We start from the raw sequence: 228,109 nt of genomic DNA on the forward strand, positions 1-228,109 counted from the left end.
ACATCTGAACCAGTGAATTGCTTGTTATTCAAATCAAACTGGCTCTGTGTAATCCATCTCACTTAGGATGGATGTCACAATGCATCCAACTGCATGCCGCAGGCACTTAGTTTAAAGCATCCAGGGGTTATGTACTCCAGCAGTTGTTTATAAGTTTTCCAGTCCTGACACCTGTCTTTTTTAATGCATCTCTGGTGTACGGAAACGATCCTCGAGAAACTTTTTGTTTACTGTTTAAACGTTACACGTTTCTTCTCGGTGAATTTCAGTCTCAGCTCTATCTGTCTTGAACAAAGAGCTGCGTCTTAAAAAGCTTTGTGCTTTGTATGTATCTTACATACACATCATACTTCAGTGTGTCTGTTCCAGAGTTATGAAAAGCTCTTCATCTCAATTAGTTTTGAGAATTTATTGCATGAGCTTGCCTCTGGCTTTTACTCATTAATAGTGCATCTAAAAATTAGAAATAGTTCTTTTTTAAAAGAATTTTGTCAAAAAGGCACATTTCCTTTTTTAACCCTTAAGGACCCACAGTGACACTGGTGTCACTGCCTCTTTACACTTAGAGACTTGGTTATATATGATTCATTTGATATAAGACCCCCGTAATTTTCATGAAAGTAGAAATAGGTCTGGGCTCTTAAGGGTTAATTATTACTCATAAGGGCAAGTCTTTTGTCATTTTAATTTTGATAATTATGTCTTACACATCATGAAAATCAGAAATCCAGTATCTCAAATTATTAGATCAGTCAAAAATCATTTGCACTACAAAACTGTCCAACCTCACTTATATAGTCAATACCAAGATGAATGCAATCAAATTGTTGTATTGCTGAGGTGCTATTGTAACCCAAGGTTGCTTTAATAGCTCCTCTTCTGGACAGTAGTTTAATCAGGACAGGTCACCAGTCTGTCATAGGGCTAACACGTGGAGACAGAACACCACTATCCAATTTACTCACATTAATACCTATGTCTGATTTAGAATTTGCAATTAATCAACATCGATGCATTTGCTTGAACTGTAGGAAACTGATAACTGGAGTGCCCGGAGAGAACACCCAAATGCATGGGGAGAACATGCAAACTCCACACAGGAAGATCCTATCAGCCTGCGCAATCAAACCCAGAAGAGCACTAACCACTGCACCACCATGCAGATAGTCAATCAAACACAATAATAAGGTGGTCAGCTGGCATGTTCAGGAAGTAGTTTTAGCACTTTTTTAGCACAGGTGTTAAGTCCTGCTGTAAAAGAAAAGTGGTATCCATAAAGCTTGCCAGTAGATTGAAACATGAAGTCCTCTGAAGTCTCCTGGTGGACAGCCGTGATGTCTTTGGACTTTGTAAAACACAGTAGATCAACTACCTCTAACACCAGCAGATGACACAGCACCCAAACCATCACAGACTGTTGAAACTTCACACTATTCTTAAAACACCTCAGATTCTGTGGCTATCCCACCAGACTCTAGGACCTTGATTTCCAAATGAAATCCAAATTTTATTTTCATCTGAAAGAACAACTTTGGACCACTGTGCAACAGTCCATTTATTTTCCTCCCTGCCCCAGGTAAGCCACTTTTCATGTCATCTCTGGTTCTGGAGTAGTTTGATCTTAGAAATGTAACAGTTGTAGACCCTATCCTGAAGACATCTGTGCATGACGACTCTTGATCCACAGACACCAGCCACATTCCACTCTTTGTGAAGCTCTTGCTCTTAAGAATTTTCTCAAGGCACTAATTATTCCTTTTGCTTGAGTGTACCATGCTTTTAATTCCAGTCATCTTTCCATTAATTCAGTTCCATACACTCTGTGAACAGCTAGCCTTTTCAACAATGACTGTGGCTTGCCTTTTTTTTGTGGAGCTTTTTGATGATTATCATATGGAGAACTTTCAAGTCAGCAATCTTTAACAGGAATATGTTTGTATGTACTGGACAAGACCAAGAGATACAGTCTACATATAGCATTTAAATTACAATTTACTTAAACTTGATATGATAAATTCAAATAACCTGAGATATTTTCATGCAATTTTACATTTCATGTAATATTTATATGTAATAAATATAGAATATACAAAGTTTACCTTTTTGTTGAGATAAACTCCTCATTTCTTGAATACAGGTTATGTGGAGAGTATAGGGCTGTCACTCTTAGGTGAGATCAATGAAATCCTAATCATCACAGTAGCCAATGGGTATTTCTTAACTGCAGCCACTGGAAACACAGCAGCCATCTTGCCTAAGGGTTTTTGAATACACCTGCCTGGGAAATAGAAGTTCAAAGGCAGGAAGCAAAGGGAGAGGTCTCTCCTCTGGAACTATAGCACAACATTTTCACTCTTTACTGGCCCTCGCTTCCTCTGAGATGCTTGAGTAAAACACTCCTTGCTTTAATTAACTGACAAAAATGGGCAGAAAAGAGACTGAAATTCTTCAAATAGCTGTGCTCTTGCCTAATCAATATCCTCTTAATTTGAAGGTTTGGTGTTCAGATCTTGCTCTTGTGTTGTTCACAAACTGCTGTTTATTCCACCTCCTCCCACTCCATGTTTTCTTCCTATTTGTCAGTTTTGGCAATGCAAATTCAGGGAGGGGAACAAGAGAGAAAGCGGCATTAACAAGTGAAATTAAAAACCCATTCACTCTCCTCAGTCATCCATTTGGAGCCCAGCCAAAGGAGAAGCAGCTGTTGGGCTGGCAGTAGAGGGGAGAAAGACACAGAGATACAGAAGAGAAAGACAAAAATACACAGCGAGTGAGAAAAGGTGGATTGGAAATTGTTAATTCAAAGAATATATATATATATATATATATATATATATATATATATATATATATATATATATAACGTTTTTTAACTATAACATCAAGAAGGTGTGCGCTTTGGGAGCTGCAACCTTTTTCCTTCACCCTTTCCGATCCCTGAGACTTTGACCCTGTACCCAAATTCTCTCCCCTGCTTTCAGTGTTTCATTGGGAAATCTGGAAAGACACAGACTCAACACTCAATGTGAGGTTATCAAAATGCTGTTTATTTCTATATAAAAGATCAACAATTACATCACATAAACAATATTGCTCGTTAACAGAGAATAAGTGCATGACAAAGCAAAAGGAAAGCTTGTCATTTACTGTGTTCTTGAATCAGATCTTACACTTAGCCATGTAGTTCATCGTGAATCATCACATCGCTGCTGTTTTAAAGTCCCCCAGTGGCAGATCCCCGTGATGGTTTAGTGTCTTTTTCACTAGTGTTCACCAAACTTCACCTCCAGACAGCCGCTTGCATATACATAACATGTATGACAAAGTGAGTGAATTGAAAGAGATGGTCAGGTTTGCAAAAGAACATCTGGTCGGACTCAGCAATCTTAACAATCATTTCAATCTCGATTTCCACGATTCTGAACCCAATTTGAAAAGCTGGCTTGGGTTAGGAACCTGTTCCTTGTAAATAAACAAAGGAAATCGGTCTAAATTAAGATTGCACTTGATGAAAAATCACTGACAAACATTTGTGGGATGCTTAGAGTGGAACTTGGAAATAATACATGGAATGCACTTTTGCCTATTGGATCTACTTAAGTGTCTGTTATTTCTTTTCCATTTACCTCATGTCCCCTATGTTTTCCCCCCTTATTTAATTGCTGTTCTTCAATTGTTTTTCCCTCTTTTGTGATTGTCTGCTCCATTAGTCATTAGTGTTTCCCATGCAGTTTGTTCTCATCTATTTACAGTCCTCCCTTTTCCTTCTTGTTTGTCTTCTGTCCTGGCTTGTTCATCCACCAGTTTTCCTTACGCTTCTTATATTGTCTTTCTTTCTTGGACTTCTGTTGTATTTGAACCAGCCTTATGAGACTTGTGTTTTCTGGGTCTTATGTAAGTTTAATGAGCTTTGCACGAAAGCTCGCATTTTGTTTAGGATTCCCGTCTTGTGTGTCTGCAATTGGGTCCTCTTTTGAACACACACATAACAGTTAAGTGACCTTCTCAGCTTTGGCTCCCTTTAAAACCAAACAGAGAAACAGGCTGCATGTGGAGAACAGCCTGCTAACAGCTGTTATCCCACTGTTTAAAGCTTCTGGAAGATAAACAAGCCCATTAAAGCTCAGGTGAATTATGAAAAAGAGCAGAAATTACTACTGGATGAGTTTGAATACAATTTTTTCACAATAGGTGTAAATTGCTTTGCATTAAAGTCATTCAGATTGTGTTGGGCTGAAAGTTGAATAGAACACAATGTTACCATTAACTATTGCCAATTATAAACACCCACTGGAAGCCACTGCCTTACGATGCTGGAGTGTTGATGCTAAACTTTATCCACCTGACCTGATAGGGACAGCAGAGGAGTATTTTAATTTTGGTGAAGAGGTGCTGATATTTCAGTACTGAATTTTTATGCAAGAGGAGCATATAGTAGTAGTAAAACTATCAGAAGAAAAACAGGATCCTACTGTCATGAATCTTCCTACTTCTGTAGGAAGACTTATGAATCCTGGCTCATAACTGTCATTGTGATTATGAGATCACTCCATCCACCTGTTGTCACCCCTGAGTCAATATAATAATCTCTTTGGCCAGTGGTTTGTCTGATAAGCACTCTGGAGGCACAGAGACACACCCAGAAAAGATGCACTTCACCCCCAGCAGTGAAAGCCCCATCTGGAATCGTCCATTGATTTTTAGTCCAAATTATTTTTTATGACCATGAAAACAACCCCAGTGTGCCACCTCTTTTGGAAGAGGGGATCAAATTCCCTAATCTTTGTCCAAATCAAAGGCTCCATGCTTCAAAGTGGCTGGATCAGCACAGATACCCACAGAGCGCCAACGCCAGAGCAGAAGGGAGAGAAAAAAAATGCTTTGCTCTCGCTTTGCACTCCAAACTCATTTTAACTCCTGTCTTTCTTCTCGCTGCTCATCTTTTCAGTGAGTTTGTAGTGGCATTGTGCTTTAGTTTGAGTGGGTGTGTTTGTGTGTTTGATGGACAGTTGTAGAAGAGAAAACTTAAAGGGCCAAGAGGGTGGATGGCGTATAGAGGCAGGTTGGTGACGGTGGGGGCTGGAGGCTGGGTGTGGTGCACTTATCTCCTCTCTGCAGATGAGAACACTTCATTGCCTGCGGGATGCTGCTCTTTCTCAGGCCAAGTGTGGTTAAAGGGATTATGGGGGACACTGTTTTCAGGGGATGTTGGGATCTGAACTTGTTTATTGACCATTTTCAGGTATGTAATTAGCACACTTAATTGGCCCGTTTAGAGTCAACAAAGTATGTTCTAATTTCATAAGCAACCTCTTTTACACTCAGATGATAAATCAATAAGACTGCTGAGATTTAGCCAAGAAAAGTATCTCAGTGCCCTGAGACAGAATAATAACTCTTTTTTTTTTCTCTTCACAACATTTTAAGATTATTGATTTCTCTATTCTGTTCCCATTTTCTCCCCCTGAGACACAATTTGTTAGAATATTTTCAGGCTCTTGCTTCAACAGGAACTATCTTTTGTTAAAGCTAAAACCACAAAATAAAGCACAGTGAAATAGCAGTGACAGGATCACTTCAGAAGATGCCCACTCCTCCACCTGCCTGATGACGAGTCCTTACTGTAAACAACAAAAGGTGCTATTATCACCCCCAACCAGGGACAGGATTAGACGCGTACTCATTTGCATGGATTTCAACCCCCAAATAATAATAAGGCATAAATAAGGGGAAAATAGAGACAAAAGGTGAAGTTAATTTATGGAAAGCCATGGCTGCATCACTGCTTACCACTTTGATGCTTAATCCGTTATTAACCTCCACAGTATTACACATACACGCATGCACATGTATGTGTGGAGATACTCACTCATGCATGCACACCTTGAGCAGCTGAGTCAGGGCAACTGAGTACTGAGAGCAATATTACCCCTCAGGGAAATAAAGATAGGCTGTGGGTGCAAAAGGAGGGAGATGAGGCTACTCGGAGGACACGCTGCAGAATATCAGGCCAATCCTGCTTGTGCTTGCTCTTGCTGGTTTCCAGGGTAATGGCAGAAGGCTCTGCCTTCCTGTTGAGGCAAACGCACTTAGAGGAGAGATTTTTGGCCTTGAGAACATGTTGAGAGGGAAAATGTTCCATTACTGGGAACCTTTTGTCTTTGTGCAGCTGATTTCCCAGCGTGGAGCTGTATAAATGTGTTTGTGCGCTTGAGAAAGTGTGTAGTGTGTGCTTTAATGTTTGCTGCAAACAAGAAAACCAAGAAGAAATTTCACATTACAAGAAATGGTAAGCCTAAAGGATTTCCATTATGCTAATTTCAAACTAAATATTTGTGTTCTTCTTCTCTGCTACTAGAGCAACTTGTGCCTGAGATAACCATATTATGGTGCCATACTCTCATTGGCATCATATGGAAGCAGTGTGCAGCAAAAGAGTAGCTGAAATGGAGAGTTCAAAGCAGTCTGAAGCCCTTTACTTCTGGAAACTTTGGCAATGTTGGAAAAGCATAACAAATCTTCCATTTGTCCTTCTTCTTCTTTTTCTTCTTATTGCTAACAATGGGTGGGTTTTGTCTGCATCAGTTACAGCTGAGAATTGTGGAAACATATTTAATGACTAACAAGTTAAAAACATTAGAAATGCAATAAGAATTTATAACTTAGAAGAAAAGACATAATGGCAACAGCCCCAGTGTAAGGCTCATGTTACAGTCAGCTGTCTATACTGATTGTTATATAGTATACATATATGTGTATACACATACTTTTGTGTTTATCATGGTTGTTTGGATGTAGAATGGAAATATCCAGAAACATTCCCCTCAGCCATTTTTGTTGCTGATCTTTTACTCTCAGTTAATGGTGTTGAATGATAAAGGCATAGCAGATAGGAAATAAAATCTTGCCCGTTCTTAAAACTGAAACCCTGTGTTAAAATGTTTAATGATCACTCAGTTTCTTTGTACAAATACACAAAAAAGCACCAATACTTTTATTTGAAGTCATTTTTATCAATCAATCGACCAATCAATCACCACACAGATGCCATAGATGTTACAAATCTTGTAGTTTCATTGAGATTGAAGCAGTTTGATTATTATCATCATTATTATTATGTCTGGTCTTAGCTATCACAATAAAATTTCTACAGCTTGTTCTGATGGGTATATTTCTATTCCTGCTTAAAAATGAACTGAAAGTTAAATAACTCTGCCTTTCTGTGGAAAACTGTGCACGTATGTGTGCATCCCGTGTGTGTGTGTGTGTGTGTGTGTGTGTGTGTGTGTGTGTGTGTGTGTGTGTGTTTTCACCCAGTGGTTTGCTGCTGAGTGATTTTCTCCGTGAAGCACTCAGGATATGCAGAGATGAGCTCCATTGTTGGTATAAATTGCTTGGCCCATGCATGCTGCCTCTCCACCGGGCATCTCCCTCCTCGTACTGATCAATCTAATCCTTAGCTATAATGAGTTTTTCTGTCTGACTGTGAGGAGTGGGCCGGGCCATGAAGTGGATAGGAGAATGAGCAAGAGAAGAAATGTGGGATACTGGCAATGTTGGTGAAGACAGCTGTAGGCACAGAAAGTGTTTATAGAGGTAAGAAGTGAAGATCTGGCAGAAGATATTATTTCATGAGGGGAACTGTTTTTGCATTGCTTAATAAAACAGCTTGCCTTAGTATGTGAAACGTGAGACATAGATCAGTTTCTCACAATAATTTTTCACAACAGATTCACTCTCCTAGTACTTTTTAAATCACTGAACAGATCATTAAATATATATTAATTCAGAAGTGGCGAATATAATTACCCAAAGGCTGAAATGGTTGTCATAAATAGTATAAGCTTAGCAGGCAACTGAGTCATTTGTGTTTAATAATACAAATATCAAACTAATCGATCATTTTTTTAATATTATTAAACAGGAAATTATTATTTTCTTTAATATGCAGATTTCATTAAGTTAACCCTCCTCCACTAATGTTACCACATGTTACTCTTCACGAAAGTCTACCTGACTGTAGAAGTTGTTTATTTTGGTAATGAAATAACAGATCAGTTACTCTTTCTAGAATTTCTCTCAAGCTTTTTAGTGACTTTCAGTTTGTTGATTCTTAACGTCACTCTTATTCTCGCTTTTATCCCTGCTGCAGGCAGCAGTTTTCAGGGACATAGCTCTGGAAACTCACTGTACACTACGCTACGACAAGTAAAGCAATTAATCAATTTAAAAACACTGACAGAAGCTGCACGTTTCCGAAGCTCAAAAGATGGATCAGAATGATTTGGACTAAACTTGTATATACAGTGGTTGGTGCTTACAAAAACTGGTCTGAAATTCATTACCAGGACACACAATGAATTGCAGTGGAGCTGCAGACTAATCATGGAGTACCCATGGTCATGCCTATCCAAAAGCACTTAAAATGTGTGTGTGAGCATCAGACTTGGATCCAGAAGTGATGATGGTGATGTCTAATAGATCACACCGGGTATATGTGCATGTGGTTTACTTGGAGAAGAGATAATGTGTACTCCTTTTCATTGCAATCGTATGCCTAGATGGCAGAGGTTATCTGTTATTGTGCTTGAGCTTTAGTGAAAGAGAGGAAGCTTCACAATATTTCTTTTCAAGTTGGTGCTAATAGTATGTAAATATATTGTAACAGGGGAATCTGTCAAAAAGTAATAAAGTTTTATGTTTTTTGGGACTCTAAATTGTGGTTTCTTATTAAGTGTTCTCTATTTTCTTTATAATCCCCATTTTTTGAAATCTTTGGTTTATAGACTTCAGGGTTTTCTTAACTTTTATAATTATAATATGCCTCTGTGTTTAGTCTTAGCATTTATTTAGCGTAATCCATTTCTGGTTTTTTGTGATCAGTATAACCTATGGGTCTAGCCTCCCCGGTGTCTCCTTGTATCTTCATCTTTGTGTTAGGGCTATCCCTGTTATTTTAATTCCTGTTTTATTTTGACACACTGTTCCCTGATCCCTCTTTTGTGACTGTCTACCTATGCGCCACTGGTTAATGTATATCATGTATTCTTTTTGTTCCCTTTTGGATTTTATGTTTCAGGCTGTTACAGCTGTTGCAGTTGTAACAAGGTTATCCTTCCTGCAGAGCTTAACAGTTCTGTTAAGCTATGCAAAACCATGCAACAATCCCAATGCAAAATAACAAATTTTTTTCAATGTTCATTTAGCAAAAGATGATAAAACACGGCAGAAAACAAAGTGCATAACATCCTTACCAAAGAAGGAGGAATTTGTAGAAGGTTGACTGCATAAAACACAGAAAACAACCTCAAAAGCATTGCACATTCCCAGCTGCATCCAGCTACAGCGAGTGAGGTGAACAATGAAAAGCAATGTTGCTTCTGTCTTGCAGAGACTAGAAGCACAGAAAAGATGAACCACAAAACGGAGAGAAGCTGAGACAGAACAGAGCGGACTGCCTGTAGTTCACAGACTGACTGTCCATCATCTCCCACAGCCTCACCACTCTGCACATCAAGGTAGAAGACTTGAGGATTTCTCACTATATAAAAATACTTTAGAGGAGCAATAAGTCAGACAGCTCCAACATGTCTGTGAATATGTATCAATCCTCTCTGAAACTTCATGCACAGATTCGAGTGGGACCCAATGCCTGGCCTTATTCTTCTCATCCTCTCTCTTCAGTGAATTTAGAAGAGGAACTTTCTCTTTTTTTTAGTATTTTTCTTGTCTGAGCTTTCTTCTGAGAGTTATTTTAAGTATTTATGGTGTAAATTAATCTCTCAGAAATTAATATAAATTGCTTTCATGTAAGAAAATACAATTTGTCATGGCAATTCTTCAGAAAAGTATTTTACATCTTCAAAAATTTAGCTCGATTTCAGCATTCTAAAAGCAAAATATGTACAATTCACAGCTGCTTTTAATGAAGGAAAGTAGCAAAATCCTACCTTTAAATCCTGAAACAAACACATTTTTAGCATTTTTAAGTTAACGAGTTGTCAGATTGTTGACTTTTCTTTTTGTCTTTAGAGGAATAGGGTAAAACAGTGTCTCTCTATCTTTCCATGGCCACGCATCTCAGGTGCAAGTACTTAATCTGATCACCTTGTGCCTTGAAGGCACTGGCCTGGTGTGACCGAGGCGTCCGTGTGAAAGGCCTCTTTGTTGAGCCATGTCATCATTTGTATTCAGCAGGATCAAAGTGTCCTCGGCTTCTTTAAAATTTATCCTGTGGCTTGTGTTGCTGGAGCAGTGAATGACAATGTCAAGGGATGCAGAAGAGCTGGGAAATTTACATAGAAATGGCCCTCAATATGAATGTGTAAGGAATCAATTCAGAGTCTGCAATTTGGGATTGTGTGGGCATGTATCTGTGTATGCCTTATGCTGGCTTGGGTATTGAGTGTGTGTTTGTGCCATACACATGTAAGAGACTTAGAGGGGATTGCTGAACCAGTCTTAAAGCTACTTTTCTCACTACATCACTTTTTTAAGTCTTAAATGTTGTTTTTTTCCTTTCTCCATTATTTCCAGCCCCATGATGCTCAGTTTTAACAAGATAATAGGATCATGCCTCTTCCATCTACTACCAGGGGGTGAGAGGACAACCTGAGGAAGTGGCCTCAGGCAGCAGTAAAAAAGCAAGTTAAGTTAAATGTGTTAGCTATGTGACGCAGTGATGTGGGACTGAGTTGAGTTGACTCTGGCTTTGTGTCTTCTTTAAGATAGAAACCCACCTCCTACCTCCTTTAATAAACCTTACTCAACTTTATTACTCTGAAAGCACTGACAAGCCTTACAGCTTCTCAGACTGTGCATCACTTTACTGTGGGTAGAATCGATAGTGTAGCTATATGCTGTCCCATATCTGTGGCTGCTCAGACAAGTGAAATAAAGAGTAGGGGTATATTCTTGCAAGAAGTCCTAGGTCTAAATCCCGGAGCAGCCTCCATTTTTACCGCAACCTTTTGGTATTTTGGTATGAGGAAGTTTGTGCATGCAAAACAAAAAGAGAAAACAATTCTGTTATATACACAGGGTGATAAGGTTCTGGTAAGGTTTCTTTGTAGTTTCATAAGCTTAGCCTGCTCAGATGTGCTGCATACTTAACTCACAGCCAACAAGTAAAGCAAAGCCCTGAAGGAGAAGTTGCAAAAGGTCAACCCTGTGGCCCACACACCTATCAGTTTCCAGATAACCTTTTATCTGAACTTAAAGTAGTAATTACTAGGTGTGCAGTTAGAGATGATTGCAAACATTTCAAAAAGTGTTTTGCTTTTGCCCTGAAGCATATTGGTTTGCTTCTTCCTCTACGGCGAGGTAGGTTACAGCTCCCCTTGGACCTTAGGTTGGATGACCAGTCAAGAGTTCAGCAAGGCTATTATGCCTCACCAAAACCAAACTAAAAACTGAAAGTAGCAGTGGGTATTATTAATTCAGAAAATCTTTTAGTTTTTTTGCCTTAGCCTGGTCAGATTTTATTCTGAACAAATGTACATGTTGCTTTTTCTGTATTCTGACTAAAAACTAAAATTAGCATGTAAAATAATACTCTAAATTTAAACTAAAAATGAAAAAAAAGCAATCCTATGAAGGAAACTGAAAAAAAAAAAAGGAAAATACAAAACTGCATTAGTGATACATAAGAACACAAATCCTGTGACATTGATTAATCGGTGTCAATAACTCATTTGTTATAAAAAGTGAAAATAAGGCAAACTCTTGATATAAGATGATTGTTTAAACATTTAATATGTTTACAAATACGGTCTTTAGCCTTTAATACTGTTATATACAGACACACTTTAAAGACCGATGACATCTTGAATTGAATTTCCCCATTCCCCGGCACCTTTGTGTCACACCTCGGCCTTTCTCGTTTTCATCAGCCAGAGAAAGGCTGTCAGAACATACACAGATTACACTGTGGCTGTTCTGACATCTGCTGCCTTCATTATTATGGGAGACGTGCACCATAAAATCAATAGGGTCGTTGTAGACTTAATAAAGGTAATTTCTCTACAGTCCTCCCTCATGCTGCACCAAAGTGCTCGGCTTATTTCTCAACTTATTTGATCCCTCTGCGCTGTTCAGAGCAGGAGAGATTGATTCATGAGCTATTAAAACTTTCAAAAGCAGACTGTGTAAGAGAAAGGTGAAGGTTTTGGTTTGGGTTTTGAATGAAGCAGACATTTTCAATTGAATAGCTTGTTTAGCTTGTGTGGATAGGGCATTTTTATGAAGAAAATGTTAGAATAAAAGGGTGAATATGAATCAAACTACAGCCTTTCAGCCTTCTTCACAGTACCACATCAACATAAAAAATTCACTGTCTCTGTAAGGTATCTGCCCCACAGAAAGATCACAGAACAAAAGCATTAAACCAGGTTCACATTTCCATGCTCTGAAGTATTATCTGTATCTGGACCATATATTTCACATTACATTGGTATAATAGAAGACTTGATGTTAAATATGTTTCTGCTTTTTTCCCCCTTCATACTTAATTACAGCACACTCAGAGCACTGAGTACCATATTTTATGTTAATCTGTCTTCTCCATCTAGATTTTTTTTATAAAATGAACAGCCTGCTTTGCTGATGTGCAAATGGTGATGTTATCTAAAGCTTCACTTTGAATAAATGTGATAAGACACAAAGGTCATTCATATGCACAGATGTTTTCTATAGCATAAAGTCTCTGTTGCCAGATTGTTATTATCATGAAAAATACTTTCAAATGAGTCGCTTTAATTCTCTTATTATGCCTTTTGTTTTAGTGCTTTTTATGTGTCAGAGATTCTGCTTTACTATCAATCATTTTGCTTTTGTCTGCTGAACAAATATATTGATGAGGAAGATCCATATATCCAGTGACATATAGCAGCTATATTCATATATTCCAGGCAAATGCAAGGTTCTGTCAGCAGCAAATATTGAAGAAGTATTATTTCTTATACCATCTAGTTTTTACTTTCATTTTTGTGAAGACCTTTTCTATTGATTGGAATACCATACACAATATAAATGTACCAGCAAACAAAGATATTTTAAGCAACATATTTGGTGCACAAAATAGGAGGACAGTATAAATTATGATCAGTATTGTACATATATACACTCTGTGGCCACTTCAACTGGTTCAGCTGGTTCAAGGAACAAGTTTGACATAATTTGACAAACAATGGATGGGTGCACTGAGATCACGAAGGAATTGCAATAATATTCAGGTAGTTAGGCTGTGGCATTTTAACAATGCTCAATTAGTACTAAGTGACTAAAAATGTGCTATGGAAATATCACCCACCACATTACACCACCACCAGCCTAAAGCATCCAAATGGTTTGAGCCAAGGTTATAATAGTTAACTTAAACTAAAAAGTAGGGGAAACAAACATTTTAGTCAACTAAATAAAAATAAAAACGAATTAGAAAACACAAATCTATAATCACTGTGGTTTGGGCTGGGTCGAATGTCACAGCAGAAACAGACTCATCGAAACAGATCGATCCTTTTAGTTTTGGTGAGCCTGTGGAAATTGTAGCTTCAGTTTCCTCTTTTTAGCTAACCACAGTTCGAGTTGGTGTTAAACTTCCAGATGCCTCAAAAACATTTGTTCTTGATTTCATACGCAAGCACTTTCAGGGTTACTCTGGCACTGATTTATGTAATGTTTGGTACTGGAGGATGGTAATAGAGCTATGTGTGTGCCAACATCTTTTCTGATGGGACTTTGTCAGTGAGCCATGAGAGTGATCATACTCTCATACTTTTGTGACTATCTTGAGTCCAGCCACAATCTTTATTCGCTGTTCAGTGAATGCATCTGTTATTACAGGTGGTTTAATACCATGCAGTTCATTAACACTGCGCTCCTCTACTAGGGTCAGCTCATTGTAAGTACTGCAATGAGTCACTGCATCTTAATTTCTAACTCTGACTCAGCCATAGTTTCAACAAACACTACTGAATTTAATTTCTGTCACTGAGCACGAGCATGGTCTCATAGTACTATTTCATTTCAATGTTCCTCATATCTGAATTTGTGGTATGGCTTTAGAGAGCTACCAGAAGATCTACAAGCAAATTGATACGATTCCAAGGACTTCAGCTACAGCCAAACACCTCCAGAGTTTAGATGCTGTAAAGAAGCCAGCTCGGTGGCTGGAATAACACCCATGGATTCAAGCTGTATGCCTCACCACCCATCAGATAACCACATGGAACAAGAGGATGGCTACAGGAGATGATGCTGAGACATAAAAACTCCTCAGAGTGCATGGAAGGTCGCACCTAATACATTTTCCTCCTTAGCCTTAGTTGAACTTATGTAAGAAATTGGCTCATCTTTCACCACTTGCATGCAACTTTTCCATACAAATTTTGAAGTGCTATAAAGTTATATATGTGTGTTACCATTTCTATGCCCTTCTGCTCCAGTAGAACTATTTTTATTTCAAGCTCCTGCTCCATCCATTTATTTGTCTAGCAGACTAAAGCTTTATATTCTGCATATAAACAGTGTCTGTCCCTGCCCTTGGAAATGAAGGTAATATTGCCCCAAAAGAAAAATTTTCAGTGGCGGGATGAAATGTCTCTGAGAGGTGTAACGAGAAGGCGCTTAAATGACTGTTACAGGGTGGACAAGAGGCTGGATAAGAAGCTGTTTAAAAAAGGATTGTCTAAGTTGGTGTGTAGCCTTTGGGAAGAGATTATATTATAAATAGGAAACTGTGGTGGAGCTTGCCTTGCAGCCATGCATCAGATCAAGGACATTTTCAGCTTGTACACTATTAAGATACTTTTTAGGATTAAAATTCTTTTAAAGTCGGATTTTGGTGTGCTTAAAGTTTCTTCTCCGCTCCACTTGGACAATCAGGCTAATCTGCTGCAGCTAGAGCACAGTAGCCATCAGAAAACCACTCTCAACCCTTTCAAGGGAGGATAAAGCTGGACCAGAAGAGTTGTATAAAGCTACTGAACCATCCGAACCAAGATTAGTATTGTCAGTGTCCTCTTGAATTACTGCAAAAGCTTTAATGCTGTGAGATCTAATGTTCAATTCCAGATACTCTTTGCAAGGTAGTTCAGCTATTCTGTGTGGACATAAATGCCAGCGGCAAGCACGGGCGAATTCACTGAAAAGGCAACGGCCTTGCTTTGGCCCGAGGGTTGTTGTCTATGCAAGTCGACCTTAGGCTTACACGTTTATCATCTCCTCTCTTCTCTCTGCTCTAACATGACTTCACGTTTTAAGCACCACATCATAATGAATATTAATGTACACTCCTGAACTTGATTGTCTGGCAGAGCTGAAAATCTTACATGATAACAACACTGACATTCATTCCCAGCATGCACATCGTGTCCCAACAAAACTAAGCATATGTTTGCAGTCGACACAAAAAAGTGAGGAGGAAAATAGAAATTATATATGTTGGGAGTTTGCTGGCTACACAGAATAAACAGTAAATATGTTTAAATAATGTTTATGTTGGTTTTAGAGCAGTTTTGGCATTTGTTTCTCATTTATAAAAAAAAAAGAAATTTAGTTTAAAGGATTTCCAGTAAAAACCCAGAGATGTTCCAAAGAAAAGTTGTATTTTCATTGTTTTCTTGCACTGTTACAGTAATTATGAGACAAACCTGTTCTGTAAAATTGAAATTATGGTTACATTGTACAATTCTGATTAGAATTTATACCATTATCCTTTATTTTGCGTACCTATTATTTCACTTAAAATATTTCTGCTTGTCTACTTTTGTACTGTGTTTAATTTTGACAGTTTTGCCAGATCTACAACAATAAAACAGTTATATTTTATTGTACGCAATAATTCAAATATGAACTAGATAGACCTCAAATTTGCACAGACCAATTCTTTGTCAAGCTCATCCTGAAATGCTGATTATTTTAAGATAGTCACTGATTTTAATGACTGGTCTCCAGCTATGAACCAAAGACAGTCTGCAGCTTTTTTTTTTCTTTTCTTTTTTTGATCAGCTTAAAGTCTCCAAACTGCTTCGGGTCAGGAGAGCATCAGAAAGACCATGCCTGTTGCCTCTGATATTTACTAGATGGTTCACAGTGGTTCAATACTGAGGCAAGAAACACTCTGCCCAACTCCCACAAGTGTTTTTGCCACACCAACGCAATCATCGCTCACCACCTGCCCTGTTTGCCTTGTTAGCTCTGTTCCTGAAAATAAAATTCAGGTTGAGAGGTCACTGACAGAGTATACTGACACAGCAAAAGAAAAAAAAATCTTTTTGTTGTGATGGCCCTCTGCTTTGGCCAGGGCCTGTTGTGTTTTCCCCTGTTTGTCCATCTGTGTAGTCTTGCAGGTCCCTGGTTAACCAGTGCAGCTGGGAGTGCCTGACCAGTCTCCCTGGAGCATTAAAGAGCTGGCTGTCGCAGTTCCTGTCCCTTCTCTCCTATTTGTGTGGTTGGCTTTGGTTAGTCACCCATCCTACTGCTGACACACTGAACACACTGATTAGCACACCTCATGGAGTACAACGCGTTTCTGCTTTAGTTGGTAAATAAATTGGTGAATTATGGTTTCCCATTATTTATCATGGCCTTTGTGCGAGAATATGACAAATTTCGTTGCTCTCCTTCCTGAAACACTTTTTGGGATTTGATTTAATTTTCAGCACAACACTGCATACAACATGCACTCATTTTCAGCACTGATTGTACTGACTCACACATCATGGTTAGTTTAAGTTCTTTTCTCATTTCTTTTAATGACATTAACATATTTTTACATGTATCGTATATTCTTAATCTGGGTCTACAGTGTTCCAAGGATGGACTACAAGATGATGATCTACTAGAATAACATTTTAGATACTTGGATTGTTTGGTTTGTCAAATGTTGTTGCTAATTGCAGGAGGGGATTGCCTACTTTCTTTTCTTTAAAGCTTTGCAACATGTCCTTTAAAGAATCTGACCACCTGCCCCTGGGATACAACAGGGTTTTGCATCAACACCTGACACCATCACATATTCTAACATGCATGGTGTTTTTATTCATACCTTCGACCCTATTTCCATTCACCCCTTATTCACCTACATTCTCTTAGCTTGAATTTACTCTCTCTCACACAGACACAGACACACACACACACAGACAGACAAGCAATATGCATTTAATACGGTGCCTGTCATGCCAGAGAGATCAGCAGTCGATGCAAATCTCTCTACTTTGTTTCATGAAGAAGCAACACTGAGGCTGGGTAGTCCAACCCAGCACCTCGCTGCCTCCTGACTGCTGCCTTTTTCACTTTAAAGGCTATGCTCGCACACCTCCTGTGACTGTTTGTATGCAAAGTTTAGATTAACAACTACACAGCAGAATACAAGCACTAAATACAGAGAGCAGTCACACTGTTTTGCATGGCGTTCCACAGATTATCTTTGCATCATCGCAATCGTCAATGTTTTCATCTACACATCTCATTTGTCTCCACGTTTGTGTAGGTGTGCAAGATATGAACATGACTACATGTTTTTTGTTGTTGTTTTTTTGTCTGAAAGCATGCAGTCTTGTTTATGTGCTGTATCGCTGCGTGGCTGAGTGCTTTATGAAGGATTCTCTCGACAGGCCGGGGTATAATGAGATCCCTGGGGCTGAACGCAGGCAGCCTGTAAAACAACAGATGCGACTGGACTCGCTCAGTCTCCACATTCTCCCCAATAGCTGACAGAGCTGTCACTCATCAGGAAGGAGGATGTCTACCAGGGGAGGAGGGCTCTGGTGTAGGCCAGAAGATGGGTGAACTCTGTGAAGGAAGGGGAGGCAGTCACCTGGGCTGACACCTGATTCCACAGCATGTCGCTCTCCAAACAAAGCAGGCTGACAGCTGAAACATCGCAAATGTCAACAGTTCTATCACACCAGAGATGTGATGATGATGATGATGATGATGAGACCTTATACTTCCACTACTGATGCTGCAGTTCAAAAGCAAGTGGAATAATCTGACATTTAAAAGACATTTTGAGACTCAGATAAGGTTCCATCTATAATCACATCGGGAATGATGGGTCATTAATCTGTCTTAAACGCAGAAAGCTTGAAAGCGGTGCAATTGGATGAATAAAAAAAAATGTGTTTTTAATGAAAAGTTATGCTTTCAATAAATCTATACATTTTATTTGGCATTTTGCCCTTTCCAGAATACCACTCCGATTCACACATTTCATATGAAAACTAATTCAGGATGCAATCTTTCACCTGTCTTTCTTCTTGAAGTTTTAAGAGAGAGCCAGGCAGGGGAACTGGCAAACACCCCCAGTCAAATGTTACTGCAGCATGCCAGAGACATCACAATAGAGCCTCTGTGCAAGGAAAAGACCAAATGGGTGCACACACACACACAAAAACATCCCTCTGCTCCTGGGCAGACAGCCACTGACCCAGTGCAGCCCCTCTGTCAATAGATGTTTATTGTGCTTCCTTTAGCAGGAATCTGCAGCAGGAACCTGTTACTGTGCTGTATGCAGGCTAGCACAGAATTGAAAAAAAGGTAAGCTCATCTGTAGTGTGTTTGTACTTTTATTCTTGTTTTACAGATCATCCAAACTACATAAACCAAAAAAAAAACCCCACATTGTGTGACAACAGTTTATGTTTTCTCATAGAGTTTTTCCAAAGACAAGAAGCTTTGGGGATTTTAAAAGTGATAATTCATTGTGTTTAAATTCAGATATGGCTGTTGGTGTTTTCCTTGCAGTACTATAAAACACATACTCTGTTTTTCATGCATTTACTTTGACAGATTAGTGTTGTCTCAAAATACATGGAAAGTTTCTTACCAGAAAGACAAATGAGTGGTGAAAGAGGCCATAGCAGTATCATTTGGAGCTTGTCAGACCTCTGACCACACATGGCAACACGTTTGCATAAAATAATGAATGATACCACAATGCATTAATGCTTTAGAAACTCACTCAAACTCTTACTTCTAGCTAGTCAGGGTGGTTTCTCCCTATCCGCTATGTAGCCAAAATGGAGACCACTGAAAGTGAAGGGGTTCAGTAAGGATGGGCATGACTTTGAACTATTTGATTAGTCAATATATTATAAAAAATAAAACTTCAAATAATTTGCACAACTTTTTTAGTCTAAAATACATATTCATACATACATATTGAGTTCTTCCACACCAAACCCACCAAACACATCCATGTCTTTATATACCTTGTTTGTGCACTTGTCATGTTGGAACAAAAACAGGCCATCCCCAAACTGTTCCCATAAAGTTGTCCAAAATGTCTTGGTTTGCTGAAGCATTAAGAGTTCCTTTCACTGGAACCCCACTCCATAATCCCCCTCCAACAAACGACACACTTGGCACAGTGCAGTCAGACAACAACCGTTCCTCTGGCAACCAACAAACCCAAACTCGTCTATTGGATTGCCAGACGAAGAAGTGTGTTTTGGCACTCCAGAGAACATGTCTCCCGTGATCTACAGTCCAGTGGCAACATGCGTTACACGACTGCATCTGACAAGTAAGGCTTTATGTAGCTGCTTGGCCATGGAAACCAATTCCATAAAGCTCGCTACGTACTGTTCTTGAGCTAATCTGAAAGCCACATGAAATTTGGTGGTATGTAGCAACTGAATCAGCAGAAAGTTGGTGACCTTTGCACACTATCTGCCTCAACATCCTCTGATCCCACTCTGTGATTTTACATGGCCTACCACTTCATCGCTGAGTTGTTGCTGTTTCAGTCACTTTCACTTTGTTAGAATGCACCAGTGACCCGTGATTATTTCACAACCTGACTTTTACACAGGTAGCATCCTATCACGGTACCATGCTTAATTCACTGAAACTCAAAACAGTTATCTCTCACTTTCTTGTATGACAGATCAAATTTGCATTTTGGTGCATAGTTGTGGACTATTTTTTTTTTTTTTTACCAATTTTCAGCAGAAACTTTCTATTGGATTGGGGCTGTTTGTTGATCATGTCCTTTAGCTGATATTCCTTCCCTGAAGAAAAGTTTGAATACTCTTAACTCTGGAGCAAGGCACATTATCATTCTGAAAAATGGCATCATCATCATCAATCTTACTTTCTATCAATGGAATCAGAAAAGTGTCCGAAATTTGAGTGTAATCCTGTGCTTTTACCGTTGAAGTAATGATTTCCATTTCCTCTGGGCTTTTACCTGGCATCCAACACCATGTCACATAAGTGGTGAAATCTGGTTGCTTCGTCAGGGAGTTGTCTTTATGTGTTTCACAGGAAACAACTTTCATCCAGTCCACTTTTTATTTTACTTGCTCAGAATTTCTTGGCACATCCTACAAGTTCAGCCATCATTTTTTGCTGTTGGATTTCATTCTCAAAGTTGTCATATAGTTCTCTTCATTGTTTCCTTCCTTTTAATCTGCCAGGTGCAACAGCTCATTAAATTCTGCAAGCTCTCTCTTTTAACTGCAAATTATTTTGCATATTTTGCTCTGTGCAAGAATTTGTTTCAGGAATGGAGATTACAATGTAATTCCAAAATGTTTTCCTCAGCATTTGATATTTTTCCTCTACGTGATGAGGAGAGAAAAAGTAATACTACGACTACTTCCACCAGGGGTTAAAGTACACTGGCATGATCTGTAACTGATAATCAGCAAGGGGTTGATCAGACTATAAAAAGTACCCCCTCAATGGCTAACAGCTTATTTCGTTTAAAGCATCCTTTCTGACACCTTTCTGAATCATCATTTTTGCAAAATGGAATTAATATTTTATTAAATTTGACCCAAAACAAGTGACAGAGCCCATAACCTCATCAGACATTGTATACATGCAGATCAGACATTTTGCCATAGACTTCTATAGGTCTGGAAGTATTTTGATATCACCTTCTTGGTGCCATTAAAATGACTGAACATTTAAGTTGATTCTAAGTTGGTTTCACTTTCCAGGCCCAGCATTTGCCTCCAAGTACCACTAAATGAAGAGCTTCACTGACCTACTCACTTTTCAAGTCTTTGACAACAGAAAAGACAAATGGATTTATTGGATTGGATGACTAGTGCATGGATAGATAGCACTCAAAAGAAAATAAACGTACTCTAGCAAAAACAGCCTTGATCCTGCCTTTTGTTCCCTTATCATGTTGTCACATCAGTTCTCTACCAGCAGTAAAACAATGACGATCCAAGCTGAAATATGTTTGTACACTAGAATGCAGTGTTCTTCACTAGTTAATGCCTGTGCTGTAGTTCCTTGGTTTCATTATGAGACATGTCATTAGCTAGATAATCAAGCTTGTTCCCATTATCGCTACTCATTTTAATGAGGTGTGTACAACCACAGCACGGTCTCCAGAGATGAGCCATCATACAACACGGCCCAATTCTCTTCTGCATTTTCTAATGCTCTGCTAATGGGCCTAAATAAAACAACATTTCTTTTAGTTAGTTCACAGTCTTCGGGGCTAGACATTTACTCAGGCGATGTGCATAGACCTTTGTTTGTTTAAATGAATAGTAATGCTGGACCTGCATAGCAACTTCATTTCTGCTCCACTGCAATTCGATCAGCACACACTGGTTGGATATTTTCCAGAAGAAATATGTAGTGTCTCCACCATCAGAGAAGGCTATGATGCATGACCCGGTTGACTCGGCTAATAAATGATTTATCAAAAGCACACATAACCAGTCTAGGTCAGGTTTGTGGACACAGCCACATGCAAAGAGAGGCAGGAATACGAGAAAGCAGTGAACGTGAGAGCAGAATGTCGAGGCTCCAGATGGCGTCGCTGACAGGTGTGATCATCATTGGGAATTACACTACACTTGTGATACTCTGACTGTAGACCTCACAATGTGTGATATCGCATCTCTAATTTCAGCCACACATCACACCACAATCAAATGTCTTGAACGTGGGTGACTGTTGAAATCAACAACAGCAACATTTGTATATAGGTAGGTAGGTAGCCTAGAAATAACATTATTTATTTAAAAAAAAAAAACAGCTTTCTAATCATAAAATCAGATCAGTAAAATGAAAATTAAAGGGAAATTGGGAAACTTTCAACAAATCAATTTCTTATTTAAATTAGGCAGTCGTTTTATCCCATATTGCTACAAACTCAAGCTTAAAAGAAAATCAATAGTAAATCAACTTCTGCTATACTGATGTGATACATGTGGTCAGACAGAAACCAGATCAGTTTGTCAGCTGGAAGTTATTTCTCAGCTGTTTTTCTAACTGAGATAGCTGCCTTTGACAAATCTCATTATTAAGGCCTGAGAGAATCATTTCAATAAGAAAATCACCATAAAAAGACAATTTTACATTTGCTTTATCACAGAACTCATCAGAAATTGGTTACATTAAAATGTAGAAATCTAGTTAAGTCCCATTTTGTTTTACCATTTAGCTTTTCAGCTCAGTGACTGTTGATTAGACATGCAGCTAATTTGACACTAATTTGAAACTAATTTAAAACTGTACATTAAATTGGTGGAAACTGTCTAGATTAATGTTTTAAATACATCTTTTTTAATTGAAAAACTGGCAAAAATCATTGAGACTAAAAATGAGGATAAAAGGTTCACTGCCCTTGTATTTTACTTTGCTTTGCTCACACTGTTTTTGGTTTTGGTTTTTGGATGTTCTCATGATTGTTGCGCTTTAAGTTTCTAATTTTCGTGATTATTCAAAGGCTAAAGTTTGGACTCCTGTTTAGATTTCATTATTATCCTACATCATGGTGATTACTCTGTGTTTTGTTGTCACTTCTAGACAAAGTTTAGTATTTATTAAATTTTGAGCTCTACTTAAAGTTACCTTTTTTTCCTCATGATATCTATATATAATTTGAATCTTTGATTTCTCTCTTCATGGTCTCCTACTCCTCTTGTGCTGACTCACCCTTTCCATCTGCTTCTCCCTTTTGTTACTCTCTCACTCGTTCTCTCTCTCTCCATCTGTGTGAGTGTGTTTGTGTGTGATCAAGGTAACCCCACTTTTGGCTTTAAGGGGCGGGACCTTGACCTAGGTAACGAGCTCACCTGTTCCCAATCATCTCATCACCCTTACTGCAATTTAAGGTTGAGGAAGACGTTCAGTTGATCCCTGCTTGTTAAACTAACACTGTTGGTGAAGCTGGCTTGTTTGTATGTTTTACTGTGAGTTTTGCTCACCTTTTTTTTTTTTTTCTGTGCTTTGGCCTTTATGTGAATCTGAGAGCGAGAATATTGTGATCTTGAATTTCACTAACTCTAAACCTTTTTGCCTCTAGCTCTGTGACTAACTGTGTGTGTAATTAAACCTGTGAACTTTTCTTCAGAGTCCTGCGTATTAACTTCAATCATTCCATTGGACTGGACAGTGATTTTGCTAGTCAGATGTTCTGCTTTGTTATCCTGTGTTTTTGTTCATGACGTCATTGTTGTCTAGTCTTACTAGATTGTTGAAATTCTGATGTCTGTCTGTCAATTCTTGGTGTTCATTTAGCTTTAGTTTCTATTTTGATTTTGTTTCTCATGTAAGGGTGAACATTATAGGGAAAAATCATAAATATCACAATGCACAGTGAAATAAATTAAAGCACTACATCTGTCAAGCTTAAAAGTTCCCTTTTACTCTTAAGTGAAGATATACATTGGTTTAAATATTTTCTGTACATATGGTTTAAAAACAGTGTTCCCATCTTTGTTATGCGCTCTGTCCCAGCAAAAAGGCATAAAAAGAGAAGTGAGAAATGAGGCTCATGTAGGGATCAGATGTGCAACTTGACCAATTCTCGCCACACTCCTGTATAGCTGGGAAAGTGCCGTCTTGTTTAATGCTTGCGGCGAGGGAAACTGGTAACGAGGGTCAGCTGCTTTACCAGCTGACATTTTTTACCGTGCTTACTTGCATCATAACTTTGCTATAACGTAGGCTGCTGCATTTGTGATTTCACTGTGTCTCTTCATTTTCATCATAAGGCATTATAGAGGAGAGCAGAGTATAAAATCTTACATTGTCCATACATTGCATTTTACAGGTAAGCTTTCAACTGTGCATTGTGCAATGATTGCACTGCTTCAAATGGCAAAAATGTTTCGTGGTGTTACTTGTCTTTGTGGAAACATACTTTTGACACAGTTTGCAGTGTATGCTACTCTGCTTCTTTGTCAGAGTTTAAATAGCCAAATATTTCCACGCTGCAGAATCCCACATAAACCCTTCTTTCAGCAGTGTCCTTGTCTTTTGAGCCTTGGGCTGTGGCCGTTGGGGTGTCGTGTTCAGAACTGCTGTTTTTCAAGTTTTTGTTCACAGTTTCCACTGACATTTTGTCTTTTATCTCACTTACACTCTTAACCTCCTGCTGCTGGTATGTACGGCTGCTACTCTACTCTCTGTGGAGGAGGAGCAGCCATGTCAAGCTGGCTCTGTTCCGACCACTTGATTGGTTCGGTGCAGCACTACTCTCATTGCCATTGGTCTTTTATGTTGTTAAACATGGATCTGTTGACTTTATATTTATCTTGTCTCATATTTCTATCAAGGAAAAGTTCATTCTCAATATTTATCTTTGTCATTTTAGCTCCCAGCTCTAGTGCTAAGTTTCCACAGCGTTCCCTTTGCATTAGTTTACATCTAATGCAAGTTTACATACACCTTTCACTATCTGCTTTTTCTCATTTAAGGTCAAAAGTAATTTCCTGTTTTGTTCTAATAGCCAGTTTTATTTCGTGCTTATGTCTTGATTTATATTTTACTTCCTGTCTCTTGATTGTCCTGAATATCTGCACTTGTGCTTCATTCCCCCAGCTGTGCCTTTTCCATGATTAATAGTGTATTATTAGTTCAGTCTTCACTATGCCTTGTGTCAAGACATCTGTAATACTCCACAGTTGTTTTCCTTGTTTGTTGTTGTGTTTGTTGGATTTTCTTTGCTGGATATCATATTACATTTGCAAAAAAACACCAAGAAAAATGTGTCCGCTCTTCTTTCACGGCTAAAAAGACTTTGGCTGATGGATAATAACGTGCAGAGGGAAGGAGTGTTGGCACCGAGACATTCTGTGCTACAAACAAAATTTCTTACAGGAGCCTTGATTCAAACATCCCGTGTGTCCCAAATGATTTGGGACAATTACACGTATCATTACATCTCTAACTGAAGAACAAGACGGGACATGTTTGTTTTATTGACATTTAACCACATTTGAGTGTGTGTGTGTCATAACCAACTGAAAATACCACACAAAAAGTACATAGTTTTTTATTGTTACATATTAAACACAAATGGACTATGAAATTAAACTAAGTTCATTTTAAGGTCCCTCATATAATGCTTTCAATTAAGCAGTTCCAATGCTTTGTTTGGACTTTCACATTTCCTTGTTTCCATAATTTTGTTGCTCTTTATTACACCAGTGAACAAAATACATTTACCAGCAAAGACATAAATGCTGCAAAGTGTGGGGACATTTATATTGTCTCTGCTCAACGCTGTCGGACAGAAAAGCTGAGTTCTGCCAGTAAAAAATGTAATTTGACCTAATGGTAACTTATGTTACGGCGCTTTGTGTGAATGTGAGAGAAAGAGAGTCTATATTTATGTCTTCAAGCACTCACTGTAGGCTGTTTTCAAAAAACCGTCACAAAATAACTGTTTAGATTACCTTGTCTTGGTTGCAGTTGAGCAGCTACAGCTGTGTGGATTGGAGTGTACTCTTCTCAAGCGGAGTGCTTTATCACTATTAACTTCCCTCCCAAGTGCTATCATTTTCTCTCTGTTTTTCTCCCCTCCTCTCATTTCCAGACATAACAACATTTTGTCTCATGGTCCTTCTCTCACTCTCACTGCTTACTGTTAACAACAACAACAAAAAAACCCATGCATGATGTATATAACATGTCTGTTACCATGCTCTTCATTTTTGCAGGCTGTCTTTCAACGTCTTTTTTTTAACACCACTTCACAGAAAGGAGATGGTGCAGTGAGAGAAAAAGAAGTGGGAATAAAACGCGGCAAGTGTTGTCTGAATACAAATTGCAGCTGTCAAAGGCTGTGATATTAACATTTGGCTCAGACAAATATGCTCCTTTGGCATAAAATATAGTTGCTGTTATTACTGCATCTTCATTTCAAACACTCATTATAATTGGCATTAATTCAGTGTTAGAAAGCTGTGAAAATGTAATTTCCAGTTCAAGAGCTCCAGCCGGAGCTTAGCAGGAGTGAAGAGCATTACACTGTCTGTTGAATTGGTTTTGCCCAGCTGAGATTGCCACGACTCCTCTGCTGAGAGGGACGGGTTAATAGAGCGATGTCTGAGGAGGCAGAGAGAGTGGTACAGACGGATAAAGAAGAGCAGGAGTGTGCTTATTTAGATGTAAGGGGAGGAGTGAGGGATGCGGAGGTGTGAAGGGGGATAGAGTGATGGGCTTGATTTCACCTGTGTGTTTGTCATTAATGGAGAGCTCGTCTGGCTCCATCAGCTGGCCTGGAGCTCCGATGCAGCTCATAACGCCACTCCTACCTACATCACATGGCTATTTGCAGGAAGCCGCTGTAGTTTGATGGTCAGACATATTGGTCATCACTGACTCTTTGCAGGAAATGAACAAACTGAAGGGGAAGGCAATTTCTTATTTGGCTTCCCTTTCATTTCTCTCCTATAAGCACAGTGAACAGACTTGCTGTATCGTGTTTATTCATGCTGAAAATCTTTTATTATCAGCCTCTGCTTTGTACACAACAGTTACCATTTTTTTCTTTCTGTGCTTTTGTTTCTTTCTTTTTTTTCTGATAAATGTTGAAAGCGTGTTTGTGTATGTGTGTGTGTCTGTGTGTGCGCGCTTCTTGTCTGTCAGCTGCTTTTGTGCTGCTCTGTTTTAAAGTTCTGTAGGATTTGTTCTGCTTATTGGCTGTCTTGTTCCTCCCTGAACTGTTTGGCTCCAAAACAGGTCTGTGTGATAGTTGGATTTCTCTCAGGACTCCTTGCAGCTAGCTGGGCAACGCTGGCAAGTCTTCGTGTTTATGAGACAGCGGGCATGTGTTTGGTCCCACCTGGCAGGGGGAGATGGACGGGGAGGGGGCTTGAAGTAGCGTGAATGAGAGGCCTGTTGTGTCCCTGTGGGGAGCGGGTGGGCATATTGGAGAGCAGCAGGTGCTCAGCCAATGTGGGAGGTGGCCTAAGCCCCCAGAATGGTCACCTCGAAGAAGGGAGATCCTCTGATTGGCTGAGGATCAATACTGACAGGGCCAGCGATCATGCTGGTTTGCCAAGTACCCAGTCAGAGTGCACCTGGCCTGGAGTCACATGACCGGAGATGTCTCAGACAGACCCTGTGTGTGGTGTTTGTCCCTGGCTCCTTTGAAGTCCTTGATTCTGGCTTATTTGTGCTGTGACCACATGGGGAGAGGAGGCCCTTCTCTTCCTCTCAGGAGAGCCACTGGGAGTGGTTTTGTCAGTCTGCCAGTCACCATGGATGTAGCTGCTTTTCAGCGGATGCCTTTTTGTTTTTGAACTAATTTGATTTTTTTTTTCCCCCTCAATCTCTCCAGGGGTGGCCAGTCAGTGTTCTGCCTCTTTGCTATCAGAATACCAATAACACACCCACCAGTGCCAACTTAACAGTCACCCAACCAGGAGTCCAGAGGGTCTGCTTTCTGTTCTTGGGTCTTTCGAGTGTGTAGATGCAGGCCAACAGAGCTGCCTGGACAGAGTATGAGTGTTGCTGTCACCCATATATTTCGCTCCAGCCTTTGAAGCATTGTTAGACGTAAATCAAGCGTTATGAGATCACTGCAAAGCTAGCGGTTGGTCTCATTTATCAAGAAAATGAGAAAATGAGCGTAGTGATGTGCAGCAAAAGTGCCAAAGGACAGTTGTGTAACTCAAGAGGTCTTAGAAAGCACTTTATAGCACACAACTCCAGCAACTCCAGACTCGGTGGGTCTTTCAAGAGGAGCCATGTGCACATGCTTGAAGTCCCTGCGATTTATCTTTTGATAACAAATATATAAATACAATTTATAGGCCTATAATATTTCACATCTGAACTTTAACCATAAAGATGTGATCAACAGGGCAGAATAATTTACTGTGTCCTTTGCCCTCCACAGTTCACCGCTCTAGCACCTTTCTCCTTGACCGTGAATGACCCTGAATCTGGGTGGCCAGAAACCAGAAAGATGAGGTTACCAAGGGGAAATAACAATCTCCCATCTCTGACTGTGGGCGATCCTCATCTGCTGCTTGCAACTAAAACCTACAGCTATTATGTCATTATTTCCAGCCTCTGCAATAAAAGGCTGAAAAGGAAAATGAAGAGAGATAAGAGCAGGGGAGGGAACAGAAAACTGAATAGTGCAGTCTATTGTTGTAAAATTGTTCATTTTTCTGTGTCAGGACAAAAGGGAAATCAATAGGAGATATTGATGTTGAGCTCCAGGCTCACTTGTATCATTCCTGCTTTGTCATTTTTCTAACTGTCTCTAAATTGTGATTGTAAAGGTGTGTGGTGTTTGAAGTTGTGTGTTTTTGGTTGTGTGTGTGTGTGTGTGTTGTTGATCCCAAGAGCAGATGGCAGAAAGACACCCCTGTGTTAGGGAAACAGAATTTCAGCACCATGCCTGCCACTTATCCCTGTAAATAACTAGTGTAGATTCTATGAATGGCACATAGGATTTGCGAGCATGTGTGTTTTTTTTTTCTCTGTGTGAAACGTGTGAAATTTAAATACATAAATATAAATAAATATATCCTGACTTTATATTTCAAAACAAATATCATAACCCCGTGGGCTGGTGGGTGTGATGGAAGGGTGTGATCCTAAATCCTGTGATTGCAGAGATCATGAGCTTGTTTACGGCTTCAACTGCAGGATTTATTTTGCTTCCTAAGAGCATTTGTACGCCTATAGTTTGTTTGGTATGAATCAGCTGATGAGTTTGTAAAATTGTAGCTTCTCCACATGGTTTGGTTTGCTTTCACACAGAGAAAAACCCAAGTGATGAACTCCAAGCAAACCAAAATGTGTTACTACAAACCACGTGAGAATGTTCAGTCTGCTCATTGGCCAGATGTGTCTGTGGGAGCAACAAAAGTAAATACAGGAACAGTGTTGGTCAAGTTACTTGAAAAAAGTAATCAGTAACTAATTACTGATTACTTGCCCCAAAAAGCAATTTCGTTACTTTACTGATTACTTATTTTCAAAAGTAATTAATTACTTAGTTACTTAGTTACTTTTGAAAAACACAATTTACAACCTGAATAGGTGATAAAGCGATAGATCTTTCAGCCCAATTCTACTTTTTCTGCATAATCCATCATACAAAATGTAATCAAATGGAAAAGTCTCATTGTAAAACTTGTTTTATTAGTTTTAATCTTTTAACTTTATGCATCAAGCAAAAATGTAATTATATGCAACATTCTCTGAATGGAAGAAATTTGTTTAACATTTAAACCTATTTTCTGCACATTCCAGCACATAAAATTAAATATTTTGTGGTGTTTACACTCAGTCTTTCAACTAAATGCAAGTGAAACACAGCAGAAAATAAATAAAATCAAAGACTCCTGTTGCTCTATTTTCACCTGTATAGCAGGTGGAAGTTTGCCATGGTGCAGGTGTGCCGCAGCGGTCAGTGGAAGAATCCGCGAGTTTGTCTGTGAATTTCCCATTCCGTGGTAGCGTACTTGGTGCTTGCTCGGAAGTTAAGGGGGTTTTTTTGCTGTAAAAATAAGTTTTCTTCCCAAGCAGTGAACAGCGGACGCTAATGTCTTTGTCACTTTTTACAGAATCAAACTCAAAGTAAGGTCAGTACTTCCAAGCTTTAAACGCTGCACGCTCATACTGTCTCCCGCACTCGATATATTATCCATTGTTGATCTGCACACAGCTGTTGCCACGAACGTTGCACTCGCTTGTCATGAGACACTCTCGCAAAACGCAACGTGCTTACGGGAAAGTAACAGTAATCTAATTACCTTTTTTGCAATAGTAATCCCTTACTTTACTCGTTACTTGAAAAAAGTAATCGGATTACAGCGTTACTGCCCATCTCTGTACAGGAAAAAGGTGCTGTGTAAAGAAAAAAAAAAGAAAAAAAAAAGAAAAGAATTTATGTTTATTTCAAGCCTAGTTGCTAGCCCATACAGACCTTTGCACATCTATAAAGCCTTCCCACATTGAGAATACAAAGCACACGTTGCTACGAGATGTTTTTCAACTCAAACTTGTAACACGCACCTGGTAGCTGGTTCGGATCGGGGTCTGCTCCGCAGTTTGTTTGCACCGTACTGAAACTACCTCCTCCAAAGGGTCTTGGTGCAGTTTTCTTGGCTTGCACCCAAGTGCTATGTCTGTGTTTACACCTGTACAAACAAACTGCACAGGTGCAAAACAAACCCAAGGTTGATTTAAATGAACTAAAAAACAGCCTTAAACAAGGAAACACAAACTCATAAATGAATTCCCATGAATACCTGCCACGGTCCCAAAACTTTTGGTTTTAGGTTTTGGGAATGTTTGGAGGGGGTGGGGGTTGTTTTTATTATCTTTGTATTATAGTTCTATATTCTGTATGATTGACATTCTGGCTTTTTGTTATGGTTATGTTCCAGTTATATGTGTATTAAGTTAACAGGAAGTTGTTTATCCCTATTCTGTTTATTCAGTCTTGTCTCCATGTTTTCTTATCTTCTGTCTTTGTGTCGAGGTTGTGTAATGTCTTAGTCCAGGTCTCAGTGTAAATCACTTCATTGTTTTACTTTGATAGTCTCTCATCCCTTGTGCACTATTCTGTTTTGCCATTAGTTCATTAGTTCCTTATTTCTGCGCCATCAGGATTATTTTGTATTTTTTGCTTTCTTTCATTTAGCAATAAATCTGTTTTGAGTTTTACTTTGTACTTTGGTGTCCTGGTTTGGAACCTAACCTGCCTGCTACATGGCCATCGTGATATAACTAACAACCTTTTGTAAAGTATGATGTCACAGATGTTGATACATTGTCAGGAATTGCACGAATAACCTAGCAAGTTACATGGCAACTGGAACGAAACAAAGTAAATCATATGTCCATGACCGTTTTTCTTCTTCAGTGGTACTTGAATTGCACAATATATACTAATATATAACGCATAGCAAGTCGGTAGTAAATTCATTTAATTACATTAAATTACATTAATTACTGCATTTGCATCACCTCTTATTTCAATAACACAACACATATGTCAATAAGCCCAATTAGCTTACTGTCACAAAGACCATTTGTGCTTCATCAACTTGGATATTTTACTTTAAGCTCACTTTAACCGCTAGTGATAAGCAGTGTTGGGACTAACGCGTTATTAAGTAACGCGTTACAGTAACTACGTTATTATTGTGGTAACGAGCACGGTAACTAGTTATTATGCCAAAATCAGGAACGCGTTAGTCGTTACTGGGATTTAGATAGGCTCGTTACTCGTTACTTCGTGTGGTGGCTATCGCGGAGCTTCCACAGATTCTGTAACATTAGCAAGTGGTGGAAGCCAGCAGGTGGAGGAGGGAAAGGGGACGAAGGAAAAGAGACCGGAGGCGGCCGCCGGTCCAAGTGTGAACTGAACTTCAGGTAAGAAGTTATGACCTGTAGTCTATCTGGGTCAGATATAAACCAAGTTTAGGTGGAGTTTATTTTCGTTATTCTGACTTTTTCCGTACTGCGTACTAGCTAGCATGACGGAGTTTCTATACAGCTGGGTGGGTGCTATGAAGTTAATGATGTTGAACTTTATTTTGTTCATAAGTTATTAGAGTTGCCAACCGTCCCGTCTGGTATTCAGAGAAAATATTACGCGTTTCTTATTGAGGTGAAAAGGAACAGTTTGTCCCGTAATTCAGCTACAATGAAAAAGGCACAAAGCTGGAGTTATTCTGTGTCTTTGCTACACAGCTGCCTCTTCTTCTTTCATTCTCCCCCCTCCCTCTCCCGTTTCTACTTCAATCATGAAAACTGATCAATGATCAGCTGATCGGCTCTCTTGTTTGTTTATCGCCCACTTTGCGCCAGAAAGAGGAAACCAGCCGATGTCGCGTTAAACAACAGCAGCACTTTTAAGCTTGATCAGCTGTTGTTAGAATTTATTTAATATTAATTTCTACTATCAGCTGATGTTTGCTGGAGCCACAGCTGCAAAAAAGCTGCTGGTCATGATATCGGTTTGGTTATCTGGTGAGAGGGAAACATGAAGATGAAACCAGGAGATGTCCTTACTGAATCATCAGAGCTGAACAGGTGATGGAGAAACAGGTTTACCTTTTAGGTGACATAGATGAGTTGAAGGGAAGTTATGAACTGTTTCTGAGAGACAGATAATCCCAGGATCCTTTTTTAGGTAGCTGACAGCTGGTAACTGTGCAGGTGCGGATCTAGCAAAGTTTTGCCAGGGGGGCCAGGTAGGGCATTAACAAGAAGAGGGGGGCACAAAGAAATACTTTTCTTTCTTATTCTCATTTAAAATGTCTAGCTTTTAAAAAATAATTATCTAAATCTTACAACAAAGGATTGATAGATTGATGCATATATACCATCAAAACAGTGTACATCACTGTCACAACAGTGTTTGTTTTCATTCAAAGGCTTTATGATTTTTCCTATAATGGTGGGCCAGTCTCTAGTCAAAATGCCCGGGCTGATTTTTTGTCCCAGTCCAGCCCTGTATGCAGCTCATCTGCAGTCTGGTGTTGCCTACATCTTCCTATTCAGAAGGCAGAATTTCTGAGTTCTGAGTACAATCAAAGCACCACGACTGCAGTTTTTGTGTTGGATGTAAAGGCGCACATGATGCTGTGACGTAGGCTAGAATCATGGCAGCAGTCAATGACGGTCCAGGCGTGGGATTTCTCTCGTGGAAATATGCACATTATCTTTTCCTTTCTATTGGTAGGTGGCACAGTGCACTTGTGGCAAGTAAGCAAGCTTGAAGACTGGCAAAGTTGTGGAAGCAACACATTAACAAGAGAATTCTGAGTAAAACCAAAGTTACTTTCCCTAGTAACTAGTTACTAGTTACCCAACACTGGTGATAAGTCTGTTAGCATGACCCAATCATGACCTTGCACTTAATACTAGCAGTTACAATCTCATAACATTTTATTTTATATTTAAACTTAAGTTTAACTGCTTCACAACAGTCTTATAATTTCTAATATTTTACGTAACCTATTAACAGAAAGAGGCACATTTCATGACCTTGGATTTTACTGATTTCGTTAGCGCTTGCCTCAATAAAGGTTTGCGTTCCTCCTGAGCGCTATGCGCCACCTAGTGGCATCTTAAAGTAATGCCCTACAATATTACACATACTACATATTACACAGTGACACAACCATTGAATCAGTAATTAAAGGCATAATAAAATCAAACAAAAATGTATATCTTAACTTTTTAACTCCTATTTTAATCCATATTTATGTCCTAAATGCAAATTTTCAGTCTAAAAAGTAAATATAGGTAAATATATTGGACAATTGCAGAACATGATTTACTTTGAGTGCCTTGTTCAGTGAGAATACCAGAGAATACAAATGTCAGTACTCTGACATTTGTGCAGGATATTGGAATATGCATCACGTCTCAGACCTGTAATTAACACTTGGCTTTTTATTAACCTCAGCCACTATCTGCTCTTAACCAAGTGTTTCAGTCATCTTACCCTCACTGTACCTGATGAACATTTTATATGACATAGCTATTATTTCTAATCCTCTCTCAATGAATTTGCAGGCACTCGGATACAGAACAAAACAACCACATCAAGGCCCTTTGGAAGAGGTAGCCTATGGTTTCCAACAAACTCTTGAGCAATTCAGTTAGTTTGTTTAGTAAGAATGTGATCTTGATCTGACCCCACCTATTAGGTTTATGCTGCTAAACACCTAGTTAAGTCTGAGCTCAACACTTTCCCATAGCCAGGCATGCTTTGCATTCTGGTATACAGTAGAGTACAAGATAAATGCAGATTACATAAACTATAAATATGAATGTTATGAGTAAATTCTCCATGTTATCTGCTTGTGCCAAACACAGCACCTTCTTCTTGTACTTAATTTTTTTGCTCCCGCCCCAGACACATGTGGTTTGTAGTGATGCATTTTGGCTCGCTTGTTTTGTTGAGTTCATTTGGAGTTTTGTCTGTGTGAAAAGAAAACAAACCACGAGAAAAAGCTGCAAGTTTACCAAGTCATTAACTGTTTCAGACCACAGGAAATAACCTACAGGTGTAATAACACCATTAAACAACTGTGCAGTAAGAATACTGAATAGTTCAACGTTGGCAAAAACAGGATTTTAAAGGTGTATTAAGTGATTCATTATACATACAGTTGTTTTCATATACAGCCATTGTCAAAGGGTAAATTTAAAACATGACTTCAAGGTTGTCTCCTTGCCCTCTATTTCCCAACTCTCCTACCCTGGAAGCCCAACTCTGACCACTCGCTGGTGCACATTTGCAATTTCACCTTGGAATGTAAGTTGTGTAGGGAGCACATATGAACGTGTTGAACAGAACCCAACGTTCATGTCGATGATAGTAGGTGGTGGAGAGATTTGGCCTCCAGCTACGACTCAGAAAGAAAGGAGGTGTAAAATCCAGAGTAAGGGAGAGCATTCGACACAATGCCTCACCCTAACAAGCTTTCCCCATCTGCCCTACTCACCAGAAGCCCACCCGCATCTTTTTTTAGTTTCCAAAAGTTGTGAGTTCATTATTTTGACATAACAGATGGGGTTTAATTCAGTTTTTTTTTTATTGCACCACTTCACAACAACAGACACCACACAATTCTTCATATTGCAAGGTAAATGTACTACAACAATACAAAGTGAAGCCAAAAGCACTTGGTATTGGTGGGAAGAAAGAACTCCCTTTTAACTGGAAATAACTTCTGGCAGGACCAGACTTAGGGAGGGGCAGCTATCTGTCGGCACTGGCTGGGGATGATGGGGGGAAGACAGGGTAAAAGAATCACTGTGAATGAGAGCCAGAGATGAAAAATAACGATTAAAAATCTAATGTAATTACTCTTCTTGATGTGGCGTTGTGGCTCAAGTCAAGACTTTTTAGAACGCTTTTAGAGTAGCCTCGTAATAACGAATTACAATAGTACAGCCTAGAACTATAAACTAGTTTTTCACACAGCCACATTACCCACAAAGTGGATAAGATTTTTTATGTGTCTGGGCTGACGTATGCAACTTCATCCATTGTGAAATGTAACATTCCCATCTGGTGACATGGGTTAAGTCAAAGCAGTGACACACGAGAGATGACCAAACAACTATTTACTTATTTATTATAAATTTATCTCAAGGGTTCTACAATGAATATGTCCATTCCTGCAATGAGTCTCATTCTCCCAATTTGATTGCCAGGCTGGGCTTTCTTTATTCCACTTCTACCCAGCTTTAGAAAATACATAGTTCTGCAAATAACAGACATTTATTTTTGAATCACAAAAGCCCTCGTTGCTCGTTTCTAGGAGACAGACCTGAGTCAAGCTATCATTACTAGTCCCATCATTACTGGTGCCCACATATGTGCTACTTTATAGTCAAACGACTTAATTTTCTTTTCCCACACAAACGATTTGTGCACATGTGCTGGAGAACACATCACGGCACTTCTAAACATTTACACCCTGCAAGACATCACGACACAAACACTTACACAAGTAATTAGGTCTGAAAATCTGAAATTAAATCACAAACAGGCTAATTTCCTGGGAATGGCATGGGGAAAACATCTCTCCTCATAACTGGCAATTGAGAATGGGCCTATGTCGTTGTCTTAGCAAAAAAGTAATTAGCGTTAGCGAGATAGAGACTGAATTATAGCCGAATAGGTGACAGGAAAAAAGAGAGGTTGAGAGGATGGGAGTTTGACAGAGAAAAATAGAGAGAACCTTTGTGAAGGCAAGTGCTGGATGTATACATCTATAAGCTGCTTAATTTTACATGCTGTTTAAACAGGCAATCCATTTTTAAATACTTCCATTTTCCTTGGCAAGCACTTTCTGTTCTGAGGTAAGGGAGCTCTTTTTTTACTGCCATTTGCTGTCTGGCGTACATACTGTGACACTAAGGAGCGCTACAAGCACAATAGCCAATGTAGTGCAATTTTAATCACAGCCACAACTGTACTTGGAAACAGTACCCTGAAAAGTGTCTGAAAGACTAGCTGTTTTTTGTTATTCTGCTTGTTTAACCACATTCACGATCATTACCTGTCTAAAATTAATCTTCCCCATACCCTGCCAGACTACAGGTCTTAGCATATGCTGTGAGTCAGAAAGCGAAAGATAAGCACCATTTATCAACATGAAGTGTATTAATTAAGATGCATTTTCTTGTTGTTCTTTTCAGCCTGGTGGCAAATATTGGATTTCTAAAACATTATGTTACAGGTGCTCGTTAAAATCAAAAATGTACATATCAATTTCATCCCTAGTGGGTAGAAATCTTAATAATAATTAAGATGCCTGCAGTACATTTTTGTGGATTTAAGTGGTATTTAAATGAAAGTAGCAGTCTGTACAAGAAAGCCATGCACGATTAAATGTCTCCATGTGGAAAATGGGAAATGGCAGTGCAGCCAGGGAAATAAAAGACAAACTTGGGAGGGGCGGGGGGATCATAAGTATTTCTTTCAGGCAAGCAGCTGAAAACAGCACCTCTGACGAAATCACACATCGTCATAGTCAAGTCAACAAACCTAATACTTGTGCACTTGTTTTTGCCGGGGGAAATTTCCCCAGTGTGAGGTGCATTTACGCTTGCATGGCTACAGTGGCCAGCTCTGGGCATTCAATGTGCTCTTCTGACTCTGTTGAGATAACTTTCCACCAGTGTGCCAGAGTCTGACCCTGGCTCCAGGCCTGCCTGAGGGGCGTGCGACTCATTTCTAAGCCAGAATGACTTTCTGGTCCTGGATGCTTCCTCATAACTGTCTTGGCTGGTTTCTGACTGGTCTGAAATTTTTATTGGACAAGCCACACGCAGCAGCTTGTGTCTTATAGGAATGTGAATGGACAAAGATCCTACCGCTTTGATTTTTTTCTCCTCTGTCCTTGTCAGAGGTTTTTTCGGATGAAATATGAGCTAAGAACAGAAATACATCTCTGTATATAAATATATATATTTTAAAGGGAAGTAAAGAGGACGGTGGTTTTCTTCTAAGTTTTTCTTATTGAAAAACAACACTATATATAGATTTTGTGAATATTCGGGGGGGGTAGCAAAGTGTCTAATAGTTCGGGTGAAGAAATACTTTGTTGAGTATTTCTTTACTGTGGCCAGAGTTGTTTTTGGTGATGGGTTTGTGTGGTGTAAAGTCAGTCAGCAGGGGAGACAATGATTTATGTGTCGTGCAGGAGGGAGGCTACACATCTTGCTGACACAATCCAGCCATCCAAAGGAGTTATGTCCACCCAAGTACACAAAGCAAACTGAAGGTGGACCAAAACAGGACATAAAATAAACTTTAGTTATTACCTCACACTTTCTCACTCTCACACACACACACACTAACAGAAATATGCACACACAGGCGTACAAAGCCTCCAGGCCAACCCTCCTTCATTGGCTGTTTGCTCATCTGCTCCTCTTTGCCCAGCAAGAAATGTATGCATTGACACGAAGCATAAATAAACATGGATCAACACATGCACACAGGCATAGATGCACACATGCGATGCAAAGCAAAGAGACCAAATCACACAGTAAATAAGCATGTTTAAACACATTCACACATGCAAACAGAAATACCCTCCCAGTTTATGAAAATCAGCTGCAAACTTATGGGCATTCAGATGGACGGGAAACATGCTAATTAGAATTGGTTTATTAGTAGATTGTTTCTCAGCAGTATCTTTTTTTTTTTTAATTAACAAGGTCTATAGTCATTATCTTATCAGAAGGACACAGGCTGATGGATGCATTTGTTGTCCGTGACAATATGGAGCAGAACTCACAGAATATACTATTGTTCTCTTTATGCATGTAAGTGCATGATAACACACATAAATAACATGCATAGATTTGTGGTCATGGTCTTGAGGTGGCAGCCTCTTCTTCGCTTCACTCTTCTGAATTACCAATTGCAAGTCAGAGCCAGATAGCTTTTATACAGCTGCCATTTAGTAACTGCAGAGGCAACATACAACAAGCTCTGCAGAAGCGCTTCACATAACAAAGTTGCCAGTCTGTTACTCAGTCTGGCCTCCGAGTCTGACAGCAATTGCTGCCAAATTGGTCATATGCCATCCAAAACTGGCCACAACTGCTCATCTGGGTCTGGACTGCAGCCAGCAGCCCCCCACCCACAACCTTCGTATGAACTACACGTGCTCGCTGAATAATAGACAGCTGTGTTTGTGAAGCCAGTGCAAATTTACAGCCCCTTTACCCCAAAAAAGCTGGGGCTTTGTGTTAATTATTTAAAAATCATTTTAAATTAATATTTGTAATAGACAGTGTTACAAAACAAAATCATATGTTGATTTTTTTTTTATAACGTTTCAGAAGCTCAACAGCTGAATGCCTGCTTTGTTTTTTTTTGGCCTGCATTTATATAGTGCTTTACTCAGTCCCTAAGGACCCCAAACACACTACATTCAGTCATTCACCCATTCACACACACATTCACACACTGGTGACGGCAAGCTACATTGCAGCCACAGCTGCCCTGGGGCGCACTGACAGAGGTGAGGCTGCCGGACACTGGTGCCACCGGGCCCTCTGACCACCACCAGTAGGCAAACACGGGGTTAGTATCTTGCCCAAGGATATTTGGCATGCAGCCAGGAGGCAGCCTGGGATCGAACCATAGATGCCACCAGGCTGACCTGCTCTGCCACCTGAGCTACAGCCACCCCATTATGGTTATACCTTAAAATGTTTAGCTCACAGACTCTTTTATTACAGAGCAATGCTGGAAGAACACGCGTAGAAAATGGTTTGGCATTGTCTTTTCCCTGAAATGGATGGATGGATGGATAGATGGATGGATCGATGGATCGATGGATCGATGGACGGACGGACGGATGGATGACCATGCATATACACTAATTTGACCAATTTTTCAGGTTCACCCATTCAACTGCTCATTAACACAAATATCTAATCAGCCAATTACATGGCAGCAACCCAAAGCTTTTAGGCATGTAGACATAGTCCAGATGGCCTGATGAAGTTCAAACTAAACATGGGAGAAAATTGTGATTTAACAAACTTTAAACATGGCATGGTTGACGTAATTTTCACACACAACCATCTCTAGGTTTTACAGAGAATGAATTCATGCCATTATCCTAATCTTTGTAGGAAACTTGTGTTCTAACCCTAACTCGGGATAAAAAACAAAGACATATAGAGGGATCTCGGAGTACAGCCACTACTCCTGCATATCAGAAGGACCAGTGGAGGTGGTATCTGGTTAGGAGAAAGGTGTTTCAAGGTACTCCCCACTGGGAAGAGATGATAGGGTAGAACAAGAACCTGGTCAAGAAATTTTATATCTTGTCCAGCCTTGGAATTCCTCCAGGATGAACTGGAAGGTATGGCTAGGGAAGAAAGACATCTGGAATACCCTGCTTAACCTGCTGCCATGATGACCCAACTACGGATAAGCAGTAGGGAATGAATTAATGGATAATGGATCTAGTGAGCGACAGTTCTTTGGACAAAAATGAGTTATTGACTTCAGAGCTTAGATCAGAATGGCCCGACAGCTTCAAGCCAAAGAGTAACTCAGATATCAAAGTGTCCAGTGAGTGTTAAGCCCAAGCATTGTACTCATGCCACATGCATTAATGATTACACTTTCCCTCTGCCCTTCAGCTGGATGATACTATATTTATGTTTTTTCAAAAGGAATTTCAAATTTTGATTACCCAGAGGACAGTGTTCTGCTGTGCCTCCATGAGTACGGCGACATTTATGTATTCTGCTTATGTTTTTTTTTTCTTTTGGAGTGCTGAGTTTTAAATTGGATTTGTGATTGCGGCAACAAACTGTTGTCACTGACACTGGTTTTCACAAGTGTTCTGAAGCCCATTCAGTGATTTCCACTACAGTGCCATCCCCAGTTCAATACAATATTGGTGTTAAAGCCTTGTCCTTTACATAGAATAAAGATTTCTCTGGGTTCTTTTACTGATATTATGTAACATAGATGATGAAACCCCTACATTCTGCAGTTTGACAATGAAAAGGACATTCTTTAACAATTTCCCAATGCGGTTTCTTACAGAATGTTGAACCATTCCTTATCTTTAATTCTGAAAAATTAAGCCTCTCTCATGGTTATTGACCTGTTATCAATAAACTTTAATAGCTGTAGGGATTTTTTTTCTAGCTTTATAGAAATTCTTTCTGCCTTTTGTTCTCTTGTCTTAACTCTCCTGAAACATATTGCTGTCACCACAGATGAGCTTATTTTGAAAAAGTAATAATTTTACAGTTTCAAATTTTCAATATGTAATATTTTGTCAAATGAAGAATACGGCTTAAATGATTTGAAACTGTGACATTTTAGATTTCATAACATTTTACAGTCCCTCTTCTTCTTCTGTTTCCTCTCAACAAGTTGAGTCTTCGGTGGAAATTGAGTTGTAGACATGTTCTACATAAGCATGTTTGTGTTTACTGCATACAGATCTATAGAGAGAAAGACACACACACACGTATAAATCCACAAATACACCGAGAACACCAAATTACCAAAACTTATCTGAGAAAACTCATCTAAGACTGATGCATCACAGCTTAAAGTAAGGGTGTTTTCTAAGCGTGAGGAGTTTTGGTCCTGAAAATTATGGCAAAAAATGTCCTGAGTAGTGGGCCAGGCAGAAGTGACCTTTTATAATGCAGAGGCAGACAAAGCAGGATGAAGAGAGAGGAGGTGGGCAGCCGTCTAAACACACTCCAGCCTTTGCGTCATATTGGAGTGTGTGCTTAGGGCTACATAGGTCTGATTAGGAATGGATCGGTGACTTTTTCCGTACCAATAAACCAAGCATGTCCACGTTTTCTCTCTCGCTCACTTCTTTTTTTCCCCCTTCCTCTTCTTCTTCTGTTTCCTCTCAACAAGCTGCACTTTTTGTTTGTGCTCTGAGTGACTCACCTCTGCCAGGTAACTGACAACATATATTGGACACCAGTGAGCCCATTAGCATTCTGAAGCATCACCACCGGAACAGTTACATGACGTCAGCGTCTCTGTGGAAACTCATTCAGGGATCAGGGTCAGATTCACATTGTGCCGCAACCATATTAAAATTCCTTCTGTCAGGTTGTCAGAGAACACACTTTGAATAATCGTTGTGTGTCTCTCAATCTGTTTGCTGTTCCCATAATAGCTATCATTTACAATCAACATTGTTGTTCTGTGCTGCGGCCGCTGATAAATAGTCTGAAACACCTGCAGGGCACATGTATAGGAAGAGAAATCCAACCATGGTGAGAGGTGACAAAACACCTCACTGACTCGCTAATGTGTGTTTAATTGTCCAAACCAGCCTGAAAGCCTGCAAGCTCATATGAGCAGGAGGACGGATTTCGGCCTGAGATTAGTTCTGTTCTGTGATACATGAGTGGACAATCACCCCTACTGAGTGATTGAGACACTTTTTTCTAGAGACAATAAATAATCACAGCCTTGTTTTCCTAGTGCTGGGATAGCTTATTTTCATATGCAGAGACATCGAAGCGTGAAGCCCTATGGACACAAAACTCAACTTTATTTCTTATAGATGAATTCATTATCTCTATGGACTAATGTATTTTTCTTTTGCTTTCTGTTTGTCTATATTAGCATCTGGACAGATGGCATCAACTGGGATGTTCGTGAGGCATTATAATCCATCCAGTATCCATGGCCAAGAGAGTGGACATTAGCAAAGGTGGGCTAGTGCAGACTGGCCAGTCTTGCTGCTAAGTTGGCTAACAATGCTAACAAAGGAGTTAGCCCCAGTGACAGACTCTACAGTTACACTCAGGACCAAACAGGATGGAAGGCCTCACACCAACCAGGCCAAGGATATTGCATTTCCATTGAAGTAAGTTCCCTCCTCTTCTTCCTGTGAGATACACAGCATGGTGGGGCAGATAAGGGCGCCTCTATTTGAACTTCACGGATGCTCAGCAACCAATGAGTGGCAGCATTCGTACCAATCCAGGCCTGCAAGGATTGGATTTGTTGATTCAGGGTTGATGTGTGAGGTCTGCATGAGTGTGTGTATGGGGCCCACAAAGGTATAGTATTGATTTTTAAAAAAGAATAACTTCAGAAGTGTTTAAATCCAAATTTTGCAAGTGACTGTTTTTTTTCTGTTCTTCAGTAAAAAAATCCCCTCAAACATCATCAGTATTTTTTTTAATGCTGTGTGTTATGTTTTCTCCATTGTTAAATTGCAGAAATGTGCTCTGAATGGTTACATCTGCTATGTGTGGCTCACGTTTCTATTACATATCAATGTTGGTGGAATAACAGCAATAATAATTGTGTGTTCAAATCACAAGATATGCGGTTAAATCGGTTTTAAATCACATCATCCGCACTTTTGTTAACGTCAGCATAATTTCACCACACACATCTTCCACAACAAAAGCCACAACCACTTCATCCCTAGTTTAAACATTACATCATTGAAGATTATATTTGATTGGTTGACAACACTTGTATTTAGCTATGTGACTATGTGCTGCGGGGTTCAGCAGCTGCCTTATCTATTTTAATTATATCTGTTTCTCTCTGGGGCGGTGGGGGTCTCTTTTTTGTGGCTGTATATGAAAGACTATTTTAACCTTGAAGATAATAAAATTTAAATTTAAACTTAGACAATATCATCATAAGACTGCTGAATGCAATGCCATTTTTCTTGCATATTAAATATCAAAATTAATTAGCACTTACTACTGAAGAGGGCAACAACAAGGACAAAAGTTTTCCAACTTTCTGTTATGCCTTAATATTACTGTTCTTTTTCCAACATAATTTATTGACAAGCTTCATGGCAGAAATATAGTGAGCTGATAACACTATTGATCAGACATTTTCATTTTATCCCACTCATCTACCTGCTCAGTGGAAGTGGAAAAAGTAGCCCTACCAGTGTCTATAAACTACTAAGCAGCTTTGTAGTGCATTAGATTGAAGGCTAATAACACTAAAAGTGGATTATGTAAAACTGTTTGTTAAGCAACAGCTTAAAGTTTAACAGTTTAAAACATTTGAGAAAATAATGACTGGTATTTTATTTCAATCTGGTTTCATTGTTTTCTGGCTATATTGCTTCACTGTGTGTGGATAACAAGTTGAGAGGAAACTGGAGCAAGAGTGTTCTTGTTGACAAGTCAAAGTATTTGTGTTTAGTATTTGTATTTTCTTCACATATGGGCTCAATTAAATCTGGACTTCACTGTCGCTTGATTTTTTTCACATTTTGTCCCAATTTCTTTTAGCACTGATTGTTGTTTACACAGCTGTTGTTTACTTGGATTTTTAAATATATTTGTTGATGATGATAATGCACTAGCATATGCTCGTATCTAATTCAGTCATCATACACTTACATTTAAAAAAAATTTGTGCTGAAGAATACCTCAAACAGTTACAGGCACCACTGGCGAGCAGGAGTAAAAGTAGACCCAGCCAATTAGATCTTATGCTCTTATGCTGCTTTTTACATCGCTTACAATGGACCCTGAGGCTGAAATCCTGTAACTCCTACAACAGAAAATCATGCAGGTTGGTTGTTGGATAATTTCTATGCTGCTGCACAACATCTGAAGAAGGAAGACATCACCATGTCCATGTGCCGCAGAAATTAAAGAAAAACAAGAAACCCCACCCATTTTTTTTTCTTTTTACATCTGGAACCTTTAACAATTTCCCCTTTCATAACTACTAGACATAAAAATGCTGCAAACTTTAAAATCCACTTATAAGTAAATTCCATTCATTGTGCGACTCGCATGTGGGACATAGTCCACTTACTATAGTAAACATTCTGCGCACCCTTGTGCAGTATGTGAGTCAGATGGTGTGACAGCTTAAGGCCCTAAAGAAAAACATGTGCAAGCTTTTGTAATGTGTTTTCTTGTTATGTATTCTCTGCTTTTGCTCACCATAAGCATCTCTGCTGATGCTCACTATAGATTTTAATCACCCCCAAAATTACTTTTATGCTCTGATTATATTTTCTACATGATCTGGCTGACTAAACTATGAAAATAAAGCAATTATAAGACGATATTGATCTTTGTCAGGTGAAACTGAAGCAGTGTAGCAGTGATCGGTGAATGATCTTACTCCATTTGACAGAATTAAATAGATATTGCTCTCCCCATCCTTAGAGATTGACAGTGACATGGCCTTTATTAATGCACTAAACCCCTAGCTGCTCCACTCAAGCTGCTCGGTGGCCAAACAGTGAACAGCTTAAAGGGCATCTCCCTAATGTGTCACTATGTAAATGGGAAACACCCTGCAGCAAATATGACAATTCCAACCTGGAGTGGCTGGTGGGGGGTGGGGTGGGGGCGGGGGTTGTGTTGGGATTTATTGACCCACTCAAACTGACACAAACAGATGAGAGACTATTTAAATAAACTGTTCACCTGCATTGTTGCACTACACGCAGGCATAAACTGATAGACTGCAGTAGTATCTGTGCTAGCCAGCTGTCTGTCATCCTGAGTAACATTTACATCCTGAGTCTGGAACATTAGGAGGTGTGTGTGCTCAAAGACTAATTAGTGCTTGCCAGCATATCGTGTGATGAAGGTAATGGAGAGACTAGTCTTGGCCCACCTAGATGTTTTTATGTTTTGTCTTGGCCTCTCTGCAGTTTCCATATAGACCAAATCTGAGAGTCGATGCTCCAGAGAGCTCAGTCACATTTCGATAGTTACAGCGGGAGAAGTGAGGTGATCACCTTCTTTGAGTTCCCAAGTGCATTTATCATGATTCACCTGCTGCTACTGAGAGAGAAACTACAGGAAATGTCAGTAAAAACATCCAACATCATGCACTACTGACTACCTGACAGACAGGCCACAGTATGTGAGATGGGCCAGTGCTCTGTCTGATTTGGAGATGTGCAGTACAGGAGCTCCACAAGGGACTCTGCTGTCTCCATTCATGTTCACCTTGTACATCTCAGGACTCTCAGGCACCTACTCTGATTATTCTGCAATGGTTGGATAGATGAGGAGTACAGAGAACGAGGGGATGATATTATGGAGTAGCCTTGGAGGATTCATCTGCTTCTGAAAATAAAACCAGAGAGATAATGATTGAAATGGACACCAGCACGACCTGTGTTTTTACTGGGAGGGGATGCTGACATAGTGAAGCAAGTAAGCATAACTGCATGCCAACTGCATACCAACATCAACCACAGGTTGAACAGGAAGACTAATATAAAATGAGCAGGTGCATGAGGTTATGTGTTTGGCAACGTGTGTGGTGAAAAATGATGGAGATCAGTCAGTTGTGGCGAGTGCAGTGATCTGTTGAGGGAGCACCATAAGAGATTTGAAAGGCTGGCTCTGTGACTGGCTGCAGATTGGTCATGTTTGAAGCTGGTGGTTACTAAACAAACTGTTATTCATTGCGGCTGATCCTGACCACCTTCTCTAACAATTACTGGACAGCAAAGTGGAAAAGGTTCTCTGACAGACTAATTCATCACAGCTGCCATGAGAGATATAGCCTATAGTATTTCTCATTTTCATTCATTCATTTTCATATTTTTTTTTTACTATACTAACCATGTTGATATGGCAGCTTTGGCTAATGAGAAGAGGTTAGATCTCAGTCCATTCTTTACTATATAGAGCAATTTTTTTTATTTGTGCAACCAGTTCTGAGCCTGGTTTTCTGTCTTAAACTCTTGGTTAGTATTTATAAGTTTGATACCCCACCCTCCACCCTGTGAGCCTGGGTTGGATAAGCAGAAAAGAATGGATGCTTTCTAATGTGAGTTATCTTTGTATTATTTCCTGTTTTACTTTAATAGTTGTTCCTTGTCCATTGCTTTTAGTTGTATTTTCCTCCTGGTCTCATTGTATAGATTGAATTTAGCTGTGTCTCGATACCCTTCTGTTTCCAGCCTCCCTTTGTGTATCAATAGCCCAGCCTTCTATTTAATATTTGTCACTCAGCTGTTGTACTTTCCAGTGTGTTTACCTTGTGTACTCCTGTGATTGCTTTGGATTTCACTTGGCTTGTTTTTGGACTTACAAATAAAGTTGTTTTGTAAACTGCTGCTGGAGCTCTGACCCCGTCAGACTTTATGCTCTTTACTCTGAATTTGTGCCAGAAACCTCTAGTCTGTTTCTGCGGCCTTTGCCAATTAAAAATTTAAAAAAAATTTTAAAAAAAGAGTAAAGCTAATGCTGATGGTACTAGCTTTACAGTTCAAAAAAGAAATGAACTGAATGGTGTATCAAAGGTCTACAATTTTCTCTAAGGGGCACTAATTAATTTTTTTTTTTAATATTTCACCTATAACACAAAAGTCACCCTTAAGGTGTTGCAAAATGAAAAATCAAAAGATTACTGAAGACATTTGGATGCAGTTGGAGTAACACTAAGTAGCTGTTGGGTTATTTCACAGGATAATCAAAAGTTTCGACCTCCTGGTACTCCTCTTCTAGGATTCTGTTGAGACTTTCATGGCAATTTATCAAATAGTTACAGAGATATATGTCTAACTTTTAGTCCACCTATTGAGAAGAACACAGCCCACATCAGCTGGCCATGAATTTCTTGATAAACTCTCCAAATTTGTTTTTCATAGTCATGGATAAAAGCTGGTTTATTCTTCATTGATGCCCTCCTTGATGTCTCTCAGTCTGTGGACTCCAATTTAAAAACTCAAGCAGTGGATACTGAATATCATTGCCAAACCTTCCCATCTTTTTCATCTTATCAGACCTCCTCTTGCACAGCTCAGTCACACAAACAACACACACACAATCTCTAATCCCTCTGGGAAATTTGTGCTCACCCACCTGAGAACCGGTGATGGAAAAACATTACCCACAAAATATCAATAACTCCTATCAGGCAATCTGTCCCTGTTTTACTTTTGATGTTAAAAGGCATTACATTTTTTTCTCTGTAATATCAGTCTGGTCCCAGATGTAAATTCAGACAAATACAGATAAAGACATATACACACACACAAACACGCAGGCAAACTATTCGAAAGCGCACACTCACACATTTTAATTAGCAGCACTTTAGTGCAGAAAGCACTAAACCGTAGGCTAATTAATCTCCACAGTCTGTGTTTTCGCTGCGAAACCACCTCAGGGAGGGGTCCAGGTTTGCCTCTACGTTAAGGAGTTTATCTGCTGGGAAACAGGAAACAATAAAGCTGAAAATATTATAAGGCAACAAGGGAAAGGCCATCAGATTAATATGCTGTTAAAAGTATTTGCTTATGCAGTACACTGATGGTCAAGTCCCGTGCCATGAATGTGGAATGTCAACTTTCTCTGCTGGCTTTCTGTGTGTGTCTGTTTTGTGTGAATATGTGTATGAGCGTGTGTGTGTGTGCAGGTTATGTGTGAGTTCAGCTTGGTCACATACTGCTTCTCATTACAAATCCTCTCATGACTGTATGCGATTTGTGCCTCTGCTCTGTAGCCTTTTATCAGCAGGCAGGCCAAGTACCATCTCTCTCTGTCTCCTTTGGTCTCCATCATCCCTCCTCAGTGCATATTTGTCAATCACTCTGTTTCTTTCTCTCTCGCTCGCTCCCTCTCTTTCTCACACTGACATTTCTGTGGACCTAAAGTGCAAATTGTAATAATTAGCCGAGAACATCTACAATTGTGCGTTTCCTGGGCGAATGACGTCAGTTCTGGCCATTCGAGGATAAGATGACTGGATTCTCTGTGCTCGTCGGAGCTGCTTGGAATATCGGAAAAAGAGAAGAGAAACTCAAGAATGCAAAATCAGAGCATGAACCCACAAAGGTACTTCTAATCCTCCTGGCGTCTCAGCGGTAAAGGGCAAATGGCTGATCAGATTGCTGAAATTGAGGCTAGACATCCTGCAGTAATAAACCTGAGTGTGAGTGGGAGTAGATTGTCAAGATAAACTGCAATGGCAGTCTAATTTCACAAACAAAGCAGCAGTTGATTTGCCTTCATCCAGATGACATGTACGGGTCTGTATTAATGTATGGATGGCTGCCTTTTTTTTTTTGATGGATATGCAGGTTGATGGGGAAATGTGGGCCAGTGCAACTGAGATGATTCTGCCCAGTGCCTCCACCATACCCACAACCCCTCCCCCATTAAACACACACACAGATAGACACACATCGGCACCATAATACTAATCCTCTTAAGTGTCAGTCTGAACTGTAGGGGCACAACAGGTCTTGTGCCCCCACTGTGTGTGCTGGCCTTATTTCCATTGCTCATTTCCTGCCCTGGGCAACACCTTTCTGCAGCTATTCTGTGACTCTTGTGTCCATCCAACAATGCCCCACTTCTATTTTTTCTGCTCTATTTTTCTAATATTTAAGAATGAAATATTTACTCCCTTGGGCGCTTGAAATGTGGGCGATTCTAAGCGAGCACCTTTGTGGGGCATCAAAGTGTCTTTACTAAAATCTTCACCTTAAACACAAATTTGCCTCAGCAGAGATACTAATAACTCAAAAGTATACAAAATAGCAGTAATTCATTAAGGACCACTTTAGTCAAAAGAAGAGTGTCATTTTAATCTACAGGTATTGGTAGTATTTGGTAGTATTGCTGTTTTCTGGGACCCCCACACAGAGTTGAGCAGACATCAACAACAACAGACATGCCATATCAGACACAGCACAGATATTGGGTTAAGATGGGTTGAAAAGTGTTTTGCAGATGGAGCAGCAGCTCTGGGTCATCTAAAGCAACTAACAGTGATGAGATCTGCCAATAGGATCTGTAGAGAGGTATGAATTTAGCCAGCAGCAAAGTCTGGGGCAGAGCCCAGCTGTCACTGACTGACGTACGGGAATTACAGAATTTGGTGCGTCTAAACTACGGTAATGGTACATTCAATGTTACTGTTTTTGAAAAAAATCATGATCTGAGGGCAATTTAACCAAAGAGGAATGTTTCACTTCAAAATAGGTATTGTGTGTGTAGCTGAAATGTATTTTTTTAATAGCCTGCCCCCTGGCAAGTCATTACCACTTGGTTAGCCCTGATCTTACTAACCATATGTATTGAAGCTGCTGGAGTAGCACACAAGCAACTCAAAATATTTTTATGGAAATTCTTTAAATAGGCTCCATTTTGAATACTCAAAATATTTTTGCGACCCAATCCTTTAGCACTTCCCACACACAATACACTTTTTTTGTTTTTACATCTTGGCTTGTTTCTTTTATTATCTAATCCAGCTTCTCTGACATTCACTCCATCTGTGGAGCTCATCTTGTCTATTGTTTAATGTCTAACAGGGAAACAGCAGCTGTTATAAAGGCAAAGCTTTTACTTGCTGCTTGAATGATGTGACTTACAGCCTTATCGACTCTCACCTCCACCTAAGAATTGTTATAATACAATGGCTTCTCAAGACTGCAGGTCTTGCTGCCAGAAATCAACTGACCAGCTGACTTTTATAGGGACAAACTATATATATATAAAAAATACAACTTTAAAGTATCTGGAGTCCCTGCATCAGCTGGATGCTCTCTGTTGATTGAAGAACTCACGCATCATCTCACCTAAAGCTTCTGAAACAGTATTGAGTCAGTCATTTAAACAACAGCACATCAGTGCTCTGGTGCTGCTGCAGTGCAGTTCAATTTTATTTGTGCCAGCTGAGAGGTCTTCATAGTGTGAACAACACCTGGAAGGACTGACTCACTCCCCTGGCTGCAATGTTGTTTATCTTGCAGGGCAACATGAGAGCACAGAGACGCCATTAACACAAGAAATGGGCAGTTAGCTTACAAATGTCATTTCTGAAGGCTGGAAGAGGAAAGCACGTGGAAGTGTTTAACTACGCAAAAAATTCAGCACTCTGAATGATTTATTTGTTCCATTGTGATGAGCATACAGTCTAAGATTTGCGATGGCATTTAAATAACAAAGATCAGGAAAGAAACTTCAGCCAAAAATGATATTTTCCCCAATACAGGCAGGCTCTTGCTTTATTTTAGAGTTTAGTCAAAGTACAACAAAATAGCCCTAACATTTTACCACTTATCTTCCACAAAGAAACATATTTAAAGTAGCAACAATAGCACTCATTACAGTGAATCCAATTGGCATGAATGTAGCTGACGAGGAAAGTACTGTTAAATGAGCAAAATAAAATCAGATACTTTGCTTCTAAAATGCACTTGTGGTAGTTATGCTCACACACACCTTCATGGTTCTTCACTCAGTCTTAAAATAATCTAATTTTAAGCTCTTAATTTGCCATCATTCACTAGAATTCCTTTTCAGCATTACCGTACATACAGGTTTTTCTCATCCATGGCAACAGGAAGCAGTGTCAGGCAGAAAAGTTAAACAACGACTCCGCATGTCTGCTGGACAACACTGCCTTTGTTTCATCTCCAGACATTCTGCTTCAACATGGTTCCGCGCACTCGCGCACTCTCCGTCAATACGCCGCCGTGCCATCCTGTTATTAGAGCCGTTTCAGGAAATTAATTCCACTTTAATTCCAGGGACTAGACAGCACTTCCACTATCACAGCTTCCTCATGTCCAGAGGCTTAGTCCAATTTGCCAGCATTTCAAAACAACACAAATATGTAAACAGCTTATAAAGTATGCACACACGCAACAAAAAGGAAAGAAATCCAAAGCATTTGTTTCCACAGTGCAGTGTTTCTTTTTTTCTCACTCCTCTGCAGTGCAAAAAAGGAAAATACGAGAAAAAAAAGCATCAAATAATAAATAGACTTTCTCTTTCATATATATATTTCTGTGTTTATACATATATATATATATATTTGTGATGATAGGTCTCTACATGAGCACACAGCTCTTGGCCCGGTCCTTCCTCATGGCCGGGGCCTGGTCTATTTGCTCAGTCCGACCTGGCAGAGGTGGAAGGGGCAGTTGCGAGACTCGTTTCAGGCCTCTGCGGGAACTGCTGCGTTTTAGCTGCGGCTTGTGCGGCCGTCGCACTGACGCCAAGGTGGTGATGTGGAACACATCCCGAACACTGTTTTCAGAAACCTTGGAGGTGCACTCCACATACGCCACCGCTCCCATCTGACGAGCTATCGTGCTTCCCTGGAACATGGAGACAGGCAAAGAAGAAATGAAAAAGGAAGCAAAGCTAAATGTGAAAGTACAAGAAGAAGAAGACAGGGAAAACACGCATCATTTTAACAATCAGAAATCATGTGGTGTGAATCCTCTTAACATTCGTTGTCCTCTCTTCAGTGATTTTGAGTACTTGTGCATTCTTCTTTTTTTTGTATGTGAAATCCTGAACATCTCTCAACAGTGGCTTTTCATTAGTTTCCTCAGGCTTTAAGAGGTCGTGTAAGACATAAGTTTCCTTCATGTCATTTTTCAGTGTTTCAAAAAGAAAATTAAATATCCCCATATGCACTCATCCTTCATTGTGTCTTGGCATATGCAGACACTATAGCTCAACAGCAGAAAACTAAATGTCCCCCAAAAAAGAGGCAGCAATTCTGAGATATAGATGTTGATCTAAACTGATGACTGAAAGCCAGCGATCTGAACATGTCTGCAGATAAATGAATTTCCTCCAACCGAAGCATGAATAATGTAGATGCTGACTCCTCAGTCTGCAGTAAAACAAAAGGATGGAAATCCGCTGGGCCAGTTTTGATATGGTCTATGAGGCTATTTACAGGGAAGACATTCACACTAGGTACCAGAGCTTACCCCTGAGTAAAGTTACACTAACTGAGTTATTTGAAATTGTAAATTGTTTGCTCATGATCAAATCAGACACAAATTTAATTTGAAAACCCCTGAGCCCCCGCCTTCACTACAGTACTACATATCCTCATCTGTTGTTTAATGATCAGAGTTTAAAGCTGTTAAAGCACATGCCGAGGATCTAACAGATGAGACAGAACTGCATTTCCCATGACCCCTACAACTGCATGTTCTCCAGCACAGAGAAAGCTTTTCATCTCAAGTGGAAGTAGTTTGATTTTCATCGCAGCTGCACTGAGGCGTGTATAAGAAGCGATGAAGGCCTCATTAGGTGAAACAGCAGATTTAGATTCCAGGGTGGCGGTGGGAGGGGAAAGAGGTAGATTGTAGTGACAAGTGGAAATGCTCGATCGAATCTCGGACAGATTAGTGTGGAAATGTCTGGAGTTCACCCAGTGGTCATTCGCAAGGCGACTTCTCAGCTCTGCTGGAATTCAATTTAAAGATCAGCAACAGGATAGCAACACAGGCTATTAGATTAGAGCACCGAAATGTTTATTGTGCACAGCTTTGGCATCTGCCATGTGACACACATTTTCTGGGCATATAAGAGAGGCAAACAGTAGGTGTCTCAAACCAAAAGAGAGACTGAGAAGGACCATGACAAACATTTTCTATGGTCCTAGCCAGTAAATGGTCCCAGCTATTTTACATTACCTCCGTGGTTTGTCACTCTTCTTTTGTTTACGTGTCTTATTTATATGACCTGTCTGTTTTTTTTTCAGTTGCTGAGTTTTTTTAGAAACAGCATGCTTTTAGCCTCCAGTAAGCTCTTAGACAGTAGCGGGAAAAAGGCTCCTTTGTTTTGAGGGCTTTTGTATGGTGGTGAAAAAAGCCCCTCCACTTTTTGTATGTCTAACACAGGAGAGCACACAAATTGAACACACTGAAAGCTGATTAAAATTCACAGATTTACAGAGCAGTTTATCATCCCCTCCCCCTTCTCCCCCATCCCCTTGGCTTAGAGGTCACGGCAGCATGTGATAAAACGACTCACTCATTTATCAATGTCCATTTTCTATTCATCCTGCATTTTGAAAATCTGTAAATCTGCATGAATATTTCATTTCAGGGGGGAAAAAAAATGTTTCCCTAGACATAAACTAGACTAACCACTTGTGCTTCTTCCGCAGCCCTTGCCATAAGCAACATTACATTCCCTGTCAGCAAATTTTGGCCAAAACGCCAACCCCAGCAACATGTCCCCGAGGGGTTTAACGCTGTTCTAATAGCAGTCATGTGGTATTTTATTGTGTTGCATGAGCCTTTTCTCACACTCCTTTCCTGTGGGACCGTAAAAGAGAGGTAATGCCACTGCTGATACAACACAGAAAAATCTCATTTTATCGCTTTATTGCTTTCTAATTTCTTTTCCACATCTGTTTCCAAATCTGTCTGTCTTCCCAGGGCACCTTGCAAGTCTCAATCGTATTATTTATCTCACTCCATTCTCCTCTGATATCCATCATCTGCTAGCTCTCACCTGCTCGTGGGTGACAGGGATGAGGCGCTGTTTGGAGAGTTCCCTCAGGGTATTGACGTCTGTCCTCATGTCCAGCTTACAGCCCACCAGCACCACCTTGGCATTTGGACAAAACTCTTGCGTCTCTCCTTGCCACTGCAGGAACGTGAGCCGACAAAGAAAAACCGAAAGACACTCTTGATTATGTCAAACATGAGCACTGAGCGCTGAGCTGCCTTTGCTGAAGTACAGTGATGACCTTTTGGCTACTCAGACACTGGATACCTGAGTTTGAGGGAGATTAATGCTCTCTTTCTAAAAGACATTTGTTCAGCTTAGCAAACACAGCAAAAACAAATGCATAACTTTGGTGTGTGTTTTTGTGGGAATTTAAGTCCAGCCTTCAAAAGGTTGGGGATTTTGGTTTCCATTGACTTTTCTTATGTCATTTTGTTCTCAGCAAATTACTCAATGTAATTCAGTAAAGACTTTTTAACTTGACCAATCCATTCATCCATTGATGTCTGTTCTCTTTATTTTTTGTCAACAAAGCCATTCATCAGTCAGCAAAACTAAATATTTTGTTCCAGTCATTTGTCAACTGTATGATGAATATGATTTTTTCTTTTACTTTTGTTTGAGATAAACAAAATTTTACAGAGGGATAAACCACCCCTCTGTAATTGTACCAGGTGGAATGAAAAAGTTCAACTATTCTGCCAGTAAACATCAAGCATCCTGCTTTCTTTGAATTTGTCGTCACCACTTCCAGCATGGGTGCTATTTTCAGATATTGCTCCTTTTAAGTCCCTTTTTGTGCGCTGAATCCCCTCACTGTGTCAAAATGTCAACTCTTCAGCTTTCATTTCTTTTTGCAGTAGAGGACAAAGTTGCGGGAAGCCAAATCTGGCAAGCAGTGTGGATGAGCGATTATTGTGTTGGTGTGGCCAAAAAACTTGTCACTGTTCTGTGTGCTGGTGCACAATGACACAGTGACGAACCCCACAGTTCATATGCTCTTCTTATTACACCTGAGAACATTGATAGTCTGACCCAGGGAAATTAATTTACAGCGCACAATTCTGAAAATCTCAACATTAAAAAAGGAAAAATAAAACAATGCACATTCTTTTAGTTTGTACATCTGGCCTTTATGAACTGCCTTTTGGCTTGGACACTGCAGATATGCAGATTTCATCAACAGGGGATATCCTCCACATGAAAGTCAGTGGAGTTTGATGTTTTATCTCCTCTCAAGTTTGGGCTCCATGGTAAAATCTCATATGCATAAAAGGGCAAAACAGCAGCAGTGCTGGAAGTGTTTCAGAGGTCTACAAACAGAAGACCTTAACGGTGCAATGTGCCAAATTTAAATTGGGTATTTTGGGGGTTTTTGCATTTTTTTGTTTTATTTTTTAAATGGGCAGATTTGTGAAATTTTACAAAAGCAGCTCATTATTGGCATTTTCAGCACAAAACAGACAACTAATTAATCTTAAGTGTGATGGAAAGGGGTGATAACTGTAGAGATTTATTTAAAGTTACATTCATTGTGGGTACATTTTACATTTTCAATTGTTTAATTAATGAATTGTCAGACTGTTAAAAAAATCAAAACAAAACAAAAAGGACAGGAATGGAAAAATCTTGGCATAAAACCTGTAAATTATCATGAGTAAGAAGCTAAAACTAGAAATATTTGGCAGTTTTGCTTGAGAAATGGCTCAAAGATGAAGTGATCAGCAAAAAAGCCACAGATTAACTGGTGCTGTCAAGCATCCAGGATTAATCAGGTAATTATTTTACCTCTAATCAGATTAAAGAGACTTCCTGTTTTTTTATGATACAAGGCAATGTTCACTATTTTACTGCAACAACTATAGGGCCACGTACTGTGACTTTTTCACTCGTGCCGGCTTAGTTTGGACGTCTGTGTGGTGTGTTATACTTTCCTTACTCAGTCTCCATCAACAAAATCTATTTCAGGTTCTGTTCCGAAAAGGTTGAGCAGTCTTCCTTCTAAAATCACCCTGAGATTAAATGTCACTACTGAACCAACACAGTGTCTCCTCCTGGCAACACAAATACATGACAGCCCTGAAATATTCCGCATGCCATGTGCAGAATGTCAGGGTGTCCATTCATCCCTTGTACTGAAAACAACCTCTGACCTTTCAGGCACATCCCCATTCTGTAAGTGACATCCAATCAAAACCTTTGATTGTTTAACCCTCTCTCCTCCACCAGCTGTCGTCTAGAAACATTGGTGACCCCCCCTAGCTCCTGGAGGTCAAGAGTCTAATTTAGGATGGTGATTGTGCCACAGGTTTTCCATGTGCGCCTGAGTTTCAGGGATTATTGGGATGACAACTAGGGGGCAGGGGTCATGGCAACCCCCTGCCAAGTGATGCATGGGAAAAGCTAAAGCTGAGGAGCAGTGCTGCTTCCCCTGTTGACAGATTCCACGGAGGCTGAAGAGATATTGGTGGGTTAAAGAAATGGTGTCCTGGGTTAGATCTACAAAAGTCTGCAGGGGCATTTTAGCAGCTCCCTTCAGACCACTAAACACGTCAACAGACCAGCCATGGGAACTGTCTTCAGCCCACAAGGGGTGCAGTTCAAAGGCAAACTCACACACACATGGCTTCAAGATGAAACACCACTAAAAGGCACAGGTCTGCTTTTCATGATACACATGCATGCAAACAGACCCATTAAGTTGGGTATAATTACACCATGGGTGTTTCACTATACTATGTGGGCACACAATCTGCCACTGGCTGTAAAAACACGTCCAAAACCACATTTGATGACGCCACCCGGCTATTACACCCATCCCAACTGCACTGTTCCCAGCCATTAGCCACCTTGCAAATGTTAACAGACACCAACAAGTGAAGTATTCAGCATAAAACTCAGATTTTATATTTTAAATGTTCACAGAAAGTCAGTTTCTAACACTCCTCAACATTCTCTGAAATGTCTTCTCTGATATGTCTGGTGTGTCTAATATGCGTATCTGATATTCCTCTTGAACCCAGCCGGCTGCAAGCCCTCTTATTTCATTCTTCGCATTGACCTTCTATTGCTTTCAGGGACACGGGTCAAGTATCCATGGACGTTTTGATGAGATAAAGGAAAGCGAGGCTTTAACCTCAGTGCTGATTTGCTCCATTGTTAAGCCGTGAAAAGCTGCTGGCACAGAAATCTAAGTCGATACAAGATGCTGATCAGGAAAAAGTGAATTGGATTGGTTTTTCGTTGGTTCTCCGCTTTCACTGCGATATTAAATGCTGATCCAAAGTATTGAGAGGGGGAGTAAAAAATACTGACCTTCTTTATGACACTGTCCAAAGTCTCTGGACGGCTGATGTCGAAACAGATAAGCACTGCATCTGAATCAGGATACGCCAACGGCCTCACATTATCGTAATAAGAAGAACCTGTGAACACACAATAACATATGGTGTAAGGTCATGGTGTCTTTGGGGAAATTCCTAACTGTTTTTAACCTGATTTAACCCTGCAAGACTCTGCATCCCAACCATATGGCCTACTCTGTCAATTAGAAACATACTGCACACCCCCGGAAAGTGATCCAAAGGTCATTAATACATGAATAGCCCATTAAAGCAGGCAGTGTGGCACACACATCGACATGCTGCAGCTCGAACACACTCTCCAGATGTAAATGAACCTTGATCTTAGCAGTTATGTGCACATATTCGTGCATCTTTTTCTCTTGGGCTTCCACACAGCTGTGCCTCTTCTGTCACAGTACTTCAGGAGGAATGTTGAGGAGTTAGTCATAGCAGCACACACACACATACACACGCATATACACAAAGGTGAATTATAGTGGCTTGAGAATTGGAGGACTGGTACATACGATCCATAATCATCTTGAAACGACAGCGAATGCCAGCACAAAGGCCAAACTAAAGGTTGAACCCCTTAATTCTCTCATCTCATCCCTCTTTCTGTCTCACTTGCAAATAGTCCTTGATTTAAAATCTTCCATTTTCTTTTAGACTTTATGAGATTCACATGCGCTCACACGCTTCTCACCACTCTTGCTTTTCAATTTTGTACCTTGATCAAATTTGAGGGCAGAGTGGCGCCTCTGTACTTCCACAAGTTGCTCACTTCCACAGTTCCTGCTCTCTTGCAGCTCTCATTAGGAGGCTTGTAAAAATATCTGGGCTCTCGTGGATGTGCGGCTGCGGCCACGGGCACCCTCCCTCCTACCGTCAGAAGCTGCTGTAGACCTTATGTTCTGCATAAATTTCAAGCCTCCATAACTCAAAGGTTTGTCACATTGTGCATCAAATCTACCAAAATTAGCAAACCACATTACACCGTAAATAAATATTAAACGCTTTGGAAGATTAAACAGATTTAGGTTCATACAAGCTGATGATTTTTAATCTTTATACAAAACCAAAGTTTATGTTTGTTTGGTGTGTCTGTGCTTCATACCAAACCTGACCTGCCACACAATAAACAGACTGTTAGAGCTGCATGCTTTAGTCTGGTGTTCTGCACAAAAGCACTACACCCCGCATCACTATGTTCTCTTTGTTAATAATGGAATGAGTATGTGACAATAGCTGCACGCGGCCCGCAACCCCATCATTCAGCTTGCTGTCCTGTAGTGACCTGCTCATTGCTCTTTGAGAACAATGCAACAGGCTGCCTGTCACATCCTCACAAGCTGGAATGGTTTTGTTTACATTTGTTTGTCACTAAAAATCCATATTAACATCAAACGCTTAAAAAAATTACCTGAAATATCAATTAAATCAGAGAAAAAACGAGTATGCTTTGTTTACAGTGGCTTCAAATTTCTCTCGGTTTAACACTACTGACTTTGATATCATTGTTTATACAAATTACTACCCCCTGCAGCTGGCAATAATACATATTACCACATCCTCACAGTGTGGTGACTAGATAGTGCGTTTCAAATTAGCATTCAATTAATTTTTATAAAATCTTGCTCACCACATGCACACAACCATTTATCTGCTGGCTGACTCTTTAACACACTGACTCTTTTGCTTTTTGCGCTTATGAAGCGCCTTGAGGCGACATTTGTTGTGATTTGGCGCTATATAAATAAAATTGAATTGAATTGAATTGAATTGAATTGAATTGAATTGTCAAAAGAAGATTATTGTTTCCACTTACAGTAATTTGTAGTTCTTATATGGTCCCGTTTAGGACCTCCCTGCCCTTCTGAATAGTTGGAGGTGGGAGGAGGAACAGTAGGAACCCAGCACAGACAAATAGAGGTGGGTTGCAAGTGAGCTTTCAAGTGGATTGTAACCACAAGTAGACTACAGCAGCTTAAAAAACCAGTAATACATGTGTTTTGTTTTGTTTTTTAAATTTGATGCATAGAAACCAAGTTTAGCTGCAGCAGTGCACTTCTGAGCTAATGGCATGTTTGATCAGCTTTGCACATCCTCATGCACCTGGACATAGAACAGAAGACACAAATAATACATTAAATCTAAATTAGAAATGCTCTCAAGCAGCAACACCAGAACAATTGAACTCTGCAAAATCCTGAAGGATGCTGGGCAAAATACATTTAACAACATTCCTTTGCTTACTTTAAAATATTTATGTTGTAATTTCAGTGCAATACACAGGAAAGAAAAAGTAATTTTAGCCTACACCTTGCGGGGCATTATCAGGAATTCATAGTCTCCTCTTCATCTTATTAACACAATATTGCTACAGTTCTGTATTGCTGAGAGAGCAGGACTAACACAAGCACACACAACCACATCCCCAGAAAAGGATGCCAAGTCCGACACTCAGCAAAGCTCACTTTGTAAGACAGCAAGCTGTGATGGGTAGCGGTCACACATGAGGTGCTGTAGCTGCTGAAGTCGGTCTTTAGTATGTATCGCAGTGCAGCAGACCTGTACTAAGGTTAGAGATGAAGAAGAAATGAGACACCCCTGTGGGGGTGGAGTAGGGACAAAAAAGATTTAATGAGTTTGATGCCGGAGCTAGGGCGTGTAGCAGCAACAGAGAGAGAGAGAGTAGCAACCAGGGGATTAAAGCAAAATCAAGATGAAGAGAAAAAGACGTCAGATGAAGCAAAGTTGAGACAACAGTACTAGCTTGACTCAACATGTAATTAGAAACTGAAATGTGGCCATTGGGATCAATTTGTCAGTCCCAAAGATCAAAATGATTGACAGGTCATGGTCACGGCAGGGCTTGTCACAGCACAGCAATTCAGAGCTCCTCTGCCCTGAACGACAGGAAAGCTACCTCAGCACTTTTGCAAAGTCGGGGAAAAAAGTCCTCTGAGGGAGCGGAGAAAAGTGCTGTGTTTAAAAGAAGCCGAGCAGGCACAAATAAAAACCAATCAACATAACAATCAAGAGCACGAGGGAAAAAAAGGGGAGAAAGCATTTTCTCCTGCCATTTCTCCAGCAAAAACACATGACCAGAGATAAAAGAGGATGTCACTGAGGGTAGGGTTGGAGTGGGTGTTTGGGTAGGTAATGAAAGCACTGGACTCGGCAGGACAGATCAAATAAAGAGGTATGAGAGCTCTGGCTGGGTTGGCTATTGGTGAAGTTGGCCTGTGCCCATTCACTGTGAGGTGGAACAAAAGGTCAATTGAATTTCAGACATAGGCAGCATGAGATGGATGGGCCAGAAGAGTGTGGGAGGGGAGCGTAGCCTGGCAGGAACCACTAAAAATCATCACGCCTGGCAAGGAGCGGGGCCCTGCCACGCCGTGCCAAGGACAGGCATAAAACACCCCTCACAAAACCTCCTTAAACATTAGCATTAGCCTAGCATTAGCCTAATTTAGTACAGGAGATCTCTCACAGTGGAAAGTGGATTTCTGCATTTATTATCCACAGGACTAATTAGTGCAAAGCCACACTGCAGAACCACACAAGAGGTTGCACCTAAACATAATGACAGAGTTAGGAGGAAAGCAGTCCTTGTCTGCCGTCACTTGAGCTTCATCAAAGGCCAGAAACGTCCCAGAGGATGCTGAGGCGGACAGGAACTTAGTGGAGCGCTAATGTACAGTAATAAGACTTGAGGGTTTGCGGTATGACTTCATTTATGCCTCCTGTCCCTTGACACATCGACTCTCCTGTAGGGAGAATCTATCTGAGACATGACAGCTCTCTATCTGCTCATTCAAAAGCTCTTCTGTGAAAAACTCATTTTCTGATAGAGCTGAGAAGAAAAAAAAAATCACAATAACACACAAACAGAACATGTAACAGGGCAGATTCTTTGGGAATCCAACACTTCAAAAAACCTTATATTTATCAATACATTAGTCTGTAATATCACAGCAGGAATGATCTCCTTCTTTCTGTTCTTGTTGCATGCTTATTTTAGGCGCAGCTAAAATGCCAACCATTATGAGTGTGTGAGTGTGTGTGTGGGGGGGGGGGGGGGGGGGTAGTCTTTGCCTCTAAGCTCTCTGATGTGTTCATGCACATATGGCAGGGAGTCAACAGCAACTAATAGCCTCATTAGGCCATATAGAAATCCTGAAAAACACCCATGCAGACAAAGGCAGGGTAACGAACACCCTTCCAAATGTCACCAAATCACCAAATTAGCGAAAACGGGATCTTTTTTCTTCTCCTTCAGCTGTTTTCCTCTTGAAATCCACCTTCAGTGTGAAGGGAAAACATTTTAAGCCGTGGTGGCAGAGTATCTTAGCAACCTGGGGGATGCAAATGGCTTCATTGCGAGGCCTTAGAAAGGAAAAAAGAAAGAAGAGAGCAGGAGACTGAAAGCACTTCAGTGCATCGCTGATTAGAGGTGACTAAAAGGAGAGTTGGTGCTCCAACCTTTAGGAGGTTGAGAAGACTTTCAAACACTGAAGCTCCGAGCTGTGTTGTGACTTCTTCTCAATTAAGGCTCAGCTCAAACAGAAATAAACAGACTGCTGCCAAGACACCCTTTGAGAGGAAGTAGTTACTCTGACCTAATGTAGCCTACAAGACAGTGTATGTTTTATGTGAATGTAAGCCTGCGTTCTTTTTGAAGTCCACATCTTGAAGCCATACAGGTGCACATCGAACCACTGACCTTACCTAAACTGTCATGCAAAAAAATCTAACCAGTAGATAAAAGTACGACATATATTGCAAATTCGAGATTTTTTTTTCACTTTTAATATCATCTGGTTTTTCATAAATACATATTCAGAAGTACTGTCCAGCAAGTTTGGATAATTTATGTTACATTTTTGATAGAGCCCGACCAGTATAGGATTTTTAGACAGATATCAATGCCGATATTTGGTGATACAAAAATCCAATATTCTGATATATCAGCCAGTATTTTTATTCCCTATTATTCAGATACGCAAAGCAAACTAGTTCCTGAACAATTTTTATGTGTATTTATTTAGTCTTTTTTTTCCCAAGTGGATATTGTGTTTGTAGCATTCCAAACACATCCCCAAAGAGGGAAGCTGCAGAGTGCCCTCTTGTGAATAAACTATGCAATGTCAACACTCCTAACACGATTGGCTGTTTCTCTGGTCTTTAATTTTCTGCAATCATCAGCAATTATAAAGGATACTACTAATTTATCAGTAAATAACTGATACTGGCCAATAATATCGACCTGCCAATAAATACTTCTAATTTTTACTCCTACGTGATATGTTTCCCATGTCATACTGGGGAAAGCTAACATGTCCCTGCTTCAGCTATTTAATTCATCACTGACAAGGTTACGCTGATTTGTGCAGTGCTAAATTGTCATTTTATAATAATGCTGTTTAAAGAGAAAGCTAACATTTTGGGGGGGAAAAGTAAAGAGATTATATTTGCAATCTTAACCGTCCATCAAAGAGGCATCAGATTATTACCAATCTAAATCTGCAACAACACACAGCACATAACAGCCAAAGCAATCAAGACCCATCTTTGAGTGATAAGAACAGAAACTGCTGCAACAAGAGTGCTGCAGCTGTAACAGGCAGAATTTGCTAAGGAAACATGTGATCGCACCAATTATCGGCTTGATTTTGCATTTATCTGTTTACTTTCTTAGTTTTAATTACAAGTTTAACACACATTTATAACATTATTTTTAAAAACTTCACATCTCACTGTTCTTGCTTAAAAATCTTTGTAATTTTAGTTTGATGAATCCATGCAAAAATGTGTAAAAATATCACATTGTGATTTAACACAGTGTTACTGTGCCAGCCTCTTTCTTCACCGGATGAAATAACTTTTACTTCTGTGCCTCCAATTTCAAAAACAGACTACCACGTGTGAAACTAATTAATTAATTAATTAATCTGCATGTTCAGAGTTTCATGCCATGATTTCATACTCATTCATACATGAAAAATCATTCATTTCTAATCACCTGCAACTAATTCATAAGTACCTATATGTAATTCATTAATAGTCAAAGAGAAATTAGCTATGTTTAATTTTAGCTTTTAAAAAAAGTTATATATTGTAGAGACTTGACCTTGTGCATATCCCATCAAAATGTTGAAAGTGTCTAAAAAATATTGGACCTGAAAGCTAATACTGCAATTGCAACATTCGTATTACACCACGACATGAAATCTTTGCCAGATCTTGTGCAATATCTTAATTCGACTATTTACAGCTCAGACATACTTGACATACACTTTATATGAGAAGCTTGAGGCAATGAATTCCTAAATGAAAACGAAATGTAACGAAGTGAAAAAGATGGAACACATGTAAGCCAATGAACTGGAGCTATTCTTACATAAATTTTAACACTTTTCTGGTCTTACTGACCACTCTCCACCACATTCACGTTTTTTCATTCGTTGCATACACCTCTTTCTTATCACACACGCACACACATCCTAGGGAGTTTTGGCATTCAGTATATTGACAGTTTGTCGTGCAAGCCGGAAAAGCTAAGGATCGAATCACTGACCTCCTGCTTGGCTGATGACCTGCTCCATCTTTGGAGCCGCCACCAAAAACCAGAAAAATAATAATCCTGTAATTACCAAACCCCAGCTAGCCTGAACTCTGATCTATGCTTACATCTTTTGCTGCTCTTTCAGGTTGACATATATTACACACACACACACTTCTCACACACAGGTAAAGCTACCGATTTGTAATAGAGATGGCTGTGTCAAGTTTTCAAAAGCATTAGTGCACAGCCAGGACAGTGGAGGTGACACTGGGTTAAATGGCCATTAACCTTGCGTGTCTGCAGCCTATACGCAGAAGATATTGATCAAAGCCCCCACACTTTCCCTGTGGAGGAAGTGCAGCCTTTGAAGAGCATAAAGCACCTTCCACAGATCTGCTCTGAGCTCTGCTGCCAAGGAGTTAATACCTGTGTCTGTCATCCAATCGAAGGTTAAAAAGAAGGGCCAGCCAAAGTACTGACAGCGCAGGCTGGAGACAGAGCAGCATTACTGTCTGTCTCCTGGTTGCCCCAGGGGTATAGAGATGGAATACTGTGTCCCCTTTCAGCTTCTCCTCACCCCTACTCCTTGCTTCACACACAGACGCACTTTCATTCCATCACAGTAACAGCTATGCATTTCATCTCCTGTGTCTGTGGTTCAACTTGTGTTTTTCTTTTAAAGATCACTTTGCTTCTTTGTCTCTCACTTCATCTTTTGATATATTCCCTGTCTAGCTTTAAAAAAAAAAACAACAACACACCAGATGTGTCAGTACTTTGGTTTTCCCCTGCAAACTGTTTGAGAAATAGGTGACTGGTGTGGGAGTCTACATTGGGCTACTCTTAAACATTTGGGGATCTTTGTGTGTTTAGATGTTATAATATAAAAACTCAAAGGCGTTTGTTTGTGTGAGGAACTCAAGTAGTTGTGAATGACTTCTGGTTGTGTACAGGAGGCATGCACACACCCAGCTTTCATCTTTTTTATAGTCTCCAGGCTTACCCCAATCATCATCTGCTTCAATAGAAGCTTTTTTTTTTCATGCACAGTCATTTTGCAGCTCAAACAAAAAGCTGGTTTTAATATCTCCAACATAGATCCATCTTTTTGTTTTGCTTTTGTAGGCTCAACTTCAGATAGAGAAGAATTTTAGAGGAGGAGTAATTTTTCACAAGGATCATTAGCTTGTAGGATTGCAATTTTAAACCCTGATTTTTAAAAACGGACTTAAAAATGAGATAAAAGAAAATAAAACATTAGTTATAAAAGTAAATCAGTGATTTTCTGACCAAAATATAGAAAAATATTTGAGAAGAAGAAAAAAAATCGATGTAATGTTACCATACTGTGGACATTTTAACTACATGGTTAAAAATCTTCTGCAAATTTGGGAATTTAAAAGATAATTTCACAGTCGCTCAGCACGATACTGTTTTTTTGGGGGGTTTTTTGCATGTCCCATTTGGTTCTTTAGCCGTCAGAATTGTTGTCTGAAGGCCAACAAAGATACCCAATGGATTTACTTTATCAAGTGGATCATCACGACCTTGCCATATTGGTTCATTTGATCGACCTTTGTTATTATTATTTATTTTATTTTATTTTCAGTTGTTACAGATGGGACAGACATGACTAGGGATAGGAGAAAGAAAGATGAAGGAAAAGAAAAAGAGAGGGAAAGAGGGACAGTGAGAAAGGGCACTTAAAAAGAGAAAGAGAAAAAAAAAACTCCTGGATCACCTGTTGAGAGAAAAAGAAGAGAAAACAAGCAAAAAAAGAGAGCAACATAATAAACACAACACCATCGCATTAATCTAGCTAAGTGTAAACAGCAGTAAATACTAAATATTGAATGTTGTGGAGCAGCACGCAGGACAGACAGCGCACAATGTGCTTTGAGGTAGCAGCCAAGAAAGGTGTAGTTTATGTCTATGGACAGTGAACACCCGTGTGCACACCTGTGTGGATCAGCGCACTTGTATTCAAAAGGTTTCACCATGTAACTGTCTTCTAGAGGGTGTAGGGAGCCATAGCCCCGTCCAACCAGGGCATGAAGCAGGCATGGAGGAGATCCAGGCCCCAGAGTGCGAGAGCCCAAGCACTCTGGGGCTCAGCACGATACTTAATAGATAACCTGCTTATTTAATCAAGTTTGTCAACACACACAGCTCGACCACAAATCCACCCATTCATCCAGGAAATGAAACTCAACACCAAGACCTATGCTGCACATAAATAAAAGAGGCATTTATCCTTGCAGATTATACACACTAGTTTAAACTTAGTGGCAAACACCAGGGCTGATCTACCCAGCAGGTGGATTCTGACATGGGCTATTGGGGCAGCAGCTGTCTACCAGGCTTCACCTCTCCTTAATTCCAGTCACAGAACTCAACCCGCCTACTGGGACTGTGGTGTTAAAGCCTTTTGGAGCATATTTAATGCATTTTTTATGGCTTGCTGTGTGGAGGATTGTGTTCCCAGTACAGTTGTAGTGAGTGATTGTAAATTACTGAGCACAAGTCTACCCTATCATTCACACACGTTCACTTCTGACCATGCAAACATGATGGTGCCAAAATGCTAATGCTGACGCTTCTAAAACCAGTGTGTGACATTATGGTGGGTATGTCCATCTTTGTTTTTTTACACAGTCATCACTTGACTCAAGGATAAAAATGGTTTGAAAAAGGTTGGCTTAAACCCCAGTGGCTGCAGTTTTCCGAGTCTGTACCACCTTAACACCACCTCCATCTGCTTTGTTTTGTTTTAAAGCGCCAATTCTGACAGTCTGTGAAAACTCTCCAAGTCGTTTCAAGTTATCTGCCAACGCTGCCAGCATCACCCACTGACACCCAATTCTTTGAGCACTGGGGACTGCCATGCCACAATGAAATCTGCTTTGAAAAGCTCTCAGCCCTGCTCAAATATCACCTCTCTCTCTCTGACACGCACACACATACACAGTATTCAAATTCATGTCTTTATATTCCTTTTCACCTGTAAAAAAGGAGTGATCACATCCTTTATTCCCACTCCCCTACACCTTTGAGTTTCATACTCTCCTTTCGGAATTTGTACCCAGTCTGGAAGCTTTTCATTAAAACTTGTAATAACACTGACTGCGGCTTCTCTGTCCACAGCTGTCAGTCTGATAAGAAAGCAGAGGTGAGAATATTCAGTCAGCAGCTACAACCACATATATATGAAAGGAAAATGTGAGTGAAAAAGGGGGATCCTCTGCTCCACTTCCTCTGCTGCACAGCCATGCAAGCGCATCTCTATCATTCAGCTATCTATGCACCCCCGCCACCCCAGCTCCCCGCTCTGCAACCCCCACGGGACGCCAACAGATAGACAAGACGCTACTTCAAGTGCAATTTCACATCCACAAAAGTTGCGGCAGCGAGAAAAAGAGCGAGCTGGATCTTGTTTATAAATAAAGTCATTCATAAATGATGGCATCTGTCGAGTGTGCATGAGTGAGGTGCAGGTGGGAGGTGAAGGATGGAGGTGAAATATGGCCTCTCTGTGTGTATCCCCTTACACTCGGATGGGTTCCAGACGGATGCTGAGAGGGTTTTGCTCCTCTGGAGGTGGAGGGCCATCGGGACTGAGAGTTAGCTTTAGGAGAAGCAGAACGAGTCAGTGTGGCTGTTTGAAGTGAATTGATCAAAGCTGGGGCGGAATCGGGTACAGTTGCAGTCAGCAGAGGGGAGTGGACTGGGTGAAAACACACAGAGCCATGGTTCTCTGGGTGGATTTCCCATCTGACTGAATGACAGAGGCATTCACTGCTGCTCCTGCCGCTGCTGCAGCTTGAATAGGAGCAAGCGTCTGGTTCAGTGTCAGGGTGGATTAGTTTGTGTCCCACATGAACAGTGCTGGAGGGGTATTAGATATTACTGTAATGCTATTACTTCTCCAGGTTACACAGTGATTTTTTTTTTTTTAGTCATTACATTTTTTAAATAAAACATGCACTCCTACTTTGTTTTATATTACATTCTTGTGAGACATTTAATTAAAACCTGCATAAATATGTATTAAGCATAATTAATTTTTACTGTTACCGGGTAAGATTAAACAAGCAAAATTAGCAGCCCAAAAAAGTTTTAATGGAATTATCATCTGTTGTGTATTTGTTAAATTAATGACTAAGAAGAACATAATTTCCTCTATGAGAATATATAATGGGCAAAATGATGCTTTTAACCAAGCTTAATGGCCAAAGCATATTTGGGCATCAATAATAATGTAGCTACAATATATAAGCTTTCATTTTAAACTAAGAAAGCTGCAGCTCACCTGGTCATCTTAATATGCCCTTCAAGTAACTTATACTATGATCAATAATTTCTTGGTGCGTCACTGGATTCTTTTGTGTGGGCAGACACTTAGAACGAGTGATGGAGGACATTAAAAAGACATTTTTACTTCCTTTTTTGTAGTCACTCACCATCTCTTTAAGGATAATGCCGACACAGCCAATCACCCTCTGGAAAAGACTGAGGTGCACAGACTGAGGGGGTGCAGCGAAGTATAAGACAAGACATCAATGTGTATGTGCTGCTGATGAGGGGAGTAGGTAGAGTGCATTATGATGACATAAAGGTGTTTTATGATTGTATAAATATTTAAGCACCAACCTCTAGTACTGAATCTACTTTACTAAGTGGATTGGGTGATATTATTGGGTAATACTAGTAATATTTGTATTATTGGTGCTGTTTTTTACGCTGACTGGCCACTTATACATGACTTATAACACAGCATTGGATCCTCTTTAGGGCATAAATTCAGCAAGCTGTCAGAAACATTCCTCAGAGAATTTGGTCCATGTTGACCTGATCGTCTTAGTTAAAGCAAATTCATCATCCTTGACGTAACTCTCCCATTCCACCACATCCAATAGCTACTCTATCGAAGTGAGATCTGGTGACTGTGGAAGCTGTTTAGTACAGTTAGTTCGCTGTCATGTATAAGAAACCAGTTTGAGATCATTTGTGACATGGCATGTTATCCTGCTGGAAGCATACATGAGAACATGGGTACACTGTGTCATAAAAGGTAGAGATGGTCAGCAATAACAAAGACAATGTTTTTCCAGTCTTCTCTTGTCCAATTTTGCTGACCCTGTGTAACTCGTACCTTCAGTTTCCTGTTCTTAGGTCACAGAAATGACATCAAGTGTCATCTTCTGCTGTTGTAGCCCATCTGGTTCAAGGTTTGATGTGTTGTGTGTTCAAAGATCCTCTTTTGCATACTTTGGTTATAATGAGTGTTTATTTGAGTTATTGTTGATTTCCTGTTATCTGGAAGTATTCTGGCCATTCTCCTCTGACCTCTGGCATAAACAGGGCATTCTCACTCAGAACACTCACCGGACATTTTCTCTTTTTCAAACAGTTCTCTGTAAATCCACAAGACTGTGTGAGAAAGATAGTAGATTTCAGAAATCCTTAGACCAGCCTGTCAGCCATGCCGCAATCAAAGTCACTTAAACCACCTTTCTTCCTCATTCTGATGTTCAGTTTGAACTTCAACAGGTCATTGTGAAATTGTCTACATACCCAGAACCATTGGTTGTTGGGGTGTGATTGGCTGATTAGATATTTGTGTTAAAAAGCAGTTAAACAGGTACACCTAATAATGTGAGTGTAATTTTACCTTGTTTAAGTAATACAATAAAGCCTTTATAGGCATCATTATGAAAGTGTGTTTGGAGAGTTGATTTTTAGAGATACAATTGTTGGAATGGGGTTAAAGGAAGAGGTACAGTATATCTGTATCATTTACATCCTTTTAATTCAGGTCAGTGAAGGTTACAGAATTGAGAGAATTGCAGAGTTAACAGAATCAACTGATACAAGCACTGCAATAAATTCATAATGACTCTTTCATATTGTCATATGTATGTATAGACAACTGTTTGGAGAGGTTACAGCAGTTTGAAAATAGGTGGCTTTTGTGTGTCAAGGACCAAGGAATGGGACAGATCCCCAAAGACAAGCCTTAAAACACAAAGCTCTGGTGACTGGCTTGACGGTTGAATGTGGGAAAAGCACAGATGTATACCTCTGCTTTTTTTGCTCCTTCTGTTTCCTTTCTCTAAATGTCAATCTAGTGAACACTTCCTGCTCTCACAACCTGCTCTCATGGTAAACACACCCACTATTCTTTCTAGTCTCTTCAAGCCCTCATTCCCCCACCCTCTTTGACTACTGATTGAGGCAGCAGATGCACTTTTCAGCCTCATTGTGCCCCAGCTGCTGCCTGTGCGTCCTTCGACAGCACCCATTATGTCTCTGGTCAGCTGAGAAACATTAAGATTAAAGTGTCAACGCTGTGGCTATTCCCATCGTCACTCGATCACACGATATCCATGACTCGTTTCTTTTTTTTCTATGTATTGTGTGCTTTCTTTTTAAAAACACAAATATCAGGAAGAGTATCAGAAAACTAATCTTAATTTAGTTAAATCTGCTATTGCTGCAATCAAATTACAGTATAAAAATAATGGAACAATATGATAGGCACCACACACAGCAATGAACTTTATGAGAGTTTCAGTCTGTCTGCAAAGCTCCAGACACAGTCACATAACAGACATTTCCCTTAGAAGCTGGTACAGATCAAAAATAGAGACAGAAACAGTGCGCCTTAAAGCAGATAACTCATAAATTGCAAGGGAAATGGCATCTCACTAATTAAGAAAATTTTCATTTAGCCTGGAAAAAGAATTTGTTGCTCTATATAAAAAAAGCTTTCCATAAAGCTAGGACATCTTACTATTCATCACTGATTGAAAACAACAACAACCCTAGGTTTCTTTAAGCACTGTAGCCAGGCTGACAAAAAGTCTGAGTTCAGTTTAGCCAAGCATTCCTTTAACCTTAACTAGTAATGACTTAAGGAATTTCTTCACAGATAAAACTTTAACCATTAGAGAAAGAATGCTCATAACTATCCCAGACATATCATTATGTACAGGTATTTTCAATACAACTGATATATTTTTAGATTCTCTCTCCAATTCATTTTTTTTGAGTTAAGGTTGGCAATTACTTCCTCCAAACCATCAACATATCAATCAGATTCCATTCCTGCAAGACGGCTCAAAGAAGTCCTACCATTAATTAATGCTTCAATCTTAAATATGATCAATCTATCTCTATAACTGGGCTATGTACCACAGGCCTTTAAGGTGGCAGTGATTAAACCATTACTTAAAGAGCCATCACTTGACCCAGCTGTCTCAGATAATTATAGGTCAATCTCCAACCTTCCTTCCAATCTCACAAATTCTTGAAAGAGTAGTTATAAAACAGTCAACTGATCGTTTGCAAAGGAATGGCATATTTGAAGAGTTTCCATCAGATTTCAGAGCTCATCACAGTACAGAAACAGCTTTAGTGACAGTTGACTCATCTCTGTGCAGGATTCAGTGCCATTCACCATAATATTTTTACAGAGTTTCGAGCATGCAATGTTAAGTACTGTCATGGTCCCTGTGCCCCGCTGGTCAACCCTCTATTAGGTAATATGTTTGTGGTTTGTCTGCTCTCTCTCTCTCGCTCTCTCTCTCTCTCGCCGCGGCGACACTCATTGCGGGCTCCCGCTGCTGGCCCACACACCTGCTCTCATCACCGCACCGGCCGCTGATCCCAGCTGATTACTACACTACTTAAGATGGCGAGTCTGCACTAGTCTTCGCTGGATCGTTGAGCTATCAGCGTCAGTCAAACTTGTGTATCTGCCAACATGTATCTTGAAATGCCCTTTGTTATTATCCCGCTAACCCGACCTTTTGTGTTTAGATCGTTTTTGGAACCGGATTCTGAGAGGAGTGACTGAGGAGGAGCTTTTGTACAGAAAGTGTGGAGCACCTTTTCCCCTAACCCTGTTTCCCACGGACCCTGGCGACCCGGACCCGTTTCCCCTGCACGTTGTATATAGCCACTTGGTGATTGTGTTCACTGTGAATAAACGCACTGTTCTTCGCTTAAAGGAATACCCTGGCCTGTGCCTGAGTCTCTTTCGGAAACCATATCAAGTAGTGTTTAAGTTACTTCGCTGCAGTGGTTTCTATCATATCTATTTTAGAGACTCCAGTTCGTTCTTGTAAGTGGAGAGGCAATAGTCTCACACACTAAGGTTAACTGTGGATTTCCATGGTTCTGTGCTAAGACCAATTCTGTTTACATTATACATGTTTCCCCTAGGCAGTATCATTATAAGGCATAGCCTTTTCATTGCTATGCAGATGATACCCAGCTTTATCTATCCATGAAGCCAGAAGTTAACACACCAATTAGTTAAACTGCAGAAATGTCTTAAAGGCATAAAGTCCTGGATGGCCTCTAATTTCCTAAATTCAGATAAAACAGAGGTTACTGTATCTTTTTACTGTGTTTAACCAGATGCTTACTTCTGCAAGGCATTACCTTGGCCTCCAGTAACACTGTGAGGAATCTTGGAGTCATTTCTAACCAGGATATTTCCTCCAGTGTGTATATTAAACAATTATGTGGGACTGTTTTCTCTGCACACTGCAGCAAGAGTATTGACAGGGAGTAGAAAGAGAGAGTATATTTCTCCTATATTGGTTTTTCTTAATTGGCTCTCTGTTAACCCCAGAATTGAATTTAAAATCCTTCTCCTAACACACAAAGCCTTGAATAATCAGGCCCCATCGTATCTTAAAGACTTCATATTACCATATCTTCCCATTAAAAGACTTTGCTCTCAGACTGCAGGCCTATAATATTTAAAAGTAGAATGGAAAGAAGAGCATACCTCTCTTTTTGAATGAGTTTACCGTTAAGGCTGGGCCAGGTGACCCTGAAACCTCCCACACTATATTACAACAGGCTTGGGGCTAGGCAGGGGGCTTCACATAATGGACCATGTTTCACCTCTTTTCACTCACCGTGTGTTTATACAGCACTCTGCATTTAATTATGAGTTATTATTAATCTCTGACTCTCTTCCTCAGTCTGTGTTTTGTCCTGTCTTCCACCCCTCATCCCCAACCAGGCATGGTCTCTCCCTCAGCCTGGTTCTCCCAGAGGTTTCTTCCTGTTAAAAGGGAGTTTTTCCTTCCCACTGTTGCCAAGTGCTTCCTCATACGGGGTCGTCTGATTGATGTGGATTTCCCTTTATCTTTGCTCGGTCTTTACCACTGAATTGTATTTTATTGAGAGCTAATGGATAACTCTGAACAAAGACTACTGCTGTTGCAGTTTGCAATCATGATGCATTAGGCGGCCCGATTTGTTTGTGCTGCCCAAGTGTGGTTCAGTTAATCGGATATTGAGGTTTCAAGTTAAATAAAGTCACAGGATGCACATCTAGGCTGACCTGGGAAACAAAATTAAATTGTTTCTTACAAAAACATTTCATTTGCCGCATCTAACAAAGGTGTCAAATGCATTTTCTTTTCAAATAAAATAGCTGTACCTGCTCATTGTCTTCTTTACTGCCCTCACTGCCTTCGACTTTCAATCGACAGAATAGCAATAACCGGTAATAGGAAATGTGTTTTGCCTGTGTCCTCTTATGCATACACAAGTAATAGGAAAGAAGGACAACTAACACATTTAAGCATTTCTTCATGTTATCAATCACCTGTTTGTATATTACCTTTTATCCACGTTATTACAGTTTAAAGTGCTTCACAGAAGACTGATAAGACAATAATTAGACATAAGAAATAAAACATCTTACCACTATTTGTGAAAAACTACAAAGAACAGGCCTATTTATAAGTCGTGTTTATGTGGACTACCTGTACATATACATTTTAAATAACCACCTGTAATATTAATTTTACCTGTAATATTAGTTATATGCCGTGTCATATGGTTTAGGCAATATTGTTTACTATGAATATGCTATGCGATATTTTTTGTACTCGATATAATCTTTTTTTAAAAATGCTTATTTATAGGTCTTATCACTTATAAGTATTGTCTACCATTACCAGTTCTATCAACCACTGAAAATAATATGCATCAACACTATTAATATTAATATATTCTCGTGTTGCACTCCTCGTCCCTTTGATTCTGTGTCATTTTCAGTAAAAACAGCTGCAATCAAAATTTGATTACTTTTTGTGCATCTGTCATTATAATAGCTTAAGCCTTTTCTGTCAGTAGCACAGCGTGGCAAGACTTAAGAATCCGTATGAACTCATCAAAAGCTTTAAGACTCTGAAAGACTTCTTTTAATTCTATCCAGTGAATGTTCAGTGCCTAATAACTTATCACTGTACTTAGTTAATATGTCATTGTAAAAATGTGCTAAGTAAAAGCCATATGCAGCCTATCAGCAGTGTGCAGTACTGTTCAGCAGTGGACATTCTATTTAAGCAGATTATACACTTTTGCCTGGTGCTTCACATTAAGCTGACAGTTCACGGAGGCTGAGATGCGGTGAAGGAACGTGTGCTGATGAGTCTTAGCTTATAGCTGTGTCTATGGGCACATTTACATGTTCCTCTCACTGAAGAAGGTCATAAGGACTGGGATGCTACATCCTCTGGGACCTGCCAGAAGTGCTGGGCAGATGGGCATTTGGACAACTCGAGGTGTTTTTGTATGCATGTAAAAATGGGTAGGAATATGTAAGCACATGTAGTACAGAACATCAGCCTGCACTCTGTGTGTGTGTGTGTGTGTGTTTGTGTATCAAAGTTTCACTGAGAGAGCAGACATTTTGTGTGGTAATTACATCCTGTTTGTTCCATCAGTGTGCCTGGCTGCCTTCATGCAGCATTTCTGCACACCTCTTGCTTAACACATTCCTAACTGCTAGTGACCCCAACGCAGTGATGTCTTGACTAATGGGCAATCAGAGATGGAGAACATCAACAGCTGAACAGAAAGAGGGGGGATAAACAGATAGCACACAGATAAAGATTCATGAATTCAACTCTTCACTTGTTCTGTTTTAGCTTCCTTAATCTTCTCCCACACCTCCTTTAATGTAAAGAGAGCCATTGATTATTGATTCCTTGATACAATCTAACTATAATTCACAAAGTACTGCTTGCCTGCTCCAGAATAAAGGCATCCAGCCCAAAAGCCAGGAGTGCCAGCTGTCTTGAAGCGATTGTTTACAAACCCACTCACAAAGTCATGGTGCAATGGAGTGAAGCGCTATGCGCAAGGCCATCATTTTTCAAAAAGTTAAGGGGCAGAGTTTGTTCTAAAAGACGAAGAAGAAAAAGGAAGCAAAGATTAGTCTAAATTTCTCTAAGTTATTTACAACATGAGGTAGACCTACCTCTCTATCTCTAAGATATAGTATTATAATTGACAGGGGTTTTTTGTTTGTTTTGCAGGTTTATCTGCTAACTTTATTACCAAAAAGACTGCAGGCTCATCCCCAAATTAAAATCATGTGGTTGACATAAAGGGGCCAGAAGATACATTCTGTTATCAAGCTCAGGAAGCCCTAAAGGACTGAGTGATAGACCCTCCTCCAAAAATACCCTCACAGGCATTTCAGTATCTGTGTATGGAGACTGTCAAGGGGCTTTACCTTACACCAGAAAGTGTCTTGAGGCAGTTGTTGTTGTGAAATGGCATTCTATAAATAAAACTCAATTAAATAGAATTGACTTGGAGGTACAAAGACCAAAATCTATTTACAAGCGTTGCAAAATTCCAACAGTCACAAATCTAGTATTTTTCCCCAAACCGTGCCAATCGTGCTTCCATGAAAATAAAAATAGCCAGTAAACTTGAAATGTGGATTCTTTTCTACAAACAAAATATCCAGAGTTACACCTTTATCTAGAGTCTGCAGCCAACATCATCATCCTGAAAAAACAGAAACATAGACAGATGTTGACATTGTTTATAGACCATTTTAACATACATAAATAATTATAAATAAACCGAAATTTTAAGCCATTTACATTTATGTACATCTGAGTTCTGTCTCATCTGTTACACGGTCAGACTGTTACAACTATTGCCTCTCTGTCCCTGATGTCAGTATGATAAACCCATTGATGCCAGTGCTTCAGTGCGTTCAAGGACTACCTCGAACCGTCATTGAGGTAAGGTGCACAACATCAGTTAAACTTTAATTTTGGAACATTTTAAACATAGAAAATGACAAAAAAAAAACAAAAAAACACATCAGCAGATGGTTGTTCAGAGTTTAAATGTTTGCCGGATAGCTCTTTGATGTCATACTTAGGCACTGAGGTGCTCTGCTAAACACTATAGTGCTTACAAAGTCAAAATGAATGTCTTTGTAGTAAGCTTAAACACTGTCTATCTAGATCATCCTGCTAACTGAGACAAAAAAGTATAAGTCTTAAACTAATCTCTCTAACTAAGGGCATGAGTTTGAGATATTAAACTAAGTCCTTTCATCTGATCCCTCATTTCCCAAGTGTTTAACACAGCACGTGGAGCTAATGCAGGACTCAAATTGGATGCCGGATTTGTGCCTCCTCCTTGCACCAAAGTGGGGATCTGTTGCATGCAAGTTGATTGTGTTAACCACTACACCCTGCAACCATCAGTTTGAGATATGAAACTGAAAGTCATGTTAACTTCATTCAGTGTAAATCAGGGGATCATCAGTGGATCCTAGAGATTCATCCACCAGGGATGGTGCGTGCCTTTGTTGAAGTAATCCAAAATTAGTCACCTGGATAAAAGTAGAATACTTACCAAAATGCCAGCTGATGACTTATCACTCCCTAAAAAGTAACAATTTGTTACTTTTCTTGTCTCACATGATAGTAAATTGAATATCTGAGAAAAAGCAAATAGTCTTTTCCGCTAGCCAAGTGGCCAGTGGACCAGCAACAGCTATTTCTTGGGCTCTTCCGGTGTAGCCAGTGAACATCCAGGTTACAGCTTTTTTTTAAATCAGTTTTTCACAAATGCAAATAAATTTAAAACAACTAACAAAACAGTGAATGGTAGTTTTAAAGCTTGATGGGTCACCAGAACATGGAATAAAGACAGGCTATTAATCGGGGAAAAAAACAAAAATCAGATCTTTTACTCTAGATTCTACAATATTAAGGAAATATCTGATCATAGGAATTAACTATTTTGTAACCATTTCTATAACTTCTTTAAAATTGAAATAATATAAAAGATAATTGTCGCATTGTATGCTGTTTGTGAGCAAAAACTTGTGTGTGAAACCAGACTTTTTCTGGTTTTTTAAACTTCTTCAACAATTGTTTGTTTAATTAGAGACACAAACGGTTATTTCAGGTTACAGTATTTCACCAGACTTGCACTTCTTCTGTTTACTCATTACCTGAAACTGTCAAGCTGGAACAGGTTCCCAGTGCAGGTGAGTGCCTTCCAGCTTTCTGTGCATCATCAAAACCTGTTTTCGTTTAGGCAGCTATTGCCCTGGGCTGGTTCAGCAAAGAGTATGAACAACTTGTGAACAGCGTTTGAAATGATGTCGTCATCCTCCCGTCAGGGTGTTGACAAAAATAAACAAAAGGTGCATTTACAGTCTGCAGCTACTTTCCAACAAGTCCAATAACCTACAGAGCAACTAAAATTGGAAATTGTTCAGAGGAAAGTGAAGAAATCTAAGAATTTATGTAGTTAAATATTTAATGTTGAGTCCTGCAGTGGTAATTCAGAGAGGGCGAGCAGAAAGACTATACAAGCCAAGAGCAGACAAAGTTATCTCTAGTGATCAGCATAGTCCCTACTCAGATAATATCAGGTCTGATAGAACATTCTGAGCATCCTCCACCTCCAGTGAGCCGTAGGTTTGGGTGCAGAGGAGACTCCGTTGATTTTATATCTGCTCTGCATTGTGATTGTAGTTCATTCATTGTCCATTAAATATTAATCAAGCGGAAAGTGTTGAGGAATGCAAAACCCACTGAACTCTGAATGTTTTCACAGGCCACTGGATGTCCTACCAGTCCACTGCACTAAGTATGTGGAGTTTAAAGAGCATTAAGACACCAGGAATGTTGGAAAGTTGGTATGAAAGGAGAGAGACAGCCAGACTGTGACTAAGGTAGCGCTGGCACTGGGAGTGGTGTTACACACTTGTTAGTGTCTCTCAAGTCAAAAACAATCACACCTCTGACTGTGAAAACACACGGAAGCTTTTTAATGAGAACGCGCACAACTTCAACTGTGGAATACCCATTAGAGGTTTAATTTAATTTAAGAGTCTGTTATCAGGGTGTAGATTAACAATCTGTGACATTTTCATACAGATAAGTTCCTGCTTCCTGTCTTCTATGCAGAGCACTGCTTCAAACTGAAACAAGTTCAACAAAGCTTTTATATATTTTGTTGTGAACAGCCAGAGTCAGGCAGGTCTGTTGCAGGGAAAAACATCCTCCACAGCACAGCAAGTGATGTGCTTCAGTGTTCCCAGCAGCAACAGAACTTTGTTGGAAATAAACAGAGAAAGAACATTCTGCTTGGAATCGGAAACTATAGACAACATTGCTGATCCGACACAGAAAAATCAACAGAAGCTCAGAAATTTCTTTTACTGAACTCCTCAGGTTAAAAGTGATGAAGATAGGATCTGAATGACAAGTGAGCTCGAGGAAGTAAGTTGCAAAATAACACCACAGCATGAGCGATTAGTACTAAAGATGTCAGCAAAAGAAGAAAGGAAAACAAGATGCCTGTGGACTGCCACTTAAAAGTGTTGGGCTTCACGTGAGAATCAGGTCAGTACATAATTATAATAAAGGTCAATCAAATGGACCAATATAGCAAGGCCATGATGATCCACTTGGTAAAGTAAATCCACTTGGCATCTTTCTTGTCCTTCAGACAACAAATCTGATGGTTAAAGATCCAAACGGGACAGGCAGAAAAAAAAAAGAATCAGGTCAGGCATTAGAGAGACAGCTGTGAAGAGAAACACAAATAGACGTGAAGGTACTGCTGTGGGAACTTTGGGAAAACCCGACTTGTCATGAATTGGACTTTTAAGAAACAGCATGCACACCTCTCACTGAAGTATTACTCTCAGGCCAAAGCTACAAGAAATCTTTCTCAGGCACCTTTACCATAATGGGAAGAGAGGATGAGTGCCTCATTGCCTCGGGCTCAGTAAAAGCTCCTGACTCGCTGACTACCAAAGAGGCCCACGAGCATCAACAGTTATCTCTAATGATCTCTGATAGGTTATCACCGACCCACGCTGACATTTTGACCACTTGACAGCTTATGTTGCTTTTAAAGTAAATTAAAAAACAGATACATGCACTGCTGAAACCGACTACACCATCTATCACCATGTCATGTAACATGGACACACATTTATCCAAATATAGTGTGTTTATTTTCTCTTTTAATTTTCTCTTTTGAATTCCATTCAATCACCGTCTAATTGGTTTAATTCTCCAGATGGTCTAGAGTCGAATGCAGGGAAGAATACAAAGTACAGCTGAAGGTTGCCCTCTGATTCCCATAAGCTGTCTGACCTCCCTGTTTCTGCTTAATACGTCTTAAAATACCCATATGTTTAGGGAGTTCTATAAAAAATTGCACATGAACAAACGTACAGATTTACAGGGAGTGACGACCTCAATTAGATAAACAGCTTACCTTTGTTCTCACCCATCCTGCAAAGATGAGACCTAGTAGAAGAACTGAAATTATGGTGACCAAGTGAATCAGTGGTTGACTTCCATGCAAGAGTGAACGCTGGGAGCATTTCTAAATGGTTATATCCATTTAACCTTACTGGAGAAATGTGAAACAGGCGAGAAGCAAGTTGTTTAAATAGCCTCGCCTCAAACGGCAATCAATAATGTTTTGTGAACTGCGCCCGGCCACAGCGGGCAGACTACAGCAACAATTAAAAGGGAGACAAAAGTTTATGAGAAGAGGCTGAAGGTGAGACAATAATGCAATAATAATTTACTTAAATTAACTGATAAAGTCTAATATCCTTGATCAATGATAAATGATAAATGACTGTGTGACCCAATAGAGTCCCAAGAGTCCCTGCACTGAACTGCTGGCGACGGTGCTTATGGTACATGAAAGAAAATCAAAGCAGAGCATGAGAATGGGAGCCGTAGGCGGAGAGAGGGTGAAGCAATAAAATACTCAGACTCAAATAAAGGAACGATGGGAGACATGCTATTCTTTTCAGATGAAAGCCTTTTCCATTTAAGTGTGAGCCAATTATTTTTCTTGTTGAGAGAAAATATGAACATCTGTGTTTGCCGTGAATCAGTGAATAATGGCAGACCACACAAGGACCTCTGAATGTGCACACACACAGAAGCACATAGGCAAACAACCACACATGCACACACACATTTGCCCTGTGGGCTGGGTGACGTCATGTTTGTTGTAGGGTGGGCGGCTCCTGATTGAAGATTAACGTCTAAAACTGCCAAAGGTGCTTTAGGCTTTTAAAGATGGACAGAAGCACAACATTAGATCCACATTAGACTCTTACAGCTGAGAGATAAGGAACTCTTCTAAGTTGTAGCCCTGGGCCTGAGAGGGCCTGGAACCCCTGACTGACAGGCTCAAGCAGATTTACTCTCTGGGGCTGACATGAGGTTCAAGAAAAAACAACATTCTTTGGCTGACTGGTCTTGTAAGATAAAAATGCTCTCATAGTCTCTCCCAAGACAGTTTTAGGTTTGGGAATGTTTATGGTAACATAAAAGAATTCCCTCTGGAAGGATCCCATACAGACTGCTATAACTACTGAGCCATGTCACCGGTCAGATAACTGGCAGGAGCCTCTGGCATGAGAAGACTGTGACATCCAGCATCTCAAATGCACATAGCTGTAAATCTAATCACACTGACAAGACAGGGATAGATCCTGGCTTCCTATGCAGGAGTCCTACAGCCTGGTCATACACCACTAAAATAAAGATGATTTGTTTTCAGAGAAAGTTCCATTATGATTCAACAACACTCCCGACATGTGGATTCCTTTCTATGGAACAATAACACTTATACACTGATATCACTGATGCTGTTATTCAGAACATATCAGCATGTTCAAATTAGACATTTTTAATGACTGCAAAATTAAAGTTAGAAATAGAGCAGGGTGATATGACCAAAAATATTCATCACGATATACATTTGAAAATTTGCGATAACGATATAACTGACAATATAATTGACACTAGACAAAATACTTTACAACTCCACAACTTTATTAATGCAAAAAAAAAAAAACATCAATGTATTTTCACTTAAACAAGAAGCTGTTTTTTGCATTAAAGTTATATAAAAATTTAACAGTGCAAATTCCTTGCTGACAGTTTAACCAAAAGGCATTTCCAGTGGAAATTGGCCGACATATCCTCAGCATAACCATGTATAATATCCAGAAAACTTAAAAAGAGGTTATACACACACAATACGGTAATATTACGTTGAAGCACAGTACGTATCAATCCGCGAGGCTCCTGCCTACTATAGTCGTAATGCTCCGACAATCCATCAAGCAGTGTGGCTTCGTAGCTTAGCAAAGTCATGCTAAAACATTTGACAGATTTTCGAGCGTCGCGTACCACATAAAATCATTTCGAGGTGAGTAAACACAACCAGAATTCATACATAAGGCACACGGGATTATAAGGGGCACTGTCGATTTTCAGAAAAATCAAAGGATTGATTTTAAGTGTGCCGTATTTTCCAAACAACACAGTAATAACGACGGCCCGCTAGCATGCGCTACCAAAAATAGTGCTTTGTTGTGTATCTGACGGACAAAAGCTAAACCAGTTCCACACCACTGAAGTTGCAGCATTTTTACAAACCAATTCTGGTTCATCCGTTTCATTCAATGATCCGCTTTCGCCCTTCTCATTCTCTGTCGCCGCCATGCTTTTTCCGCCATGTGCATATGAAAACAAAGGCACTGCGCATGCGTGTTTTACCCATATTCTATTGCAATATTTCATTTTCTTATCATTGCCCAACATTAAACCGATATTACCGTGAACGGTATAATATGGCCCAGCCCTAGTTAGAAAGCCCCTGAAAGTAATGAATGTGTATGGAGTTGAAAATAAACGCAATTAATTAATTTTGCACAGGGTTGAGGAATGAAGTCCATTCATGAATGATTTGTCAGCAAATTACTTAATAAAATATCCAAAGGAAACAAAACTTTATATAAATCTTGATCGGATGTCGGAAAATGTGTAAAATGGGGAAACTTAATCAAACGAGCAGACAAAGATTAGCCCAGTACTAGCCAGTATCCATCTAAATCTGAGGAAAGCTCTTAAATGGTTATAGCAGTTACTGGTCCCTTCAGGCCCATCCTGTCTGAATTATCCACGCCATAACCCCTTTCTCCTCCCCACAGTTGCCTGACCCTGAGCCAGATCATGAGAAGAGGCAGCCACACACAGTGGACAACTCATGAAAGAATGCACACACAAGACACAGAGAGACATGGCTGGCACCAAAGTTTCCAGCACTAGCAGATGTCCTGAGTTAAAAAGCAAACAAACAAACAAAAAACGACTAAAAACAAAAGACATCTCGAGCTGGCTAGGTCAAAGCAATTTGTCAAAGAGATGACTGCTGAAAAAGTTGGAGAGGGAGTTGGAGGCAGTGCCACCCTGTCACACCCAGGGACAGACACCACGGCAGGGCTGGGAGACGATTGATTTGATGTCAGCCTCTAAGACACAGCACAGGCAGAGACGTGAAATAGTCTTACCTGACGTGTCCCACATATTCAGTTCAATCCGGTGCTTCTCTATTTCAAAACTGGCTGTGTAGTTTTCAAACACTGTGGGCACATAGTTCTGAAAATAAAAGATTTATTTTAGTTAGCCGATGAAAAGGGGCATAATAAGCCTCTGTTTATAGTGACTGTGATTAGACTGCTGAGAGTATGACATTTGAAACGATGCAGCTGACAAATACAATAAAGGCAGACACATTTCACAGCTGGGCTGCCACAAATGCTTTTGGGGATATTATGTTTAGAAACACAGCAAAGACAAAGCCTTAAAGTTTTGTAGTCTGTATCGGAGACACTACAGTTCATTTAGTCATTTTACAGTCCTTTATTTTATGTCTGCTCTAAGGTTCTTTCTCCTTCTCTTCTTTGGGCATTAGTGTGTTTAGACAGGTGGATGTAACCTGCCGGATTAGTGCTGAAACTGAGCTGCCGAGTAGAGCGTTACATTTAAATGACGGTGCTGTAGTTATTCATAAACTCCGCGGTTCCCTCCTCTACAGAAAGACCGAAGTTTAGACTTTTTTTTTAATAGCTGGACCTACCTCTGGGTAGCAGTCCTTGGCAAAAACGTGCAGGAGCGCAGTTTTCCCACATTGCGTATCCCCGACCACCACAATCTTGCAACGGCTCCCTAGACTGTCCATGGTTTGTCCGTCAGACGTGTATTCTTGACACGGAAAGGTGTTGCATCCAGCATCCGATACGAGGCGCAGCGGAATTCAACACTTTGAAGAAAAATTAGCAAATACATGCGCAGAGCCGGTGCGCTTTATCCAGCTTCTGCTGTCCGACGCGCAGTGCCCCGGTCCCACTGACACACTCCGTCTGACTCGTCCGCTCCCGTAACTGCGAGCAGGACGCACAAAGCCCACCCTGGAAACTCCGCTACTTTGGTTACTGACCACGCCTTCCTCATTTTCACATCTGAGCCACATCGTTCACATGTTGTATGCTGCTCTTATTATTATTAGAAATTAAGGTCCAACTGTACAAATGGTTCACAGGGTTTGTTTTTCTCTTGTATGATTTCACTGAAAAAGCGACCCAGTGTTCATGGAAACCAATCAGTGCTATTTTATCCCTGCAGCGATTGTATTCTGTTGCATCAGAAACCTAATTAAGTCCACAAGAATGATATCACCAGGGTTAAGACTAACACTACTAGACTACAGCTAATTATCTCAAAGTTAATAAGGACTCAGTATCATGTCTTTATTAACTTAACTGTGTGATAGTTCATGATGAAACGCGTTTAACATAAAATTGGAACATCTGCTTAAATCTGCCTTTTCCCTTTAAAAAAAAAGGGCCTATTTAATATAAAATGAATAAATACGTAATAAGAAAAATTCAAAGCCTGCTCAGTAACGTTTTGTGATGGGTTTTGATTTACTTACTGACCAGCTACAGGGGAGGAATTATACTTTTTGCTAATGAATTACTGTAAATAGGCTTAAACTACTGTAAATAGGCTTTACCCCTTTAACTTAAGTTAAAGGGGTAAATTCCAATTTCCCATTAAGATTTACATGGTCTTATTAGCCCTAATGTGTCTTTGAGAATATACATTATTTAATGTTTGTTATGTAATATTTTTTTTAGGTATTTTTAGGAGGGATGGCTGTTTGTCTTATGATAATTACCAAATGTAAAACTTTATTTCACTGTTGGCAAAGCTGCATAAATGCTCAGGACATTGTGCCCCTCGATTTAATGCCAACATGACCTTTTAATGGTGATGCAATAAATGCAGCATACCATGATAAAATAGTCCATCAAATTAAGTAGTTAGAGGTGAATGGGCTGTTTTATGGCTCTTGCAGCCCTTCAATTAGTTGATATTCCTTAGAAGTGCGTGCCCCGCAGAGGAGTTAATGTTTTTGTGAATGAGATAATGAAATGACGCGGTACCACGTGCCAAGACACAGCGCTTGACTCAGCTCTGGTTGTTTGAAGACCGACACCGCCTCCTTGTGGACGAAAAAATAGAGAAGAAGATTATATGAAAATAAAAACAATATAAAAGGAACTTGGGATGTGTTAAATAACTTAATTAAACAAGGATCTTCTGGAACATCATATCCTGAATGTTTCATTGATGCAAATGGTGAAAATCTCAACATGAGTAACATTGTAGATGGGTTTAATAAATTTTTTATAAATATTGGCCCTGAACTAGCAGCGGACATCCCGTGTCAAAAAAATGAAAACATCAGTAATATAAAATCAAATCCCTCTTCACTGTTCCTCTCAGCTACAAATGAGCAAGAAGTAATAAATATCACACTAAAATGTAAAAGTAAGTCTTCAATGGATTATCATGACATAAATATGTCTGTAGTTAAACAGGTTATTCTGAATATTGCTAGTCCCTTAACATATGTCTGTAATTTATCATTTCAGTCCGGTTGTTTTCCAAAAAAAATGAAAATTGCAAAAGTAATACCACTATACAAAAGTAATGACAAACACAGTTTTACCAATTATAGGCCTATTTCTCTACTGCCTCAATTCTCAAAAATTTTAGAAAAACTTTTTAATTCAAGATTAGAAAAATTCCTTGAAAAACATCAAATAATAAATGTTGGTCAGTATGGTTTCAGAACGCAAAGAACCACTTCAATGGCGATAATTGAGGCAGTAGAAGAAATTACTAATGCACTGGATAAAAATAAATATGCAGTTGGTATTTTTGTTGATCTCAAAAAGGCCTTCGACACAATCAATCACTCAATTTTATTGGATAAATTGGAAAGATATGGTATTCGAGGGAAAGCTGGTAACTGGTTAAAAAGTTACCTAACGGGTCGGGAACAATATGTTAGCATAGGGCATTACCATTCAGAGAAACTTGGTATTACATGTGGTGTTCCCCAAGGGTCAGTGTTGGGACCAAAACTTTTCAATGTATACATAAATGATATTTTTGATGTTTCTCAAGTACTTAAGCTCATACTGTTCGCAGATGACACCAACATATTTTTCAGTAGCGATGATTATACTGACCTTGTAATGACCGTAAACAGGGAGCTAAAATTAATAAAAAAATGGATGGATATAAATAAATTATCATTAAATATAAATAAAACTAAAGCAATGTTTTTCGGTAATTTAAAATATAATATAGAATTACCGATTATCATTGAAGGTGTACCAATTGATAATGTGAGTGAAAACAAATTTTTGGGAGTCGTAATTGATAACAAAATTTCATGGAAACCCCACGTCAGACACATAAAAACCAAAATTTCCAGAAGCCTCGCAGTTTTGAACAAAGTGAAACCATACCTTGATAAAGATGCACTTCGTACTCTGTACTGTACCCTGGTTCTTCCATATTTTACATATTGTGTGGAAGTGTGGGGAAACACATATAAAAATACAACTAATCCATTAGTCACAGTACAGAAACGAGCACTGCGTATTATTCACAAGGCCGGTTATCTAGATCATACTCACAAACTCTTTCTTCAGGCAAAGTTACTTAAATTCCAGGATCTGGTTAATTACAATACATCCATAATCTTATACAAAGCCTTTAATAAACTTCTACCTGCAAATTTACAAATTATATTTGAAATTCGAGAAAGGGTTTATAATGTGAGAGGCTTCGGAGAATTCAAATTACCCAGAACTCGAACAACCCGTAAAGGTTTTTGTGTGTCTGTACGTGGTGTGAAAATCTGGAACAGTCTGAGTTTACAACTGAAACAATGCAAAAATATTCATAGATTTAAATTCCTCTACAAACAGTTTGTTTGGTCACAGTATACTCAATGATGGTTATAGTGTGCTCTGTAATGTTTGTTCTCTTACCATTGCTGGTATGGATTCAAAAAAAAAAAAAAAGTGTGTGCATATGTATGTACATGTGTGTGTAGATATATATGTATGTATGTATATGTATGTGTGTTTGTCACTATGTAATTATTATTGCCTGTTACCTGTGGTAACGCAATTTATAATTAATATATATTCTGTATTCTGTTATGAAGGTCCTATTTGTTGTTGCGAGCTGCCATTGAGATGCTTGCATGTGCCCGGGGCTGTTGATGGTTTGTTTGGTTGCAACGATGGGCGTAGCTGTGGGAAGCTTATTGTTTTTTGTTGATGAGTGAGTATAGGGGTGGGATTTAATAAGTTTTCTTCGTCCCACTCCTTTTCAGGTAAATTTTTTGTTTTTTGTTTTTGTGCACTTTATATTTAATATATGTATTTTTGTTGTGCCTGAAATGAACAAATAAATGAATGAAATGAAATGAAAAAAAAAAGTGTCAGCTCATATAAATGTGGGCTATACAACAGCAGTGACCCCAAGTCATAAGCGTATAAGCCAATACAAGTTACCTTTATTTGTTTAGCATTAATGCTTTAATGCAGGTTAATGCAGTTCAAAATGCTTCACAGATTAAGGACAAGCCATAAGAGATTAGACATATCAAGAATTAAGAAAACAAAAATATGCAGCAATAAGCGACTTTAAACTACTCAAAACGTTTGTTTGTATTGATGAGAGAAATAAATCAGAATAGGACTATGAGCAGACTGATGCCTCTGTTCAGTAAATTGTTCTAATCCTGGATGTAGATTAAAAAAAAGTTCATTGAAGCACTTTAGAATATCACATTTTTCACCTAAATTACCTGAATCTTTAAGAGCTGACATCTCGTCTGTGGTTACATTGCTGTACAAAGTTTTATTATTTTCCAAAATCAGTTGGGATCGTTACGGTGTTCAGTGGTTTTTGAGGTAGAATTCTGATTAGGCCTTTTTTAATTAAAGAGGTTTAACTGTCTAAAAATCAGCCAGTGTGCCTCAGATTTAGCTTTTCTGGCCCAGGCGGCATCTCTCTCTGTGAGGAGATGGAACAGAAAAAAAATAAGGATTGTCTCAGCTTTTTTCTCTAAATTTGTGAGAGGGCACATGTTTATCTATAATTTTGATAAAAGCATCATAAAAGTATTTTTACAGGGTCTACATCAGTAAACCTAGTGTGGTAGCTAGGTAGATTCTATTCTAGTCACAACCTGTAAAACGTGGGAGAAAAAAATCAAGGAAATGCTTACAATCGTGTTTAAAATATTAACTATTTAACTATTTGTGGTCTTGATTATGAGGGCTTTGACTGTCTGACTGCAGCTACCATTCAGTGTTCAACGATATCATTTTCAAAAATACCAATACAGGACAAATTGATGAGTGATGACTTTTCTGGGCATTGAAGAATTGCGTGAGTTCTGAGACAGAGAACATCAGTACCAATTACTCAATCAAATCTTATTTTCTATAGCACATTTGATGAATCTTAGTGCAGTTCAGTGCTTCACAGATGACTAATAGGCCAATAATTAAAACTGCATAAAAAAATTAATAAAATTACAATGATTTGCAGTAATAAGCAATTATTTAAATTAATTAAAGAGCTTAAAAATCAGACATAAGTCTTAATAATAAATACATCTGGGGAAGATTAGAATATAGAATACGGTAATATAGAGATAATACTGATATATTATAAAGGTGGAAGTAAGTGCTGAAAAAACAAGGCCCTAAAACATATGAAAGCTCAAAAAATGTAATCTGGGTAAATTCAGAGTATCTTTGCTTTTGTCAGATGATCTGTTTGGTTACCTTGTCTCCATCTTTTGTTGATATTGCTTTTTGTGCAATATTTTCATTTCCTGTCTTGCTTTACCATCGTTTTTGTTCATTTTGCCTTCCTCTGCATTCTACATTGGATAACTCGCTTATGCACACCTGAGCTAAATATTAACATTTGTGTTACCATGTTTCATTACTATGTATCATACCACAACAATATGTTGAAAGTATTTTGCCAGGGTTTATATGTTATTTTGGTTACAGGCCTTCTGTAACTGTTTGCTCTAACTTTACCAGTCTAACATTTCAAGAGCTTAAATTTACATGAACAGAATTCTATTCACATTCATTGTAATAGTAAAGCGATAAAGAATATTAATGCTCACAAAGATGTTACAATGGGCCACCTCTTATTTCTTTACATTTTGCTACAGCCAGACATTCGTGTCAATTTTTAAAAGTGTTCCTGAGCAATAGATCTCCAGGTTTTGTCAAATTATTCTTTGGATATTGGCTGCTTTTTCACTCATTTTTAGTGTAGTCTTTATACTTGACCAGTTTAATAGGAATGTTTGTGTGTGTGTGTGTGTGTGTGTGTGTGTGTGTGTGTTTGTTTTTTTTGTTTTTTTGCAAAATTACGATGCAAAATTTTTAGTTGAATCTATAAAAAATGAGAAAGATAATACAATTTGACAGTTTTGCACCACCAAGGCAATTCCCCAAGAGCTATTAGCTGGAAATTTAGAACATCTCTGCATAGTGTGCAAATCGTCCTTAAGAAACTGAGGAAACTGGACAAATAAGGAATAAAAGAAGTGGCAGGCCTAAAAAACTATCTACAGCATTTCAAAAGTATCTAAATCTCATGTCCTAAAGAAACAGGAAAGAATTCAGCAAAGAACAAACACAAGACCTGAGAGATGCATGTGGCTCCTCAGTTTTCAGAAGCCTCATTAGAAATGGTGTCAATAGACGAGTGGCTGTCAAGAAGCCATTCCTAAGGAAGAGAAACAGGAAGAAAGGTTGAAATATGCCAACATACACAGGAACTGGATTGAAAATCAGGCCTTACGGTCTTATCAATCCATATTTGAACATTTTCATTCAAATTATCATCAATATGTATGAAAGAAGTCAGGAGAGAGGTAAAACAGTGATTGTCTACGATTATCTGTAAAACATGGTCTTCTTTCATGGTTTGGAGCTATAATTTAGCAGTGCTGTTAAAAGCATATCTCAACAGAAAACAAACAATGGTTTGGCTTTCCGAGAGCTTGAGAGAGAACAGAGCAAAAGACATCCAACATCCAAAGAACAGCCTTGAATGTCCTTCAAGAGGCCTGGAGAACTACTCCTGAAAAAAGAAATGATGAGAAAGAGAGTTCAGGCTGTGTTGAAGAATAAAGATGCTCATACCAAATATTGACTTTCATACTTGTTAGAATTGTACAATTTGTTTTTGCCTTGTGTGCTATGTATATTTATTTCAATTAATTTGAGTGAAACTAATCTTTAAAAAAGTAAATGCTTCATGTTGGAGTCATTAGAGCAGCAGGTGGCAGTATTCATTCATTATTAAAGCAGGCTTTTGTTTTGTTTTACTCGGGGACCAAAGACCTGTAGCATGCAGAAATTTAGGATGTTTTCAAGATCATTATCAGTTTAAGAAAACTCGTGTACATTTTAATAACTATATCTAAAGCCTTCATGGAGTTTAATTTTACTTAAACAGCATACCTCTGTTAAGGGACCTGAAGACCTGGTTTGTTAAAATAGCTGAACACGAGGGAAACAATACCTCACACATTACCCACATTGCATTTATTTGCCTAAATGCATCAGTGTTTGTAGTAAAAAGTGGGAGATTTGCATTCACCGTAATGTTGACGGTTCAGTCTGCTTTACCTGCCATTGGCAGTTTATCATTATGACTGTGCTGAATACTGCTAAATGCTAAAAGATGCTTGACAGCCTACTCAGCCAGCAAATTCATTACACCCATGGATTAATAGTGCAGATATGGCAGTGGATCATTCGACACCAAACTATAACCAATTTATAAATGCCCAGTGGGTGATCATCTTATTTCCAAGCTTTCAGTTTCTGTAAACGTGCCAAGTACAACTGATTGAGGCTGAAGGCTTTACAGTGAAATTATTACAGTCTGCATTTTATTTCAAACCCAACATAAAAACTGAACCGTATTGCCTTTTCGCTTTGAAATACTCGCATTTCGAACCTCCCTCCAGGTCAGCCTTTGTGGCAGTTGTACCTGTAATGCTAAGATCAAAAAGTGTTGGGTGGATCTAATGGTTTAAGGCATACACATACACTTTTTAGCACAATCAGCTTCTTGACCTCCTCCCGTCACAGAAATTGCACAGATCATAGGTCTCTCATGGAGATTCTGATTCTTGGGGTTTGAACTGGTCAAGATAAAATCTTAAATAGTGAAAACAATTTTACTCTTCAAGTCCCTGAAGAGATTTGATATGATACGGCCAGAGTAGGATAAATTCAAAGTAATGGTTTAACTTTTCACAATCTACAGTCAAAAATAGTTGCTTATGAACCTTATCTTAATGATAGAGTTCATAAGCAAAGAGGGCTGAAACCACAGATTAAGCAAGAAGCCAGCTCTGAAAATGATTTGTATTCCTCCTCAAGGATAATGTCACCAAACCATACAGGAAAAAAACTACTTCTGTGTATTAACAAGGTAAAACATTTATGCACCTTTATGTTTTCATCAATAAGCTGATAAGTCACCATAGCCACACAACTGTATTCATTTCATACATTTGCAGTAATAATTCACGCTGACAGCCACGTGGAGGGTTTAAGTGAGCTCTCATTGATTTTTTTTTTCTCATAGATTTGTTGTTAGTCCCACAATTTGCCCAGTTTTAATGGAAATGAAAATATGTGTGTGTTTGTAGTTCACACACACACATCCTCAGAGACTAGCCAGACTCCCTGCAGACTCGGTCTATTATTTTCCTGGCAGTGTGGTGACACAGTACTTTACTTTTTACAGTTCATTCAGTAACCTACTTAGACAATAGAGAAAGTCTCCACACTACACCAGGTGTCCAATACATCTTTGGTCCTACTTTCCTTTAATTGCAAGCCTATTCTGTGATGGACATGTTTTCGAAGCCCCTTTATTGCTGGTACATGAAGCCATTTTCCTGACTTGTCATAGTTAAAGTGAAGGAAGGCCTCTCAGATGTGAGAAACCTGAACATAGCGATGTACAGAGTGGCTCGGTGCTGTTGGGAAACAATAGACATCTGCCTTATAATATTGTGTCAAAGTGACAGATCAATAATGCCTGCATCCTACATCATTACACTGCTGTGGGATATTGATTTCTGAGTTTGTGCTGAGTGGCACTTTACAGCCACAAGGTGTCTCACCACTCCTCTTGTGGTCACAGCTCTCTGAACACTGGGCTAGGCCCTCAACTCTAGGCATTGAGCTGATGAGTGGGAATGTCCTCTTGTTTCTGTTTGGGACAAAATATAAGCAGCTACGTGTGCCACTTGCTGTATGTTTTTGTTCGCAACAAGCTTCTACAAAATTCTAAAATTATACAGCGAATAATATTCACAGTAAAGCTGGGAATGTTATGAGTGCCAGTGTCCCACTTTTGGAAAAGTCATTCTGCCCCGTGGCCAGTGTTGGGAAGGTTACTTTTAAAATGTATTCCATTACAGAATACAGAATACATGCCCCGAAAGGTATTCTGTAACGTATTCCGTTATGTTACTCAATGAGAGTAACGTATTCTGAATACTTTGGATTACTTAATATATTATCATGCTGTTTACAACTATGTGAATGTACTATTGCTGTGATTTATTACTGTTACTGAAGGTCCGCGGCTCCGAACCGTAGTAAAGGGACCTCTGACTAATACGGTGGGTTATGTGTCGGGCTCCTAGCGAAAACTAGCTTTACTTTGTTGTCTGGGTCAACTTTGCTAGCGAGAGACAGAGAGAGGCGTTGAAAGGCTGCTCCAACGGAACTTATTGTTTTTGGAGGAAAACACCAACACGGTGTACAGTCGAGTCTTAATAGCTTACTTACAACTGGGCTCGTCAGGCACTCTTCTTGGCTGCAGTGGTTATTATTATATTTACATGCTTCCAGCTCCCGTTTTTACTGGATGACAGCTCGTACTTTTCCTTTTTCTCCCTCCCTCGCTCACAGACACATAACGGGTATGGCAGTCCATTCTCCCTGCAGCACGGACTACACTGCCCATGAGGCTACATAGCTATACCTGTAGCATTCTGCCTATTAGCTTAGCACAACAACAACAAAAAGGCCTCTCTCACCCAGGAAACACGCAGAGAGAGAGAGAGCGTCACCCTGTAACCATGGCAACCGTAACGCTGCCGCCTGGAACAACAGAACGTAGCTGTCAAACAAAACCCAAACAGGCCTGACCCGCCACAATATGAAACAGGGAAGTACCACCGTGTAATCCATTTATATCAACAAAGTAACTGTATTCTAAATACCACCTTTTTAAACGGTAACTGTAACGGAATACAGTTACTCATATTTTGTATTTTAAATACGTAATGGCGGTACATGTATTCCGTTACTCCCCAACACTGCCCGTGGCTCTGGATCCTCCTTGCTGTGGAAGGATAATACAAAGCAGGTTATATCGTTTCATCAAACACTAGCTTGACCTCAACACAAGCTCATATTTTTTTCTGAGCTGTCTGTGCAGGGAAGTTACAACAATGAGCAGTAAGCAGGTCCAAAGTTCCTGCAAATCCTACTGCAGAATAGGCAGCATAAACAGACGTTTCCTGTCGCTCCTGGTGTTCCACAAACCTCTCTGTTAAACAGGCTGCAGTAAACAGCCAACACATTCCTGCTAGAAGAAATATTAAATAAACATGTTTATATAATTCAGTGCCTAAAATGAAAAGCCTACTGAGTCTATGATGGCATTTTTGTGTCACACGGTGTAGTTAATCTTGTATTAATCTTTAACTGCAGCTTTCTTTGAAGTGCTTTTTTATTCTTAAAGCTACTTTTTCCTTTAACCACAGCACCTTAATATTCTTAAGAGGATTTGCAGGAATAGCAGGCTTGGACGTTTTTCCAAGGATTGCTTTACTTGCCTTTCAGTCTTAATTGACATTTTTTGTAAATTATCCCTCTGCTTAACGCAATATAGGCTCTTTCTATAGTCTAAGACAGACAGCCAAATCCACCCAGTCATACAAGCCAATCCCCAAGCTTCATCAGCACTCCGTGTTTTCCAGACTGCCTATGTCTCGTCCCACTCACACTCTCTGTCAGAGCGCGGCGTTGACAACCACTGGCCACTGATCAGCCCACTTTGCACGGGTCGCGTCTCCATGCTAGACTGCTGAAAAAGGAGCTCTGTCCCTCACATTTTCTTTTACTTGCAAGTCAAGCATCTGACTGAAAGCAGCAAGCCCGTCCACGGCAACAAAAGCACAAGAAGTAAAAAAAAAAAAACCCTCCAAGTGATTTTCTAGGCTCATCACTGTCTGCACAATGTCTGGAGAAGACGCACCTGCTCAGCAGCAAAACGCCGTGGACCAAAAGCAGGAAACCAAACCTACCGAGGAGCCCAAAACCGAGCCACCCAAGACGGAGTCCCCACCCGCCGCCGCCGCAGAGGCAGCGGCCACCCCGGCGGCGACCACCGAGAAGGTCCCTGAAGAGGAGACCTTCACCTACCGCGCTCTGGTGCTCACCGGCTACGGGGGGTATGATAAAGTCAAGCTGCAGGTGAAGAAAGGCAAGCCGACACTCAAGGCTGGTGAGGTCCTGGTTCGGGTCAAGGCATGCGGACTGAACTTCGCCGACTTGATGGCCAGACAGGGGCTGTACGACCGGCTGCCGTCCCCGCCGGTTACCCCGGGAATGGAGTGCTCCGGGGTGGTGGAGGCTGTAGGGGAGGAAGTAACTGACAGAAAAGTAAGCACAAACTAGCTGTTGCCTTTTCTTTCTTTTACTGTGTCATATAAAAATGTTTTGGTGATATGTATTTCATTCAGTTTGGGGCTGAACTGTTACATCTGGGCATGGGCGTGTCAGGCTTTTCTCGCTTCGCTGGAAAAAAGTAGCGGTCGGGTTTCAATTTCCACTATTAAATTAATTTAACGTCATCAATCGATTGCAGGGCAATTCATACAAAATAAACTATATAATAATAATATAAATCGACTTTTTGGTTTAATATTGAGCTAATGTGGTTTCACATCCATTCATTCACTTCTGCGTAGAAAGCAGATGGCACTTGTTGTCTTATCGCGAAATGCAATAAAGCATGTCAGTGTGCTCATGTTGATTTTTCATCTCTGTTGAAGAAGCCAAAAGTGTGTTAATGAGGCAAGTTGTGCACAATGCGGCCAACAGAGGCGTCGCCCCTCTTGTCTCCCCGGTTTTCGAATTGCGCTACCAGTGCGCACTTAGATTGAGCAACTTCAAGTACAAACTAGTTGCTGAGATTGAGAAGGATTCTCTGTTCACACCAAACATTCATGTTGAAAGTCTAAATCTATATAAACACATGTAATCTGTGGGATGCCTTCCATCCTTGCTGCACCTACGCTATGCTGCGCTTTGATGTGCGCCATGGTGCGCCGTGTTGCGTCAAGTTAGCTGGAGACACCATGGACAAGACCGGAAATAAGTGTGTTCTGCCTTCAGAATTAAAGCTACTAACGCGTTCATGTGTTTATTAGCCTATCATATTTTGTTAAGAAAAAGAATGAAGCAATTAGGTGTGAGAAAACGAGCACTTTTGATGGAAAATAATTGAAAAGAGTGGCTAATGGGTATACAAAGTGGCTCTACTTGCAAAATGTTAGGCTAATTAATAGGCATTTTATTTTGGAGAATATGGAACGCTGTCACAGTAAATATTATGACTTGACACCGGTGGCGGAGACCTAAGTCACCGACGCCTTTTGTTACCGGGAGCGACGATGGCGCACACACGAATGGAAAGGGCGAGGCGCGACGCAACAGACAGCATGGTGTGAGAAACTGAATCAGTCGCACTATGTTCCAACAGATATCGAATCATATGTCCCGTGCTCAGAGATCTCTTTAACCCAGTGTTTCAACATCAAAAGTTCAAACCAGTGCGCTCTCAGACAATTAAGTAAATTAAACAGAATATTGAAGCCCCTTCCACCTTGATTGTCATCCACAAAGAACGATGCGTTGTGATGGCAGCAGGATTATTGGTGTCTGTCTTAAATTGCACGATGAGCCATATGAATCTATGTCTTGTCTCCTAGCAGCATGGCATCACCACGGTAACGCCTTTTAAAGGTTGTTAAACAAAAAAAAAAAAGAAAGAACCCAAACGTTACAAAGCAGCCAATGATGACTCACGCTGCTTGTTGTACTAGTACCAGATTTTGTCACATCGTCCAGTTAATATCTGTGGACAACACCATGTGATGCAAGTGCAGAATCAGTCCATCTGACAGGGAGTGGCACATATGTCTGTAAGGTGTGGATCCCTAGATGGATGGCTAATCTATTGCAGGATAACAGTAATAGGGTTAATTAAATGATTGGTGATGGGTGAACTTACAGCAGCCAGACATCATAGAAAGCGAAGACCCCTGTGTTTCGAGAATACTTCATTGCTCCTTTCCACATTGTCAGGGATGTTGATTTGATTTAAAGGTCACAAAGCACACATAGAAACACACAGCCTATCGATATGCTCCTACATCTCCTTGCGGCCTTTAGCTTATAGAATTAGGAGACAATCTTCCTAATGGATAGAGATCACTGCAATCTTTTGGCAGCTGACTCACATGGAATGTGCTGACCCCTGATGGCACAGAATTTTTGGGTGGCTCATCACCCACTGCTGCATTATTTGTCTGCCCTGTATCTCTCCCAGATAGACATATGCACACAAAGACATTCAACAGTGGGAGTGTCTGAGTGTTTTTCTTCCCATATGTAATACATAAAGGCAATAATATATTGCTTCTTAATTAAATAAAGTAAGATAAACAGTGGTTAAGTAGAGTGTAATCCGTTTTATTTCATATTTCCAAAACATTGATATAGCATATGCAATGCTTTAGGTTAATTTCTGAAATGCATGAGAACTGCTTTAAAATACAAAAAACTGTGTACAGTAGTGTTTTTGAGTCTTTTTAATGCTTCTACACTTTCTCCCCCCTTTGGCGAGTACAAAGACTCGTGGGATTCTAAATTTCTCACTTCAAAGCATGACTTTAAAAGTGTTGTAGTGTTTAAACAGGTGGTTTTGTATTTGGACTCTGTTGCGGGTGTGTGAATGGGTTTTTTGGTGTTTCTCTGGCCAAGGAGAGAGTTAAGGTTTATCTAGCTATGGGCCACCCTGACTAAGACACCCATAGCAATTAATGACATCTGGTCAGGATTCATCTTCAGGAAGTTTGTTAAAATGCTGAATAGGACAGTATTCACATACACATGTGGTGCAAGAAGTAGGGGAATTGCAAGAACACTGATGTCCTGTTATAAGAAACTTAAGTAAGGATATGCAGCAAGGACATGTAATTATTCATTAAAGTAATAAACTGTAAAGTTATAGTTTAGAGCTCTCAGCTCTTTATTGTAGTTTACTAAAATTCCTGAAGTATAGATAAAGGCTATTAAACATTTTTAGATTATGTTCAAAGATTAAACAACATTTGTTTTGAAACTCAAATCAGTACATGGATCAAACAGTACCGTACGCTGGCTTTTCCTCTATCTTGACCTCCTTTTATTGATTTTCTTTCTCCTCCATTGTCTATCAGTAACTTTCCTTTCAAAGAACTATAAGTTGACTGAAGTATTACAGGAGTTGAGTCACCTGAAATAACCCTAGCAGGCCAATGTGGGGAAAAGTAAAACACTGAGTCAGATCAGAAAAATCATGAATCACCTCGAAGCTCCCGTGACACTAAACATCAGCAGGTTTTTTTTAATGTTTTGTTTTTTGTTTTTTTGTTTTTTACATCAGACCAGCTTTAAAAATGTTCTCCCTCGGTGAGGATCTCGCCCATATGTTCTCAATTACCTCCCTGGCCCACATTGTCAGTCTGGTATTTCCTCCATCAATCCTCCCCTGCCTTTATCTATAGCTTTTTTTTTCCTTTCATATAATCTCTTAATTCTGTCTTTGACCGCTGGGCTATCGGCGACTTGCTCTGTCGTGCTGCCTTCACTTATCCTGGCCTTGTAACAGTTGCTGGCTTTCTAAAGAACAGCTTTCTCTATTTTCTTCTTGAGCTTGTAACCCGTGCTTTCCTTTCTCTTCTGGAAATTTCTAAAGGTGAACAGCTAGACTTCATTAATTCATCTGAGGGAAAAAAAGATGATAGATAAAATATAGAGATGCAGCAAGTGAGTGCGAAAAGCAAAAAACAGCTTGCAGACCATCACGTAGTTTGCTGGATGGGAGCTGGGTGTGGCCTTAACACCATACAAACTCCATGTTAAACCTAACGCCTACTGATGCAGCAGAAATATGTATGCTTTAATTTTATTCACAGGAGTCACAAGAGCTGTGTGGGTGTTATGTTTGGCCTTTATCTTTCGCCTGAACCTGACTTTGTTCAACCTTTCTTTTTTTTTTTTTTAAACTTGATAATTTTTTTGCCTACATCATCAAAGCTCCAAGCCACAAAGCAGCTGACTTGGAGGCTTGCATACCCCAAAATTGAATCACCATCTGATTAAGTCCATTCATATACAATGTCTTTGTTCAGGGTGCCTGCACTCTTCACCCTAACTACATCTGATGCAGCATGAAGGCAGAGAAAGGAAGTGCAAGAAGAGGCTATGCGTTTGTCACACTGTGAAGATGTTGTAACAGAAGTGTCACAAGGCTGGTTTATTTGGCCTTGAATGTTCCTACGCAGCTTCTGTGTGACTGACAGTAACTCACATGCTTTACATGGGCATGGAAGAATGGCTGCAAATGCATTTGTGAGTCATGTTTGTTTCCTGTAAACGCCTGAACTCCCCCGCGTATCGATTTGTACCACACTGCACCCCCAATTAAATCACAGAGGTTGATGAATTTGAAGATCCCAGCGGTAAGAAAAGACAAGGAGATGGAAATGTGAGAGAGCTGTCAGCAAGCCAAGGGAAGTAGCCCGTGGTAAAAAAGTGATAGTATACTCTGAAATATACCAAATGACTCAGCCTTTAGACAGAAAGATGAGGGTATGAAAAGAGAGAGAGAGAGAGAGGGAGATCTCTCTAATTGGAATGGATAGACAGCGAGGCGCATGGCTCCCTCCAGACCATTAGAGAAGCCCGGGTGGAGAGGGTTTGTTCCCAGGAGGCGAGAGCTTGTCTTATGCTCAGCCATGGGGAAGAATCTGGCAGGGAATGTGATGGGTGGAGAGAAGCCAGGGGAGAAGATGGGCCCCATTGTCCTGTCTCACTGATGAGGAAGAGGTGATACGGGACACTCCTCACAAGGGAAAGAAGAAAAAGGATGGTTAAGACAGAAAGCGACAACAGAGGATGAAGAATTGGTGATGAAAGAGGGGATGTCAAAGAAGTCACAGACAGGATGAGACGCGGGACTGGAGAAGGGGAAGGAAGACATGCTATAGTTATAAGAGGAAAAGGAGTCAGGAAGTGAAAGAGAAAGAAGGGAAGAGAAAAAGTGGGGAGAGTGGAAACGAGGTGGGAGGGTGAGCTATGTCAGGAGCTGTGGATAGGGGGGAGGAAGAAAACAGGAAAAGATTTATAATGCTACAGTTGTTGCTGTTTCTTGTGTCCCTCGACTGAGTTCTCCTGATTGGTTAGTTAGCCCGCTGGGGGAGGGGGGTAATATCATGGCTAATTCTTGTGGAAAGAGACTTTTGCGAATTGGAGGATCCTGCTTTGATAAGGATAGTCTGAGAGCAGTAAAAGGACAAGATGGTGATTGGGATATGAAACACACATTGCACCTGGGACCAAAGTTGTTCTAAACCAGTACACTGGCAAAATTATTAAATGCTTCTCACATGTTTTCTCATATTAAGAGCCAAGAGGGCACTTATGATGTAGTGATTGTTTGGTTTTTTCCCCTTCTTGAGTGTTATTTCCTGATCGCATGTAATACTTTTTCTTTCTCATGTTTTAATACGATGCATGTTGGTTTTTAAAGCGAACAAAATCTTCGTGCAAGCAGTTAACCACTTCAAATCTTTTCTTCTTTTTCTGTAACTGCATCACTGTTTTTCTTCCTTTATAAACTTGCCGCAGCTCTGGTTACTATTCTTACTCTGCTCTAGTTTATCGCTTTCCTTCTTTGCATCCACACTTTAAAAGCGAAGTGTTTGAGTTTGGTGACCGAGGTGGCCGCATGTTTGTGCGTGTTGCTATAAAATAAAAATAAACCTAAGTCTAACTATTTCTGTTCCGTGGATTGCATCATTCACACTGCACTAAGGACTATGAGATAAAGATAGCAGGAGATAAACAGACCAGCGCCTCCAGCAGTGAAACGGGTTCATCTCAAGAACTCAGTCGGTTAAAGTATTGCAGAATTTAGACCTTATTTAAGAAAATTGCTTAAAAATCTGTTATACATTCATTACTGTAATGTGTCATTCTGCAGTTGATACAATATTGACCCAGAGACGGAAAGGAGAGGTTTTTCCCTGGCTTACATCATTGTAAGGTGGTCCACGGGATTCTGATATGTTTTAGTGGGAAACAGATATCTTACTGATTTTCCAGTGCTTTAGGACTTTGGTGTCAATCTTTTTTGTCAGGTGGGATGAACTCAAAAATCCCCTCATCGACACCACTCATCAATAATGCAAATGTGTTCAATTAAATGAATTTTAAATGGGATCTTATTTTAATTCTGCATGTTCCAGTCATTTGTAGAGCTGTATGTTGCACTGGAAAACTTGTAACCATTTCAGTGATTTATCCATTCATTTTAGCCTACATTCCATTCATCTGTACCTTTAGTTTGCTGTTTAAAGTATTGTCCATGATGCTAATTCACTCACTTGTTTTCTCTGCATCCATAATCCCTAATTATTTTTAATGCAGAATCGTTAAGAAAATAAATTGTTCACGTGTTAACTTAATATGTGCATGTAATGTAATCAGACCATCTATAATCACTATTCATTTACCCCCTAACAAGCTCTGGCCCCCAGGTTACAAGAACTGAATTTACAATTTCTTTCCACCCATGTCTTGCTGTGCTCTTTGTTTCAGGTTGGTGATAAGGTTATGGTGCTGAACCGCTTTGGGCTGTGGCAGGAGGTAGCAGTGGCGCCAGCAAACCACACCTTCCTAATCCCAGAGGGGATGAGTTTTGAGGAGGCAGCAGCCCTGCCTGTCAACTACATCACCGCCTACATGATGCTGTTTGACTTTGGCAACCTGCGACCCAACCAGAGCGTGCTCGTCCATGCGGCTGCAGGTAAAAACTAAGCAGAAACCAGTTTTCAAAAATATAGAGACATTTTTATGCGCATGTGGAACACACAGACTCCTTGTTTTCTGCCAGGCATAGGATGAAGATACATTAATAAAAGGGATTGTTACTTCAACCACTGTGCTTGCAGCGTTGAATAATTGCCTGCATTCCAAAAAGGTCATATGTAAATAAATGTAATCCTACAGCTATTTGTCAGTTTCATCTTAGTTTGCACCATCTCTGTGATTGTGTACTGAACTGTGTTTATATCAACCTCTTTAATAGAGTTAAAGAGACCATTTTACAGTTCATCAGAAGAGCACAAATCAAAGATACAAAGCTGGTATTACAGACTAAAGAAAACACCCTTTGGCATTTTCACTTCTTGACTTTCTCCTTCTCTGCGTACCCTGTTTATGCATTTTTCTTTATGAATTATAGCCAATGGAAAAGGTCCCAGACTTCATCTGTATGAGATATGGCTCAGTGTTTTACTCTCTCTAGGACTCCACTAATGCAAGAGCACCTGCCACCTGGAGTGTAAACGGTCAACGTTCAGAGCGAGTGTGTGGGAGGGAGAGAGATGGGGACTGAGGGAGTAAAAGCACCTGTTTCGGGGTGTGATCCACAAAGCTTGAGAGCATTTAATTCTGCTCTGTTTACACAATCAGGCCAGCTGGAGAGAACTGAAGAACACTAGCCAAAATAAGACGCTCTCTCATTCTCCCTTCCCTTTTTCTGCTGTCTACCACTGCACATTTCTCCCTTTTTGTCTTATTCCCACTTTAATTGTGTAGAGGGAGCAAGAAAGGGATCCCTCAGCTTTGGGAGCAGTTTGTGGGTGAGGGTTGCTAAGAAACCTGACTGCCAGGTGAATGCATCCCTTGACATTAACACTGAAAAAAGAATGAATTTGTAAGCTAAGCTGCGATATGCCCCGAGCTGAATGACAGCTAACATGCTCATAGTTGTGGAACTGGTGGTCTACAGAGGAATCCCAAATGTTTGCATTAATCATATCATCTAGTTGATGGAATTCATCCCTGTGAATACAAAAACTGTATAGCCCAAGGGTTCCTGTGCAGAGTGTGTTGTCGATGAGAGGAATGCTGTGTGGTGTGGTGTAAGACACATTTCCCTGCTGGTTTGGTTGATACGGCATCTCTGGTTTCTCAGGGCAGGCTGCCAATCTTGGCTCGCCAGCTGTCCGGACATCAGGATTGTAAAAGCACATTGCTGAGGCTATGACAAAAACATTTGCTGAACAGTCTTGCCAGCGCTCTGTCATTCCTTGCATGTGTAAATAATCATTGCAAATAGTGTACGTCCTGCTGCACCGCTCTAAAAGCTAGCAGTGTGTATATTAGTAGTGCCTTTTCTGAATAAGGTGTTAGAGCGTGAGAGCTGCGTGCATCCTTCTCTTAACATCATCATCGGCTGCGTGGCTCAAAGTGTGTGTGTGTGTGTGGGTCCCACCCTGAGTCTGTCAAAATTGTTCCTGATGTTCTCTGATTAGTGTGATCAAAGGTGTCTGCTGTGACAGGGTCAAAGAGAGATGGGGGTGGGGTAAGACTGTGAGTGTCTACAGACTTATCTGCGCTGTTCTTTCAAGTCTGTTTTCCAATAACATGAAGGAGATTGAAGCCAGGGGTGCTTATGTTCCTTACAAAATGTATTCCACCATTCCAGTGCAACTGGTTATTTCAAATTAAGACCTAACAGGCTTGTCTTTCAACCGTCAATGGAAACCGGAGTAACCAAGAGAACTTTCGCAGACACAGGGAGAACACACAAACACCATAAGCCAGCAGGCTTATGGATTCAAACACAGGACCTTCTTGCTGTGAGGTAACCGTGCAAACCACTGCACCACTGTGCTCTTCCACTCAGACAGTAATGAAACTGAACAATTTGCTGTATGTAAGTGTGCGGAAGCTGAAATTTCTGCTTTATGCTTTAAGCTTTATGAATATGCACTATTTTTATAAATATATAAAAAATAAAAAGTGGTATGAAAAGTAAAATTTTAAAAAATGAAACCAACCAAAAAATACTTCATAAACCAGTGCCAGTCCATATTAGTCTAAAGCCTTTTACTAAATGAAAGTTTAACTTGCACATAAAGACTTGTTGCTTTTATGTCATTCGTGTTATTGTAAATGAAATTTCTATAATTTCTGACAGAAAAAGAAAGTGATTTGATGATCATGGGAAACTTTCAGTACTTTCTGACATGTTTATAGACAAAACAATTACCACTTAAGTTGTTTATTATCTAAAAATAAACTGCTAACACAGGCATTGCTTCTAGCTTTATAGTAAAGTGATCTAAGGCGATGGTTCCCCTTTTTGGCTAACACTGAAGCAATGTTTACCTGTGACCCCTTTTTGCAGTCCATGATTAAGCACATCACATGATTGAGTTCTGAGCACATCACAACTCAAATATCCCTGGTTTCATTTTGACATGGAGGGGGCAGGGGTTATGACTCTTAGTTGGACTTTCCATATTGTTCATACTCAGCAAGGCACTCTTATTATTTGTAGTAACTTTGAGAAGATTTCTCTTTTTTAACATCATTTGTTAGTGCTGGTGTTTGTTATCATTTGTTTCCACAGGTAAAATTAATCGATATGCAATTCCAAGTTACATGCATCTTTTATCCTATGAAGTTATGACACAATAGTGAGTTACAGCTAAACCTTTCTCACAGCTCCACCCATTTGACTAGCATAAATAGGCAAAGGGATTTACATTAGACTCATTAGACTGTCTCAAAATTTTGCAATTGCTGGGCGCATGTGGAAGTGCACCCAAACAAACAACAGAGATCTTGTGTGTAAGACATGTCTGCATAACACCACGTTCTTGCAACATTTGTTTATGTTGAGCAAAGATAATATAGTGAGCTTTAAGATGAGATTAACTGGGCCACATAACCCAGGAGTAGCACAGGCAGTGATTGGTTTTTCAACCTCAGTGACAAAGTGCAGTTGTAACTACGATATAAACTGGTTATTTTTTCTTTTTATTGAAGGCCAAGATCGACAGCTTTTTACCACATAGACTCTCTGTTTGAGTATTTTTCTTCATTCCTGACCTTCATGTCTTTCTAGTAAATCCTTGAGGGTTCATCCTCTGACTGACTGTTTTTCTTTTTTTTTCTTATAAGAATCTAATCCGCTAATTAATCGCTTTGGAAAATGATTAATTAAATTATATTTAAAGCGTCTCTGAAGGTCCTACAACTTTTAGTTTAACAATAATTCCTAATAATGAACATTTAATCATATAATTTTTGACAGATTTGGGAGTTTTTCTTATATAAAGGTTACTAACATTGATGTATATCCATCCATCCATCCATTCGCTTCCGCTTATCCTTTTCAGGGTCGCGGGGGGCGCTGGAGCCTATCCCAGCTGTCATAGGGCGAGAGGCGGGGTACACCCTGGACAGGTCGCCAGTCTGTCGCAGGGCTAACACACAGGGACAGACAACCATTTGCACTCACATTCATTCGCACATTCACACCTAGTGGCAATTTGGATTATCCAATTAACCTATCCCCACAAGCTGCATGTCTTTGGACAGTGGGAGGAAGCCGGAGTACCCGCAGGGAACCCACGCAAACACGGGGAGAACATGCAAACTCCACACAGAAAGACCCCGGCCTGATGTTGGAATTGAACTCAGGACCTTCTTGCTGTGCGGCAACAGTGCTAACCACCGTGCCACCGTGCTGCCGTTTGATGTATATCATAGTTTGGATAAGAAGAATAAAATGCAAAAAAAAAAAAAAAAAAAATCTTTAAGTCAGGGGACAAGTAGCAGAATCCTGGAAGACCAACAGAAGAGGGATTCCCTCTTCTAGAATGGATTTACAATATAGAGAAAATTATGTCATTTAAAAAAAGTATTGGTCCCTTTCAAGAAATAATCTGGCTTTTAAATGGTTAACTTGTAATTGTTGCACTTTATTTTAAGACCTGATGAATGAGCTGAAGAAATACTGGTAGGTAACTTTGTATACTTTTGGATGGAGGAATTTTTTATGCTATTCTAACTCACTATATGTTTATTATAATGACATGAGGGTCATTCTAATTGTTAAACTGTGCATGTGAAATTTCACAGAATTCATCCATTCTCAGCTTCTTATCCTTTTCGGGGTGGCGGGGGGGCTGGAGCCTATCCCAGCTATCTTGGACGAGAGGCAGGGCACACCCTGGACAGGTCGCTAGTCTGTCGCAGGGCTAACACACAGATTAGAGTTTCCAATTAACTTATCCCCACTAATTGCATGTCTTTGGACTGTGGGAGAAAGCCGGAGTAACCAGAGAGAGCCCACGTAAACATGGGGAGAACATGCAAACTCCACACAGAAAGACCCCGGCCTGATGGTGGAGCTGAACTCAGGACCTTCTTGCTGTGAGGCAACAGTGCTAACCACCGTGCCACCATGCTGCCAAATTTCAAGATTTAAAGATCGTATGAAACTGAAGTAAAGGTTAATGTCAGAAATAAAAACATAACCCTTCGCAGCTGGTTGCTTTCAGTGGCTTCTAAAAAAATTTTGCCAGGTCTCACTTCAAAAGCTGGAAGAAAGTTCATACAAAACATGCCAAAATTTTTTATCATTCTGTAGAAATAAAAAAGGATTCAACAAGTATTTCAGTGTAATGAAGGCCAGCACTTATTTCTTTATATTTTGGCCTCTATTTTCCCTATAAAAATAATTTATTCACTAGTTTTACTCCAAATTTCTCCCAGGTCATTTTCAACCTCATTTTGTGAAAAGTTGCATTAATGGTGGTGATAAATTTTAATGCTCTTGCTGATGGAAAGCAGTGACAGATGTTCATGGGAATAACCTGCTGAACTCTGTTGTGAGCGTCATCAGGGATGGATGCTTTTGTGTCTCCATGTTTTCTGGTAATGTCACATCAGCATGAAGAGCAACATTTCCTCAAATGTATGGTGACCTTAACCCATCAGGATCAGGTGACCAGATAGGAATGCCTGCCTGGTGTTTAGACTCTGTCTGTCAGTCAGGCCTTTATGTGCATGTAAGTAAACTCTGGTGAATAGTCCTCAGCTGCTTCTCTCGTGGGTCCGCTCCTGTCCTTTCTCTCCAAACAATGGCTTTTTGTATTTCCTCCCATCGTGCCTCTCTACTCCACTGCGTTTCACATCTGCATCCTCCGTTGTCCTCCTCCCCCTCCGGCACTCCGTAACCTCTGCTCCCTCTGCTTGACCTCTCCATATCCGTGCTCTAGTCCTCGTCATCGGGGAACGTACGCACGTTTCCCCGTTTGTTTTCCCCAGAGGGCTTGGGTGGGGACGAAGTTTAGCGGCCTTAGGATGCATCTCGTGGGTTTTTCACTGTACCCAGCCAACTGCCTTTCCTCTGACCTCTCCCTGAACTGGCCCTAATGTTTATGAACCCTGGCCAGTCGTCGCCCCCCACCACACCCACACTACACATTCCTGCATACATATGGGGCTCCACTGCTTCCAAACATGACGTCTACCTCTGTTTTATTTATGACTGACTGCGGTCCAGCATTAGGTGTGACGCATTGTGTTGGAGATGTAGAATGCATAATAAGAATTAGGTGGTGCTGTAGGGGAGGATTTTGCTTCTGTGCTTCAGCCATGTCCCCCATGAATGCCTGGATTTCCAGCTCAATCTTTCACTGCTTAAAAAAAAAAATACTCTGCACACTAATAGCACTGTAAGGTGCTTTGGTCTCCATCATATGTTATCAATTATCTCGGTTCATAAAGTTTGAGGTTCGTGTGTTGGATTTTATTTTTCTCAGCGACCAATTATGGTGGCTGCTGCAGCTGCATCTTCCTGGAGTGTATAGGATAGCCTTACGCCAGGGTTACACTGAGGATTAGCTGGCAAGAGTTGAAGTGAGATGCTTCCAGCTGCTGTGTGTTGGTGAAATACAGTCTTGACTGTGATGGGAGACAGCAATCACAGCTGAGGAGTTAAATCCTTGTTAATGGTAATCTGTAGAGCTGATGGTCCTGGAAGTAATTTCTACTCATGTAAATTTCAGCTTGAAAGCATTCTTTTAATCTCCATTGCTCCGTGTGAATTGTGAAAGCAATAATGAAACAACTGAAAGTTTCTTAGACCATTTTTTTTTAACCTTTGAATCCCTCATGCCTCTGCAAACAACTAATGTGAAGGTATGTTATTTTTAATTGCTTTCATACTTGTCCTGCTTTAGAAGCAGCTGTCGGACAGTTCTCTACATAGCACATTGAAAGGACTTGGGGAACTTGGGTATCTGAAATAATTACAACTTTTCCTTTTTTGTCGGGGGGTGGGGTTCTATATGCACCTCAGTATTGCAAGTGTACTGCCACTGATCTCTGAATGCTTAGTGAGTGAAACAGGTGGCTGGATCTCTCAGGTTTGGTAAATGAGAACCATATCCTGGTATAGATCTTCATGACTGCTGTCAAACCTTCAGGCAATGCCTAAGGCATATGTGTAAGCCACCAGTGCGCAGTTGACTGCAGATGGGACTGGCAAAATGTGTGTTGTTGTTTTTTTGTTGTTTTGGGGTTTTTTGGGGGGGGGGATGTTGTATGATTCCAAGAAAGATTCTTATTTCAGTGTAATTTTTTTCCTCCCAGGACTCCCTCACAGATTACTGTTCTCATTAATTATTTACCAGCTAACAAAGTCCCTTGCTGTTTAAGCATTAGCTCATGCGTACTTACATCTCTGGCTCTCACAGATTTGTTGCTCCTTGGAGTGATTACAAAAGTCTGTGTCTTTATAAACAATTTCCCTTCCTCTTCTTTCCAGTCTGTGTGCGCAGGAGGTCGTACCCTAGTTTAGCAAATGCTAATTCACTCTGACCACTAAGCGGGAATCTGGGCTGCGTGGTTGAACCGTCTCTGCGTTCCCTGGGCCTGGCGTTGCCGGCAGGCAGATCAGCTGCACAGATAGGAAAGAGAAACCAGGGCAACCTCCAACCTAACCCACCAATCACGTTGCTTGTTCGCGCTCTCATTGCTGTAGCCGTTGACAAATGACCCCATCTACCCTCATCCCAACCACCACATACAGTCACAGGTGTATGTGAAACCTTTTTCAGGACACCTGCTTGTGTGATCGTATCTGTATCTGTGTGGCAAAACAGAATAAGTGCACGCCAGCTTGTGTTTCCATTTGCGACAAGAAAAGAAGGTTATGTCTATACCTTTACATGCATATTATTATTTGGTCTGTGCTGTGACTGTTTTTATGTTAGTGCTATGTGAGAATCATTACTCAGGAAATTACAGGGGCCACCATCACATATGTGCAAGGGATGTTTTTTCTTTTTTTAAAAATTCCCTCACAGTAACTAAAAGTGGATTTCCTGTATGAAACACAGAATTTCAACATTAGAGAGAGCACATTAAACTGCTCTTCAAGCCCACAGTGCATGTACACGCACTAGAACAGTCATTCCAGAAAACACAGAGTTTGCATAATGTAGTATAATACCTCAAAAGTACACATTAACAACAGCCAGCCACAGCTCCTTTTGTCATTACAGGAGTTGTATCTGAATTCAATTATAGAGCTGAAAAGAACAGCAAGAATCTCAACAAGTTTATTTGGTTCAACTTGTTGAGATTGTAACCCTGCCATGGTGAGTCTGGGTAACAAGAGATGCCTGTATTTCATTCTTTGTTAGCCACTAATGATAGGTTAAGGAGGACATGAGTCCTTCTGTGAAGAAATCCCAGAAAAAGAAACAAGGATAAGGGACTAGTCATCTTCTGGTGTTGACAGTAACCGTACGGCCTCCATCCGTCCCCATACCAACACCTGAAATCACAGACTGACCCATACAATTGAGTAACACCGTGACGTGTAAGACGATCTTCATTTGGGCAAGTAACGCAAAACGCTGACAAGGATATGGCTTTAAAGTTGATTGACGCTCGACGAGGATATTTTATTTATTTTTATGAATCTGAAAAATATTTCTCATGTCCCCACCCTCCCCTGCTGGTGAACTCTGGGTGTGGAGCAATAATAGTGGCCTCAGTGTCAGTTTGGATTCCACTGTGTTTTGGGGAAAATTCCTCTTCACTCCTAACTGATATTGTGGAAGCCAAGTGCAATTTGTGCCAGAATGTTAGAATGTACGGATTCAGGGAAAGACAAAAACCCCACTGTTTATCCAGCTTCTCCGGAGAGGGAGAGAGGGAAGAACACAACAGATAGGTGGATGCTTTTTGACATTTCCTAATCGCCGAGTGTAAACAATTCAATTGAATCTTCAGGAGAAGAAATGTAATTAGCAACAAAAATGTACTTAAGCTGCTTTTTGCTTCCCTGAGCAAATGGATAAGTGTTTGTGGCTGGTTCGAAATTAACATGAATTCACACTCTGCTCCTGCCGAGAAACATTATTTTAGTTAAAAGAAATAGATATAAAGGGAAGACTTATAATTCAGGAACACAAGCAAAAGCACTAGGTTAATAAGAGGTTAATATTTTAATCTTGGCATATTTGTGAAGATTAGCAGATACCAGCAGCCATTAAGAGCTGTTCAAAGCTATGGCCCCGCTCCTCTCTCCTTTGTGATCTGTGCATGTATCAATGTGTGTGTCCGTGTGTGTCTGTGTGTGTTTGCGAATTGAGATGGGGTGCAGTAAGGGGTTCTGGCACAGCTCAGGAGTCTTGTGATGGAGGATCAGGAGTTTGTTCTCATGGGATTCAGAAACAGGTACCTCTCCTCATTGGCCACAATGTTTCTTTAACTGGAAACATTTGTAACCAGCCAGTATGAACTAATTTTGTCTTCTCTCATTATCAAAATATGGGTGTACAATATCATTAAAACAGACGCTTATTGCTATTTTTTCCCCTCACTATGTATTACTGCAACAGAAGGGGAAATTACTATGTTTACTACAGTAGCATTGGTTAAACATTAATGTGAGTGCATGGCTGCAAGTATGCAGGGAAAATGGATGCATCATCATGTTGGACACTTTTTAACACCTGTGGGTTGCAACTATGTGACAAAGCCATTGACTAAAAACGGCTCTTAAACCTCCCACATGACAGCCAATGCATATTCAACAATTTCTCACTTTGTCTGCCTTCCCCTCTACCTCACACAAATGGTCGCGTGTGCACTAGTGCAAAAACTCAAGTCAAGCAGGCATGTTTGCGCTGTGTTCGAATGTGCGAAAACACGCATGCAGCTTTGTGATGAACTGTTTGTTATCACGTATTAATTATAATCCGGTATGAACTAATGACAAACTTGCCCAAAGCAAGAGCAGTTATTGAAACAAAATGGCTCCCTCTGCTCAGTCATTGTCGGCAATTTGGCCGAGGTTTCCTTGGCAACGCAAACTTGGTTTCTCACTGAGGACAAGGAGAGACGGTGCTGTTATAACGCAGCCGTGACGGCGCTCACATCCAACAGCAACAGCCTCGATTTTGTTTTCTCATCAGTTGTACCCTCGGTGTCAGCAGGCGTGATTATAGTAACGAAGAGCGGCTGATTCATCTCTCCTGGACTCAGGCTCTTACATCAACAAAACAACACAGAATACATTTCTTTCTTTACACTGAAATGAAGGTTTGTGAAGGAAGCAAATGAAAATGATTTGGATTTGTCTTTACAAGTTTTTTGACCCTTTTTGAACCCTGTGAAAGATTCAAGTCTAACAGAAAAATGAGATCAGAATCATTGCTGTGAACCATGCAGTGTTTGTTTTAAGTCTTTTGAACTGACTAAAGGAATTATTGTGAATTTAAATATGCCGTTCGCTGTAACTACCTTTTTTTCTTCTTCTTTAAAAGACGCTCCTTGAATGATTTTGATGACTGTGTATCAAAAAAACAGTTTATTGTTCACTTTCATTGTTGTTTCATGTCCAGCAGCAAGAGCTTTGATTCTCTTACCCTTCAATAAAGTTGGTGTCAGTAGGCTTGATAACAGCAATGCAGAGTGATTGATTCACCTCAAATTACAATCACAAAATAAAAAGAATTTCTTGTCGTCACATTGAAAATAAGGCTTTTGAAGCAGTTGAATTTTTAAAAATTCGGCTTTTATTTCCTGATTCTTTCTCCTCTATAACACATTTTAGTTACAAAACTTTCATTTATTTTTAACACGGGAGTAAAAGCAAACCATTTTATTTTTCATGCTGGTAAGAGAATGGGGCCTAATCCTATCGTTAGATCTTGGTTCAGTTTATTTATTTTTTGCTGTTTTTATGCAATAGTGCATCCGCAGAGAGGAACTGCTGAGACGTTGCTCTGAAAAGACTGGTTCACTGGCTCAGAATAATCTTTACGTTTATATGAAGGGACCAGAGGTGCATCGGTGTCATCTGATGCACAACATTCGCTCTGTGCATCACAGAAGAAACGAAAATTCCAACGTTATCGAAAGCACTGAAAACAACACATCCCACGGCATGTTCAAAACACTTTGCTACTGTGTGCATTTTATCACTGTATGTAAAGATAACTTATTGACAACAATCAATTCCACAAGTCTAATCTTTTGCACAAGGCCAATCAAATGTGTGCTTCTCATGCATGTCTCTGTCTTCCTGTCTTTAAGATGATCTTGCTCTTGATCTTGCATAGTCTACTAAATATTTAAGCGTAGATGTCTATGTAAGCATGCAAATTATTCATCTACTCCAAACCTTTCTAGCAGACAGGCAACCCAACTATGCAATTAAAAGTTTGTTATTTAAATACATGTTTTGCTTTACTCTCTGATTCAGATAAGATGCACTCTTTACTTGGTCAGGCATGAATGACCTTTATGGATGCCTTTCAGTTCAAGTCCTCAAGTCAGGCCCTATTTCAAACAAGCCACTGCTTATCAGTAACCTATTACTTCTTGCGCTGGTTGCCTTTGCAAACACTGGCAGAGGCTTTTGCCACAACTATGTACACACTTTGGAATACAGCAGACAAAAAACACAGATATCCAAAACATCCAATCTGTCTTTAAAGTCTTGGACAGTGGAGCCCTTTTTGTTTTCATCTGACATGATCATAAGGGACTATGTCATTTGTAATCCAACTGTCATTTTCCAAATGGTGGGGGAAAAAAACTTGAGCTACTTTTTTTTTTTGACTTTGGCATTTTTGACAGGTTGTTTCAAATAAGAGAACCAGAAATTAGATGTCATTTGAGCTACAATGGCTACTTTCTCCAGACGTGGGTGTCTATTCACCCCAGGCCAGCTGGGTTAATGTGATTGTGTTTAATGCGCTCCTTACATACCCCTGAGCAAAACACATTCACACTGATATTGACTCGCTTGTTTGGGAGAATTAATAATTAAAATCACATAAACCTGCCATAAGTATGTGCAGAATGGAAATTCCTAGATGCTTGTGTTGAGGTATGTTTTGTTCAGGGTGTCGCCTTGTAAGATTAAGTTGGTTATAAATCCATGCCAAATAGAGTTTGCACTAGAATTCATTACAAATCGTGTTTTTCGCAGTGCATGATTTCACATATCAAATTAACTCTTGTCTTCCTTCAGGTGGTGTGGGGATTGCAGCTACTCAGCTGTGCAAGACAGTGAAGGATGTGACTGTGTTTGGCACTGCTTCAGCCAGTAAACATGAGACCATCACCCAGGGTGGAGTTACGCATGCCATTGACTATCGCACCAAGGACTATGTGGAGGAAGTCCGCAAGATCAGTCCAAAAGGTAAGAAAATTAGCCATCTGCACTGTTAAAGTTGCCTAAATTCATATTGAGACTGTTTCATATTTCAAATAGTTCAGATTAATATTTTTCCCTGCCAAGAACCAGAACTGTGTGACTGCAAACACTGAGATGATACATTTTCAACCACATTGTCTTTCTCGACAGAGCTGGCTGCAATGTGCACTAGACGGATAGCATGTAGGGAGTCATTTTCCCTACCCAGCAAACTCATTTCACTAAACAGTGACTGTTTGGATTCTCACTGCCACCAACAATGTATCCACACAGTTTTATGTAGATGGACTCGCCAAGATGAGCACAAAAGAATTCAGCTTTTCAGTAAAATGAAACAATGTTCAGTTCCTGTTTCTCCTTCCAACTACTGCTGTGATCCTAGCAGGATGGAGACTGTTATTATGCTGGTGGCTCATTTCATAGTCCCCTCTTCAGGCCGTCTCTGTTCTTTGTAACATAGAGTTAGACAGACAGGCATTACAGAGACAGATAGCGAGAACTGACACTTTGGACACAATGTATCTAATTAGAAGCCTGGATCAATGTGCAGTCCTGCTCTCTACCTTTCCCTCTGTGTCTTTGGCTGTCTGTCAATTTATGTGTGCTGTGGTCAAGGCGGAGTCCTGCTGTGAGCCTCCCACAATCAATAAAAGCAGGGTTTAATAGAGCAAGGAGGGGTAGCCCAATTTGAGGAGTCCCCTCTGGCGGAAAGGAGCATCATTAGGCCTGAGCTTATATAGTTCACCATTAATAAGCCACAAAGAAACCTTCATAGTTAGATTGCCATCCTTTACCATCTGTTCAGAGGGTAGGTTATTATTCTATCCTCCAAGGAATGGACAGCAACAGAAAGTCATTTTATCCTTCTGGTCTGATCAGTGACAAGAATGAAAGAACATCAAACAAGCAGGCCCTTACTCGACTCTTCTTCTTACGTCTCTTGGAGTATATGGGCTCGTCTCTGTGTAAACACGGTGCAACTTGGCCACACTTGCTACTCCCAGTGAACTCTGCCATGCAGAGGTGGCTGCTGAGGAGACTTGGCAGGCTGTTCTCTCTGAATTCACACCAGTGATGACTGTCCCTTTCTTCTCTATTCTCCTCCAGGCATGGACATAATACTGGACCCTCTTGGAGGATCAGATACCCATAAGGCCTACAACCTGCTGAAGCCTATGGGCAAACTTATTACCTATGGTAAGTAGAAAAACAAGGCCAATGCTTGAGAGTCAGTTGGTAATTTTCACGAGACAGCTATCCACAACATTGCTTTGGAAGAACAGGCCAATAATTTGGCCTGTAATTCTTTAACTATAATATTTAGTGGCCATCTTTTTTTTTTTTTTTTTAAACTTAAGGTCTAAACCAAAATGTTGGCCATTATAATTGTTGGTGACCCTATTATAGCGTCATGTAACATTAGTAGGAATGCTAAGGCTTCAATTTACTACTTCATTTTTTTTAACTGCAACTCTACAGCTTGAAATAAAGCACATCAACAAAAGACAATATACCCAATATAACACTGATGATGTCAAACCTTTAATTTGTAGCAGACTAGTAGAGTGGTGGGCAGAATAGAGGCCCATGTCATCGGCATGCTGCGTGTCATTCGTGGGAAGCCCTTTACACTAGCTGTGTTGAGATGCCAAACTCGAACCAGTATACATGCAGTGGGTGGGGTCGGCATCCACGGAGAACAGGGTGCTCCCTTTGCATGTTGCTCAGAAACCTACTACCCAGCATGGTGCCCTCCACCCTCGCCCATTCATCCATGTCACCCCCACAAAACCCTCCAGCTCCACCCCACCATCCTCTCCCTCAGCTTCTTTTCCAGCTTATCAGAAGTATGCATAGCCGAACAATGGGTTTTTTATGCGCAAGAAACCTGGAATGTGTCTGAATGTAGCAGACTGGGTCCCTCTTTCTGTCAGAGCATGCTTTGTGTCCCCTGTTTCCCTTGAGAAAAGCTCACACAGTGTGAGGCCATAGGCTACATGAACGCAGGATGAGGGGGAATAGGGATGTGTTGACAGTGACAGCTGAAGTGCTAAAGAGGGTTTTTTTTAGGGTGGAAGGTGTAGGTGAGAGTTTGAGGACTGAGGGGGAGACAGAAGGGAAACAACAAACTCGATATAACAAGGTGCAGCACTTGACGCTTGACAGAGATATTCAATTTACAGTGACGTAAAACAGCCAAAACGGCAAATCTCCACACTAAAAGACCAGTTAAAAAAAAACATTTGTGATCTTTTTGTGTAAATTACTTGACAAAAAATTATCTGTCGTACAATTTTCTGCTCATTAATAGAGTGGGTCGTTCACCACTAAGATGTAAATAGGTTATCAGGTGGGTAAAGCTGTTGCAAATGAAAAAAACTGAGAAAGTTGGTGGGGGACTGGGAAATTTCATAATTGAATCTCATGGCAAAATTTTGTCCTGGAGAAAATACTGTATTATTACTACCACAAAGAAGATTTAGACTATTTTGGCAGGCGTGCATGCATGCATGTTTCTGTCTGTGGAAAAATAAATATTAGGATGAAGATGAGAAGTTGAGATCAAAACTGAGGTGTCGTTTGAAAATGGGTGTGGTCTAACAAAAGAGTGCAGAATAAAGGGTTCCAGTTCCTTCCCCATCTATTTACAACTCCCCATATTATATATCTTAATATCTATAGACATATAAATTTGCCAGCCTCAATAACAGTTCAATGGTAGGAGCCAACACAAAGAGTTTTGAGTAGTCTGTGTTTCATGAATTTAAGGTAGTGACAAAACCTTTGACTGCAGGTGTGTAGCTGGCCCGCTCTAAGTTCGTTTCTAGTTGAAAGTCTTTCTTAAGCTTTTTATTCCAGTGATAAGCGATTTAAGCTCTTACTTTTTCTGCCAGGAGCGGCTAACATGCTGGCAGGGCAAAAGAAGAACCTGCTTGCTGTGGCAAAGAACTGGTACCACCAGTTCTCCATCCACACACTCAGCTTGATTCAGGGAAACAAGTCGGTGTGTGGCTTCCACCTTGGCTACCTAGATGGGGAGACAGAGCTCATCACCGAGGCAATGAATACCATTCTGGATTTCTACAAGGACGGCAAAATCAAACCCCGCATTGACTCTACTTGGCATCTTGAGCAGGTTTGTGTCTCTGTGTTTGCCCATTTATGCCAGTAATTACTATTAGTCTCATGTGGATTATGTCTTGGTGGATTACGTTCTTTATTCTCACATAAAATAAATTTATAAGTAGAGGCTATGATCGGTTAAATACTATGAGATTACATCATTGTTATTTTTTTTGTTTTTTGAAATTTTGCTTAAAGTGGTCAGTGTAGTTGAGTAGATTAGGTCATTGCAGGGACTATTACATTGTAGCCTTAGAATTTTTGACATTACATTGATTTAGTATAAATGTAATGGCTTGTATTTATTTAGTTCATTTGTTAATCTAAATTATATTTTAGATGAATTTCTGCTAATCTTTACAATTTAGCAGAAATTCATCAATTTTTTTTCAAAATTTACATTAATAATAGAAAATCTTCTGTATTTTACAAGACATGTGCAGTGGTTTTCCTTTTTTGCCAAATTTGCCACTAAACCGTTTCCATTTCATGTCCTTTATATCTTTTTTTTCTTTTTTTGTAAGACCAGATGATTTATCACAACACGTGTGCATTTACACCTCTAATATATATGCTTATTGACTCACATTTACAACCCCCCCCTTCTTAAAATGGATGTGAATGCCAGGTGGGCCTGTGTCTGTTTATGCATTTGGTGGTAGGATCTGCAGAAGCTGGGTGTGGCCGTGATTCAATAAGCCTCCCATTCAACAGCCAAAGTTTGTGCAGAAGAAGCGCTCTGTCTCAGTCAGACAGACAGACTCAGATTGTTGCTGACAAAATTAACGCTGCTAACAGATATGAATAGAGATGGTGTGAAAAACACAGATAGACGGAGAGAGAGAGTCGGAGGCTGACATCTTCTGTTGTCAAAGTCAGAGCTGGTCAGTATTTTGGCTGTGTGACTGGGACCGGAGAGAAACACCCGCTGCCTTTCTCCGCCATCTGACGCTCTTTCTCTGCCTCTCCATCTGTCTGCTCTTTCTATCAGATTCTTTTTCTCTGTCTTTAGGTTATTGACTCCCTCTCTGTCTCTCTCTGTCTCGCTGTATTCTCTCCTTCTCCCTCCTCACAGTGTATCTTTTTTGCTCTTTCTCTCTTGTTGCTATGGTGACATCCTTTAGTCAGCGTGTGCCTCTGTCTTAGGGAGGGGCCCTGATGTATGAGAAAGAGACATGGAAGGAGAGTGGAAATACACAGAAGAGAAGGTATAATCTCTGTCTGGCTTGGAGCAAGTTTTTGGACTAAGTCTGCAAACATGGGTTAGATTTACATGAAGCCTAATGATTCTGAAAGGTTTAAAAGCTCCACACAAAGAAATATGAAACGGCTGAAACTGACTGAAATTTAAAATGGTTGCATAGGGTGGGACCTTTTCATAAACTGATCAGAATTTAAAAAAAATTATACCACATAAACGATTCCTTTTTTTTTTCTAAACAAAGGTGGTAAACACTTTTTACAATTTTGTAAAAATGGTGGTTTGAGCTGAAATGTTCCTACGTGGAGTTTGATTTTAAAGAAGATAATAATGGAAACTGCTTCAGATCAGAGAGCTGCTCCAACACCCATCAAAGGGATAAGAACTTTCACAAGAACTTAATGCTAGGAGAAACCAGTTGGATCATTACTCGTTCTTGGCATGAAGCAGGTTATGGTGTGCTTTGGATGCCTTCTCGCTCATTTGCTGTACATTCACTCTACTTTTGGCTATCTTACAATGGCACAGTGGAGTATCACGGGACCAGGGAGCTGGCAGGTCAAATGCCGATTAATGTCCAATCCAACTGTCCAATGTTCTTTCCTGGGTAATGCCTGTAAAAATTCAGGGCTGCAGTTTGAGTGAAAATGACTCTGTTTATTACTCTTATGCATGTTACACTGTCCCAGTTTAGTGTATGTGCATCCATGCATGTAAAACTCAGACCATATTAAATCACATTCCATGTAAACAGCTGACCTGAAATCTTCAGTCAGAAGATGTAAACGTAGCCAGTCACCCTTCTGCTAGTAGAAGTAAAAGCTGTGGGTTAATACGGTTATGTTTTAGTGTACTTTTCAAACCAAGCCACCAAGGCAGAAGATGCATTGCAGAGTATATAATTAAGTTAATTAATTTACAGATGGAGGGAGAAGACCATTAAAGTTAAGGTTTGGGGCAAAGAAATCGATACAGCTTAGTATCCTGATATTTTATGTGGCAATTATGTGGAAATACAGGGAGTCCATTTATTTTATTAGATAAATAAAAATACTCTGGGAAAACGATGAACAAGAGGGCTCACCTCATGCGCCACCATCCCGTGATCATGTAACTCGAGCAAATTTACATTCAATCAGCTCAGCAAACTAATGGCTCAGTCATGCAAGTTAAAATTGTCCAGAGCTTGGAGGTGTTACGCCAGTGATCGTGATTACATAGGTCACTTGATAGGAGGCAACCTTTCTGCAAACAGTTGCTGTCAGACTTGGACTGACTGCAATGGTAAATGGTAAATGGTAAATGGCCAGTATTTGTATAGCGCTTTTACTAGTCCCGCCTAGGGACCCCAAAGCGCTTTTACACGTCCAGTCATCCACCCATTCACTCTCACATTCACACACTGGTGGAGGCAAGCTACAGTTGTAGCCACAGCTGCCCTGGGGCAGACTGACAGAAGTGAGGCTGCCATATCGCGCCATCGGCCCTTCTGGCCAACACCAGTAGGCGGTAGGTGAAGTGTCTTGCCCAAGGACACAACGACCGAGACTGTCCGAGCCGGGGCTCGAACCGGCAACCTTCCGATTACAAGGCGAACTCCCAACTCTTGAGCCACGATCGCAAATATATGAAACCTTTGACAATCACTCTGTGATTGTCAAAGGTTTCATATATTTGCTTAAATAATTTATAAATGCAAACCGATGACTCTTTGTCACTGAGCACAACTTGAGGGAACTCGACTCAAATGGCTGCCAGGTTGTAACCAGGATAAACTCATATAGAACAGGTTGCTGAGTTCAAATGTCAATTTATTTCTGGAGAAGAAAAATTAGGGGATTTTTATAATAATTTATCACTGTTAATTAAAAACATGACCGCATGGCAACATTTATGACAGGTTTTAGTGACACTGTTGGTTTGCTTCAGTCTCATTTTGCAGCAAAAAATAAATAACAGAACTGAGAAAACTTTTATCTTATTGGATAAAAATTTCCGAACAGGAGGAGGAAAAAAAGGGGAGTCGCCGACAGAAATGGGGAGGGAAAAGTCACAAATTCTAAGTAAAACAGGTCTAAAAGTACATAAAGTAGAGCAGGATGGCAATCAACAGGCGAGGGGAAAAAGGCAAATCACACCATAAAAATATTGGAAAAAATAATAAAGGCACAAAATAAAATGGACACATACACAACAGAAACTTACAAATAAGAGGAGTTAACTGAAAAAAAAGAGACATGGAAAAACGAATGACACAGCAGACCATGACAGATAGTTGATCGATTTTTATGACCTCGGTTGAAATGCCACATCTTGACCCCATTCATCACATCCCATCCCCCCACTGTCACTCTTTGTTTTTCCTCCAGTAATCAATGAACATGCTAGGACCATGTTTTTTGTAAATTAGACTGTTCCTTCCTTTCCTGTAGTTCCTCAGGATTCATTATCTACATCTGCACCGATTTCCAAGAAGATAATGGTCATGTAAGTAGCCACAAATAGCACACCCTTATCAAGATGCCTGTGAGTGGGAGAGGTTGGCAGATCTTAGAGAGTGAAGCCTAGAAGTCGGTGGAGTCGTTAAAAGGAGGCAGTCTGTGACTTTCATTCACATCGAAGATGATTCTTATAATTCCTGGACTCACCCCTCCCTTTCTTTCATTGCCTCTTCTTCATTTGTGGGATACCAGTTGCTCCCTCCGCCTCCTCCTCTCCCTTTCCCATGTGTCTAAGTCGTCAGGGCCACGTTTCAGCCAGGCTTTACGTTGCTAGGAGATGGCCCTGTTGCCGTGGCATTGGTCGTTAGGTGGTCTGCCTGCCTCGCGCAAATAGCGAGATTGGAGGAAGGAGGGAGGGAGATGTGATGGAGACGGGAACAGACAGTGGACAGAGGCCAGTGGTCAAGAGGAGGGTGGGGCCAGTCTGGCTGGGATTCTCCACTCATCATTATGATGAAGGAGCAGTAAGACCAACATCGCCCATCCATCAATATGAGGAGGGGAGCCTGGGGGTTGTAATCTCGTCTGTCCCCAACGTGAAATATTTAGTTTTTGGAAAGAAAATCTCATAAATATCAGATTTGCCACTTCATACTTCTTCTTTTTTCTAATCATTTTAACCCAATAAGCACCTCAATAGGACGGTGTAACATTTTTCCAGGCCAACCTTTCAATAAGAATGACATGCCAAATTCTACAGTACCACATTTTTTGGTCACTATAATCCTGTTCATTCTAGCCAGCAAAGAAATCTCTTCTTAAAAGCAATTTTACTTGAAGTGATGGAGCATAAAATCCTCAATCCTTGGTCTTAGGAAAGAAAATCAGTTCTTAAGTTTAGGCTTAACGCTTCAGCAATCTGAATTACACAATACTTTGAAAGTTTTACTGCAAAATGTATTTTTAGTGGAAAGTTTCCTTGCACAATATTTCCAAGCTGAGCTGTAGTAGAGCCATCAGCTATTATGAAGCTAATGAATGTTATAAATGTAGATTAAATTTTAAAAAGCAATACCTAAGTTGTCATCAGTTGAAAGCCAGTGGCTTCAAGTTTGCATTTTAGCAAAGTATTCCCTCTTTTGCTTTAAACACAGACTACTTACTTCCATGCAATCAAAGCCTACTCAAAAGGTCCATATTGCCTCAACTTCAGATAAAAAATGGAAACCAGAATGGCTCAAGTTACCCATGCATACAGGATATCCACAGGACTATAACACAGTGGATGAATTTTGAAGTACATCTTAATAACTGTGACAAATTACCTGTGAATCTTTTAATCTCAAACTGTTAAAGCATCGCAAAGACCATAGATTTACCTTGATTTTGTATCATATAATTAAAGTGGTCGGTTACTGGTACATCAAGTGGAAAATGCACAACAACCAAAAGCTGACATAGCTCACATTGCGTATGTGATAAGATTCCTCGCTGTCTGTTGATTTACTGACTCATTAATTCATTATGGGCACTGTCTCGAAAGGTAAATGCAATATAAACTCAAGAAAACAAATTTGTTTTGCAGAAGTTACATTTTTAAACTTACAAAACTGAACACAGGTTCGAAAACCAGCATTACCCTCCGTCTTCTTGAGGAAATCTGTTACTTCCTTCCTAATGCGTAGTGATTAGAACATCTTAATATTGTGGGGGGGTGAATTTGATGAAATGAAGCAAAAAGTGATTTTGATTTTAGTTGGCCTATCATTAAAACATTCACTATTTTTATACTTAAGACACTGATATTAAATAATGCATGTTTGAAGTGTTCATTATTCCCTCCATTTGCTCCGTTATCCTGTTACCACTTCTTATTTGCTGTGCACTGCTACAACAATCTCATTTCCCCTCAAAGATTATTAAAGTCTCATCTAAACAAATATAATTTCTCATATACTGCATATTAAAGTCATATTTGAAGAGCAAGCTTGCAATATTTGTTTCCAGGCTGTGGTGTCAAGAAGGGAAATTGGAGGCAGATAATGTAAAGAAACACATATTGCTGTGGGAATGTTTTCGGAGGGATGATACTAGCTTCTTCTGTCTCAAAGAGAACTGTTTAAAAGCTTCCCTTTGATCCTTTTCGCTATTTGCTCTTTCATCTCGCCTTAAATAATCAGCTTCTCCCTCTCTCCTCCAGGTGGGTGATGCCATGAGAAAGATGCAGGAAAGGAACAACATCGGCAAAGTGATCCTCACTACAGAGCCGATGCCCGAGGAAGAGAAGAAGGAGGAGACCAAGAAGGAGGATAAGAAAGAGGATAAGAAGAAAGAGGATAAGAAGAAGGACGACAAGAAGAAGGACGATGCCAAGAAGGAGGAGAAGAAGGATGACAAGAAGGATGACAAGAAGAAGGAGGAGCCCAAGAAGGAGGAGAAGAAGGAAGAGGAGAAGAAGGAAGAACCCAAGAAGGAGGAGAAGTGAGAGGGTTGAATGGATGGATAGTCAAGCAGACCAGCAGGGAGTTTGTGTCTTGGGATCTCGGGTGTGGTGTGGGATTGTGGGGATGGATTTGGCAATTTAGATGGATGGGGTGGGGTTGGGGGGGAAGTAAGAATGGGAATGGGTTAGAAGGATGGATTAGAAAATGATCACAGCATTGTCAGTCTTTCACATCCCCTCTCCATCACCTTTTGGGTCCACAATGACAGCGATTACTCAGACCTGGCTCCACCCACCTCCCCCTCCCTTCCTTTTCTTGCATTTATGTCTTAAAGATTCTGATCACATCGAAGCTCCGAACCGATCTTCCTCTCTGACATTGAGCGGAAACGGCCAAAAAAAACAAAAAAAAACAAAAACATAACGATAATGGCAGAGACAGAAGGACCATGGAGGATTGTGGGTACGGTCCAGGCCTGGGGCAAATTACTGTTTCCCTGACAACAATAATCCCCGCTCTCACGCCGGCCCCACCCTCGACCCCGTGCCCCTCTGCACCTCAGCTCCCACTGTGCTAAATTGTTCTGCTCTGACTTCCACCTGCCACCTCTGCTTCCCCATCCCCTCACTGTGCTGAGTCCCCACCCTGCCCCCACCCCACACACACACCTCCCACACCACCGCCCCTGCCCACCCACCCTCAGGCCGGACCCACAGACAGGCACAAAGACGGGCAGTAAAATGAGAGAACCACACCCACCCACACGTTGCTCTCAGTGTCCAACGCTTAGTTATGTCACCAAGGATGAGTCAGAGATGCCTGTGATTGGCTGGTGCACCTCCTCTGGAGATATTTGCATCATGGCTTTTATCATGATGTTTTATGGCTCAGACAATAGTGTTAATACTGCAAGACCTAACCCTGGTTGTCATTTATGTGGACTTAGCTCGAAGCTTGTATCGGTGTTCATATAAAGCAAGGCGAAAACCTCTCAACAATGCATTCGTTCCCACCAAATTAAGTGAAGATAATATAGAGTCTGCGGTTTTGCACTAGCCTGAATATGAATTTGCCTCATAATGAGCCTTTCAGTCCAACGTTGAATAGAGAGGCAGAAATCATTGCTCAGCTTCCTTCTCCTTAGTTACAGATTTTTCTAGCTGACCAACTGTTGGCAAGAAGTGCACAGTGCCAATTAAGGGAGAATTTGTTTCTGTTTAAACAAGTACACACACAAACATACACTCTCGGAGTGTGATGAATGAAGCACTGTCATGTTGAGATAGCGAATCGTCTGAAATGAGCAAGTTAAGAAGGTGAATACCAGTTTAGTTTTTAGTTCACTCTGGATAAGGCTTTCTTCCTCCTCACTCCTCCTTGAGGAATTCCATGGCTCCTTTCACAGCGACCACTCGCCTGTCGATCATCCTGACCTGAGAGAGGAGAATTCACTTCAAGCTGGCGTCCATACTTTGCCTTCCCTCCCCTCTCTCTCTCCTCTCTCTCCCTCTCTCTCTCCTCTCTCTTGCTCTCTCTCTCTCACTTGCACTACTCCACTCTCTCCCTCCTCTTTCCACTTCCCTCTCTATGGTCGGCATAGCAACAGGCGTCAGGCTCGTCAGAGATGGCACTGTGGTTTGTTTCTCCCCCTCTCCCAGAGTCTCTTCTTTCTGCTTTCTTAGTCTACATTTGCCAACAGTTGGTGCTGTCGACACGTACTTCAACAGGTGTAAAATGTATTGAGAATGAGGAGCTGAAGCATAGAGTCTTAAAGGCTTAGGCCTTTAAGACTCTATATAGAGATAGAGCGATGTCTGCCTCCTCTTGAATATGATGAAATTGGACAGCACTTGCTTTAAGGTGGTCAAACTATTTTCCTCAAACTACACATGACTCTGTGCAAAAGGAAGAGTGAATCTGCCCATGACAAGAAGCTCATGCTCACAACCAAGTGGTTAGATTAATAGCTTCCTACTTTGCACAGCCAGCTGCACTCTTCTTTTAGTCTGCTGTTCTCAAGTTTTGTGGATTTGTTTGCATAACTGGGCCATGATTCCTGGAAAAAGATACTGCTGCTGAGCTGTTCAGATGCATTTCATTTGAGCACCTGAGGCAAGTGCCATATAGTTTCACTGTGTTCAAGAGAAGTTAGACACCTTTACAGCCAGTCTCTTGAAAACTGGGCACTGAGACCATCTAAATTTGTTTCTTTTCTTTTTCTTGGAGAGTGAATTATCCCTTCAAGGCCAGTCCTTCATATTTCATCGCGCCAAATCCTTCACGTCTGAGTCAATCAACTTTAAACCTTGACTATTTATCCACCTGCCCGCCTCACTGCCTGTCTGTGAGTCTGGCCTCTGTGTCGAGACTCAGATGGTGACTAGTGACTTTGTAAAAAAAAACAAAAACAAAAACAAAAAAATGTTTCCAAAAAAACGGAGAAAAAAAAAGTTGTTGTGTTAGCATGAGTGGCCTCCCTCATGTGCTGTGTGTGGTGTGCCATTATGTGTGAAGATGTGCGTGTGTCCTCAGGTCATTTGTCAGGTTTTAAAAGCACCCCCCCCCCCCCCCCCCCCCAAACTCCTACCAGACGTTCCCTCCTTACACTACTCTGCTACAGTACGATGTAGCTCTGAAACCAACCAACACATCTTACTCTATCTCTCCCTCCTTCTGATAAGAGGCCTGTATTATGAGGACAGTTGGTATTAGTATTTTGCACTCTGCTCGCTGATCTTAATGCACTTGCAAGCATGGCGGTCTCACTCCAGTCCAGCACAGCCTTTGATTTTGCTCCAGGTTTGCAGCCCATTTCCCATCATGCGCTCCCACTGTATCTGCTAAAGCTCACTGAAAGCACAGGTGGCACACACACACACAGAAACACACAAACTCATGTAAAAGTCCCCTCATTTTCAGCTTGCCAACTTCTCCTGGGTGGCAGCTAAAATCAAAGCATTCATCCATCCTTGACTGTGGGAAGTAAAACGCGGAGCAGGTCCGAGCGACGTGGGCTGGAGTGCGACCGGCACGCTGGTGTGGGGAGTGATTGTGTCCTGTCAGCCTCTGGTTAGTGTTCTGTTCTAATCTGCTGGGCTCCCTTTGTGAACCTGTGGACGGTGCTTCTGTTCCGAGTGCCATGTGAGAAACAAACGCTTCAGTTTTGAAATGAGAAAAAAGAAAAAAAAGATGTTTTACTTACTATGTTATTTTTGATTTACCTTTATATTTTTGTTCGTTTGTTTGTTTTTTGTTATCCAAGGGTTTAAAGTTCAAAGCTCATACTCTTATGTGGGGACTTGCCAACCTGCACTCCTCTTTAAATGTGATAAAGTCTTTCTGTTGGTTTAAACCATGTGTGCCAAATTGTATGTATATTCCTCTGTCCATGCTTTGAATATTAACAGTGCATAAAAAAATATGAAGAAAATTCTGTTGTTGGATGCATTTCCGTCAACCTTGAAGAAAAGAGAGAAAAAAAGAAAAATTCACACAAGTTGTCACATTGTGTCAGATTTATATCCCAAAATGCTCACAGGTGCTGACAGAATTTTGCTGCAGTTTATAAAAGGTTTAACACAATCTGTATTTGGTGATTGGTTGTAGTCTTGCTGAAGCATCGGCCTGTATTGTGCCTCTCCTTACCTCAATCTGAGATGTATTTAGTAAATGCTTTTCGCTGTGTTTTACCAGGTCTCACATCATATCAGCCCCAATAGGATGATTCCCTCTGTTGGTTTACAGCTATAACATCAGTATACAGTGAAGAGGAACAAAACATGGTGGATTTAAGACTCAAAACTCCACCACACCAAAAGACGGTCGTAAATCTGCAAATTTCCCCCAGCTCCAACGCTCTGTGCTATTCCTCTCTATGGATTTATTTTCTTTCAGTTTGTTTCCAAAATGGTTTGTATAACAAGTGAGGGACCAGATGTTTTTTACACAGCTGTGCAGGGAAGCCAGTACTGTAACACAGCTGAGCACAGCCTCTGCTTATTGGCTAATCATAGCTCAGTTCTGGCCTGCCCCAGACACAACATTTCCGCTTTGCAGTTGATCTCAGTTCACTCAAGGATTATTAAGAGTCCTTCCTCTTTTCCTGTGCTGCATCTGCAAAACCTCTTGGCCGGTGCAACAGTTGCAGTCCAGCAGCCAGCCAAAAACTCCTCTCCATATCAGCCTCTTCCTTCTGCATACACATTCAAAGAAAATAGAGCGTTACTTTGACATCTGGAATTTGAAATTGCATGCATTCATCTGCATGTGGAAAACAGATTAAAATCCCTTTTCTTTTTTTTTTTCTTTCAACATTTTCCCCGGGGGAATTTTGAACTGAGATGCCTTTGACATGAACTCAGTCAATCAGCGGGGTGGGTGTTTCGCGTCTTGAATTCGGGTTCAAGTGGATCCGTCGGTTAAAGTAAAACCCACCCCTTCCTACTGTGGCCTGCAGCCTGAGAGCTTTTCCACCGTGGTGAAGCTGAATTGTAATCTCATCTTGAAATGGTTTCCCAGTCATTCCAGACACTTATGCAAGAGTACTTAACAACTCAGAGATGCAAGGGAGGGACAAAAAAAAAGTATTTCAAAGTTTTCCAAAAAAATTAAAGTGTTTTGTTTTTTTTGAACATTTTAAATTTGATTATACTGTCACTCATAGTTTTAGATCTAAAGAAAGTGAGTACAGTGAGTGTTGTATTTCCAGCAGCTACTTTTCTATCCGTCTTGGGTTGAAGCTGTAGTCCCTCACAGCCACCCGCCGTTCAGCTTTGTGGTGATTTATTTCTTCTATATGGTTTCTCAGGTCATTCCGAACAGCAGTTTTCCCTATGTAGGAACCCACTTAAATCTGAATTTACTAACACACACATCATTGTTTCACTGAGTTAACTGCACAAACTGTCACACCGATTTTCCTTCACAGTACTCACATTTTATGTAAGCTTTAGTGTTCTCAGTCAAAAAAGGGAGGATGAAAGTGGCTTAGTTCCACAGTCAGAGCCACTGTGTTCGCTACACTACGAACTCAAACGACCACATCTGCCTGCAGCTATTATCCTTAGCAGTCGTTTTTGAGATATTGCAATGCAGCTGCATTGCAGAGATGCTAAGGAAGTACAACCTGGCTGGGCGTGTCATGTACAGTACTAGAATGGATGTTTAGTCAACAACAACAACAACAAAATAAAGCATGTGTGTATGTACCGTTCTGTGTCTTTCACATTAGTTTAGTAGTCATGTAGTAGTGTGGTGTGTGTGAGAGAGGAGAATGCCAGCCTGCTGCCCCCCTGCGTCACCTGAGACCCTTCAGCATGGGAACCTCCATGGCAAGCTGGTACATTTACAAGACATCTTAACCTATCTCTGGGAATGCTTCAGAAACCCACTTCACATCCATCCTACTCCACACCTGTCAGTGACCGCTGGTAACTTTCTACAAGGCATACCCAACAGGTTGATTTCTACATTTCCTATACTCTGTCCTTTCTTGTCTTGTTTTGGACAAGAAAGGACAGAGACTCTTTCTTTTCTTTTTTTTTTCTCCTTCTTTGTTTTTAAATGGTTGCAAACACACTTTCTCGTCTCAACTTTGTTTTTTAAACCCTTTGAATTGATGCTGCTTCTGTGCTTGACTCTGGGTTTACTGCGTGGTGCCATGTTCTCCACATGGCCTTTAGAGCTTGTAACGCTTCAGTGTGTAATGTTACCATATGCCTTACATGTTTTCCAGGACTAATAAAAAAAAGCATAATAAAAAAAAAAGACAGGAAATGTGCTTTTTTATTTCTGTGCCCAGAAGCAAAGACAGATTTTTGACAATTAATTTATTAAATTCAGAATATTTTACAAATTACTGTCTGTTGTTCCTAAACTAAATGATGACTACAATCACACAGTGCGGTGCAAATTTTTTGGTCTATACAGTACTGTGCATTTTGAAGACTTTAATATTCATTTGTTCTGCAAAATAACCTGAAATGGTATTTTTTTTTTTTTTTTTAAATGTCATGTGAAATACTATAGGCCCTTCACTCTTGAACAACTTGTTAAAAGAAAATTGGTAAAGGACGTTACAAAATTAAAATTCAGTCTTCAATGACTCCATTATTTAAAAGAGACTACAATTAAAGGATGATCAGATATTAACATCTCACTATAACAAAGCAGTGTGATTGTCAACTAATCAAAACCGCAAAACAGTGCTGTAAACACAAAGATCGCCAATATACTGCTATTTTTATATATAAAACAAGGAAAAAATACATTTTTTACATGTTTTAATCATGGGCCTTTTCTGTTGATTCCTCAATTCCAAGGGAGGTCAAGACCTCAGACAAGCGCGTCAAGTAAGTGGAATCTGGGTACCCATTCCTGAGAGAGACAAAGAGAACATTGTTCAGGTCAGGTCCATGGACTGACTATGACCTTTAATTCTGCAGCTCTCTCAGACATCCTCGCTGGCTTCACTCACCCTGATTTGCCTCCCTGTAAGCTGGTCTTGTGTGGGATGCCGTCCCAGGTCACCCTCGCATCTGTCCCTTTGCCTGTCACTGTGAAGGTGAGTCCCTGCCTGAAGGCTTTCTCCAGCCTGGGCAGCAGCTTCTTTGTCGGCTGACAGTCTGGGAAGTAGGCTTCAAATAGCCCTCCCTTAAATGGTTTTCCAGGGGATGGATGCCCATCCTGATAAAACGCAAGACAAAGAGCGCAGTCATGGTCTCGGTATTGCAGTGTATAAGCTGAAAGGCAGCCTATAGCTGCATGCTATTTTGCAGGAGAAGGTCAGAATTGTAACTGCAGCCTATTTTATTTTAACAACAAAATAATGAATACTGGCTGATATCTGCAGATCTCAGCCGATCAGGAAACACACATATATGGACTCATAGCAACAATGTGAATCAGAATATGCCTCTGAAGTTTAGCTAATTCTTTCTTGACACCCTGTAGGAGTCAACTAAAACACAGGTAAACAACAAACTAATACTTAAAATTAGAGAAATCATAACGCTTTAATATGAATTTAACTATTTAAACTAAAGGATTAAACTAAAGGATTAAAGGATGATCAGATATTAACATCTCACTATAACAAAGCAGTGTGATTGTCAACTAATCAAAACCGCAAAACAGTGCTGTAAACACAAAGATCGCCAATATACTGCTATTTTTATATATAAAACAAGGAAAAAATACATTTTTTACATGTTTTAATCATGGGCCTTTTCTGTTGATTCCTCAATTCCAAGGGAGGTCAAGACCTCAGACAAGCGCGTCAAGTAAGTTTTCTTAAACTGATTTAAGAAAAGGTCCTAACTGAGCAGCCTTTCTTATTCTGTCTCATTTGTAGTCTCTGAAATGAAAGCTTAGAAGGTGCGCCAATGTAATTTCTCATTCAGATAAAGCACAACGAAATATCAGCGAGAAATGTTTTTAAGCCACTCACCGCTTGGATACCATCGGGAATGCTGTAAGTAATCTTGATAGTACAGAACTTGTTGTAACTTGGCAAAGTGATGTTTAGTTTAGATTTTACAATTTTGCCCAGGATGCCCCGAGGTTTCTGCTCCGTCTCGTGACAAACTCTGCAGCGGACATGTACCGTGTCCAAGCACTTTGAGCAAAGAGTGGCTCCACATTTTGTTCTCTGCACAGATATCCCAGTTTCTCCACAAACACAGATGTTCCCCAGCCTCTCCTGGCCTGGTTTGGCTTCCCCTGGGGTGTTCTGGATCTCTGCTTCTTCTTGACCTACACTGCCTATCTGCGTAGCAGGTAAGGTGGTCCCTTTCTCAGTGCGGGTTAATGATGATCCGACACCATTCAGACCCCTCACGCTATCATTTCTTGGTGTAGACTGACTGACAAATGACTTAGCCTTCTGTCCATCCATCTCCATTGGATCTATAGGCTTGACTTTCTCCTTAATGACATGATCTTGCCTTGCCAGACCAATAGATCCACTCACAATCTCCCTCCCACCAAAGTCACTTCTGTAGGTTGTCCTCCATTCCCGACTCCTACTTGTACCATCAGCGTTGCCTGGTTGGCTCTCTCTAATCACCTGAGAGTTACTGTTAAAGTGCAAGCTAGTGCTTTTATCTTCATTCATTTGAAAAGAAGTTGGGGAATATTGGTATTTGTCAGGTATTTGAGCCGAGTCTCCAGAAAATACTTCCCGCAGGGTAGCACCTACCTGGGAACACAACTGCCCTGGACCAAGAAGATATAAGCTCTTGGCTAATATCTGGATAGTAACCTTCTTAAAACGGCTCCGCACTTCAGAACAACAAGCTTGTAAGGTTTCATCTGCTTTGTCAGTGATACCCAGTTCAGACAAGGACAACTCCTGCACAGAGAAGTCTGAACTAACTGAGTCAACCAGCTTCTGCAAACCTAGATGACATGAAGTCACTTTGGATGAGTTTGCTCCTCTTATGGTTACAGTCAGCTCATGACTACCTAAGCTGCTGTCTTTTAACTGGACATCAGAAGCTAGGTCTTCCACTCGGTAGCTGTATGCTTCTTTTATATGTTTCCACATTATCCTGGATACTGTAAGATCGGCAGTATAGACTTCCTGCTTGTCCCTTCCTGTTTGGGTACTGAAGCTAGAAGACCTGCCCCTGGCTCTGACTGTGGACTTGCTGCTATCTTCTTGACTCTTCGGACTCATAACTTGAGCCTTCTGCTGAGGCGTTCCTGAGAAACTACTGGCACGCTTCAAGGTGGATCCGGATCCAGCAGACTGAGGTGCAGGACTTCCTGACAAACTGAACTGTGTACCACTAAAAGGGGATGATGAATTCTTAGGTCGAGCATCTATTAAATCTGGATTCAAAGAGGTTCTATTTTGAAGCGAGGAAGATGCCAAACTAGATCCAGTCTTGAACAATATGTCTCCTCCTGTGTTTTGGGGTACTGCTCTGGAAACTGCCTCACCAGAAGTCCCTGCTGTTTCTGAGAGTACATCATACCCTAACATTGGCCCTTGGCGTGTTTGCCTGCTGGGAGATGAGTTTGTTCGTAAAGTGAAGTCAGCTGGTCGACTGCTTAATGCAGCTAGCCCAGAATCCTTAAACCGAGCAGCTAGTTTATACCTTCTGGCTCCTTCAGCTCTTCGTTCATCTTCCTCTGACTTCAGCATTTCATCTAGCTTATCATCCACCGATGCTACAGTGGAGGGTGTGGGGAGAGTGAATCTCTCCTCATCAGTCTGAGGGTATAAACTTGAACCATATGAGGGAAATCTCAGGAGACTAGCCACATCTTCCTTTTTATCTCGCTGGTTAACATTGTCCAGGAGAAGAAACTGCTTGGCCTCTGACACATCACTACTGCTTCCAATAATATAAATGTTTTTTTCATCTTCATTCAGAATAAGTTTGGGAAGTCTGACACTTAAGTTCTCAATTGCCCTTTGCAGGCCTCCACTGGGGTGCAGGATAGCTTTGGGCAGCTGGGATCGACGGATTTTGGCCTCAATGTCCTCATGAAGCTGACTTATAGCCTTTCTGGCTATCTTCAAGCGCTCCTCCTCTAGACCATCCTCCCCAACTGCTGCTGTAACATGCAGAAACAGAGTGGTCAAACCCTGACTTGTTACATCCACCACTTCAACCCCATACTGCTTCAGGATATGCTGGTATTCCTTCCGGCAGTGTTTCTGCAGGTACTGAAACATGTCTCCATCCATAATTAGTGAGAAATCATCCGCCGAGGTTGTAGAAGGCTGCAAAGCAGCTCCATCTGCCTGACCAGTGTCCTCCCAGGTGTAACCACCAGGTGTCAGGTCTCTTTCTAAACTTAAACTGTAGTTGTCAGTTGGCCTGTCAATGTGATTTTTTTCTTTGTTGTCTCTTTGCTTGTTGGCTTTTCTGCTCTGATCTTCTGACTCCTGTGTATAATGCTTCTGTGCTTTTTGAACAGACCGGAAACCACTGGAAGTAGGCTGACTCAAGTCTTTTGAGTTTTCTGCTGACTTTGAGCCTCCAGGATGGCCCAGTAGTTGTGCCAAAGCTGCCTGCACTGTGGAGTAAGAGCCAAATATTGTAGAGCATTTCTCAGTAGCAGTATAGTTGATCTGGACATCGTGGTGGCTCTGAAGAAGGCTTGTCAATGCCATGATTCCCCCTGGAAGCTTGCTGTAGTCAATTGTTGCTGATAAGCTTAAGACGACCTATGATGATGAGAAAAAGAAAAGAGAAAAACAAATGAATTACTAATAATTTTACACTGTATCTGTTGAAATTGTGCAGAGCAGCAGCTAAATCTACCTGATCTGGGTCGAAATCTTCACAATGCTCAGTTACCGTGAGCTTATACTTCTTCCCATCCACATCCAGAACGTGTAGCCTGTGGTGAATAACTCTCTGTGCCACTGTGCGAGAGGGGTCATCAGAGAGAAATCAATCACAGTCTGTGAAGCATCCTGACTAAGTGTTTCTACAACTGGCCACTCCATTGACTTCAATGCCAACATTCCAGTTTAGTGTAAATCACTGGTGGCAGCAAACAGTGTAGTACCTTTCTATTACTTTGTAAATGAATGCCATCTTTGGTTGGTTTACAGTTGTTTAGTGTTAATACAGTCAGTATAATATGTAACTAATGAACAGTATTTTTGCTGACACAGAACATTTAGTTATTCAGACAGTAATCCTTCTGATCTACACAGCAGATGAGGAGACGTACTGACCTCCGCTGTCCTCGAAGGTGATGAGAGCAGCCAGAGGCGTTGCCTTGAGGAAGTTGACAGAGTCTACTTCCCCTCCTCCATTTCTTTTTCTAAGGAAGTAAATCAGTAGCTTGTCTTTCAGTGTGTTATCCTCGATGTTTGTGGGCAGTCCACACACCTTCACAGTCCTGCCTGGTTCTGCCATCTGCTGGAAGAAACACAATCACTGTTTCTGTGAGAAGGAAAACTCTTGAAGCTGAATGCAAGGCTAAACAGTAAAATGTTTTCATTTTGCATTAATGGTGAACATGAAAATCAAAATGATGATGGCAAAAATTTAGAACATGACATCTCTCAGTGAAAGACGCCACAACTGTGAATAGGAATCGAAACATATTTGATAGTCCAACTCCCTCTGTTGGGGGTTACCAGGAAAGTACATCAACACAGAAAACTATCCCCAGTTTCCATCACCAGACAATATTTTTCATTAAATTGTAGGAAAAAAATGTCTAGACACTTTGCAGCTGGTTATTTGAAGCAACAGCAGGCTAACACCAAAAAATATATCATTGTAATATCAAAACTACTGAGCTATCCAGACTGCTATGTGGAAACGAAAGACTAGAAAACGCATCGACTTCGTGTATTGCGTACATGTTTGTCCAATATCAACAGGAGTGTAAATTTCGTGTGTAAAATTGTACCAGTGAGGTTAACGCCCCTTACTCCCCTTCTTCCTGCTTCCCACGACTAGTCTGTAACTAACTGACAAATAATAAGCTGCTCTAAAATGCCTTTTTAAACCAGATGTTGCTTTTAATACACGGCAGATGTTACTGGATGCAAAGATGCCAACATCTGTGCTAATTTTAAAATAAATCTGATCAAATTAATAAAAAAATAAATTCAGCTAACTTGCAAAAAAGAAGCGCTTTTGCGTGCTCGTGTCTACACGATGTGAAAACACATCTGCGAGCGTTAAGAAAAGCCACACTGCAGCCAGACGACAGTCAAGGAAGTAGAGAAAATCAAAAACATCTCGACTGCCAATCTTCTTAGCGCATATCGACAGATCTTCTATTTGCGCCCGCGGCAGTTACGGTGTGTCGCATTCTTTGGATATCTTTCAGATTTGCAATCATCACTGACCTTAAAACGCTTTCACGACCGTTTCTTGCTTTCTTTCAAAGATCGTCACTCTTTACGAGCAATGGAAGAAAAGTGAAACTACCGGTTGTGCGTTTTTTCTTCCCCGCGCTAGGGGGCGACAAAGTCTCATGTGAGTCGGTGCGTGCAGATGTTTGCCAGTGCCCGACTGGTCTATAATCTGTATCATACAAATTCCCAAACCGTTCCTTTATACGTGGTTATTATTATGATTATTATTAGTAGTAGTAGTAGTATTTGTTTGTTTATTTGTTTCTTCTTTCATCTGCCTTTTTTAGGGGTGGCTACGGTGGTTCATCTGCCATCTCAATCCATCTCAACCTGTGCCTTGCATCATCATTTGTCACACCAGCCCTCCGCACGTCCTCCTTTACACCCAGTAATCTTCTCTGTGTTCTTTTTCTCTGATCCTTTATCCAGTATATCCACTATCCTTCCCCTCCAAACAACTGAACCATCTCAGTCTGACCTGTGCACTGTCCACTTTGGATAGTTGATGTCACACCAGATGTTTAAACTCATCTATCTTCCCCTCCTCTACTCCTTGCAACTTCACTGTGTCACCTATCTAAAACTTATGCACACATGTATATTCTGTCTTGCTTCTATTGACTTTCACTCCTCTTCTCTTTAGAGCAGGGATGTCAAACTCAATTTTCAATTTTTGAACAATGGATAGTGAGAGCAGCTGAGAAGATCATTGGAGCCTCTCGTCCCTCCATCACCAGTGTTGGGGAGTAACGGAATACATGTACCGCCGTTACGTATTTAAAATACAAAATATGAGTAACTGTATTCCGTTACAGTTACCGTTTAAAAAGGTGGTATTTAGAATACAGTTACTTTGTTGAAATAAATGGATTACACTGCGGTACTTTCCTGTTTCATATTGTGGTGGGTCAGGACTGTTTGGGTTTTGTTTGACAGCTACGTTCTGTTGGTCCAGGCGGCAGCGTTACGGTTGCCATGGTTATAGGGCGACGCTCTCTCTCTCTCTCTCTCTCTCTCTCTCTCTCTCTCTCCTGTTTCCTGGGTAAGAGAGCCCTTTTTGTTGTTGTTGTTGTGCTAAGCTAACAGGTAGAATGCTACAAGCATAGCTTGTATATAACCACTGCAGCCAAGAAGAGTGCCTGACGAGCCCAGTTGTAAGTAAGCTATTAAGACTCGACTGTACGCTGTGTTCGTGTTTTCCTCCGAAAACAATAAGTTCCGTTGGAGCAGCCTTTCAACGCCTCTCTCTGTCTCTCGCAAGAAAACTTGACCCAGACAACAAAGTAAAGCTATTTTTCGGCTATGAGCCCACACGGACCCCGCCGTATTAGTCAGAGGTCCCTTTACTACAGTTCGGAGCCGCGGACCTTCAGTAATAGTAATAAATCACACAGCAATAGTACATTCACGTAGTTGTAAAAAGCATGATAATATATTAAGTAATCCCAAGTATTCAGAATACGTTACTGTCATTGAGTAACGTAACGGAATACATTACAGAATACATTTTGGGGCATGTATTCTGTATTCTGTAATGGAATACATTTTAAAAGTAACCTTCCCAACACTGTCCATCACGGACACTTTTAGAACCCACTCCATCTGCAAAGCCACCAGAATTGTAGAGGACCCCACATACCCCTCACACACACTCTTCACCCTGCCGCCTTCTGGAAAGAGGTACCGGAGAATCCGGGCCCTCACTGCCAGACTGCGGAACAGTTTCTTCCCCCAAGCCGTCAGTCTTCTGAACACTCAGTGACTGGAACAACACACACACGCACACCTTCATACACGTCACTCCCAAGCACTTATCTGCAGTATCTCACACACACACACACACACTCTCTCTCACTCACACACACACACACACACTTTCAGACACCAATTTACTTTTTGCACAATTTTCAGTATTTGCATATTTCCATTGCACTGTCTTGTGTCTGTATCACTCTTTTCTGTCTATTGTTGCACTGTCGTGTCTTGTTTTGGGTTGGGGTTTTTTTTTGCAGTTTTTGCAATTTTTGCAGATTGCACTTTACGTAGTCCTGTGTTTGTTCCTATATTGTACTTAATAAAGGAAATCTGTCAGCACAACCTTTTTGGGCTTAATTTGTGAAAATAAATTAATTAATTAATGTATAAAAATACTGGAAAGGTTCTGGTAGCCCACTGTCCAGATTTTCAAGTAATTATAAAACTGAAAGTTCTTGTTAATTCATAGAAAAAGTCGTTTTTTAATTTATTTTGCTGTTGACTCATTGTAAAAAACTGAAACAAGAACTGTCATTTCTTTGCAAATTAATGTAGTATGAAAATTACATGGTCTTTATCAGTAGAAAAAACTGTAAGATTTGTGAAAATGAGGGTAAAAGTCCAAAATTTATGTCCTCCTTCAAGTTTGCCAAATCAGTCCAGGGGGGCGGATTGGAGCATACCTCTTACCTCTCTTTTCCAGTTACACCCTACTCTTATACTAGTATTCCTACTACTACTACTACTACTACTACTACTACTACTACTAATAATAATAATAGTCTGACCTCCCTGACATCCTCTAGTTACAACAAGAGCCAAAACATTATTGTCTAAGCAATGTAAAATACAGTCTTGAGTCTGAGTCTTCGTAACCAGTATACTAATGATATGTAGCAATATGTGTTCTGTTTTCTACATTTTAATCAGTATAAGCCAAAAGCGGATGATAATAATGTTTTAATTATATTTAGGCGAGCCGCAGTCAGTAGGTGGCAGTAATTAGTTTGATAACTGACTAAGTCATAGAGGAAGAAGACTGTTTTGTTACGTCCAATCAGATGCTTTGTTGGTTCATCCGGTGCGCAGGCGCTGTGTAGCAGATATTTCATGTGCTGTACGTCGTGTCCGGTGGAGGTCACAGACATCCGAGCAAAGTGAGGTAAGTTATGACATACGTTATGTGTGTGACAGTAAAATTACTTAACTGTTTATCGAAATGTCATTGTATTAGCCATTGGAAGTGAAACGGAGAGACGTTTTATGTGCTATTTATAAGCCACGTAGTGTTACAAGATTAAATGAACACGAGCGACCACTTTGCATCAGCGTGGGATAACATGCGTGCATTCACCCGGCGTGCAACTTGGACTTACCTGTCGCACGCTTTTTAATCGTTTTACGTATCTTATTGTCTTATCTGTAGTATTGCATCGGCCTTAAATCTAAGATGCGGTGCTCTGTTTAGTTATATGTGCTTGCAAGATGTCTCAGCTCAGTTAGTAGATAAGCTAATGCTAGTTAGCCAAATTAGCTAACAGCCACAGCCTTGGTGTCAGTCCAGCTCAAGGCCAAAGCCAACTGTTATTGGAAAGAGGGGATTTAGCCTGGATGACCAAGGTCCGTCACAGGATTATGGTGCATTGCGTAGGTGTAAAGGTGGAGATGCGTAGAAAGACATTCAAAGTGTTTTCATTGTCACCAGGTTGCTGTCATGGCCAAGTTATTTGAGTCCATTGGGAAGTTGGGGCTTGCCCTCGCCATCGGTGGAGGTGTAGTGAACTCAGCCCTTTTCAACGGTGAGTCCTAGAAAGATCCATGGTCTAATGGAATTTTCCATGTATAGGAAAACATCCTCAGTCATCAAGCATAAAAATTATTAATTTGGTAAAAATATATTTTGTATAAACCACATTTCCGAAAGAATTCAAGAGGTTTTGGAAGGCAGCAAAAGCTAATGAATAGCTATCTGTTAGTGTTGCATGCAGATGAGAAAACCAGTTGTTTTAGTTTTACGAACATGTGTTATTCTAGCACCTGTATTAGTTGCCTTTGTTTGGTTAAGCTGATGAATTAATTAGCATTCCAGATCATAAACAAGGAAAACGGTGACCTTGAATTTATTCCTATTTATTCTATTTATCTCTTTTGTATACTCTTTATTTATATGTCTCTGTATTTATATATGTGTATATATGGTATTCTGCTCACGTTCTGTAACTTCTGTTGGTGCTGTGCTATTTTGAAACCGAATTTCACAGAGGAATCCACCCGAGGGATTAATAAAGTTCTAGCTTATCTCTTAATAAAAATACAATTAAAAAATAAATTTTTCCTGTTAAACTAATTTTTCTATATGTGATTCTCTGTCCTCCTTGTTGCAGTTGATGCAGGTCACCGGGCTGTGATCTTTGACAGGTTTCGAGGTGTTCAAGATGATGTTGTTGGTGAGGGAACCCACTTCCTCATCCCCTGGGTTCAGAAACCTGTCATCTTTGATTGCCGCTCCCGTCCACGCAATGTGCCTGTCATCACAGGCAGCAAAGGTATGCAAGCACTCTAAGGAACTTTAGTTTCTGAAAATTCAGTGTCTGTCAAACTAAGAAGGCTTAGCTTTGTGGTGTGGTGAAGACTCTTAAATGTTTAGTTTTTCTAACATTAAAACCCATGTAGAGGGTATGTCAGATGTTTTTGAACACTTAAATTTTCCAGTTGTTACTGAAATTTATATAACTCAGTGTGTGCAGAAATAAAGTATACAACAGTAACAAAAACATTTAGAATTAAATAATAATAATAAATTAAAAAATCATGGAGTGCCATATTCTAAATTTGAGACACTCTTCAGATGAATCTTACCATTCCTTCTACAGTGGCAGTGTAGCCAAATTTTTCCCTAGAACTGCATGCTTTGCTCTTACAAGTTGTTTTGCTTTCCACCCAGAATGCTATGAAGTGGAATTAATGGGTTAGCAAGTTCTGTCTGATGGCTCAATTTTTAACTGGCTAGAATGCCATGGCAACTCTGCACTGAGATCTAAAATGTTCTAAAAGACATTATCATCAGTTTGTTCTAGCTCAAGTTATATTTTGTAAGAGCAATAAAGAGTCTTAACTGAGCAAATATGTTCATACACAAACCTCTTGAGCTGTGTCTTAGTAATGTGAACAAAGAAACCCCATTGTTAGAGTTGTGTGTGTTGTTTTGCATTCTAATGTAAATGCAGTAAAAAAGAAAAAAGAAAGAAAGAAGAAGAACCAACAGAAAGAAAGAAAAAAATATTCATATGGTAAAATAAGAATGGCCGTGGGGGCTTTCCATTAAGAATTCAAAAGTCTCTAAAGGGCATTACAAAGTGATGAATACTTTGACCACCTGTCAGTATTGTTTGCATTCTCACAAACCATGGTTATTTAAGTTTTCAGATCATGATGGTTTTGACATCTATTATTCGACGTCACACTTGGGGTTGACCTACTTTTTAAATCTAGCATCAGTTGTTTGTTGCACACTTGTTTGGTTAAGTTGGTGACTGTGTTTTCACAAGGTATGTGGTTATAGGGCTTTATAAATGTTTTTTTATACTTTGTCCTGATTTACGGCAAAGTCTCTTTCATTTGATTTGGTCAAGAACTGAAATGTTTTCTACTTGGCCATGATTTGCTTAAATGGCCGAAATGGACTTTCTGAATGTACGGAATTAAACGGCAATGTTAAGTTTATTTATTTGGTGAATTCATGACTACAATCATTCTAGTTCTTAGCTTTAGCATTAAAAAAGCATTTATAGCTTAATGTCACATACGCCTCTTGACCACTATTCCCTCTAAGCTGAGCGCGTGAGCAATCGTGCACTGCTGACACAGTCTCTGCGCACAGAAAATCAGTGAAATAAAATAAATAGATGTATTTACTTTCATTCCAATTCAGGCTGGATTTTTTTTTTTTTTGTACGCAGCGCAGATTTTCTGTGTGGGGAGACCCTTTGAGCAGTGCACGATTGCTCTCGTGCTCAGCTTAGAGGGAACCTTGCTCTTGACTAAACTAGGTACATTTCGTACAGAATAAAAATGAAATGATGCACTCCCCACTTCTAGTGTTGCGCACACACACAGCCTGATGAAGAAAGTCCGCCATGATAAAAGTTCACAGCCGCTGCATTATTGGTTTTTCCTGGAATTGTAGGTTTTGTTGAACTAGCTAATACAAAGAAAACATTCAACTGTGTTGAATGTCCTTTGTAGTTTTGGCCTCAGTGCATCCCAAAACAGCTGAGGGAATTTAAATCTGGAGACTAAGCTTCCTGCCATGTTCTACTTTTTATTTATTTGAATCAGTTGCCCCCCCCCAACTATTCTGATAGCTATATTATTGCCCTTATAATGTGTCAGAGGTTACTGTAACATGGTTCATTGCAATGCTGCTTTTGTGTTATTTAAACTGTCACGGGTTTGATTTAAAAATGTGGAAAAATAGGAATGTTTGAACCCACAACTCTCATTTGATTTGACAACTGTGTAAACATTCCCAAAGGAGGAACTTGTTTGTATTTTACACAGAAAACTTTAGTCCATGAACACAAACACTTGTTTTAACGTGTAGGCCAGTGTATACAGTGTGATTAAGGTCTGAACCATTCACCCTACAGATCTGCAGAACGTTAACATCACGTTGCGTATCCTCTTCCGGCCGGTGACAAACCAGCTGCCACGCATCTTCACCAGTATTGGTGAGGATTATGATGAGAGGGTGCTGCCATCTATCACCACAGAGGTCTTAAAGGCTGTAGTGGTGAGTAACAGTCCATTAAAGGTCAAACAAATTGGCTGAATGTATAATGAACAGAGTCAAAAAGCACTTAATGTTTCTCTCTGCCTCTCTCTCTCAGGCTAGGTTTGATGCTAGTGAGCTCATCACTCAGAGAGAGCTTGTGTCCAGGCAGGTCAGTGAGGACCTCACAGAAAGAGCCTCCACCTTCGGCCTAATCTTGGATGATGTTTCACTGGTATGAAGTCGATGGAAAATTATGCAGCATTGTTCTATACTATCCTTGGGTTGTGTGTTTAACTGCAGTAACCTGCTGTATTGTGTTCTTTCAGACACACTTGACCTTTGGCAAGGAATTCACAGAGGCTGTTGAGATGAAACAGGTGGCCCAGCAAGAGGCAGAGAGAGCCCGTTTCGTTGTAGAAAAGGTACTTCTAACATTGCATGTAATCCCTGTACTATGAGCGCATTCTAAAACTGTGCATACAGCTTTATCGTTTTCATTTTATCATTTTAGGCAGAGCAACAGAAGCAGGCAGCCATCATTTCAGCCGAGGGAGATTCTCAGGCTGCTTTACTCATTGCCAACTCTCTGATGGAGGCTGGTGATGGTCTCGTAGAGCTCCGTAAGCTGGAAGCCGCTGAAGACATCGCCTTCCAGTTGTCACGCTCTCGCAATGTCACTTACCTGCCCTCCGGACAGGGCACATTGCTTCAGTTGCCCCAGTGATAGTGTCACGCCCCATGTCTACCACCTCCCCTCACTGTCTCCAGCCATTACATAGGCCATGGACGTAGTGGTTGGAGGATTCAATAAAGGATTCTCCCAACATCACACACATTCCTCCCACTATTTCTCTAACCAAATCAGGACTGGGCTCTACTGATAGCAGTATGGTGGGAGACAAAGTGAGAGATCTGTGATGGTTAAATTTATGAAGTCCTTTTATGTAAGGAAGTGAAGGGGTTTATTGCTCGATGATAACCTAAAATATATATAGTATTGTTTTGAGAATTGTCAGTGCAGTAAATTCTGTCAAGATTCAAGTTATGTCAAAGTGAAAGCACTTAATGAGTGGAAAGCAACAGTCACTTGTACATGAAAGAAAACGTGTGTGATTTCTTTAAACAATAAATGTGAATGGTAAATGCCATTCTTCTATTGTGCTTGGAAATTTCATCAAATTGTGTATCTGTTTTGAAATCTAAATGAATTGTCAATCTTTCTGATGACTGCAAGGTATGTGTCTTGACATTGTTTATTCATTTGGCTTCAGTCATTCAGGCTTACTAGAGAATTTTATTTTATTTTATTTTTTTTAATGTCTGCCGCCTTCTTTCAGATACCTTTGTCACACTAATGTTACTCCGAATCAATTGGAATATGCTTAGCAAGTGGTACAGGATGGTACTTGATTCTTTTCTTTGCTATCTTCAGTTTGTATGGAAAAGAATCTAGGCCCTGTGTTGCAGAAAATAATGATTTATTAAATCGCCTTTCTGCCTCTCAGTTGTCAGTCTTTTTGGCCAAGGCACAGAGATGTTTTACACAGGCATAACTGTCACTGTGGTGGGGGGCGGCATTTATTTTGTCTTGCTTTAAGAAAATAAAAGGTACACAATTTTTAAAAAAAACTATATACTAAAAAAGTGTTTCAAACTGGAAGGAATAGTAGTTTTTTAATTAAAGGGAAGATTTATTTTGTATCGACAATAAAAGTAAACTATGACGATAATTTGATTCTTTAGAATGAGACAGTTTCGACACTTTTTTTCTCCTGTGTTCTTTATATACATCCATGCATTTTTTTAAATGTTTTAATATCGCAGAAATATCGCAGTTTGGTCATTTTCCCGAGAGTCTTCATGGAAATAAACTGGAGGGCTTGAGTCAGTTAAAACGGCTGTTACCAAAACAAACCCCAAATTAAAATAGAAACGATATTAAAGTTTAAGAGTCTGTGATAAAAACTGATTGCATTTATTGTAGTTTTAGAATTTTTCCTCTGGGAGGATTAAACGGCCCTCGGGGTCTTCTCATTATGATTTCATCAATCAAGGATTTAAGCTCAGCACGTGCGCGCGCGCCGTGCCCTGTCTGCTTTGGAGGGGAGACGAAAAGAATCCAGACCAGACAAGCTGCCGCGCGCCCATCCAGACAGCGGCCTGGATGCCTGGGATGAGCGCGGGACGACGGTAGTACACGCGAGAGCTTGGCCGGGCCACGTAGCGGGGTTGAGGACGCCGGTGCGTAGATATCTCCGCAGTCTATAGCGGACATAAACAAATAAGCGCCCACATTTTGCACACAAAGACCAGTGGCAGTGGCCCGTCTAAATGCATATCCGTGAATGAAAAGAGAGCGAGAGAGAGGGAGGGAGAAATGCGTGTGCAACCCTGAATCTGTGCAACTCTGATTGCACGAACGCAAGAAGAAGGTCGCCCTGACGGAGGTAAGCCAGCAAACCGACAACAAAATATCGCTGTTTTAGTTGATTTTAAGCACTTACATGTGTGACACGCATGACAGCTGTCGGAAACAGCAGCCGTGGTTCGCCGGTAGTGCGGGGCCGAAGCTACGGTGAGAGCAGTCTGCGAGCCCGGCTAGCGCTGACTTTATGACAGTGTCGAGTTGAGTGGGTTTACCAGTAGAGCAGTCTGGGTTTTGTTGAGAAAGCGGCATTTTTCATACTGCACCACAGCAAGAGAGAAACACTGATGATAAAGCATGACATCAGCTTTTCGTTTAGCTTCACGAGGGTCCGAAAACTGTCAGACTTTCCCTTCGGAGTGCAGCATCGAAATTAAATGTAACGTTAATGCTAAATATTGACGTTAACGCTAGCTTTGAGCTAACTAGCACCAACCTGGGCGGTTTATGATTTTTTTTTTTTAAAAAGTGAAACTACTCTTTTGTTGGAAGCCACTGCCTGTCTGCAAACACCAGCCTTTAGATTGTAGTGCTTGTGTATTAGTATGACTGTTCTCCAAATGAAGTGACCTTAACTGCACTAAAACATCTAATGGCTGCACCTTGAGCTAATGTAGCCAAGTTAGCTTGTCATGTGTGTGCAGGTTAGTACCTATGGACTACTGCTAGCTAGCTAAGTAGCCTAAGTTGGCCTGGCCTGCACAACGTTACTGTTGTTCGTTGTACAATGTTGCCTTTTTGTTTTAACCCTTTCTTTGCTTCAAACACACTGCAGCGTTAACTGCAAGTCTTGTAGCTGAATACGCTGCATCCAACCCGACGAAAACAAATTCATATGCGCATGTGATTTACTTCGTTTTGATGCATATGAAACCCTTTTTTATTATAGTCACGTTTCGGTGTGTTTTCACAGTCCAAATCAGAGTGTCAAAGTGCTAAAGGATACCATGTTTTCTTTCCTTATCCATAATAGAGATATCCCAGAAGTAAACAGCTCAGCAGTGTCTCCTAAAAAGCTGGTGTGGAAGAGATGGGAGCTGACATATTCCTTGACCACCTCGTGTAGTGCCTCAAATGATATGTGCTATATCAAAAACCCTAGGTACTGCTCTATGACCTCGATTATGGGTTTGAGGGCCAAATACCTACCGAGGCATGGAGCACCCCTGCAGTGCACCACACAGTGAGCTGGTTAAGGTCTTATGAGTTTGGACAGAGTCAGGAATGTGAACCTTCACAAGGTCCTCCACAAGCTGCAAAAGGGAAAGCTCATTAAAGTCTAGACTCAAGCGGGTGCATGGATTTGAGTAGCACTGCTGCATAGTACGAAGCAAGCGTGACACATTTTGACTTCAAAGGTCTCCTCTGCTTAACTGTCAAAGTTTAGCCAAGTACTTGTCAGCATGTGTACTATTTAATGCTGATGGGTTTTAAGTGTTGTATGCTGCCGTTGCAGTTACACTCCCATCCTGTGTCATACAAATATCTTAAGCCACAGTAGCATCTATCCGGTATATGACTGGCTTTGTGGCTTACATATGAAATGAGTTCTGGCTTCTCTGAAACGTGATTGAGGACAGCTATGAATTGGCCATTGCTGAAAAAACTTTGATTTCTCTGCAACTTTTGCTGAGCATTAGTAAGTCTCTGGCTGACAGGTCATTTCAGTAATCCAGACATTCATTGATGCTCTTTTTCTTTTTTTGCATCAGGGTACAAAGTTCATCTTTGAAAGCTGTTAAAACTTCAATAGGCAGTCGCAAAACGATCTACATTTCTAAAAGTTTGACCTCCCTATCCTACAAGGTGAATGTGTAAACTAATTACTCGTGATATTGAGAAGTCTGCGCTCTGCTTGATTCCCACATCAAAGGACTGCATTATTTCACAGAGAGTGAAACCCCAAAATGACTCATCGTTGATAATGATAAGCAGTAGAACGGTTATACTCAACAAGGTTGTATAACCACACTGTTTATGTGCTTTTTTTTCATTTTTATTTTAAAAACGATCAGCAATAATGTCTTTTTGATCAGTTTTATATTGGTATAGTAATAAATTGGCTGTGTTGTTGCCTTTTTTTCAAACGAGAATGTAAACCAGCATAATTGCATGTTTAGGTGTGGGGGTTCTCTTGCAGTTTATATTGCTCTGTCATCTAGACACAGGATAATCTATTAGGCTTTGTGTCTAGGACTACCATGTGAGTTAAGTTGCTCTGTCAGTGCCGAGCTTGCCCTCCCCTTGTGGTCTTAATGCTCTCAGAGCTCCTGTCCAATTCTCAGAAAGGATCAGAGTCAGCCTACACAGGAAGGCAGGTGTGCCTTATATGTGCATACCCAAAGTCTACATAAATGGCTTACTTTTTTGCATGCAAAATGAGGTAGAACCAACTGATTAATCTCTGGCTTAAAAAATTGCTTTAGTTCAGCTTATCTCTGCCTTCACTGCAACATGCTTATCTACAGAGGATCAAATTCACCAGATATACGCACCTCAAGTCTTGAGGTGAAAAGACAATCTTTGGGAAACGACCAGTGAATTAGAAAGAAAATCTTAAATAAGATGGCTTTAGCTCACATTAAGTTTGGATCACCGAAGTTTCATAGCCTATTTTTAATTAATCTGGTTTTATTCAAGATTATTTTCAGCAGGTGCAGCTTCTGTTGCCAGGTAGGATTAAATCAGTGGTAGTAAATGTAAGACACCACAAATTACACCAACAGTTTAACTGACAAATAATGATCTGGTTAAGCCTCAGAGAACTCGTTATGATTAATATTTGATCACAGTAAAATAATTAGGCTTATGCCTTAATTACAAAGTGTGACCCATCGTCTCAGCTGCATTTCCCATTATTTGCACAGTAATGCTCCTTTTTCTGGCATTTACAGAAACTCTTTTCTAATGGTGACTTAAACATCAGAACAAAGTAGAGTTCATGGGTGGAGTGGGGGTGTGTGTGAATGTGAAAGTACCTGTTAGCCTGTTTGTGATTTCTTTGTAGACAGTGGTGTGTCAGTTCTTGAAATTTAAGCATAAGATGTTTGTGAAGATTCTGAGGAGAGGATGTTTGCTGTCTCCTGGAAAGGAAATGTAATTTTTGTTTATTGCATGGGGGGAGGTTTTCTAGCGAGCAAACCGCCCTGGTGCACACTCAAAAGGGTTTGTAGGGTGTAGGGTTGTTCAAGGTCAGCAACCTGTCATTCAGGGTCAGTTCCAGGATTACATGTACACCAAAGCCAACATCATACATAAGTAATACATTACTCTTTGATTCAATGTTTTTTGAGCTGTTACTTGCATGAGCACAGTGATAATACTGTTGGTTACAAGATGTGCACTACTTCGGCTTCACTGAAAGGTTGACATACAGTTTCCTGTGGTTGTATTTGCAATACAAGCTCCTAAGCTGTGGTTACACTATACTCTCCAACAGTCAATGGGAGGTTTGTGCATGTGTGATGTTGAAGAAGATCTGGTGTTGTTTAATCAGTGTGCTTTAGGACTTGAATCTGGCTTTTGCTTTCTGAGAAGTATATCTGTAAATGGTCTCTAATCACCACGGGAACACAGTTAGGACTGAGTGAGTACCAATTTATTTAGTTTCAGATTGTAGGTAGTTTACAGTGATTGCATCGGTGTTTGTGCATAGACAACCGATGGTGTTTAACAAACAGGCTGTTTTCTGCTCTAGCATTGGCATCGATCAGATCGTCTTTAAGAAGATATGTTACATATTTTCAGTACTGAGAAGAAGTTGTAACTTGTTGCACTTTAGTTGATCTAAATATGTCCTTATTGCAAGCATGAATGTTGATGTGTCACTCTATAAAGCAAACTGTCTCTGCTTTATAATGAGGTGTTTCAGTTGTGGTTTAGAAATATTTAGACTGCTCATTTGTTGAAATTGAATTCACTCGCATTCATGTGTGAAAGCTGTGGTTTCCACTCCTACACACAACACTGAAACATTTGTGGCCAAGTGTGGCACTCACTGTTCAGAACTTGACAATATGGCTGTAGTTTCAGGTCACACGGAACACTCTCATCTATATTCTTCTGTTTCTTTGTCTTATCTCATAGGTAATGCACAACAAATGGCTGTTCAAGCAAGACGCAGAGGTCCTTACAGCATTTCCGTTTTTGGTATTCAGCTCATCTTTACCTGCTCTGCTGTTTGAAGACTGGCGCTCTGCAGGGCAGCAGCCTGCAGCTCAACAACTGGAGGGGATCATTTTAAATGTTGAGAATCAACGTTAAGACTTTGGTTTTGCTTTCTGATTCTTAAGCACATGATACAAAAGTTGGAACTGATTGTATGTCTATACAGCTGCAGTTCTTTGCTTGGACGGCATGGATGCTCTCTTTGAATCCGGTTGACTGTCTCTCACCTCATCCCCTCCTTCCTGTCTTTTCAGTAGAAGGAGGGTGGGGGATTAGTGTGGTGTCCCCTGCCTCTCCTTGTAGGGTAGGCTAGTCTACCTAGTTACCACCGCTGTTACTCTTTTCCCTTGCCCTGTGCTCCTACTAACTGTACCCCTCCATACCTTCTCCCTCTTCATGAAATCCTGTCAAAGCCTCAAGGAAGAGGTTTCCATCCCTAGTCTTGGCGGGATGTCACAGGAGGAAGGACGCAGGGCACCGGTGTCCCAGTCCTACTTTCACTCTCCTAACCCAGACCTGGACTTGACGGGAAAGATTTATAAGAGGGAGGTTGGTGGCAAGCCTTATTCTGTGTTAGTGGACAATAAAATGGCAGCCAAGACATCCATGGGAGATCAGAACATTGGTCAACACCAACATCAGCAGTATTTCAGAGAGGGGGGTGCTGGGCAGGAGGTGGGGACACAGGGGTCCCAGGCAGGCAATGATGGATCCTCTGATGATACTGAAGATGATGATGAAGATGAGGAGGAAGAAGAGGGTGAGGATGGTGAGGAGAGTTTCAAGCGTGAGCAAATCATTGTGGAGGTCAACCTGAACAACCAGACACTTCATGTATCCAAAGGGGACAATAAAACTGGAACCACAGCAGATGACTCTGAAAGAGCTGGAAGTGATGATGACGACGAGGAAGAGGAGGAAGAGGAGGAGGAGGAAGATGAGAGCCCTGAGGAGGATGAGGAGGAAGATGAGGAGGAAGATGAAGTTGAAAGTCAAAGAACGCGGTCAAAGAGAACCCGTCGAGGGTCTAGTAGTGCAGCAGCTTCCAGCCAGCCACGGAGGAAAAGTCTGCGAACAGCTCTGGGTGCTTCCCCTGCTGGAATGACCACCAGAGGGCGACGGAAACGCACAGAGCCTCCAAAGAGCAAAGGCAGGTCAGCTAGGTCAGCTCCCTCCTCTTCTCCTACTGTACCATCAGGAGGGAAAGCAGAGGTGGAGGAGAAGGAGATGCTGGCATGTGAAAAATGCCCTCGAGTATTCAACACACGCTGGTACCTGGAGAAGCACATGAATGTTACACACAGACGAATGCAGATCTGTGACAAGTGCGGCAAGAAGTTTGTCTTGGAGAGTGAGCTAGCCTTGCACCAGCAGACTGATTGTGAGAAGAACATTCAGGTAATCCAAACCTTTATCTGATATTTGTGTAGTTACTCTTGTAAATGGCTTTTTAACTAAGGTGGCCAACAGTCATTTCACGGGGATGCAGCTTTCAAGGTGCTTCATGCTAGTGATTTTATGGAGCCATTATACAACATTCATCACTCACTAATTAAAACAGATATCAGTTATGAAATATGCAGAAAGGTCAGTAAAAAGCACATATAGCAAGAAATTTAATTTAGCTGAATTAGATATTCCTAAATTCCAGAAGTGTTCAACTTGTCACATTAGCCATGATATTAGCCTTAAAATTCTGCAGTATTTCTGTAGCTTTCTTTCCTCTTCTGATATTCATTAAGTTTTGAAAAACGTCTAAAGTTATCGTGGACTGCTTTATAAAAATTCTTCCTAGACAATGGTAATTAGAAGTTATTACCATGAAAGTAAAAGCACACAAAAAAAATGCCATAACATTTTATCTCCTGAAACATAACTTAACCTGCAGTGTGCTTTGAAGAAATGACGGGAAATCTGAGCTCGGTCTATGCATTTCCTGTGTAATTTATGTTTAGATTGTGTGCTAGCTCCATGTTTTGAGGGCCATATTGTTTTCAGCCACCACAACAATACAGCTGTAGGAGTTTGTGTTGAATTTACTTCATAAGCTATTGATAACAACATTGTCATGGTTTGGGGTAAAGCAGCACAGAAATTTTCTGTCAAATATGCAACCTAAAAATACTAATTGTATTTTGTTTGAAAAGTCATGTGTGCATTACTGGTAATGCTTAAGCAAAATTTTAGATACAGGACATCTGAAACTGACGTTATTTAAATCTGCCATCTATTATCAAAAATATTTCAGTGAAAGAAGGTGCATTGTGATTTAACTTCTCTAAAATTGAAAAAGGCGACTCAGCATCTGAATCCCCAAGGGTTATACAGCTGTTTTTAGCAGCTTTATTTAGCCCTTGGTTTGTTCTGCTTGATTTGCATATGCAGTTTAAAGAAAATGTTATTTGAGCAGCTTCCTCTGAGCCACCCAAAACCGTTTGAAACAATTACAGGGTATAAAGAAACCTGTTCTCACGTCATGGAGATATAATATGTGTAATTGTGCAACTGTTTCTTTTTTTCGTTTTCTTTTTTGTTTGTTTTTCCCCCTTATTTTTTGTCCTTGAAGCAACTCTCAAAATAAGTAATTTCTGTGCATGTGTACTAACAATCTAATTTAAAAGGCTCTGAATTATGAAGTTCAATTTTTCCACTTTCATGTTTTCTGTCAGCTTTTCTGATAACCAAAGAGAACATGATGCAAGAGTATGATCACACAACTGGTTCCACAGTGTTTCATTTTATTAATTGATTGATTTTGTTAACATAGAAAAAAGGAACACGTTGTTGGAAAATATTCACATGATATTTTGGCAATCACATGCTAAAAGTCAGCTGGAAGAAACTTTTTTTTTTTTTTTTTTTTTGGCCACTTTGGTTTTACGTTTTGCAGTTTGTGTGGATACTTTTTCACAGTTCATCTGGTTGTTATCTTGTCACACTGCAAGATATTTTATTTTAGGGAGACAACAGCCTAACCATAAAACTCATGCTAGACAGAAATGACTGCAACGCCCAGTTTGATGTTTGGTCATGGCCAAACATCAATGTATAGTACTTGGACATGTCTGCAACTGTCCAAGTACGACTGATTTATACTTTGAAATTAAAATGGTCTTTTGATCGGGTTGCATTATGTTCGATATGATTTAAGAAGGAAGTATTACTATTAAAGTTTTTTTGTTGTTGTTGTTTTTTTTTTTTAAATCAAGAGTAATGATTTAGTTATGATGATTTGGCCTCTTCCGTTTTTACTTTGATGGTAGGATTTAGAGGGATTTCAGCAAGATAAACCCTTGCTGACTTTTTTTGACTATTGTTGCCCAGCAGAGGGCGCTGGAGTATAATAAAATAATTCTGGCTGATCAAAACAAAATGCTTAATATTAATATTTTTTTGTCTTCCTTTTATACATTTTTGTTGTTGTTCTTCAGTGTATTTCCTGCAGCAAGTCTTTTAAGAAGCTCTGGTCATTGCATGAGCACATCAAAATTGTGCATGGATATGCAGAAAAGAAGTTCTCATGTGAAATCTGTGAGAAAAAATTCTACACTATGGCTCACGTCCGAAAGCACATGGTTGGTAAGTTGCAGCTGCTGTCTGTTACTGTGATATCTAGAAGTGTGAGACACCACATGGCTTTCAATTAAATAATATTCACCTGTACAAGATCCATTTTTTTTCTTATAGATACTCAGCATAGTGTCTTTAGTGACAACATGCTGCCTTTTTTTAAATATTGTGAAATGTAAATTCTTTTGTATGATCATGTCTCGTCATAGTATTTATTCAAGCAATACCAATTTAGTTAAAACTTTAATTTGATTAGTTTGTTATGATTTCGCCATCTCACATGCATTTTTTTTCTCTTAAAACCAGCTCATACGAAGGACATGCCATTCACCTGTGAAACGTGTGGGAAGTCATTTAAGCGCAGTATGTCTTTGAAAGTTCACTCACTCCAGCACTCTGGAGAGAAGCCCTTTCGTTGTGAGGTAAGATGTCTAACAATAGACTTCAAACAGTGACTGAATCAGTATTTCCCCTACATAAACCATCCAAGTATATTTGGGTGTTATTATTTTTTGTTTGTTTGAGAGAACAATGCATCCACAGTCCGTTTACTTGTGGACAATCCTTTGACCTATATATATAAACTTCAGGGTGTGCTAAGCACCTAGTCTGGGCTTTTCCATCTCCTGTTTTCCTCCAGTCTCCTGTTGCGGACTACAGCTTGTGGCTGTTGTCCTCCTCCCACTCTGGAGATCCTGTGAGCTGAAGGGCTGTTGCAACCAGAACCTGTTTAGAGTGGAGATCAGGTTCATGTGCCACTATACCAAACTCATGGAGGCCTCAGAGGAATATAGCTGCAGATGGTAGACCAGCAGTTAATCTGCATAATAAGAGACTTAGATGCAGCATTTCTAAGTTATTTATTTGTAGCACATAAAACTTAAAGGGTATTATTTGCTCATTGACTTATATATTCACTTATTCCAGTGCTTTTGTGTCCCAGTCCCCACCACAACTAAAGTTTAAAACTGTGGTAAAACTTAAGAGGAAATAGATTACTGCTAATCCATGTATCTAGAGGATTTCTGTACCTTAGGCACAGATTTCTTTGGCTGGCCTTCTTTGAGTTCATACTTGTTATGAATGGAAAAAAAATTATTTTAAATCACATCAGGGCGATCGTGGCTCAAGAGTTGGGAGTTCGCCTTGTAATCAGAAGGTTGCCGGTTCAAGCCCCGGCTCGGACAGTCTCGGTCGTTGTGTCCTTGGGCAAGACACTTCACTTGTTGCCTCGCCTCGCCTCTGTCAGTGCGCCCCAGGGTGGCTGTGGCTACAATGTAGCTTGCCATCACCAGTGTGTGAATGTGTGTGTGAGTGGGTGGATGACAGGTTGTGTAAAGCGCTTTGGTGTCCTTAGGGACTAGAAAAGCGCTATACAAATACAGGCCATTTTATTTTTACAATTTCACAGGGTTTTGTTGCAGTTGAAATATTTGCGTTAAAGATTATTTACATAACATGGAGGGCATATAATAGTGGTTACTCGCTTCCTTTTCAGCAGGCATGGTTTAATTTACATACTGTCTTCAAATACCCTTGAACAAATAAAATTATATAAGGCTGAAAGTGCAGTGGCTTTAGAAATTTTTATATAAGCAAACATTTAAATTTCACCACCCCCCTTCTTATTTATTTTTGGTGTGAATTTTACTGTTGATTTTATTTATTTTAATTCAATTATATGTTTTAAACTAGTTGGATCACTTGAATGGAGTGACAGAATTTTTTTTTGTGTGCTATAAAAGCAGACTTACACCAGTAAGTTTCAGCTGGGAGACATCTGTGTCCTGTGGTTTGTGAATAACCTAAAATAGTCAGTGTCTTCCAGATGTTGACTGTGCACTGTGTGTTTTGCATTCAGTGGACAATGTTCTACAGAGGAGCTGAAGCCAGACCATGTCAAATATTAGAAAAGCACACAGGAACACAGTTCACCAATTAACTGAAGCGTTAAATAGCTGAAGGAATAAATGTTCAATGTATGCATGTGACATCTGTGAGAGAAGCGTTTTGTTATGTTGTGTGACATGATGGTTGTTTTGTTTTGTTTTTTCTTTGTTTTTCTTGTTCAGCTGGGTTGGGTACAGTTGAAACAGTGTTTTACTTCAGCCGAAGACCTTTACATTCCCCAACTATTTAAATGGGGGTCAAACCAGAACTATGTATGGAGGTGGAGTTACTCTAATCAGATGTTTGAGGTCGTCATCAAATATTCAACTATATCCTTAATAAGTATATAGGCTGTTTATAGAAGCGGCTTTTATTTTTCTTTCTTTTCTTCCCTTACTGACATTTATTTGGTCAGGTGGTGCCACATTAACATTATGAATACTTCACTTCAAGAAAACCCTGACCAGACAAACCTCAGATTGCAAATACAGTGTTGCTCCATGCACCAAAATAACCTGAACAGTGGTGCTGGATTGTGGAACTAACTGCGTTTCTTAAGCGTGATGCGTCATAAAGCAGTCCCTACACAGCAGTGTACATATAACTCTAAATAATGGCACACAACAGTTATATTTAACAACAACAGTTATGAAAATGTTAAATAATAACATTGACATTTTCACAAAATTATCATTTGGGACAAAACAAGGAAGCAGCCAAAAGCAATAAATGATTTATTGTCAGAGCTGAAGCCGCTTTTGTTACATCAAAAGCTGTTTTATGATTGAACAATGTTACGGTATATTTTAAACCCTTACTGATTTACTTGGGTTACGGTTGTCAAAATAAACATTTCACTTCTAATCTATTTTCACATTAGACAATGCAGAAAGAGTAGCGCATGATAAATGTTTTATCTAAATCAGATTGTCAATTTCTGTGTGTCAGCAAGTGTGCTTTTTTTGTGTGTGTGTGCATGCTGTTGTACTGACTGTGTGTGTGTGGACATGTTATCTGAACACATCTGTTGTTTCTGCTGTAGAACTGTGACGAACGGTTCCAGTACAAGTACCAGCTGCGCTCCCACATGAGCATTCACATCGGACACAAGCAGTTCATGTGCCAGTGGTGTGGCAAAGACTTCAACATGAAACAGTACTTTGATGAGCACATGAAGACACACACAGGTGAGAAACAAGTGTGGGTCTTTTAAGTTCCATAAGTGTTCTGGGAAAATCACACATGCCAATCAGGCCAGTGTCCTTTGGGATAATCCATATGGCTCTGAAACCTATGGACTTTCTGCAAAAACATGAGTGACAGTATTAACCTGCTTTTTAAATGCAGGAAACCAATTCTAGTTTCAGAGCCCTTTTTAAGTGGTGAGGCATTTCTATGAAATCAGGAAGCTTTATAGAAAACTCATCACTTTGTTTGTAGAAACTGAACGAGGCTGCACTCAAATATAGTACCCTAGTTGTAGTTTCTTCACAGCAGGAGATTCCAGTTTCAAATAATGTAATGTCTCCACTGTGGATTCTTCAGTAAATAATGTCACTAACTGGTTACACACAACCCCCAAATCTGATATATGTAAACAGTATTTTTGTTTGGCATTGATCATTGTCTATATAAAAATAAAACTCCCATTTTTTTTTTAAAAAAAAATTTACATTTCTTTTTCTGCAGTCAACTAAAACAAAGAAATGACTACTCAGCAGATACTTGCTACTTTAGTCGACAAATGTCTTGCCCTTCTGTTTTCCATGTTTGCATAGTTTCCTCCCAGCTTCTATTTAAATGCAGTCGTGCAGAAGCAAATTACAACGACCAAGTTGGCCCAGCTGTTGACGGGGAAAATTACATTTCATACAGACCAGTTGTTTCCGAAATCTTTTTTTGTCCTTTGCATGACGGTTACAGCACTTTGTACTCTTATTGAAATATAACAAAAGTCTCAAATGACTATAGATTTATTTTACTTTATAAATCTAAAGTTTATCAAACATTTACCATCCTTCATTGGCCTGCTTTACCAGCCACCCAGTCACCATACTCATCCTAAAAAAAGAATCAGATGGGGAGTTGCCAACAGGAACATTATAGTGGTAAGAGCAGGAGACTTTGCCCAGAATTTTTAATGAGAGGGATGTTCTACATCAAAGAGGAGCCTTGCATATACTGTGGCTTATAATGACTACCCAAACACATGCTGTATTACACCCCTTTGATTTTCTGTCTCTGCTGCATTGCTATTTCTAAGACCACTGCTAAGCAGTGATGCCTGTATGTCCTTCACTGTTTTTCACCAGCCGTGCCTGTCGTGGGTGGACACACTGCACTCCATAGGCTCTCACAGTTCTATTTGTGATGTATAATTATGCTACCCTCTCCTCTCCCTGCTGCTACCAACCAATTTAGCCTCATCCAGGAGGAGACACACCCAGTCATGCTCTGTAATAGGAAGCATACACTTTCAACACCCAAAGTTTGGTTCACTGCATACAGATTTTTTTTTCCATGTGAATTCTCATGAGTGAATGTAAGGTAACAGTTACAGAAGACTAGCACATTAACTGTCACCTTTTAATATTCATTTAGTGTGGAGGAGCTTCACACATAACATGCAAGAATAAGGCATTTAGAGAGCCCTTCAGCAGCTTGTTAATAGATGGCTGTGTGGGTGGTAGCAGGCACATTCAGTGGCTCCATGGAGGGAGGTTAATGAGAGCGACAATCCAACGGAGCTGCTGTTGTTCACTTTCACATCTCCTCTGCTCAAAGTGTGAATTGTAATAGCTTCCTGCGGAGTGGGTGGGTTGACAGCAAAAACTTATTTACATATTTAAAAGAGAACTGTTGCTCTCTGCAGAGGGAGGGGGGAGGACAGTTAACTTTGTTGAATATTTAACACTTTCTAACCCTCACTTTTGACACCGAATGATTTTATTGTAATGCATTTTTTTCCCCTGTGCTCCATTCTTCTTTTTAATTGGTAGAAACTGTTCTTTTTTTCTCATTCAGTGTTATTGTTGTTTTTTATGAATCTATGCAGGGGAGAAGCCTTTCATTTGTGAGATCTGTGGGAAGAGCTTCACCAGCCGACCCAACATGAAACGCCACCGTCGCACCCACACAGGCGAGAAGCCCTATCCCTGCGAGGTGTGCGGCCAACGCTTCCGCTTCTCCAACATGCTCAAAGCACACAAAGAGAAGTGTTTCCGGGTCACCAGCCCCGTTGTTCTGCAGACTAGCGGCCCACCTGTGCCTGTCCGGATCTTTTCCAACACCTTCTCCTCATCTTCCTCAACCTCTGGCCCTGGGCCCTCAACTGCCACCCTGGCCACCACCTCAGCAACCATGGGCCTCAACCCAACAGGAGGGTCTATTCCTCCTCAAGGCACTGTGGGGCACACGTTCTCCCATGTGCCACTCCACTCAGCGCCCTCTCACCATCATCCCCACCCCTCATCAACCCAGCAGCACCTCTCAAGCACACCCCAACATGCCCAACCTCACCCCCACCACCACCTAGCAGTGCCCCCTGTCTCCCACCTCCCCCCACCTCCAGCTCTTTTTAAGAGTGAGCCCCTAAACCACTGTGGGCACGAGGACAGCAGCTACCTGCACCACATGGCCCCTCCCGATAAGGGCCCCGGAGCCCCGCAGCACCACTGAACTGTGCTGCTGGTCTGTAGGCCAGCACCAAACCGCGCCTTGTTCCACGTCTTCTCATAGTCCTGCCTCAGTTTTTTAGTTTCAAGGCCCCCAAAGCCATGTCTACAGAGAAGGCGTAGCGTGACCAGCACCATTACTCGGTATGTGTCTACACAGGAGACTTCAGGCACTGAAATCAAATGTGTTTTATAAGTGCTCAGAGCCCAATAAACAGCACTGTAATTACGTGCTTTTGTTTAAAACATTTGTGTATATAGTGCAAGTAAAACACAATGCATTACACAGTCGTGCTAACTGTTATGAGTACTTATCTTTTTCCTATTAGAAAAGGATGAGATGGATCATGAGAAATGTGGTTGAAGCTCTTTCTGTGTGGACATAAAGCAAAGGTGCTCCTGTCGAACAGATTCCTGTAACTCAAGCTAAACTTTACACACCCCTGTGTATTCTGAAGATAGACTTATGCACCCTCAGTGTACACATCATGTAACACCTCTACTTTAAAATCCTGCTCAACTGACAAATATTTTCTTCAACAATTTCTTCTGCAGAAAACAATTTTAGTGCAAGTTCTCAGTCTGTACATTATTTTCATCAAAAGCTGCTGATGGAAGTCGTCTCATGTATTACCTGGGCTTCACTGATCAAAAGATCAGTGTCACTGATTTCTCCTTATGTCAACTTGACCATAAGGTTGCACATTGGTCAGGGCTTGAGCTTTCTGTGCAGGTCCTCCCCATAGCAATACTGCACCTGTCCTCCTAGTCGTACTGCAGAGCCTTGGGGCCCCACAGAAACGTTTAATGAATGTTGTAACTGGTTCTACCTGAGCCTTTCTCTGTCTTAAGGTCAAGTCCTGGCCTTTCTGTCAGAGGGGCAACAGAAGTTGTGCAAGATGCAGTGCCATAGGTTACAGTAAGGATGGGGGGAGGAACTTTGTAAAAGGACATTTGGTCAAAAGATTTTGTAAGTGGTTAATTGAATCTGGACTTAGTCTGAGATTCATTACATGATAAAATGGTGCTTTCCATTCCAGTACATGAAATGTTTCTTTTGTTTTTGCTTTTTTTTCTTAATTTTCAGAAGTATGAACTACATAATAGCATTGTATTGTGTCATACAGAACATGTCTTGCCAGTTGAGCTTTTCTACTGCGCATCCAAGGTTTGACTAGATATTTTGCGATCAAGACAACTCTAGTTATGCAGGACATTGCCTAGGCGCGCACACACTCGCTCCTCACACTTTTTCAAGCACACGCATACACACAAAAGACCACATGGTCACTGATTTATTTACTTTAATCAGTGCTGCCTCAGCTTTCAATACTGTTGGCCAACAGAAGCTTTTAGATAACGGACGACTGTCGAGTACTGCCACTGTGAGGGGCCAACCACGTGGCCCCATCAGGATATATCCCACCTCCCTTCGCTGCTGTCGATGATACGGGTTATCATGTTAAAGGTCATTTGACACACACACAGTATACACAACTGGGACCTTTACTCATCAAAGTTCTTAATGGGAAATTATGCATATTCCTCTCAGCCTATATTCCACGGTTTGGTGTGGGGTGGCGTTACTTTTTTATTTTCTTTTGTACTTTGATCGTACTGACATACTTTGATCCACACAGGCAAATGCATGTCTAAAGTTGCTGAATGTTGCCTACGCAGAATGATGGCCGATAACTCATATGTATGTTTTTTTTGTTTTTTTATTTTTAGTTTTGTTTTGTTTTGTTTTATTATTTAATTTTAATGTCTTCTGCTCAGTTTTAAGCTAATGAATGCTTCTGTCATGTAGATATACTGTTATTAGCACATGATAGGAAATGACAGGATAAGAAGCAGTGGTCATACAACTTCTAATACTTGGAATTCTTGTATAGATAAGCATATGTTTGATCAAATCAGCTAAAGAAATTACATTTATTAATGTAATAGCCAACAGTGTGAATGTTACTTGTGTAAAAGAAGAAAAAGGTTGGCTTGCGTTGGAATGAATTTGGGATTGCTTGGTTTTCCCCTTCATCCAGTCTGATCGTGTGTTTAGAGTGTGTCTGTGTGTAAGAGTGCATGCAGTCTGTGTCTGTCTGACTGTCCCCAGTGCTCTTGTACCAAAAGCTGCTTTTACACAGTGTGCCCCAATGTACGCCTATTTTGGGATACCTGACCTGAACAATAGCAGTAAATCTACCACGACCCTCTTTGTGTCATTCTAATGGTGTTCAGTCTGAAGTGGTTAAGCTCCATTGTTTAGTCTCTTTTTGGATTTGAGACCTGCAATTATCCTGCCATTTCTGTGGGTCTTAATACTGCTGCATTATTTGCTTATCATCCTGTCCCCTCTGGTTCACTGCTGTGATTCAGCATTTTGCAGTATGGATTTTTGTCTTTTTTTTTTTTTTCTTTCTTTTTTTAAGCCTTTTCACTTGTGTGTATTCTCTGCACTTTACTGCTGCGTGGGTGAGGCGCAGGGAAGGGAGGAAGGGGTGGGACTGACAATGCATTGTGGAACAGAGAGCAGTTGTGGCTGCACGGGAAAGGGCGGAGATGGAGGTGATTACTTTGAGTGGATGTTTTTTAGGCAAGGAAAGGAGGAGAATCCCAGGTGGAGGTGGGTAGTGTGAATTGGACCATGGCAAAATAAAGGACATTTTCTTTCAGTGTCTGCTCAAATCAAATCATTGAAATACACTTTTTGTTTTCTCCAGTATGTGCTCCCTTTAACGTGAAAGGGATGTTCCTCCTGCTTTGGCGACTTTACACTAGCCCCTCCACGCACTTCTTTGTTTTTATCTGTTCATGGAGTTTTCCCCCTTCTCTGTGTCATGTCTTGTTTTCTCGGTTTGCAGAATGATTCTCCTCCTCCTTTCTTTGTTATATAGAATGCACTTTCTACTAAATTTCTTGGGTAGTTAAGGAAAAATAACATTGTATATTCTTTAAAGATGTTTTAAAAAAAAATCAATATACTTTTCCCCTTTGTATTTTTAACCACTTAATGTAGCATTGCGTATTTTATTATTGTATCTGGTACAAAATGTGCAGCTTTATAATGTCCTGGTTTGTCTTCTTTTTTTTTTTCTTTTTTTTTTTTTTTGTATGTTATCTGGGGATTGAGGAGAAGTTGGAAAAAAAAAGTTGGGCCTTTTTTGATAATGTACATTTAACTGACTGCTAACTTTAAAAGTAAAAACAAGTAGCCATGATTATTACATCTGAGTTTCTGTTTGTTTTGCTTTGCCGGATGCGGATGGTTATGAAATGCAGCAGGTCGGTTTAACTTTCATACCTACCTTTCCTGAAAAGTGTAGCTTGCTGCCACTGCAGCTCTTACTCTACTATTTTTAGGTTCACTGGGTTCTTGGCACAACATGTTACCTAACAATGGCTGCGGGCTACATATGACCCTCAGGGTTCAACAACAGCTTTGCTTTGCTGAGCATTTATTTGACAAGAGAAGTTTTAGATCCTCTTCTTTGTGAGCACTTCCTGTTCACTTTAAAGTCACAGCAGGCTTTATTGTATTTGAGGGCAGTGATCTTGACAGTCAAGTACCCACATTGTACCTCTTAGATATGCAAATGCACCTTGAGGCCATATAACTATTAGATTACAAGACTGTGTTTAAAATCGACTTCGATATCTCTTGTTGCATCTCAGCCAGGTTTATTCATGCGTTAACAGCGTGTACATCCACCGAGGTCACATTAAGGCATTTATTGTTGCTAGAATACCTCCTAAAATGCTGTGTATCCTCCATCACCATAGGAGGTTTTAAGTGGTGCACCAATGAGTCACATAATCCTATAAGGTAGCAGAGCGGGCTGATGGGTAGAGAAAAGTGTGAGTGACTCACTGTTGGTGAGTGGGTGGTCAGGTACCAAGGCTCACTCCATGAGCAGGGGAGATAATAACACACCGTCTGTACATCTCCATTCCCATTTGGGCTTGAAAATAGTCGGCCTCCCCAGCTGTTAGTCATTACGCCTTGCGGTGTTGAGGAGGGAGGAGGCCCCCCCTCCGTCTGTCAGCAGGCAGATAAAGAGAGGAGGGCTTCATGCCATGTTTTTGTAGGCAAGTGTGCACCGCTCTGAAACTTGCAGTGCGGTTCATTAATCAGTATACTTGCAGGGTTTTATCTAGACTGCTGTCTTGTGGAGAAACAAGCAAGCAACACAAACTCCCTTGCTGCGATGCTAATGTTTCCCTGTAGTTAATAAACGAAAACACAACACTGCTCTCAGATGTGAAATGATTTCGTTCCAGTCATCCTCACAAATGTCTCGCATGTGGTACTTTGCCCCCGTTCCCTGTGCCGCCTTTGCAACAGAGTACTTATTGGCCGGAAATCCAGATCATCCTGGATGAGGGAAGGTGCTTGTTCTCTTTGTAAGAACATGAGAGATCATTAAAACTGTTCTGTTTTAAGGGAATGTGGCAGAGTTACTTTAGCAAATTCAGATGAGATGGGGTTATTCAGATGTAATCCCTGACTCTCCACTCCAAATTGGAATTACACAAAGACGTATAAATGGGAAAACTTGAGAGCTTGACCTTGTCCCATTGACCTCCCACTGCTACCAGAAGTGCTTATTCTCCACACCTTTTTTTTTTTTTTTTTCGGTAAATGCTCCATTGTGTGGATGTGGCTATGCCACGTTTGGAGCCATGTATAAATACTAATAGGCTACATTTACGAGACTGGCGCACATTTCTTCTATGGTTATATTCAAGGAACGGACTATTTACTCTCGATGGGTTTTTCTTCTTCCTTCCTCCCCCTACTCCCACAATCCCCTCCCCCCTCCACCTTTTTATATCGTGAACGCGCGCAATAGGCTGCTATTAAATGGGCGGACTCGGAGGCGCGGTCACGTTCAGAGCGGCTCCGGTGGGTTTGAGTGGCACATAAAAGTGCGCGAGCCACCGGCCGGCCGGCGGAACTCTACCTCTCCTCTATGAGACCGGATCGGAGCTGACTGACACCGGGGATCGGAACCAGAGCCGGTGACTCATCTGTAATTATTATTATTAGTAGTAGTAGTAATAGTAGTATTTTAAATCCTCAATCCAGCGCACATCGCCTGCACTGCATGATGTTTGTGCTGCTGTTATGTAAAACAAAACCCTTCTAGATTAACAGCTTGATAAGTAGCCTCGACTTTTCTTACTAATCAGTAAGCTTTTTTTTTTTTTTTTTTTAAAGAAAAGTCTAAAATCCCTATTAATAGTGGTTGTTTTTTCTTTTGGTTTTTTTTTTATGTGTGCTTTATGAGCTCTCTGACCTTTTTTCGGCATTTGTCTGCCTTTTAAGTTTATCCCGTACTGCGTTTCCACTGATTCAGCATTCATTGTATTTTTCTTCCCATAAAGGAACAAACCAGCTACAGTTTGAAGTCAACTGGTTGGATCTGGACATCCACTGTAGACATCAGGGAAAATCCAAGGTAAGCACACGTCCTGTGAAAAAGTTGAATAGGGCTGACCTGCCCGGATATATAATCTGTAGTTTACCGTTTTGCTTGCTTGCTGGAACTGCATGAGTGAGTCTTACCTTGTTTTTCGCTCTTCTACACAATACTTGACCCTTTTCCCCCTCTCCAAAAACCATAATTTGCTGCCGCCTCTTGTCTGACACAGTTGCTGGTTGGCTGCTTTATATTATATTTATGGATTTTTTTTTGTGCCTTTTCATTGAAATTATATTATTGCTATGAAATCTATATTTGACTTCTTTGCCTCCACCCAAACCCCCACACCCTCCTTTATTGCATTGATGTTTCCCAGAAGGTCACCCTCCTCCTCACCGCGGCCCATTGCGTGGGATGCTGGAGAGCAGAAGAGCGGGGGTGGAGATTTGATGCCACTTGGCAATATTAAAAGTTGTGGCGTAGTAAATCATGGGGGATTCAATCTTCAACTGCTGTTATGTCCCACCCCATCCCCCAGGCGAGGAGGAACCCCAGAGACCCAGGCGCTCAGAGATCATGGCCTCCCACCCAGCTCACATCTCCCCTGACAAGCGCTTCCTGATCTTCTTTGACTTCGACGAGACCATCGTGGATGAAACCAGCGATGACATGGTCGTGCAGGCCGTCCCGGGTCAGCACCTCCCCGGGTGGCTGACGGACACTTATCAGCCCGGCCGCTACAACGAATACATGCAGCGGGTGCTGGCCTACCTGGCGGAGCAGGGGGTCACCGAGAGCGACATACGCAGCGTCATGGAGAAGATACCGGCCACACCCGGTATGCTCACCCTCTTCCAGTTCCTCCGCAACCGGCCCGCGAAGGACTTTGAGGTGATACTGGTGTCCGACGCCAACACCTACTTCATAGAGTGCTGGCTCCGGCGCGTCGGGGCCCGCCAGCTGTTCCACCGCATCTTTTCCAACCCTGCGACCTTCAACAAGGACGGGCGGCTGGTGCTGCGGCCCTTCCACTCTCACGACTGCCCCCGGTGCCCAGACAACATGTGCAAGCAGGTGATCGTCAAGGACTACGTGGCCCGCAGGACGCAGGAGCGGGGGCGCCCGTACCAGAGGATCTTCTACGTCGGGGACGGAGCTAATGACTTCTGCCCCGTGCTCTCCCTCGGTCCCCGCGACGTGGCCTTCCCGCGGAGGGACTTCCCCATGCACCGGCTGATCACCGAGACCCACGAAGCCCAGCCAGGGGAGTTCAAGGCTGTCACGGTGCCTTGGGTGAGCGCGGAGGATGTGGTGCAGCGGCTCCGGAAACTGGTGGCAGATTAAAGGGTCACACACTTAGAGAGAGAGAGTGTAACACAGAGGGGGGTAATCAAGGGGCCAGCTGACACTTTAAGTCATATTCTCAGGTAAAATATTCCCAGAAATTGTTGTGGACGGCAATAAGATATTTGTACCATCTGCGAGGGTCATTGTGTCTATCTGGCAACCAACACGTGCCTCAGTCCAGAATCGCACGTTTTTGTTCCCCAGTCCTGAAATAGAAACCTGGTTTAATCATTAGACATCAAGACCTCAGCTGTTACCCAAAGTGGGGAATCAAATGTAATGATATAAGCATATTAAAGAATATTTCAGTATAACTATAAAGTTTGAAAGCATCCGATTAATAAATATCCTTCAGTGTGGAACATGGAGTGATTGTAAATGTTAAAGTGGGTCAGTGGTGTGAGGAATCACTGCGGCAGTCAATAAAAATCTTATAAATAACATGACAAATATATCAACCAATTGACTTAAGTGCTCCCGAATAGCAGCTATAACTGTTTTATTACAAACTGCACATTTTTGAATATGCAACATTAAATCCATTAAATAAAATTCAGACTTACACTGCCATGTGATGGCAAAGGGCATTGAAACTAACCAAACAGTATTTTTTACGTTCCCCAGACACTAACTTCTGTCTAATTGAGAACTGTATGAATGACCGTGTATCAAGAGTGTGTGTTTATGTTTATCAGTCTGTCTTTATTGTGTAGGCTTCGCCTACTGAAACTATCAACACCAGCAGGAATAAAGCCATCGACTGAAACTGTGTCTGTGTACTTTTTATCACATTGCCAGAATCCACGAGCAGCAGTGAACTCCCCCCAGATATCGTTCATAAAGGCGGGACATAGTGTCACATTTTCTGTTACAACGCTGACAACCGCTAGGATATCCCTCGTCTGAAAATTTTAGACGGCTTTAACTCCCATCACAAACTCATACGCACCCACAATTTGCATGCCATAACAATTACAAAGTCACTTGAAAGAGACTGCAATTAAAAACGGTCTTGAAATGACACCTGAAAGCCACATTAAAACCCAATAAACCAATGATTTTTTTTTCCAGAATGACGTCTTATACTTTCATATTCGTTAACAAAAGAATTTCATTCTTTATTAGAAGGCATGCCTGACTTTTAGTGTATAAAAATATTACAATATATGTCTTTACTTTCATCTCCTTTATCGCCTCACGAGCATATTCATGCGTGTCTAGTGCCCTCTTGTGGTTAAAGGTTGTAACTACATACGCGATGTTGTTAAGGTCTTCATTCAGGTCAGCGCTTAAGATTTAGGTCTACAACACGGTAACGTTTACATTTTCCGAGTCTTTCGGCTAATATATTCTAAAAGTAGTTATCAAAATAACTCTAAAAATAGAGGAAGTTGTAGTTACATATGGGGATCAACTGAGGGCAACAATTGCACACGGACGTCAGTGAAGATATAAAAAATAAAAACAAATCATTACATATATGCTCTGTGAGTACACACGTTTTATTTTGCAGCAAGTGTCATTTGTGGATGGTGAAGCGATGTAGCAATGAACCCTTCGTTTTGCAAACGTGTGCAGTAGTGGCTTTGTAGCCCAAATGGGGGCAGTAGTGAGCTTTAACATCCATTGTTAACCGCCTTCATATTAAACAGCTGAAGAAGAAAACCGGAAGCGTCTGGTGCGCATGGCGCTCTTTGAATAATATTTTCTCCTCTGCTTATAAACACAACTCTGTTTGCTCGAAATCGATAATTAAGTTATTCCTACAGGATACAGGTACGTGTATTTAGCAGCATGCAGCACTGAGTTATCTTTAACTAAAATCTCTGAACAACAACAACGTAACTCAAACGTCGCTTTCAAGCCATTCATTTCTGTGCTTGTTAGCCGGCTAGCACGGTCGTCTTAGGATCGCTAGTGCAGTAGTGGAAGAGCTGCTTATGTCAAACGGAAACGTCTTAGTCAAGATGCATTTTCTGTGCTGATTATCTGTGGACAGAAAACTCGAGTGAACTTGATAAAAGTAACTGAACTGCGACCCTGCATGCTATGCAGCGGTTAGCGTTAGCATTCGCTTTAGCGGTGACTTACAGTGACATATACTTTCTCATGAATGTTAACCGCCACTGGCAGACAACAAACAAGCCAAAGCTAACTTATATTAAAAGTAAATTTCATTTTCTAGTGAAGCATTAAAGTGAAGAAGTTACTGATGTGTTATTGATGACTCGGTGACACGTTGCGTTTTGGCTAACTTAAACAGCAATAAGATGCGTTACACATTTTAAATATCTCGTCTTTTTTTCCCTCTCCTATATATTTTTTCTGCTGAAACGTTATGCGTTTTGTATGCTACAGTGGATCGTATTTATTAAATGAACTTTGCCACCAAATTCAGTTGCTCATTGCTATATCAACCCCTCATTTAGTTCTCTGCGATATGGAGGCTGATTTGTATGACGAGTTTGGGAACTACATCGGTCCAGAGCTGGACTCTGACGACGATGATGATGACCTGGATGCAGAGGACAGAGACGTCGACGAGGTATGCTTAACACTCAAGAACCAGCAGTAATTACCAGGTAGTACTGAAGTTCGTGTTTGCAGTGTATACATGAGTTTGTGGTATTTACAATTTGCAGGGTGATGAAGATGACGAGGATGAGCCAGCGGATGCTGATGATGATGTCCCTGGCATGGAGGTGGTCCTGCATGAGGACAAGAAGTACTATCCTACAGCAGAGGAGGTCTATGGGCCTGAAGTGGAAACTATTGTACAGGAGGAAGATACACAACCACTTACAGGTAGGGCTGCTTAAATTGATCTAAAGATGAAGAAGAAAAAAAACCCATTGTTGACCAAAATCCAAGGTTTCTACATACAGAAAAGAGGTTTTTGCCTTCTCTCAATAGAAAATTACCAGCACCATGATTAACATTATTATAAATGTAAAGTGGCCATTATTTTAAAAATGGGTTTTAATTTAGTCAAGAATAAAAAAATAAGCTACAAAAAATGATAGGAAAATGCTTAGACTTCTGTCAAGTAACAGATGCTCATGGCTTTAACTTTATGAGGACCAATCATGCTTACATGTGTAGTCACTAACAAGAAACCCCGGTCTTGTCATCTTGGTCGAGCTGAACTTAACAGTGAATTTGGGTTTGTTAGGAAGCAGCATAAGTGGAAGAACATAGATGGATGAAAACAGGCGCAATAGTACACTGGGCAAAATTAAAGAAAAGTGTAAATGTTTTGAAAACCCACAGATTCACTCTCTGTATTTTCAGATACATTTTAACAGATGATTGAATTTTTCTGTACTGTAAACATAGTCAAGGAGTGCAGTCTTAAAAATGCTTCTTTTCATAATCCTGTACACAATATTGTCTTTTTACTCCTTCCAGAGCCGATCATCAAGCCTGTGAAGAACAAGCAGTTCACCCTGATGGAACAGGAGTTGCCTGCCACAGTTTACGATATGGAGTAAGAAATTTTCAAGTGTTTCGTTGCATCTGAAAATGCAATTCAGCGTTTCACAGACTGATCTCTTGTAATATTCTTTACACATTAGTCCATCTACATGCATTTACAGCGTGTCTTTGGCAAGCAGCATTAACCCTCTTCTCCCTCGCCAGATTTCTCGCAGATCTGATGGACGGGCCAGAGCTGATTCGTAACGTCACCCTCTGCGGTCACCTTCACCACGGCAAGGTTAGAGTCTGCCTTATTCCTGCTCGGGGCTCAGGCTTCTTTAAATATGCTCTTCCAGTCGTGGTCCTCCTCCAGCATGTAGCCAAGCGAACATGTGTTCGTAAGATGAAAAATTGAACAGATTTGGAACATTTTGGAGCATATGCTAATAACATGGCTGCACTTTAGAGCCATCTGTGGCTCACGGGAATCTAATGAATGTGTTTATTCCATTCAGACCTGTTTTGTGGATTGCCTGATTGAGCAGACACACCCAGAAATCAGGAAGAGAGATGATGTGGATGTGAGTGTTGTGTACAATAATTCAAAATGTTTGCAGTCTGTTATACATAGATTCTGTATATGACAGCTGAGACCAACATGATCTGTTACTTTTTCAGCTCCGGTACACAGACATCCTCTTTACCGAACAAGAGGTGAGTGGCTTGGTTTAACTGCTGTAATGCTACATAGCATTCATTACTAAATAATTCTATCAATATTTATAAGTATCCAGAGTCTATTTAGCCTGAATATCTTCTTTAGAAGACTGTATTGATGTTTCTCTTGCTTTTGCCTGATCCATATTTTTATAGAGAGGAGTTGGCATCAAAAGTACCCCTGTCACAATGGTCCTGCCTGACTCCAGAGGAAAATCCTACCTTTTCAATATAATGGATACACCAGGTATTGTATTCACATTGAATCCTTTAGTTGTTAGATGCATATTTTGAGGTTTTATAGAATGATCTAAAAGTTGCTGACAAAAAACATAAAATCTAACAAGTCTACTTTTGTGCTTGTCCTCCCATAGGCCATGTGAATTTCTCTGACGAGGTCACATCTAGCATCCGCCTCTCAGATGGCGTTGTCCTCTTCATAGATGCAGCAGAAGGAGTGAGTCAACTCCTATTTGCGGTTCTCCCAAACCAACACTATCTATATCTCTTTATGTCATTTTACATGTGTTCTTCAGCTGCCCATAGATCTCACAGATATTTGTGTATCTCTGCCCAGGTGATGCTGAACACAGAGCGTCTCATCAAGCATGCAGTTCAGGAGCGAATGGCGATCACCATCTGCATCAACAAGGTTGATCGTCTCATTCTGGAGCTCAAACTGCCGCCCACAGATGCTTATTATAAACTTCGCCACATTGTAGATGAGGTCAATGGTTTGCTGAGGTAATACTGGGAACCCCTCGCTAACAGTGTCTGAAGTGTGTGAAGCGTTTTATGTGATTTTTTTCCCCCCAAAGAAAATTACCATAAAAATATTTGTTAATAATAGATATTATTGTCTTGGTGTGTGTTAAGTTACTACGTTTAAATATTTTCTAATATGATATCTTGGTGGTATGAGGTAGTGTGAAGCTTGCCAGCACTGCGCTGCTGACAATAGCAGGATTCTTTATTTTGTCAGGTGGTAAACATGGTCGCAGCAAGAATTTCTTTTAAAGGAAAGCCACATTAATCTGTAACTGACCACCCAGTGACACTGGTTGCTGATTGGCTATTTCTCTTCCCTCTCAGCACATATTCTACAGATGAGAACTTGGTGGTGTCTCCTCTCCTTGGAAATGTCTGCTTTGCCAGCTCTCAGTACAGCATCTGTTTCACCCTGGGGTCCTTTGCAAAGATCTACTCAGATACCTATGGTGAGATGACTTTTGGGCTTATAAAGTAGTGAAATCAGTGCTTCACTACAGCAGTATTAATATATTGCTGTTTTTAACCATAAAGCTTTGTCTGAATAATGAACCTTGTGTATTTCTGCTATTTTGACCCAATTTAATTCATTTAAAACATGTAAATGCATAAGAAACATGGCATCCTTATATGGTTTATCTGTTTCAGTTTTTATGTGTTGTTTATTTTTTGTTAAATGAACCTTTTTTGTTTACATAGCATGGTTGATGAATTAAATAATTTCTGGTTTCTAAAGTACATTCGATAAGCTAAAACCATAAGATTACAAAATACTCTGAAGTTAGGGGGCTTTTAGGTTGTAAATCTAACAAGTGCTTATGGCTTTTACTGAAAGCTGATGTATAATATATCGTTTTGATATTTTTCTGTCTTGAAAAATAATCTTAACACACATGATTTTGATTTTTAAAATGGTTCAGGAAGCCTGAAAAACAAACGTCAGAACTGAAGAATCTTAGTTCAGTCTGGGGGGCTTCAAAGCTTCGACTTTCATGTGACCAGCCCTACAAAAAGCCATGACTTTATTTCATACACTGCACAGTTTCCTCTTACCCTTTCTCTCTCTGTTTGTAGGTGACATCAACTATAATGAGTTTGCCAAGAGGCTCTGGGGAGATATTTATTTCAACCCCAAAACGTGAGTAGCTAATGTGGATACGCAACTACGCTCTTAATACATCATTACTATTATTACTACTACAGCAGTTTTCTCCTCTTCCTAATTCAGTCGCAAGTTCACGAAAAAAGCTCCCAGTAGTAACTCCCAGCGCAGCTTTGTGGAATTTGTTCTGGAGCCTCTCTACAAGATCCTCTCACAGGTTCGATGCATTTAACGTCTTATTTATTTAATTTTTTTAACATATGCACAACCAGGTAGCTCGGTACATTCTGGCTGCAGGGAGGGTGGGATGAACTCGCAAAGCTCTGTGTGTAATCCTTACCTAAATCCTCTTTGTGCCTAGGTGGTTGGGGATGTGGACACGTCTCTCCCTCGAGTTTTGGATGAGCTTGGTATCCACCTGACTAAGGAGGAGCTGAAGCTGAACATTAGACCCCTGCTGAGGCTCGTCTGTAATCGCTTCTTTGGAGAGTTCACTGGTATTGCCCGATTTATTTATTTTGTTTTGTTTATATATATTATTCTTTCTTTTTTTTGAAACTTAAAATACTATACAGGCTTGTATGCCTGGCTGCGTGATCAATAAAGTATTAATAATACTATAGACTATTAGCTTGTCTGTATTTTGTAGCTGTAATCTGTAGATTAACGGTCATTCTTTAGAAAATCTGAGTCTCATATCTTCAGTACATCAAATCTTGGTGCTTTTCTTGCAGGCTTTGTAGACATGTGCGTGCAACACATTCCTTCACCACAAGAGGGTGCTAGGAACAAGATTGAGCACACCTACACCGGTGGTCTTGACTCAGACTTGGGGGAAGTCATGGCAGAGTGTGATCCTGATGTAAGTTTAATGGAAGGTCAGGTTTGTTGTGGGCTGAGAAGATGCAGCAGTTAATTACTAAAGGTGGCAGTCTCCCTCCAGTGGAATTCTTTCAGGTCTGATGCAAAAAAAGTCAAAGGGCTCCTTGAATTGCTCGAAAAACACAAATTGTTAATTGATACCTTTACTAAAAGTTATGTTCCAGTGGTTAAAACTTTCCACTTCTTCATCATTCCTCTTATGTTCTCATGTCTGTCGTCCTCAGGGTCCTCTGATGTGCCACACCACTAAGATGTACAGTACAGAGGATGGCGTTCAGTTCCATGCTTTCGGTCGGGTGCTGAGCGGGACCATTCAGGCAGGTCAGCCCGTCAAGGTCTTGGGAGAGAACTACACACTTGAAGATGAGGAGGACTCTCAGGTCTGCACTGTGGGGCGTCTCTGGATTTCTGTGGCCAGGTATACTTTTAAAGCTTGAATTCTTTGTTTTGTCGCAAATCAGGGATTGGTTATTAACATTTCAGTTCATCCCACTATTTTAGGTATCAGATTGAAGTGAATCGAGTGCCCGCCGGCAACTGGGTTCTCATTGAGGGCTGTGACCAGCCGATCGTCAAGACCGCCACAATCACAGAGCCCAGAGGGAACGAAGAGGTGGGAGATCGGCAGAAAAATATGCCCAACGTCTTAAAAAAAAAAAAAAAAGAGTCAAATCCAGATTCTCATGTTTTTTTTAAACTTTGCCTTTTAGGCTCAGATTTTTAGGCCGTTGAAGTTCAACACAGCATCAGTCATCAAGATCGCAGTGGAGCCAGTGAATCCATCAGAGCTGCCCAAAATGCTCGACGGACTGAGGAAGGTCAACAAGAGCTATCCTTCTCTCACCACAAAGGTATGACATCACACATATATCAATAATTTTCTTCTTTTCTTTTTTTAAAATAACAGCCTGAGCCTGTTATTTTAAAGTCAGCATGTTTTAAAAGATTTCATTGTAGTTTTACCTTTGAAAGGACAAACATTGGAAGTGTCGCTGCTCCAGACTGTAATCTAAACAACAGTTAAATGAATTGACTGGTGTGTTTGTCTTTCAGGTGGAGGAGTCTGGAGAGCATGTCATCTTGGGGACAGGAGAGCTTTACTTGGACTGCGTCATGCACGACTTGAGGAAGATGTACTCTGAAATCGACATTAAAGTAATTTTTCCTCCGCATTGCTTTACTAATGATGTACAACTCGTGGCATTTATTTCACGTCTCGTAATGACAACTTTAGGGACCACGAGAATTAGTAAGAAAATTTAAATGATGAGATTTAGTTTTTGCTGCAATTTCCCTGGAGGTTATTAGGCTGGAATGTTCGTCTGTTAAAGGGGAGGAAACGGTGTGTTATCCTCTCCGCTGCCAACCCAGATGTGCTTTGATGTTTTTGAAGAAGGTTTTTTTTTTGTGGTTTTTATTTATTTTTTTGGTAGAAAAATGAAATATTACTTAAAGACAGTACACACGAGTAAAATCATTGCTTTCTATTTGTAATTTCGCTCCTCGTCCCCCCTCAGGTTGCCGACCCTGTTGTGACTTTCTGTGAAACAGTTGTGGAGACATCGTCCCTGAAGTGCTTCGCTGAGACGCCCAATAAAAAGTACGTGTCGAGGGTAATATTTTTAGATCTTATCCAAACAAACAACAGCATGAGGGCAGTCTGGGATAGATTATTAATATAATTCAGAGCACCCGGCTCTAAAATAATTTTCTTTTTTAGTTTTAAAGTTTGAAATCAAATGCATGCTGTTTTGCAGTTTGTAGTGTTTGATGTTGAGAAGTTAAATATGCGCACTGTTCAGAGTGTTTCAGTCAGTCTTTCCCTTGAGCTGAGTGTCTCTCCAACCCATAATTAGTGATTGATAGATGTATGATATGATTGACAGGAATAAGATCACCATGATTGCCGAGCCCTTGGAGAAGGGGCTGGCCGAGGACATCGAGAATGAAGTAGTGCAGATATCTTGGAACAGGTAGGTGAAGACATTACTCTTATCCTCACACGTATAGAAGATAGAATGAACTTTCAATGAACTAAAACGATGTAATTTACTTTTTTATTTTAGACGTGTTGATTTCTTCCTTTTCCTTCTATGATACCAGGGTTATAAAATACTCAATATTTCAGCGCCATCCTGACCAATATTTTATTTTCATTTATCCTATTGTAAAAGTCTACAGTCAAGCGGCGCTTCACAAATCTAAATAGTTTACAACATGGAAACTGCTGGCAACACTCAAGAAACAGAAACAGATGAAATTTAGATTTTCCAGAAAAGACCTAAAAAGGAAAGAAATGCCCAGTTGATTAATGGTTTGGGTTTTTTTTATTTATAAATGAAAGTAAAATGAATCATGCCAGAATGGTGGGCACATAGAATGAAAAAGGAAGGAAAGAAAGGGTTCATGATCCAAACAATACCACATTATCTATCAAACGCAGTGAAGGCAGTGTTATGTTAGCGGAATGCACGGCATCCAGAGGAACTTGGTCACTGATAGCTACAGATTTTTTTGACTGCAGCAAGAAGTAGCAAGATGTGTTTTTAAGTTATAGAACTATAGTTTCTGCTCACATTCAGTTAAATACTGCAAAACTGATTTGAACATTACAAGAAAAGATGCAGAAAAATGCATTGGAGCAGCTTTTTAAGGCAAAAGACATGCACGTGTTCTTAGATGGCTAACTCGGTCACCTGACCTTAATATGGCTATGAGTATGATTTATTTTTAGGTTTTTTGTATATATATATTTATTGAAGAAAAAAAGGACTTGTTACAATAAGGTGCATTGATATTATTTAGTCGCCCCCCCCCCCCCAAAAAAAAAGAGAAAAAAAAAAAGGAAAAGATTTTTTCTTAGTCCTTTTGTTTTACATTCTGATAGCGAAAAAATGAACTCGGTGGCTTGACAGTGTATACATAATGCAGCATGTTCAACCTTTTTACAAAGAATGCATTAGGTACATATTATGAAGTTAGGGTAAGGGTCAACCTGACATTGTACGATACATGGGAGATACACCAATTCAGGGCTGGTCTTACCTAAATTCAGGGCGGATGGGGGACACAAAGCTAATCCAGTTATTCCATATTTTGTAGAATTTGTCTTTTTGAATTTTTAAAAAGAATGTCAATTTTCCATTTCAAATATTTCAAAAAACACATTAAACCAATCAAGTGTTGGCGGAGTTGGATTTAACCACTTTCTGGTTATTGTTTTTTTGCTGGCCGCTAATAGCGGACCGAGCCAGCAACCAAGCCCAAGTACAAATTTACAAAATTAATGTCAAATTTTATCTTAAAAACCTCACACAGAGTTTTATGAATTCCCAGCCAGTAATTTTTTAAGTTAGGGCAGTCCCAAAAGATATGATAATGATGTGCCTCTCCTGATCCACATCTTCTCCAGCATTCTGCTGTCCCATTTTTATATTTAGAGAGTATGATTTTTCATTTATTTATCTATTTATTTAGATTACTGAAGCCAAAACTAAAAGCACAAGGCCAGGAAAAGCATCTCAAGAGAGAGAACTCTTCTTTTTTTTGTGCCAGACTTTATACAATCAATGCTGGTATTTTACATTAAGGTATTAAAAATAATCCATGCATTTAAAATTTGGACAAACATTTTACAGTTGGTTCTATTGGTTTGTCGATTTTTCTAGCGCTTGCACAAATGAAGGGACACTGTATTAACAAAAATAAATAAATCTCAACGGTCAATGAAAGTCTATATTTTAGTCACATCTTAATTGCCTCTTATGTTTATTTTTCTTTAAAATGTATTACTGGTATTCAGGACTATTGGGTGTAGGAAATGTGAAATACAAAAGCAGCTACTGTCACCAATATATCTATTTAAAGTGTATATAAACAACTTTCTGTATTTTAATATTAAGGCAATATGAAGAACAAACTGAATGTATGTCTTCATTTTTTTTAAAAAAATCCTCCATGCTGTATTGATCAAGTCACTTACAGTAATTGAATCATTCACTAAAAGCATGGATGAATTTCCTCCTCTCTGACATGATTACATGCATGAGTGAGTATGGTGCTCGAGAGAGGCTTCCAGTCAGTACATGTCTGAGCTCATTGGTACCCAGCAGAGCCAGCATGGGATACTCTTCCTCTTCCATTAACCCCTTTACCCCCCAGCGAGCCAATATCTTTAATGTTACACAGTTGCACAGTGGTGCAGCCCTCCTTTCAACTGGGCTCTGTTCTTTTCTCATGACAGGAAGAAGCTGGGAGAGTTTTTCCAGACCAAGTACGACTGGGATTTGCTGGCTGCCAGATCTATTTGGGCCTTCGGACCAGACACTACAGGACCAAACATTCTTGTAGACGACACACTGCCTTCTGAGGTGAGGTTTTAATTCAGCCATGCAGCTCAGTCACAACAGTGTGTGCGCCTGTTTGTCTATGCAAAGATTTAATGCTAGACGCTTCTTCCTACTTGAGCACAGACTCTTCAAAACAAAATAAAACTCTTTGACAGTTTAAAAAAGCATCCGATAACAAAACAGAAAATGGGGCTTTTAAAAGCACAAAATTCAAATTGTTTTTATGCAAAATAATTTGTCATTTGAAAAGCTGAAGCCCTTTGAGTATTTGGCAGTTTGACTTTTTTCAGTCTTGCCGAAATTCATGCATTAACAATAGAAACCTAGAGGAGCGTACTTGCACCAAATCTCAAAATCCCCCATATTCATATGGCCATCTAGATCTGAATTAGTTTGTAATACTTCAAGGTGATGACACTATTTTTTCACTTTTCAAATTAACATTTGTGTATATGAGATATGGTCTCGTTTTTGCTCGATTCCAATCAGGAATTTTAATCACTTCTAAACTGGTCCAAGGTCCACATCTGGTTAAAAAAAAAATCATGCAAATGAGCACAGTTTTTTGAGTAGCTTAGAGACCGACAGACCGAACCAATCAGAACTTGTTGGCAGAGCTCTTAAACCAGGGGTCTCAAACTCCAGTTCTCGAGGGCCGCTGTCCTGAAAACTTTTCCATGTGTCCTTGTTGCAACTCACCTGAATACAATTAGCAGGTTATTAGCAAGACTCTATAGAACTTGACTGCATGCTGAGGTGGCAATTCAGCCATTTGATTCATGTTACAGCAGCTCATGAGTGAACGAACACGGTGCAATAAAATAACTTTTGGAAGTACATTTTTCCAAACACTTACATTTACTTAAATTTACTTGAGTAGGCTTTGGGGTTGCCACTTCAGCGTGCAGTCAAGTTTTGTTCTCTCTGAATAAATTAGTAGGTCATTACCTACTAATTTTATTCAGGTGTGTTGCAACAGGGACACATGGGAAACTTTCAGGACAGCGGCCCTCGAGGACTGGAGTTTGAGATCCCTTCCTTAAACTATGCCGTTATATGAAATTTGTGACAGTAGTTTAGTTATCGATGATTCATTTTAATTTTTATTATATAAGATAAAAAAAATACATTTCAAAGAAACAAAAGTTTAGAACATCCACTCTTGGCTAGCTGTGCTTAGTTTCTACCTGTCAAATCATACAAGGATATTGAACTGTGAAGGTTTTAGCCAATCCTCCATCAACTTGTGTTTCACCTCCAGGTGGACAAAGCACTGCTTGGTTCAGTCAAAGACAGCATTGTGCAGGGCTTCCAGTGGGGCACCAGGGAAGGGCCTCTGTGTGATGAACGTAAGTTCTCTCTTTGACCCCCACACCACTGAAACACGCTGCTTCTATGGAGAAAATCTTTGTTTTGTTTGGATTGCATCTGGTGCTGGAATTTCCTCCTAACCTTGTAGAAACTGTACACTGTCAAAATGTGCCTTTCCTCATCAGTGTTATCTAACCATAACCGTGTGTTTTGCTGCCTTCAGCCATCAGAAATGTCAAGTTCAAGATCCTGGACGCGGTCATAGCTCAGGAGCCTCTCCACAGAGGAGGAGGTCAGGTCATCCCAACAGCAAGGAGAGTGGTGTACTCTGCCTTCCTCATGGTGAGCTCATTCTTCCCCCGATCCCCATTCTTCTCATCTGCCATCAGCTTCTCCAGTTTTTCCTTTCACCCGCACTTTCTTTAATGTTCCATTACCTTGATTAGAATATGGATCTTTGCTGATGTGTGGTCTTTTTAATTGCAGTGTGATAACATTTCTCTTTCATGATGTTGGCTTCTTTCCTCATCTTCTTTGGCTTGTATGCTGCTGTTTTCATAAATCTGTCAGTCAGCTATACATGCCATTGCCGTATTTTTTTTTTCTCCAGGCTTTTGGCTTTAATGTATACTGTCCCTTATGTCTCAGGCCACTCCGAGGTTGATGGAGCCATATTACTTTGTAGAGGTTCAGGCTCCAGCTGATTGTGTGTCTGCAGTTTACACAGTGCTGGCTCGAAGGAGGTTTGTCTGTTTTCTTTATATCGATGTAGGGTTTAGTGCAAAGCAGTGCAAATATTAGTAAATACAAATTCCTTCTGCTTTTTAATTATTGGTGTCGTGTTTGTCATTGATCAGGGGTCACGTCACCCAGGATGCACCGATTCCAGGCTCTCCTCTCTACACAATTAAGGCTTTCATCCCAGCCATCGACTCGTTCGGCTTTGAGACGGACCTTCGCACACACACACAGGGTCAGGCCTTTGCTCTGTCTGTGTTCCACCACTGGCAGGTAAGATTTAAAGACATTAACTTGCTTTCCAGCTGATGTTTGTTCAGTAAAGTCAGGAACAACGTCAGTGAAAATCCAGGTGGAAATGCTAAGAAAACGCAGACATTCAAGGAGCTTTGGAGACGTCCAGAGGTGTCAGACTTACACATGGAGTTTGGTATGCGCTGTACTTTAATACAAGTAAAGAAAAAGCTTAGATTCATTGAGAATGAAATAACGGCCAACCCTCACCTGCTTTCATCTGAGGAGCGGAATAAGCTTTTATCAAAACAGACAAAAAAAACACCCCAAACATACGGTTAATTTGTGAATTTCATAGTGAATATTCGCTAAACGACAGCGTGATTTTTGGTTCGTCTGCTGAAACCCATGCACTTACTCGCGCGCACAAACTCTGACACCACATAAAATTATGGCAGCTTGTGCAGCAGAGTGACCCACGTCGTGCACATGTCTGCCACTCTGGTTAAAACGCTTTTGATGTGGAGTAGAGGGGAGTGTTGAGTCATTACGTTTTAAGTATAACGTGGCTGTCCGGGTATCTTTCTGCACATGTCTGACATGTGTTTGTGTCTGCACTCTGCAGAGCTGTGTCAGGGAAAATTAACTCTACTTAGTGTAGATTAATAGTTTGCTGCTCTGAAATTAATCTGAAAGAAAAAAGGATTATCCTGGATGGAAATATTAAGTATTTTTTATACTCCTAAGTTTTGTTTTATCCTCTTGAGGTGAAAATGAAAGTGTGACAAGAAGCTAGGCATGAGTTATTTATTCATAAGCTTGTTGAAATACTGTAAAAAGATGTATTATAGGTACACTGATCCTTTGGGACATGAAAAATAAATGAAACCCACTGATGACAAATGCACACAGGGTTTTTTTTCCCTCCCTCGTAACTTATTTCAGTCAACATGTTAGGTTTTGTATTGTGTGTAGTTTTTTTTCCCTGAGAATATAAATTACCCTTCATGTTTTAGGGCAGTTACCAACTCAGATTTCCCCTGGGAAGATTCCTGATTTTATTTTCATTTTTAAAACTGCTGCAGAAATATTTTGATATTTTGCAATTATGTGAACCAGTGTGATGAATTATTTCCACCTAGCTCAGTTGTAGATTGTTTCGAGAAACCCTCCCTCAAAAAACAAGGATTTCTTTCCCCCCAGCGGACTTCCAAGATGAAGTACCAATCACCACGACCACCTATCCTTAAATGACTCTTCAAAAGGCAGCCTCTCTGTCTGTAACCGATACAATCAACACTATGAATGTTCACTGCTGACTAGTCCTGCCAGCACATATAGATTCAGCTGTCCCAGATAATAAGAATATAGCACAGTGAGCTATGCTGTTTGCCGCATTTAACTCAAGAGGCTATATTGTGCCTCCCTCATTAGTTTGATCATGTAGTGCCAGTATTGGCATGCTATCAGTGCGCTGCTGACTTATTCTTGTTCGAGGCTCCCATCCATCTGTTGATTAGGCTTCAGCCATGCTATTGATGATATTTTTCCCCTTTTCCTCTACTTTTAATCTCCCCTCGAGGCTGAGAAAGTCTTAGCTACTTGCCTCACACTACTTACTTCAGATTCAAGCTTTCCTCTTCCTCCTGGATTTAGGAACTGTATCACATCTCACTAAAAACTTTCAAAGGTTATCCAGTGAGTTAGTGGATTTAGTAAATTGTTTAAAAACCTTCAAACTAATTTCTTCCGACTCAACCTGTTAACAAGACGCTGATGCCATGTCAGGTCACAGACGAAAAGAGTGACAGCACTTTCACGTTGCGCTTTCCATCATGTTGATGGACGCACCCCTGACTCAGTAACAAAGGGACAGACTTGCAACTGAATCAGATATTTAATGAAATGCCCACTCAGCTTGTTAATGCTCTGAGTTTGATGTGCTTCGTGTTGTCAGATTATTTCACAGATTGTGCACGGTTGAGTGAAAAGGGGAAGAATTCCCATGTTGACCAGTCACAGCTGCCATTTGCTCTTTCTCTCTTTATTTTTCACCATGACGATCGTGTTTGTCTTTCAGATTGTGCCCGGTGACCCTCTAGATAAGAGCATTGTGATCAGGCCCCTCGAGCCTCAGCCTGCCCCCCATCTAGCCAGAGAGTTCATGATCAAGACCCGAAGACGCAAAGTGAGCCTTTTGACCACTTGTTCATCAATACTTCTATAAAATGTGCTTGTAAATTGTCTTATTTTCTTTATGATATCTAATTTTTTTTTGGTTCTCCGAAGGGCCTGAGCGAGGATGTGAGCATCAGCAAGTTCTTCGACGACCCTATGTTGTTGGAGCTGGCCAAACAAGACGTGGTGCTCAACTATCCCATGTGAGATCGCAGCATTCACTGCAAACTCCAGCAACACCACCAAGACCTCTGCTGCTCAATGAACAGCAAATCCTGCTTGTTTTAGAAGTTGTGGGATATAATGTTGCTACACCTTACCCATTGCAGAGCAGCTGTAGTTGTCAAACATTGCAGAAGTTTGTTACTTCATCAATCTCTTGTATTTTTATTTTTTATATGTACAAACTGTCATTGTTTTTGTAGAGGAAAAAGAGACATTTGGTGTTCGATCTGGCGTATGTCTGAATAAAAGTTTGTAAGTCAGAGGTTGAGATGTCTGGTTCTTTCTAGTGCTGCAATCTTTTAACATCATTTTACATTTCAAAGTCGACGTATGGGTGTATTGGATTTGAAACACCTGGGTGGGAATCTTCAGTGTTTGTGTCTGTGGGTGAAAATGTTGCTTAGTTGGACTTTTTGCTGATGGCTTGAGTGAGCGGTGCGTGTCTGTCTGGAACACAGTGTGGGCAGTGACTGATAGGTTGTGGGATGATTTGAGGCAGCCAGGCAGGAAGCAAAGGTTAGGGTCACATGACCAAATAAAAGGGGGAACAAAGGAATGATGGAGCATATCAAAGGAGACAGATGTCATTGGATTAAATGTTTGGTCTTCCTTCATCTTGAGTGTGTGCTGTAAACTTAAAAGGCCACAGGAAGTGACACAACCCAACAAATGACTTCTTCCTATGGATGTAGTTTCAATGGTGTGTAGAGAATGTGGAGTGGCTCAGGTAATTTCAGGTAATTAGACGAAGGGGTAGGGTTGTCCAAATTGGTGTCAGGCTAATCAGCAGTACATTTACAGTAAAATAAAATCGGCCGGCTGTGTAACTTTTCTGTAGCTGGGAAGTTGTGTGAATTCAAATTTAACAGGAAGGAGCTAAGAATGTAAAATGAACAATGCCAGGATTTTTTTTTTTAAAGCTGTCAATAATTTATATAATGCTGTTATATAAAATCCACTTTAATGATGTGATTGGGTTTTTAAGGATGCTTCATAAATCATAAATCCATATATAATAGTTTCTAAAGACCCTGGTTATGAGTTTTCAATTGCCCAAGTATATTAAGAGCTCATCTATAGGCAGGATCAAATTTGGCAAACAATACAAACTGCCTTCTCAACTGATGGGATCACCAGAAGTCAGTTTATGTAACTTACAGAGTATAGCATTACTTAAATGCAGGTTTGATATTTTTGGGGGGTTTTTGTATGGGAATTGTTTTCCAAAAGTTTGGTGGTGCAGTATCCCAAAGAACTCCTTCTGAAAAATCCAATAAAAGCATGAAGAACTGCCTGCAACTCAGCATTTAGGAGACCGTCTTTTTGAGCAGTTTAAAGTTACACAATGAGTGATCCTCCAGCCAAATCAGCAGCAGAGAAGTGGATAATGCTGCAGGAGCAGTTTGAGAGGCACCGTCTGCTGTGAAACTTGATTTCAAACTGACCACAGCCACTGCTCTTGGTGAAAGATGAAACTTTCAAGCCTGTAGGGTGTAAGCATTTGAACATAAAACATATATACTGAGTACATTATCACTCTAAAGAGCAGCTTTTAACTTCACTTCAGGACACATTGGTTTGCGTATCTTGTCACACCTTCGGAGCACAGCAGTGTCTGAACAGCTCGGTCCTTCATCACTCACCACTGACAATCCCTCAAACAGTCCCGGAGGTGATGGAGATTGGGAAGGTTAGCCCTGGAATAGGAAGAGTTGAAAATGGCAAGCTACTTTTGACATTTGGACTGAATGTCAATCCTGTTCAGGGTGACAAGTGATTTTTGTGTATTTATTTATTTTTGGCAAACGTGGGTAGATAGCAGGGGTAAGGGTAGGGGTGGGGTGGGGGTTTCTCTGCCCTTTACAAATGCTTCAGGGTAGGAGAATTGAAAGGAATTGGATATTTGTGAACAAGAACTCACTTCCTCATCGATGTATTTAGATGCAGGTTCTGTCAGAGGTTTATATCCAGTTACCTCTGTTCTATAAGAATATGATCAACTCTGCATTTGTTAAGTAAGCGTGCACTCAGACACGGTCCCATCACTCCTCCCTTATGTGCTGGCGTGAGATCGTGCCTGGCCCCGGGCGCAGAGACGGATGGCAGCAGTTCTTGCCGGTCTGAACACAAGGCCCCGGAGCAGTCATTACAATCTGTGGTCCCTGTGCTAAATATAGACAGGAGCAAGGTTCTGCCGTGTTATAGGGCCAACTAGGGGCACTCTCCTCCTCCTCAGTCAGGCCTTTTCCTTTGCATCTTCGTCTAATTTCAACATCTCATCAGTCGCCCATTCCCACAGTTTGTCCGTCCTCTGCTCTTACTTTTTTATTCGTGCTGTTCTTTCTCACTGCAACTACACACCTCTCAGGCTCTGCCATGTGTCTATGACTCAATCACACTTGTCTCTTCCTGCTAACATCATGAGCGAATCTCTCCCTCTGGATTATCCGGCACAACGTGGACAGCTATAGGCACTGAGAGTCCAGGCAGACAGTTTCATAATAAGAATCTGTTTATAGCGAAGATGTAGCCACAATTATCTACTCGCTGAAGGAAGATGATGAAGGTTGAGTCAGCCTCCAAACAATGTCATGACTACAGCAACTACAAAGAAGCCAAAAAAGAAAAAAAAACTATACAAAGTGAAGCAAAACAAACAACGAGTACTTTCAGACTGGATGTCTTGCTGCTTTGTTGAGGCCTTTCGTACGTGTCTGCACCAGGGGCCTGCTTTCTCATAAGCAAAAAAGGCCGTCGATCTGAACGATGTTTCCAAACCTTCCCAGAATATATCCTATTGCTCCTCCTTTCATATCTACCTTCCAGCAGATCCATAAAAATCTGAGGTAGGGGATTTGATCTGGCACATAAAGAAACACATGACTGTGTGACTCCTGCACCCGCGGGCACCCAAAGAACCAACAGTACTGATTCATTTCCTATCAGGGGATCCAGAGTTCATGCCAGAGTTTAGCTCACATACTCATTGAGGCTGCACATGCATGGGTGCCTGCAGAATCAGAGAGGGTGGATGGACTCGTGAGCCACCCCGCCTTTAGAAGAATGAAGCTGCAACCTCAAAGCTGCTAGCTGTCTCAATTTGCCAAATGAACCATATGTGTTCTCATGCTTGAGGCCTTCTAAACAAGCAGATTGAGACCAGACGTGGGCCCTCACTCAGTGGTGCGATTGAGATGGTAATGAATGGTAGAACACCTTGAAGTGATCCAAATCATTTCACGAATTACTCATCTGTAAGCCCCTTTTCACTGTAAGGAATCAAAGAACCCTGATCCCTTCAGTCACTTCCTTGGATATCATTTGCAGCCCAATAATTATTAATTGTTTTTTGTCAATGGTTTAATTAATTAACCTATTTTTTTTCCTATATAAAAAGCCAAGTACGTCAAATTGACACTTTATTTGTGCTTTATGGATTTGGACCACAAACAAAACTACACCAGACTAGACCAAGACTAATCTTGCTAAATAAAGACAGTTTTAACTTTGCATTTATTTATTTATTTTTTTAGGGTTTTTTTTGTATTTCTCCAGTTTGCTTTTATGGGAAGAGAAGTCTCCCCCATTTGCTCTGAATTAAATTTCCTCTTGACTGCTGTAAATATTTTTATAATGTAAACAAAACATTTTTTTAGCAAAACATTCTGAGCATGTTTTGAAATTTTTTGATTTTATTTTTAGATTTATTTCATAAAATGTCTTCTTTCAGACTAGCTGAAAGAAAATTCACATCTACACCCACCGGCCTCTTCATTAGTAACGCCTTGCTACTACTTGCTCTGTTGGACCCTCCTTTGCCTTCAGAACCGCCCTTATTCTTTGTGGTATAGATTCACCGAGGTGCTGGGAACATCTGGAGATTCTGGTTCATTTTGACATCATAGCATCACAGTTCTGCTTTAGGTTTGTTGATTGCACATCCATGATGGGAATCCTCCTTCCTGTCACATCCCTAAAGTAGCTTATTTGGACTGATATCTGGTGACTGTGGAGGCCATTTGAGTACAGTGATCTAATTTTCATGTTCAAGAAACCAGACTAAGATGATTTCAGCTTTGTGACATGATCACCATGATTTACATGGTGGTCATAAAGGAGTGGTCATGGCGGATCCATGTTTTCATGCTGTTTAGTATAAATTCTGATCCTATTTAAATGTTGGAGCAGAAACTCAAACTTAGACCAGGCCACATTTTGAAGCTTTCTGTTGTCCAGGTCTTGTGAGCTCGGCTGCTGTAGCCCACTGGCTTCGAGGTTCAGTGTGTTGTACATTCAGAGATGCTCTGTATTCTCTGTAAATCCTCGAGATGGTTGTTTGGGAAAATCCCAGCAGATCAGCAGTTTCTGAAAAACATATGACATTGTCTCCCCATTCAGATGCTCAGTTTGAACTTGTTGACCATGCCTGATTGCTTCCATGTGATTGGCTGATAGATTAGATTTGCACTGATGAGTAGAAAACGTGTTATTTTTTATTGCACTATGACAGGCTTGCAAAACAAAAAGAAGTATAATTACTATAAGTCATTAATGGAGCAAAATTAACTGTGAGGACTATTTGTTGTTTGTGAAAAATGGATAGAATTTTCACCAAATCCCATATTTTCCCAAATCACGGTCAAAATACATATATTTTTTACCCTTCTATTAAATTTAATAGGTAATAAAAATATATTTCCAAAACCGAATCTGTAAATCTTCCACCCCAATGTGCCAACAAAAATTTAACGATGCCTTTTTGCCCATATAAGTGTTCCAGAGTGACACACATTTTATTTATAATGCCTCATTGCCATACTAAGGAAATACACTTGCAGTACAATAGCACATTCCACCCCCCACCCCCTCGTCCCCGCCCCCAATATATCTGAGACCCACCAGCGTCTTCCGTTAATTGTGGATAAGCAGATTAAGAACATAAACTCATAGCAATACTAATTTGAATAAATAAATAAGTATTACCTCTAACATTCCCAGTGCTTTTTTATAAAAAAGATATTAAATGTTGTATTCAAATGATACCATAGCAGATAATTATCCTATTGATTATTCCATTATAAAACAGCAGAAATACGCCGACCCTCTAACTGTGATATCTGAACGGCTGCACCACAAACAAAGACTACAAGTACAAACTGCCCTTTCCTTAGGCAGATGTTTATGGACCCGAGATGTGTGACCTGTCGGGTACGCGCACTACCAAAGACACGTACGCGCAACATCGCTGCTCCCCTCCTGCAAAGATGGGTTTCCAAGCTTACAGTCAGAGACTCCAGCTGTCACTCATCGATATCCGCGTTCAGCTAATGTCAGACCGCATGTGGAAAACGGCGAAGGCTCCGTTCCCGATAAATACGAGACAAGGACACCGCTGGATGGAGGTGGACCTCCAGTGATCAACAGATCAGCAACTCCACTGTTCACTCCCCCTGTGAGGACAAGACGAGGGACCCGAAAGACAACGCTGGAGCCAAATGGCACATGTGAGCCGCTGACGTATTTATTAGCAAATTCTCGAGCCGGTCATAGTGATATGGACAAACTAGCGCTGAAGATTTGGTTTTAAAAAGCCGATACAGCTGTTATCAGAGCTGGTGTGGGTTCGGTTCTTGTCAAGATGACCAGACTATTGTTTAGCATCGCTGTAATGGAATGGGCCCGCAGGAATTTTGGCACCGGTTTTACGCAACAGACCACATAGTTGAATCGACGTAGCTCGACCGAAGACAGAATAGCGTGGCTGGCATGGACAAAGACTGCTTACACATCTCGTAGTGATGCTCTGAGACTAAATTGAAACACAATAGTGAAACATCCTGCTGGTTCCTCCCGAGAAGTGGAGCTGATAATCAACGGCGGGATTCAAGTTTGGACCTCACCAAGTCCAAAACGACCTTTCCCTCCCAAACAACGGATCATCTTATATCTTAAAGCATCCTCACAGACTCGCATAGCGGTAAGAATACGCCTGTTAATTGCTGTAATACTGTTACAGTGTCCCTCCTTTGTTCCTAATGGGGCTAATTTAACCCAGCGGGCACCCTGCTACGGTTGCTTGGGGGGTCATAGACGCACCATTTGGCACCATAACGCACAGAAGACGGTTTCAGCTTTGCGTTTCATTTCTGTTGGACCGAATCTCCTCTGTTGTTTGGCACGTGTAACAGAGTGGTCAAGGCCAAGCTGTGAGCAACAAGAAATCAACTTCTTTGTACAAGTGTGCTTTGGGGAAGGAGCTGCAAAGGACACGTCTAATTAATATAGTGTCAATTCACAGACACATATCCTCACAACAGAAAACAAATATAGGTTAAAAATCCACGCTGTGTATGCTTTGAGAAACAAAACCAAATCCATTTATTCTCAAATCGTATCAGCATGTAGATGATGTAGAGGGCGGTGCAGGGATTCTCCTCGGGGTTTCGTTAAATCCCGCAGGAGCTTTTGAGATTAGTTGAATCGCATGCAGATTTTATAATGGCTTTATTGGTAAAATCTTTGTTTTGTATAATTAATGAATTGATTTCACAAGTATTGGACGTATAGCTTTTGGGAGGTTTGCATTGATTTAAATTTATGAATAGAATTTTGGCAACATTTGAATTATTTAAATTAGACCAAAAATGTTATCTGCATCAGTAAAGCTCATTATAATTCAGGTTTATTTCTTATGAAATGTGCTTAAACTAAAAGAATATAACAATAAGGTTGTTCATACCATTCCAGATGTAAATAACTGTGTATTAAAAAAATAAATAAAATAAATATATATATATATATATATATATATATATATATATATATATATATATATATATATATATTTTATTATTATTTTTTTATATATATAAAAAAATCAATTCAAATCTGAATATAAAGACAGCAAATTAAAAAATAAATAAATAACTAAAAGCACTCCCCAGGTTTTTGTGAGTGTCTTTATCCGTGGTGCTCCATACCTCCATATATTCGCTGATTCAGGGATTATTTCATAAATCCAGAAGTCAATATATCAAAAGTAACATTCCCACCACTTAAAGCTGAGAAGCAGCCAGCACCCAGCATTATTCACCATGATGAGAAACCCTCATTGTGCTGGACCTCTTTGAATTATGCCACATTGGTTTCTCTGTCGAGCATTTGTCAATGCCATACGAGCAGTGTCTCACATATGAGCCTCCATAATGAGTTTCTTCCCCTGTGCTTCAGAAAATCCTCGCTATATGTGCGGCTATTGTGATGGATTTGGGATATTGCCAGTGAAAGAGCTTAGGGCTAGTGAGTGATGCTTACTTTGCACATAACATATGGATGCTATGTATTTATTTTGAATTTATTCCTTGGTAGGATTCCAAGAGCAACATATCAACCTCCATTTGCCCTCCATTCTTTGTTCTATATTTCCATCAAGTAAATGCAGTTTTGGCATTTCACAGCCTTGCATACTATAGATTTAATTAACATTTTCTGCATGTGAAACTACTCTGCGAGGCAGTCCATCTGTGCTGTCGGATTCTCCTCCCACCTTTTTACCCTTGTACCCCACTGGAGACCATTATTTAACTCTCACTGTGCATTGGGGGTGGAACCTACGCCAGTATGGGAGGAAGGGAAGGGAAGTCCACCCCTGTGCACTCCAGCACTGCGAGAAAGATGAGGAGCACATTCTCTTTGGCAGCAAGAAAATGCCCCATCAGTTAGTATCATGATGAATGTGTTACTGTCCTCTTTTTATATTAAATGCAATGCTTTTTTGCATTATTTCACCCCTGGGGACACTAAAGAAACTCATGACCTGGCAGATATAAGTGATAAATTGTGCATGGATGTTTACTAAATGACCAGAAGATGTCCCAGAAAAGTTGGAGATATGGTACATAGCCTCTTAGGTGTCTGGTAAGTTGATTTATCCAATCGATCAAAGCAAAAAAAAAAAAAAGAGAGAAAAAAGCAAAAAAAAAAAAAAAAAAAAAAAAAAGGAAAAAGATGAAGTAAGAAAGAAGAAAAGTGCTGAGCCTTTACAGTAATCCCCCCAAAAATGTAACTTTAAGTCAAGTCCCGAAGAGAAAAGAAAAAGACCAAGCAGGCTGTCTGCTCTGCTGAAAAAGCATGTGATGATTTCCAAATCGCAAGATCAAAGCTTGAAATTTAGAGTGTACACTGCAGAATGTCATGTGCCTGAAATGAAAGAAATGCACTAGTTATTGAGGACGTGTTAAGCTTAAGCTTTGATTATATATGCATTAAAATATATATATTTGAATGTATCTGTACAAATATATACATATGTAAGCAGCATTTTACCTTTGTAGCTGGTGGACGTGGGGCTATATTCCTAAATACTTTAAAGCTGCACATTTTAAAAGCTCCATGTGTAAAAAATGAAAAAGTTAATACATGTTATTAGTCGGGTTGTTTCAGTTGAATGAGTCTATTCCTGTTGCTTGGCTCAGGACCAAGCCACAGGATACACTGTATTAAATGTTCCTGTATAGATTTCATTATGGCTTACTATGAATGGTCAGTACTGCAGTGTAATATAGAATGCATTAGCACTGTCTTCTTTCAATGTACAGTTAAAATTTAGTATGATGCTCCTTAATTAAAATGATGCATTCATTTTAATTAAGTTTAATTAACAAGTTTCTTGAGCCTTTGTACGACTTTTGAAGAAAACTTTTGAAGAAAACAATATTTTGCATAGTTTAAGTTTAAGTATAAGCACAGCTCAATGGCGGAGAAGTCAATAATAATTTTTTTCGGATTCAAAATAAAATCTTTGATGCCAATATTACTACACAAGAGTGGAAATGTAAGGAAAGTTTATAGATGTCAATTGGTTGTTTGAATCATAAAGAAGTGAAATATGTTTGCTTCCGAAAGTGTGCATACAATGATCTTATGTTCAGTGCCATCAATTAATTGTAATTGTATGATTCATTATCTGTTTTGTAAATTTTCACAATGTATTTTTATTCTGTGAAACAGGTTGAAAATTAGCAAAACATGTTTTCTTGTATTAAGTTATTTTGCATTAGTTTGATGCTCCTGCCCATTTTAGGTTTTACACCACAGTATTACATACTACAGTATTACAGTGTATTTTGTTAGGCACCCAAAATAACAGCAACAATGAAGCCCTGCAACTCTTCAAATGTAAATAATAGCAGTAAAGAATCATTCATACAAAGTAGTTTCAAAACCATGAAATTCCTCTTTTAGTTTCCACCACTGAAAACTGCCATAATCTCTAAAATATATTATGTGTATCAAATTATCTACCTTTGTGCTGTTATTCGAACGTTATTTTACGATAATCACTTGCAACTAAATCAGCCGTCTGCAATTACCATAATTGTCAGCTGAAATATCTGCGGGATGTGTTTAAGTCAATTACATGCTTTATGGCAGCTATCTTGAATAAATGAAGTAATTCACTTCCTGCTTTTCCCAGTTCTTTCCTTCAGAATGTGTGATGTGGAGCCAGTACAGTAAGAGCTAAATTTTATGCTTTCAGCCACTACTTCAAAAAACCCTATCCCTACTTGCATATTAGAAGCAGGTGTTGTGCAGCACAAAACTGTCAGTCGTCAAAACATGCAATGTTACTGGAACCTCAAAGAAAAATGTTTGAGTGACGAGGGAGTGCAGTGTTGTAGATAAAGTGGGAAAAATGTAGAGATGTTGGGAGATTCTTCGCCACCGCAGCTTCTCCTAACTGGCTTTGCCCAACATGAAACATCAAGGTATTATGTCTATATCTTGTTTAGCAGACGTGAGCACACAGGCAGGCTTAATCCTCAGAGTGCAGCACACTGAGGGAAAAGTGTCTTTATGCCTGCCAACTAGTCTGGATTCCCTCTGCTTGACACTGTGTACTCTGCTCTGCAGTTTCTGGTTGCCAGTTCCTGTAAATTACTTTAAAGTAAGAGCAGAAGGAAGGTGGCTTGCTCTGTTTGTAATTACCGAGCGTTTAGAATTTTAAGAAGTCACCAAATGCAAATGATAGATAGAGCGGAATGTGCGTTGTGCTGCATTACTTCCATATTTGCTCTATAAATGCACATTTGTACGTTGTTTATAATTTGGCTGTCTTTGGTAGTACAGTTGGGATCTAATTTACAGATTTGCATGAAGTGGTGGAAATGTTTCTGCAATGAGCAAATGATTCTGGGAGAATAGTTTTAGAAGATTTAGTAAAAATATTGAAATTTGTTTCACAACACTGATATAAAAATAACTGGTAACTAACTGTGTCTGGTCACTTAAGATAACTTTGAAGATTTTAATATGTTTTGCAAATACTTTTCGTTAAGCTAAACTAAACAGATTTTGACCTTCACGTGCTTCCCAAATTAAGTAAGTTCAGTGGTGAGATTATTGTAGTTTGATGTGTGCATGTGAGTGCAGTTGAGCATGCTCTGTGTCCTGCGTGCCTGATATTTAAGGGGAGACCTTAAATATTGGGCAACAAAGAGTAGGGGAGGGTTGTGCGTGCTCTCTGTGACTCAGGATGACTCCTCTGGAAAACGAGCCCCGGAGTCGGCCCTGACCCCTCGCAGTTGTGTCGGTGCACGTGTCGCCGTGATGCCACAGCAGATCTCCGAATCTTTAGCTAAAAACAGGCGATGGGGAGTGTCTGATTTTGTCTAACAAAGGGAATCCTGAACACCAGGATTTTTGTGTCATCCTAGTTGTATTGCTGCAGCATGTCGTAGTCGTGCGATACACGTGTCCAGATCGCAAAGTCCCCGCAATGCAGTAGTGCTGTGTACTTTGATTTAAAACTGCAGTGTTGCGTTTCACAGATATATGACACACTCTTTCCCTGTAGAGTTTGATTAATATGTTGATTAGTAAACAGGGAAATTAAGTAGCAACAATTTTCATAAGTGGGCATTAATTCTAACTGTAGAATAACAAACCTAATTTATAATGCAATTTCCCAATAAAGCTGCAAAGTGCTTCACAGAAAGAAAGTAAACACTTACAAAAACAACAAACAAGAGCAAAAAATAATATTAAAATATATATGCCATAAGTCAAACATCTATAAAGCCCTCTTAATAAAATAAATGTTAAAGTAGAATCTTTCAGGGAAATAAAGTTGCCATTCTGCTCTTAATTGGCAGATTGAAAACCAGCAGAATACTTTTAAAGATTAAGGTAAATGCCCAGGTGGATAAGAGGTTAGTAGGTCTATGATATATTCGGGAGCAAGGCCATTCAATATTTAATGATTCTTTTCAAATTAATGCTTTAAAATTATGAGTAGAATTTTATGAAGCAAAAAGCCAGTTCCGGGATCTCCATTGTGAGGACTTTTGACTTTTTCCCCATTAACCCTCTCAAGGCAGGCGTTGCAGATTTGCAACAGTTAAAAACTAACAACCTGATTACCCCACATACATATTTTATGAGTTCTTTTTACTCAGAAGTACCACTGCAGGACTTGGTTGTGCATTAGCAACAAAAAGTTTAATTTGAGCCTGAGAGGGTTAAAATATAACTTCCATTTTTGGAGTGGAATAACTAATAATTAGTCACAACACTAACTAGGTATGTCAGCAGCTTTAGCTTGTTGGATTTTATAGTTTTTGAAAGTGAATTATTTTTCTGCCATTCAATGTGATGTAAATGCTAAGTAGGAAGTAAAATTATTCAGCTTTAATTGAAATAAATGGCACAGTTACATCCTTAATTACTAGCACCCATTCTGGTATGACATATTCAAAACAGACCACAGGTAAAATCATTTATACTGATGTGAAACAGAGAAAACTAGTAAATGCCTCCTTGCAGAAGGCACAATAGGGGACATTTATTGTAAGAGAAGAAGATATAGACAGACAGAGAGAACCCCTGTGAGTGTGGATGAAATTGGATGTCACTTTCACCTAGCCAGCACTCATGAAGACATACGGGCAGTCCAGCAAATGAAAACAGTCGTGAGGGACCTTCCCACTGGGAATGTCACTATGACATACTGGGATCAGCTCAGACATAGATGCCACGAGCCTGGAAACATACATGCAGATGTACCGAGCCCTGCATGTACAGAGATGTTTACGCTTCAGTCAGTGTTGCACATGCATATTCAAACTGATATGTCATGCTCACGAATCTGTGTATGCTGACACATTTACATATGAGCATAGCTGTCATAGCCCAGGCTGTGATTCGGGATGACAGGTCTTATGCCACTTCCCTCGGGTCATCGGAGGGGTGGAGTCACAACGTGACAGGGATGGGGACAGTGAGATGTCTTTCATTCACTGTCACTCACCAATGACACAACCTTTCCTGTGGTTTACTCACATTCCCGGGTTCAGCAGTGATGAGGTAACGTTTGAGCTTCTGCACTGTGTGCTCATGTGACTCATACCTGTTGTTTTGGTTTTGTCTGCAGTTGCTCATCTTAATCTCCTCTTGTTGGTAAACTTGTATTAATGTAAAGTGTCAGTCTGACAATTATGCACCAGTCATCAGAAGTTCTTTAGTATCTCAAATTATATATATGTGAAGGCATCTTTAATATAACTGACCAAACTCTCTTGGGTTTCTTTGCTTCCGATTATTAGAAATCTAACAATTACTGTGCCTATGTATACTCTTAGTTGATTCATTTTATTTTTCTTTCAAAATTTTGGAAAATACCCATTATAATATTTTAACCTCCTAGGACCTGGCGTCCACATATGTGGACATCACATTTTGGGTTATTTAGACTAAAACACTCAATTTTGCTCTACATGGGCCTGATATCCACTTACGAGGACATTATACTGCTTCTGTTCTATCAAACTTTTAAACAAAACAAACAAAAACAAAAATAAGGTTAAAAAAAATCTGGTAATTCTTTGTTTTTAGATTCATCGGGCCCCAATATGCCCAAATATCAAAGAGAAATTAAAAACGCATGTCGTGAAAGAGTTCGGGTCTTAGGAGGTTAAAGGCTGAGGGAATGTGCCCAAAACAAAGAATTGAAATTAATCACCATATGTTTAAATATACTTGAAAAAAATATTGAAAAGCTTGACATTCTTCTTCTTCTTTGGAAAAAAGACTGAAATAAGTTTTTTGCAATTACCATAGAAAAATGTTATATTGAGTGTGTTTTAAACATGTTTTAGTTTGATCGAATGCGGGTTAATTTTAAGGAACATTTCTTTATGAGAATGAAAAGCTTGTAATGTTTTATCTTAAATTTTGTTTCAAAAATTGCCATGGTTCCTCCTAAGAGTAGTCAGTAAAGAGTACAGGAAGTATTGTGGCCTGGGAGACCTCTGACATCCCTCACATTACTCTCCTGTCTGTTCTTTTTAACCTTTTTACTCCCCATTTGAAATATCATAAGATAAGATAAGATAAGATAAAACTTTATTAATCCCTCGGGTGGGTTCCTCTGGGAAATTCGGTTTCCAAAAGCACAGCACCGACAGAAGTTACAGAGTTACAGAATATTATATATATATATATATATATATACACACACACACACACACATATATAAATACAGAAACATATATAAATAAAATTCATTGTCTTGGGTGTAATATTTTTAAGGACAGATGTCATCCATGATAAGAAGAAATGAACATTAAATTCAAATAAACTTAAAATAATGTTATTTTGAAAAATGTATTAAATACACTTTAATCCATTAATTAAAGTAAGTGGGATCGATATTGAAAGAGCAAATGAAAACAAATTTCTGTGGGTAATGGCAGATGAGAGACTTAGTTGAAAAGCACACATTAAATATGTCAATTTTGAAGATTAAAGAAGCACTGTAAAAATAAAAGGACATTGCATCTACTTTTTCTTCTTCTTCTTCTTCTTAAAAACGCACAGTTTGGATTATTTACTATGAGGGTTGTTGGGATTATACAAATTGACTATTTTTACAGCTTGAGACATTTAAATATGCAGATCTCGTGAAATTCCGAACAACATAAATTTTGTTCAGAGGAAAAAATAATCAACTACAGGGAAACATTCAAGGCATGCTTTCTACAAGAATAAGCATCTCTTATGTATGAGGATAGGATTAAAATGAATGTAGATGCGACTTTTCTTCAGTAAAATTCTTTGCATGGCATTTATACTGTTTCCTCTGCATGAAGTGATCTCATTTTTTTCCAAGACCAACATGAAAAACAGTCATTGATATGATAAACTATCATTGCACTCAGATGAACCCTAAATACTACCTCAGTGAATGAGTTTTTGCTATATCTAAAAATAGCTATGTACTATTTCAGTGTATAACTCATCTTCTTCATGTGCTTTGTTAAACTAAAATCTAAAAATCACACCAATGCATTTAATGTCCTTTATATTATAAATAATACAAAATTATTTTGTGTACAATAGACAGTTTCCCATTCAAAGAAAAAATACAAAATACCACAATGATTAAAATCATGTTTTTTTAATTAAATTTGGCAGAGCTGCATTTGAGGTTTCACAGAATGGGTTCAATGATGTCATCGTTATCAACTCTAATACATCAGCTCTAATCTACAGATTTGAATAAGTTCAAATTTATTCTAGTTTTCAGATGTCACTCTGACCTGGTGATGGAATTGCAGCCTCAGAAAATTACAGCTGGATCTGACTAAATCTGGATGTGTTTCAGGTCAAAAGAAAAAAAAAAAACAAGCCCTGGACAGTCACACAGGCCCAGAGACCGGTTGACAAAAACGGTGTATTTCAAACAGTTGCGATTGGTTGCTTGCAGTAACTGTAAAAACTGATTGCTAAAGCTCCGTTCACACAGGTAAGCGATTCCCTGGTCACAAGGAAAAAGCGCTTATTCCACAAACAGTCGGCAAGTAGCTGCTGTACTGTTTTATTGCTGGCAGTCACCAGTATGAAATTCATATAAAGAGAAATATATCTCGCTGCATCCAAAATGTGCTTATGATTGCTTTGGTTGCCAGCATACTCCTGCAAACTCCCATAGTTTTGTAGAAGCTTCTGACTTATGTGTAAACAGTCGCAAACTGCTCGACATGTGTTTGTGAAACTTAAAGAAGTGCAATGCAAAAAAGAAACCGAGAATGTTGACCTTCAAAATAAAAGTTGTGTCTTACCTATGAAAGCAACATAATTCAAAAGAGACAGCTTTTCCTTTAAAGGCAAACATTCTCTGTCTCCAGTTTACATTTAACAGTGAATTTACATTGAAATTGTTTCACTACAGCTAAAAAATAGGTGAGGCACCCTTTGTTATTTTGGATAATTTGGGAAATTCTAAAAAAAAAAACTCATTTTTGACCCAAGTATAGTGACTGGTATCAGATTTTGGAGGGCCATAATAATCAAAATCAAAGTTTTCAGAGTAAACGCACATACGGTTACACTAAAAGCCTGTTTTTCAGCAATGTGATCACATAATGCTGTTAAACATTATCAGCGCAGGTGCAGTGAAGGAGGACACACATGTTTTTAATGAAACACACAGAGTTACCTTTATTATCTGAGCAAACACATGCAAGTCATCAGCAGAATGCCACTACAACTGTGGAGAGCATATTAGGGGATCTGTGCCACAGAGCTGCACATGGCAGAAGGCATGCGCTGATGTGACCGTAAGCGCTCACGCCTGATTGGCTCAGCTGGGGCAGCCACGGCTGGGTGATGTCCCCCTCGCTCTCTGTCACAGGCGGAGCTAAACAGAGCAGCCAGGTTCACAGACCGCGGCCGAAACCCTGTCACCGCCTTGCCTGGCAGACTCTGCCACACTGTGAGAGGCACACACACACACACACACACACACACAGGCTAAAATAAGATGAACGCTAGATGCAGGGCAGACTGCATGAAGTGCGATATGTAAGACGTTTTTTTTAATGTTTTTGTTGCCTCCATGTGTAGTCTTAATGATTTATCCACAATAACCCTGTGAACATATTACTTCAATTTCATCCCATGCCTTCTTTTCACAATACCCCTGAAGGTCACCACCTCCATTACTGGGTCACAAAGCTCATAATCATTAGCTGCTGATAGACTCACTGAGGTGTCACCAATCATCATTCATGAAATGCATTCTTACATTATAAAAACCTCCAGCTCGGTCTTTTTCTTTAACGTGTTTGAAACATAAACCAGAATAGTGTCCCTTTGATTTACTTTTAAAGGAATTTTGTTCAATTGAACAACTGCAGGGGGTTACACTAATAAAAAGATAGAAAGAGACAAGCTAACACTGGGTTATTTTTAGCCGCTGTTCCATATACAACATGTTCCTCCTGACACAAAGATGCTCTGGGGTCATGTTCAGTGTTTATACAGCCTCCAATGGAGATGTCATACCTAAGACTAACTGGATTATTGGTTAAAACAGACAGAGGAAAGTAGGTTTTGAAAATATGCTGCAACCTGACTCCTGGCTTCTGCTAATACCTGTGAATATATATTCATAATGACTGGTGTTTTCTGCTAATCTTTTACAGACCATGTGGATCAGGTAAGTAATGATAGAAACTTTCTGTCCTGTCTTCTTTCATTAACCAGTTAAATCATGAGAAACTCTTCTAGATTTTTGGAGTATGTTTTATTGCTAGACTGTGATAGCACCACAGAACGTCTACTTACATTCAGGTACTTTACAGTTGTGTGAGGAAAGCCCCACACACAACCTCTCAGCGTCTTCTTGTCCGCATCGTTTTTGGCCACCAAAACACCGAGTCTTTTTTTCCTCCACTTTCTTGTTACATCACCCACACGTGACGTGTCTTCCAGGACATTCCTGTCCCGTCCTTTCCTCTCTGTGTCTTCTCCTGGAGTCATGTTTAAACAAAGTAACATTCATACATGAGTGGGTTTCTATGACTACGAGGCCCCAGGATTTTTTGAGCCGTAGACCACCATGGTGCGATGGGTGTAGGAAAAAGCCCAAAGGCGAGCACAGATGCTCTCGTGCTACTAGTGTTGCCTTGATAATAGCCTTATGGGCTAAAATTTGAGACTCCACATCTAAAATGAAAGAAAAAAAAAGGAAAAAGCTGATTCACTTGACAGAAGTGCTTAAGGCCTAACTTTAAATAGCTCATTGCAATTTCTGTTTCCTCTTCTTCTGTTTTTTTTTTTTTTTTTTTTGTCTTTCTGACGTAGGACTGTCTTTAACTCTTATGAAGTCTTAGGACAGCCTGTTTAAATAAAGGGTAACTCAGATGAAGATCATGTTTGTTCAAAATGATAATGATTTAGTAAATGCATGCGCAGACGGCAGGGGAGAGCAACAACATGAGTTTCCTCGACTGGAACAGTGCAGTACTTTCTGGATTTTATCACAGCTCCTGTCTCCAGTTTGGTGTGGGAAAAGATGAGCAGTCTAGAACCAGCTGTCTGCTTAAACCTCCAGAAGTAGTTCCCCTTAAGGATTGAAAAAACATCATCCTTTATGTATGTACACATTCTTATTTGTGTTGTCTTTAGACTTGTAATCCCCACAGTTTCAGAATTGGCACATTTTTCATTACCACGATAGCAGCAGACAGCGTAGTTTAGGACTGCTGCAGACAAAACGAGCCATTTCCACCCTGAAGGGGTCCCTGCACTGAAGCCAGTTTGTATCTGTTATTAAAGATACACATTGTGACCTTCTACAAATGGCATTTCTAGAGGGGTGCAGAGTGTGGCACGTTCAGTGAAGAGGCTGAATAGTACTAATATGATTCAAGTAGATACAGCTTTGTTATGCTTTAATTATGTTGGATCAATTTTGATGGAAATACAGATGAGAATTTTTAGAAGTTGGGGAAGATTTGAGTTTTAATGAGTCATTTTTATCAGATCATTTTTCACTCTCTGATTAACAGTTTTCATGGAGTAGTTTTATTTTCCTTTAATTCGGTCTGGCCTTGGTGACCTATTTTAATTCTTAGACTCTACTAGAGTAGCCTTACAAGAAGCACACATCAAAATAATCCATCTTTATATTATTCAAGGCCTTAGCACAGCCCCTCAGTTCCTCTATCAGAAATTATGCATTTTAGTTTCCTCTCACTTCCTTTAAGCCTGCCTTAATTTGATTGGATGCTTCTTGCAAACAAACTATTTGCATCTGGCTCTTCTGTGTTCACAGCCTGTTACTGTGTTATTGAGACGATTGCATCAGGACTATATGATTTTAGTGATAATATAACGCCATTCAAAACAGAGATTACCCTAAGCTACTTGTGCAAATGCTGACGTTGCTATACAAAGCTTTGATGGTGTTTAAAGTAAGTTTCCATGACTATAACAGCTTATATAAAAACAGGCAATAATAGGTCACCTCTAAGTGACATTGGTGAGTTGGCATGATAGTGTTTTTCTATGGCTCCTGTAATGAGAAGCAGCATGAGCCAGATGTTGCATTAGCATTAACAATCATAATTAGCAGGTGGACATCACACACACTCATATAAAGAGAAAAATCAGTAAATACACTGTGTTGTTACAGCCCATAATAAACAGTTATAAAAACTTATCTAGAGAGTATTGTCTATGTATGAGTAGAAATCAAAACAACTTTCGTCTGTAACCCTTCTTACGTTTTGCACTCGTCTTTACTTTATCGCTTATTATACCAGGAGCCGTTCATAGCGCTAACAAGAAGAGACTTGATTCTGTTTACTTTATTCTTGATGTAGACACAAACATTGGGCTGTGTGGTCTTCAGGGTGATGAAGGAGATTTCATTCGGCCTTTGGTGGTTGCATAAGCAGGGTGCCTAGGCTGTGAGGTACCCTGAAGGATTTGCCTCAGGCAATAATGTGTTTATAGAGTTAATATTTTATAATATATATTTTTTTCTTGAGCCTGTCCTTAATAAGACACTTCTTTTTATAGGTTTACATACACATGTAACCTCAAAAGACCAATTTCTGAGGGTATAAAAAACTGTTACTCTATTATTTTCTCTGTCCTTTCCCCCCTTTTCCTCTTGTTGGGTAATTGCCGTTCGATACTATCCACACTGTAGCTGTGAATGCAGGCTTTTCTTCTTTTACTCCTGGGTTTTAGATCCAATATCAGTGAGAGCAAGATCATTTTTTTTGCGCAACCAGACCTGTCAGTTAACATGGCAAGCCCGGTTGCATCATTAAACTTGTATTGGAACAAGTGTAACTGCAGGCAAGAACATATTGCTGGAATAGGGCTCGTTTTGTTCCCCTTTCCTTTCAGTATGTTTCCTTCTCAGCTCTCCAATCCTCTTATGCCTTTTCAGTCTTTTCTCTTCTCCCCCCTTCTGCATCCATAAAGTGTTTTGTAGGAAATTTGATTGCCAAGTTCCGTTTACATTCACCCACCATCTGCTGAAATTGGCTGCAACTGTGAATCATTTCTTAATATTGGCAGCTTTGCATTGACTTGCCTCCTTATTTTTCCCTCCATTTCATCTTTTCCCACTGTCTGGCATGCTTTGAGTTGTGAGCAAAAACAACGGTCCGATCCGTAACTCTCAATAAAAGACAGCTCACAGAAAGAACACTTGAACCACAAGTGGTTGGACGGTAGAGATAAAAAGTTTTTTACTGGGAGTATATGCTAGCAGATCACACATGAAGTATGAAACTGTCTGCTTTTGAAGTGGTGCAGTCAATATTTTTCCAGCGAGTGATTCAAAGAACTCATTGATATTCATACAACACATTAAAACTACAGTTTTTTTTTTTACAACAAATCCTTACTCCATACTTAACTTTATGTCTTAAAGAGATATTTATGCTTAACATTTATATCATCTGTAGAGGATAGAGGATACAATTTGTGCTACTCCAGGGGTGTCAAACTCAAATACACAGTGGGCCAAAATTCAAAACTGGAACAAAGTCGCGGGCTAACGTTAATATTTATTGAAATATATTTATTCCTCCAGATATAAGAATGAATCTTTTCTTATGGACTCAAACACATTTTGCTGAAAAACTGAATATGGAACAAGCAAAGCTTAATACTAAACAATATATATATTAGCTGTATAATACCAGTAGGCCAGCTCTAATAGTAATTTGGTATGGCTTCGCGGGCTAAATGTAATTAGGCTGCGGGCCAAATTTGGCCTGTGGGCCAGAGTTTGACACCTATGTGCTACTCTGTTACTATGTCACATGTAATATTACTTCCCTGAAAATACTATAAACCGCTGGGAAGCTTCATTTATCAAAAACATCACCTTTGAAACTTTGAAAGCTAAAGTTGTACAATCAAGTACAACATTACAAGTACAACTACTATAAGATGCAGTTGAGTAGAAGTGGAAAAACTGTCAAAAATGTAACTAAAGTTAACTCAAGGAAAGTATAGAAAGCAATTACCAGAAGTACAGCCCTTCAGTAAATACTTTGGTATGCTTAAGTGCCACATCAGCATGCTAATGCCTGTTTAATGGCTTATGTGTGCTATATGCCCACTATCTTAGATCACCAAATGTGCTAATGCTAAACAAACTAATCACAAAGTAGTGCCCTGTTATAAACCTTTGGTTAGAGCCATGTAGTTAAAATTCAATGTACTGAGTGAAATTGTATTCGGTTCTATATGGATGCTGCTATTGCATGTCATTAATTTTATCCGCTCCCTCCTATAGATTGCGCTCCTCTTTTCAGCTTCTTTTCCCACTTTATCCTCAACCCAACGTTTCAACTGCTCACAGTCTCTTTGTTTTAAAAGAGATTTTCCTTCCCCACAGTCATAAAGTGCTCGCTCACACCTGACCGTTTTCTCTGTAGGTTCTTTGGCTTATAATATGAAGTGCTTTGAAATGACTATTGGGAACTGGGACTGTATAAATAAAACGGAGTGTTACTTAATGTAACGCCATCATTAAGTCTTGAATGTGAAGGAATGTCTGACAAATGTAGAGTTCTCGATCCTGTAGAGATTGAGATGCTTCAGATTGGATCGTAGTGGCTAATTAAAAACCCACCAAGAGGCCAACATTGCCATAGCTACATCTGCACTAGTATCTTGGGAACAATTAAGGTCATTGCCACCCACCGTTACACATTTACCTCTTGGGTCTCACCTGTTAATTTGGTATTTACAGTGACCCGAGTGTCACTGTGTGGTGGCAGTTTGTGATAGATTTTTTAGTTTGAACTCTATTTCAACTCTGTCTCTGAGTGTTATTGTTTGATAAACCTTGGCCCTCGCTTTACTCCTCAAGGAAAATACAGTGACAGTGGAGTGATCGCGTCCATGGTGCAGTCAGATGAAAGTGAATGAAGGCTGATGAATGCTGTGACACTAACAGAGACTTGTTATCAAGATATTAAAGTATAATAACTTGAAAAATTCTTGTCCTCTGCCAGTCAGTTTCCCAGTGCTGGCCCGTTATATTTATGACTGATGTCTTCTGGATTTGTTAGATGAAACAGGAACAGGGTCAGAGTTTTGTGTTCAAATGTTTTGGCTGGCCTTGAGCAAGACGCTTGACCTCTAACAGCTCCTGGCACAGGGTGAAGTATTGCCTCGAAGCAAACAAGTCATGAAGAGAGAAGATGCAGGGGGAAAGCAAGAGATCAGTATTCAGGGCTTACGAAAGTAATTCTAAGATTTATTATCAAATTTAATTATTAGAAAATTAAGATAAATTAAGGATTTCTGTTCAAAAGCTATTTTAAAACACTGAAGATGTTGGTAACCATTCAGTTTTCTGGCTGGACACCACAGGTGGGCAAGATTATCGGTGTTAAGTAAATAATTTATTCCAACAGAAGATTCAGTTGCAGATTATCAAGGGTCCGTGTCATTAACTTAACCCAAATAAAATCTTAATGAGAGCACTGGGAGCTCCTCTATGCATCGTGTGTGCACATGCTCCCATGCATGTTTGTGAATGCACTCACATTTATGCCACCGTGAAGCCTGAATGCAGCGGGATCCCTCCTCCTTTCTCCACACAAACTGAGCCAAAATCATCATCTCGGCGTTCAGTCACTGTGATGGCAAGGATGTCTCTACTTATCTGCAGTAAACAAATTCAACCGTGGCTGGCAGTGGCATTTGGCCTCTGTGTGCTCTCCTTCCTGGCAGCATGTGTGAGTGGAGCTGCTGCAACTGGAGCAACAGAGGATCCTGAAGTCGACGGTTTCTCCTCTAACGTGTCTGATTTAAACAGTGCGGCGCCGCAGGCTGAAAGTCACATTTCATTAAACAATGCTAATTAATTTTTGCGGGAAGTCATGCGTGTTTCAAACTGATTGACTCATTGTCACACCCTAAATAGATGAAGCATTAACGGTCCACCACGTGTGATGCTTTGAGTGTCAATTTCACGCCAGCTGTAGGGGTGGAAGTTATGGTCTTAATGTTTGTAAAGTCAAATTTGGGGTATTAAGAAAAGGGTAGCTTCATAGGGCCGCTGCTAATCAGTCACTCATTAGTGTTGTTGCATTGTAATAATCCTCTGGGACCTGTTTGTGCTTTATGTTCCATTAACAGCGAGTCTGTCATCTGTATGGGGAGCGCTGACAGAGTTAGCTCTGACAGCAGGGGGGCGGATGAGCGCTGTTGGCTGGTATCAGGTCTGCTTTGGCTCGAGACAATGAGCTTCATGGTGAATCTGGGCTTCTGCACAGGAGCAGCCTAATGCTCTTAAGACTCCCTTCATCTCATTCCCTCTTTCCCGCTTTACCTTACTTAACCCATATGTCTTTTCCCCATGCATTCCCACTAGCTTTCCTCTAAGGTCAGTGTAGCTGAGCTCAGGGACCCATTATTCCTGGTCTGTCATAAGTCAGCTCTTTAATCATCTGACAGAGTGCAAGAAATCAGTTTCATCAATAAGTGGAGAATTTGTGCTTTCTTTGTCTGTGTGTGTGCGTGTGCATGTTTGTGTGTGGTAATTGACCCTTGTGTTGCAGTCGGCATATCTTTTTGCACTGTGGTGGATTATTCCTGTCTCCCTGGGCTTGTTAGTGGTTTGTTTCACATCAGTTCCATGTCACACTGAAAGCACACAAAGCCCCGTGTGGATAAGAGCACGATAGTGTGTTTGCTCTGGGTTCCATTGACACAAAAAAAGAAGTTAAGAAAAAAAAGAGAAAGCCATAGCTAATTGACATTAAAACGGCATCATTTCAGCCCCATTTGTTCCTGAAAAACCTCAAGGCGATTTGTCTCCAGCAAAAAGTTAATTGCTGCTTCTTTTCTGCTTTTTGTGTGCATCGCTAAAGGCTTTGTTATCCCTCAACGATGCAACTTGTGGCTGACATCAAAATGAAACATTTTACAAAACAAGAAAGAGCTAGTGTGCCTCCATTTTCCTACTGCAGTGTCTGCTTTAAAAAAAAAAAAAAAACATAGCGCAGCCATTACTATTAAAATGTTGCCTTGAATCACGGTCCTCTGTGATGGTACAGCACAGAAAAGAACGATGGAGGAATCCCCTCATGAAAACAACATTTGATTTTGACAACTTTACATTCCCCACTAATATACAATGACAAATGTGTACTCACCAGCCACTTTATTATGTATGCTGTTCAGTGGCTCGTTAATGCAAATATCTAATCAGCCAAGTAGACATGGCTAACAAGACCAGCTGAAGTTCAACTGAGCTTCAGAATGCCGCTTTCAGAGTCACTTACTTTGGAAGGAAATGGAGAAGGCATGGGTTTTGGTGCCTGATGGGCTTGTAAGAGTATTTTAGAAACTGCTGATCTAATAGGATTTTCCCACACAACCAGAGAATTACAGCGAATGGGCCGAGTGGGTGAAAACACATTGTTGAGGCCAGAGATGAGAGGAGAATGGACAGTCTGCTTCGAGCTAATAGGAAAACAATAGTAACTCAAATAAACATGTCTTACAATGAAAGAATAAGAAAGCATTTCTGAATGCTTCTGCTGCCACAGTGCAGCAGAAGACCAGCTAGGTGCACCTAGTGCCACTTCTGTTAGCTAAGAACAGCAAACTGAGGTTACAATTCACAAACACTCGCCAGAAGTGGTCAGCATATTTCTCACACCTTGTTGAATTTATGCCACTGAGAATCAAGGCAGTTCTAAAGGTAAAAGAGGGTCCAGCCCACTGCTAGCAAAATGTAGTTAGCAAAGTTTCCAGTGAGTGTACATTAGAGAGAAAAAATGAACACACTGTTCCATACCACTCTCCACTTTTATTTGGAATCTTAATTTACCAACGCAGCAGAGAAAAAGGAAATATTGCCCTTGTGAAGCAGGTGGCATTTAAGGAGTCCCCTACATAGTTATCATCTGGAAAAAACAACAGCTCTATACTCTTTTCTAAACTTCAGTCACATTTGATTGAGTGAATGGTTTATAAGTTTTAGGAGGTGGGCTGAATATTGGAATAAATGAGGATCCATAATGGGTCCAGAGGGAAAGTGTCTCAGTGAGCTTCAGCCACACCGTCCCTCTGTGCTAGCTGAAAGAGAAGGAGAAACAGTGTTTAGAGGAAGGGCTTTGAGAATTACCAAGCAGGTAAGTGAAGGAGAATTAATATGACATGTGGTGTTGTTCCAAAATTTAAGTTGTAATAACCTGATTTAATACTTTCTATATCTGTAACACGTTTGGCTGTCAGATTAATAAAAATCTCTAGCATGATGTATTTTGTCTTCTTAGCCAACTATCAGCTTGTGAAACCAATAAAAAAAAATAGAAAGAAACCTTATTACTAGCATAGAGTGGACTTGAAATTCTCAACTTTGGAGTTGGAATCTCCTAAAGGAAAACAGGAGGTGACAGGAAGTGAACTTAGATTTGTGATTGCTGTTGTTAAGTTGCGCAGAGCAAATGCAAGTGGAGCACAGATACCCAATAAATGTTGGAGAAGTCCAAATCATTTAGAATTGCACCTGGATTCTTGTGCTCTAATATTAAAGCTGATTCACCAAATTGATTGATTTGTTTTTATCTTATGGGATTACACGCTACACTAAATGTCTTTTGCAAACATTCTTCAGACATAGTGAAACAAGCAAACTGGATATTATTTCAGCTTTGGGAAACTGTGACATGGTTTTTTCTAATAATATATGATTTAAGGAAAATGCATTTTTTTAAAGGAATTAATTTAAATAATTCATAGTTGAAGAGGCACATCACATGTAAAGTCAAATTTGGACTCTAGTGTGAATGCAGCTTTTTTCTAAACTTGTAGTATAATTAAATTGTCTATATAAGGGGCTGTTGGCTTCACGTGGCCTCAGACTAATGGAATAAGCCATTATGCAAATCAAGCAGTGTATCTGATATGTAGGAAGCGAGAGTCAGTCCTTATGGTTCTTGATGGATGATGAAGAGAAGGAAGTGGAAGAGGGGGGGATGGAGATGGCAAACAGCAGGAAGAGTGACTGTATTGGGTTTTGTGGGGGTGGGCAGTGAGATAGGGGAGATTGTGGGGGAAGGAAACACTAGTCAGCCAAGTCCTTGCATTTCATTTATTATAATACCTCTATACTGTGAGCCAGCCTTTGAGTAAGCTTCATTTTTTTTGCTGTCTGTGCATTGGCACTGACTGGGATGTTGCATGAGAGCGTTGTCTCTGCTCTGCTCTCAGTGCCATGAGCTGAAACAGGGGGCTCCATTCATGCGCTCTGATTTTGTCTCATTAGCCTGTGGTTACCATAGTGGCTCCATAGTGTAGTAGCTTACAACGAGTGAAAGAGTCTCAGTTTGGATCTAGGAGGAGACATAAATCCCTTTGAGTTGCATCATCTCGCAAATCTGGAAAATCCAACATGCAGAGTTACCCACTGTGGCGGCCCCTTGTGAACACAGGTGGAACCTAAAGTATCTTACACTGTGGGTGCCATATGTGCTGAGCTGCCTTTATGCATTTGTATGTTGTTTCTATAGATTAAGAGAATTTACATTGCTGGAAGTGTTTTCCAATTTAACATATTTGTAAACTGGACATATGTCAGCAACCATTATTTTTTAAGATGGCAGACAGACGAATCAGGGAAGGCGGGAGGGGCTGGTGTACTCGTTTCAATTTCTGTCAAGATTTTGCCGCCCTCTGGTCAAGAGTTTTGAAATTGACCCTTGTGATCCCCTTGTCCAAAAAGCCTACTTTAGCTCTTGATCCGGAAGAGTGCTTTTTGTTTTTCCTTTCACACTGATGTCAAATTACAAGCAGCAGAGAGGGAACAAGTGTGTTTGAAACACACCATCAGAGCTCTCCTCTGGTTCATCTCCATCACCATTCTGCTCTTTGTTCCTATCAGTCTTTCAGACAGCAGAATGGCCCCTACAGTATAGACCGAGGCTGAAAGCTGCAGCTGCTGCACACACTGAGCAGAGGCGAGGGACAGCACTCCCCCAGTTACTACACACACACACACACACACACACACGGATGGAGGAGAGAGCTGCTCCTCCCTGTTTGTCTGATGTTTTGCTTTGCTTTAATAGCAAGACGGATGCCATTTAAAACTTTCGCTTCATTTCACTCAATGCAAATCCAGCTGCATTAGTGGGTTGCCAGAGTCCTTCACTGACATGGGACAGTACATGCAGTGGCTCTATACAGCCAGCTCAACCTAATTAGTCCTAATGTTAGTCAAAAAAAAAGTACAGCTATGCAGCGACTTTATTTTTTTTGCATATGACTAAAATCTATATTTAAAAATACCTTTCTTGCCCCCAGAATTATATTGCATAATTTTAAATACATCACATCTACCACATCCTGAATAAAGAATCATTAGTGTGTGAAATTAGCAGGTTTTTTTCTTGCTGTTTGTTTTTCAACCAGACAAACAAAACTGAACATATATTTGATATTTGAATATATGAAAATATTTCAGCATAAAATCCAGTGACACAGACTGCCTGTATTCAAAAACCTCACTTTAAACTACATTTCTCACATTACAACTTTCAACTAAAATATTCACAAAATCTCCAACTGATTCAATTCAATTCAATTCAATTTTATTTATATAGCGCCAAATCACAACAAATGTCGCCTCAAGGCGCTTCATAGATACAGAGAAAAACCCAACAATCATATGACCCCCTCTGAGCAAGCACTTTGGCGGCAGTGGGAAGGAAAAACTCCCTTTTAACAGGAAGAAACCTCCGGCAGAACCAGGCTCAGGGAGGGGCGGCCATCTGCTGCGACCGGTTGGGGTGAGAGAAGGAAGACAGGATAAAAGACATGCTGTGGAAGAGAGACAGAGATTAATAACAGATATGATTCAATACAGAGAGGTCTATTAACACATAGTGAGTGAGAAAGGTGACTGGAAAGGAAAAACTCAATGCATCATGGGAATCCCCCAGCAGCCTACATCTATTGCAGCATAACTAAGGGAGGATTCAGGGTCACCTGGTCCAGCCCTAACTATATGCTTTAGCAAAAAGGAAAGTTTTAAGCCTAATCTTAAAAGTAGAGATAGTGTCTGTCTCCCGAATCCAAACTGGAAGCTGGTTCCACAGAAGAGGGGCCTGAAAACTGAAGGCTCTCCCTCCCATTCTACTTTTAAATACTCTAGGAACAACAAGTACGCCTGCAGAGTGGGAGCGAAGTGCTCTAATAGGGTAATATGGTACTACAAGGTCATTAAGATAAGATGGGGCCTGATTATTTAAGACCTTGTATGTGAGGAGCAGGATTTTGAATTCAATTCTGGATTTAACAGGAAGCCAATGAAGGGAAGCCAAAACAGGAGAAATATGCTCTCTCTTTCTAGTCCCTGTCAGTACTCTTGCTGCAGCATTTTGGATTAACTGAAGGTTTTTCAGTGAGTTTTTTGGACATCCTGATAATAATGAATTGCAGTAGTCCAGCCTGGAAGTAATAAATGTATGAACTAGTTTTTCTGATAAACAATGACAGGTATTTATTCACCATTGTGACTGATACTTCTTCTTCTTCTTCTTCTCATTATTATTATTATTATTATTATTATTATTATTATTATTATTATTATTATTATTATTATTATTATTATTATTATTAAAATGCTCATGAATACACTAATCCATGCTAAATCTTTTAAATTAAGGTGCTTGGACATCAGTTACACAAATGAAAAAGCAGGAGTGAAGGAGTCAAAGAGAAACTTTGTTGACCCTGGCACCTGACACAGTTTAAGTTTAAAGTCTCTTTCTAGAACAAAAAAGCCAGAAATTCCTCTCATGTGTCAACAAACTCAGAGTTTTCATTAAACCTGCTTTCTGGAACAAAGCCTTGGGAAACACACTGAGACAAAAAGTTGGACTGGACTATATATACAGAGATCACTGATTAGGGATTAGACAAAGGAGGGGAATGAGATGAAGAGGAATGCAAATAACAACAGTTAATCAGAAAACAAAATAATCAGAGAATCAAGGCAGGCTGTCACAAAGCAACTTTAACTCAGGACATAGAAGAAAACGATCGTTCAAGCAGTTAAAATCTGGAGAAAAAAAACCCTGATAAAACAAAAGAGAGTACCATAGACTTGAATATTAACACTTAATAAGGGAACACAAAGGGACGAACACGGGAACAAAAAGAAAGGAAGGCAGACAGAAACAGAAACACTCGGGCAACTGCTGCTGCTGACAGTAACACACATGAACCAAAACACAAGATAACACAAAAATGAAGAAACAAAGCTCAAAAAAGGGAAAAGATATAAGGCAAGTTTAACATAGACAAATTTCTTAGTTTCTTAGTTGTCTTCACTAAACCTAAAACCTCAGAGATAATGAACATTTCCACACTGGTAATCAGTTTTTTCTTTGTTTTCACTAGCCCAGCCTTTCTTCTTCAGGCTCTGCTTGCGCTCACATAGAAGGGACGTTTGATGTATTATTTGACTCTTCTTCTGCACAATGTTGACCAGTTGAATCCCCTCCCCCCAACTCCAAGGCAGATGCATTATTGGAGGAATGTGTGACAGAGCTCTCTAAAAGAAAAGAAACATATAGCAATAAAACGGAAGATTGCCATTGCAGATAGGACAAGAGAGTAATGCTGCAGAAAATCATTTGGTGATTTGATCACCAGAAGCATGCAGAGCAGTTAGAAAAAATGTATATGTCAACTCAAGATAATATGCAATATTTATTTTATTGCTCAGTGTGTTCTTACTTAATTCTGACATGACAGCAGTACATGAATTCTCACTGTGTCATACACTAATAAACAGGAGGTTGAAATCACTTACGTTTGTTGTCAGATTCTTCTCAAATTAATCTTACTGATTGGTGATAAACAGTCTACATGTTATGTGTTCAGCATGTGTTACTATGGTAACACCGTAAAAAGACAGCCATATTTGTTGTTCTGGCTGTTAGCTTCATATATGCCGCTCCGGGCCGGTAATACAGAGCAACTCCAACACACCCAGGATATCTTTCCACCGTCTGGTTTCACTTACCCTGACAGCAGCAGTTGGGTTCAGGATCATAAGCAGGTTATTATCACCTTGATAAATCTACCATGAGATTCCAAATCTAGCAATCAGTACACTTAAAAAGTGTTTAAAAAAGTGGTGGTGACTTTACAAAGAAACTATAGTACTGTGGAAAAGTCTTGAGCCACCCTTCACTTCTTTACATTTTGTTTAAAAAAAATGAGATTCTAACAATTCTAACAAAGTCAGCATTTGGTACGACCACTTTTATTCTTCAGCTCAGCCTGAATTCTCTTAGTAAGTCATTCTTGTCATTTCGTTAAGTAGTCTTCAGGAACAGTTCTCAGGGCTTCTTGAACGACATTCGAAGCTCTTCTTTGTTGGGTGTCTTTTTTTCCATTCTCTGTTAAGACGATCCCACACTGCTTCCATAATGTTGATGTCTGGGTCTGTCCAGGTTTGCTTTTACCACACTGGCAGTATGTTTGGGATAACTGTCACTTTGAAAAAATAAGCCATTGCCAATCAATTGATTTCTGGATCTGGTCATGAATCAAAGCTAATGGTACGTTGGAACATTTCTGTATTCATAATTTCATCAATTTTGACAGGATCCCCAACACCACTGGCTAAAATCCAGCAGCAAACCATTCCAGAGCCATTGTGTTTTACAGGTAGACACTCACTGTTATACCTCTCTCCTGACCTCTGTAGATATTGATGATGGTTTAAACCAGATATTTGAAATTTGGATTCATCACTCCGTAAGTCCTCTTGGCACTGATTTTCAGTCAACATCAGCCTTTTCTCCCTGTTTCCCTTCATTAATAATAGCTATTTGACAGCCACTTTCCCACTGAGACCATTTTGGGGGACATTTTTCTCTGTTATTGGGTAGTGCAGCAGTGATAAATAAACAAGAAGGAAGGGGAGACATGCAGTGAAGTGCCGCTGGTCAGACTTGAACATTTGCCTTATGGAATATGGTCGCCTGCTCACCCAGTGAGCTTTTTTCTTTCTTTCTTTCTTTCTTTCTTTCTTTCTTTCTTTCTTTCTTTCTTTCTTTCTTTCTTTTTGTCTGGTCATAGATGAATTTTTTCCTTTCTTAAGGGCATCACTCTCATACATGTTTTTTCGACAGTTTTTTTTTTTTTTTTTAGGCTTGCCACTTCTTCTTTTGTCATCCACCGTACAGTTTCTTCCTATCTTTTAGACCCACACTACATGCCGTTCTGTGTATATACTGTATGGGGTAGGTACAAAATTGGCTAGGTACAAGGAGTGGACTGTAAACAAGACATCAATCAGCCAATGTCCAGAGAACAACTTTGAAAGACCTTCAGAAAGATTGGAGAACTATTGCTCACACCACTTAAAAAAAAAAAGTCTGGCTTCTTGGATGCAAAATAAAGATATAATAAGGAAAAGATGGCTGATTCATGGCTTTTCTACAGTACTGCATACTACGGGGAAAGTATGAAGAAGTTAAACACAGGAGTCTTAAGAATTTTCACCAGTGGGCCTGAAAAAGAGGGACCAGTTTAATTTATTAAAACCAGGAAGGAAAGTCAACAAAGATTCTGCATGGTTATCTTTGAGATTTTGCATATTAGTCTATTTATATTGCTTATTATGTGAACACAACTATGTTTAGAACTCCTTGTCAAAGACCAGTTTCCCCATGGGACAATAAAGTTTATTTTTATCTTATCTTAAAGTTCCCCCACTGTATCTGTATATTTACTACTAAGATATGTTCCAGGCAGGACCTTTTTCTTTTTTAAAGTAGCCTGTTGGGTAATATATTAAGCAAAAAGCCCGGCATACTTGACTCCAGACAATTCACCAGTCTAATGGGAGCTGAACCATTAAATTGCCTGTTAATTGGAATTTCAGCACTAACAATTAAGTATATATAATGTATTTAACATACCATGGCACAAAGAAAAAAACTGCCCGTGGCTTTCCTTGGTGTATCTGAAGTGTCAGATTACTGTGTAGGTTCTGGCTTTCAGAAGGCTTTACGGTCACAGTATACCTATATTGCGTATTTAATGCAGAAGTACAAATTTCTTGTTAGCATTTATTAGAGGTAGTCCTACTCCACTTGGAAGCTGTGACTCTTTTGTGTCACATAAAGCCATAAAAATACATGCACACATATTACCATTTGCATTAATGTGCAGCATGTTTTTGCCGTCCCGCTAATGAAATTCCTATTTTGCAGCAATAGTTTGGGAACCAGTGGTGTGGTATTTATAATGCACTTCTATGTGGTATCATATTTAAAGAAATGTTCTCTTCCTTTATCTATCTTCCCTCTGCCCAGCTTTTCAGCTCCTGCGGTATTAAAGATACGCTGCTGTAAAAGAAGTCATCTGTAATCCTACATGTGCTGTATGGCCCCTCTAAAGAAGGCTCATCAAGGTGAAACTCTTGTATGATTTTTTTAGACACTAAAAGCATGATAGCAGGTTTTTTGGGATGAGAGGGAAAAGCACACACTGTGCATCCAGGTGTGTGATATTTAGCAGCAGCAATCGCCTCAGGAGCAGAACCGTCAAACAAGTGAGCGCACTGTAATGAAGGACTAGCCACTTCCCTGGAGAATGTGAATAATGTGAATAGGAATAAATGACATACAGTACTTTGCAGGAAAATACACTCACACACACACACACACACACACACGCACACACTTTGTCTGCCCTTAAAACCTGTCACCAGTGGGTAAGGTGCTCCGCATGCGCACACACAGGCAAACACGCACACTGAATACATCCATGCCTGAAGACACAACAAGAAATAATAATTGTGAGTCAGCCTCACATATGCATACAGACACACACATACAGTATATACACAGACACAGCCAATAGCCAATCTGCTTTTTCCATAGGAACACATTTTGTTGTTACTGGAGACATTATTTCAAATTAACCACACATTTTATTCTCATTAAGTGAATATTTTACACACCTTTGATTCAATAATACAGACCCACAGATTCTTCCTCAGCTCCATCTGCCCTGCTCCTCTTCCTCAGTCCTTCTCTGACAGGTCTCTATATTTGCAGGTGAGCCTGAGGAGATGATGGCAGTGTGTTTTCGTGTGCGTGGGTGTTTTGGGGACTTGCTCTGCATGATTATGTATGATAACATACGCATGCTGAAGTATCCATTCACCCCAGGTTAACTCGTCTCCTCAACACTAATTACAGATGTTAATCTAATCTGCGGCCGATGAGTTAAATGAGGCTTTTTATGGCAATTCATGAGATGAAGTGTGGCTCAGTGATGTACGTGTGATAAGAACACACAACCTAAACCTTTTAAGAATTTACTATCTCAAAACAAAGCAGTTGTCTGTTTTACTCCAACTAATGGCTGCAGCTATATGAGAGTCAAACAGCAAATATGAATTTCTGCACTTTTTGTCTCTTTTCTACGCCACTTGCAGCATAGATTATCTCTTCTAAAATAATTCCAAAATACTGTCACTGGTTTGCAAAATCTTGTTCACTGTCACTGGCATTAGCTTGCTTTATAACTAATGCATTTAGAGTAGATAAATGCATGCCCATCTAAAGCCTTATTATCCACACGGCTATAACTGTGTGATGATAGCATTATACGATAAAATACGTTTATTTTAAGATGTTTAAATGCAGGGTTTTTATGGTTGAATTCTGCTAAGAGAAGATATATGAAAAGAAACGAGCAGCAACAAAATGCAGAGCGGAAAGCTTTTCTATTGTCTGCCACCGTGTTGCCTCTGACATGCAGCAGAGCTTTATCACATGTGCAAAGATTCCTGTTTACATACAGCAATCGAAGAGGCAAAATGGGAACCTGTTGATCTACAGATAAATGTTCCACCACTGAGCTCTACTCCCTCATGATTTGTACGTGCTTTATCTGTGAATTCAGCTCTGTTTGATAATGAACTGTATCCACAAAGCTCGAGTCAAGGAGGCAGCCTCTCTCTGAACTGCAAATATTTAACAGCCCAAATGTGTTTGTTCACTCGTGAGTCTCTGCATGTTTGTGTATGATAATGAACCTGCGCTTATAGCATCCATCCTCCCTCTATTAATTAATTTGCTCCATTGCACCGATAAAAATCAACAACAGTTTATTATTTCCTGGGATTTTTGCTTTTTATCGTGGAGGAAAAAAGGCTTTTAAACATTTCCACACATGAGATGAAGATACATGAACCTTACAGAGAACTCATATACAACATGCTCTATAATAGCCAATAAAAGGATCAGAAGACACCTGAATATGAATGTAATTTATATAATGATCTTTAAAAGAATACCTGACACTATTTTTTTTTTTTTTAGCTTGAGAGATACAGTATGAACAATAATTAATTTATTTCTTTTTTTGGACATGGGCATTCTGTACTCTGGATTATATAGCAGGCTGGTCAGTTCATTAGTGTTTAATGCTATTTAGAGTGTGCATTCATTTATGGCATTATTCTTAGGCTCCAGTAGTTGCCTGGAAAAATACATACAAAGACAAATCTGAGTGCCCCCTGTGTTTACTTTATATGCCCATAAGTCCAGGAGCGCTGCTTACGGTAGACTGAGGTTCATTCAATATTACCTCCTGTAGAGAGGCTGGAATGCCCTGAATGAAACAAGCAGGGGAAATTATTGTCGCAGAGCGAGAACTACTGGCATTGTTATAAAGGACAGGAGATTGTATAACAACTCAGCCACAGGTGCCAAACTGGAGCCTATCAGCTTCTTAAAATCTGCGGTTTTCTGTTCTAATTTCATTTATTCACTAGATGGGTTTTTCACAGAGGAAATAGATTTTGCAGATGATCAAATTAAACAGATGACTATAATGATCAAGCATTTTCAGACAAAACTGATGAAGCCCAGCTGAGTGACCCCCCCTCCCCTTTTTTCAAACTTGTGTTTAAACATTCATGCGTGATAATGTCACATTATGTGTGATAATGTCATAGTTAGAAAAGGGCATTTTGATCCATACTCTGACGCTTTATCTTTGTGCTGTTCCCCCTAATGTAGGGTTCACATATAGTTCAATCCATGAATAATGTAAAAAATTAAATTTCCTTTTGCTCTCTCTGATGTATTTAATGTTTCTATAGTGGTGGCTGCCTATGTATCCAGCTCATTTCCTACAAATCTAAAAAAAAAAAAAAAAGAGTTCTTCCTATGATAAGGGAAATGATTTTTCACTACAAAGGCAGCATTGATTGACTAGTGATAAAGGATTCTTAAAGGAATACTGCAGCTTCTATAAGCACCCATGATTTTAATTAATATGGGATTTTTTTTAAAATACAAATGATCTGTTCTGCTAGTCATAACTCTACCCTTTGCACTGCAGATGTGCCATACAGTATATGCATTGCCAAACGTAATTACAATAACATATGCTACGTCATCATTTACTTTGCAGCTTTCGGATTGTGTGATATTGTTACCATTTTTTCTTACTACCACTGTAGTGCAAAAAGGGGGCACCCAGATTTGAACTGGGGACCTCTTGAGCTGCAGTCAATTGCTCTACCACTGAGCTATACCCCCTTGGTGTTAGCCCAGGAAATGACCTGTATATAAAGGCAAATGTAGATCAAACAAATGACGGGCTTTTACATGTTCTTCATTTGTAAACAAATAAAAGTTGTTTACATCCATGTAATGAACCCACTGACCTGCTGTACTTCCTGACTGGTTCAGTGGGATGGTTGCATCCACTTAAACTTTGGTTGTGAATATAAAACCTATTAATCCCCGTGAAGGGAGACGAAAGTGGTAGCTAAAGTTAAACTGGAGCAGTATAAACTACTCAGACCACAAGAATGTTTCTTGCTCCCTGATTAATGTTAATCAGGTGAAGAAACTCTGTAATAGCACTAGAATGGACACAGGAGGCAGCAAGTAACCCTATAAGAAGAGGGGCTGGTTTGGTATTTATCGTAGAAATAGATTGAATGAAGTGAAGTGTAGAGTCACTGGAGATGCTGAGATTTGAACAACAAACCATTAAATCTAAAGGGAAATATTTTGTTTTATACCACCTTCTGCACAAGACATGCAAAATGCTTTCTGGTACAAACTGCTAAGCCAACCCAAACATTAAAAATGATACTTGCTTCTGAGTTTCTTTCTACATGCTGGCCCCATTAGATACATGGCCTTTAAAAGTAAAATTAAATATATATAAGATATCAAAGATTAAATATCTTTAAGTATCCCTATCTTTTCACAATTTTCCTTACCTACACGTGAGACTAATGTAGTAAAACAGAGAAAATAAGATCCCGCCACATTTATTGACAATGCATAAGATTAGAATTTAGGGAATTTTAAGGTTCCCCATTTGCATTTTATTCTAAAAATCTAAACATAAATTAGAAACTCATAGAAACTCGATCACTGAAGCACACACAAGCAGTCAGACCAGCCTCTCCTCTTTGTATTAGAACGTCAGGAAAAAAATTACAATTTATTCCTTGTTTGGTATTTTTTGTTTGTTTGTTTGTTTACATAAATGAAGACATTTCCACTACTAATTGATGTGGAAACGGCATTAATGTGGAAAAAAATAACTTTGTTAATTAAATGAAATGTCAAACTCTCAAAATTTCTTTGAGGATGATCTCCTTAAACGTTTCCCTCTTGTTTAAACATCTGTGTGTCAGTGTATCCTCTCAAATTTATGTTTGTTGATTCATATGTTTACAGCAGCTTCGCCTCCACTCTGTGAGGTGTTCAACCCACCATTGAAGAGCTTAACTTGATGGCTGGCATTTGAAAAATTGTGGTACTTTAATTTGGCAAAATTACGACAGTCTTGAGAAAGTTTACCATCAGGAAGTCATCGATCAAATTTAACTTTCTTGTTTAAACTTGGAAATTCCACACTGCACATGCAAATGAGTCCAAAACACTCCACACATCTTGTACAATTTTTTCATAAAGCTAAACTTTTTTGATGAAACCCATATTTTAAGATGACTCGGCTGTCTTGGGCTTCATGCATATTAATAGCTACTCATCATTCTACGGCTCTGAAAGAGATTTCTTTAATGGCCCGGGTGGAAGTATGTTGCGAAAATACCGACAAGAAGCCAAATGACAACTTTGTCACTTAAGCCTCTTCTTTAAGTGCTTCACTGTTTACATGGACGATACACAGTAAAATGAGCCAAATTAGTTTGGTTTATGCAAGTCGAGTGAGGGATTATGGGTGCTAAGCGGTCCCAATCTCCTCAATCCATCTATGAGCAGCCTGTGTTATGACTTGCTCATATATACACATTTTTTGAAGGCTGCTCATATGCGCTCAGAATATAAAATGCACACAGAAGACTTAGAAGAACCCAGTGTTGATGACTTGCCTCAAATGTTAAGCAGTGAAACTGTTGATTGTTTGCTTTGGTGCTGTATGGAAAATGAAAGGCTTTTCCTTTGCAGTATGACAAGATCTGCATGTTATCTAGCAGCACGCATGACTACTGCATATATATGCAAGCATATGCATGTGTGACACAGATGTTTGCAGTTAAAAAAAAAAGGCATGCTATTATGGATGGTTTTTGCACATGCTATTGGTGTTAACAAATTCTGGTTTTAGTTTACTCTTATTTGAGTAATTGTATAGTGTGTTTCACATAGGGTGCAAATGGAATTGCATTAAGGATCTCTTGATTTGATTTGTGTACTCACCTTACAGTATAATGTGTCATGCTGAGAGACGTTGTTGTCAATGTGGTGCTATTTAAGTAAATACTGAAATTAAAACTGTGGACAAGGGAAGCAGTTAAAGACAGTCAAAGTTTGTGGCCTTCACAGGGGGCAACCAGAGTTGAACTGGGGACATGTTGAGCTGCAGTCCTATGCTGTAACCCACAGCTAAACCCCTCTGTGTGGCAAACTAGCACTGACAGTAACATGGAGTATGTCCATTTCATGTCAGCAGAGAAAAGAATAAAACCATCTCTCCCCCTCAATGTCTGTGTAATCACACAAACACAGATGGTCTTTCACAGAATGACTTACTGTGTATTACTTGAATGCTAAAGCTTGTCACATAGTTTGATTAGAAGTAGCTGTAAATCACGATAAGCGTGCTTAAAAAACTATCACAAATTTGACTTAGCTCCAGTTAAGGATTTGGGTGTTCATTCCCATCATTACTCTGAACTTCAGCATCAGCACCATCATTAAAAACAACTCAAATGAATTGACATCAAAAGAAAGAATGTTGCCAGGGTTACTGCCAACATTAAAAAAGACTCACACATAGAAAGGAAACTTGGCAAAAAAAACATTTTTAACCAAAGCTGTGGATTTTGAGCGACATGATATGAATTTAAAGAAGAATTATACTCTGTGCTTTCTCAGCATATGATCTGTGAAATTCGGCAATAGGAATTGGTCCGCTCAAAGGAGAGCGATAAGAAAAGAGGCTGCGATAGCGTGCAGTCCTAATTTGAGCAACCACCACTGGTGAGTGGATTTGGACAATATCAGACGAACATCTTTTATTGTTCGTAGCGTGCATGATTATGACTCATGAGGAAGCGAGGGGAGGGGGAAGATGGAAGGAGTGAGGAGGGCATGTGGACGCTGGAAGAGATGGAGGATTATGATTGAGTCTTCGTGCTTCTGAAAGCACCGACTAAAGTCCATAAACGTTTGCAATAAATGTTCATGTTTTGTTTCCCAACCTTCAATCGAGAGTACACTGTGTTGTCAAAGAGCTTGCAAAGGAAAGCGTCTGGACTTCTTTAAGTTGCTTGAAGATGTTTCACCTCTCATCCGAGAAGCTTCTTCAGTTCTAAGGTCAAATGGTGGGGAGTCCCAGATTTAAACCTAGTGGGAGTTTCCCCCCACAGAGGGACAAAAGGATCCCCTGATGATCCTCTAATCGCCTGAGCCAAGGTGTGAAAATGGGTGTGGGTCACACTGTGTTCTTTCATTGTTGCCCATATGATGTTGGGAAGGGATGGTGTGAGTGTGTGTGTAGTTATCCACTGGCAATAACTGACTAAACCTTTGGGTCTGAAAAGTCAACACAAGTGAAGTGAAAAGCCTGAATGTGGGAACACTAGGAACTTCATTTAGTGTACCCACTTCATTAGACACTCTTTATCTTCTTGTTAATGCAAATATCCAATCAGCTGATCATATGTTGTAGACATAGTCAAAACCTGCTGAAGTTCAAACCAAGCATCAGAATTAGGAGGAGATGTGATTAAGTGTCTTACTAGGAAGGCAACAGTAACTCAAATAAACACTACTGACAATCAAAGTATTGCTTGAGTATTGTATAGTATACATACTCAATTGAGTATTGTTTAAATAGCACAGCCTACCTGAATGTTATTGCTGATCATGTCCATCCTGTGAACATAACAATGAGTTTATTGTGATCAAATGACCCACACAGTCACAAGATCTCCATCCAGCACTGTGGAATATCATGGAATAAGAGATTTGCATCGTGGATGTGCAGCCGACATATCGGAACGATCTGCATCACGTTTTATTTCAACATTAGGCCAGTTTTGAAGACAAAAGGGGGTCCTAACTGGTGCCAGCAACATATAGTGAATATAATGAATCGTTTAGTGTGCGTCTACAATACGATCAGTTGTCCATGTCTATGGGTTAGTTTATGCTGGGGGGAAAAAAATCGAACAAACAAAAAAACCCACAAAGAAACAAAAAAACAAGTTCATGTAAAATTATTGTTTTGATTGTTGTCTTTATTTATTTATTTTTTTCATTATTGATTATATTCATAGTTTAGTAAGTGTTGTGTTTTCTTCTCTTTTCTTCTGTCCTGGTAAAATCTGCAGCATTTAACACTGAGTTTTTATGGTGCTATATAAACAGAGCGTTACTTCTGTTTTCTTCTTTTTCGTCTTCTCCTTCTCCTTCTTCTAAATATGGAGCAAATGAAGCATGTTATAAGTCTGTAGAAGAGGGAATTAATGTAAGTGTGAGACATGCTTACCTCTTTTGCCTCTCCTTTGCCTTTGTTCTGAAAGGTCACATAGAATAAACATGTAAAGCCTGTTTTAGTAGCTGTAGCAGCAAGTAGTACTTATGGCTTAAGGGTATAGTCAGCACTGTCACAGTTACTAATTATATGAGATTGGACATCCAAACCTCCCATGTCATGAACAGCTGACAGTGAACTGGCTAAACAACAACAGCTGGTTAAGCTGTTACACATTATTGTACTAACCAAAATAATAATTTCCCCCTGATGAAGAGTTGAATTACATCCTCACAACATATGAGAGTTTATTTACCATGTGTCCGAGTGCAACAATGTCAGACCCACTTCAAAGAAAGTTTGAATAACAACAACTAACAGCAGCTAACTCCAGCAGCTAACAGCAGTGGCAAAAGCAGTAGCGCTTATTGACAGACAAGTTCAGGATATCTTCAACAGCTCATCTCAGTATCGCTGTCATCACATAGAAGTAAGCTTCACTAACTCTTCCACTTGTGTTAGTGTCCTTTTACAAAGTTTTACAGCCTCTTCCTGATTAAATAGACATGGATTCGTATTGACAGCTGAATTAAACGGTGGGTTGACATCCGCTGTAGCTGCAACCTACAATCAACTCACATGTAGCAGTGAGGTTTCACATACTGTAACCTTCAATATAGAGATGAAATATCCTGTAGATATACAAACACATTAGTCATTTCAACATTCAGCTTTGTTTTTCTCAGTTCATTTAAAGCAGACAGCACAACTTGTGGCCCTTAAGCAATGCTGCAAAAGCACAAAGAGCTCTAATTACAAACCTACCTTTAGATTTGCTGAAATCCTCCTCATGTCCTGCTTCTCTCCAGTGGCTAGAGGTCTCACAAAATCAGTGAGTTGAGAATTATTCACCTCCAAAAGCCCTCCTATGTTTTGACTGTCTGTCAGTCCTAGACCTCCCCCCCTCCTTTACCCCTCCAAGGGGTATTAACCCCCCCACCACCACCTCTTCCTCATCATCACCACACATATAAACACACCCCACCCCCAACCATGACCCAGTTTGGAGGGAATGAGGGGGGTAAGTGAGGACCATTGTGTGAGTACCACAGGGAGAGAGGCAAGATGCTCTGCCTCTCTCATTCCTCTCCCTTTCAGGAAGGACTCACACTTGGTTAAGCACACACACTGAGACTCTTCAGAGAACGTCCAGAAAGCCGAGTGTTTTGTTGTGAGGTTTTTGTTGTCGAAATGCCGCTTTTGATTTTAGGTTAGGTTTGTTTGATGTCAGGCGAGGTTAAGAGCCTGTAAAGGAGACTATAAGTGAGACGAGGAGATAGAGATGAGCGGGCCTCATGTGGAGAGACAAAGGACACAGTACCTGGCATCCGGGAGAGAAGGAGTAGAGTGAGTATGCTGCTTCATCACTTTACTGTTGTTTTTTATAAAATTTCCAAGTATTTGTTTTTTAATCTGAAATGATGTCAGGTTGCCTGACCAAAGATCCAGTGTTTCCAAAACGAGATAGCAGATGAATGACTTCCTGAACTTGTTTGTAATCTTCTGAAGAACTTAAATTACTATTTCTAACAGCGTAAGGCACAGATGCACGTGGAGAGGCTGCTCCTGCCTCAGAGATTCTTCCTGTAACATATGGAACTAGTTTTCCGTTGTGTTCCTTCCCTTCGGAAACTATTAATGAGGGATTTTTTCTTTTTTTTGCCACAAACGCAGAGAGGCATGCTTCTTGAAAACCCGCCTCTCTTATGTAAAATGGAAAAGACTTAATTTAAGCAACGAGCTCCTCATTTTGAGATCTCCTTATAGGCCGGGGTCCATGACCATTTTTTAAAAAAACTGTCAGCAGTTTCTGTTTTTATCTCTCACTACTGAGATTGATTTGAATTCCTTTATCTTTTCTGCTGCACGTTTTATGAACCAGAGGCCCAAATCGGGGTGCAGTGCCTGCTTAACTCTTTGGAATTCATAGTTTATTTGTGTTTCATGGCCGCCCACATTGATCACTCTGCAAGTAAGTTTGATGTCTGTTTGTATGTGTGTGTCTGTGTAGAAACATGAAGCATAGAATCTGAAAACAGATGTTAATTATAGTGTTCAAAACCATTTGTCATTGAACCGAATGCTAAGTTACTCTTGACGTGCATGATTTTAATCACTTGAGAGAATTTTACTGCTCAGGAAAAACAGAAGATAGTCAGAAAATGTTGGTAAGAATTTCCTTTTTAGCTATGCTGGATTTTTGGATGATTTGAAACACAGTACAGAAAATCCCTTTTCTACTTAATCCACACATTTGCCAGCTGTCAGTCCTCTACTGAAGCTGTAGACATTAACATTTATTGTAATTATTATATCATGATATAGTTGTTATCTTTTAGTCAAACTGCAGATTCACAAAGCAGAAGCAGAAGCTAATGACCTTGTTGTGACTTGAATTTGGTGGTTTTATGTTCGAGTCTTATTGCTACAAAACAGCCACGATTAAACCCAAATATGACGATCCAGGGGGTTATCATGGACAGATGTCTGGCCAGCTACTGCGTGAGCAGATTAGTTTGATCTGTGCCGTCTGCGTAGGACAAGTTGGGACTGTGAAGGGCAACAGTGAAGCCTGAAGATGCCACTGGCAGAACAGAGGGAGAGGGCACTACGGTGCTGACCCCCACACAAGGACAGACAGAGGAGTTCTGACTCTAGAAGATGCTCAGAAGTCTCGGTCTTTCCTCTGATAACTCTGAGGCTTCCTTTTTAGTGTTAACAGAACAATCAGCATTTCTGGTGAATTGTGGAATAAGGCATGTCACTCTCTTGGTATGATATAAAATGCAATAGCAGAAAAGACTAATGACAGGCTACAACACATACACAACTGACTTCACTGTGCCTGAATTTCCATTGCAACGCAAATTAATTATTAGCTGCAGTGTTCATTCTTTGGAAAGAAATATGTCTTTTTTGTGATTAAGCTTTCCAAGGACAGCATATTAAATTTCTGAACACACTACAGCATTTAGAGCACGGGCAGCTTGGAACTCAAGCACTGGAACTCGGCTGATTAAATTCATGTTAATATAAAAATTGAAAATGTGACTTTCTGACAAGCAAGCAGCGCAATTAACTCTTCTCCCAGTGGAATAGTTCTTTTTCTCTAGCTGGTTTGCCTGCCTGTCAGCCACGATATTCTGCTTTAGAAATAATTGCTGAATGTTTATTTTCACTATATGACTTTGTAGATGTGATTTTTATTTGGTGAAAGAAGATAACCCATCAGCTCAACTCTATAAGTACTAAGTACTAGTATTGTACTTGTCTTGTTGGATTTAGTAAGTACTAAATGCAACCAAACCTTGACACGGGGCTTTGTTGAAGACAAGTAATATAAATAAAATATAAATAAAATACAGAGGACAAAAAGGGAAGCGGACATATAAAGTTTAGGTTGCATTGTTTTCACAGCTCACCTAAAACTGCTGCAAAAACAAAATATAATACAGGTTAAAAATTATTTAACCTTTTACATTAACATGCTGTGATTATCAATGTGATAACGTTTCTGGTTAGATACTGAAAAGAAAGAGAAACTTTGTCTGCCACTAACATCTACAGATAGGTCCCAGAAGGCAGTAAAAGTTCAAATGAGGAGTGTTTTAAAGGCAGCAGTCCAACAGCAGATCAGCAGGATCAGGAGCCAAATCATCGTCGACTGAATAAAACGCTGACAGTGATTTTTTTTTTCTTTACAATCACTTTAAAAACACTAAGAGAGATCTAATGGATGATTAGCAGACTAAGTAGTACATAAAGTATAAAATAAACCTATGCAAAACATGATATATATGTAATTTAAGTACAGCGTTCAATATTTAAATGCACAACTTGCTCCAAAAATAGTCCAAGTTAGTGTGTGCCAAGTCACAGGCATTAAACTGAAGGGGCCTTTGAACTTGTAAGTGTGTCTGCTTGTCTGTCGGTCTACATACTATATCTGAATATGAGTCTCTGTGGATCCTGCAGGAGAAGAGTTAGTGACTGAGGGGATCCCTGCGGTGACGCTCACTGTAACTGTCTGTTAGATTCAGTACGTAAGGGCTGTGATGTGGAGTTTTCAACCCCCGAGAAGTGATCGTGTTAACTTCTGACCTTGTACTTCAGCGTGGCTCCGATATATCAAAGAGAGACTGATACATCTGTGTTTGTTGACCTGTGATTACACAGTCATGACCTTTTCGCAGATGGCTGTGGAGCCATTGATCCTGACTGTGATTCTCTTTCAAAGCTCATTAGTTGAAAATTGCTGTGTTTACACTGGAGGGGATTTCCTTGTGACTCTTACCATTTTTAACTTTTGAACAAGAGTCTGCTGTGCTTTTTGACGTTTTCTTGTGTGACATGATTTCCACCAATTTGCTGTTCATTCTTCATATCAAAGTTTTTGACAGAAAGTCTGCCTGTTGTGTCTGCACGGTGCTATTCGGGAGGCTGACTCACCTCGGTAACTTAATGCACGGAGTCAGCTTCTTACCCCTAACTGCCCCACTAGCTCCTGAAGACGTAAATTGGATGAGAAAGCAAAATGCCAGGTTATATGCAACTAAGGTAGCAGGAGGATTAAACACAGGCAGCTGTGTGCCTGGATCAGAGCATCTCTCCTGGTCAGGGTGAAGCTTTTCAATTCCTGGTGCAAAAATGACCTAAGGACTTAACACGGGTGAACAAGGGCCCATCAAAGGACATAGTGAAGTTCCTCTATTACTTGTGGATTTTCAATGATTGTTTTAACCTAAGCCTCAAGCTAAATGCATAAAAGGGTTGTCATGCATGTTTTACAAACCTACAGAACTTTTTTTAATCTTTTTTTGTATCTATAATTGAAAACTATGGTGGGTTAACTGTATTATCAGTACGTTTGGATAAAAGGGTGCAGCATTGCTTTATCAGCTATAATGCTTAACCAGTAAGGCAATTTTTAACAGATGAATAAAATAGCAAAGTAGAAAAACAGCTGCAGAAACCAAAATTGTTTTACATATCAGTCTGTGCTCTGATATAGATGTACTCACCTCTGCTCTGGAATTTGGGTATTTCACCACCTGAGTCAGTAGGAGTTAACTCTGTTTTAGAGGCAATTAAGGAAGTGCAGTTTTGGGCTTCATTCGCTAAATTTCTTTAACCACGTGATTAGAATAGACCAAATAGAGCTCATATCAGATATCGGGGAAAAAAGATTTGCAAATACAAGCCAGTAAATTAAATAATAAATAAAGCAAGCTTGCAGTTCAAGTGTCTGGGATCTGTAAAATTCAAAATAAATCAGCTCCATGACTGAACAAGTTAAAGTAGTGCTGGACCATAATGCATATTACTCCCAGGAGCTGTAAAGTGACCGCATATCAAAAATACTGTGTGAATAACACACCAAATCAACAGTACCTGTTAGGTGAAGAAGTCACGGGAGAAAAGGTAAAAAATATAGCAAAAGGTCCAATGTGAAAATACCAGTACCATAAAATAAGAAGTAGAAAAGTACAGAAAGTAGACAGAGAGAAAAGATAGAGTAAGATAGATAGAATAGCTTTATTTAATCAAACTTTCATCTCTGTGGTTGCTTTTTTGTCTGTGGAACTGGATATTATTAGCTAAAGGACAACTGTGCAGAAGAATTATGTAAAGAAATGCTGTGATGTAATGCAGGAACAGTCAGACAGAGGTCCACGATGAAAGGACACTGTTATGACTCTTTGTGCTTATGGCAACCTCTTGCTCCGCTCCGGCCATGTGCTGCTTACTCATATTTGTTGCTCACAGACTCTTGGAGTTGGCGCTCTTTCAAGGACTTCAACGCTCACTCTAACTGCAAAAAGACTCTCAGAAGGAGCTGTTGTGCACTCACGTGTTGGTAATACACACACCGGAGCGTACTCACACAGAGGATTCCTGTCATCTACCTCCTGTGTCTCAGGCATGCCCTTATATGGTCAGAATGATCGATACTTACGACATGTTTTATCACAAGCCTTCTTCAAAACATTCCCGCCCTCTTGACTCCTACTGGAGACACAAAGCAGAGGGCTGGGAGCTCATGCATCTCTGCTATAGCTACATTTTCTCTCTTAATGTAGCTCATTTGAACTAAGCTCTCAACCTGCTTGGTAAGGATATCGTCCCTGGAAGCCCTTTAAAGCCCAAACTAATCTCGTATTCATGCCTGGATTTTCCTCTCAGTCAAGCTGACAATAAGCCATGCGCTACTGTGCCTTCATAAGGGGGAAAGTTCTGTGGAGGTGCCACACTCATCCCCCAAAGCCACCCTCAGGGACAGCAGTGTTTGGGTTCAGCTCCACTGCCTGAGATAATGTGGGTCTGCTGTCTGAAATCCCGCTCCAGTAGCTTGCGCCTGGCCACCTGCTGGTTCTGCTGGTGAGGACGGACAGCCTGGAGCCCAGACCTAACCTACATAGGCAACATGTCTCTATCCCTGAACTGCACATGCACACATGCAGCAGAGTAGAGTTCAATTCCATTTACCTCCCAACCAGAACAAACCAGTGAAGTTAATACAATCCTGAAAACTGCACCTCATACAGAAGAAGGCTCACTAAGAGGATTTATTTCTTCTGAAAGAGATAGGCTGTTAAATAAAGTGTGTGTGTATTTGGTGATAGCAAATTCCCTATTTGGATTATTTCAGCTCCTTCTCAGTGCTGTTTGATGGTATTTTTTTTAATACTGAGATCCTCTTTCCACCCTGTTTGGTCTGCTAATTCTCTAAAAAGCCCAAAGTTGACAGCAACCTCACTGTGGCACTGAGCTAAAATCAGTGGGCTTGCATTTGAAATGTATAGAGCAACAGATCAAATTAAGGACTTAGTGACTCCGTGAGATCAGAGGGGAACATTCATTTTAATTAAGGCAATTATTATGTCACACCCTTAACCATCTTGCTGCTAAACTTGCAGGGCTAATGCTATTTCTGCACGAATTAAAGTCTTATTAATATTTGGACAAAAGTGAGTAAATGCTTTGATCGTGTTTTGAAATGTTGGTGATACTCGTGTGGAGGCATTTACTGTCAGCTCGCTGTACCTTCCTTGTTTCACTCTTGTCTTGACGCTTTTTCTCTTTCTTTACTTTCTCCAGAGTCTGTGAACAGGTGAGAGAGGGACACTGTCTGCCCCACTGTCCAGCGACACCATGAGCTGGAGCTTCCTCACGCGGCTGCTGGAGGAGATCCACAACCACTCCACCTTCGTGGGGAAGCTGTGGCTCACCGTGCTCATCGTCTTCCGCATTGTTCTTACTGCCGTCGGGGGAGAGTCCATCTACTACGACGAACAGAGCAAGTTTGTTTGCAACTCAGGCCAGCCAGGCTGTGAGAATGTCTGCTATGATGCCTTCGCCCCTCTGTCTCACGTCCGCTTTTGGGTCTTCCAGATTATCTTGGTGGCAATGCCTTCTCTCATGTACATGGGCTATGCTGTCAACAGAATTGCACGATTAGATGAAGCCAAAGGAGGAGCTGGATCTGTTGCTGTTAGGACAGGAGGAGGGGGCTACACGCACAGAAAACCTAGGAAAATGTGCTTTGGAGCAAGACAGCACCGAGGCATTGAGGAGACCGAGGAAGACCAGGAGGATGATCCAATGATCTATGAGGTGCCGGAGATCGAGCCCCCAAAAAGGCCACGGGACCCACTGCAGCCCACACCCAGGCCCAAAATCCGACATGATGGGCGTAAGCGAATCCGAGATGAAGGGCTAATGCGGGTCTATGTTTTGCAGCTGGTGACTCGTACGGTGTTGGAGGCTGGTTTCCTTACAGGCCAGTATTTGCTGTATGGTTTCCGTGTGATGCCCATATTTGTGTGCTCAGGGAAACCTTGTCCACACAGTGTTGATTGCTTTGTGTCGAGGCCTACAGAGAAGACCATTTTCCTGCGCATCATGTATGGTGTCACTGTCCTTTGCCTCACACTCAATGTTTGGGAAATGCTCCATTTGGGCATTGGTTCCATTTGTGACATTCTTCGCCGTCGCCGCTGCCCACCTCAGGAGGATGAGTACCAGCTGGGCCTGTTGGGTACCAGTGGGGGTGTGGAGGGCTCAGTAGGGGCAGCAGGTCCTGAGGCAGGTTCTGAGGGAGGCGTAGGAGGAGATGGTGCTGCCGATTATGTTGGCTACCCCTTCTCGTGGAACACCCCGTCAGCTCCACCTGGTTACAACATTGTTGTGAAGCCAGAACAGATGCCCTACACAGATCTTAGCAACGCTAAGATGGCATGCAAACAGAACAGGGCTAACATTGCCCAGGAGGAGCAGCAGCAGTTTGGGAGCAATGAGGACAATTTCCCCACTGGAGGAGAGGCCCGTGTAGCCCTGAACAAAGACATGATCCAGCAAGCTCATGAGCAACTGGAGGCAGCTATCCAGGCCTACAGTCAGCAGCACCGGGCAGAGGAGCAGCTTGGGGACAACCAGGATGACAAGCCCCAAAGTAACATTATCCAGGCCCAACCTCAGCCACAACCCCAGCCTCAGAAAGAGCGCAAGCATAGATTTAAGCATGGGAAAGGCGGGAGCAGTGGAGGTGGAAGCAGCAGCAACAGTAGCAGCAGCAAATCAGGAGAGGGCAAGCCCTCTGTATGGATTTAACCCCAGAAACAGTGACCCATATTGAAAACATGTAAATATTGGAGACTGGATGATGAGCTGTTGCAATGTTTCTTGGATATTTAAATACCACTATGCCTTACAGAATCCTGCAAGCTGGAGAAGATGCGTGTTTGCGTATGATGGTGTGTAAAGAAAAAAAAAGAGAGAAAAAAAAACATGTGATATTGCAGCTGACAAATTGTTTTGTCTGGGTAATCACTGTTTAACTTGAAACATCACACCAACACAAACTATGTTAGGCTACAGTCTGTCGTTTACATGTGTCGTTCTTCTCAAGCCCCAAAGCAGATTATTGACCTGTTTTCTTCCCGTTCACCCTTTCAGGAGAATCCCAGGATCATAATGTGTTCTCTTGCAAAATTAGACTGATTCCAAATTGTCGATGATCACAATGTAAATGCAATAAAATGATGCATGATTCCATGGTGCCGCCCAAAGGATTGGCTTTATAGTGCAGTGAGAAGATCACCTTCCTGAAAGGTTGTGTCCTGTCACTCATGTTCCATGTCTGCTTCATTAATAGTGTTATATTGCTGTGACTTTGCATTTGACCGTGTGTTTGTAAATGTTTGTTGTGTATTTTTTGATAACAGTAGTACACCAGCTGCTACAGAAACCTATGAGTACAGCTGGTGGATTTTTATCCAGTCTACATCTGAAATTATCTGTGAAAAAAATAAATAATAAGGTGCAGAAGCGATCCAGATTTTATAGTTTATTCTTAAATATCTCATTTTCTCCTTATGGCTTTTCATGGCTCAGTACCATCGTTCCTCTATCTGCCTTGTGTTTGGCTGCCCCCTGGTGGTGTCATCAACGGGGCTTGATACTGGGGAGAAGATACCAGTTGCCAATGCTACCTGCATCCAGCAACACCTTAACCAGCTGTAATGTTCCTTTTCTATTGACAATACTTGTGTCACTTATGTCTTCCCAGTGCTACAAGTCCAGTGTTAGATGCACAAGGCTGCAATATTACAACATTGTAATGGAAAAGGTTTAAAGCCATTACTATAACACAGTGAGACCAAACACTGTTTGTGTGATGCAAGTTGTCAGTGCCAAGATTTTATGCTAGGCTGCCACGAAGCCTGGTTGTTTGTAGCTTTGGAATACTGTGGCCATGCTACTCCACTTGTGGAAATATGCCTATGTGAGACCAACCCTTTTGTAAAAGTCATTTTTCTTTTTGTTTTTCCTTCTTTTTTTGTACAACAGTATGTCTTGCATTTTTTCATATGGGATTTAAAATGATAAAACTTCAAAATGGAGTCAAATGTTATGTTCCAGACAGTGTTTTATATGAAAACACTCTGTTTTTCAATAAAGTTTTGTTTTGTTTTGTAAAATAAATAAACAAAAAACACGATCTTTTGAAAATGAATTAGCTGTATGAATATTTATGTTTATTGTGATTTAAATTGCCTTCTAATTGTAAAAAAAAATGTTAAATAGTACATAGTATATTTTTATAATATGTTAACTACAGTGACTTAAAGAAGTAAAGAAAAAAAGTCTTTTCCTTGTATGTTGCCGTATCAGTATTTAATGTATGTAAAAAAAAAAAAAAACCTCTGGGCTGTATTTTAATAAACAGTGTCACTCCTTTTTCAACACTGGTCTGAGATCTGATGAACACCGTTGTGGGTCATTGAATCCAAGTGCCAAGTAATTCAAATAATTCGAGCTCCCCAGTAGCTTCCCAAACAAGCTGTATGAAGGCAGGAGGAAAAACCATTAAAAAAGAAAGTAAATAAAGTTGATTTAATACATTTCATGTTAAAAGTCTACAATTCTCTCAGTAAACATTAAATGAGTTAAACAAAGCATCACTCGTGAAGCAGTGGCTGAACACATAGCTTTCTAAATATGGAATACAGTGCAGCAGAGTGCTTGAAAAACCTTTTTGGATTGTTCACCACTGGGCTCCACATGTCTATTCATCAAGCCCAGCCATCATTAGACAGACATAAGTCACCCGAAGCAATCCAACCCGCCTTACCCAAAGCAGTGATTGGCTTGTCTGAAGCGACCCTAATCGCAATAAGCCATAGGTGATTTACTGAGAATTTGCCAGTCCCTGTCAGTCTTTTCCCTACAAGGCATATCAACCCTCATTACATTCTTCTCCAGTAAGCAAAGTTTCTCCACTGCTGCTGTTTTTT

At 40.1% G+C, this 228,109-nt stretch overlaps 8 protein-coding genes and 1 non-coding gene across 15 annotated transcripts; 6 read left to right on the forward strand and 3 right to left on the reverse strand.

Annotated features, from left to right (window-relative positions):
* Positions 1-50,180: 50,180 nt before the first annotated feature.
* rnd2 (Rho family GTPase 2) lies at positions 50,181-82,982 on the reverse strand. The gene is made up of 5 exons (XM_006798283.3): positions 82,663-82,982; positions 82,094-82,181; positions 56,791-56,900; positions 53,479-53,613; positions 50,181-51,311 (listed from the first exon to the last, which is right to left on the reverse strand). Exons 1-5 carry the CDS (start codon positions 82,762-82,764, stop codon positions 51,042-51,044), a joined length of 705 nt encoding a protein of 234 aa, XP_006798346.1. The 5' UTR covers positions 82,765-82,982; the 3' UTR covers positions 50,181-51,041.
* A 10,056-nt stretch (positions 82,983-93,038) lies between these two features.
* Positions 93,039-124,553, forward strand: vat1 (vesicle amine transport 1). Its single transcript, XM_006798285.3, has 6 exons — positions 93,039-93,697; positions 99,965-100,172; positions 111,729-111,899; positions 113,022-113,111; positions 114,809-115,050; positions 120,880-124,553. Exons 1-6 carry the CDS (start codon positions 93,272-93,274, stop codon positions 121,162-121,164), a joined length of 1,422 nt encoding a protein of 473 aa, XP_006798348.2. The 5' UTR covers positions 93,039-93,271; the 3' UTR covers positions 121,165-124,553.
* Positions 124,554-126,830: 2,277 nt separating this feature from the next.
* si:busm1-163l24.3 (uncharacterized) lies at positions 126,831-133,061 on the reverse strand. Of its 2 annotated transcripts, none has more exons than XM_006798284.3 (6): positions 132,954-133,061; positions 131,823-132,006; positions 131,401-131,504; positions 128,571-131,303; positions 127,599-127,807; positions 126,831-127,498 (listed from the first exon to the last, which is right to left on the reverse strand). In XM_006798284.3, the coding sequence occupies exons 2-6, from the start codon at positions 132,004-132,006 to the stop codon at positions 127,405-127,407; spliced, it is 3,324 nt and encodes a 1,107-aa protein (XP_006798347.2). In that variant the 5' UTR covers positions 132,954-133,061; the 3' UTR covers positions 126,831-127,404. The 2 variants fall into 2 exon arrangements, with proteins under 2 accessions (XP_006798347.2, XP_035766785.2); XM_035910892.2 differs by having other exon boundaries at positions 131,823-132,009; positions 132,954-133,025.
* A 2,745-nt stretch (positions 133,062-135,806) lies between these two features.
* phb1 (prohibitin 1) lies at positions 135,807-140,639 on the forward strand. The gene is made up of 7 exons (XM_006798286.2): positions 135,807-135,879; positions 136,423-136,516; positions 137,102-137,263; positions 139,367-139,509; positions 139,607-139,723; positions 139,818-139,913; positions 140,003-140,639. Exons 2-7 carry the CDS (start codon positions 136,432-136,434, stop codon positions 140,213-140,215), a joined length of 816 nt encoding a protein of 271 aa, XP_006798349.1. The 5' UTR covers positions 135,807-135,879; positions 136,423-136,431; the 3' UTR covers positions 140,216-140,639.
* A 995-nt stretch (positions 140,640-141,634) lies between these two features.
* znf652 (zinc finger protein 652) lies at positions 141,635-158,425 on the forward strand. Its single transcript, XM_006798287.3, has 6 exons — positions 141,635-141,938; positions 146,003-147,481; positions 149,515-149,662; positions 149,960-150,075; positions 152,586-152,730; positions 154,599-158,425. Exons 2-6 carry the CDS (start codon positions 146,480-146,482, stop codon positions 155,219-155,221), a joined length of 2,034 nt encoding a protein of 677 aa, XP_006798350.2. The 5' UTR covers positions 141,635-141,938; positions 146,003-146,479; the 3' UTR covers positions 155,222-158,425.
* Positions 158,426-160,091: 1,666 nt separating this feature from the next.
* phospho1 (phosphoethanolamine/phosphocholine phosphatase 1) lies at positions 160,092-162,745 on the forward strand. 4 transcript variants are annotated; one of them, XM_006798288.2, is made up of 3 exons: positions 160,092-160,247; positions 160,603-160,676; positions 161,017-162,745. In XM_006798288.2, exon 3 carries the CDS (start codon positions 161,130-161,132, stop codon positions 161,982-161,984), a length of 855 nt encoding a protein of 284 aa, XP_006798351.1. In that variant the 5' UTR covers positions 160,092-160,247; positions 160,603-160,676; positions 161,017-161,129; the 3' UTR covers positions 161,985-162,745. The 4 variants fall into 4 exon arrangements, with proteins under 4 accessions (XP_006798351.1, XP_006798353.1, XP_006798352.1 ...); XM_006798290.2 differs by having other exon boundaries at positions 161,179-162,745; XM_006798289.2 differs by having other exon boundaries at positions 160,092-160,236.
* Positions 162,746-163,644: 899 nt separating this feature from the next.
* Positions 163,645-178,168, forward strand: eftud2 (elongation factor Tu GTP binding domain containing 2). Its single transcript, XM_006798292.3, has 28 exons — positions 163,645-163,763; positions 164,417-164,532; positions 164,630-164,792; positions 165,396-165,474; positions 165,627-165,702; positions 165,920-165,985; positions 166,083-166,118; positions 166,278-166,368; positions 166,496-166,578; positions 166,699-166,865; positions 167,214-167,338; positions 167,964-168,027; positions 168,118-168,208; positions 168,353-168,488; positions 168,726-168,853; positions 169,098-169,291; positions 169,375-169,486; positions 169,584-169,724; positions 169,927-170,028; positions 170,391-170,473; positions 170,760-170,846; positions 173,117-173,243; positions 174,484-174,571; positions 174,757-174,875; positions 175,182-175,276; positions 175,391-175,544; positions 177,586-177,693; positions 177,795-178,168. Exons 2-28 carry the CDS (start codon positions 164,428-164,430, stop codon positions 177,888-177,890), a joined length of 2,916 nt encoding a protein of 971 aa, XP_006798355.2. The 5' UTR covers positions 163,645-163,763; positions 164,417-164,427; the 3' UTR covers positions 177,891-178,168.
* Positions 178,169-183,116: 4,948 nt separating this feature from the next.
* Positions 183,117-227,671, forward strand: gjc1 (gap junction protein gamma 1). Of its 3 annotated transcripts, none has more exons than XM_006798294.3 (2): positions 183,117-183,885; positions 224,412-227,671. In XM_006798294.3, the coding sequence occupies exon 2, from the start codon at positions 224,466-224,468 to the stop codon at positions 225,921-225,923; it is 1,458 nt and encodes a 485-aa protein (XP_006798357.1). In that variant the 5' UTR covers positions 183,117-183,885; positions 224,412-224,465; the 3' UTR covers positions 225,924-227,671. The 3 variants fall into 3 exon arrangements, with proteins under 3 accessions (XP_006798357.1, XP_006798358.1, XP_006798356.1); XM_006798295.3 differs by lacking the exon at positions 183,117-183,885 and adding an exon at positions 209,506-209,679; XM_006798293.3 differs by lacking the exon at positions 183,117-183,885 and adding an exon at positions 218,402-218,660.
* On the reverse strand, positions 212,756-212,827 carry trnac-gca (transfer RNA cysteine (anticodon GCA)). Its single transcript has one exon. It is a non-coding gene; the product is annotated as a tRNA-Cys (tRNA).
* Positions 227,672-228,109: the final 438 nt, after the last annotated feature.

Source organism: Neolamprologus brichardi, chromosome 4 (assembly GCF_056152115.1).
Source record: "Neolamprologus brichardi isolate AB-2024 chromosome 4, ASM5615211v1, whole genome shotgun sequence".
Classification (NCBI taxonomy): Eukaryota; Metazoa; Chordata; class Actinopteri; order Cichliformes; family Cichlidae; genus Neolamprologus; species Neolamprologus brichardi.

Bases quoted from the DNA above. Each gene is read 5' to 3' on its own strand.
- phb1 (XM_006798286.2), top strand. From the start codon at position 136,432: ATGGCCAAGTTATTTGAGTCCATTGGGAAGTTGGGGCTTGCCCTCGCC. The intron at 139,510-139,606 runs GTGAGTAACAGT...TCTCTCTCTCAG, and splicing joins AGGTCTTAAAGGCTGTAGTG to GCTAGGTTTGATGCTAGTGA. The intron at 139,914-140,002 runs GTACTTCTAACA...TTATCATTTTAG, and splicing joins CCCGTTTCGTTGTAGAAAAG to GCAGAGCAACAGAAGCAGGC.
- vat1 (XM_006798285.3), top strand. From the start codon at position 93,272: ATGTCTGGAGAAGACGCACCTGCTCAGCAGCAAAACGCCGTGGACCAA. The intron at 93,698-99,964 runs GTAAGCACAAAC...TCTTTGTTTCAG, and splicing joins AGGAAGTAACTGACAGAAAA to GTTGGTGATAAGGTTATGGT. The intron at 113,112-114,808 runs GTAAGTAGAAAA...TTTTTCTGCCAG, and splicing joins GGGCAAACTTATTACCTATG to GAGCGGCTAACATGCTGGCA.
- eftud2 (XM_006798292.3), top strand. From the start codon at position 164,428: ATGGAGGCTGATTTGTATGACGAGTTTGGGAACTACATCGGTCCAGAG. The intron at 166,866-167,213 runs GTAATACTGGGA...CTTCCCTCTCAG, and splicing joins GAGGTCAATGGTTTGCTGAG to CACATATTCTACAGATGAGA. The intron at 168,209-168,352 runs GTTCGATGCATT...CTTTGTGCCTAG, and splicing joins TCTACAAGATCCTCTCACAG to GTGGTTGGGGATGTGGACAC.
- rnd2 (XM_006798283.3), bottom strand. From the start codon at position 82,764: ATGGACAGTCTAGGGAGCCGTTGCAAGATTGTGGTGGTCGGGGATACG. The intron at 53,614-56,790 runs GTCAGTATTTTT...ACGTTCCTGCAG, and splicing joins TGGACAGTGTCATAAAGAAG to TGGCAAGGAGAGACGCAAGA. The intron at 51,312-53,478 runs GTGAGAGCTAGC...TCCATGTTCCAG, and splicing joins TCCCTGTCACCCACGAGCAG to GGAAGCACGATAGCTCGTCA.
- si:busm1-163l24.3 (XM_006798284.3), bottom strand. From the start codon at position 132,006: ATGGCAGAACCAGGCAGGACTGTGAAGGTGTGTGGACTGCCCACAAAC. The intron at 131,304-131,400 runs GTAGATTTAGCT...TCATCATCATAG, and splicing joins AAGATTTCGACCCAGATCAG to GTCGTCTTAAGCTTATCAGC. The intron at 127,499-127,598 runs GTGAGTGAAGCC...TGTCTCTCTCAG, and splicing joins TTACAGGGAGGCAAATCAGG to GAATGGGTACCCAGATTCCA.
- gjc1 (XM_006798294.3), top strand. From the start codon at position 224,466: ATGAGCTGGAGCTTCCTCACGCGGCTGCTGGAGGAGATCCACAACCAC.
- znf652 (XM_006798287.3), top strand. From the start codon at position 146,480: ATGAAATCCTGTCAAAGCCTCAAGGAAGAGGTTTCCATCCCTAGTCTT. The intron at 149,663-149,959 runs GTAAGTTGCAGC...TCTTAAAACCAG, and splicing joins CGTCCGAAAGCACATGGTTG to CTCATACGAAGGACATGCCA. The intron at 152,731-154,598 runs GTGAGAAACAAG...GAATCTATGCAG, and splicing joins GCACATGAAGACACACACAG to GGGAGAAGCCTTTCATTTGT.
- phospho1 (XM_006798288.2), top strand. From the start codon at position 161,130: ATGGGGGATTCAATCTTCAACTGCTGTTATGTCCCACCCCATCCCCCA.